This window comes from Hippopotamus amphibius, chromosome 2 (genome assembly GCF_030028045.1).
Source record: "Hippopotamus amphibius kiboko isolate mHipAmp2 chromosome 2, mHipAmp2.hap2, whole genome shotgun sequence".
Taxonomy (NCBI): domain Eukaryota; kingdom Metazoa; phylum Chordata; class Mammalia; order Artiodactyla; family Hippopotamidae; genus Hippopotamus; species Hippopotamus amphibius.
In genome coordinates this window covers 101,370,643-101,659,000 of record NC_080187.1, presented here as the reverse complement: position 1 = coordinate 101,659,000, position 288,358 = coordinate 101,370,643, and the positions used below count along the sequence as shown (strand labels likewise).

General features: G+C 41.7%; 3 protein-coding genes across 6 annotated transcripts; 1 reads left to right on the top strand and 2 right to left on the bottom strand.

The window, feature by feature from the left end:
* The first annotated feature begins 50,517 nt into the window (after window positions 1-50,517).
* Window positions 50,518-54,795, top strand: TMEM252 (transmembrane protein 252). Its single transcript, XM_057724618.1, has 2 exons — window positions 50,518-50,834; window positions 54,000-54,795. Exons 1-2 carry the CDS (start codon window positions 50,557-50,559, stop codon window positions 54,235-54,237), a joined length of 516 nt encoding a protein of 171 aa, XP_057580601.1. The 5' UTR covers window positions 50,518-50,556; the 3' UTR covers window positions 54,238-54,795.
* A 5,282-nt stretch (window positions 54,796-60,077) lies between these two features.
* On the bottom strand, window positions 60,078-239,035 carry PGM5 (phosphoglucomutase 5). 3 transcript variants are annotated; one of them, XM_057724740.1, is made up of 11 exons: window positions 238,221-239,035; window positions 218,988-219,150; window positions 212,249-212,431; window positions 209,115-209,240; window positions 203,721-203,911; window positions 202,969-203,123; window positions 140,638-140,753; window positions 117,518-117,653; window positions 112,703-112,886; window positions 96,091-96,225; window positions 60,078-61,582 (listed from the first exon to the last, which is right to left on the bottom strand). In XM_057724740.1, exons 1-11 carry the CDS (start codon window positions 238,479-238,481, stop codon window positions 61,493-61,495), a joined length of 1,740 nt encoding a protein of 579 aa, XP_057580723.1. In that variant the 5' UTR covers window positions 238,482-239,035; the 3' UTR covers window positions 60,078-61,492. The 3 variants fall into 3 exon arrangements, with proteins under 3 accessions (XP_057580723.1, XP_057580724.1, XP_057580725.1); XM_057724741.1 differs by having other exon boundaries at window positions 212,249-212,395; XM_057724742.1 differs by lacking the exon at window positions 238,221-239,035 and adding an exon at window positions 224,266-224,398.
* Window positions 239,036-280,605: 41,570 nt separating this feature from the next.
* LOC130844210 (forkhead box protein D4-like 1) lies at window positions 280,606-282,614 on the bottom strand. 2 transcript variants are annotated; one of them, XM_057720457.1, is made up of 2 exons: window positions 281,519-282,614; window positions 281,266-281,414 (listed from the first exon to the last, which is right to left on the bottom strand). In XM_057720457.1, the coding sequence occupies exons 1-2, from the start codon at window positions 282,606-282,608 to the stop codon at window positions 281,266-281,268; spliced, it is 1,239 nt and encodes a 412-aa protein (XP_057576440.1). In that variant the 5' UTR covers window positions 282,609-282,614. The 2 variants fall into 2 exon arrangements, with proteins under 2 accessions (XP_057576439.1, XP_057576440.1); XM_057720456.1 differs by having other exon boundaries at window positions 280,606-282,614.
* Window positions 282,615-288,358: the final 5,744 nt, after the last annotated feature.

The following is a 288,358-nucleotide window of genomic DNA, read 5'->3' as shown; positions in this document are numbered from 1 at the left end:
GTAAACACTGAGTCACCTGCACCAGAGGACGTGTTCCCCCTCAGAGATTTCTTACAAGCAGAATCAAATCAATTCCCATTCCTTTAGGATGATTGAATTGTATGTCTTTTTAATTCAATACCTTTTGTCGTTGTTCTGTTTATTCTATTACTTTGAACATCCTCTTGGAATTACCCAGTGTCAGTAGCACAGTTTTGCCCCATTTATCAGACGTGGTCTATGGATGAAGGGAATGCTCCAAGAGCTGATGGTGTAGCCCTCGAACCATGATAAAGTTTGTCAGGTTTTGCAGATAGAAGATAGTGACTAAAGGCGTGGGCTCTGATGCCTCGTTCGAGCGCTGCTTCTGCTAACTGGGTGGCAGGCAGGCACCCGACTTAACTTTTCAAAACCTCACTTCCCTTTCCTATAAAATGAGGATGATGATAGTTCCTACCTTGCAGAATTATGACAATTAAAGAATGTAATAAACATGGTACTTAGCTCATGGTACTTAGCAAATGTTAACTATTACTATTTAAGCAGAAGATGAACATATTTTAAAAGGTGCATTACATTCTTCGCTGCCTATTTTAACAAAGTACAATGACTGATATTAACCATTTTCTAGGAGACTCATATTTTTCCTTGTAAAAAATGACTCTGTGCCCGTACATAAGAGCAATAAGGTGCTATGCAGTGGCTGAGGTCTGAGTACGTTTCTCCTACTTTTTTCTACTACAAACCGACTGGTCTGCATGTGAACTGCCTGCACTGCATTTGGGGTTCTTTTTTCTATTTCCGTTTTCACCTGTTCCCTCACTATCTTGCTGCCCATTTCCAACACCAGCACTGATTCCACCCTTCTTTCGAATCCACTGTGGAATCAGACACGAGGTAACGGAGCTCATTAGAATCCTGCTTTATGCAATAGCTTAAATAGACTCTAGCAGGAACATCTGAACTCTTCCCCTCTTCGCAAAACACATAATCTCCTATCTGAATACGTGTATGCTTTTTATTGCCTATGGGATCCATACCCAGTGAGTAGGAAAGAAAAAAAAAAAAAGGAAGTGTTAAAAGACTTTTCTTAGGATGAGCAGCTGATCACGTGACCTGAGAGCTTCGGAGGCAGTCCTGCTTTGCTCTTTGTCTACTCGGAGGGGGCGGGGGAGGAGGGGGAGCTGGGTTCTGCTCCCTGGGCTGGAAGCACTGCCCTCTAGTGGTGAGGAGGGCAGCGTGCTGCCGAGGGCTGCTGTTGCACAGAAAAGGATCCTGCAGACAGTGAGTGATAAGAGGAGGGCAAGAAGATGTTACCCAGGGCAGCATACCTGGAGGAGAATCTGAACCAGAGTCAAGATGGGAGCAAAGACCACAGTGAGGCAAGGTGGGTCTATGATTGAGAGTACAAATAACTGGGTAAGAAGTGAGGATGTGGTGTCTGTAGCTTTGTAGTACAGTCTGAGGTCAGGCAGCATGATTCCTTCTGCTCTGTTCTTCTTTCTCAAGAGTGTTTTGGCTCTTCAGGGTCTTTTGTGTTTCCATACAAATTTTAAAATTATTTGTTCTTGTTCTATGAAAAATGCCATAGGTATTTTGATAGGGATTGCATTGAATCTGTAGATTGCCTTGGGTACTATGGTCGTTTTAACAACATTCTTTCTTCCAATCCAAGAACACAGTATATCTCTACCTGTTTGTGTCACCTTCAATTTCTTTCATCAGTGTCTTATAGTTTTCTGAGTACGGATCTTTTACCTGTAGGTAAGTTGAGTATATCATCTCTTTTCTTTGCATGATCCTGACTGGCACACCACGTATTTCATTAGAGATCCACAATGCCTAATGACATTTTAAAACCCACCTATTTTATCTTTTAATTGCTCCACTGTGGTCTCTAACACTAGTATATAATCGCAATGCCTGGCATATGGAAGGTGCTCATCTTAGATGGCATTTTCTCAGGTGCAGATCCTGAACCAAAAATATGAGTGCATCTGATTTATTAAGGACATGTTCCTGGGAGAAACTGCTAAGGGAGTGTGAAGGCAGGAGAGAGAAGAGGATGAAGTCAAGCAATGGTGCGACGTCAGGAGAGAGTCTTTGTCTCTGGGTCCCAGGGGAGCTCTGGAGCATCAGTAGTGCCTCGGAGTTTGTCCCTTCAGGAGATAAGGAAGGTGGTATGCCGGATGTTCCCGCCCACAGTGAGGTCAGTCACTGAGCGGCGGAGGCCAGTGAGGGCATGGCGGGTCATCGACTCCCAGACTCTAAGTGGACAAGGTGACTTCAGCAGTCATGGTCAAGGTTAGAAGAAAGGGAAGCTGTGAGCAGCTAGCCACGAGGCACACAAAATCTGCGGAACTGGGAAGGGTATCAATGGTGTCCTCTAGAGCTTTCACTAAGGATGGGGTAAATGAGTGAATCAATGAACAAGTAAAGACCCCCACATCCCTCCATACGGACACATAAGGTATCATTTTTTGCTTTCTGTTACATGTGTTTACATCCCCATTACCCAGTATTCTATGGATTAGATTTTGGTAAAGAAACATTGCTCAGCCAGAGAGCTAATTTTTCTTTATCAGGACACTGGGGTTAGGGAAAAGACCCTGCCATGACTGAGACAGCAGGACTGAGTCGGTTGCCAGGGTCGGACCTTCTAAAGAACTGGCCTCACCACTGCACGAGAAGAGTGACCTCGAGAAAGATGTGACCAGTGAGGTCGTACACCTGGCATAAAATGGACAGGATGGGGCCTGCCACTAAGTGGACGACCAAAGAATAAACGAGACCCTGGAAGGCCATTCCCAGGGCAGCACCAGGAGGTGGTAATGAGTATGATGGGAGGACAGAGAAAGAAGAGACCAAAGGCAATATCCCTGCGGGGAGCAGCAATACACGGTCTAAGAGAGAAATTTCTGCGGCTGTACATATCTTGCAAGATGAGGAAGAGAATATACAGACATGCGGAAACCTTATAAATAAGATAGTGGCTCTGTCCTAGCTGCTCACGGCCAGAGAACTACATCATTACCCACTATCCCAGAAGAAGGAGTAAAGATTAAAACCAGAATGACCTCCATTCATGAGGTTTTTCTTTTTTTTTTTAGTTGAAATGTGTTGTTATGCACTAGAAATTTTATGTCTGCCTATAGTGAGGTGGTTATGTTCAAATAAAGATAGTTTCCTTTCTTATGTCCCCGCTAAAGGACCCCCGACATGGGTGGTCCTGTAGTAGAAATGTGCAGTGAATCTCAGGGATCCATGCCTATCTCACCTGTGCTGTCCAGTCTAGAAGACTCGGCAGCCGTTGCCATAGAAACCATACCCCAAATAAGATCCTGGTATACAGACTTTGTTACCTAAGTATTGTGTGTTTTGGAGTCTTAGAAATGAACAAAGAAACAGAAAAATAGTACATTCCAATTCTCAACTCTGTTCCCAGAAGTCGAGGGTACAGGATAGTGAGTCTGGAAGGGTGAGAGGCTACAGTGCCTGATGCTGCAGAAGGGAACACAGGCCACTTCTTTTCCACCATATTTGAATCCAGAAGGTCTGTCTACTTATGTCCCGTTTCACTGTGGACAGGTGCACATTGATTTAAAGGATCAAGACAAGAACTGACCTGACCCTTGTAACGACTTTTCAAAGAAGCAGAAATAGAAGTCTTGACCACAAACTTGAGCTGGCTTTTGCAGTTTAATAATGTACAGTAAAGCCACACTACGATTACTTCTTTTTTAAGAAGCTGAAGTATAGTTGATTTACAGTATTATGTTAGTTTCAAGTGTACAGAAAAGTGATTCAGGTATATGTGTGTGTGTATATATATATATAGTTTACAACTGTAGTTTATAAATATATAACAATCACTGTGATATATATGTATATGTAACTGAATATATATAGATACATATTCAGATTCTTTTCCATTATAGGTTATTACAAGATATTGGATATAGTACCCTGTGCTATACAGTAAATCCTTATTGCATATCTATTTCATGTACAGTAGTTTGTATCTGTTAATCCCATACTCCTCATTTATCCCTCCCCTTCCTTCTCCCCTTGGTAACCATAAGTTTGTTTTCTGTCTGTGAGTCTGTTTCTGTTTTGTATATAGATTCACTTGTGTTATTTTTTGGATTCCACATGTGATATCATATGATATTTGTCTTTGTCTGACTTTACTTAGTATGATATTCTCTAGGTCCATCTATGTTGCTGCAAATAGCAATATTTCATTCTTTTTTATGGCTGAGTAATTATAATTACTTCTGAGCTTTCACTACTAGTAGTAATGTGCAGTCACCAAGGGAATTGTGAGATTTTTATAGCCCAACCTGTAAATATAAAATAAAATAAATGGAACTGGGAATGAACTCAACCGATTAACCATTCATTGACACCCATGGTATGCCTTGCTCTGAAACTGGGAAGAGTGGTTTGGGAGCAAGGGCAGCAGATTGAAAAATGTGCAAAGGAATCTCTGATCCCAGGAAAATGAGTCAACATCTGTGGTGGATAAGATGGCTTAGTAATGAATTAGAACCACTATTCGTGTTGACAGTTTGAGATAAAAGGTGTTAGTAGTTTTCTAGAAAGAGATTTTCTACATATCGAGAAATACTGAATAGGGTAGGAAAGCCACAAGTATTTGAGTCAATCCTATGCCTTCTAATTATCTGCGTGTAGAAAAAGTCCCTGCCCCTGACCTTGGGGACTGTTTCCCATTGCCAATAAATGCTGCTAGGGAAAGCCTGCAGCAGCAATCTTTTTGGAGCTCTGCCCAGACTCAACTCACTGTACCAAACAAGAGTCCTGAAAATGAAATTTCCTTGGAGTGGGCTCCAAGCTCTACTCCTTCGCTGCATGATCCCCTAGCACCATGGTCCAATTAATGTCCATAAAATTGACCCATCCTATGAGAGCTCCTCCTCTTTGGAAGTAGCCTTTCATGGAATTGGGGCTGGAGCCCTCCTCCAGCCATAAAAATAGCGAGGTTGGTGGGTAGGAACTCAGGGGAGGGAGGAGTCATAATTTCAGATAGATTACCTGTGGGCTTCCGATGACCCCCTTACTCTCCCTCCATCCCCCCCACCACCATCCCTGCCACTCTACCAATGCGACTCCTCACAGGAGAGGACAACAGCTGGCTTTTTGTACATTGGCCTCAGCACACTAGGAGCTGCATAACTAAATACCAAGCAAGTAATAGAAATTACAAAAGCCTGCTGAGTGTCAGGCCTTCTGAAAAGGCATTCAAATTCAGGGGGTTTTGTTTGCTCATTTTTATTTTAACATTGTGCTGGCCAAACAAAATATATCTGCAGTCCATATCCTAGCCTCACAGGCCATCTCTTTGTCACTTCTGATGTGGACCATCCTTTCTTTCACGGACAGCTTTTAAATTTTTATTTATTTGTTTATTTTAGTGAGGTGTAGCTGATTTACAATATCATGTAGGTTTTAGGTATACCACAGAGTGATTCACAATTTTTAAAGGTTATACTCCGTTTAAAGTTATAAAATATTGGCTATATTCCCTGTGTTGTACAATACATTCTGTAGAGTATTATTTTTATACATAGTAGTTTGTATCTCTTAATCCCCTACCCCTGTTTTGCCCCTTCCTCCCTCCCCACTGGTCACCACTAGTGTTCCCTATATCCGTGAGTCTGTTTCTTTTTTGTTATATTCACCAGTTTGTTGTATTTTTTAGATTTCACATATAAGTGATATAAAGTATTTGTCATTCTCTGACTTATTTCACTAAGTATAATGCCCTCCTAGTCCTCTCTCAACCTTAGTTGTACACTTGAATCACCTGTGGAGTTTTAAAAATATACTCATAAATGAGTTCTGATTCTACCCCAGACCAATTCATTAAGAGTCTCTGGGGGTGGGAAATTGGCATCGATATTTTTCGAAAGCTTCCCTAAAGAGTCTACGGTGTACCTGGGCTTGAGGACCACCATCTCCAGGCTGCCTTGCTGCTGCTCTCCCAAACCCGTAGAAGTAGAGGCAGCCCTGAGAAACAAGCCAGTAGGAAGTACCTCAAACACCTTTTTGGTGAGGCCCAGTTGGAAAAGGTGCTTTCAGGTATGTTGCTGGTGGGCTTAGCAGTTCCTTCAGACTCCTATAGACCAGGCTTATTTCCTTAGACCTGGCTGGTGCTGATTTTAGATTCAGTCTTGAGAACTTTATCTGCACATCTTTCCCTCTAACAACCCACCACCAAAACCCAAATGCTGAGAATTAGACCTTGACCTCCAGCAAAGCAGGAATCCAGTCCCCTCACGACTCCAGGGGATGTAGTTAAAAACAAAGGTGGCTGAGTGGAGCAAAGAGAATAGAAACAGAAAGAACAACAAATAAGGAAAGAGTGAAAGGATGGAACATGGGGCTGATTAGCAGCTAAAGGCCTCGCCTAACCTCAACTTCAACTCAGACCATACAAGTCCAACATGCTTATGTCCAAACAGGGTCACAATATATTGTATATTAGTGTCAAACTTTTCCCACCACTTTATCAAAATAGAACCTGCTAGCAGCTTAAGGCTTAAAGTGAATTACTTCTTAAAAGGATGTGTTCAGTGTCCTTTTTTGGTGGACTGCACAAGAAGTAGCTGAGAATGCATCTGTAATAGAAAACGTCCTCTCTGCATCTTGAATTTGAAGGTAAGGCTGAAAGAAATGATAACCCAACTTCCGTTTTTTATATGTGAAGAAACTGGAGTCCAGGACCGTGAAATGACTTCTCTAAGGTCATAAAACTATCTTGGGCAAAGCTAGAAGTGGTATCAAGATCCAGAATCAAAACATGCATCTCTGCCTAGTCTGGATACAGGCTCAGAATCGTTCCCAATAGATATTCCATAAGGCCCACTATCAATTGGTCAGAGTCGGCCCTTGAAAGGAAACCTATTTTCATCTCTGTTCTAGGGTATGCATTGAGAAGTAGAGGTGACCCTAACAGATGTATTTAAAACTCATAAGGAATCCTTCCACTTTACCTTCTATTTGGACATGCAGAGCCCATGGCTGCATTTCTGCTGCATCTGTCTTAAACTGTGTGGGTCAGTGATTCAGAGCAGAGCTACTGGGGAAGGGAGTCTGGACACTAAATATCTGGAAGAAAATAGCAAATTTCAATTATCCAAAATCCCAAATGTAGCCAAATAACCACATGATTGACTGTAGCTTAAAACCAACCAACCAACCACAACTGAATATGCTATCCACCAACTGCTGTTATTAAAAGATAAAAACTCATTCCCAGCCCAAGTCATCATTCAAAATCAAGATAAAAAAAGTTGAAGGCATTTTAATTTTTTCTTCGTATTTCTGGACACTCATTCTTAACTTCTGACCTCTTTATTACCCAGCTAGAGGCTGAGCCTTTCCCTGCCGGCTTCCCGTCCGTATTTCTCTCTCTTCAGCTTGGACATCACATTGACCTCCAGGTTTATCCGCGCTTCCCCCTTTTCTCTCCTGCAGATCCTCTCTGGCTCCTGTGAAATAGAAAAGCCAGGAGCTCTAGATACGCTCTCAGTCCCCAGGAGGATATCCCACGGCAGATCCCTCCACCGCTTCCCCATCTCTGCTGGGCTGACCCAAGCAACCCCGCTGCTCTGACTGCTGCCCGACTTCTCTCTGTTCCCGTCCCTTGGGTCAAGGCCTCATCTTCTCAGAATCATTTTTTTTCCTCAAATAATTTTCTCTATCACATATGTTAATAATTATTTATCCATTTGTCTCTCCTAACCAAATTTGTACTTCCTGAGGACAGAAACTATGCTTCTATCATTTTGTACTTTCCAGCATCCAGTAGGTTATGTAGACAATGAGTCATTATATAAATGGATGAATGAAAGAAATAAAGACAAAAACGAAGGAAGCCGTTTTACTATCTTTGTTTATGCTGATGGTGCTTTCTCTAAGGGAACCAGACATTTTGTCCAACTGTGCAGATAAAAGCACAATTAGAAAAGAAACATTTCAAAACACGATTTCACAAGGGTGTCTTCTTACTGCTTATGCCAAAACAAGAACCCAATGAATCTAAAATTAATGTTGATTTCGAAAAATGTGTTGATTTGGTGCTTCTTGGTAATTTAATACAGTTGGCCTTTAGATTGGGGGTGGGGTGGGGTGGTACACAGAATTAGCATAGAATCAGCCCTAAAGAGAATAGTTGTAAAAGAAAGTCAAAAATGCCCCAATTATCTCTTCCACTGGGTTGATACAGAGCCCTACACCTATTGGAATTAGCAACGATTATCCTTCACATTTGTGAAAAGCATAATAATTCAATAATCAGATATTGAATGCCTATGAGTCATTAGATCTGGGCATTTTACCAAGGATATTTCTGGCCTACAGGCATAGAACACTAGCTAGTTGACTCAGTACATGGGAATGTTTATTAACTAACTGTGAATCTTTGTCTCCTAGCAAAGACCAGAGGTCTAAGGAAATGGGCAGGTACATTTTATTGGCCAGTATTCTTCCATTTAGAAGTATTTTCTCTGACACTTTTTTTTTTTTTTTTTTTTGGTGTGTGTGTGACACCATCTGTGGGATGGAATTTGCACAACTTTTTTTTTTTTTTTTTTTTGCCCATCTTAAGGAAAAAATGATTTTCACTTTCTTTAAATGAATAGTCTGTTTTCCTAAAGGAACAAGTCAGCCTTGCCATTTGAGTAAATTACACAAACCATGCAGTCCAGGGCTTATGCATGGCTGTTAGGGCTCTCAGGCAGGTGATGCTATCTGCATATCCCTCAAGGGGTATCTCTCATATGACACCAAACAAACATTGGCAACTTATTTAATAACTACCTGGATTTTAAAAAACTTAATTCAGAGGGTGCATTTTGTTATGACCCCTGGAAGACTGCTTATGGCTACATAATTTTCATAATGTTCACTGTGGAATCTTTGACTTCTTCTAAAATTATAGAAGAACCCCATGAAATATCCCTTCCTTTCCAGTTGTACTACCAGAAAATTAATCATTAAGTGAGTTACTGTTTCTTCTGTGTCAAATTTCTCATTCTCTAAAATGGTTGTAATGCCATAATAATCAGGAAAGGAAAAGAAATAAAAGGAAACCAAATAGGAAAGGAAGAAGTAAACTGTCACTTTTTACAGATGACATGATACTATTTATAGAAAATCCTAAAGATACCACCAAAAAACTACTAGAGCTCAATGAATTTGGTAAAGGTGCAGGATACAAAATTAACATACTGAAATCTGTTGCACTTCTATACATTAACAACAAACAATCAGAAAGAGAAATTAAGAAAACAATCTCATTTACCATTACACCAAAAAGAATAAAATATCTAGGAATAAATCTAACTCAGAAGGTAAAAGACCTGTACTCAGAAAACTATAAGACACTGATGATGATACAAACAGATGGAAAGATATACTGTTTTCATGGATTGGAAGAATTAATATTGTTTAAATGACCATATTACCGCAAGGCAATCTATAGATTCAATGCAATCCATATCAAAATACCAATGGCATTTTTCACAAAATTAGAACAAATTATTCCCAAAATTTGTATGGAAACACAAAAGACCCAAAGTAGCCAAAGCAATGTTGAGAAAGAAGAACAGAGCTGGAGATATTGTGCTCCCATCATTAGACTATACTACAAAGCAACAGTAATCAAAACAGTATGATACTGGCACAAAAACAGATACATAGATCAATGGAACAGAGTAGAGAGCCCAGAAATAAACCCACACACTTAGGGTCAACTAATTTGTGACAAAGGAGGCCAGAATATAAAATGGAGAAAAGACAGGCTCTTCAATAAGTGGTGCTGGGAAAACTGGACAGCTACATGTAAAAGAATGAAATTAGAACATTCTCTAACACCATACAAAAAAATAAGCTTGAAACGGATTAAAGACCTAAATTTAAGACCACACACTATAAAATTCCTAGAGGAAAACATAGGCAGGACACTCTTTGACATAATTTGCAGCAATATCTTTTTGGGTCCATCTTCTAGAGTAACGAAAATAAAAACAAAAACAAACAAAGGGGACCTAATTAAGCTTAAAAACTTTTGCACAGGAAAGGAAACTACAAACAAAATGAGAAAACAACCTACAGAATGGGAGAAAACATTTGCAAATGATGAAACAAACAAGGGGTTAATCTCCAAAATATACAAACAGCTCAAGAAGCTCAATAAAAAATAAATAAATAAAATCCAAGCAATCCAATCAAAAGTTGGGCAGGAGATCTTAATAAACATTTCTCCAAAGAAGACATACAGATGGCCAAAAGACACATGAAAAGATGCTCAACATCACTAATTATTAGAGAAATGCAAATCAAAACTACAATGAGGTATTACCTCATACCAGTCAGAATGGCCATCAAAAAGGCTACAAATAATAAATACAGGAGAGGGTGTGGAGAAAAGAGTCCCCTCCTACACTTTTGATTGGAATGTAAATTGGTACAGCCACTATGGAGAACAGTATGGAGGTTCCCTAAAAAACTAAAAATAGAGCTACCATATGATCCTGCAATCCCACTCCTGGGCATATATCCAGAGAAAACCATACTTCAAAAAGATTCAGGCACCCCAATGTTCATTGCAGCACTATTTACAATAGCCAAGACATAGAAGCAACCTAAATGTCCATTGACAGGGGAATGGATAAAGAAGATGTGGGTGTGTGGGTGTGCGTGTATATGTATATATACACATGTGATGGAATGTTAGCCATAAAATAAAATGAAATAATGCCATTTGTAGCAACATGGATGGACCTAGAGATTACCATATGAACTACTCTGTTAGACAGAGAAAGACAAATATCATATGATATGTAGAATCTAAAAAAAAAAGATACAAATGAACTTATTTACAAAACAGATACAGACTCACAGACATAGAAAACAAACTTATGGTTACCAAAGGAGAAAGGGAGGGGAAGGATAAATTAGGAATTTGGGATTAACATATACACACTACTATATATAAAATAGATAAACAAGGACCTACTGTATAGCACAGGGAACTATGCTCAATATTTTGTAATAGCCCATATGGGGAAAGAATCTGAAAAAGAATATATACACATACATATATATAAAACTGAATCACTTTGCTGTACACCTGAAACTAACACAACATTGTAAATCAACTATACTCCAATAAAAAATTAAATAAATTTTAAAAATAAAATAAGCTACAAGGCTATATTGTACAGCACAGGGAATATAGTCAATATTTTGTACTGACTTTAAATGGAGTATAATCTATTATCAAAACTTTGAATCACTGTGCTGTATACCTAAAACTACTAAAATATTAGAAATTTTTACCTCATTAAAATAAATTAAAAAATTAAAAAATAAAATGGTTGTGATGTCTTGCCCTACTTTGTGAACTGTCCTTAAATAATATATGTACATAGAAATACATATTCACAAACTCACACATGATAACTTGTAGAAGTTCTATTCTGTTAAAAAAGTGTAAATACAGATTCAAACCTCTTTGCTCTAAAACCCAAGTAGTTCAAATGACAGATTTGGCACTTTTAAACCATGTAATCTTGGGAAATTATTTGCTTCCTGTGAAATTCAATTTGCTATCTATGAAACGGAGATACAAGCAAACATCTTGCCCAGTTGTAAAGAATGCATTAGTTGATCCATAGAAATGTACTCAGCACAGTTTCTAGTACATCATGCTTTTAAAATGTTCCTTTCCTTTTAAATTTCTACTTATTATGCTTTTTTAAACTTATATTTGCAGCTCTTGGGACATAATGTGAAAAAGATATCATAGAAATACATAACATTCCAAGACTGGAAAAACAGAAAATTTGAACAGACCAATTACGAGTAAGGAGATTGAAATCAGTAATCAAAAATCTCCTAAAAAGGAAAAGCTCAGGACCAGATGGTTTCACTGGTGTATTTAACTAAACACTTAAAAGAGAATTAATGCCAATCCTTCTCTTATTCTTCAAAAAGAATGAAGAGGAAGGAATACTCCCCAATTCATTTTATGAGTCCAGCACACCCTGATTCCAAAGCCAGATAAGGACACTACAAGAAAAGAAAACTATAGGCCAATATTCCTGATGAATATGATTGCAAAAAATCTCAACAAAACACTAGCAAACCAAATATAGCAGTGCATTGAAAGAATTATTCACCATGATCCAGTGGGATTTATCCCTGGGAGGCAAGAATGTTTCAAAGTATACAAATCAATGTGATCCATCACATTAATAGAATGAAAGAAAAAAATTATATGATCATCTCAATAGATGCAGAAAAAGCGTTTGACAAAATTCAACACCCATTCATGATAAAAACTCATAACAAATTTGGTATAGAAGAAACATACCTCAACATAATAAAAAACATACATGGCAAGCTTATAGCTAATATCATACTCAATGTTGAAACATGGAAAGCTTTTCCTCTAAGATCAAGAACAAGACAAGAGTGCCCACACTCACCACTCCTACTAGCTAGAGCAATAAAGCAAGAAAAAGAAATAAAAGGCATCAGAATTTAAAAGAAAAGAAGTCAAATTCTCTAAATAGAGACAAATGGCATGATTATAAAGAAATAATCTTTAAAAATCCAGCAAAATCTTAAATAATCCTAAAAGATCCAGTGAAAAAACTGTTAGAATAAACAAATTCAGTAAATTTGCAGGATACAATGTTAACATACAAAAATTCAATAGCATTTCTATACAGTAACAATGAATTATATGGAAAGGAAATAAAGAAAATGATCCCATTAAAATAGCATCAAAAACAATAAAATACTTAGGAATAAATTTAACCAAGGAGATAAAAGCTCTCTCCACTGAAAACCATAAGACATCAATGAATCAAAGAAGACACAAATAGGGGCTTCCCTGGTGCTGCAGTGGTTGAGAATCTGCCTGCCAATGCAGGGGACATGGGTTCAAGCCCTGGTCCAGGAGGATCCCACATGCCGAGGAGCAACTAAGCCAGTGTGCCACAACTACCGAGGCTGCACTCTAGGGCCCACGTGCCACAACTGCTGAGGCCCATGAGCCTAGACCCTATGCTCCACAGCAAGAGAGGCCACTGCAATGAGAAGCCCACAAACTGCAACTAAGAGTAGCCCCCATTCTCTGCAACTAGAGAAAGCCCAGGCACAGCAACAAAGACCCAATGCAGCCAAAAAAAAAAAAAAAAAAAAAGAGACAAATAAATGGAAAAGTATCCTGTTTTCATGGATTGCAAGAATTAATAGTTAAAATGTCCATACTACTCAAAGCCATCTATAGATTCAAAGCAATCTGTATCAAGATCCCAGTGGTTTTTTTTAAAAAGAGATAGGAAAAACAATCTCCAATTTTATATAGAACCCCCAAAACCCCAAGTAGCCAAAATAATCCTGAAAAAAGAACAACAGAGTGGGAGGCATCACACTTCCTGATTTCAACCTATATTATAAAGCCACAGTAATCAAAATGGCATGGTATTGGCATAAAAACAGACACATAGACTAATGGAACAGACTTGAGGGTCCAGAAATAAATCCATGCATATATGGCCAACTAACATTTGCCGAGATTACTCAGTGGGGAAAACGCAGTCTCTTCAATAAATGGTGCCAGAAAAATTGGATATTCACATGAAAAATAATGAAACTAGACCTCTATCTTACACCACTTGAAAAAAAAAAAAAAACTTGAAATGGGTTAAAGATTTAAATGTAAGACTGGAAACCATCAAGCTCCTAGAAGAAAGCATAGGAAAAAATCTCCTTAATATGGGTCTTGGCAATGATTTTTTTTATGTGACATCTACAGCAAAAGCAACAAATTCAAAAATAAACAAATGGGACTACATCAAACTAAAAAGCTTCTGCACAGTAAAAGAAATGATCAACAAAATGGAAAGGCAGCCTATGGAATGGGAAAAATATTTGCAAAGCATATATTTGATGAGGGGTTAATATCCAAACTATATAAGGAACTCATATAACTCAAAAGAAAAAAGCAAATAATACAATTTTTTTAAATGGGCAAACAACCTGAATAAACATTTTTCCAAAGAAGATATACAAATGAAAAATGCTCTACATCACTAATCGTCAGGGAAATATAAATCAAAACCACAATGAGATATCACCTCACACCTATTAGAATAGCTGTTATCAAAAAGACAAGAGAGGGTGTTGACAAGCATGTAGAGAAACTCGTGTGCACTGTTAGTGGGACTGTAAATTGCTAAAGCCACTACGGGAAACAGTATGGAGACTCCTCAAAAGTTAAAAATAGCATTACCATATGATCCAGCAATTACACTTCTGGAAATATATACAAAGGAAACAAAAACACTATATCAAAGAGATATCTGCACCCCCATGCTCATAGCAGCATGATATCTGTAATACCCAAGACATGGAAACAACTTAAGTGTCCATTGATGGATGAATAAAGACCTTGTGATATATATACATGTACACACACACACACATATATGCACACACACTAAAATATTATTCAGCCATAAAAAGAAGGAAATTCTGACGTTTGTGACAACATGGATGGGTATTACGCTAAGTGAAATAAGTCAGACAGAGAAAGACAAACACTGAATGATTGCACGTACATGTGGAATTTAAAAAAAAAAGAAAAAAGAAACCACACTCATTGAAAAGGAGATCAGATTTGTAGTTACCAGAGGCAGAGGATAGGGGATGAGGGAATTGGATGAAGGTGATTAAAAGTTTCAGACTTCCAGTTACAAGATAAATAAGTGCTAGGGATGTAATGTATGACATGATGACTACAGTCAACACTGCTGTATGATACATGTGAAAGTTGTTGAGAGGCTAGAGCCTAAGAATTCTCACTGCAAGGAAAAAAACGTTTTTTTTCTTTTTTCCTTTGGGGTTATTATTATTATTGTTTTATATCTCTATGAAATGATGGATGTTAACTAAACTTATTGTGGTAATTTTTTCACAACATAGGTAAGTCATTACACTATTTAAATGTGTACAGTGCTATATGTTAATTATATCTCAATAAAACTGGGGGAGAAAAGGTATCATAGATGTTGAATGGTTAAGGGTACTTTCTAGTTCACCTATTCCAACTACCTCATTTTACAGATGAGGACGATGAGCGTTAGCATGATTCCAAGGTTACAAACTAACTAGCAGCCAGACCCTAACTCAAATTTAGGTGTTTGGATCTTAAATTCAGAGCTCTTATGATTACATTGCCATAAAGCCTACATTGTTCATTTTTCATGGATCATTTATCAGAAATGTGATCTGATGTGGGGCAGGACTTTGCACGCTGGATCTTGGGCTTGGAGTTAGGACAGAGGATAGAGTTGCCAGTTGCCAAAGTGAATCCTAAGAAGAGAGAACCAAATGACACAGGGGGTGGTATGAGCAGGAGGTTGAATGACGGCTAGGATTTTGGGGAGGAGGAGACTTAGCATCAAAATCACTAGGAGATTATTGAGAATGGTTAGTTTGCCAAAGATTGATCTGCCTGTAGAGAAAGGAGTAAAAAATCCCAGATTATATTAGGTTGTGTCCTCTGTTCATCTGTTCTCCCATCTTTGTTATCTGAGATGTTGTGAGATGGGGCTCCTCAAAGTTTTAAAGTAAACATACACAAATACTATCAAAATTCCACAGCTTGTAAGTCCCAGGAACTGAACTCTAAACCTCCTTCCCCTCTTCAAGCAAAAATTTTAAATACAGGAAGGATTTCATTTTAAAACATTATAAGAAACCGTGCCTGACAATGACCCCTCCTCTTTCCACTCCTCCCCTTCCTTTCCCTCCTTCTCCTCTTTACTGACTTCTCTCTGAAATAAATGTATTAAGGCTTTGAAATTTAAGCTATTTACTGTAATTTGACTTAACTGTCATATGAACTATGAAGGAACCTCCCTGAAAGGACTACTCCACAGAGAGTACCAAACTTTAATAGTCCTAAGAAATGTTTTCCAGTGTTTTCTTTGGAATTTTATTCCTTGTTCTATATACACGATCACGATCAGCCTATTTTATGATGGCTGGTAACTGAACCAGGCTACAGAACTAAATAATTATTGGTAACCATGTCAACCTATTGTAAGATGCAGGCTCCACTTTCAAATACACACATGGGCGCGCTTTCAAGCTGGGAATCTTCACTTTGCAGGTTGTAAAACCCTGGATCTGTTGAAACGGAGAAATATGATTTTGTAATTGTAAAGACTAGTAAAATTTTAGGTAGTTGATGAATTCATTGATTACCTCAATGTTTGACAATCTTATTAAACTGCTCTAGAAAGGGTAGATTCGATTTGAACTCTCATCCTCTGAAAATAAGCCAGTTTGGTGAACACAGTAATACATATAGTCATTAAAGATTATATTTGTTTTTCTGTAAGATTTTTTTGTGTGTGAGTGTGAGAAATAAAGTTAGAACAGTTTCAGAAGGATTAAGTACACAGAAATGAATCCATTCCAGGCAACAATTTGGGAAATCATATTTGAGCCTTAATGAGAGCACTAAGCCCTGTAACGTACCTTAGCCTGTGGAGTTTCTGTGTGTGAAATAGATTCAGGCGGCTGGAGAAGAAGTCAACAGTGATTCTTTCATGTCACTGTCAACCCTAGAAAAACTAAGCTACCCTCCCCAACTTCTCTCCTTTTATGAGAAAAAGAGCAAGTGCTTAGTACAATTCCCCCCCAAGTGTTCTTCCACAGGACAGTGGTTCTCAAACCTGGGTGACCTCAGAATCTCCTGGAGGGCTGGATGCCACCCCCAGAAGTTCTGATTTAGTAGTTCTGGGATGGACTCAGGAATTTGCATTTCTACCAACTACCCAGATGATGCTTTTTCCCAGGGACCACACATTAAGAACTAAAGAATGTATATCTATATATATTTTTTCATTATGTGATACATATGTGATACCATATATATATATATATAGAGAGAGAGAGAGAGAAAATGACAAAACAAATGCAGCAAAGTGTTAATTGGTAAATCTGGGTAACAAGAATTCGTGAAATCTTCACCCTTAATGCAAATTTTCTCTAAGATTAAAATTCTTTCAAAATGAAAAAGTAAAAATTATACCATGAAACTAAAACTATTTGCTATCTGGGAAAAAGAAAAGAAAGCCAGTATGAGTAAAGTCTCCCGGGGCACTTGTTGTGAGTGTGAGCTGCGCTCAATATTTAAGGGCCAACTTACTTCCTCCTTGACTTACCACCTTATCAATAATAATAATCACCCAAAGCAAGACTCAGAGTCTGAGCACACATAAGGATTTCTGAAGCAAATGCTCGCATGAGTGGTTAGAACATGGGCTTTGGATCCCAAGATTCCTGGTGTGATTCCCGGGTCTGCCATTTACTAGTTCTGTGAAGCTGGGAGTCGTTTTGCCCAGGGCTCTGCTGCGTTGTGCTCCAGGAGGCGCCATTTACAAAGACGACAGAGTAGATGATGCTCTGTAGTAGCACAAGCTTCTAGCTCTGATTCAACTATCTTGAACCTCAGTTTCCACATCTGAAGAATGGGGAGAATGGTTTGGCACAGTTGCCTGGCCCATAGTAAGTGCTCGAGAAATGGCAGCAGAATCAAAGATGAAAATAATGGTCAGTATTGGGACACATGGATTCTCCTGAAGGAGAAATGATCTCCGTGGTCCTGTCTAGCACCAGTGCTGTGATCTGGAGACAGTTCCATGTAACAAAGACAACACGGACTTTTTTATTATTATTATTTTTTCTCCTAGGATGCCTGATGAAAAGCCATAATTTTAGTTATTTTATTTATGTCAAAGAAGTTTATGATCTTCCCACTCCATGAATAAACAGTGTTTTCTTTGAAGTGGGTCACTTGTAGTACCATTTCTTGAAGATATCAAGACCCAGCACCTCACTGATAACACCTCTGCAGGCTTTATTTTTCCCAGGACATAATGCACTGAGAATTTTTAGGAAATAAACATTTACTTAGTTATCTACCTGAAGAGCAAAAAGGTTATTGTTGGAAAAAGTTATGCCAGGCAGCAAACCCCACTGATCAGATGGAAATAAAATTAGGGAGGCAAGAAGTTAGTAGACAAGAGAATGAAGTTCAGGATGGAGGTTGGGAGGAATGGTTCAGAACTCTGCCTCTGAGTGGCAGATGTGCACCATTGTTATATTTCCAGCCTAAAGACCACAGAGAGAAGAGTAGATTGGGGAATCAGGAAACTGCTCTAGTCCTGGCTAGCTCTATGTCCTCATCTATAAAATGAGGGAGCTGGATCATATCAGGGGGTTCTCAAACTGTATGTTAAGATCAATTTTATGAGACTCCTCAATGAAAATCAAGTAAATGTAGAGTTGCTCTGGGGAAGTTGGGTAGGTGAGTGGAGAGGTGACTACACTTACTTCTTACCTCTGGCAGCTCCAGAGGGAAATCAGAGGTAATCCAGGGGTTCCTTGGAACACAGATTGAAAACCACTGAACTGAATAAAGTGCCTTCCAACTCAAACACTTCACTCTCTAGCTTTGATCTATTTCCTTAGAAGAAGGACCATATTTGACAATTACGTAAACTTTTATTCCTCATAATCCTTCATAGCCTCCTTTATCTTCTGACAGCTCTGCATGGAAGCCATTATTTAGCTAGCTTTGTTCATGGGCAAATTATAAATCTTACTTGCCTAAGGGTTTTGAGGGAGACAAGGTCAGGGCCAAGATTTAAAAGCAGCAAACCTTGCCTCTGGTACCCAAACTGAATAAGAGACTAGCTTTAACAACTGTTCCAAATCTCAGTGCTGTAATCCATGCTGATTTTCTTTGATTCAGAGTTTTTTCTTTAATACTAATCTTCCAAATAACTGGGTTTCTAGAGCCAGTAACCATGTGTGGTGAACCAGCCATGAAAAATTTCTTAAAGTTTTATTTATTAGGCTGCAGAGAAGTTGCTGGAAAGCCTAGCGGGAAAGCAGATGGTTTAAAAAAAAAACTTTCTTGGTGAATTTGTAAGAAATTACAGATCATTATTTTCCTTATTATACCTTTAGTCAGACAGATGGCACAAAACAGAGAACAAGAATTCTAGAGAGTTTCCATGGTAATTGCAGAAGTGCCATGGCTATTTGCAGGGATGTGTAGTGCAGTATCTAGGGCGAAGGTAAAAATCGCAGGGATTCATTCCGCAACACCCACGGACTTTAAGCGATTCCAAGCGCACTTGTTGAGCCCCCTGTTGTCTCAAAAGCAACCTCCTAGTTATTGGGGGGAAAGAGAGGAATGTCAAAGATGACACATTAGTGGCTTTTCCCTCTTGAAGTGTGAGCTCTTGAGTGACTTATGTATGGATGATATAAGAGCACTGAAGAAATCAATGAATTTCTCATTAATATGGTTTTCTTTATACAGGTGCTGTCCGTTTAAGCAGTGACAAGAATACAATCCTTCTAAACTGGGTTAACAGCAGCTTCTTTATTTGTACACCATGTGTGAGGCCTTGTAAGCCCTGTGACTCAGAGTCTGCGTGCCGAGCCAGGCTGCCTGTGTTCATAGCCAGGCACTGCTGTCTCTCAGTTGGTTGACCCTCCATAAGTTATTGAAGTGTGCTGTTTCTCAGTTTCCTCATCTATAAAAATAGGGATAGCCAGTGGGAAGTTGTTGTATAACAAAGGGAGTCCAACTCGAGGATGGAAGATGCCTTAGAGGACTGGGACAGGGAGGGTGGGGGGGACTCGAGGGAGGGTGGGGGGGGAGTCGAAGGAGGGAGGGAATACGGGGATATGTGTATAAAAACAGATGATTGAACTTGGTGTACCCCCCAAAAAATAATAAATTAAAAAAAATAAAATAAAATAAAAATAGGGATAATAATAGTGTGTAACTCAAAGAGTTGTTAAGAGGATACCACGACTTAATGCACAAAAAGGGCTTGGAGCAAGGTAGGTGTTCCATACATGTTAACTATTGGCAAGAGGGATAAGCCCTCAATGCAAACTGAGTCACTAATTTTCAAAAGGCCTAGCTCATCTGGCCCAAAGCAGACAAAGAGCAGAAAGGTTAAGATGATACTATTATCTGGCTCTACGACCTTGGGCAGACAGCTTAATGTCTCTGAGCCTCCTTTTCCTCATCTGTAAAATAGAAAATGTCATAGTCACCTGTTGTGGTCACCTTGCAGAAGCAAAATGACCCCCTCACCCAGAATTTGGTTTGTATGTGGAGACCAAGAGGGTCTGAAAAGCTTTATAACTCACATAAGGAGGCTTTCTGGGGAGAGTAAGGCGGGTTCCCAAGTACATCCAAGAATGGCTTAGGGGAACAAGGAAAGGACACTGCCTTTGAGGCTTTATAATGAGGGATGGGGCTGGGGTGAGGGTACCTCCTTGCAGCTAGGGTTTACATGGTTTGAATTGCCCAATAGCGCCAAAGTAGGGAGAGCTTGAGGTTTTTCGTTTTTGATTTTTTTTTCTTTTTTTAAAATAAACTTGCTAAGATGTGGGGCAGAAGGGGCCTGACAACTCTCAAGAGCTAAGCATCAAAAACGAAGTCAGATCTTTGTTATACCGCCTTAGAGGGTTGTTGTGAGCATTAAATGAGATTATACACGAACAGCCTTTAACTGAGTGGCCAGGAAACAGCCAATGATAAATGTTACATTTCGAAACAAACAGGTTTTTTTTTAATCACTCAGTTTTTAAAACTTGCCCAAAAAAAACGCAAGCAGCAACACCTGCTTTTTTCCTTGTTCTATGTGTTTATACTAGATGCATTTTTTTAAAAAATCAAAACTTCAACATCATCTCTACATGTGAAAAAATGATTACTTGCAGTCTCCAGCAACAGAAAGGCTGTGTTCTAAGAATTCTGTTTTAAATTGTCACTTGGAACACTTTTCCCGTAGAAACAATGTTAAAAATAGAGTTAAGTCTCCAGAGGGATGCTCAAATTCTTCCTAAACTATAATATAACTAAAATAGTCCTTGATAGAGCAGGGAACAGTGAATCCTAGAACAGTGTGTGGACTTCTTGGAACCCCCAAGCTCTTCCAGGTCAAGGTGACTCTGGGTGAGAGTGGACCCTAAGAATTTGGGAATCTTGAGTTGGAGGAACTGGCTGAATGGGAGCTGAACAGCATGGGGCCCATATGCAATTATGGCCACACTTCCTGACCATGTCTAAATCAAACCTGGATGGGATTGTCTTTGGGGGCCTCAGGACTGTCTCACATGACTGTGGGTGGGATGGGGCTTCCCCTGAAGGGAGGGGATGCTCCAACTCCCAGCCATCCTAGAGAGGGGTTGATCCAGGGTCAGGACACTCCAGTGGGGCACGCTGGCCTGCGGGCAGGGGAAAACACGGTTCTATTTTCTGGAGGCAAGATTCTGAGGTGTGGGGAGGCCTGGAGTGCGTGGTTGGGCAGAACTGTCTCTGGTCACATGGAAAAGGCCAGGACCAAGCCCTGAGCCAGCTCAGGAATCAACCCCAAGATGCTTTTTGGCCTCTGCCAGAGAGGAACACTCTCTCTGGGCCCCCTCTCTCTCTCATCTATACTAACGGCTTGGTTCCTCTGTGCTGTGGGGAATTATGGGTGCTGCAGGGTGAAGAGACATCAGCGGCAATGTGGAGAAAGATGACCAGGATGGAAGATGGTGACCTTCAGAGAGAAGGGCGGTCTCGGGTCTGCTGAGGGGGCAAAGGACAGCTCGGCAGATTTGCAGAAGAGAGTAATTATACCAGTGCCTTCCACAGACGCATTCCAGGCTAAACACTTTCTCTTTGTGAACGCACTCAAGCCTCCTCATGACCCTCTGATGCACCGTTACCATCCCTCCTTACAGATGGAGAAAATGCGATGCAGAGAAGCTAAATAACCTGTTTAGTGATCAGACAGCTAGTAAGCAGCAGTGCCAGATACGGAACCTAAGCGGTTTGACTCCTGAGGCTATGCCTTCTTCCCTCTCACACAGAAGCACTCACCAGGCGCACCCCCAGAAATACGTGGAGAAGTACACATGGCAGAAGGCTAGGTCCCCTGCTAGTAAGCAAGATGGGGGCGGAGACAACTGAGAGTCAAAGTGGCTTCATGGTCTGGCGTGATTAGGACATGCAGGCTACATGCCTCCCTCACATTCTGAAGTTATTTGTTCTTTCAGCGCAGATGTGTCAGATATTTTTATGGATGCCAGAGATAAACAAAATTTGGTCCCTGCCCTCAAGACGTTCTCACAGTCTTGCGAAGGAAACAAAGAAGCAACTGGAAGAGCCATAAGAAGCTTCTGTGCAAGCCAGAAACCCGGGACCCAGCCTTGACTCCGTATGGGGGTCCATGTGCCCTATCCCTGCCTTCATTTCTCCCAGTCACTCTCTTCCCCTCTGCCTGGTGGTCACTGAACATCCACAGGACTCATCTGAAGCCCATCCCTGTCTCTCTAGACCCAGCAAAAGTCCACAATAGTATCCTGGGTTTCCCTCTTGCAACAACTCTCAGCACTTGAGCTTTACTTGTCCAGGATCTGTCTTCCCACTGATGGTGAGTGCCTTGTCTCTGTTGTTTATTGCTGTGTCCTAAGCACCTAGGACAGTATAGATACTTCATAATCAGGTCAGTTAAATAAAGTTAGTTTAACATAAGGAAACTCCATGTATAGAAGGTATGAGCTAAACAATGAGAACCCCTTGATAAAGCTGAAAACTGCTGAAAAACTTGACATCTAGGAGAACTATTGTTCTACAGGCACTTTTGGCTGGTATCTCTATCTAGATTTTTATTATGGAAACTTTTACATAAGAACACGTGTGTATGCTTAACTTATAAGGGTTTTTTTCAAGTAATCACCATCTGACGGGAATTTTTAATCAAACTCCGATCCATTGGGCAGTATTATTTTTTTATGAAGTCATTGAGAGAATTTATAGAAGAGTTCATTATTAATGTTATTCTGACAACATGCCATGAGATAAAAACATCTGATGCTCATTCTTTTAAAGCATTTCCTTTACTTATTATTCACATAAACACACCACCAAAGCCTCATATTATTCCACTAAATGCAATCATGCTATTTGGTCTTTCATAACCAGTGATAAGAGGTGAAGTGATTCGCCTGCCTCCATGTCAGTAACCGAGTTGAAACGCAACATGCCAGGCCTTAAGTTCTGACCTTACTTACTCCTAAGGCTTGTGCCTCCAAGTTGAGGGACTAAAGAAGGATGACCCTTGGAAAAGTCAGACTTAGGATAAGCATAGAAACTTCTTCATCAGCCATTTGTGAGGTCAAAGTGAGCTAGTGGGGGACAATGCCTGGCACATGGTAAGCGATTGTTAATTGCTATTATCAAATCATTAAGTAGCTATTATTAATGTTCCCTCCAGGGCCAGTTGGTGTCTGCTCCATGATTGCAGGGATTTTGGTCTGTTTACTGCAAAATCACAAGTGCCTATTAGACTAGTACCTGGCACATAATAGGGCCTTAATACTTGTTGAATATTAGTTAATGTAACTTAAAGCCAGCCTAAGCTACTCATGTACCAGGCATCTGACGGACAGCAGGACTGTCCTTACCTCATTTCCGTCCCTTGATCCCATTTCAGTTCAGTTCTGCCCAACTCCTGACCCGTGTCCAGTTTTCATCCCTGTTCCTTCCTTTTGGACTTTCACACTTATCCTGATTTCCTTGGATCAACTAAGGTAAGAAGTGTCACCCTTTGGCTCTTTCCTGCCTGGTTGTCTAAGGGAGAAAACCCTGCCCCACCTTTCATCTTGAAAACAAACTCTACCAGCAGCCACACTGATTTTTTTCAAATATTTATCACCTACATAGCAGGCAGTGTTCCAGGCCCTGGAGACTCAGTGGTGAATGAGAAAGGCAGGTTCCCTTGCCTTTGTGGGATTAAGCCAAAATCACCATGATCTTTGTTCTTTCTATTTTATTGAGACCCAGAGGTGCAAAGAGACAGGGAGCGTTTCATCTAACGAACAGGCTAGAGATTCATGAAGGGTGAGAACCATGGCTAAACTGACGAGGTGCCCAGCCCTGGCCTCTTTGCAACATCCTCACCAAAGCAAGTGTGGATTAAAAAATGTCGCCTGCCATTTCAGTAAACAAAGATTGTTGCCCACTATCAAGCCATCAGCTGCTGCAGCTGCCCCTGATGGAGCGCACTGAGGAGAATTCAGGGTGGAGAAAAAACAGGATACCAGCCCTAGATGGTTAAGAAGCATATCTAAGGAATAACTTCAATGACCCCAGACTCTTGCATCTTCCCATACACAGACAAGCTCTGAAACCATTAACTTGAGATGTCTGCTTTTGTGATTAGCAGCCATCTTTTGAGGTTCAACTCTATTGTTGTTGTTGTTTTCTCCCACCAAAAATTCCTATCTATCCTGGTTCCTCCCTAACCTCTTTGGAGCAGCTCCTTGGAGCTGTCAGAGAGGCTGTCGCCCAGGCTATAGCCCTCAGTAAGATCCCCGAATAAAACTTAACTTGCATCCTTGAGGTCATGCACTCTTCTTTCATTGACAGTGTATTCCTTCAGAATCCTTGTACCTTGAATATCATGGACTGTGCTCCTTTACTTTCAATCCTGAGGACTTCATCGTTGCTCTGACTGCCAAATATCTCACACCTGAGAGCCCAGGTAAGCTGCACGTCAGTCTCCCATGACCAACACCTCACACCAGCCTTTAACCTCCAAAATTACAAGGTGGGTTGTTGAAAGCTAATTCCTGTTGAAACGCCATGACAACACTCAAATATGCCCCACGAGCTCTTTTGACGCTCTCCTGTACACAACAGATTCCACTTTGTATTTCCAGACATTTGGTTGTTTGAGAAGATGCCAGAGTTTTACCTCATCATAATTATGCCACCTGTGAGTGAAACACGTGCTCTAAAAGCCCCTGGACTTTTCTTCATAAGCTTAGGACCTGGTAAATGATTACGGAAGCTGTCTCCACAACTGGACTACCCTTCTCAATTTCTTGTGGGGGTGGGGGGTGGCAGGGAGCACGCTAAAAACAAAATTCTTCGAAAGCTGTATGTTCCTCAGAGTCATAAACACAGTGTGAATTTTTAAGAAGGTAAAAAAATTGTATGCTGACAACAGTAAATCACAGTAAAAATCTCCCCCCCACTCTGCAATTTTACGGAACGGTGTGAAACTCATTGTGGCTTTTACCAATAAATCTGTGTTTAACAGTTAGATGCCCCGGGTTGTCATGGCTTTATCAGCCTGCCTTACCTCAGGAGACACACACGAGCCAAATGAAAATCTTCTCTAAATGTCACATATTTGCATAATAATAACACTGGTTATCACTTATATAGAGCTTACTGTGTCCCAGGTGCTGCTATATGCCCTTGACCTAGGTTAACGCATTTAATCCTCACAGCAACCGTGGGAGGTAGGTGTTATTCACATCCTGGCGAAACTGAGCCACAGAGAAGGTCAGAAACATTACTCAAGGTCATGCCCACATGGTATTTGCTACAGCCAATACACCTCAGCTATTAGGTACTGAATGTTTCTTTAACTTGACAAAGTTTTTTTTAAACTTATGTTTATTTCAAAAGGAAACTTCACCTCTCTAACTGTAGATGGAAAATCAGTATCACTTGCCACAAATAGGAGGTAACTATGAAAACGGACAGAATGCACGCAAAACAATGTTATTCGCTTCCAGCTTGATTCTCTTGCCTGCCAAGATCAGAGATTTGCTTTCTCTTTGTTAAGAAGGAGCGGGGGAGTGGAGAGAAGCAGGTGTTACAGAGGTGCTACAAATATATTAAAACCAAAATATAAGACAAACAAATAACAAAAAGTAAAATTTAAAGTATGCATTAATGCCAGAATAAAACTTAACTTGACTATCTCCTTGACATAATTATAATGAATAAAAGACTCTCAAACATCATTTTCCTACTATGTGCTCTGGATGCCTAATCTGATTTTGTCCCTTCCTTGCCCTGTGTCACCTGATTGCCCTGAGCCTTGGGTTTCTATCTGAAAATGAGGACAACTTCGGCGGTATAGACATCACATATACACAAAGCCGGGCACACAGTAGTCACTCAATAAATCACTATGATCAATGGTCACTTCTTGAAAAGACCTGAGTTCTGTTCTTGAAATAAAGCACAGGTGTGGGCTCTCACCTGTCCTTGCTTCAGCAGAGCAGGGGCAGGCTAAGGGTCAGGTGGGTGTGACAATTCACATTCAGCAGAGGCAGCGTAGAGATGCTTGGAGGGCTATTGATCTGAGGAATGTGCCTATCTGCTAAGGGTCCTAAGGAGCAGATGGTAAGGAGGGACAGGAAAGTTCAATTTTGCATATCTCAAAACTGTTGGAAAACAAGAGAGACCACAGAATCCACTCCCCCTCGGGTCATGGGTCAGGACACTGAGCCTTTGGGCTGCAGGTCCCTGCCCGTGGCCCCTAAGCTGTGAGAGGCAGCCCGCCCCAAGCCCCTCCAGCCACTGTGCCCTTCTCACCCGATGCCCCCATCGGCCTCCTTCTCCTGAACCGAACAGTGGCTCCAGGCTCTGAAAGCTGGAAGGCTCTGAAGACCTATGACCCACATTTCCATAGTCTGGGTCCCAGGGTCTTAATTTCCAAAATGATCATTGGCTCCAACACTATCTACTAATTTGCTAAAATGTTTGTAGCCTGTCTTAGAGAACCAGAAAAATGTAACTTTCTTGCCAAGACCTGATCACATTAATTTTCAAAAAACCAAACCAAACCAAGGGGAAATAGTTCCACTTGGGGTTTTGGTCTGTCTCAAGGCAATTTTGATTCCCTCAAGACAGCATTTCCTGAGTCACATGGTATGGAAGACAGCCTGGCCTTACAGCTCCCTCTCCGATGGGGAAAGGCTGTGAGGGAAAACAAAAGAGGAGCGGGAGTGACAGACAGGTTACAAACTCAGCGCTCAGTGGTGCAACCAAGTTCCAGAAAAATCTGGAATGGGAAGCCCCCAACCTTCTCTCAGCCAGAGGGGCTGGGTGTGGGTGCCTGTGGATTGCAGGAGAAGATAGAGGAGGAGAATTTAGTCCCAGGAAAAACAACATTGTGTAGTGGTACTGGCTGTGATTCATGGATTGAACATTAAATCCCATGCCCATACTCATTCCTGGAACTCCTCAAGAAGATCTGGATCCTTTGGGAGCAATAGTTTTTTCCTACAGGGGTAGCCACAAGGGCCCAGCTGCAAAGTGAGTAAGACACTGGCCAGGTGAGATCAGTGAACTGGAGGGCACCTCACCTATCTTTCTTTACAATGGCAGCTGAGGGCACTGTTCACAATAGCCAGGACATACAAGCCACTTTAGTGTCCACTGACAGATGCATAGGTAACAAAAATATATATACACATAATGGAATACTACTCAGCCATGAAAAGGAATGAAATAATGCCATTTGCAGCAATATGGATGGAACGAGAGGTTATCACACTAAGTGAAGTAACCTTCTTTAGAAGGAATCTAATACATGATACAAATGAACTTACATACAAAACAGAAACAGACTCACAGACATACAAAACAAATTTATGGTCACCAAAGAGGAGAGGGGTGGAGGAGGGATAAATTAGGAGCTTGGGATTAGCATACAAACCTCTACATATAAAATAGAGAAACAACAAGGTCCTACTATATGGCACAGGGAAATATATTCAATATCTTGTAATAAACCGTAATGAAAAATATGAAAAAATATATGTATAAATGAATCACTTTGCTGTACACCAGAAACTAACACATTTTAAATCAACTATACTTCAACTTTTTTAAAAAGGCAGCTGAGGTACAGCTCCTTGATTGTTATCATGCAGGACCATGGCTGCAGAATCGCCAGATGTGTCGGTTATTAAGCTATTTATCTATTCTTCTACATTCAGTTTAGTGATGCTGGGGCCTTCCTGGTAGGTTCTGCCAGCAGGGAGCACTACAGGGAGCGTGGCTGGCAGGAGATGGGAGGGAGCAGGTCCCTTGTGCCTATTTGCTCGCAGGAACCATCAACCTCACCCCAGCAGTTACCTTCGCGCTGGTAGCAACAGCTGATTTCAGATGCCAGTCTTCTTTCCCACTCCCAGAACCAGCCTGGGTTCCCACAAAGGAACCAGCCACTGCCCCAGGGGCTCCCTCATCATCCCCAGCTCCACAGACCCCACTTCTCTGAGCCTCTGGGTTCTGATAACCCCTGTTCATCCTCTTCATTCGGCCAGTCCCAGGAGTGGTGGCTCCTTCCTGAAGTTACTACCTGCGGTTACCACAATGTCCCCCATTTTTTTCTTTTTAGCCTCCCCAACACTTGTTTAAAGAACCACCTGCATTAAATCTCTGTTGAAATACCCAGTGTGGGTTTTGTTTATCTGACCGGACTCTGCCTGATCCACCAGTGCTTTTGACATTAGGAGAAGCTAAGTATCTAGATTATTTTATGGCATCACTCATTTTTTAAAATATCGTGAAAAGGAAAACATGTATCTGAAGACCATATTTAGCTTGCAGCGGACGCAGCGGTATTCCCTGAGGTGAGGGCTACCGTGTCCCTTGCCAGCTGCTGGGGTCATCGGCTATGGGCAGCTCACTGCTGTCCCCATCCCCAGGAACTACCCTCCGCTGAAGGGAACTACCTGGTCCGAGAGGAAGCCCCTTCCCAAGGACAGCCTGTGGCCAATGACCGGCTGATACAGGAAAACAAAGGCCCAGCCCCTAGCTTCCTTTTGGGACACTTCTGGAGGGCCCTCCAGCTGCAGAGATCCCTGCAGGATTGGCTAAGGCTTTTTGGTTGCAACCCCATCATGGGACAGCTTCTCTCCTTGTCCAGCTCTGCCTTTTCCACATTCTTACTGGTACAGCTCCCTAGAGCCCTCCCCAGTGAACCTGCAAGCAGCTCTTCACCACAGAGTCTGTTTCCAGGGAACCCAAACTAAGCCAAGGCTGCATGAGTTTGGTGTATAGAGCATTGCACTCACACAGGAAGCATTTGAAGAAAGAAAAACAATTTCACCAACATATTCCACTGGAAAGAGGGCGAAGAGAGAAAGTATTTGGGAGAGTCCACGTAAAATATTAAGCGAAGATGAGGCCAATAGTCTCCAGAAGCAAAATGGTCATTATGAGCGTGATGACTTCCCTGGAGTTTCTTTGGGAACCGCAGCAGACATCCTTCCCCAAAGCCAAGAGGACACAGCAGCCACCTCAGCCCTTTCTGTCTCTGAACGGACAGAGCAGGGGAAGCACTGCCAGGGATTTTATTTAAACACAATTTGAACTCACTCCACGAGCAGAGGTCTCCCCATGGCCTAATGGGAGAACCAGTCGGTGTTTTGCATCTGGCCAGTGGCTTGAAAATGTAGGAAAGGGCCTGTGCTTCCTCCCTGTTGAGCAGCGCTGGGGCTACAAGAGATGGAGATGCTGTCGGAGTCCCCGCAGGTGTGCAGGCTCTTCACCTGCAGCAGGAAGGAGCCTCCATTTCCATGTCTCCTGCACCGCTTGGTGCAGAAGGGAAGATGGACCCCGAGCGAGGCCTGGCCTTTGTAGCTTCTACAGAATGCAGTACATGCACCTCCATGGCCTGTCCCAAGATAACTTTCTTGGGAACGTGAAATTTTTTTTTGTTTAATTAAAGTATAACACGTCCGTTTCCTTGCTAACCCCCTTCCGCAGTCACCCATGTTTGTCTGATCAGCAGGCTGGTCAGAATCACGTCAAAGGAGAGATGTGGGGAGGCAGGGGTCAACCACACTGTAATATTTAACTATATTACTTAAAGAAACCAGAGAAAATGCATTTTAATTTTCAACTTCAAAGAGAGGCCAAGGCCAAGGGGATGACTGTAGTATCCCCTGGGGACATGTGGAAGAATAACCTGTTGAAGGGCATGAAAAGTAAAATGAGTGAGGCGTCTGTGATATGGAGTCAGTGGCCTTGCTGGCTTCTCTCTGTAGGTCTGAGGTGGGCAGAGGAGCAGAAGAGATAGAAAAATAATGATAGGCAGTAGAAGGGAGAGAGAGAATCACGCCACATCAGGCGTCACTAAGTCACATCTCCGAATGTGTGTTCTGATCCTTAGAGAGACAGACAAGTCAGATTCAGATGAACCATTGTAGGGACCTGATTAGCCAGCAACTTACTGTCAGATGAGTAGCAAAATGTGACTCCTGGTGAACACATGCATCTCTTAGATGAAGTTCAGCTGGAGTTGAGAGCCCCTATTTGAAATATTAAAGAAGTCCAAGCCCCCCAGAGTATATCACATGGCAACGTTCCACTTTCTGGCAATCAGGTGTTCTTTTGAAGATGTAACATCACAACTGGCCACCATAATTATTTAAAGAAATGTCTTAAACACAGTCTTCTTCAATCTATTCAAAAAAGAATGATTGAGCCACTGCTGTATACCAGACCCTGAGCATGGCGCTGTGGTACCAAGGTGAAGAGGCAAAGCAGAGGTGGTCTTGGCCTTGATGGAGCTTAGAGTTTCATGGGGAATATAGACTTTAGAACAAGAAAATAACACCATTGTGCTATGTGTTATGTTGGAAGGACCTAATCTTAAGAGCCAAGGAAGGCCTCCCTAGGGAGGTGACAGCCTTCTGAGACTTCAATGAATGAGGGAGGGTTGGATACATTAAGAGACAAGGGAGAAGAGAGCTCCTGGAAAGAAAAGCATCTCCAGAGGCCCAAACGTGAGACGGTATGGTACGTATGAAAGACTGAGAGCAGCCCCAGGGGAAAGCTATAAGAGCGAAACAGGGCAGGTGGTCTGGGACCAGTTACAAAGCACCTTTCAAGCCAAACTGATTTGTGACTTTAGTAGGGAAGTGACGTGGTTGATAGATCCCTCTGAAGGATGGATTGTGAAGGACTAAGAGATGATGTGGAGAGGCGAGTTGGGAAGCAAATGCGCCTGTCTAGAAGGGAGATGACAGTGCTTTGCATCAGGATAGCGGCATGTAAAGGAGAGGGGTGAAAGGTATTTCAAAAATACCTTTTGAAAGGTAAATAGGGATGAAATAAAATTTAGAGATGGAGAATGTAGTGTGTGAAGGGCCAAGAATGACTCCCAGGGTTCTGGTTTGCCTCGTGGGTAGATGGCTGTGTCTGTTCCTGATGCAAGAAACACAGGAGGGGGAGCAGGTGCGCCGCTGACAGCGGGGTGGGCATGATGGAGAGCCGAGCTTTACCTGTGAATCTTTCTGTGCTTTCTCAGGGGACATGTCGAGCCGGTTATTGACGATATGGGTTTAGAACTGATGTAGATGACAGGTAAAGACAAAAGTTTGAGAGTCACACAGATACTTGAGACCCTATATATATTTGGCTCTCACACTTTTTTGGTGAGGATCTACAATAAGAAAAGTATTTTACATTACACACACACACCCCAGAAACAAATGACGCTGAACAATCCTTACCTTTGCCGTGTGTGATGTTTGGTGAGAGTCTCTGTTCTTTCCCCCTGTGCTGGTCAAAACTTCTATGTTGATTTAATGGTCTCACAATGAGTTGCCACAATTTGAAAAGTCTAATTTAGAGAACGCATGATAAGAAGAAAAGAGGGTCCAAATGCGAACCCTGAGAAAATCCATTGTTTAGGGCTCAACTAGAGAAGGTGGTGCCCACAAAAAAGATAGGATCCGATGGAGAGGTGGGTGGAAAGGACCCAGCAGCCAGTGAGGTCCCTCCTTCCACTTATAAGTTGAGCACTAGCAGCTCCAAAGACCATAACATCCAAAGCCAAGAGGCGGCAGGTCCCAAACTTGGGTTTCTTCATTGGACCAAGAAGTCCTTCCCCAAAGCCCCCAGCAGCCTTCCCTTGTATCTCATTGGCCAGGATTCGTCACACCCCTAGGCCCAAGCCAATCACTGGCAACAGGGGTTGAATTACCATGATTGGCTTCAGCTGATTTTTACGGGCATCCCAGGGAGCTGAGAAGGGGTTACTCTTCCTGAGCACAAGGTATGGTAAACACCTGACCACTAGGGCTCTAACAAGGAAGAGGCAGGGGAAGCAGTCGCCTAGTCTCTTTGCACCTTAAAGGGTGATCCAGGGATCAGCAGCAGGGACATCCCCTGGGAGCTTGTTAGAGATGCAGAATTTCTAGCCCCACCCCAGACCTGCTGAATCAGAACCGACAAGCTCTCAGCATCCTCTGCTGAGTCACATGGACTTGCAGTTTGAGAGGCACCGGCCTGGACGTGAAGGGCCCCCCTGGTGTCTGCCACGTTGCCTCCCCCTGCTCTGCTCTTTCTCCATTTCTTCTCTCACTTGTTCTTGTTCTGCTGTCGAAAATCCCCGAGTGCCACACATGCTTTGCAAGGTGTTGCTTCATTTACTCTAACGGGTCTTCTTTTCATTCTCTGCATAAGAAGGCAGAGCAAGGTTTTAGAATAAACTCGGCAAGCTTCCAGCTGTGCCCAGCCCACACCTTTAATACTGTTCCTTTAGATCACCCTGTTCGGATGAGGTGTGAAATCCTAGACAACTTGGCTGCAGGAGATTTCTGTATTTTTTAACGGCCCTAGGCCAGGCAGGATGGGGGGAAGCGGGTTGCTTTAAATTTTTTTTTTCTTTTACTTTTTAGTCTAGCCCTTTTTACTGAGTTTCCAGACTCTGCAGGGAGCATGAGGGAACCCTCTCCCCGAAGCCCCAGCAACTGTTAAGTATTGGAGCATGTTCTCATGAGCAAGTTCTGTCCCGTGTTTGAGGCTCTGAGACTTTGAGACACATAGAGGACCTAGAAAATTTTCAGAGAAAAATGAATTTGGTTAAAGAATTGGACAGTTGAACCTAAGAGGAGATAGTAAAAGATCAACATTTGTCGGCTGAGGAAGGGAAGAATGAGGAGGAAACATGTAGAACTGGATGATATTTCACTGAGGCTTCACCCAAGAAGATTTACTCAGGAATTTTATGCTTACTTTCCTTAAAAAAATCAGGTGTGGGGACTCAGAATTTGACAAATTGTCGAAGGTTTAACATAGAATGTCTTTCTCAACTTCCTACTTGTTCATTCATATTTATTGATTACCTGTTATGTACAAGGCACTCTGCTCTGACAATCTTATTTTACTCTAGTTGGCGTGAGAGCATATCCTTCTAAGAATGGTAAACATGCCAAGATGCTCCTTCATTTGAGATGACATCTCTGACATAGTTCTGATAAAATGTAGCAACCTCAATATAAATGCACTATGTCCTTATGTGGCATTTACACTTCCATGGTCTGTGCCCAAATGACTTTTCCAGTCTCTTATTTCATTGCGCATCTTACCTGCCTGCCTCTCCTATCCTGTCCACCTATCCATCTTTCCCTGAATATGCCAAACGCTTTCATGGGTTTCATTTCTTTAGTTGCAGTGCCTTTCTCCCTGGAAAATCCTTCAATGCTTTGAAATCCTTCAGGCTTTCAAAGCTCATCTATATTATTCTCTGCAAAGGCGTCTGTACTCTCACCATTTAAAATTAATCATTCTTTCCTCTGTGTTTTTTTTTTAATAGAAAGTTTTATTTACTTATTTTTAAATTTATTTATTTATTGGCTGTGTTGGGTCTTTGTTGCTGCACACGGGCTTTCTCTAGTTGCGGCGAGCGGGGGCTACTCTTTGTTGTGGTGGGCAGGCTTCTCATTGCTGTGGCCTCTCTTGTTGCAGAGCACATGCTCTAGGTGCATGGGCTTCAGTAGTTGTGGCACATGGGCTCAATAGTTATGGCTCACGGGCTCTAGAGCACAGGCTCAATAGTTGTGGCACATGGGCTTAGTTGCTCCGTGGCATGTGGTATCTTCCTGGGGCAGGGCTCGAACCCGTGTCCGCTGCATTGGCAGGCGGATTCTTAATCACTTCGCCACCTAGGATGCCCTCCTCTGTGTTCTTCTAATGTGATGCATATACTAGTTTGGCACTTATTTTGCTTTGCCTTATGGTTGCTTGTTTGCATGACTCACACTAAGTTTTCTAAGGACCAAGACCATGCCTTATTCTCTGTGTTCCCCCCAAGCACTGAGGCGCACACCTGGTGAGAGTTAATGCCACTCACAAAATATTTCTGGCTATTAGAGCCTTATGGGTCTATAGCAGGTTTTAACTTCTTGGTCCCCTATGGTTGGTTGGGGACATGTGGCCAATTATCACCAATGAGTTGTAAGTTAAGTGATGTGTGACACATCTGGGCCAAAGTTTAACCACCAATGCAAAACCCTTTAGGTCATCTTTCCCCTCGGCTATTGTGACTCCTCCCTCAGCTGGGATAATGTCAACTTATTAACAAAGTCCCAGCTGATATATAATGGCCAAGGTGAGTGAATAAGAAACAAACTTTTGTTATTTAAAGTCACTGAGATCTGGAGGTTGCTACAAAGCAAAGCCTAGCGCATCCTGACTGATACACTCGTAAATGGTAATACTGTGAGTCTAGAATTTTTACAAAATCCAACAGAAGCAATCAATAATTTTATAAAAATTGTAAATTAGTCAAGTAGAAATCATCAGAATTAAACTCAGCTGTCAAGAGAAGCATTGTGATATATAATGAAGAGTATAGGATATAGAGCCCATTAGGGTTTGCAGACTGGCTCCAAACAACCTTGGTCACTGATCCTCTCAGAACTCAGCATCCTCCCATCTCGACTGGAGCTCATGATATTTGCCTTGTGGTATTGTTGCAAGAATTAGAAATAGTAAATGAGTGGTACCTGGTACATGGTGGTACTCAACAAACTGTTGTCACAATTGTTTTAGGTGTGTTTTCCACGTTGGACCATGGGATGTGAGAAACTATACATATTTCAGTTTAAACCAAGGTATTCACTGCTACCTCTTTCCTGTCCATCAGCAGCAAGTTGTCCTCGCCAGTCTTCTTTCACTCATCTTTTAAAAAAGAAATAAATTTTTAAAAAATAAAAAAATTGATTTAAAAAATCTATGAAACTATTATATGTGGAGAGATGATAATTTGCATATAAATATCACTTCTTAGAGAGAGGAACATTTTAATAAATTATTCGCCTTTACACCTGCTAGACACCAATGACTCATATTAAATAGATGCATTGAAGAAAGGGAAAGAAAAAAAAAAACAGAGTCTGGGTTTGTTTTCAGTTTTTGTGGATAGAAAATGGGAATCATGGGACTTCCGCGGCAGTCCAGTGGTTAAGACTCCACTCTCCCAATGCAAGGGGCACGGGTTCGATCCACGGTCAGGGAGGATTCTGCATGCTGTGCGGCACAGCCACAAAGAGAAAAAGAGAAAAAAGAAAAAAAGAAAATGGTAATCATCAACTTTTGAGGCTCCCAATTATATTTATAAAAATTGAAAAAATAATTCTGGGTTTGATGATAAATCTTCTATGTCAGTATAATGCTGTCTTATGCCTTTGTGGTTTGATTTCCAACATTTGTTCAAGTGTAGTGAACTATTCATCCCAATACACTTCAATAAAGGTTTCTAACAATCTGAACGGCAACATCCCACAAGAGGTGACAGTTCCTATTATGGCATTTTCACAACCTGATTACACTTCTGGCTGTGAGGGGCCATGAGTTCAGTCTCTCAACATAAACATAGAACGCCTCATCCTCCTGAGGAGGTAAATAGCAACTCGGGCAGCTCAGTACCATCTTTATACTTCTTACTAGACCTGAAACTTAGAAACACACCCCTGCTGAAGTATCTTATACATATCGTGATATGTGCTGAAAGAAACATAGTGCCCCACAGATAGGTTCTTGTTTCTAGGGCTTTAGTAAGAGGAAGGAAAATCTCAACATCCATATTTCCCAATCCAAGTAAGGATCAACTTCTCTTCTTTACTGAGGTGAAATTGGTATATAACATTATGTTAGTTTCAGGTATACAACAGAATAATTCGATCTTTGTATTAACTACAAGGTGGTCAACACCTAAGTCTAGTTGCCATTCATCACTATACAAGTGCCCCCTTCACCCATTTTACCCCCCCCCCCCATTCACCCACTCTCCCTCTCATGACCACCAACCTGTTCTCTGTATCTGGGTGTTTTGTTTTGTTTTTTGGAGTCCACATACAAGTGAAATCATGCAGTATTTATCTTTCTCTGCCCGATTTATTTCACTTAGCATAATACCCTCAGGGTCTATCTATGTTGTCACAAATGGCAAGATTTCCTTTACTTTTTGTGGCTGAGTAGTACTCCATTGCGTGTGTGTGTGTGTGTGTGTGTGTGTGTGTGTGTGTGTGTGTGTGTGTGTGTGTGTGTGTGTGAGAGAGACATCCTCTTTATTCATTCATCCATCAGTGGACACTTAGGTTGTTTCCATATCTTGGCTACAGTAATTAATGCTACAAGGAGCCTAGGAGTGCATATATTTTTTTCAAATTACTGTTTTTTTTTCCTTTGAATATACTCCCAGAAGTGGAATAGCTACAACATATGGTTGTTCTATTTTTAATTTTCTGAGGAATCGCCCTACTATTTTCCATAGTGGCTGCACAAGGATCAACTTCTATAATAGCACAAAAATGTAGGAGAGGGGGAATCAAATAAAAACAAAGGAATGCACACATTTAGTGTTCTTTATTCCCAAATCTACTCCTCCCTGCTTTCTCTCTCCACCTGCTACCCCAAGTCTCTACCTTTGTTCTCACCTGTTCAACTGAAAAAAAAAATCAGATTGAATCAGAAATGCTTATGATCTGCTACATGCCAGACATTTCAATTAGTCTTAAGGATCTACAAAGCTGACATTTTCTCTCTCATCAAGGACCTTATGATTTGGTGGTGAAGAAATAGAAGAAAATTAGTATATATACTCCAGTATGATGAACTATGAAGTCTCATTCATTAAAAATGTTTTCAAAAACATATGTTGTTCTAGTGAAAAAAAGCAAAATATAAAATTACACACACAGTGTGATCCTAATTTTGTAAATAATACCCACTCATGTCCTCACACACTCAGAAAAATTATGGGGATTAAATTGGCAGGCTGAGCACACCTGTCTGCTTTTCCTTCCCCCATAAACTCCGCTGAAATGCCAAACAAGAAAAGTTACAATCAGTGATCAGAAAATGTGAAGTTATCCTGGAAAACAGAACAAAGATAGAATTGGATTGAAAGAACAATAAAAGCAGAGGGGGGAAAAGCGAGCAGAAGCACACTGAGAAGGTAACAGCTGTTTCGTACACTAACCTTCTGAAGGAACTTCAAGCCCAGGGTTAACACTATAGTGTATGCAGGGGCCTTGTCAATAATTATCTGGTCAATAAATTAAAAGACTGCGTTATGAATTGATGGGCTTATCATGATCCACCCATGTCCTTCATATGCTGAAGTTCTGGCAACAATGGCATCTGCTCCTATGTTAAGGCCTCAACAACTGCTTCAACCAGGGAACCTGGGTGGTCTCCTATCAGCAGGGCTGATTCTGGACAGAGAATTAGGGCAGAACTTGATAACTCCACACATACAACAACAAGAATTGGAGCGGGAAGAGGTAACAAGAAAAAGAAACCCCAAGATGCTTCCGATATAAGAGGTTCCCAGACCTCGGAAACTGGGGAGAGGCAGCGCCCACACGAGCCTAACCTGCCAGCACATCTGCAGCAGTCTACTCTCCACACCCTACTCTCCACATCTGGCTCTTTAATCAGAGCCTTCATTCACTGGGATGATTAGTGCAGCTGTAAAATAGAAAAGCAGCTTTGTGAGAGAAATAAACTGACTTCTGGATTATTGAAAATAGAATCACGGTTACTTAAAGTTGGGCTGAATATCCAAATGAGCTGTTGGGCTGCATCCCACAGGCCTTTAAGGCCTGCACTCATCCAGCTTCAAGACTGAGGAAAGAGCCCAGGGTCCGCAGCAGGGACATCAGTGGTTTAATGGATGGGGGAGCTTACATGTCTGAAGCAGGGTCGTGGAGTGAAACCCCACCGTGTGCGGCCAACAGCAGGGAGGACATGGCAGCAGGCTTCACTCCTGGAGAGAAGGGGAGATTGCCAGTTGTAGGGGAAACTGACATCAGGCTCATTGGTTACCAGGAAACCAGCAGAGGGGGCACGCCCCTCGAAGCCCCCTTGATAAGAACAGTCACCAGCTGGGGCCTGGGGCAAGCATGTAAAAGGTTGGTTATGTGAGTAGAGGGTAGGTGAAGCAGACAGTGGTCCGGCAGGGGATGTGTAAAAGCAAGAGAACAGCCATCGTGGGTGCCCTGACCACACACAGGCACAGATGGATATTATTTTAATGCGCTGCAACACTGGGCCGAGGAGCTCTTTCAAAACAGTGCAAAGATATAAAGGTATTTCCAGAAGCTACTACATCTGCAGAGAGTTTTGTAATAGAGGGAACAAAGGCAATAGATAGAAGGGCATTCAAAAGTCAGAGTGGACTGTTTTTCAGAGCTGAAGAAACCTTATGAACTCATGGGTTTCTATGTAATTCTTTTGTTTCAATTCATTTCAGTTTTTGAAACTATGGGTCTCAGGATGCCCGCATCTTGGGCTGGTGTAGTGGTTCTCAATTAGGGGCAATTTTTGTGTGTGTGGGGGGGGGGCGGGGGGGTTTAGCCATTATTAAATGGCATTTTTTTTTAAGCTCTTTATTGGAATATAATTGCTTTACACTCTTGTACCAGCTTTTGAGGTACACCAAAGTGAATCAGCTGTATTTATACACATATCGCCACATCCCGTCCCTCCCACGACTCCTTCCCACCCACCCCCACCCTCCCTGTCCAGGCCCTCTAAGGCATCACCCATCCTCGAGTTGATCTCCCTTTGTTATATAGCAACTTTTAGGGGCAATTTTGATTGGCAGGAGACATCCAGAGATGCCTGGAGACATTTTTGATTGCCATGACTGCGTATCTAGTGGATAGAAGTCAGGGTTGCTTTTAAACAGTGTACCACAGGGCACAGGTAAGCTCCCACTGCAAAGGATCATTCGCTTCAAAATGTCAATATCGTGGAGGAGGAGAAACCCCCTGCTAGCAGGGGCCCCTTCAGGTTTGCTCCTACACCTCAAGAGCTTTTGTTAGTTTCCTTGTTTTGGGGGTCAATATTACATCTCCCAGGTCTTCTGCCTGAGACCTAGAATCAACCATGTTTTTACAAAGATGGTTGGTTTTTGGTTTGGTTTTGTTTGTTTTGATGGGAAATGGTAGTTGGAGGCCACAGCCTGAGTGCTGGGAATGCTCTTTGCTGCTGGGTTGTCATTGTTTCTAAAAGCCTTTTCAGTGCTAGATTATATGCAATTTTCATAAAGAGCCGAAAAAATCATGAATTCATAGGTGCTTTTTTAAGCTAAAATTTAAGACTATACAGACCTTATTTAACTTCTTTCATTTTTGTGTGCATCTTATGCTGAAATTTTTGGTCCATACTGACATTAACCTATTTGGCTTATCCTACTATACACATATAAAAATTTGAAAACAATACTTTATATTCTTACTAACAATAAGACTACTTCATACATATTGGGGTTTATTCCTAGGTTTTGTTTTTGTCTTGTTTTACATTAAAGCCTTTTCCACTAAGTGAAAATACTGCATTTTAAATTTACTTAAAATAATTATTTTCACTAAGGTTTACCATCAACCTGATCAGGAGTTAGGTTTATTTGTTTCCGTTTTTTTCTTTTTTTTTCAGCTTGAAAATATGTCCAGATGTGTCTGTTTGTTTGTTGGCATTTTCCTGCTTGGTGTTCTCTGAGCTTCCTGGACCTGTGATTTGGTGTCTGACATTAATTTGGAGAAATTCTCAGTCCTTATTGTTTTGCATATTCCTTCTGTTACTTTCTCTCTTCTCCTTCTGGTATTCCCATTACACATATCACACCTTCTGCAGTTGTCCCACAGTCCCTGGATAGCCTCTTCTGTTTTTGTTTTTGTTTTTGTTTTGCCCAGTCTTTTTTCCCTTTAGTTTTTTTATTTTGAGGATTCTGTTGGTGTATCCTCTAACTCTAGCTCAGAGTGTCTTTCTTCAGCTGTGTCCAGGCTACAGAAGCCATCAAAGTCATTCTTCATTTCTGTTGCAGTTTCTTATAGTTAACATTACTTTTTGGTTCTTTCTTAGGATCTCTACCTGCTTATATTGTCCACTGTTCCTGCATGCTGTCTGCTTTATCCGTTAGAGCCCTTAGCATACTAATCATAGTTGTTTTCAATTCCTGGTCTGATAATTTCAACATCCCTACAAAACATCAAATGGTTCTGATGTTTCAAATGCTGTTTTTTGCCCTTGGGTAGGCCTTGGTTTGTTGGGGGGTTTTTGTTGTTGCTGTTGTTTTTGTTGTTGTCGTTTGATAGCTGGACATGATGTACCAGGTTAAAGGAACAGCAGTAAATAGGCCCTTAGTAATGTGGTGGAGAGGTGGTGGAGAGGTGGTGGTGGGAGGAGAAGTGTTTTGCAGCCCTATAGAATGAGGGTGACTGGGTCTCGGGCTTTTAGTGAGCCCGTGCCCCTGGACTGTGAACTTCACAAGTGTTCTCAGTCGCTGTTTTTTCTTCCCCCTCCCCTCCTTAGGTGGGACAGGATGGCTAGAAGGGCTGGATTTGGGTATTTAACGTCCCCATATCAAAGCCTAGAGCCAGCTAGAGCTGGGTATGTCTATTCTCCCACATTGGTTAGGCTCTGGTTAACTAGCTTCTCCTGAGGGCAGGCCTCAGTGAGAACAGAGTGCCCTGGGAGATTTCAAAAAGGGTTCCTCTTCCCCTCCCCCTGCCAGAAGCGTGAGGGGATCTTCCCCACTATTTACTGTGGGCACTTGGTTGAGCTCCTGGAAGTAAATCTCACTATAGTGTGTGTGTGTGTGTGTGTGTGTGTGTGTGTGTGGCAGGGGCCGGGGTGGGGGCCCACCTCTGACTGGGCCGCTCTGGAGTTTTTAACTCTCAGAGTTGTCCACGGGGAGTCTCCAGCAATTGTCAACTACAGTCAGGTCTTCCTGCAGCGGCACTGCTTCCTACCATGCTTCCTGCTCACAAGTGGCTCCGGGAAGCCAGGACTCCCTGTATTCACCTATCAGTCCTTCTGGAGGCAACGATTTGCCTTGTGTCCTCCCTACTCCAAGAAAAGTTCAGTCTATTTAGCTCTTTACTTGTTAGGATGGTGTGGCAACTTCCAAGTTCCTTGCATCAGAACCAGAAATCCTAAGTCCTTCATTTAAAAAAAAAATATTTTGGGATTGCCCTGTCTTTTAGGTTTAACTTAATTTTGTTTTAATTATGTAAAGCATATATACCGTTCCAAGGTCAAAACTATTTTTAAAGGGCACATTCAGACAAGTCTATTTTCCAATCTTGTCCCTCCTACACTGTTACCTCCCTCTTCCTAAAGGTAACCATTTAAAAAATAATAATTTTTTTGAGACTTTCATTGTTTCTTTTTGAAAATATACAGGCGTTTATACATATATATTTTTTATCCCATTCTCTTATAAAAGTGACTATTTAATAGACTTTATTTTTTAAAACTTTTTTCCCTTTTCATAATTCTCTTTATTATATTTTTAAAAATTTTTTAAGCTCTTTGTTGGAATATAATTGCTTTACACTCTTGTACCAGCTTTTGAGGTTCACCAAAGTGAATCAGCTGTATTTATACATAATCCTCATGTCCCCTCCCTCTCGCGACTCCCTCCCACCCTCCCTGTCCTGGCCCTCTAAGGCATCACCCATCATCGAGTTGATCTCCCTTTGTTATACAGCAACTTCCCACGAGCTATCTATTTTACAGTTGGTAGTGTATATATGTCTATGCTACTCTCTCACTTCGTCCCAGCTTCCCCTTCGCCCCCCGCCCCCCCAATCCTGTGTCCTCCAATCCATTCTCTGCAACTGCATCCTTATTCTTGCCCTGTCACTGGGTTCATCAGTACCATTTTTTTTTTTTTTTTTTTTAGATTCCGTATATATGAATTAGCATACAGTATTTGTTTTTCTCTTTCTGGTTTACTTCACTCTGTATGACAGCCTCTAGGTCTATCCACCTCACTACATATAGCTCCATTTCATTCCTTTTTATGGCTGAGTAATATTCCATTGTATATATGTGCCACATCTTCTTTATCCATTCATCTGTTGATGGGCATTTAGGTTGCTTCCATGTCCTGGCTATTGTAAATAGTGCTGCAATGAACACTGTGGTACATGTTTCTTTTTGCATCATGGCTCTCTCTCGTATATGCCCAGGAGTGGGATTTCTCGGTCACATGGTAGTTCTATTTTTAGTTTTTTAAGGAACCTCCGAACTGTTTTCCATAGTGGCTGTACCAGCTTACATTCCCACCAACAGTGCAGGAGAGTTTCCTTTTCTCCACACCCTCTCCAACCTTTATTGTTTCTAGATTTTTTGATGATGGCCATTCTGACTAGACTTTATTTTTTAGAGCAATTTTAGGTCCACAACAAGACTGAATGGAACTGCAGAGATTTCCCACATAGCCCATGCCACCCTCACATGCATAGCCTCCTCCTTTATCAAACCCCACAACTGATGAACCTATAGTGATGATTATCACATAGAGCCCCTTGTTTATGTTAGGATTCAGTCTTGGTGTTGTGCATTCCATGAGTTTGGACAAATTTATAATGGCACGTATTTACCATTATTGTATGAATCTCTCCTTCTTTTCTACTCTAAACTCTGTTAGTTACTTTGACTTTTTATCATATCAGTATATCCTGGATATCATTCTATAGTAATATAAAGATATTACTCATTCCTTTACAACTGAATAATACTGTACTATGTGGATGTACCTTAGTTTTTTTTTTTTTACTGACCCATTATTCATAGCCATTTGGATGTTTCCAGTCTTATGTTTGTACTGACTTACTATGCATTTATACTTTTGGGTTTTTGCCAGTGTATCTTTGGAATGAATTTCCAGAAGTGTGATTTCCAGGTCAGAAGGAAAATACAAACGTAATTTGCTAGATTTTGTGTTCCCACCAATAACATATAAGAGTGCCTTTTCCTAAGCCTTACCAACAGAATGTGTTGTCAAACTTTAAGATTTATCAATCTGATAGGTGAGAGATTGTATTTTAGTGTTTTTCTTATTATAAATAAGGTTGTACATTTTTTCATTAAGGGCTATTTTTCTATCATTTATATGTTTATATAGTTTGCTGATTTTTATATTAGGTTAAATCACTTTTTATTTGGAAATAAGTGACAATATGAGCATGGCATAGAAAAACTTGTGGTATTTAGGCCCAAGTGACACACAGGAGAAAATGTGTAGCCCTAATTACATTGAGTAGAAAACAATTAAGGTGGTAAATAAATTCACTAAGTATTCTATGCAAGATACTATAAAAAGAATAACAAAAACAACCATTAAAAGTAGACTAAAGAACTTATTAAAGAGAAAGAGCAGAAAATTCATAAAATATAAAATAAATGATAAAAAAGTAAAGACCTGATTTACTGAAGATTAAAGAATGACAAAGAACTCTTTAAAAGTATACTTAAAAAACGATATACTAAAGGTCTTATTAATGATAAAAGCAGAAAATTATGAAATATAAAACTTATGAAACCAAACAAAGTCCTCTTTTAAAAGGCCTGAATAATAAAACCAAATGTGCTGACTCTTGGAAAAGATCAGTGCATGAACAAGTAGCTTTGAAAAAAGTAGTAAAATAGCTTTGACTTGTCTCATCGAGGAAAAAATGTAAAGACACAAATAACAATGTTAAAGAATTGGAAAGTTGACATACCTATAGAATCAGAGATTTTAAACTTATGAGTGAAGTGTGTGTGTGTGTGTGTTTTCTACGAAACTGTACATTATAAAAACCAGCTCAAGAAAAGGAGATAACCCTATATTAATCCCTAGGAAACTTTGAAAAAGTAATCAAAATTGACCCATTTAAAAAGATTGTGCCAAGGATGTTTTGCTTCTGCCCAGAATGTAGAAAGCTGGAAAGAGCTCTGTTCTCACTATCCCAACAAGAAAATGTCTGACAACCTACAAAATCATAATTTTTCTAGAATCCATCAAAGATCTGAGGTTAGAGGGGAAAAAAGCCTGAAATCCAAGGAAAGACAAGAGCCTCCAAGGAAAGCTGGGACATGAACCCTGGCTCACCTGTGTTACGGCACAAAAAGAAGAGCCAGAAAGAAGAAGAGACATGGAGTGTCACACAGGCCGGTAAGAAGAATCCAGTTAACATTTTTAGTGAATTGTTAAGTGTCGAATGTGAGCCTACTTGAAAGAACAGAACCACTGAGAGCTGCAGGCACCAGGGAGTTTGAACCTACTTTCCTAGATTCTTTTCCGGGGACCTTCACCAAGCTGCCGCCTGAATGTCAAAACCACACCTGAACTTTGTTAAGCTGCAGCTTGGGGAGAGAAGGGCAGCAAGCCCTCTGCCCCCAGGACAGAGCTGAAACCCATGTAGCTGGGCCAGTGAAAAGAAAATACCCTCTACCTCTAGGGCAGGGTCAGGAAACCATCCTGAGGCCAGATCTTTAGAGGAGACTAATGTTGGAGAAAGACCCCAAGACCCAGGACCACAGAGCCTGCCTAAGACCGAGGTGGACAGGATAACAGAGAAAGCCCCTGACCCCACCCCTCCAGCTGGCAAGCACCCATCACAAGCAACAGCAGTCTGCTGCTGAGGGAATGGGCGAGCATGAAGACCCCTTGCAGGCGCACAGTGAAGCTCTACAGTCAAAAGCAGAGGAGGAACGTGATAAAAAAAAAAAAAAAAAACCCTCCAGCAACCCAACCCTCACCCCAAGCACCAGTTAACACAAGAGGAACTGGAAACCAATAATGCACTGTAAGTAACCATAGTGACAAAGAAATCCAAACTCAGCTCACATCTTGACTAGATTCACTGGAGCCTCTCCACTGATAGGTAGGCACAGAAGGAGGCGTTCCCATTTGCAGGCACGGCATAAATACTACTTATCTTAGTCTGTACTATCATATGCACAGCATCTGTCATTCAATAAAACAAACAAACGAACAACTACAAGATATAAAAGACTGAGGGAAAAAAAAAGGTCTTGGACCCAGTGGTTTTGAGTGAGTTCTACCAAATCTTTGAGGAACACATAATTATGCTATCATTTAAGTTATCCATGAGTATTAAAAGCCAGGGGAGTGGGAAATATTAAATTTTAAATATTAAATTTAGAATATTAAATTAAATATTAAAGAAAATTTCACAGAGTTGGATATAGAACCCACTTCATATGTACACGTCACTGACCATCACACCAACTGGTATAACTCAGGCAGTCAAAGCCGCCCTGGCTTGAGGCTTCTGCTCTAATCCAAAGTGGCCACAGAAATATGGTCCTCTTTTGGTTTTCCAACGGTCCATAAAGACATTAAACCTCTTCTGGCTTGTTTCTGGATTAAATCGGATGCTGAGCTCCCTCTAGAACAGAATTCGTCCTATTTGGTCCACAGACATGACAATTTCCTCACCAAAACTTCACTTACAGAAACAGGGGAGCAGCCCATAAGCCATATTTGCCAATTTGATTTTTTTAAACATTGTTTGAAATCTTGATTTATCTTGAGTACTAAGTTTTCTGGCGCCCCCAGAAGTTCTGTACACTAGTTGAGTGTCTCACAGGCCTCCCTCTGTTCTGGCCTCGCTTGGAGTCCTCTGTCCTAGAGACTCACTGGGTTCATTCCAGGGGGAGTGTGAGTCTTATGTGCTGGTCTAATATCTCCTCACCTCCCAACGCCACACATTTTCTCTGAAGCTGTTTGTCCTCTGCGAACCTAAAAATGCCTTCCTTTAAATCTTCCTGAGTGAGTGAGGCGGGGAAGAGCAGGGGGAGAAAGCGTCAAAAGCAAAGAAAACAAGGAGCAGGAGGAGGAAGTGGCCAGTGCCCAGTGAACCCACACGTGTGAAAGGCTAATCCAGAAATCACTCAGTAATCACCACCGTGAAACCAGATGGGGTGACATCGCTCACTAGGCGGGTGCCCACCTTCCCCCCCTCCCCCACAGAGCCTCACTTCCTAAACCCAAGTGACCTTCTGAAACCCAGTCACTCTGCCCCACGCCCCTCCTGTACAACAGCCTCTACACACCATTAGCTTCCTTCCAAAGTCCCCGTCTACTTCTCATCCAGGGCAACATGCTTTGCCGGCTTTCAAGAGAACGGTGCTGGGCCCTGTGCTCAGTAGACAAAGACTGGAGTGCAGAGGGCTGTTACAAGTGCCAAGGCACATCTTACACCCGAGAGTCTCAGGGGCTCTGACGTAGAAGGCAGAACAGTACTTGGAACTTGACTGCACTCAGTGTTCAGAACAGCGCCGGTGGGTCAGTCATGCTCAAAGGAACAGAGTGTTGAAAGAGTGATGATGTTTTAAGACAGTTTGGCTGTCAACCAAATAACATTCATTGCCTCCTGCCAAGTCAGGCACTACTGCTGATTGGTGAGTTTTAATGAATGATAATAATACATGAACTGGTTTAGAAGGAAGACATCATTTCTTAAGTGAATCTCTTGTGGAGGGGATGGGAATCGGGAGGGGGGGGATCCTGGCTTCCACTGGGTCCCAGAACATTTCTTTATAGAAGGTGGGCCAGTGTCCTCCCAGAGTATCCATTTTCTCATGAATCCCAGGCTGACCGTATTCACCTAGATGAGTCTCTCTTGCAGTTTCTCTGCCTCAAGCAGAGAGAGTTTCCGTCGCCCCTTCCTCTCACACTCAGGGCTGGGTAAGTGGCCAGGTGGGAGAGCACAAGAAAGTTGGCCTGGGAGTGAAGGCAGACCCAGAAGACAGGGCCCAGCCTCAAGAAGGCCAGCCGGAGGCCCACAGGTCTTCTGAAACTGATTCTTTAAGGTGATGTTTTTGGTGTTTGACTGCCTCTTTATTGGATTCTTTTACTTTTTCCGCAGCTCAGAGGATTTGGCCTGGTTTTTTTTCTATCATTTCAACTGTTCTTCTGCTGGGGTTTCCGCACCTTCAAGACTGAAGAAGACCAGGAGGCTTTCTCTCAATGTTTGTGCTACATGAGTATCACAGAAGCAAATCCACATCTACTTTCATTTTTCACTTTTCAAAAATGTTTCCACTGCTAGTGATTGTGGGAAAGAGGGCATACCACAGCACAGAAAACAGGGAAACCACAAGCAGTCAGGCTTGTTTAAAACTACACATCACTGGTTTTAGTCATGCTTGGTCATTTTTGAGGTATCAAATGGGAATAATGTTTATAGAGCAGTGATGCATGCGGTCCAGAACTGAAGCAGAACCACATTTAAAAAAAGTAATTATTTAGTAATTTATATATTTAATTATAACAATAAACACAATCATGCAAAAATATATTCCACATAAATCCCTCACTAGTGTGTCTCAAGAGGCATGAAGAACACACGGTTCTCAGAAATACTTCATATCTCTATACTGATTTTTGCCACGCTCCGCCCCTTCTCATCTACGCTCTTCATATACTACAGATTCTCCGATATGCTCTCCTTGGGGCCCCACCTCACCCCAGATAAACTCCTCAAATACTTGGAGCCCAGGAACTCACTCTTTATTTTATATAAATTTTGTATAAAATAACTGTGATCTTCTACCCTTCTGCCACTTCTTGGATCTTGCTTTTTCCTATTCAATTTCTCACCAAAACAAACAACCAACCAACCAACCACCACAACAAAATACACTGCTCTGGAAGGACAGGCACCTGCTTAGAGGGTATGGGAGGGGAAGAACCCATCTGACAAACTATAAGGCACCGTTACCCTTTACTGGAACTGGAGGAGAGAAAACATAGCGATACCTTCCTTGCTCACGTATGCCTGTGATCACAGGAACGAGGTCAGACCTGTCATAATGCCCAGTCTGATTCATCCCCAACTTTTGGTTTGAAACAAAGAAGCCCAACCCTATGGGCGGCGGTTCTCAGTGAGAATGCTACTCCCTCCCTACTTTAATACTTAATTGTGGCTCAGGGGCTCTACCTTTCACCTGTTCTGGGGACCCAACTCCTAGTGCACACCTTTCAGTTGGAAATCCTGGGTCTTCCCCAGCTGTTTAGAATGACAGCAGTGATGACAGTGACGGATGGGGAGGATGACTGTAGCTGACTTTGATAGGGCCCTCGCTGTGTGCTCCGTCCTGGCTAAACACGTAACACTGATTGTCTCCTCTGGGCTCCAAGTCCTGAAGAACTGTTTTCGTTACCTATTGCTGCCTAACAAATTGCCCCAAAACTTAGCAGCTTAAAAGAACACACACTTATCATCTCACAGTTTCTGTGGGTCTGGAATTTGGCCATGACTCAGCTGGGTCCTCAGCTTTAGGGTTTCTCAATCAAGGTATTGCTTAGGGTCTGGTCATCTCAAGGCTTAACTAGGCAAGGCTTTCATGTCGTTGGCAGGATGCAGTTCCTCCCTGGCTGGGGGACTAAGGGCCTCAGTTCTTCACTGACTGTTGGCCAGAAGCTGCCTTGTCATATGGACTTCTCCAATATGGCGGCTTCCTTCTTCAAAGACTGCAAGCCACGAGGGCGATAGAGAGGGTCTGCTAGCAAGACAGAAGTCACGATCTTTTGTAACCTAATCATGGACATGCCATCCCATCACCTTTGCCATAGTCTGTTGGTTGGAGTCAGGTCATTAGTCCAGCCCACACTCAAGAGGACGCGAATACCAGGAGGGAGGGACATTCAGGGGTCATCTTAGAAATCTGTCAACCTCAAGACCAACTGGATCCAAGAACTCCCGTGTAAGTTTAACTGAAAGTGCTCAAAGAATTGCACACTGAGAGATGGACAACATTCTTTATGTTAATAACAAATATGTTGGCATGTTAGATGCTGGAAATAAACATATATTTGATTAAAACTTTGAATATGACAAAAAAAATTGGAGAAGAAGGGTGAAGGGGTTGCTTTAAGATTACAAGAATAAGATCAAGACTAGAAGATGAAAATAGTTGAGGATAAGAATTGAAGCTAATAAAGATAGAGGTTAGGAAGTGAAATGAGGAAGGACCATATATCTTTTTTTATCCAGTGTCTTTCTCTCTCTCTCCTAGTCCATAACATGAAGGTAGAGCTGAGGACATGGTGGGTATGAGGTTAAAGGGTGTACATGAAACTTCTACAGGGCACTGCACAAAGAATTGCTTCTTCCATTAGGAAAGTAAATGGAAAATAATAGTAACGCAGTAGTGGAATAGAGGAGTATCAAAGAGGAACTGAAGATAATCTCTCGGGACAAAAGTGACCCAGAATCCCTCTGGGAGGAGACTTTTGGAAGAGACATGCCAAAGCATCAAATGAAAAAGGAAGGAATCAGGGCATGAACAAGATCTTGAATAGAGTGTCTAAACCAAAGACAGACAAGATGGAAGAAATACATCCCGGAGAGAAAACAGAAGGCTGGTTCTGGAAAGATTTTTGAAGGCAGCGCTATATAGAGCAATGGTACAGGGGAGAGGACGGGGAGCAGCATCTATCAAAACAAATTTCATTTAATATGTATTTTATGAGGGAAAAAACTGCAGGACTCTTCAGAGCCTTTAATATGCTAGGCGCTCTGTGAAACCCTAAGATGTGTTGAGGGGATGGTAAGGATTGAACAGGCAGCATTTTTCATAGGTATTTGTTTTGCATGGAGGTGGAAACGCACCCCGCATGTTTAGGGAATGCTCTTTTATCAAATACCTGTGGCCTTTTCGAGAGCAGGAAGGGTGAGATCTGGTTTAAATATTTCTAGTGAGCCAAGTATGGTATGAACAATAAGCAAAAAAATTTTTATCTGACACCTATGAATTAACCAGAAATGACGCCAGGATTTCAACATTAGGGCCCCGACAATGGGAAAGATATAAAATCAGAATCAGAGCGGAAGTCACCAGATCATGACCATGTACAGCCATCCTCAGAAATCCGCTCACATTCCTGAAGCTCCGTCTATTACAAGCCTTCTCACCAGCACTCTCTCCCCTTTCCTGCTGATGCTCCTCTTTGAATCAGGGAGTTTACCCCTGGGCTTTTTCTCTTGGAATCTTTCCAACATCACAGTGTGAGGGCAATAAAGGGAGATTCATTGATAGAAGCAAGACAAATTTGGCAAGAGCCTTCAAAAATATCTTTTTAGAATAGAAAAAGGAAGAAGCAATTAGGAAAGGACTCCCTGCCAAAGCACAAAGAAATGAGCTCAGCAAGGGATGCTAATTTCTCTAGCATTAGTTTGGAATCACCTGCCATGGAAATCAAGAGATCCTTTGAATCAAAGGATGGGAGACCTTCCCTCAAATAACAGGGTCAGCCTAGGGTCCCATCCAGCTCAGAAGAGCAAGACAGCTATGCCATTCCTTCCCGCAGTACACAGTGCTGTGTTTTTAGGTTAATCGTCTAAGGATATTACAGTTACTTTCAATGGTTAATGAATAGCTTCTAAGTGCCTGCTTCATTTAATTGTCCAAAGGCCAGTTGGTCCCAGAGCGTATAAAGCTGTAAGCTGGCTAATGAGAGCATTCTCTCTGAGCAGGGGAAGCAGGGGAGTGGCAGGATCAGGGAGCTGGGTTCCAAAGGAGCAGGGATGCAGAACAGAACCTGTCTAGTGCTCTGTGCCTTTGCCCTCCTGATGGGCTTCCTGATGATCTGCCTGGGGGCCGTCTTCATTTCCTCGGGCTCCCAGTTCAGCTGCCAGGGGAACCTGATCCTGGCCTATTTGCTTCTGCCTCTGGGGTTTGTGATCCTTCTGAGTGGGATTTTCTGGAGCACCTACCGCCAGGCCAGTCAAAGCAAAGGGGTGTTCAACCATGTGCTCAGACAGTTCCGTGCTCAGGGGGCCCTGCCCCTGGCCACAGTGGACAGGTACGTGCTGAGAAGCCGGAGGACTGGGGAGGGCTGAGGCGGGGCTGCGTTCTGGAAAAGGTCAATGACTTCTTACCCACTGGGGAGCAACTCACACATCCCATGGGGCTATATGTGTCTACAACTGAAGCTTTATTGTCAGGGCATTACTCTGGGATTAGTCATTAGGAAGAACAGTGCTGCCTCTGGGGAAAACTATGAAGTAGAGGGAGTTTATCTCAGAGAATAACCACCCCTCTCCCATCACCACTGAGAAACCCACCTAAGCCATAAAGGGCCAAACTCATTTGCTTTTGTTGTAGCACGGGAGCAGTCCTTAGAGGCAGGTGATGGTTAGTTATTTCTCATAACCTGACTACCGGGTTATAAGGAGAGCAAGTCCCAGACCAAATTCTGTCACACAACAAATAAGCAAGCAAGCAAGCATAAAATCAGCTCTGTAATATCTTCATGAGTTCAGTGAAGTCCCAGCTTTCTGTACTCTTAGGTGTTCTGATCACACCTTGCACGATAGATTTCCCTGAGACAAGGCACCCATATTCCAGAGGTAATATTTGGTTAACCTTACCACCTCATATCCATTGGGATGGCTGTTATCAAAAAAGCAAAAACAACAAGGTTAGCAAGGATGTGGAGAAACTGGAGAGCTTGTGCACTGCTGGTGGGAATGTAAAATAGTGCAGCTGCTCTGGAAAATGGGATGGAGGATCCTCACAACATTAAATATAGAATTACCATTTGATCTAGCAATTCCAGTTCTGGGTACACAGACAAAAGAATTGAAAGCAGGGACTTGAACAGATATTTGTACACTAATATTCATAGCAGCATCCTTCACAATAGCCAAGAGGTGGAAACAACCCATATATCCATCAGTGGATGAATGGGTAAACAAAATATGGTACATACAAAGGATGGAATATTATCCATCCTTAAGAAGAAAGGAAATACTGATGAAGCTATAACATGGATGAACCTTAAAGACATTATGCTAAGTGAAATAGGCCCTAAATAAGCCCAAAAGACAAATACTATGTGATTCCACTTATATGAGTTACCTAGAGCCGTCAAATTCATAGGCAGAATGTAGAACAGTGGTTACCAGGTGCTGGAGGGAGAAGGGAATGGGGAGTTACTGTTTAATGAGTACAGAGTTTCAGTTTGGGATGATGGACAAGTTCTGAAGGTGGATAAGGGTGATGGTTGCAAAGTAATGTGAATGTATTTAATGCCATTGAACTGTGCACTTAAAATAGCTAAAGTGGTAAGTTTTATGTTATATGTACTTTACCACAATAAAAAATTTTTCGGTTAACCTTATAGTTAGTGTAAAGTTAACTGAAAACTATCCTAATTTTTGTCTGAGCACAGAATCATTTAGGGATAAAACCCCAGGCATCATCCTTAAGGTACAGGCTGCGAGACTCCATAAATTCTTTTGTCCTCTTCGTCTACAATATTATATTTTAGTATCTTGAATATAAGTGATCCGATCCATGACAGTCGTTTTTGACATGATTATGCTAGTTAATAAGATACTAATTACAATGACAAAAACCCATTTGCAATGTTTATTATACTAACTACAAAGTCTCTGGGTTTGATAAAAAAATTGAAGATAATTGAAGTGATTGTAGAAGATGCTTCTAGAGTGATGGTTTTCTTCCTTCCTTTTTTTTTTGTTTTTGTTTTTGTTTTTTTGGGGGGGGGGTTTGGTATAAATGTTAGATGATTGCCTCCAGAGCGTGAATTCCTGATAAGAGTAACTGATTGCCTTCAGGATGTAGCTTAAATTTACTAACACACACATAACATTGTACTATCTGTGCTGAAATACTTTAAAATAAACTATGGTATTATACCCCCATTTTACTGCCTCTTTCTGCTGCGTCTAATAGATGTCCAACCCACTCAGAATGGCTAGTAAGTCAGTAAATGGTAAGTTACATTTCTCAGAAGGATTTGCATTCCAAATGGGTACCCGGGTTGAGATTTCAAAGCAGAGTGGTCTGCAATGGTGGAATTCGGGACATTGAGAATGTGAAGTGGTGTGGGGAGGGTGGGGGCTGGGAGAAGTGGATGGGATGTGGGGGCAGGCGACAGTCATCCTGGATCCTCTGTGATTTGATTTCTCCAGGGAACAGCTCACCTTTCTGTCTTCAACGCCTTTACACATGTGCCCCATGACACAGCCTTGGCTATTCTGAGCGAAGGCTGAGATTTGTGCTGTACAGTAGAGCTCCTTCAGCTCTTTGGCTTTGGGCCTGGTAACATTTGGAACAGAGCTGTGGCTACAAATGGCAGTCCCTGTTCTGTTGTGGTTACACACCACAAACACTCCCTGTAGGCACTGGAAGGATTCGCTCTATAAATACGCAACTCAATCAAGCTCACCCTCTCTCTCTTCTTCACCACTGTGCCACCCCCGATCCCATTCATGATGCAGAATCCAGAGGATTTAGCAATTAGCAACACTAGGCAAGATTACCAATGAGTACAACCTGGCATGAACGGCTCCTTTAGCCATTGGCCTGTTGGCATGGAAAGGGCCACCACTGAAATCTACATAAAGTTGTCCGTCGAAATAGTTTGAGAAGTGAGTATGGCGGGGCGGGGCGGGGTGGTGAGGGAGAGGACTAGCTGCTTGAAAGAGTGATAGGAAAGAGAGAAGCATCTGATTTAGTTCCAGAATCTTCATGGAGCTGGTTTTCATTCGTCACTTTGTTGGCTGTGAGGATCTGAGACAGTGAGTGCAATTGAGTACAAGATGATGTGTGTGAGTGGGGATAAGGATGTGAGTGAACTAAATATCTGGATAGAGAGGTGCTCCACAGTCAAGGACCCTGTGCCCTACCCTCGATAAGGACCTCCCACTGAAAGTCCCCAGTTCCAATGAGTAAGAGAGGGGGAATAGTTTGGAATAACCCAATGGAAAAATAAGACTATTGAGGCACACATCCCATGGCTGATAAAGAGGGTTTTGCTGGAAGAGTAGCACATTTTAAAAAAAACTGGTGATGCCAGGGAAGAAGAACATCTGTTTCAAAATCAATGTTTCTTAACAGTTTAACTTCACACAATGTGATTTAAGAGAGGCAGACATATGCCTCTTTGGCATTAACCACTGAAATAACACATGCATGTTTGTGGCGTTTTGTCCCCCAGGCCAGATTTTTATCCTCCTGCGTATGAAGAGAGTCTTGATGCTGAAAAGCAAGCTTGTCCTGCAGAACGAGAGACCTCAGGTGTTCCTCCACCTCCGTATACAGAGCTGGGCCTCGAATTTGAGGATGACGGCGATGCCCACCCGGAGGTCCCACCATCCTATGACGAGTGTGTAGCAGACAGAGTGATGGCAGCAACGCCGCTGCAGGATGCTGAAAGGCAAAGCCGAGAGTGCTGAAGCAGGGCACGCTCTCCAGCCCTCATGACGCACCCTCATGGGATGTACCTGCTAATAATAAACGCAGGCAGGCACTGTGGCAGGAAAGGCCACACCGCTGACCCCACGTTGAGCGCTCGCAGAGGGGATGCTGTGTGTGACCGCAGTGCAATTCCACACATGTGCTTGGCCTACAAGGGCAGAGTGGGGGCCTTGGAAGGGGGTGGTTGGCACCAGGCAAACATTTCAAAGGATTTGCACTAAACCCAACCCAGGTGAGCTTTTAGACTGCAAAAGTGTTGTTGTGAGAGCTCTGCTCCATAGAGGGCCTTTCTGCTTTCCCTCAACTCCTCTCCCATCACCTCAACCCTTAATAGGGAGGAAGAGATGCTGCTTGGACACTACGTGCCTTCATGTACTACATTACCTATAATCACAAAGGGAAAGCATGCTGGCAGTGAAGAGTCATTACTGTTTAAATTGTGGGTTCTTCTGGCTTGTTTCATAGTTACCCTCATTTATTGTATTACCAGAGTGACACAGTAATTCACATTGTAAGAGATTCGCCCCTGGGACCCATGACTGGTATTTTGTATGACTTTGTTTTCAGCGTGTGTGTGTGTGTGTGTGTGTGTGTGTGTGTGTTTTATCTCTATGTGAAAGGAAAACGACTTCAATATTTGCTTTCAAAATGGTTCAAGCACAAAATCTTAAATGAGTATTTTAAGAACAGGATGGTTGTACAAGCATATATGACAAGATTTCTTAGAGACTCAAGTTGAATAAAGAGAATACTTAAAAATTCACAATACACAGGATTCAGGAAAAAGGAATTTGTACTAGACATAGGTTATATTAATATAGAATTTGACATAAATCTGGAAAAGTTTTTGATAAATCCCCATGTAAGGGACTTCCCTGGTTGCGCAGTGGTTAGAATTCGCCTGCCAATGAAGGGGACATGGGTTCGACCCCTGGTCCAGGAAGATCTCATATGCCGTAGTGCAACTAAGCCCATGTGCCACAACTACTGAGTCTGCATGCTGCAACTACTGAGGATGGTGTGCCTAGAGCCCGTGCTCCGCAACAAGAGAAGCCACAGCTGTGAGACGCCCGAGCACCTCAAAGAAGAGCAGTCTCTGCTCACCACAAATAGAGAAAGCCCGAGCACAACAACGAAGACCTAACGCAGCCAGGAAAAAAAAAAAAAATCCCTTGTAAATCTCTAGGATTTGAAAGAAAGAAGACTATATTGTAGTATCTTAATCATTAACAGAAAATTTCTTGTGTCTCAAGATATAGATCTAGGCATTTTAGACTTAGGACATTTATTTTAAAGCCCAGTGATTCCTCTTCAGCTTTATTATATCTTATTGTAATTTTTAATACAAGAGGACAAATCAGGTGGCAGTGTGGTGGGAGGAGATGCAGCCTGATGCTTTAGAGCTTGAGCAAGAAACTTCATCTCTATGGACCTCAGTTCCCTCCCCTATCAAGTGAGGACTTTATGCTGGGATTAATATCTAACAATTATGGAATGCCTTTTATATGGCAGGCTCTGTGCTATAACCTTTTTACGCTTTTTATTTAGCTCTCATCATAGCCTTCAGAGAGAAGTGCTATGGTTATCCCCATTTTACAGATGCATAAACTGAGAATTTGAGAAGTTAAGAAACCTTTCCAATGAAAGGTGGAGGGTGAAGAAAGGTCCATAGAGGGGCATGGAAAGATGTATTTACTTCACACATTTGTGCTAAGTTGTGCTAATCCTTTCTTACTTCCCTCCTCCCAGGAAACAGTTTGGACTTGTCTCCCACTTTAGGAAGTGGGCCCTAACAGGAAGTGGAGCCCCAGGGTTGCAACATTATCTTAAAGCCCTTGGAGAGGCAGCAAGGGTGGCTTTAGGGTTAACAGGCTGGTTTCTCTTTTAAAATGTAAAAAAGCCCCCCATGTTTACTGCCTAGGAGCTTGGCCCTCACCTCCTGGTGTAATTTCCTTTCATCTGATTCTTATACTGATGATGAAAGACGATAACAGACAGCCTTGGTGAAAGAGCACAGGAGGGCTCTGGACAGTGGTGGGAAGGATGGAGAGCTTTCAAGAAGGATACGGGTTGTAGAGATGGGATGGGGCCTCTGTGGCCTCCTCTTCCCTGTTATTGCTGAGTGCTCGGATGAAGCATGTCCTGAAGAGTACACAGGAAGCCATAAAAGGAAATCCTTGTTCCTTTACACAAAGCAGGACTTTGGGCATCCGTGATCTGAATCCTTGACACTGAGAGAATAACTGGACATGAAGGTCACTCGTAGTTGTGCCACAGGAAGGCGATCATTTATTCCGAAGGCAATTCATTATTTCTCTTCTGTCATCTCTTTCTATTCCTCTACTGAGGTGCTTATCCTGAAATTTTCCTTGGGGACTGAGTACATTCATTGACTTGAACAAGCTCTATCACTGGGCTATTGTCCAGGGTTTGAATTTGTAATAGATGGTTTTTCCAACTACTGGTAGTCATGTGAAACTAATTTTGGTTTACATAAGAAAATTGTTTTAATCTCTTTACTGCAATAAATTTTGTACTTAAACTTTCCCCTTTTTGCTGGTTTGTAGCAGAAAAAAAATCAATAGAGGAGTGCAAGTCAAAGTTTTATTCTCCATGTGGAACTAACACAGCATCCAGACGAGTGAATCTTTTTGCAAAACCTACCATTATTGAACATCAACTATTGATTCAGAAAATAAGCCAGGTGCTTTTTGAAAAGAAATACAATTAACAGGCATTTATTGCCTTTTTTTTTTTTAAACAAATGTACTCTGAAGCAAGCATCAAGAACATTGCTATTTCTCACAACAAATCCTGCCTTTGAGAGGCCACCAGTTAAAACCCATTGGGCAAGTCAGACAAAGGTGTCCTGCTGTGATTAATAAGGATTCGTGGGCCGCCACCGCCCCCCCCCCCCCCCCCACCCCCCCCCCCCCCGCGGAAGATGCACTCAGGGGAAGTAGACATTGTATCCCCTCTTCCTCCTGAAGTTCATGGTAAATGGCAGGAAGTGCAGTTAGACTATGAGAAAGTGCAGTCTTTGCCCGTCCCCTCCTCTGAAATGTGAACAGTGGGCTCATGTGTCAACAGGGAAGGGAAATCTCAGAGGTGACGGCTCGCCAGTGTTTTAATCTTATCGTATCTAAGTAGCCAGTGTACGTACCCACCTCTGTCCCCCAGAAGATGAGTGCGCAAAGGTCATTTATAGAATACATTGTGCTGCATCTTTTGCATATCTGAGATGTAGAGGGTATATTTTTGGCCCCTCCACTCGAAAACTATTACTGACAATCCTATCCATCCTTCAAGATTCTACTTAAACACACAGTCTTTGGTCAGGGATCTCCCCAGCTCACCTATTTTGCAAGGTACATACTAGGTGCTAGACGATATGGAAGATGATAAAGACATGGGTTTTGTACTGCCTCCCTTCACCATATTCTATAATGCTCCAGGACAACTTATTCACATACCAAGTTGTGCCGTCAGCCGTGTGACCCATCTGCTGATGAGGTCTCCAGCCGGTCGGAGTGGAGCAGGCGTTCCGCTAAGCTCTGCCACCTCGGGTAATCTCTTGCTGTCTGTAATTGTGGAAGGGGCAAAGATTGATTTGCTGGTAGTTACCTCATTTCCAAAGACGTGTTATTTCTCAGACCCTTCGCCACTCAGGAATGGTAATCTCTTCAAGGCAGGTGTCTGGGATATCAGGGTCCACGGGTTTTCGTGAGTAGCCGGTACGTGATCAAGCAATAAAATGGAGTCATCTGTTACATCACTACCAGTACCCACAGGTGTGTTTCAAATGCCCCACACCGGCCACAGTGAATGGATGTGTTGCCGAGGTGAATCCCATGCCTTACGCCGTCACATTGGCCAATCAGAAGTCACCACATCATTAACTCTGTCACTGCCTGTTTTACCTGCAGAGAACACTGGTTCAGTGCAGCCAACTGTCAGCGCACTGTGCCACCACGGGACTGGTCATCAATCTGAGGCTTCCTGCGTAGAAAGCCTTCATGTCGTGAGCAAGCCCTTCAGCCTGCAATATCACGCAACACTATTTGTCCCAAGAATACAGTAGACGTAGCTGCACCTTGGACCAGTAAAACTGAGAAAGGATCTCATTTTATTAATGGCTGTCTATCCATTTCCAAGGTAGGTCCATAAACTCAAGAATCACAGATGAGGCCAAGCAACTTTTTGATCTAGGGGACCAGCTGACACTTGGCAGGATATGTGGTCCCCTCCCAGTAAATGCCTCCCTGACACACACGCACACACATTTCCAAACACCCCCTGGGTGGGCAGTGGCTCTGCCCTAGTTGGGAATCACTGTATTATACACACTGTTGCTTGCCATTGTTCTGGAAGCACATGGTGTAGTGGGTGAACCCCTCTATACTAGCTGATCACAAAAGTGGCCCTGACAGCTGCCACACTCTATCCACAGTCCCTTCTGTGATTGTCTCCTGTGGGCCCAACAACATTCTCGGACCTCTCTAGTCATTTACTCCTAAGCAAGACGGGTGGCCACAGCTCCATCTTTAAGAACCAAAGAACATTATGTGCAGAAGGGTGACTTCCTGTCTCTCACTGCTCCTGAGGAGAAGGCAAGAGGACGTGCACATATAGCTCAGTAAGAGAAGCTTGGATTTTATGGAACGCAGAAATCATACTTTGGCAATGTGAATTTGAGCAGGTTCCAGAGGCAGGCTGTGTCCTGAGCCACTACAGGACCTTCCCTTTGGCAACCTCTCTGAGAAAAAGCTCCATAAAAATAGGTGGCTGTGCAGCTGCTTCTTTCCATAGCTGGACCCAAGCATTTGCTTCGTCTGATATTTATAACACTGTGTCTGCTTCAACCCCACTCATGCAAGCCAACCTCTCACTGGACCTCTCAAAGCAAGCCTGCTCTCCAGCCATCCTACCTCTCAATTTCTGGTCTTTGTTCTTGCTACATTCACCCCTGGTGAAATTATATAAGTGGTTACCAGGCCCAGGAAACTCCACTCTTTGGGAAACCCCTTAGGTGCCAGGTGTCTTCCGTCTCTGAGTCAATCTCTCTGTGTATTCCCACAGCAGGTTACTTGTGCCGCTGCTGTAACCTTTAAGTCTACCTGATTCTTTGTGTGTGTTTGCCACAGCCTCCTGTTCCCAAACTGCATTCTCATAAGCAGGAATAATATTTTACACATCCGTTTGCTACATCAAAATACTCAGGATTCTGCATAGCTGTTCAACCAGTGTTTGCTGAATGAATGAATGAATGAATGAATGTATATTTGGGCTGCTGGACATGCATGACTCCACACTAAAATAAAGAAACAGGATTGTAAAATGAGGATGAATTTACATTTGAACTTCAAGGTTCGAGATGATGAAAAGTTCAACAACTTAAAATATTGAAAAACAGGCTCAGCTGTCTAAGCCTAAGAGTGTATCTAGCTGTGCTGACTGTCACGGACTCCCCCTTTAAAGATGATGAGAACCAAAGCCACAAGGCAAGCTGTATTCCATCGCTGATAAATTTTATAACTAGTTCCTTAGAATTTCGGCTCAAAGCCACCCTTCTATTATTTTGAAATGAAGATACTTGTGATAAAAGATTAGATGCCACGTTCGTTTCTTTTAACGCCCAAAGGCAGTTTTGAGCACTTTGCCTTCTCTATTCCACTTATTTACTAACTTCCCAAGGTCATAATAACGAAAACCAGCCCTTGCAAGTGTTCTGGAAGGCAGACTTATCAGAAGAGTGACCACTACTGGAGTTTCTCAGATGGCAAAACAAACAAATAAGCAAAAATCCACAATTCTTATGTAAGGTTGAAATCAGAAATTTCTTTTTTATTGGCTACTAAAGGTCCTAGCAAGTTTCTGACAGAAGCATAGATAGAACATGGAAACAAATACCTCGCTGGGAATGTCTCCCTGCTTGCCCTAATCTTGACTATAGCAATAACGCGTTGCTGAGTGCTCAAAGCGCACCCTGTTATCTGTGCCAATGACACAATAAGTGGGTGCCGTTCCCAAGGAAGCAAAACATATGCAAACAGGCCCCGTGCACCCAGAGTTCTGGCTGAGGGTTGATGGAGGCTGCCAGGGCTGCAATATCCTTTTTCTGGGCAAAGAAAACCAGTTGTGACCTTCTGCTCTCCAGCAGGGGACCCCACCGGCCCTTGCATCTCATCAGGCCCATCACTGTGCCACCAGTAAGGTTCTCTTCCAGCATCCACTTCATCGCCTACTTTCACAGCATTTCACTGTTTCCTTTTACAGCCACGATACGTAAGATCTGAACTGTGTCCAAACAAGTGCATGAAAACAGGCCCTTATTGGGAGATAAGACAGCAGACAGAGAAAGTCAGAAAGATAGCCGCCTGTGGTATTTTTGTCTTCTCAGCAGGAATTAGTATCAACCCATGTGATACAACCAAGGAAGGGCCCGAAAATGTTCAGCGTTCTTTCTCAGAGTCCTGCCAAGAAACAACCTCCCACCTGCATAATGAATGGCTGAATCTGAAGGGATGCAGCTGGCATAAGAGCTAATATTATTTACAAAATAAGAGAGAAAAACACCCTTTGATATGTTTGGTTGAAAGTGTGCCACTGTGGTTTGTAGAAAGCTCTGGAAGATGTGAAGGGGGTGGCGTGGGGACTCTGGAGATGGGAAGGAGGGTGACTGGCCATCAGGTAGGTGGTGGGCAGGCATGAGGTGGGCTATTACGAGTTCTGCAACTTTCACCCGTGGGAGATCTGGCCTTGGGATGAAATGTTAAATCCTCCCCCCGCTGAAGGGAGCTTTCTTAGGTCTGCCCGGGGGCACCTGGGACTTAGGGTCAGCTGACTTCTGGTGTTGCACGCTCCTGCATTATTCCAGAGCCTTCTCCCACCTGGCACCAGTGACACACAGATGCCCTGACTGCTCCCAGCCCACTGATCCTCCCTCCAAAGGGCAGCCTCCCTCATGTGATAAAGCACAGATACCAAAAGACAATGCAGCTTTCACAAACCACTGAAGACCCTGTTGCATTTGCAGAAACTGACTAACACCCAAACAAAACAGAGTTTTTTTTCTTTCCCCACTTACTCCCCACCCCCCCACCAGCAAATCATCTTTTTTTTTTTTTTTTTTTCAAAGTCATAAGAGGCACAAACAGGTAGCAAGAAGGCAGGAGTGAAGTCCCCCTTCGCTGAGCGCGTTCTGTTGGCCCTGCTGCGTGATCTTTCCGCCGTTCAGGTGATGACGGTGGGGCCCCTCCGGCCGGTTCTCTCGTGAATCTGGGATATTTTCAGCGCGATGGCTATGAGAGGGCTCAGCACTGCCTGGAAAAGGAGGAAGAAAGTCTGTGAACAACTTGAGTCAGTCACACGAGGGCCATAGGATGGGTTTCTACTGCAAGCGCCTGGATTCAGCTCTCATTTGCAGCACACAGACAGTCGTCAGGAGCAGGACTCCTGCTCTCTGGTGCTTGGTTTCCTCTTGCATGAGGAGACTGGGGTCGGCGGCGGCGGGGGGGGGGGGGGGGGGGGGGGGAGGAGAGGGAGAAGTTGATCTTCAAAGTCTTATCCGGCTCCCAAAAGCATTGCTCTAAGATAGGAACTCGCACAACCCAACTACCAGAGCATTGGAGCGTTTTAGGAACAGAGCACTGTGGATCAAGGAAGTTCAGAAAACCCCACATTCTTCCTCTGCTACACACCCTCCCCCACACATACACCCTCCACCCCCCCACCCCCCACATGAACTTGAGGAAAAACACTCATTCTCTCCTAAATCCATGAGTCTGAAGAACCTACTCTCTTGATGCCCTTTGATAGAAGACCAATCTATCAGCTAGTGCTGCCGAAAATAATTCCTCATTTCTTCCCATCATATAACACAGTGGCTCATGGGGCACCTAAGTGGCCCCTAGAAGGAGGTTGGGAGGTTTGGAGGCCTAGGGAGTAGATTCTTGGAAAGGTGAAGGATGTGAAAGGGAATAAGAATCACCTCTTGCCCATTAGCCGCTCATCATTTCATGGGACTCAGGCAGTGTTTTCCAAAGTGAGGAGCACATACAACTCACGGTGATTTTAAGTGGTGCACGAGATTATTTTAGGTGGTGCATGGACATGGCACCAGAACACTGAGAAAGTCGCTCTATTTTCCATTCTTCTTCAATCCTCCTAATTGCATCAAAGAGAAAATCTATTTGCTGCCAATCTGTAACATTTTTACCAAGACAGACCATGCCTCAGGCAAGAGTTACCTAGATAGAAGGTAATACCATCATACAGGATGTTTTTATTGAATTCATTTTTATGGCAAATTTTATTGATCAAGGGATACTGTCTTTTTCCATGGAGAGCACGGATGTAAACTTTCTATAATAAATAAATAGATTTAAATGAAAACAAAGTAAGTCCATTTAAAGACAAATGCTAACATAGGGATACTGGCAGAAAAGAAGTTTGGGAAATACTGGCATAGGGGGGAAAGGACATCATATTGAGGAAAACGAAACCTGTATTTCCTCCCTGGAAAGGGAGATTCTGTTACTTGCAACCTTCACCTATTCCTAACAGAGAGAGGGATGGAGGGAACACATACATTCTAATCAGAGAGCAAGAGCCCAAGCAAACACCCAGGGCATCAGAAGCACGAGCAGCCCGGTGTGTGGAGTGTGGACACGGGGTAGTCCTGAGCCGTAAGTGAGCAAGCCCTGTCTGGAGGGACGTGAACACCAGGGCCAAGTGTAAGGATTGAATTCATCAGGCAAGGGGAGGGGTTGGACGTTTTTGAGCTAAAAAGTGACGCTGTCAGAGCTGTGCTTTGGAACGACTGCTCTAGCAGCAGGTCTCATAGTTTAATACATTTATGGCTAAATGTATCACATTATCTCACTCTATAAAGATGACGAGGTGAAACAGTGCAGATGTAATCTTAGAATCCTCAAGAGAGGTGAAAACCTAGAGCCGTTTCACAGCAACACAAGCAAGTGCTGCTTCCCTCTGGTTCCACTTCCATAAACTTGATATCCAGAAACAGAAGGGTTTCTTTTCCTTTTTTTTTTTTCTTCATTTTGGCCATGTCGTGCGGCATACAGGATCTTAGTTATCCCACCAGGGATCGAACCCACGCCCCCTTCATTGGAAGCACAGTCTTAACCACTGGACCACCAGGGAAACACATCATTGGAAACTCTCTATGAGGAAGACCTTGAACATGAGAACTCCCACCCTGAGCAAACAGTTCCAGGCCAGCCTGACACAGAAGCTGTGGAATTGTCTGCCCTCAAGAAGAACATCGGTAATGATCACCGCGGACTGAACACTACTGAGGTCCTTTCACACATTTTCCAGGAACCCAGAAAGTCTTTAGATGTTTGTAGGACCCTAGCGGATTCTGGGAGAGATCCCTAAAAGTGCTCAAGTTTGAACTTTTTTGCCAGTTTTGTGAAATGGGAGTTTCAAGTCCTAATTAATTTAAGGATCATAAAGTATTTTTTTTCTTGCTCATGTGTGTGTGTGTGTGTGTGTGTGTGTGTATACACAGAAGGCATGGTCTAGAATGAATCATCACACCATGAGAGCAGGAGCTTTGTCTAATTTAGGACTAGAAAAGTAGGAGGCATTGAATAAATATTGGTGGAATAAAAGGATGCTATATCAGTTTGATGAAAAGAAAATGATGAGGCCGATAGAGACTTTTGTGGCCATTCATAAAGGGCACTCTGGGTGAGTGGGAGGGTCAGTAATACCGAATTTTTACCGTCACATTTTCTTTAGAAATCACAGCTTTGATATGTGTGAATCCAAGATACTTTTCTCATTTCATCAACCATGCATCATGGAAAAGAGAGGGGGGGGATTTATTTTCCTGAGGTAATTGGAAAGGCCCTCAGACTGGGGAGTGAGAAGAGGGGTGAAAAATTAGAAGCCTGCAGATGTGAGATTCCTGAGGGGGAGGTGGACACAGCGCTTGAGAAGCGGAGAGGAGCATGGGAGGATCTAATTTGATTCTTTCTTGTCACAGACGAGGAAGCTGAGCCCAGAGAGGAGACATGATTGGCCCAGGGTCACACGTCTGTTTGGTGGCTGAGCTGGGATAAGAACACAGTGATTCTTTGTCTATTGCTCTTTCCATGACACAATTCTGAATATGAGACCATGAATGACAAGGAAAAACAGAGCGGACAAGATGAACTTAAGGGACGGGACGGGAGAAACAGTAGGCTCGTCGGCCCGCTGTAGCAGGCCAGTCCCACGTCAGATGAGGGGTCAGATAGGACTGATCAGCCATCCCCACTGACCAGGAACAGGTGGACAGTGGGGAGACGAGCATTTCTGGTTTTGTGAATGTATTAGAAGTTCCAAGATGACGCTTCGTGAATAAAGGAAATAAACCAATAGAGACTATAATCCATTAGAAATATAGCATCTTTTTTCTAATCCCAGTGCTTCTTAGAGTGCTTGACATAGCTCTTCTACACTCAAGCGTAGGACACAATAAGTGCTCATCCTGCAGCAAACCACACGGGAAACACAGCCATTCAATGGTACCCACACTGCAGCTCCATGCAAGCTTGGAGGTTTGGGTGGCTTTTGCTGTCATCTCAAGTTAGTAAGCCTGGAGAGGGAAATGGAGTCTGTCTCTATTTAAAATTTTGATACTTTGTTTATCATGGATTTTTTCCCATTGGTTTTGACTTTTTAAAATATTGCACTACAGGGATTTCCCTGGTGGCACAGTGGTTAAGAATCCGCCTGCCAATGTGGGGGACACGGGTTCAAGCCCTGGTCTGAGAAGATCCCACATGCTGCGGAGCAACAAAGCCAGTGCACCACAACTACTGAGCCCGTGCGCCACAACTGCTGAAGCCCGTGCACCACGAGCCCGTGCACCACAGCAAGGGAAGCCACTGCACTGAGAAGCCTGCGCACCACAAGGAAGAGTAGCCCCCCCTTGCCATAGCTAGAGAAAGCCCACGCAGCAATGAAGACCCAAATGCAGCCAATAAATAAATAAATTAAAAAAATATATCGTGTTACAATATTTATCTTGAGTACTGAATTTTGTGGCACCCCCTTAAATTCTGTACCCTGCTAACCTCACCCCCATCCTAGCCTTGTTAGGCTTTAATCTGTTCAAACCCGCGGAAGGAAAGAGAAGGTTTCTTCTTTCACTTTCTTTTTCATCTTCTCTCTTGTTCTCTGTTGTTGTTGTTTTGATTCACGTTCATGTAAATTAGAGCCATAAAAACAAACCCCTAATAAATGAACTTCTTACCCTGACCGGCAATGGCCAGGAGAGGTGTAAATGCTCTGAGTGTCACAAGACTCAAAGTAAATAGTTAACTGATTTTTTTGGAGAAAAACAAATCACCAACCAGAAACACAATCACTTATTAAGTAAGATTTGTTCGAATTTGTGGAGGGAGCTCAGGGCTTGGCTGGTCCCAATGAGGACTGGGCATTAGGAGGGTCAGAGAAGTATCCACGTGGGAAGGAGGGCGTGGGGAAGACAGTATTTACCCCAGTTCGTGGTTTGAGGCAGGTAATAAAACCCAGAGAATGCAGATCATTCAACAACATAAAGCACTGACATTCTGACATCCGTAAAATAGGGATTTACAACAAATTTCCCTGATGCTTAGCGGCAACGTGCATCAACACTCCTTCAGGGGTTAAAGATGAATTGCCTTTCTCTCGTGATTTCATTCAAACATTCATTTTTAGTCCACGTGCTATTTGCTTAGTCTCAGGCAGTGGTTCTCAAACTTGAGTGTGCATCGCAGTCACCTGGAGAGCCTGATAAAATGTGGCTTGCTGGGCTCCTCCCCTGGAGTTGCTGCTTTAGGACATCTGGGTTGGGGCCCAAGAAACTGCATGTCTAGCAAGTTCCAGGTGATGCCCAGGCTGCTGGTCCACGGACCACACTTTGAGAACCACTGTACTAAGGTATGCCCATGAATATGCCTGTCGAATTCCTTGCTCCAGCTAAAGACTAGGTGGCCTTGTTTGTATCACAGGAGCCCACCCCCTGGCCATAGCTGACTGAACCGGGAGTAAGTCCCTGATCTACAGGCAGCCAATCCGTATAGGCTGGCCAGTGACCGAGCTAAAGCCTGGGGCAAAACTTGAACTAGCTGATCAGATTTTTCTTCCCTCGGGGGTTTACACTGGTAAGTAATGAAAGAATAAGCCAGTTAGCAGTTGGAGCTAAATTAACCACAAGGTTATAATTCACTAACCACTTTGAGGGCATGAGGCACCATGGTAATCCAGGATTATGAGAAAGCAGAGATTCTGAGAAATATGAAAAATTCTAAGAAATTTAGAAGAAAACTTGGAGAAATAAAAATTAAAGAGGGCAGAGGGAAATAATAAAGAGTCGGTAGAGAGAAAAGGATGGCGTATATCCCAGGAATCTCGAAAGTAAAGATCCACTCACCCCTGCCAGGAGGGCCTGAATTAATAACTCGCTTGAGGTCTAGTGTCTGAGACCTGGCCCTACTCTTGGATTTCTTGAGCTACCTTTGGCCTGTTTGTGCACTAAAATAAATCAAAATTTTAAAACAAATTAAAACAAAATTACAATAAAATAAACACACCCCGAGTATGTTTTTCTTGGATCATTTTGAGGAACCATCATTATCCAGCTTTCTACCACCAGTGAGAAAAAGCTTTTTTCCTTATAGAACTAAACCTCTTGCAAAACTGAAGTTAACTTCCTCCCCAAATCAGCTCGTGGTACCACCTTCCCCTTTCTGCTACTAGCAGATCCTATCAATCTTTCCATCAGCTGGGCTGGAAGCGCTCTTTGGTGAGTCCTTCTCTCTTTTCCCCACATCCAAGCAGTTGCCAAACCCGCTGATGGTATTTCCATAACGGCTCCCGGTCCACCCACTCCTTCTCATCCCATGGTTCCTTCCTTTAACATAGTCCCCAATTATCCCTGGCCTGCAGCAGTTTGCTAACTGTTCTCAGGCTCATCAGAGTATGCTTTTAGGAACCCTGATGTAAAAGTCTTGGATGGTTTCCTAAGGCTACGGTCTGCCTCTCTCAGTATGGCTGTCAGCTTCTTGACAGTTGGGTCTTACCCTCTCTGGCAGGCAGAATAGCACACCTCAACCCCCAAGGATATCATGTCCTATCCCCTGCAATCTGTGAATGTGACCTTATTCACAAAAAGAGTCTTTGCAGATGTGGTTAACTGAAAGATTTTGAGATGAGGAGAGTATCCTGAATTTTGCAGCTGGGCCCTAAATGTAATCACAAGAGTCCTTATAGGAGACAGTCAGAGGGAGATCACATGCACACGCAGAGGAGAAAGTGATGTGATGATGGAGAGAGAGATGCTGGGGATGTGGCCATCAGCCAAAGAATGCCTGCAGCCACCGGAAGATGGAAGATTGAAGAACAGATCCTCTCCCAGAGCCTCCAAAGGTACTGAGTGCCTGCCAATACCTTGATTTCAGAATTCTGGCCTCTTGAACTCTGAAGGAATACATTTCTATTGTTTCAAGTAACCCAGGTTGCGGTAATTTGTTACACAGCAGCCAAAGGAAATGCATACACCCTTCCTTTCCGCAATTCTTCCCCAGCCTTCTACCTGCTCCTTGTCTCACCCCACTGCACCCCTTGAACTGTGACCTCTCAGCCTGAGGCGGCCCACGCTCTTTCCTACTTTTACATGTGTTGTTCTTTCATTGTGGACTAGTGCTGAAGTCCCACCCCATCCCACAAGGCCTTTTTCATGAAATCGCTCTGACCCTCCTAGGAAGGGTCTCTCCATTCTCTGACCCCCTCAGTTGCTTCTCTGTTGTTTTTATCTTGATTTATAGGAACGTGTAGGAGTTTTCTTTTCTTTCCTCTATCACACTTCAAGCAAACTCTAAGCTACCAAAGGCAAGATTTTTCTTAAACATGTCTGTTTCCCTCACAAGATTATGTGTCTTGCCTATAAGAGATGCTTAAAAAAATGGCGGACTTGGGATATGGTTTCTAGTGCTTAATGCAGTGGGCGATCTGCTGAGAAACTACCTTGGGCTATGCACCCCCTTTATCAGGAAGATTCAACAGGAAGAGATGAAACTGTCCATGCAGTCTCCCACCTGCCTTTTCCTCAACCCAAGCAGAGGCCAGGAACTGCTCTGCCTGTGAAGGGTTAACAGGCACTTGGGTGGTTTTAATTAGCTCTCAGTCCTAATGTGGAGACAGGGCTGGGTGAAGTCTTCACAATCCACAGTTCAAAGACAGGAAAGCTGTCCAATTCAGGAAAGCAATAAAGGGAAAAGGACTCTGAGTTCTGGAAATGGTGGGAGCCTGAGCCCCCTTGCATGCACCACTGCTAAGGAAGGAGGGACGTGCTGAGCAAAGGGTGGCCTGTGGCCAGTGGAAAGGACTATTGGGGATAGACCCAGTGCCCCAGACAGAGGACAGGACAACAGCAGAGGGGAAGGCAACCACAGAGACCTGCCCTCTCCCCAGGACGGCATGTGTCCTCTTCCTGCTCCATCCCTTCTGAACTGTTTTATATGATCTGGAAAAGGGAGGGAGCCCCACATGGCCACTGCTGAGCTTCTTGCCAATTCAGATGGGAGTTAGGGATAGTTTTACCCACACAATACAGAAATGTGACATTTCTTGCATCCTAGGAGTCATGGAGCAATAAATACCTGCTATGATTATAAACTTGGAAGCATCCTCTGGCTTTGTTTCTAATACCTCTCAGTGTTGGAAAAGGGTTTTTTGTTTGTTTGTTTTTCCTGAACTCTTTTTTTTTTTTATTGAAGCATAGTTGATTTACAATGTGGTATTAGTTTTAGGTGTACATCAAAGTGATTCAGTTATACATATATATGTATATATCTATTCTTTTTCAGATTCTTTTCCCTTATAGGTTATTACAAAATGTTGAGTATAGTTCCCTGTGCTGTACAGAAGGGAGGAAGTTTCTGATTACATTGCCCTTCAAATCCGGAACACTCACACAATGTAACAGAGAGAGCCAACTACAGGGATCTGTAACTAACTGTCAGGGCCACTCTATAAGGGCCTTGCCCAAAGAAGTAAGTGAGGGTGGAAATCTATGCCAGCTCCTCTTAGCAAGCCAGGCATCCTGGCAAGAGACCACATATTCCCAGAGGAAGGGTTGCCTTTATCTTTTCACAAAAATGCCATCCCCCAGCCTCATCATCCTGTGCATTCCCCCTGAGGGAGACTTCTTCTAATTTGCACAAGGGGTGCCCTAGAGGCTAGATGCTGCCCTGTTTATAGGAGCCCAGATTTTAGGTAACAAAGATGACTAGCGATTTCAAATCCATTCGAGAAGCATCTAGAAGAGAAATTGTTACTGAAAACAAAATCAAATATATTTTTCGCTAATAAAAGTTAATTGAAAATTTTAAACACTGCAAACCTTTTGCTCTTTGTTATAGTACATACACCCATACTGCTAACTTTAATCCCCTTTTCATGTAATAAATCGACCTATCTCCCTTGATCCAAAATGGACCTAAAATTAACCAAAATGAAGAATATGAAAAATGACTATAGATAAATCTGAATTCTGAGCCCAACCCTGAGGGAACCCATTTATCTTGTGAATATCAGAAAACAGGCCTGCATAAAAGCTCTCCTCTGAGGGGGAGGAAGCCATTCCAGGATATAAGCTATGAGATACTCCCAGAGACGTTCAATCAAAGCAAAAACTAAACTAGCATTTTGGGAATGCAGTGACAAGCCTAACAGAAACCACACTGTCAGCCTCCTCCACCACCCTCCCCACCTTTGCAATTGACTCAGGACTTTAGGAGGCGAAAGGCAGCACTTAGGTTGCAAATCCAAAATAAGGCAGAAGAGTCATGAGGCCATTTTTCTTATTTATTCAAATTGGAGTTGCATCTGGTACCACACTTGGAAGGATCGTGTTGGGCTGGAGAAGGAGAGAAAACAAACACACTGGCCAGCATCTGGGGGCAGAGCCGAAAGGTACTAAGCAGAATCTCGGTGGCCTTTCATTGTCCTGTCCTGCAAGCACAGACCAACTTGCAAGAGTTCACAGCTTCCATTCCATAGCACTGGTCCCCTGGTCACCCTTTCCCTTTTCCTCTTTCCTCTCTTCTCTCTTTCTATCCCCCCACCTGCCATCTAGAGCTGCCCACCTCCCTACTGCCACTTGCAACATTGTTACCAGAAATAAACATGTTCCATACACTTGGACCCTGGAGTAAGAACACGTGCCGGGCACCCAGCCAAGGTGTGGTGAATATACAATAGGAATTAGGAGCCAACTTTATTTTCAGTGGTGGTTCTAAGCCCCTGGGGTTTTGGGGTTGTTGGTTACCATGGCATTGTCTAGCCCCCCCCCCCCCCGACTGATGAAAATAGTATTCACTAAAACGAAACGGGAAATGCCACTTCAAAAACATTTTCCAAATCAGGAGGTGTGAAGAAAGAGCATATGTCTTGGAAACCCTGTGCTGCTGAACCACTGTTTGCTTTCAGGCATGGGGCCTTTATTATATTGGATATTCTGAAGCCAATTATAAGGAATAAGAATGATGGAATAGTTTTAAAACACAGCTGCAATGTAGTGAGGTGGATGGACCTAGAGACTGTCACACAGAGCGAAGTAAGCCAGAAAGAGAAAGACAAATATCGTATGCTGACTCATATACATGGAATCTAAAAAAATGGTACTGATGAACCCAGCGACAGGGCAGGAATAAAGATGCAGATGCAGAGAAGGGACTAGAGGACACGGGGTTGGGGGGCGGGGGGTGAAGGGGAAGCTGGGACGAAGTGAGAGAGTAGCATAGACGTATATACACTACCAACTGTAAAATAGATAGCTCGTGGGAAGTTGCTGTATAACACAGGGAGATCAACTCGATGATGGGTGATGCCTTAGAGGGCCAGGATGGGGGGGGGGGGGTGGGAGGGAGTCGTGGGAGGGACGGGATGTGGCGATATATGTATAAATACAGCTGATTCACTTTGGTGTACCTCAAAAGCTGGTACAAGAGTGTAAAGCAATTATATTCCAATAAAGAGCTTAAAAAAATGGCTGCAAATTCTTTGGGATTCTTCCTATTAAGAGGTGGGGTCTAGTCCCTCTTCCCTTGAAACTTGGCAGGCTTATTCAACCAATAGAGTCTGGCAGAAGTACTGCTCTGTGACGCGTGAGCCTGGATCACAGAAGCCCGGCAGCTTCCCCATACCACCCTCAGCAACGTTATGTGCAAGAAGACTGACTATCTTGAGACCAAAAAGGTGAAGAGGCCTCCAGAAGATCCCAGCTCCCAGCCATTTGAGTCACTCCCAGTTTTCCTAGTTTTCCCATTGGAGACCCCAGACATCATGGAGGAGAGGCAAGCCAGCCCTCTGTGCCTCGTTCAAATTCCTAGCCTACAGGGTCCATGTGCTGAAATCATTGCTGTAGGCTGCCACCAAGTGTTAAGGTGATTTGTGAAGCAACAATACCCAACCAGAGCAAAAGGTGAGCTGTCTAAACAGGGCTTTAGGCTGATACATTGTTGACCATTCATGAGGTGGGGGAAGAAGTTAAGCCTTGAGGACAGTGCGAGAATTTATAGTATGTTGGTTGAACGCATGGATCCATTAGGCCCGGGCTTAATTCCATCTCCAGCACTCACTAGACAAGGTTCTTAATCTCTCTGTGCACCATTGGTTTTTTTCTGTGCATCAATTTTGAAATTGGGATGCTAATAATAGTTCCTGCTCCACAGGGTTGTTGTAACCATGAGATGAGATACAGCAAGGCCCTCAGCCCTCCCCAGCCCTGCACCTGTGGCTCTGTCACCAAAGGCTGCTGGGAGGCCTCACCCTGCTAAATATGCATCTTGCACATATGACCATCAGGTAATTTCCGCTCTTGCCTAAGCAGTCTCGGAAGCCAGAAAATGTTATGCGTCCTGGCTGGGTTTATGTCATAGGCAATATAATTGGCTCCACAAGACAGAGAATTGATTTACTGGCTTGCAGAAGTCTTGGGAAAAGGAAATGACCCCTTTTGCTCTCATCTATAGTTTATGCCTCAGGTTCTGAAGTTTTGATTCTTCTTGAACAGTTTTTAATAGCTGGCACTGAGTATGTACTATGTGCCAAGCACTATTCCAAATTCATGTATTGAGTTACTCTTTACAATAGTCTATGCGGTAGGTGGTATTCTCCCCACTTTACAGGTGAGAAAACTGAGGCTCAGAGGCACTATATAACTTGCTCAAAGAGACAGAGCTGGGAACTGGCAGAGCTGAGCTCTGAACCCAGTAGTGCCATGATTTTAACTGCAAAGCTGGACTGTATCTCACTACCCTAGACTGCTCTTCTACTGAGGGAGAAGTTTCCATTTTCTGAAAATTTAAAATGTTTGTCTTCATGACTTTACAGTAGTAAAACGTTTCTCTGTTCCAGGTACACCATTTGAAAACTACCTTTTTAAGAACTGTGAAATACCGAAATCACAGGGAAATGCATAAAAGTTCCATACTTGAATTACATGTGAAGCTGATGCCTGTACTTCTGGGGCCCTCATTGAGCATTTGAGTTCTACATGACCTCATCAAACTGTCTTCCTAGTTAGCATGACATACTATCAGCACATTAGCCTATGTCTAAGATATTCCTTTAGCAATGCTCTTTATTAAAGGACTTCCCTTTGATTCCTATCTGTAGAATGTTTATCATGAACAGATGATTTTACAAGTATTTTATCAAATGCTTTTCTGTATCCACTCTGTTATTACTAACTTCATTGCTCTCGTGAAAATACTCTATATTATTGCATTCCCTGGTATATAATTAATGTTTACACATGTTCCCAGTGGCATGAAAAGAATTTATATGTTGGTGCTGTTTGGTGTAGTATCTATGTAAGTCCATTAAATAGGGCATGTTAACTATGTAGTTCAAATATTCCATAGCCTTACTAATTTTTCTATCTCTTTGTTCTAGTAATTCTTGAGAGGGGTGTTAAAATATTCTGGGGCTACTGTAGATTTCTCTACTTCTTATAGTTTTGTCAATTTTTTGCTTTATAAATTTAAAATTGTTAGGTCTTCCTGCAGGAATTAAACCTTTGATCATTTTGAGAGTCCCTCTTTACACTTAGCAATACTTTGGACCTTTATCTGGAACTAACAGAGCCAGATTTTTGGTTGTTATTTGTATATCTTTTTCCAATTTTTAACTTTCCAATTTTCTGTATTTTTATTTAAAATGTGTCTCTTATAATGAGCTTATATTTGTCTTTTTTTTTAAAAATCCAGACTTTGTCTTTTCCCTGGAGCATTTAGTTCATCTATATTTAAAGTAATAACAAATGTATTTGTGTTTAAATCTACCATCTTACATGCTTTTTATTTGACCAAGCCTTTCTTTCTTCTCTTGGATTGATTTTTTAAGTTATCTATTTTCCTCTCTTAGATTGGAAGTTATAACCTTTCTATTTTTTGTGTGTGTGATGGTTACCTAGAAACTACAACATGAATCTTTGACCTATCAAAGTCTAATAATGATCCATACATTTACTTTCCTCCAAAATATGCAAGGATCTTAGTATTCTCACAGTTCTTTGAGCTACTGTAGTTACATGTTAGTTCTTTATTTTTTTATTTTTTTGGGGGTACACCAGGTTCAATCATCTGTTTTTATACACATATCCCCGTATTCCCTCCCTTCCTTGACTCCCCCCCCTCGAGTCCCCCCCACCCTCCCCGCCCCAGTCCTCTAAGGCTTCTTCCATCCTCGAGTTGGGCTCCCTTTGTTATACAACAACTTCCCACTGACTATTTTACACTTGGTAGTATATATATGTCTGTGCTACTCTCTCGCTTCGTCTCAGTTTCCCCTTCACCCCCCGCCCCCTCCCATACCTCGAGTTCTCCAGTCCATTCTCTGTATCTGCATCCTTGTTCTTGTCACTGAGTTCATCAGTACCATTTTTAGATTCCGTATATGTGAGTTAGCATACAATATTTGTCCTTCTCTTTCTGACTTACTTCACTATGTATGACAGATTTAAACCCCCATTTTAAATTTTACTTTGCTTCTTATTTCCTGATGCATCACTGAGATCCCATGGGGGATAATTTTCCTCCTAACTGAAGAATGTCTTTGAGAATTTCTTTTTGTGTGCGTCTGCTGGTAGCCCATTCTCTCAGTTTTTGTTTGTCTAAAAATGCCTTTACTTTGCTTTCATTTTAGAAAGATCATTTCTAGACTGTCAGTTATCTTCTTTCAGCCTTCTGATTTTCAATGTGGTTGTTGAAAAATTAGTTGTCAATCAAACAACTTGTCTTTGATTTTCTGCAGTTTTAGCCTGATGTGTCTAGATGTGAATTAGTTTTATTTAACCTGCATGGCCTTCTAGAACCAGTGGATTGCTTTCCCTCATTGATTCTGGGAAATCCTCAGCTATTATCTTCTCAAGTTTTACCTATACGCTAGTCTCTCTCCTCTCCTTTTGAGACTCCAATTAAATTATGCTAGACCTCAATGTATCCTTCACGTGTCTTACCCTCTATTCTATATTGTCTATTGATTCTGGTGGACATTGCTCTGTCTCTTCAGGTGCTTTGTAATCTTTTATTGTTTGCTGGCCATTTTGTTTGAAAAAATTATTACAGAAATAACTTGCGACATAGAATATTACTAGCATCCTTCATCTCCTTCTATGAGATACCTGAGGGTGCTAGTAGTTCAGAGCTGTAGCTTTATAACCCCTGGATTAGTCTGTACTCTACCTTTGGAATGATTTCCTTCAAGTTTACAATCTAGAACAGGGGTTATTGCTCCAAGATCTCTGCCTTTGGTGAGTTCTTAGCTCTAACTATTTTTCCTTCAGCTGCAGGAATCTGCCACACAGGTCTGCCTCCTAGCCCTCTTTGGTTAGTCTTCTGGGTGGCAGCGGCAGGTGAAAATAGACCAGGTTCTCCACTGACGCTTGTCACCTACCCCTTGTGTAATTCGCCAAAAGCAGCTCTTCTTAGTCCTTCTCCCGGGTAGGCAGATGCCCCAGGATAGAAAGAGCTCTAGCTCATTTCCCTGAGTTCCAACCTCCTGCCTATTCATGTTGCTGTCTTATTAGGTCATTGGTCATTGATGCTTTTCAAAAGATGCTTTTACAGATTTCTTTCAGCTTTTCTCTTTTCGGAGGGAAGGTTAGTTTGAATCACCTAGTCCACCCATACTAGAAGTCCTTCACACAGGGTTTTGTTTTGGTAATCATTTTCCTGCCAATATTAAAAAATCAAATTTCATATGAAACTCTAGATTTCTGAAAATCCGGCAGATCTGGCAACCCTGGGCTCATAGCTTAACAAGGCAATAACTGGAAAGAGCTGAGTGTCACTAGAGTTCACACCATGTTCTATGGTCTTAAACTAGCCCCAGGCTAGAATTTGCTGCCTGCCTTGATAGGCACCTGAATTTACTACCCCTGAACAAGCGATAATGAAATAGAAGCAATTAAATGATTTCAATATTAATGAGTATATATCTTACTGGATAGCTATATATTCAGGGATCTAGGACATTTTAATTTAAATTTTTCCTTTTTCTAAAATAGAGAGTCTCAATGCAGGGAGCTTGAAGACTGTGAGGGAGGGCTAGCAGGTTTGCACAAGGAGCCTAGAACAGTTTGGGGGAATGAAGGGGCTGAGATAGTCCCCAACCTCTATTCTCTGAGATTCAGGTCCTCAGCATGGACTGAGCTGACCATGACTAAGACATAGGGCTGTAATCCAGGAACTGCCTCCTCTCAACCCAGCCCTCCTAGGGGCACTCCGGAAGCTGGCAAAGCAGCCATGGAAAGGAAGCCACAGAGAGAGATGGGGAGACCCCAGGTCTGCTTTGGCAGGGAGAACTCCTGGCTGAGTGGAGCCCTGAGAATATGGGCTCTTTTCCTCTCCCTCCTTGAAGAACTGCTAATACCTAGGGGGATTCAGTGGCCTAGCCCCACTATCTCCTTTCAGGCCCACCCATGGGGAGCCCACCCTGGGGTGGTGATACTATTTCTCCAGGGGAAAAGCTAACAGTCTCTCTGTACATCCCACAACTACTACTCCACAGCCCACTTGATGTAACTGGTTACAGGTAGCATTGTGGCATTCTCTAGCCTCTAGAAGGTGCAGCCTTCTAAGAGAAGACTAGCTCTTTGGAAAGGATTTGAAGACATAAATAGGGGTAGTAAGTCTGAAGGAGAATTGTGGGGCTCATGGGTTGCATCTGAGAATACTCTTAGAGGATGGGTTGCGTCCATCAATGACATACCAGGCTGAAGATGGGCATCCTGATTACTCTGATTTTTTTTTTCATAGGTGGGTGCACACCCCTCTATTTTTTGATAGCATATAGCATAGTACCCTAGTTAAGATCACAGGCTCTGGCACCAGAGTCTAGGTTCAAATACCAGCTACATCACCTAGAAATAGTAGGTTATGCACATCCTCAGTGCCAAAGTTTTGTCATTTGTATAACAAGAATGGATGAATACCTATCCCATTGGGTTGTGGTGAGACTTAGATATGACACACACAAAACACCTAGCATTCTACCCTAACCCAATACAGGCAGGCATGTAATACAAGCTAATGAATATTATTATTGTTGTTGTTGCTATTCTTTTTTTAAAATAAATTTATTTATTTATTTTTATTGGTTGCATTGGGTCTTTGTTGCTGCGCACGTGGGCTTTCTCTAGTTGCGGCTAGCAGGGGCTACTCTTTGTTGTGGTGTGTGGGCTTCTCAGTGTGGTGGCTTCTCTTGTTGCAGAGCATGGGCTCTAGGTGTATAGGCTTCAGTAGTTGCAGCACAGAGGCTCAGTAGTTGTGGCACATGGGCTTAGTTGCTCTGTGGCATGTGGGATCTTCCCAGACCAGGGATCGAACCTGTGTCCCCTGCATTGGCAGGCAGATTCTTAACCCCTGCACCACCAGGGAAGTCCTGTTGCTATTCTTGAAGCAGTAAGCTTGCTAGAACTGCAGGGCGGAAGTGAGAAGAGCAGCACTGTAGCCCCTTAGGTAAATAGACAACAACCCCTCTGCCTTCTGCTTCTTTGCCCATAAAATGAAGTTCATATGATCTTTTCTTATGAAAGATCAGATAAAAAAAGTTTAAGAATATCACAAGTGGGATAGCTTCCTCCACAAGAGAGCAGACAGCAGTATCAAGCAGTATCAGCTGTGTTTCATCTTATGGAACTGAAAACCACAGCCACAGAGAGAGAGAGAAGATGAAAAAGCAGAGGACTTTGTACCAGATGAAGGGACAGGATAAAGCCCCAGAAAAACAACTAAATGAAGAGGAGATAGGCACCCTTCCAGAAAAAGAATTCAGAATAATGATGGTGAAGATGATCCAGGACTTTGAAAAAAGACTGGATGCAAAGATCGAAAAGTTTACCAAAGACTGAGAAGAATTAAAAAGCAAACAAACAAAGATAGGCAACACAATAACTGAAATGAAAAATACACTAGAAGGAACCAATAGCAGATTAACTGAGGCAGAAGGGCGAATAAGTGACCTGGAAGACAGAATGGTGATCATCACTGATGAAGAAAAGAATAAGTAAAAAAGAATGAAAGGAACTGAAGACAGCCTAAGAGACCTCTGGGACAATGTTAAACACACCAACATTCGCATTATAGGGGTCCCAGAAGGAGAAGAGAGAAAGGACCCAAGAAAATATTGGAAGAGATTATAGTTGAAAACTTCCCTAACATGGGAAAGGAAATAGCTACGCACGTCCAGGAAGCACAGAGAGTCCCAGGCAGGATAAACCCAAGGAGAAACACGCCAAGACATAGAGTAGTCAAATTGACAAAAATTAAAGACAGAGAAAAGTTATTAAAAGCAAAAAGGGAAAAATGACAAATAACATACAAGGGAACTCCCATAAGGTTAACAGCTGTTTTCTCAGCAGAAACTCTGCAAGCCAGAAGGGAGTGGCATGATATATTTCAAGTGATGAAAGGGAAGAACCTACAACCAAGAATACTCTACTCAGCAAGGATCTCATGCAGATTCAATGGAGAAATCAAAAGCTTTACAGACAAGCAACAGCTAAGAGAATTCAGCACCACCAAACCAGCCCTACAACAAATGCTAAAGGAACTTCTCTAAGTGGGAAACATAAGAGAAGAAAAGGACCTACAACAACAAAAACAAAAAATTAAGAACATGGTAATAGGAACATACATATTGATAATTACCTTGAATGTAAATGGACTAAATGCACCAACCAAAAGACACAGACTGGCTGAATGGATACAAAAACAAGACCCAGATATATGCTGTCTACAAGAGACCCACTTCAGACCTAGGGACACATACAGACGGAAAGTGAGGGGATGGAAATGAAATCAAAAGAAAGCTGCAGTAGTGATACTCATATCAGATAAAATAGACTTTAAAATAAAAAATGTTGCAAGAGACAAGAAAGGACATTACATAAAGATCAAGGGATCCATCCAAGAAGAGGAGATAATTATAAATATACATACACCCAATATAGGAGCACCTCAATACATAAGGCAAATGCTAACAACTATGAAAGAGGAAATGCAAGGCTGAAATAGAGACATAGATGTAGAGAACAAACACATGGACACCAAGTGGGGAAAGCAGGGAGGGTTGGGGGGGATGAACTGGGAGATTGGGATACCAAATTTACACTCTAAATATATGCTGTTTATTGTCTGTTAACTGTATCTCAATAAAAGTTCTAAAAAAAAAATTCAAACAGTAGTTTGAAGAAATATGAATGTTTGAATTGGGTCAGGTAATGTTTTATTCCTATAAGTTTCATACCTAATAGTTAAATTAATTAGTTTTCCTTATTGAGAATAAGTAGACAATAGGATAAAAGTGACCTAGAGGGATTATATTTAAATTGAAGACTTTCTAGGCTTATGTTAATCTCTGATTTGTTTGTCCCATCTTTGGTGATGCAACAAAGTTTGGTCATTACATAAATAATTTTCTCATATTTGACTATTATTTCCCTTTATTTGCCTGCTTAAAATTATTAAAGTTATATATAAAATTCAAAACACTCAAAAGGAAATAAGTCAGAGTGATTAACTTTTCAAATGATCCTTTTTATGTTTGTGCCATTATAGGTCTGAAGTTATTGAGACTGAGAACTGCACTATGATTTTTAGGACACCCTCTAGATACAATTGTGTTTTCTATTTAGAAGAAAGTTTTCCTTCTACTGTTTTGTCTTTTATTCCAGTTTGTGATAACCACCTGCTTACTCAATTCTTTTTTTTTAAGAGTGTTATTTATTATTTATTTATTTATTACATACAATAAACTGCATATATTTAAAGTGTACATTTTGATAATTTTTTCTTATTAGTCATCTATTTTATACATATTAATGTATATATGGCAATCCCAATCTCCCAATTCATCCTACTCAATTCTTAAAAAAAAAAAAAAAAGAATATCACAAGTGTTCTCAGCTCTTTGAATGAAAGATACCCAAAGCCACTCCAATCAGAATTAAGATCTCTCGGGAATTCTCTGGTGGTCCACCGGTTAGAACTCTACGCTTCCATTACAGGGAGCACAGGTTCAGTCCCTGGTCCGGGAACTAAGATCCCCGCAAGCTGCATGACATGACCAAAAAAAAAAAAAAAAAAAAAGACAGAGAGAGAGGGAACTAAGATCTCTCTGCATCAGTGAGATGGTGAGATGCCCTGGGCCCCAGGAAATCCCTTCCTTTTTGTTTGCGTGCACCGGGGGCCCCTCTATCCAGCCAGAGCAAACACAGTCAGATGGCAGGTGGACCAGACAACCACACAGTGTATGAGAGGCAGGAGTGTCAGGGGAGGAAAGAGAACTTGTGCTATGGGGCTGCCTGAGCCATAGGGCGGAGGCCCTGCGGCAGAACCCTCCGCACCAGGCCCTAAGATGACAGAAGCAACCCCCTCCCCTGCCACTGGAAGAGTCTTCCCCACGACACAAAGCCTGTGAGTGGAATTTATGGGTGGTGAATACACATGTTATGTGCGCAGTGACTGAAAGTTTCTTCCACTTTTGACAGAAGAACATTGTTCTTCCACAGACTTTGCCTTTAGGAACAGCTGCCATGTCGCCCTTAAGTACTTGAAGTACCTTGTTGACCTTTACCTGGTCATTGAAGTAGTGCTAGACTGTCTACCCACAGTTTTATCAAGGCTTCCTATCTTGGTAAAATCAAATCAGAACTTTCTTCGTCCCCAGGTTATTTTGAATATCTCAGTCTGACTAGTGTAATTGTGTGAAGAAAACACAGTCTAACACTGCGGAGTTGATACTGAGGTCGGTTTTCTGTGGAGATGCAAAGTGAAACTGATTTTCTCGTTTCTTTTTTTTGTTAAGTGTTCTGAGAAGCGGAAATAGGTCTTCAAAGGTTTAGGGACATTTGTCTGGGTTATTTTCTGCACTTGTAATTTTCCAGGAGGAGAGAAGAGCAGAGGCCCGTTACCCGTATAAATGCCTCGTAGCGGTTTAGCTTTAGAGGGATTTATCTGGTCTGGAGGGAAAGTCAATACTTCCACGCAGAGGTGAAAATAAGGATCCTGAAGGTCATTGTAGCAGGAATGCTCAGACTTGAATGTGGACGCAGGTCCCCTGAGGGAGCTTGTTAAAATGCAAAATCTGATTCTGCAGGTCTGGGGTGGGGCCTGAGATTCTGCATCTAAGAAGGAACCAGGTGATGCTGACATTGCTGGGCCAACGACTACTCTTTGGGTAGCAAGAGTTTCAAATACTGATAGAAACAGAATCAATTATATCTGCTTCTAAACTTTTTAGTAAATCTTACCCATTACATGGACGGTGAATTCATCATGACTGCAAATTCTGAGCAACATCAAAAGCAAATACCCTATGTTAATATAAGTCAGGGTCAGAGGTTGGATTCACCAAGAAAGAAATGCTCACGTGGTTAAAGGCACTACAAAATGTACAGCTGGAAAATCTTAGATATCAAAGTATCTTAGCTTTTGTTGAACACCATACTGCCCATCCTCACTGTAATTCCAGAGGCTGTAACTAAAAGCAAACCAAAAACAAAAATCAACAACAGACTTGGCTTCCTAAGGGATGTGGGACTCCCACGGGGAGTAGGCTTGAGGGTCACTGAGAAAGCATCTGAAATGCAATCATGTCTTGTTACCCACTCCTGGAAGCCCCATTCACACCAGGACACAATGTCAAGGCACTCCTGGCTTTGCACAACTGCAAGAAATGGCCCACACTTGCTGCCCTTGTGATCTAAGTACTGTCCAGGGCTCGCTCTCTCATACCTTTCTTTTTCCATCCCATTTACCCATGAGTTCCTCCTGAATAGTTTTCCTTTGTCTTCTAACATAGTTCTAGTGCTGCTCATCTGAAAATCATTTGTAAGCAATTGCTTTAAATAGAAAAAAGAAGGAAATCTTTGTGTAAGAAACCAAACACCTGAAAAAGGAATTCACTTTCATGAAACAAACACACTTGAAGACATTTTCCTTTCATGTTTCGTTGCCATCAAAAGCCGATAAATTCAATCTCAGAAGGCCAATTCTGGAGATTTCCAAGGGTATTTGATACGTTTTTCGAACACGTTAAAATTCATCTCTCTATATAAACACACATGTGAATACAAATGTAATTGTACCTTTTACAAAACGTATTGCTGAGCCAAACTCATTTGGATGTATGCTTCCCTGAATGTAATCAGAAATTGTGCATAGGTTCAGAAAGGCCCGGGTCAGCAAACTACAGTCCTCGGGCCAAATCTGGCCTTCCGCCTGGCTTCTGGATAGCCTGTGAACTAAGACTTACTTTTACATTTTAAAATGGTTGAAAAAAAAAATCAGAAGAATGTTTTGTGACATGTGAAAGTTCCATGAAATTCAGTGTTTAACACCCATAAATAAATTCACCAATTCATTTACGTACTGTCTGTGGCTGCTTTTATGTTACAATGGCAGTTGAGAGGTTGCAACACGGACGACGTGACTAGTGTTATGGGTTTAATCGTGTCCCCCGCCCCTCACATTCATCTGTTCAAGTCCTACCCCCAGCACCTCAGAATGTGACCTTTGGAGATAAGGTCCTTCCAGAGACAATCAAATTAAAATGAAGTCATTAGGGTAGCCCCTACTCCAATATGCGTGGTCTACTTATAAGAGGGGGAAATCTGGACACAGGCACAGATAGAGGGACCATGACACAAAGAGAGAGAGGAGAAGACAGTTATTTACAAATCAGGGAAAGAGGCCTGGAACAGATCCGTCCCTCACAGCTCTTAGAAGGAACCAACTCTGGGTACAGCCACTATGGAAAACAATTTGGAGGTTCCTTAAAAAACTACAAATAGAACTACCATATGATCCAGTAATCCAACTCCTGGGCATATACCCAAAGAAAACCATAATCCCAAAAGAAACTTGTATCATAATGTTTATTGCAGCACTATTTACAATAGCCAGGACATGGAAGCAACCTAAATGCCCATCAACAAACGAATGGATAAAGAAGATGTGGCATATATATACAATGGAATATTACTCAGCTATAAAAAGGGATGAGATGGAGCTATATGTCATGAGGTGGATAGTCCTAGAGTCTGTCATACAGAGTGAAGTAAGTCAGAAAGAGAAAGACAAATATTGTATGCTAACTCACACATACGGAATCTAAAAATGGTACTGATGAACTCAGTGACAAGAACAAGGACGCAGGTGCAGACAATGGACTGGAGAACTCGAGGTTTGGGAGGGGGCGGGGGTGAAGGGGAAGCTGAGATGAAGCGAGAGAGTAGCACAGACATATATATACTACCAACTGTAAAATAGATAGCCAGTGGGAAGTTGTTGTATAACAAAGGGAGTTCAACTTGAGGATGGAAGATACCTTAGAGGAGTGGGACAGGGAGGGTGGGGGGGATTCGAGGGAGGGTGGGGGGGGAGTCAAGGGAGGGAGGGAATACAGGGATATGTGTATAAAAACAGATGATTGAACTTGGTGTACCCCCCCAAAAATAATAAATAAATAAAATTTAAAAAAAAAAAAAAAAAAAAGAAGGAACCAACTCTGCCAACACCTTGATCTTGAACTTCTAGTCTCCAGAGCTGTCAGACAATATATTTCTGCTGTTGAAGCGCCCAGTCTGTGGTACTGTTACATCAGCCCTAGCAAACTAACACAGCGAGCAAAACTGAAGTATTTGCTATCTGGCTTTTACAGAAAAAGCTTGCTAACACCTACTTTATGGAACTAATTTTTAAAAAATGTTTATTGGAGTATAGTTGATTTACAGTGTTGTTAGTTTCAGGTGTGCAGCAAAGTGAATCAGTTACACATATATCAATACATATATCCATTCTTTTTTAGATTCTTTTCCCATATTGGCCATTACAGAGTATGGAATAGACTTCCCTGTGCTATACAGTAGGTCCCATTAGTTATCTATTTTATATCAATAGTGAATATATGTCAATCCCCATCTCCCAATGCATGGGACTAATTTTTTGCATTTAACACTTTGAAGCCAGCAAGCATATGCCTCAAAACCAGCAACAGACTCCAGAAATCCTCTATCTCACACCTACTCTAGTCTTTAAATCCTTTTTCTCTGGCAAATGAGTTGGGAAAAATCAAACAATTGCACATTATCTTGGATAAAATAAAATTCTTGAACAATCCCAACTCAGTACCTCTTGCTTCAAGCCAGGAAGGCAGCAAATTTGTTCCACTAGCTCCATGGATGTAAGAATTTTAATAATGGGAGTGAGAAAAGGAAAGGAGAATGCAGGGACAGAAGAGAATTTCAAATTCATTTTTGAACCTTTCAATACAGTATTGTGTAAGTAACACACTGTGTGACAGGGCCCTGGCACCCTCTCATAGACTAACATCTTTAAAAGCTGCCAGTTCTCTTGGGACATCTCCCATAGATCAAGTTGGCCCTCAGAGAATTTAATGGGAGATGATAAGACAGGTTAATTCCATTATAAAACAAATTACTAGTTAGTCTCGGACTTTTTGATCCTCACATGATCAAAAATCTGGTCTGTAGCTATTAATAGAAATAATGGCAAGAAAAATATTATTAATGACAAACATTTAGTGAGGTTTTTTATGTGCCAGGCATTGTCCAAAACACTTTAAACGAATTATTTCATGTAATCATCACAATAATCCCATGAAATAAAAAGTATTTTATCCCCATGTGACTGATAAAGTAACTGAAGTTTATAGAAATTAAGTTGCCCAAGATTACAGAACTGGAAAATGGCAGAACCAGGGCTCAGGACCAGGAATGTAGGATTCCAGAGCCCAGCCTTTCGATGGTGGGTCACCTGGCCTCAGTGGTATGTGAAAAAACCAAAATCTTGGTGCCCCCACAATTTTATTCACCTGAGAAAGCCATTGTGTTTTTTTCCCTCTTTGTATTAAGCATGTCTTTTATTCTGATGCTTTGACATCTTGGGACCTTGCTGACACTGGAGGGGTTTGCTCCTTCAGGATTAGCTAATTTCTAGAGATAGCAAATAGTTCTCCAGGGAGCACACCTTTAATAATCAGATCAATGAATCCAGAGCCCACACCCCAACCACCTCCTTTCTTGGGCTCTCACACTCAGACCACTATCTGCCAGCCCTAATCACCCCAGGGCCAGGTACCAGACAACTAGGAACAGCTCCTATGCCCCAGAGACTGCTGAAATTATTCAGACTAGCTAATCCTAAGCCTATGAACACTGCCTCCCTTCTTCCTTTCCATGGAAACCACAATAAAAGCTCTTACCTACATTTTCCCCTACGTCATCTGCCTCACACTCAACCCTGGTGCTTCCCCCTGTGGCCTTGCATGGAGTGACTTGCCCCCTTCTCTTGGGAATGGTGAGTAACAAGCTATTTTTTCAATGACAATCATCTCCTCATCTATTGGCCTCACCATACCCAAATAATAATAAAACCTACATTTTAAAACGCTCTTATAGCCTCATCTACCTCCCATTGCCCTATAATTAAGCTTGGAAGACCTACCAATCAATGCCTTACACGATGACTTCTACCAACAAAAATGCTTAGAAATGAAACCAACCAACCAACCAACCACATACCACCCCCCCAGAAAAAACGCCAAAAAACAAAAACAAAAACAAAAAAGTAAAACAAGAGTTTCATAAACTTTTCATTGCTTTCCCTCCTGCCAAAGGCCTACACATTCTGGTATTGACATGCTGCTCTCCTGAAGTTTGTCACATCTCCCGACTTTCCCAGGAAGCAAAAACAAAGGATGGGGAACGCCCCCACCTGCATCTTGAATAGGCTGTCTCTTTTGGGGATGAGAGCATCAAACTTAACCTCAGACAAGAGCACACAGGAGATTGAAAACAGCCACATTCCTCACCTCGACTGTCCAGATCCTGCATTCATCATGGGAAAAAAGTGTGACTGTGGTGGGGAACCCAGGCAATGCTGCCTCCAGCTGGAGCTGCTTGAGTGCATGGTCTCGTCCTGAGCCTTCTTCTGAAGTTCACAGGCAATCTCAAGGTTCACCATCAGCGTTTATTTGCCAAGGTACACTCTTAATTTATGAGTTAAGCAAAAAATTTACTATCTACCAAAAAAGGGCACGGACTCAAAGAAAGCCTGAATCGCCACCAGCCGATGAGCATTCAGTAGCTTTTTGCTGAAAGGCATGGAAACTTGGTTGTGCTGTGCGTCTGGGGCTGGAACAAAGAGGATGCTGGGAAAGCCAGATTGTGCTGGCCACAGCTTGTCAAACCATTCATCTGGCGAGAGGAGTTATGGCCAGTGACCCTCTGTACTTGTGTGACCAAGGCAAATTCATTCATGCTCCCTTTTCAGGCTGAGTAAACAAGATCCAGCAAGACTCTGATTTGTGTACATAAACAGCACCAGGTTAACCAACAGCTGGTTAGGCATGTGCTTTGAGCACAGTGAAGCAGAAACCAAAATAAATAGCCTCATAAGGAAAAAAAATCAAATTTTGTTTGATTTCCTTACCTTTATTTTTTTTTTTTATAATTTTTTTTATTTTTGGGGAGGTACACCAGGTTCAATCATCTGTTTTTATACACATATCCCCGTATTCCCTCCCTCCCTTGACTCCCCCCCCTCGAGTCCCCCCCACCCTCCCCGCCCCAGTCCTCTAAGGCATCTTCCATCCTTGAGTTGGGCTCCCTTTGTTATACAACAACTTCCCACTGACTATTTTACAGTTGGTAGTATATATATGTCTGTGCTACTCTCTCGCTTCATCTCAGTTTCCCCTTCACCCCCCGCCCCCTCCCATACCTCAAGTTCTCCAGTCTATTCTCTGTATCTGCGTCCTTGTTCTTGTCACTGAGTTCATCAGTCCCATTTTTAGATTCCGTAAATGTGAGTTAGCATACAATATTTGTCCTTCTCTTTCTGACTTACTTCACTATGTATGACAGATTGTAGTTCTATCCACCTCATGACATATAGCTCCATCTCATCCCTTTTTATAGCTGAGTAATATTCCATTGTATATATATGCCACATCTTCTGTATCCATTCATTTGTTGATGGGCATTTAGGTTGCTTCCATGTCCTGGCTATTGTAAATAGTGCTGCAATAAACATTATGGTACAAGTTTCTTTTGGGATTATGGTTTTCTTTGGGTATATGCGCAGCAGTGGGATTACTGGATCATATGGTAGTTCTATTTGTAGTTTTTTAAGGAACCTCCAAATTGTTTTCCATAGTGGCTGTACCAACTTACAGTCCCACCAACAGTGCAGGAGAGTTCCCTTTTCTCCACACCCTCTCCAACATTTGTGGTTTCCAGACTTTGTGATGATGGCCATTCTGATTGGTGTGAGATGATACCTCATTGTGGCTTTGACTTGCATTTCTCTGATGATTAGTGATGTTGAGCATCTTTTCATGTGTTTGTTGGCCATCTGTATATCTTCTTTGGACCTTACCTTTATTTTTAAAGCTAATTTTGTTTTTTTATTTTGAATGACACATGGGGATGTGGGGAGAGGCGATATAATTTTTTTTCAGAGCTTTGGGCTTCTAAACCTTAAATCAAAATTGACCCAAAGCCAGAATCAAGGCATGACTTTTTTTTTTCTTTAAGAACTTTTATTGAGATACAATCGACATACAATAAACTGCATATATTTAAAGTGTACGATTTGATATTTTCTTCTTATTAGTAATGTATATATGGCAATCCCAATCTCCCAATTCATTCCCCCCCAACATCCCCCCCCCCACTTTCCCCACCTGGTGTCCATATGTTTGTTCTCTACATCTGTGTCTCTATTTCTAAGGCATGACTTTTAAGCTCTTCTGCTTCTTAAGACCACTAGGTTCTTGGGATAAATTGGCAATACCAAGATAGTCTTACAAGATCGGAACAAGCGTTTTTTTGAATATACTGCAAAAAAAGGAGGATTCAAGACAGGCTCTGTCTGTGGCATTGACATGGGAGCTTTACAGTGGGAGTCAGCTGTCATCCAGGCACATCATACTTTTCCACAAGTCCTAGAATGTCCACAGTGTGGGTGGACAGGGTGAGTCTCTGGCCCAAGCCAGCACACACTCGGTACCTTAAAGGGAACTGTGATTCCAGCAGAGGCTGAGGGAAAGGCCCATTGTCATCAAAACCCTAAACAGCCCTGGGTTGTGACAGTCACTAGCCCCTCTGAAATATCTGCCAAATTCCCAGCCCAAGGGAGTTTATCACACAGCCTCAGATGACCATCCCAGGAGAGGTTCTCAGTTTCAGGGAAAACAATCCATAGTAACAGCAGAGTGTGAGCCAAATTTCAATACCCAAGTGAGAAAAATAAGGACTGTTTGCCCTGTTTTTTTAAGGGAGAAATTCACCTAAATGAGTAGAAATAAAGAAAACCCATACATGTTTGCTTCTTTTTCCATTTTAATTTGGCTCTAAGTGACTCTGATTTGTGAAAACACAGTTGTACTACATTCCTTTCTAGGCCACTAGAGGGAAATCTATCCCACCTGACCAGGATCTGTTGCTGTTCTTTCTTTTTTAAAAACTAATAATCACAGAACCAAAGCGTTTAGGCTGAAGAATACACTGAAATGTTACCCTTCTCTGTGCCTTCCACTCTGGCCCATATTGAACAATTATCTGAATCTACGTGGTCATGGAGACTCCTAGAAAAGCATAAACCAGCCACGTTAATTGGGCAGGAGTCCTCACAGTTGGGAAACTGTTCTAACAGTCAGTCCCAATCCCTTCCAGTTCAGCTTGAATTTATTTCCTCAAATTACATATTCATCAGTTATGGAGAACAGCTGGTCATCTCTCTCTGCATTACATTATTCTTTAAATTCCTCAAGACCTCCAGGTCACGCCTCTGTTTCAAGCAAAGTGAGCCAGCTCTTCAACTTGGCCGTAGAGTTTACATCCCAACCCTTTAACCACGTGTTTCTTTTCTAAACTCTCTGTACATCACTCCACCCTCCCCCATACTTCCAAACTACAGCAATACAGACTAAACTCTGAGGGAAAAAAATGAAGTATTTCCTGGTTTTCCTTGCATGTATGGCTATTAATACATCCCTGTGTTGGTTTTCTTTTTAAATACAACATGCTGTTTTTTGATATATACGTATGTAGTATGATTCCAAAATCATGTGTGCATAATCACATACAAATACATACATAAACACACACATGTGTATGTACATAGACATATATTTTTTCATCTTGTTATGAAAATTGAATGCCTAAGTTAGTGTCTATTTATGTGTCACTTCTGAATTCCCTTCTGTTTCCAACTTTCCACATCACACACACTGTTTCAATTTGCAACTTTATTCTCCAACTTTTTAACCACTTACTTTAGATCCCTATTAGGTATAAAACATAACTGGTATGTATTTAGAACATTATTCTTTGAATAATTTTTTAATAACCTATGCGTTGCTAATTCAAATTAAGGTGGAGAAAACTGGTTGTTTTCAAAGCACTCACATTAATTAACATTTATAAGTGCAGTATAATAAAGAATATATTTGGTCTTTGTCCCTGGCACAGAACTTCCGAAATGCTTTGAATTTCCTGAGTGGCAGGGGTGTCAATCACCGTAAGCACGTTTCAACCATACCTGAGTTTACGTTAAGGACGTGACTCTTGGTGAGCCCCATGATAGCTGCAGGATGAGGACTGTAGCGGGGGGACCAGCCAGGAGATGGGAGATTGGAACTCTCCATCCAACCCCCACCTCCCAGGAAGGGGGAGGGGCTGCAGATTGAGTTCAATCACCAACACCCAGTGATTTAACAGGTTAATCCAAAACTCCTAAACAACAGGGTTCAAAGAGCTTCTGAGCTGGTGAAGACCTCAGGGTGCTCCGAGAGCAGTGTGCCAGAAGAAGGCACGGGACTCTGAACACCCTTCCCCGCGTTCCTTGCCCCATCTATCTCTTCCATTTGGCTGGCCTTGAGTTGTATCCTTTATAAAAAACCACTAATAGTAAGTAAAGTGCTTTCCTGGGTTCTGTGAGTCATTCTAGCAAATTACCAAGCCTGAGGGGGAATCATGGGAAGCCCTGAATTTGTCGTCAAATGGTCATAAATGTGGGGACCTTGGGCCTCCATTTGCAGCTCGCGTCTGAAGTGGGAGCAGTCTCGCGGGACTGAGCCCTTCACCTGTGGGTCTGGGCTAACTCAGCGTAGTTGGTCTCAGTTGAATTGTTGGACTCCCAGTTGATGTCTCAGAATCAGAGAACTGCTTGGTGTGAGAAAAAAGTCTCACACCCTTGGATTCAAGCACAGGTAAGAAGAGATTCTCTCTCCTTGGGACATCCTCAGGACCTCAAGCATTACCACACACAACATGGGTTTTGTTAAGACTTAGTATGAATCTCCATTCCAGAAGTTACCTGATCCATGGGTCTGAATGTTTCCCTGACTCACTTTACTCACCTGCAAAAGTGGGATGATAATTCTACTCAGGGGGCCACTGGAGTCATTAATAAAATAATAGATCTATCTAAAGTATCAATATGTAGAATGGTGCCTGACACATTGTAGACCTTAAAAATGACAACTGGTTTTCTTCAAACCCTCAATCAAAGAAGAAAACCTGATGGAGGCACCAAGGTTCATCCTGAGTACAGTTTCCTGTGTGATATAAACAGCTTGAAATATCCCAAAGTAATTAACACTGAATACAGGTCTTCCTTGACTTATGATAGGTAACCTCCTGAAAAATCCATCTGAAGCTGAAAACACCATAAGTCAGAGATGCATTTAACACATCTAACATATGGAACACCTTCACTTCCCCTAGCCTGCCTTAAACATGCTCGGAACACTTACATTAGCCTACAGGTGGGCAAATTCATCTAACACAAAGCCTATTTCATAATAAAGTACTGAGTCGCTCATATAATTTATGAATACGCTGAAAGCGACAAACAGCATGGTTGTATGGATACAGAGTGGTTGTAAGTGTGTCGACGGGTTGTTTTCCTTTGCGAGCGTGTGGCTGACGGGGAGCTGGGCTCAGTGCTGCTGCCCAGAATCACCAGAGGGTATGGGACCACATACAGGTAGCCCAGCAAAAGATCGACATTCGAAGCACGGTCTCTACTGAATGCTTACTGCTTTTGCACCAGCAAAAAGTAGAAAAATCAAGTCGAACCGTTATAAGTCGGGGACGGTTCGTATTTCGTTCATTTGGCAAAATTGTGCGGGACATTTACTGTATGCCAGGTGGTACTCTGTGCATTAGGGATACAGTGAAAAATACTAAGCACTGACCTCCTGGTGCTTTTATTCTACTGTGTGGAGACAGGCAATAAAACAAATAAACAAGTAAATATATACGTGAGATGGGACTCTGTGCTATGGAGAAACGTCAAAGCAGGGCAAGGGAGCTAAGCCGCACTCGGGTATGAGGGCTATTTTATGTAGAGTGGCCAGGGCAACCCTCATCCAGAAGTGAGGAGGCAGGTCATGCAGATATCAGAGGGAAAAGCATTCCAGGCTGAGGGAAAAGCCACTGTTAAGTGCCGCGAGGCAGAGTATTCTTGGTATGTTCAGAAAACAATGGCTGGAATGGAGAGAGAAACAGGACAAGAGGTAGGAGATGAGGTCAGAGGGAGAAAGGGGCTGTTTCCAGTAGCGTCTGAGATCACAGTAAGGGTTTTGGCTCTTCTCTGAGTGAGATGGGGAGTTACTGGAGGATTTTAAAGCAAGGAGGTGATCTAACATGTTTTTAAAAAAATTCTTCTTCCTGAAACTAATACTGTAAATAAACCGTACTTCAATTAAAAAAAAATTCTTCTGGTTGCTGTGCTGAGACTAGGGTGTGGACAGGAAATGGGCAAGTGTGGAAGGGAGGAGGCCAGTGAGGAGAGCACTGCAATCATCTAGAGAGGACAGTGGCTTGGCCCAGGGTACCAATGGTGGAGGTGGTAAGATGGGGTCAAACTCTGGTTGTGTTTTGAAGGTCAAGTTGATAGGATTTGCTGTTGGATGTGGGGTAGGAAAGAAAGGGGTCAAAGATGGTTCCTCGATTTCTGGCTGAACCTATTGGAAGGATGAAACTGCCATTTACTGAGATGGAGAAGACACTGAAAAAAAGCAGGGTTTTGGGCAGGGGTGGGAGGTGGGCGGAGTGCTGGCAGGTGTCACGCTGGAGATGCCTAGAAGACATTCACAGGGAGTCCAGTGGGCAACTGGGAAGTTTAGAGGATAGCGGCCCATGCCCGCAAGGGCACTAAAAACAGATGTAGCCCCTTCTACCATTTTAAAGATTTCAAGGTCAATCAGCTCTACTTTAATTTTTTTTTAAAGTTTAATTCTAAAAATGGAAAAAAATTAAATAAAAATCAAATTTCCCCCTTGAAATTTTTTTTCAAGGTCCTATTTTTAGGGCTTCACAGTTCATCTAACTCTTTGCTATTCAAAGTGTGGCCCCTGGACCAGCAGCACAACATGCCTTGGGGCTTGTTAGACATGCAGACTCTCCGGCCTTCCCCAAACCTGAGTCAAAATCTCCAGCTTAACAAGATCTCTAGGTGATTCACATACACATTAAAGTCTGAGAAGCGCTCATCTAATTAGAATCACCTGGGGAGCTTTTTTAAAACTATACATCCAGCCAGAATCATTAAAGTCAATCTCTGGGAGTGGGCCCAGGCGTGGTACCCTCAACAAGGCCCCCAGGTGGTTCTGACATGTAGTCTGGGTTAGGACCACTGACCTAACTCTTCCCTTCCTGGCCTGCTCTCTCTGTACTACTGGGTTTACACTGCTGATGCTCTTGGAAACCCATCTCTTGGTTAGATATTAGTTCTTAAAGTATTCTATGTGCAGCTTATCAGAAATACATAATTTGTAAGGAGGGCTGGAGAAAATGGGTCTCCTTGCAGGGGTGGGGTGGGTGGAGTGGAATGGAGCGCAGTTATATTCTGCAATTAAAGTACCAAAGCCAACTGCCGATTAGCAGGGAGCTGATTATCAGCCTGTGATTACCCTGAGTCTTCGCAAAACTTCTCCTTCCTTTTCCTTTTGGATCTGTTATTGTTCATTAGCTACTCCACCCTCAGGCTCAAAGGGACAAGGAAAGAAGGTGAATCAAAAGTTAATTCTGCAGCCCTGCTGATAAACTTGATGGGAAAGAAAATGGAAACAATTGGACTGTTTCTGGTTACCTGTGAATTTAAATTCTTTTGGCTTATCCCTTTTTCCAAATTATTACCAGCTGGTGTGAGGGCTTGTTGAAGGCCTACTGATTGCCAGTAAAATTAATCATGTATTTTTAAAACTATGTAATCTTCCAGATATAGGCCTTGGAAGCTTTCCTTCCTAATTTCCCAAGCACACAGGGTGAGGGCCAGGCAAGCATCTCCTCATCTCATCAGAGCCCTCCCCATCCCCTTCCTCCCCTCACCACCAATTCATAGGTGCACATGAACAGAAGTTTTAAAAAAAATATTTTCTGCTGTAGATAAGAAATTATTTTATATCAGCTTAAGACAAATAGCGTAATCGCTGTTAGACAAAAGGATGCAAATGGAAACTCCACAGGCAGGAGGAGAGACTCATGTATATAATGATTGTGTCACAAGTTTTCCTAGTTGCATCACTAGGATCGTGAGGCAACCACAGTATAAATGTTTAAAACATGTTCTGTTCATATGTGTTTAAAATGTGTGGAAAAGAAACTTCCCATGTGCAACATGGAGGAGCCAGATGCTGATAAGCTAGAGGGAACTCTTGCTACATAACAACACTAAGGGAGTTTTCTTGTTCAATAACTTGAATGCAGATGGGTATGGAGTTAGGGCGGGTAAAATATCCAGAAACACCTGCCGAATGAGAACAAGATTATCAATGGAATCTCTGTAGATTAGCGAAGTACTTTTATGGGCTTCTGAGTGCAAGTGGGAGTATGGGCATGGGGGCATCTGTTCTCTGCTTTCCAGGCTCTACGTCAGAACAAGCTGAAAAGGTGGAAGAGGTCTCTGCAGCTGAGAAAGCACCACAAGCTGGGGTCACCCTGCCAGGCCCTGGACCAGTACTAATAGCAGCAGCTGGAGCAGAAGGCCTTATCTTTGATCTCTGTTAACAGTTAACCGCAGGCTTTTCCTTCCAGAGCTCTTGGAAGGCAGAAGCAGGTGGTCCTGGAAAACCGTGCTGGAAGGAGGCCTCCAGTGGTTAAACTTAGATGCCTAGGGAAAGTTCAGCGGTAATCGAGACAGGTGGGCCTGCTGAGAGATACTGCTTCCTTTTCCTCAGTGGTTTAGATGCCTTTTAAAATCATACTCTAAATTATATCTTGACTGAAATGTATTACGCAATACGGCTTAAGTTGATGAGTCCATGATGTCTGGTATTTGGAATAAGGAGTTCTATTTTAATCTAAAATTTTTAGCCTGATCATAAGCTGACTATTTTGAGGCCCGCATAGCTAGGTCTCACAAAACCCTCAGTTAGAATTAGAAAGGGAAAGAATATCAGCGATAAAAAGAAGAGCCCTACCAACGAAGGGATTTCCCACCCATTCAAAGTGGCAAACTTTTTAAACCAACAGGATGGGAAATACACAGCAATGGTGACTATAACCAGCATTACTTTTGTTTTTTGTTTTTTTTTTAAACATACAGTTTGAAGTATATACTCACCACACAACCTTCTAGCAGCAGACCTGTGATGGCTTTCAGCTTCAAAGGAAACCTTAAAAAAGGTGGTACCACTTGGCCTTTGGGGACCACCTCAGAAAGAGACTCATCTGTGCACAGGATTTTTTTTTTTTTTTACACATGTCTAATGGCCTGGACATTATACGCCTGCACTCAGTTCAGAGGTAAATAAAAATAAGCAAACATCATAACCACTTAACCCCATGCAAAAAGGGAAAAGAATGTTGAGAAAAAATAGCCTTGAGTCAGAGTGAGTCAGAGTTGGTGAGGCCAGGAATATCATTCCTCACCCTGCACATAGCTCTGGAGTTTCAGGCCCTTGCTTTAATCTCGCTTCCCAACATGAGATGTAGAAGAGTTTTATAAGGAAAGAGAGGGTACGCCTCCAACACTTGCATGATTTGGTACTATCTTGGGTGAAATGTACTCACTAACAAATTATGTTGGCAGAGAGTGGCACATCCCTGCATGGAAAGCCTGAAATGCTGAGAAGGGAAGGCCAAAGTCTTCTCAGTGACCCTGACAACAGCACCCAGCCTCCTAGGCCTCCCCTTCGCCATCTCAGATCATTTTACTCCAGATAGATCTACTGGTTACAGGGTCAAGTGTAAGGATCTATGGTACCATTTTTATCAAGTTCTTTGAGACTCTCCAAAGAAAGCTACCATTAAAAACAAAAATGAAAACCACTAAATTACTTACAAAGAAAGATAACCCTCCCCGGTATCTCATTCCATCCATAGCGCAACTTTGGCAAATGATAACTGAAAATTCTGGGCAACGCTAAACTGAGAAGCGTGAGGTTTTTCTTTGCTTCTCTACTTCACAAAAGAAGCACTGCAGATGGAACCAATGTTTTCATATCAAGGACTCTGCTTCAAAACCCAGGTTGAACTAGAGACCAAGGCAGGTAGGCGTAGCCAGCAGTGTAGCTGGACGTACCCAGCATTACAGTGGGTGCTTTCTGGGATCAATTAATGTTGTCTGGAGCTTTAACAAATATGGGAGTGGGGTATGGTCGTGCTATTGCTTTTCTAAGTGAGTTTTTAATTAGCTTTATGTTGACAACTTGAGGGGGCTCTGCCAAACACAGGCCAGCCCAGCTTTGTCAGTCTCCTCCCTTCACTTTAAATTTAGCCCAGCCATGGCCCTTCCTCTCACGGCAGGCCATGCAGCAACCTCAGAGAGGAAGCCCAGGGTAGTATCTATATTGGCACCCCAAGGTCATGGTCCAATCCCGAGTTTTCCAGATTCTTGGGAATCCATCATTTACATGAGCACAGTCAAGGCTATATCTGAGTTTGACCAGCTTGACTCTAACTCAAAATTTCCCTAACTTATCTATACAGGGTGCCTCTCTTGAGGCTACTACAATCAACAAACTGCAGAGCAGTCAAGAGAGGCAAGTGGTTTGGGAAATGCTGGTCTAAACTTATAGATGCTTGAGAGCAATTTTTCTGTTCCAAACACTGCAATGAATGAGTTAAATTTGCTTAGAGTCACCCTTAGCTTATCCTTGGCTGGAGCTCTCAATTCACCTCTCTAGAAAGTAAAATCACCTCCCCTAAAGGCCCACTGGAGCTCCTTAAATTTTCCAGGAGCAATAAGACACACAGTGCCGAGAGCGCAGCTCTGTTTTGGTACCTGGGGCTCCTGGTCGTGACCACTGGGATCCCTCTCGTAGCTTTCTGCGTACAGCCTGATGGTGGCCCTCACGCCACTGGAGGAACTGACCCGGAAGATGAGTCGAGATGCATCGGAGAAAATGATCCTCAGGCCCTGAGAGCAAGAACATCAAGGATGGATCAGCGAACAAATGCATACACAGTTAAAAATGATGAATACCGACCTTGGAGATTAGCATACTCCTATCAGCCAAAGATGCTCGGAGTCATGACAATTTACAAGTGGCTCTCCGCACTCACCACACAGGAGAGTGAGGTAAACCTAGAAGCTACTTCAGGTTATCTATTCGTCTCTATTCTGTTTTTGTTGCCTTGTGGTTAATGTTGGAGGAGGGTTAGGAGCAAAACTATGAACAGATGCTCACGTTCCCTTGGTCTGGCGATGTGGAAATCAGAAAGAGGAGGCGGTAACAAGGATGGGGTGATATTTAATAAATGTCCCTGGGGCCAACGTCTGTCCCTTAGGAACCTGCTGGATGCAATCAGGTAGGCACTTCATCTATTACAGTAAGACGAATTACCCGTGTTAAAGCTCCCCCCACGTGATGTGAGATTTTGCTTTAAGTTCGTCTCCTCTCTGTTTCTGTCCTCGTTCCCACATTCCTCTGGGAGCCATGGAATCCTGCAATGAAATGCTCAGGGCTGGAGCTTCTGCCAGGTTCTGAGGGTTTCTGTGTACATCCTCATCCTCTTAGTTCTCTCCTTCCTTCTTACTTGTAAGACGTGGCCACCAGGGTGGGGTGGCGGCAGAGCTGTGGCAGCACCTCACACTGCTGCCCAGGACTTGATTCTGGCTCAGAACATCACTGTTCTCTCTGCATCTCTTCTCATTAGCAGGAGCGATAGTTTACAAAATATGACTGCAAGATCACATTGTGACTTCCATTGAAGGAAATCTGTTTTCTTAAGACAACTGATTAAGGTATTGTTATAAATAAGCATATTGGCAGGTGCAAGAGGAAAGAGAGGAGTGAACAAAATTATATGACTGGTCACTTGTTACTTCTGAAAAAGTAGAAGTTTCAGGCAACTTTGACAACAGTCATTTTCCCTAAGAAATCTACCCTCGAAACTTCTCTGGCCTCAAATCCTGCTTGTTAAGAATAAGCCATTATTAAACGTATTCATACATGCCACATAAATCTGACTGCTCATCCCTTCCCCCTTCCCCCAACTGGTGATATCTGCTAGGAACACTATGATTCCAGCTGCATGGTTTTCTGCTTTTTAAGTTTTGCGGGCATATTTCGTTCCAATCCACAAATAAAAAGCTTAGTCTCTTTTGGAGTGGTTCAACGTCTGCCATAATTTGCGTAATAAAAAGGAGCCGTGTCCCTTCCTGGCGACCCGTCGCGCTATGGCACTAGCTTTACAAACAGGATGATTTTGTCCAGGATTCATTCATTGGGCACACATTTTACAGCAACCCTTATGGATCTGGTACGGGGCTAAGCCCTGGGTATATGAAGATAAAGACAACATTTGCTCTCTACAAGCCTGGAATATTCTATTACGATGAACAAAACTATTTTCTTAACCACCTTATGCTGCGGAAGAAGTGAACAGTTAGGAAACTTCAAATGCAGCCAACAAGCCAATTTCCCTACTATCCAGAACGTATCATATACCAAATTCTGTTCAGACTGACAATGAAGCCACAAAGGCTGGTTCCACCACTGTATTCACAGCCATGGTTTTATAAACTCTAAGGAAGAAGCCCTAAAGCACCTGTTGTTGCAGATTCTAAATCCTTTGAAGCCACTTTTCTGACAACCTCCCAGACTTAACCTTTTAAGGTAGCTCCATTACACAGTTAGCCTCCCAGATTAGTCTATGGCCAGTTCGGGCTATTTAAGAATTCAGGTCATGATAAACCCTCAACATGTATTATCTGCTCATCGCTAAGCCCTGTTCACAGTGAAATCATGGTTTGGGTTTTTGTTTGTTTGTTTGTTTGTTTGTTTTCCTGAGAGAGTAGCCTTCTCTTTGGGTGTATTCATGGGAGGCTGGTTAGAATCTATACATTGGGTAGCCTGGAATAGATTTTGCTCTTGAAAAGATGATAAAGGAGTGAACCTCACACTGCCTGCTGGAAGTAATCCAATGTCTTCTCTCTTTCCTAAGGAACCATGAGATCTTAATAGAGAATCCATGTTGCTTTGTGAGACCTCCCACTGAGGAACATAACAATTCTCCTTCTCCATGCGGAACAAAACATGTTTAGACCCAGCCCAGCTCTGTGCTACAGCGATCCTAGTTCCATGTCTGTTGAGTGTCACTTGGATGTGTGAATATTGTACTGGGTTGATTTGGGGTCTGCACGTTCCTCCAATGACTTAATGAATTTGCAACCTGAACACGACCATGTTCTCTCCAGCAGTGTATCATCACCTACTATCAACTAAATAATGAGGCCAAAGTCACCACTGACCAAGACTTGTCAAGTTTCGAGATGTTCCACAATTCCAACGAAAGAATACCAATAACATACTCTGCTTTTAAAAATGTTTTAGGTTAAACCAGGGGTTGGCAATACAGTTTTTCAGCCAAATTTGACCTGCCACCTGTTTTTATAAACCAGGTTTAAAGGAACACAGCCATGCTTGTTCACTTATGTGTTGTCTGTGGCTGCTTTTGTGTTACAACAATTCAGAGATGATTGTTACGACAGAGACTGTCTGGCCCACAAGGGCTAAAATATTCACTATCTGGTCCATCACACAAAATGTTTGCTGACCCCTGGTATAAACTATTCCATTATCCACAATATGGAACACTTACCCTTCAACTCTACCCCAGAAAATTGAAAATCTAACCATATGCCTATGGAAACCCCAGTAGAGAGAAACTATGTTATAAGGGTGTCCTCCAGGCACTGCCTCTTCCAGGCATAGGTTCATCTGGACATGTTTTGGCTCAAATCAACTTACTTCTGATCACTTACTCATGACAGAAGAGGATTTATTGAATTGCATTTTAGTTTTATATCCTCACTTTTATTTCAGGGTCTGCAAGGCAATGTTATAAAATCCATTTTTTGCAGTCACTATAGGAGACTGTATGTATGAAGCGCCACATTAGACATCTCCTCAAGAGTCAAGTTGTTAGGAAAGCCTTTCCCTCCCTGAGGAACTGGTGTTTTTTCTGTCTTTCTGACGAGAACTTTACAACTAACCAGAGTTCCTTTTTCAATATGGCTGCCAGGACACTTAACGCCAAATTTGAGGTTCAGCCCAAGTGGATCCTTATGACTTGCTTAATTATGAATTTTTCTTCTTCTGTTCTTGACTCTCTATTCTTATTTATATTTTCTATAGTCTTGATTCCTGTTTCTTATTTATATGCTAACAACTTCATTATGTGTGTTTGCTGCCACAAATCCTCTTGAAGAAACAAGGCCTAGCGCAAATGAATGAAATAAGTTCCCTTTACGGTCTTAACCCTAAAGTGTTGGAATCGCTGAATTATGTCTTTAGCTCCTTCATTAGCTGATAGGCTCTGGGAGGGCAAGCCTTTAGGTTCCTTGTCCACCACTTATTGATATAGACTAGGATAAGCCTAGTACACAGTAGGCCCTCCATAGACACTTCTAGAGTGAATGTCATTACATGTCCAACAGCTGACGTGAGCACCACCAGAAGGCCACCTTTCACATGTAACAAGGCCAAAAGGAGACACACTCATGTTTTCCACTGGTGGACTTGGGCTAACATATTCACCCTGAAGGGTAATTGTGAAAGATACTATGTCCACTCATCCTTCATTTTTAAGGCAAGCATCAGTTTTAGCTAAAAACAATGGAGTTGAACCATAGTAAGTTCCTGTCCCCAGTTGTGTGATCTTGGACAAATCATTAGCTAGTCTATTAACTGCAAAATTTACTGCACATTGAAATCAGCTAAGGGTCTTTAAAAAAATAATGGTACCTGGCCCAGACATCATGACTGAATTTCTATGAGGTGTGACTTGGACACTGGGATTGTAAAAGCTCTCCAGGTGATGCTAATATGTAGCTAAATGTGGGCACCACTGTTGTAGCCTTTTGTCTCTGGGTCACCTGCCTCATGTACCAAGTGACTGACTATACCACCTGTCAGTCTTAAGGAAGATTCCTTTAAGATCTGAAGTTTCTTGCATATACTACCATCAGACTGGGATCTTAGGAGGTCATAACATAGGAGCCTAATAAAACATCATGTTAATCAGAGAAGAAAAAGAAATAAAAGGAATCCAAATTGGAAAAGAAGAAGTAAAATTGTCACTCTTTGCAGATGACATGATATTATATATAGAAAACCCTAAAGACTCTACCAGAAAACTGCTAGCACTCATTGATGAGTTTAGTAAAGTAGCAGGATACAAAATTAATGTGCAGAAATCTCTTGCATTCCTATACACTAACAACAGAAGAGCAGAAAGAGAAATTAAGGAAAAGCTCCCATTTACCATTGCAACAAAAAGAATAAAATATCTAGGAATAAACCTGCCTAAGGAGGCAAAAGACCTGTATGCAGAAAACTTTAAGAAATTGATGAAAGAAATCAAAGACGATACAAACAGATGAAGAGACATACCATGTTCTTGGATTGGAAGAATCAACATGGTGAAAATGACTGTACTACCTAAAGCAATTTACAGATTCAACGCAATCCCTATCAAATTACCAACGGCATTTTTCACAGAACTAAAACAAGAAATCTTACAATTTGTATGGAAACGCAAAAGACCCCGAATAGCCAAAGCAATCTTGAGAAGGAAAGATGGAGTTGGTGGAATTAGGCTTCCTGACTTCAAAGTATACTACAAGGCCATAGTGATCAAGACAGTATGGTACTGGCACAAAAATAGAAAGGAAAATCAATGGAACAGAATAGAGAACTCAGAGGTAAGCCCAAGCACATATGGCAGCTTATCTTTGACAAAGGAGGCACGAATATACAATGGAAAAAAGACAGCCTCTTCAATAAGTGGTGCTGGGAAAATTGGACAGCTACATATAAAAGAATGAAATTAGAACACTTCCTAACACCATACACAAAAGTAAACTCAAAATGGATTAAAGACCTAAATGTAAGGCCAGACACTATAAAACTCGAGGAAAACAGGCAGATCACTCCATGAAATCCATCAAAGCAAGATCCTTTTTGACCCACCTCCTAGAATCATGGAAATAAAATCAAGAATAAACAAATGGGATCTAATGAAACTTAAAAGCTTTTGCACAGTGAAGGAAACCATAAACAAGACAAGAAGGCAACCCTCAGAATGGGAGAAAATACTTGCCAACAAAGCAATGGACAAAGGATTAACCTCCAAAATATACAAGCAGCTCATGCAACTTAATACCAAAAAGCAAATAACCCAATCCACAAATGGGCAGAAGACCTAAATAGACATTTCTCCAAAGAAGACATACAGATGGCCAACAAACACTTGAAAAGATGCTCAACATCACTAATCATTAGAGAAATGCAAGTCAAAGTCACAATGAGGTATCACCTCACACCAATCAGAATGGCCATCATCAAAAAATCTAGGAACAATAAATGTTGGAGAGGGTGTGGAGAAAAGGGAACTCTCCTGCACTGTTGGTGGGAATGTAAGCTGGTACAGCCACTATGAAAAACAGTATGGAGGTTCCTTAAAAAACTAAAAATAGAACTACCATATGATCTAGTAATCCCACTCCTGGGCATATACCCAGAGAAAACCATAATCCAAAAAGAAACATGTACCATAATGTTCATTGCAGCACTGTTTACAATAGCCAGGACACGGAAGCAACCTAAATGCCCATCAACAGATGAATGGATAAAGAAGATGTGACATATATATACAATGGAATATTACTCAGCCATAAAAAGGAATGAAATGGAGCTATATGTAATGAGGTGGACAGACCTAGAGTCTGTCATACAGAGTGAAGTAAGCCAGAAAGAGAGAGACAAATATTGTATGCTAACTCATATATACGGAATCTAAAAAAGAAAAAAAAATGGTACTGATGAACCCAGTGACAGGGCAAGAATAAGGATGCAGATGCAGGGAATGGACTGGAGGACACAGGGTTGGGGGGGGCGGGGGGCAAAGGGGAAGCTGGGACGAAGTGAGAGAGTAGCACAGACATATATACACCACCAACTGTAAAATAGATAGCTCGTGGGAAGTTGCTGTATAACAAAGGGAGATCAATTCGGTGATGGGTGATGCCTTGGAGGGCTGGGATGGGGAGGGTGGGGGGGAGTCACAGGAGGGAAGGGATATGGGGATATGTGTATAAATACAGCTGATTCACTTTGGTGTACCTCATAAGCTGGTACAAGAGTATAAAGCAATTATATTCCAATAAAGAGCTTAAAAAAAAAAAAAACCCATCATGTTGCTGCTGAGTCCGGAAATCCACCTCCTAGAGCCTTGTCAGCAGGAGAAACACTAGAAGCATCACCTTTTGAGCATGTGACATTGATTGCTTTTAGCACAATCTCCTAAGGAATTCCTGAAGCAACAGTGAAAGAATTCACGATACCACTATACCCATAGCAGCTATAGGAGCTGGAATTTCCAGGATGACACAGCAGCCACAAGCTCAAAGAAGAGAAAAACATGCCCTCCTCCACTAGAAGATAATTTAATTATGGGCTGGTGATACACAAAGGGCACTGCACTTCCAGCCTAGGGTTTTTTTTTTTTTCCCCTTTGAGTGGCCATAGTTGTATGCCTCAGTGACCAGGGTGGAGTTTTGCCCACCTTAGCTTTGTCTCAATGAGAAAGAGTTGTTAAAGAATTGCTCCACACAAAAATCTTCCAATCTGCTTCTAGTTATCTCTGTAGCAATTTTTTCTTTTCCTCCCCAGCATTTATTTCTTTTCCTCCCCAGATTTGCCCCCTCTTTGGTCAGCTGTTTGTGGAGTTTGGAAATAATACAGGAAGAACAACTAGAGAACTGGGCTAGAATTCTGGCTTGGCTTGTCAGCTTGTGGTCTTGAGTAAGTCACTTAAGCTCTCTAAGCCTTAGTTTCCTAAAAAGTGGATGAAAAATAATACAGCCTGGCATAGTGGGTTGTTGTGAGCATCAGATCAGAAAATGTATGTGAAAAGTGCTTTGAAAATTAAAAATCACTATATAAATAGAATTCTTTTGTTATGTTAAAGCTTTTAGTGACAATGGTGCTATGTTCTAACTTGTCCAACTTTCCAGATTTTGCAGAAGATTGCTATAATAAGCCTAAATGGCGATGGTTTGTGGTGCAGTGCTACACACTTATTTTTAAATTAGGCAGAATTAAGATCAATTTTGTTTTTAAAACTTTGCGATGTCCTCAGAAATCACTGCTAAACACATGGATCTGTTACCATTTATCTTCTCCATACCTCCCACTGAACTGGCTTCTTGAGAAAAAAATACTCCTTCCTGGTTGGTCAATTTACAATCTTACAGTCCTGAAAGGAGGACTTTAGGGTCACCCAGGCCATCTCCTCCTTTTACCGAAAAGAACGGGGAAGTCAGAAAACTTCCTTAAGGTAACACGTCCAGTAAATGGAGGAGCCAGGGTTTCAGCCTACGTCTTCCTACTCCAGGCTTATAATTTTAGGTCGAACCATATGAAACTGCTGAGACCCATTGCTTCTCATGTGGGATATTTGAACAATATCTCATATGTTTTGTATGGTCCCCCAAACTGGCACAGAGCCTTACATAGAGTAGGTATCAGATAAATGTTTGATAAATGAACGTTGGCCTTTTTGGGGTTTTTTTTTAAGCCCTTGTGTAAATCAATGCAGGGAAAGCTGCAAGTTGCTAAGTACAAGCAGAGCTGCCAGATGTGAGTTGGAGACTATAGGACATGTTGCAGCCAGGCGGGGAAGGAGGAACTGTACATTACCAACAGTTATTTGGCAGCATCTGACCTAGTCAAATACCGACCAAGGATGAATTCCAGGGGAAAACAGCATATGGCCCTGAAATCTGGTACAATGTCGCATATATAGTCAGTTGGCCACCCCAGGCATGTGAACCTGGAGACAGGACAGGCTTGGAACAGAGAGACTCAGCGAGATTAACTTAGATGTTATCTCCCACAGGAAATCCCAACGATTTATCTGGAAAGCTTCAAGGTGAAAATATCGCTGTGAAACATCTGTACCATATTTTGTAGAAGAAAGCATGCAGCTTATAAAGCAGAAGATTTAGATTGGACAGACAATTCTCGCCATGAGAAAAACTACCGAGAATTACCCCATTTTTCTTTGTTTAAGTCACAGAGTTAGCTGCGAGCATTTCAAAAGTGCCTGAGCTGGGCAGCAACTAGTCCATACCATGCCCTTATATCAATTACAAGCAGAACCCCCTCTAGGTGGACAAATTACAGAAAAGCATCTTTCCTCTTGGCTGATCTGGACTTCAGCTTTTCCTCCTACATTAGGCTCCTGCCTTTGTGCATTGCACTGACTACACAGCCGTACCCAGCTGCCCAACACTTGGGAGCAATTCTCATCCAGCCTTTTCTTTTTTTTACAACCAACCAGCACTCTTGGGAACCAACAACTGCAAACAATTATCTGGCAAAAATCAAGGTCAAATGGCTTCTTAAGTACATTTTTACAACACTCATCTAGCAAAAACCACATTAGATGATGAGCGGGCTACCTGGGGACTGAAGACTTATAAGCTAGTCCTCATCCAGACTCTAACTACCAAGTCTAGAACAATGGAACTAGGTCACACATATTCCATTTCCCTGTGTCTTTGGCCAAAATGGCAGCTGATACCTGTTCACTCAACACCAGGTCTAGTTCTGGGATATTTTGGGTTCAGACATGGTTTACCCAGACAACAGGGGTAGTTTCCTCTCTTGGTTTCTGTGGGAGTTTGCAGCTTTTTCCTTTAATATTTATGTTTCCTGGTGACGGTGGCCTTCCTGACTACACATAGACATTAGTATTTCAGTAGGAAGTAACTGGGATGCCATTCCAGAATGCTTAGATTCTTATCACACATCTTAGCAGGATTCTACTACCAACATTTTAGAAGATAGTCCTAAAGTAATCAATTATGTTGGGAGAAGGTAATTCATTACAACAAAACTCCAATGAATCGGAAGCAGGGAAGTCAGAACTTCCCAACTAACCAAAAACAGTGTCTCCCTCTCTCTGTTTCCATATCAGCCAACAGGTCATTCAAAGCACTGAAAATATGTTTGGTCCCTGGGAGGTAAATAGGCAAAATCACAGGAAAAGTAGCCATTAGAAAAAAAAAATTTTTAATCCATAGTTTTCAAGGTATCCTACCAAGAGGCCCAATTGTCTTTATTCCCCACAACTATGATGTTGTAGAATGAGCACTGGAGTTGAGGACCATAATCACAGCTATTGTAACATCTCATTGAGAATGTGATTGCCTGTAGGAAACCCAGCTCTTTCTCAGGAAAGCTAAACAACAATACAAGTACATTTGATGGAAGAAAAGCATGTAATCTGATAAGATAGCTTACCAGAGCCAGCTCCCAACCATTCTTTAGGACCCAGCTTAAATGTCACCTCCCCATGGAGAGCTTTCCAGAGCTCTAGTCTAGGTTTGTTCCTTCTGCTATGCACTTCCAAATAAGCAATTTCTCTGTAATACTGTTAAACAAATTCTGTAGTCATTACAAGTTTAATGTCAGCCTGTCTTCCCTGCGAGCCTGTCCCGTGTGCTACTGTATACTCAATGGCCACCAAGCTGACTGTATGCGGTAGGTCGTTGGAAAATAGTCATTGAATGGATGCAGACATAACGGAATCAAACATCTACTACCTTCACCATGTTGTACCAAGGTGGGAAAGGAAGGTATATTTATTAAGGAAAATTTTTTTAAACATCACAACTTGCAACACTAAAAAGGATTTCTTAACCCAGGTTTAATCACAGTATATACATTTAACGATAACATCTCACTTCCTAAACATTTCTGTTACTCGACATAGGAGGACTATTAATAGGTACTAACATTCAGATTTAACTAACTTCCGTAGGTGGGATAATCAGTCTGACTGAGTGATTTCTTAAATTCTACTTCTAGATGCCCAAAATACACTCCAGCAAACGGCATATTATAGGACAAGGATTGTTAATATGACAGTCTCTCAGTTGGTTCACTGATTGGAATGTAATAAACGTTGAAGCTTGAAATTAAAGGTTAACCAGTTAATTCTGAAGAGGGCCCCTCTGGGGCCCCAGATTTTCCAGCTGAGACGGTTCAGTTGCCTTCATGCGAGGCCGCCAGAGATGAGGCCTCAGTAAACTTCTTTATATCTGTTGACCAGGAGTTGGCAACACCACAGTATATATTAAAGCACCACATGTCAGACTAAAATGTGATTTCAAGATTGCCAATTCACTTTCTTTATTATTTCTAAATACCGAAATTCAAAAGTACAGACACCTTTTTGCATATTAAAATAACAACACTAAAAGCAAATTGACTTCAGAATCAATCTTCAAAGTGCGCTTTTTCTCTGAACTAATTTCAAGTGGTTCTTTTTTCCAGGTTGAGGACAACATCAAAATGTTTCCACACAGCGTGCCTAATTTGAAGAGGTATTAATAAGCTCAGAGTTAGTCTGACATAATCAAATTGGATTTGGTGTTCCACATCAGCTAACTGGTATGCATTTATTTACATCAGTTTTTAAAAAAACATCAGCTGAACTTTTACTTGCAAATGACTTCAGTACTCATAGAATTTAATGATTTTTGATCTTCTTAAATAGAAATACAGGAGTTGGATGAGTCATGAAGAGAGACTCAGTTGGGTAAATTTTGCTCCTGAAGTATCAAGGTTTGTCATTTCAAAGATAATTTTCAAAATACAGGTCACAGTTCCATGTGGATGCCCACCCTGGTGGCAGTAGGCCATCACTCAGTGCTGGTACCATTTGTGAAGCTGTTTTCCTTTCACAGCACCGAGACTGGAGCATCCCTCCTCCCAGGGCTGGGAGACTCTCGTAGTCAGGGCTAGCAGGACGAGATGCGGGGGAGGGACAACCGTCAGAGATAATCTGGGTTTTGATACTGTTCCCCGGGGTAGTGATAATTGAGGGAAGAGAGAGCATGCCAAGCACCACGGAAAATCTTGGTATTTGCACAATGAATCCATCCTTGAGGAAAGACTGGGCCACCCTTCATGCCTCAGGGAGCCGCCTGACCTTCCCTCATGTCTCCCATCTCTTTATAAGGCATCAATCGGGACACTCTTAAATGAGTCAGCGATTTTATCCAAGTGCTCCCCTACTCTCATAGCAGCTACTGGCTATTTTTCCCACTCGTATTTGAAGAAACCATCATCATTCATTCATGTGACTCGATTTTACCAGAAAATAGCAAGTGACATAACCTCATGGGGCCACAGAAAGACGAGCTGTGATTGCTGAACCACGCCTCATTCAACTGCTATTTGTAAATCAGAGCTTCTTTTGGGTCCTGTTTAATGGAAGGCACACATCCACTTTCCTCCTGGCGCCCAAGGTCACAAAAATATCAGACACTTGGAGGCAGCCATGTAAATTCCATGAGAGGCCACTGTGAGGCCAGTGAGGTCCTTGGGAATTCATGTCAGGGGATGAGTACTTCAGGGGTTTGCGTCTTGCTGTTGGGATGACCTCCACGGGATCTCACAGGCAGGGTAAACCGTGCTGAACATTTCCACAGTAGTGGAGTGGACAGGGGAGGTGGAGGGGTGGGGATGGCTTATCACCAGAACAAGATTTTAATTTCAGTTTGGATGGAGAAGCATTTCTTCTTTATCTCTAGAGATACATGTGAAACAGCTTTTTTTCCCACGGTCTGTTTCCTGACTCTGACCTCGAATTAAGGACAAAAAGGAAACAGAGCTGCCTTAAAAAGCCTTTTCATTTCTGAAGCAAAGTGCGTGTGTGACGGAGAGTGCGGGTGGTAGTTGGGGGAGGCAGAGAAACGTGAGTTTGAATCAATTCACAGATAACTCAGAAATTGAAGGGGCCTTCCCGTATCTTCACGTGGCACCCTACAAAGTTGTATGATGTTGTATGTACCCCACCCACCTGCCCTGCTTTTCTTATCATTCATGGCTCATTCAATGCCAAAATCTTTCTTTCCCAAGGATGCTCTTTTAACATAACTTATTTTAGTTAACCATTTATCAGTGTTTATTATGTACTGGGACATTATATGTATAATCTGATAGAATTCTCCCAATGGCCGTATGAGTTAGCCACAAGCACTATTCCTATTTCCACAGACAGGAGAGAAAGGCACAGGGAGGTTGAGCAGCTTGCCTAAGACCACCCAGCCAGGAGGTGGCAGAGCTGAGGCTCAAATCCGAGACAATCTGACTTTAAGACTATACACTTAAATGCCACTCACACCCTTTCCTCAGACTGATATGCAATCAAGTCAAGGATTCTGATAAGGGGGAAGGAACTGATATTTCTTGAGCATCAAATGGGTGCTAGCTACTGTGCCTGGGGGTTTATAAGTCTTTCTCCTCAAAGCTTCTCCATAACCCTCAATGGAATTATCATCAGCATACTCACCCCACCCTTCACCACGTTGAGGTTCAGAGAAGTTAAGCAACATGCCCAAAGTCACAAATCTAGGCAGTGACAAAGGCAGCCTTCAAATCTATGTCTGTCTGACTCCAACGTGATAGAACACTGGGGAAACCATAGCAATTGGCCTCCCACAGCAAACAGAGATGTTATATTATTATGTTTCCTTTGGTTTTGCTAGGAGAAGCATACTTCTGTTTCTTCTTGTGGAGGTTAAGTCTCCTTGTATCTTAATTTTGAAATAATCCACATATAGTAGGTTATTTTCAAGTTACAGTGTTCTATAATTGAAAAAAACGTAATAACAAGGGTTGGTGAAAGTGTGCAGAACCTGGAACCCTCATACCCTGCCAGTAGGAATGTAAAATGCTACAACTGTGTTTGGAGACTATGTGGCAGCTTCTTTGAAGGTTAAACATAGAGTTAACCTTTTGACCCAGTAATTCCACTCTTAGGTATGTACCCAAGAGAACTGAAAACCTATGTCTACACAAAAACATACACGAATATTCAGAGCAGCATTATTAACAATAGCTGAAAAGTAAAAACCTCTCAAACGTCTATCAACTGAGTGGATACACAAAATGTAGTTTATCTACACAGTGGAACTATTATTCGGCAATAAAAAAGGATGAAGTAGTGATACATGGTACAACACAGACATAACCTGAAGACACTGTGCTTACTGAAAGCAGCCAGTCACAAAGGACCACATGTTATAGGATTCCACTTATGTGGAATGTCCAGAATAGGAAGATCTACAGAGACAGAAAGTAGATCAATGGTTCCCAGGGGTTGGAAAGGAGATGATAGTTAAAGAGTATATGGTTTATTTGGGGGGAGGGGATGAAAACGTGCTAAAATTGATTGTGGTAATGACTGCACAACTTTATATACTACAAACCACTGAATGGTACACTTTAAACAGGTGAATTGTATGTTACATGAATTACATCTCAATAAAGCAGTTACATATTTATATTAAAAACACTGCACCATGAAAAAAGCCAATATTATACATTTGGTAGGCTCTCAAGAAATACCTATTGAGAGGCTTCCCTGGTGGTGCAGTGGTTAAGAATCTCCCTGCCAATGCAGGGGACACTGGTTCGATCCCTGGTCCGGGAAGATCCCACATATGCCACAGAGCAACTAAGCCTGCATGCCACAACTACTGAGCCTGTGCTCTAGAGCCTGTGAGCCACAACTACTGAGCCTATGTGCCACAACTACTGAGCCTATGTGCCACAACTACTGAAGCCTGCGTGCCTAGACCCTGTGCTCCGCAACAAGAGAAGCCACCTCAATGAGAAGCCCACACACCACAACAAAGAGTAGCCCCTGCTCTCCGCAACTACAGGAAGCCCACGCACAGCAACGAAGACCCAACATAGCCAATAAATTAATTAATTAATTAATTTTTAAAAAGAAATACCTATTGAATGAATGCACCAAAGCACTTTATGGCAATTTAAAAATAATAATAGTTTATTTAAATTCAAAGATGTCTTTTAGGAATGGATGGTCTATTTTGCAACAATGTTGTATAAAGTATGCCCCAGACTCAACTGTCCCCGGAGGTGAATGCTAATAATACTGACACCCCATGAGTGCTGAAACGTGGGCCTCGGTGATGAAAGTTCAGCAACGGCCACACCTGTGGAGGAATTTCCCATCTGTGCCAACAGGACCAACTGTGGTGAAAGAACCATCTGTGACTTGCTGACAATAGGGATGCCGCTGAGTGTTAACTGATCTCCCAAAACCCTCACTGAGCCAAACCCAGACCAGCAAGAATCTCCAGTGTGACTCAGGGCCACTAGCTAATGAAGGTATCACGTGGGTCCTGCGATCTGGAAAGGTGAAAACTACCCTTCCTTCATTACTTGAGACACTCCCAAGAGCAGGTCCTGGTAGCTCTTATCTATTTATGGTCACCTATGAGCTCAGATGACAGCGTATAGAAAAAAAATCAATACATTCCAGAGTAAAAATAGGAACTAATATTTAGGGTTGAAGGGGAGGAGACATGGAATAAATCAAAGTCGACACTTGAAACCCAGTTGAGGAATTAGCCTGATGTGAATGATTAAAGAAAAGCCAAGAAAAAAAGCACCCAAAGGCTGAGCGCACTGAAGAAGAAGCAAAGCAGAGTGTTAGTAGATTTAACAGCAAAACAAATGAGCTCAAGCTTTGCAGGAGTATGTAAAGTCCAGAAGCTACCAATGACTAGACAAGCCCTTCGAGGAATATTTTCAAGCCTTCTTCATCGGGGAACAAAAAACTTCTCAGAGATACTTTAGAAAGCATGTATTTTACGACTCTTGAATTCTACAGTAACAACCTCAAAATGAGTCTTGGATTAGGGAAGTTTTTCTGAGGACGCTGTACGAAATGGAAGTGAGACTATGGTACAAAACTGGAAGAGACTTATCCGAGGCATGGAGGCTCAAAGATGTCATGCGCTTAGCTCCTGGCTCACATCTCCAGGGATTCACTAGTATTATCTTGGACAGAATTCAACCCAGTCTACAAGAAAGCATCTTTGTGCAAAACAAATCCCAACTACAAAAAAATGCATTGTACACTCCCTGTGCAGAGGCTAGGAGTTTTTGTATATATTATTTGTTCTATTTCTGAAATAACTCTTTTGAGATAGATGTTTTACAGATGAGGAAGAAACTGTGGCTCAAAGAAATTTGACAACTTTCCCAACTACTAAGTGGCAGGGGGAGGATTCAATTCTGGGTCTTCCAACTTCTTAACCACTCTTTTCTCCACTACCCTACACCTTTCCAAAGTAAGACTGTAATGAATCTGAACAGCCATGGAAGGCCCTCTAGAATGAAAGACTGACATTTTCATAGAGAGGAAAGATCAGCATAAAACTAAGCAGACCAGAGGGAGAATATCACAAGAGCAACAAGAGGGCACTGGGTTTTGGAGCATCGGCAAGTCAGGGGACCCTAGGACAAGGACTGTGTGTGAAACGCTAGTCAAAATAAAAATGCCACCAAGGGGGGAAAGCAGGGTGAGGTGGTGCGATGAACTGGGAGATTGGGGTTGACATAGATACGCTCATATGTATTAAATAGGTAACTAAAAAAAATTAATGTAAAAAAATAAATAAAAATAAAAATAGCAATATCGACCATGACATCTAGTCCCCTAACGTCTACAGCTTCTGATTTCTTTTGTTGTCTGTATTTGATGAAGCACATATAAGAAGATAAGAAATTGGGGATTTTGGAATAGAACTTCACTCATTACTCAGAGTGTCTTATTTAGACTATAAATGTTAAAATGTGCTCCCAGAGTGGCCAACACTGCCACAGTCAATAAATAAACAAAATCAAGAAGAAAAATAATTGTAACAGCTTTCAATGTCTCTTACACAAGTCACAGAGATGAGATCATAATAAAAGTTGTGGTTGATTTTGCCACTTATCTTTCAAACTAATTCTCAACCATAAATCTTGCTTTTGGGTTTGTGGGGCAAAATTTCCAATTGTTTCTTCCCTTACCAGGAGTAACAAACCCAACTGGCTATCACTGACACAAGGTAATGACATAAGGTAATAAAAGGTGAAACATCCCTGTACCTGGGGGTCCCAGGGAAAGGGATCCTTTGCTCTTGGAAACTTTTCTGAATCTGTCACCAGTCATGGCCACTATATAGAGGGACCACAAGTTGCAAACATTTCAGAAAGAAATGCTGGTTTTAAATCTATTTGTTGTGTTGACTCATCAATTACCAAGTAGAAAGAAAACTGGACAGAGAGCTAGGGCCCTGTGTTCTAATCCACCCTCTGTCATTAAGTAGGTAGGTAACCTTCCCCAAAGGCGTTCCTCTCTCCTGGCCACAGGGCTCTCATCTGTAAAATGCAGGGCTCAGAGCAGATGGCTGCTGAAGACCTCCCCAGCTGTAGGACATTCTGCATCCCCACGCCACCCACCCCCACCTTCCTCTACTTGATAACCTGTTCTGGCAACTTCATAGCAAGTACCTGTTTCTTGGTGACGGTGCCATCCACAGGGTCCACGTATTCAAAGCTGTCTGTCTTCGTCACACTGTAGACATGGCTCCCCACAGCAAACTGCTGGCCGATGAAGGACTTGTCTGTGACCAAGGCCTCCAGGTCTCTCATGATGTAATAGGTCGTCTTGGGCTCTAACCCCTCATAGTCAAACCTGGTGAGGGGGAAGGCAGGACACAAAGGACAGACACAAATCTAATCAGAGAACCAGCAACTGGGCGGGCCTCTCAAGGTCATCTAATCATTGGTTTGGTTTTCATGGAAGAACTGCACAGAGAAGCACCTGCAGCTGGTCTCCCCTCTTCCCCCAGCCCTCCATTCATTCCCCATACAGCAGCCAGCATCCTCTCATAAACATCAAATCATGTCAATCCTTTCCTTTAAATCCCTCTAGAAATGCCTGTTATGTTGAGGGCGAGACTCAAAACCCTAAGCACAGTCTCTAAGGCACTGTGGGATCTGACCTGCCTGCCTCCTCGACCTTGTCTCCTGTCTCCCTTGTTCACTGTGCTCCAGCCACGCAAGCCACCTCTCCTGTCCTCAGAGACACGTCGCCCTTTCCCTCCTTTGGACCTTTGCTCTTGCTGTCTGTTTCCTCTCCCTAGCACGGTCTTCCCCAGCCTACTCAAATAACTGACACTTTCCCTTCCTTCAGTCTTCACTTTCAGGGTCACCTCTAGAAAGAGACCTTCTCTGACTAGTCATCTAAAGTAGCTTCCCTCTCTGGGATGAAGTGAGAGAGTAGCATAGACATATATATACTACCAACTGGAAATAGACAGCTAGCGGGACGTTGCTGTATAACAAGGGGAGATCAACTCGATGATGGGTGATGCCTTAGAGGGCCGGGAAGGGGAGGGTGGGGGGGGAGTCGTGGGAGGGAGGGGATGTGGGGATATGTGTATAAATACAGCTGATTCACTTTGGTGTACCTCATAAGCTGGCACAAGAGTGTAAAGCAATTATATTCCAATAAAGAGCTAAATAAATAAATAAATAAATAAATAAATAAAGTAGCTTCCCTCTATCTCTCCCCTTTGCTTGTCATCCTTTATTTCTTCTTTTCGTAGTTATCCCAATCTGTATTTACTTTGTTTATATACTTGCTTCCTTATTTCCTGTGTTTGCCCATGAGAACTGTAAGCTCCAGGAGGGCAGAGATCGTACCTGTTTTGTTCTCTGTTGCTCCTGATAAGCAGTGTTTTTTGTAAGTAGTGGAATGAATGATGGGAGGAAGTGAAGGAAGAAAGGAAGGAGAGAGAGGAAACAAGGCAGGGAAAGAGAGAAAGAGGAAAGGAACTCAATGTACCATAAAACTCTCTTGGAAACTTGGAAGAAATATCACAATTGTTCCATTAAAGAAAAGGTCCTCCTGGCCAAGAACATCGAATGTAACAATGGGGCTGGGAGGTGATTAGGGGAAAAAAAGACTAAAAATAACACCCATCTCAGTTGTTGTTGTGAGGCTTAAATAGGATATTGCATACCAAGCAGTTGGCACAATGCCAGACACCAGTGCTTAAAACTATTAATTACTTTGATTCTTGGTCACTACCATAAAGAGACTGTAGGGTCTCGATGTCAGATGGTTTTGACCAAGTCCTCATGGCACACCCAGGGGGCTCTGTTTAAGAAGGAAGCCCTAGGAGGGGCAGCTGTGCTCAAGCAGCTGTAGTGGGATCTCACACCGGGCTCTCTGTAACACAGGAAAGGAGGTGAATTCTCAGAGTGAACTATAGAAGGAAGATTTGAATAGTTGTTACTTCTTTTTTCTACCCAAGATATTTTGAGACTTCAGTAAACGTCAGGGTATTAGCCAAAACGGAGAACATGGAACGACACCATATCTAAAGATGGGTCCCCTGCACCTACATCCCTTTCTTCTATTCTCTCTCTCCTACACAAGGTGTGTCCTCCCAGCCTCATAATCCAAACAACAGGGAACTCTCTCAGAACATTCCTTCTCAGCAGTGTATGTGTTCTAATCCTAGATTCTCTTTAAAGATAGTTTTTTGGGGAAGGTGAAGACCCAACCAAGCAGAAATGGCAGGAGGATGGGATAAGAGGGTCTAGTAGGAGATAGAGAGGCACTGAAAGAGATTCAGAGGTTGAGAAAATACACTCACGTGACAGGTCACGTTCATGGCTGAGGTCATCAGACCAGCTGCCCAAATGCTCATCTTCATACACAGGCAGGTTCTGGCACTACCTTCCCCTCACTATCCCAAATAAGCCCCTCTGACCCTCACCACCACCAACACACTTTTAAGGAAAGAAATTTCCAAATGGAGAATTCCTTCTGGGATCCACTCACACAAGGAAAATCATCTGGGTTCTCAGGTACAACTTCAGGTTCAGTATTCCTTAAACCCAAACTGTTTATCTCCTCCCCACCAAGAAAACAGTCAGGCTAGAAACAATTTTCTTTCACAAGCACTTTCCACCTACCTTTCCCAGAGGCTGAAGGAAATGTTTCCTTTCATTCTGCCTATTCCCTCCTCCCTTTTTCTTTATCTCTGATCTCCTTGGACAGAAATCTGAGACATAATTAATGTCCTACAAGAATTTATATCTCCACTGCAGTATATTCTCTAATATGGTATTTGTTATGAAAAAAGTAATTATCATGTAAGCTCTTGGCCACAAAAAAATGAACTAGATTATAAATACACTTATCATACAAAACACCATGTCTTCAAAATGCTGGCAGAAAGCTAGATAATCATTCCACAAATTATGAGGAACACATCTCTGACTCAAAGCGATCTCACTAAGCCAGAGGCTGGCAATCATAATATATTTTATCAGGTTGGATTTTTTGGAACAGCTTCAGGCAATAAAAGGATTTGCTGTGCCAACTGGCCTCTTTGGTATGCTGAGAAAGCCCACAAGTCTCAGGATTTTTGGCACTGGCTAGAAGTACTAGTGAATAAAACAAGTTTCCACCTGCCTTAAGAGTCCTTATTTTATAACACAATGAATAATTCGAGGTGATTTGCAGGCCATCACATCCTCGGCCTTCTTAATTGAATAGGAACCAAGAATACGATGGTGCTGTCTACTTTTCCCAGAGCACGGCAGTCTCTGATTTTACTGAATACTATCACAGGCTTCCTTATTCTCTGATATTTATCTAAGTAAATGACCTCTTATGAGAAGAAACAATCACCTTATAAGGCAAGTCTAAAGCTTTCTTTCTGTCCCTTAAGCTCTTAAAATGCAACCAAACATCCAAAGTAGTTAACTCTTCATAAGCAAAGCAAATGAGCCACAGTCTGTTTTTAATACAAGAGCCGCTGAGACTACCCAAGGATTCCCTGTCCCATCCCGCGTTCTCCACAGTTAACATCCTTTCCGACCACTGCTCCCCCTAAACCATGGCTTGGTACTAGGTGCGCACACATAGCAGGCAGCCACACAGCCAGAAGACTCCACCCCCCTCGCTTGCTTCAACGACAGGAAAGTGGTAGAGACCCCCGACCCTAAGCTCTTAGCCCCTGAGCTTTCCCCTCCCTCCTTCCCAGGATAATACTTCCCTTTGCTGTAACTCCTTTCATGGGGACAGAACTTTAGCAAAATCTGGGGCTCCTGAACCATGAGGTCCCTTCAGAGGGTGCCAGCTCAGGCACCTTGGTCACTGTTTCGACCATGAGTCGGGGGTAAGACAAAGGTAGGGAGACGATTACAAAATCACCACAACCGGTGGCAGTTTCTGTTTCTTCCCCTCTTTCCTTGATAATTATGGGTGAAAAACCAACAAGGAAAGCCCCTGGTCTGACTGTACAACGTTCGTGGCCACCAGAGGACCCTTCGAGGTTCTGCAGTTCAGATTTCCTCTTGGGATGGCTGCCTACCTTATAGGCACTGATGAAAAGATCACAGAGGGATGTCACCAGCGGGGGAGAAATGTGTGTCCTATAATTTGCTACTCCTTGACACCATCCCTCAGCACCTCTCAGGAGGTACCTGGCTCCAGCCTCTGTATTCCTCAAATCTTCCTGAAAGATGCCTCCTTCATAAGGTTCTAGCCCATGTTTTTTTTTAAGCTCTTTATTGGAGTATAACTGCTTTACACTGTTGTGCCAGTTTTTGCTGTACACCAAAGTGAATCAGCTGTATTTATACATATATCTCCATATCCCCTCCCTCCCAAGACTCCTTCCCACCCTCCTTATCCCAGCCCTCTAAGTCATCACCCATCATCGAGTTGATCTCCCTGTGTTATGCAGCAGCTTCCCACTAGCTATCTATTTTACATTTGGTAGTATATATATGTCAATGCTACTCTCACTTCATCCTGGCTTCCCCTTTGCCCCCCACCTCCCATCCCCCTGCCTCATGTCCTCAAGTCCGTTCTCTACACCTGCATCTTTATTCTTGCCCTGTCACTGGGTTCTTCAGTACCATTTTTTTTAGATTCCATATATACAAGTTAGCATACGGTATTTGTTTTTCTCTTTCTGACTTACTTCGCTCTGTATGACAGACTCTAGGTCCATCCACCTCACTACAAATATTTCAATTTCATTCCTTCTTATGGCTGAGTCATATTCCATGGTGTATATGTGCCACATCTTCTTTATCCATTCATCTATTGATGGCTACTTAGGTTGCTTCCAGGTCCTGGCTATTGTAAATAGTGCTGCCATGAACACTGTGGTACATGTTTCCTTTTGGATTATGGTTTTCTCAGGGTATATGCCCAGGAGTGTAGCCCACTTTTTAAAAAAAGCTTCTCTAAGAGCAGTTCCCTAGGGTCCATACAGAGACCCTTGCCCTTCTCACCTGCAATAGTAGTGGCGGCCAAATTTGGCCCAGTGATCTCGGACAATTTCCTCCACACTCTGCTTCCTGGCAGCGATAATGGAGAGCCAGACCAAGACAGCCCAGAGGCCATCTTTCTCCCGGAGGTGATCAGAGCCTACGGGAGAAAGAAACATTCTGCTGAGGATTTGTTCATGGGGGAAAAGTTAAAGCTAAATGAACTATGAACACCCGTTAGCACTTGAGTGTTATATTGAAATGGTAGGATATATTTATCTATTGTGTTAAATATATGTCCCATGATATACTTGCATTTCTAAAAATATGCAACCCAAATTCAAAGAACATAAAATAATATCAAAGAATAAAACAAAATACTGGAAATTGTTGAAAGGATCAAAGAGCCAAGGTGATGTCACATTTGACTAACGGTATCGTTCACTCAGTAAATATTTGGTGATCCTTACAAAACACCAAGCATTGGTTAGGTACCAGGGATGTGGCAGTGAACAAGTTAGCTCTTTATTCATAAAGTGTGAATTCAAGTAGGCAGGGACAGGCAACAGAGAAGCAGATGAAAGAACAAGATGCACCAAGTAAGGACAAGGGCTATGAAAGAAATTAAACTGGGTGGGACTTCCCTGGTGGTGCAGTGGTTAAGAATCTGCCTGCCAATGCAGAACATGGGATTGATCCCTGGTCTGGGAAGATCTCACATGTTGCAGAGCAACTCAGCCCGTGCACCACAACTACTGAGCCTGTGCTCTAGAGCCCATGAGCCACAACTATTGAGCCCATGTGCCACAACTACCGAAGCCCGTGTACCTAGAGCCCATGCTCCTCAACAAGAGAAGCCACTGCAATGAGAAGCCCAAGCACCACAACGAAGAGTAGCCCCTGCTCACTGCAACTAGAGAAAGCCCGTGCACAGCAACGAAGACCCAATGCAGCCAATAAATAAATAAATAAATAAAAATTTTAAAAAAAGAAATTAAACTGGGTGATGATGTCACAGAGCATGACATCTGCAGAGACTGCTTTACTAGAGTAGTGTGGCTTACCTAGGGTGGGGTTGAATGTTGCCCCACCCCCAACGGAACCAACCAAAGATATGACCACCTGGAACCTGTGAATGTGACTTTATTTGGGGAAATAGTCCTGCAGATACAACTAAGTTAAAGATGTTGGGATGAGATCAGCCTGGATTATCCAGGTGTGTCCAAAATCCAATGACAATGTTTTGAGAAGCGAAGACAGGAGAAATCCAAAGGAGCGGGTTTGTGGAGTCAGAAGCAGAGGTTGGAATTATGCTGCCACCAGCCAAGGAACGCATGGAGACACCAGAACCTGAAAGAGGCAAGGAAAGAGTCTCCCCTAAAGCCTTCAGAGGAAGCATGGCTCTGCCAATACCATGATTTCAGATTTCTGGCCAGAACAAGAAGAAAATTAATTTCTGTTGTTTTGAAACCACCCAGTTGTTGGTAATTTGTTATGGCAGCATTAGGAAACGAATACGGGTAGTCAGGGCCAGCCCCGCTGAAGAGATGATATGTGAGCTGATACCTGAGAAGAAGGAGCCAGACTTGGGTAGATCTGGGGACAAAGCACAAATTTCCTGAGGCAGGAAGGAACCAGGAAGCTTATTCCTACAGCTATTTACATAGAAATAGAGGCAGCTCATATTGTGGCAATCACACAAGAAGAAGAGTGTGCAGGCTAAACAAGTAGCTTCCTGTGCACAAAGAACCCAGAGGAATGTGTTGGAGGCTCATTGAAGCATCTGTCTAGTGGCCAACTGTAAGCTCTCCCAACTGTAAACTCTCTCCTGAATACAAAGGAATGTGTTGTATTGTACGAAAGGCGATGTAATGGAAAAAGCATGGGGAAAGCTTTGGAATTAGGGTTTACAACCAAACTCCGCTACTTCCCAGGTATGTGAGAAGTTATCGCAAAGTTGTTAACCTTTCTGAGTCTCAGCTTCTCATCTGTAAGACAGGGACACCATCACCCATCTGTTGGGCCGTCATATGAATTTAATCACACTCAGAGGGTAGGCTCTGGAGTCAGATTGGTCACATTCAAATTCTGGCTCAGCCACTGACCTTCGTGTGCCTTGATGTCCTCGTCTGTAACATAGGGAAATAACAGCCCCTACCCCATGGGTTACTATCATGATAAAGTAACTAAATATGCCCAGGTATTTAGATCAATGATTGGGATGTCAGGGATGTCACAAGTGTTTGTTTTGTTGTTGATCTTATTGGTAATTCACATAAAGTACCAACCTGGTGCTAATTCCTCGATACACACTTTGATGCCAATTGTTCTCAGTCATTTACATAATTTTATCCTCTGACTCTGGCAATAGCAATGTCTTAAGACCAGGAGACTGGGACCAGGGGTTGGATCATTTCTTCTTGCAATAGAGCAATAAGAATGGACAACAGTACTTGGGGTTCAGGGCTAGGAAGCACAGAAACTCAGAAAGGAAGACCCAATGACACACAGCTGTTTAAACTTTGAAAATGGGCTGAAACAATTCCTTAGTTGAGTTAGGCACCTTTGAGAACGTCTCACCAAAGCTATGGACCATTTATACTTCTTGTTACATTTGCAGTGTTAAATGTTAAATGTTTTTCCTCAAAAAAAGGAAAACACACAACCTTGAGAGGGCAGTGAAGATACTTAAAAGGAGAAGTGATCAAGTCTTTGGCTCCTCTATACACTGATCAATGGTCTGCTGATGCCACTTTTAGATGTCTGGTTGTGGCTGTCTCTAGCCTGAGAAGACCTTGGGCTTTTAATCATCACAGCATGGAGTGACTCTAGTCCCATCCAAGGAACTCTGCACACTGCTACAAAAATGGAAGAAATCTGGAAGATGCTGGGTTAGCTCCATGACCTAGTGCCAAAAAAACAAATCTAGGAAGCCCTGCCCAGTAGGATATTTTCAAAACTCTTTGTCCTTTACAGCTGAAAAAAATCACTTTTATTTACTGGCTAGAGAGAAATACCTTCTTGTTCTAAAACATGGGCTTTGCATACCTTGAATCTCCAGCTGGATTGTATTACCTGGAGATAGACCCATTAGATGCTAAGTATGACATCTAATAAGATGTCATAATTTAGGGAAGAGAAATATAAAGTTCTTTTAGCAAGATAAACAAAACAAAACAAAACCAATCCCACACAAACCCACCTCAACTGTTTGTAGCCAACCACATAGTAAATTGTGAACTGGCTTGGATATTCTCAGCTACAAGTTAAACATTGCCCAGATTCATAAGGGGCCAATGATCAAATAAAATTAACTGTGCTTTTTACAGCTCTTTGAGGTTGGGACAGAGACACTGATGACTTGCAATTACACACACAATTCCACTGGACTCTCATAGTGTGCTTTAGAGGGGACTATGGGGAAACAACTCTCCTTTTAATCAGTTTAAGACCAGGGAACTATAATGCCATATCTGTGACAGAGAAATTAAACAGGAAATGCAGAAGACACAAAGGCATCAAATGGTTTCCTAAAACCCCACTATAAACAGGGTGAAAGTGGAGGAGAGAAATGCTCACACTATATATGACAGGACTAATAGATTTTATATTAAAAATGTTTTTATAAGTCAATCAGAAAAAGAGAAACCCCAATAGAAAACTGGGTGGATAGGCACAAATGAGCAGTTTTCAAGAGAAAAATATTGACAGTCAAAAACATCTGAACAAATGTTCAATCTCACCTCAGTCTAAGAAAAATCCATAAAATGGAATCCCATTTGGGGACTTTCAAATTAGCACGCATTCATTAGGGGCAGGGGAACACCTAGTACTAGCAAAATACCAGCGTAAACGTGTACAGTTTGGTAGAATAATTTGGCAATAATGATCAATAGCTTTAAAACAATAACTAGTTTTGGACCCAGCTATTCTATTTCTTAACCTTTGGTCAAAAGGATATTCACTAAAGCAGCTTAAAGAAGAGGGAAAGTTGAATAAATAATAAAAAGAAAAAAAAAGCAAAGAAAACAACAAAAAAATTTTAAAGAAGAGGGAAAGTTAAAAAATGAATACTAATTGTTAAGACTAGGAAATTGTGGAAAATCCACACAAAAACTTGTTGTGCAGATAAAATATTGAATAAGAATCTTTGGTAACACATGGAATGATGGTCACCCAATTTTTTTAAAGAACTTTTATTGAGATACAGTTGACATACAGTAAACTGCACATATTTAGAGTGTACAATTTGGTATTTTTTTTCTTATTAGTAATGTATATATGGCAAACCCAATCTCCCAATTCATTCCCCCCTCCAACCCTCCCTGCTTTCCCCACTTGGTGTCCATATGTTTGTTCTCTACATCTGTGTCTCTATTTCTGCCTTGCAAACTGGTTGATTTGTACCATTTTTCTATATTCCGCATATATGTGTTAATATACGATATTTGTTTTTCTCTTTCTGACTCACGTCACTCTGTATGACAGTCTCTAGGTCCATCCACGTCTCTACAAATGTCCCAGTTTCATTCCTTTTTACAGCTGAATAATATTCCATTGTATATATGTGCCACATCTTCTTTATCCATTCATCTGTTGATGGGCATTTAGGTTGCTTCCATGTCCTGGCTATTGTAAATAGTGCTGCAATGAACATTGGGGTGCATGTGCCTTTTTGAATTATGGTGTTCTCTGGGTATATGCCCAGGAGTGGGATTGCTAGGTCATACGGTAACTCTATTTTTAGTTTTGCAAGGAATCTCCATACTGTTCTCCATAGTGGTCACCCAATTTTAATAAATGTTAAAAAATCAGGTTACCAAAAAAAGAATATTTAGTATTTTTTTTTTTTGTAGAAAGACACATGTAGACATGTATTCATGTGTGTGCACAGGTAATCAACAGGACATGCACCAAATCGTTGTGTTGTCACTGAAGCAGTAGAAGTGCAGATGTTTTGCTGCTTTTTCCTTTGCAGTATTTCCACAACAAATGTATATTATTTTCATTACAAGAAAAAAATAAAAAAAGTTAAAATTGTCTACGGTGTGTAGAAATTCAGATTTGAAAACGTGAAATCCCATCTACCAAGGGTTAGCTGGGATGCTAAAGGCATCAATACTGCCGGTGAACAGGGGATGAATTTTGAACCCATTGCCCATGCCATTTCTTAGACTGAGTCATAGCTACTTAGAGCATTGAGACTGAATGGGACCCCTTCATGGGGCTCACGGGTTTGGGGATTAGGATCAGGACATCCTGTAAGGCTTTAGGACTTGACAGAAAGTGAGGACAGGCAAGGCAGTGCACTGCTGAGCTGTCAACGTTGGCCTTGGGGGAAGCTGGGCTTAGGGTTTGCTCACCTCATAGGGAGACCCCAGTAGCAAGGGCAAAGCTTTAGATTCATCTCAAGAGACCCCAGGGCACTTCTACTATTGCTGACTGGGTGTGAAGAGGGACTCACCCAGCCGGTGTTTCACCCCCTTTCTTCCCAGGCAAAATCTCTACACTCTGTGAACAATTAAACAGTTGTTTGGGAAAAAAGCAAATACAATAGCTCTTTCACTTCCTCATTTCACATATTCACATCTGCTCCATCTTTAGAACATAAGATTCCAGAAAAAAGTTCTTCGATACTAACACTTATACATGCATACTATTGCCAGTACAATTTTTAATATATTTTATTTTCTAGAGCAGTTTTAGCTTCATAGCAAAATTGAATGAAAAGTACAGAGAGTTCCCATAACAGTCACTGTCTCCACACAAACACAACCTCCCCACCATCAACATCCCGCACCAGAGTGGGACATTTGTTACAAATGATGACCCTACACTGACACATCATCACCCAAAGTCCACAGTTCGCGTTAGGGTTCACTCTTGGTGTTGTACATTCTACGGGTTTTGACAAACACATATCCACCACTACAATATTGCACAGTTTCACGGCCCTAAAAAACCCTCTGTGTTCTGACTATTTATCCTTCCCTCCCTCATAGCCCCTGGCAACCACTAATCCTTTTATTATCTTTATAGTTGTGCCTTTTCCAGATTATCATATAATTGGACTCATATAGTATGTGGCCTTTTTATTGATAGTTTGGCTTCTTTCACTTAGTAATATGCATTTAAGTTTCCTTCATGTCTTTATAGCTCATTTCTCCTTAGCACTGAATAATACAGTACAATTTTTGAAGTTTGCCTTCTCTGGATTTCTGGCTGGTGGTGCAGTCAGAGCTTCCACCTGGTTCGGGACACTGCAAGAAGCTTTAGCCCGTATTTCCAAAGCCTGAAAGTATCACTCAACTGTCCTTCCTCTATCCAGGCTAGCCCAGCCCAAAACCCACTCAGACTTACTTTGCCCAGCCCGGAGAAACAGCCATCTCCACTCAGATACCAGAAGGGAGGTGTTCAGCTCTCCCTGCCACAACTCCAGGAAAAACTGACTCCAAAAACAGGTCTATTTTTTTCTCATCAGAAACATTCTTAGGCCCCTATTCCCCCAAATCAGACTTTGAATTTTCTCAAGATTTAAAACCATATTACTTTGAGCTAGGCAGTACATCAGTAAGTATACTGACCTCACAAAAGAAATGGGGAAAAAAAGAGAGTACTCAATCTCAAAGGAATTTTCCTCAAATGGAAATGCCAGCATGGACAAATCAACGCAATAAAACACCACACATGTTACTAACAGATCAAGTCATCTCAGTTGAAACTCAGATCAGGAAAGTCTGAATTTGTCATTTGGGAAAATATAAATCATTCTGCACCTGTTGCCAACTCCGAGCTAGAAATAAGTTAGTGGTTCTCAACCCAGGCTGCCCATTATAATCACCTAAAGAACTTATTAAAAATACCAATGCTCAGGCCCAACCCCAGACCAATAAAATCAGAATTTTTGGCAATGGGACCCAGGTTCAGTATTTTGTTTTTAATTCCTTGGGTAATTCTTATGGGCAGCCAGACTTGAGAACCACTGTCTTAAGAGAAGGATATACTCAAAATAGTCCCCAGATTGGGGGCAGATTACTTAGGGGTAGTAAATTAGGCCTCTTCTTCTGCTTGCTCAAATTTGGCACTAAAGGAAAGTGGTCATTGGTCTCTAGTTCAATGGATGCCCCTGGCCTTAATTAGGTGGGGGCCTCTCACTGGAGCCAGCTTCAATATCATGGTTTCCCCCCGCCCCTTTTGTCTGGAAATCTTGTGCAGGCCTTGCCAAATTTGGGGTAATCAACGCATCCAGGTGTACATGGGACTTTCTCCATTTTAGCAGGAGATGAACAACATCCCAGGAAACCTCTCTGTCCCAGGTACACCAGGATGGTTGGCCATCGGATAAGGAAGGCCACCAGCTCAAAGACGGTTTTTAGGATATGTGCATTTACAGCACATACCTAAGCACACACATTTCCTAGAGCCAGAAATGATGGGAAATATACCTATATACTTGCTCTTGATGCACAGTTATACAACAAGATAAATTCCATTTTTAGAAGAATAACAGCAAGGCACCAGGCACTTCACTTTGTACTATATACATCTATCAATTATATCCGATTTTGACAATTTGATAGCTTCTCTTTACAGATAAGAGATTGAGGTTAGGTCATTTGTATGAAGTCACATGGCCACTAAGTGGTGAAAAGAAGATTCACACCTGCGCGGTTTGGCTCCACCACCTGTGGACATAACCATCACTGGAAATCCCCAGTAATGCCAGCGGTCCTCAGGAGCTGCAATGGGGCAGATAAAATGCCACATGTGGTTAGACCTGAGGCAGCCCTTCTGAAGATCTGGGTGATGGATTTGCGTTTTTTCCTCCTCACATTAGACATGTAGGAAGTTGCCAGATTTCCTTTTACTTCTCCTCTCCTCTCAACTTACCCTTTTCATTTACAAATGAAGTTTTCATTAATTTGCAGCTTTGAAATTCTTCCCATCCTCTTTGTATCCACTTCGGGATTTGTCTTTTCAACATACTGAAGTTATGAGGGAACACTGGGAGGCACCCCTTGCAGGGAATCTGAGATTTGAGAACATGCTACTGAACTGTGACAGGTTTTGTTTTTTTTCCATGTCTCAAACTGCTCGTGTTCAGCTCTTCAAATCTGGACAAAAAGCGGGGCTTATGGAAAAACTGTCACTTTTCCATGCTTAAGAGAAGTACTTTTTAAAGAAGTAATGCTCTATAGTGTTTATCAATCAGAGAACAAAGCTGTCCTGCATGAACGTGGGTCAGAGCCAGCTGTCAGCTCAGAAAGGTGGGACGGCAGTAACTGACAGCGTAGCTCATGCTGCGTTATGAAAACCCTGGGTCCCAATGCTATGCAACGATAAACCTGATGATGATGGAGGTGCTTGACACAATATGCGGGCATGGCTCTTGGCTAATATCCTGACTGCTGTGACACCCTGTAAACTCCATGAGGGGAGGACCTGTGTCTGAAATGACTCATCATTCTCTCCCGGCCCTGGCTCATAGAAGGTGCACAGTAAACCGTCGTTGAATGAATGAATGAATGATTAGGTGAAACTCTAGCATGTAGTTTGATGTAATTCATCAGATTCACTCCTCACTAAAAGCTGGAAGCAACCTGAAAAGATATATAAGGAAAAACTTTATAGATCATCCCGTTGAACAGATTTGTCTTATGAACGAGGAAATTGAGGCCCGGAGAAGTCAAGTGATCTGTGTAAGGAAATTCAGTGACAGAGAGGGGGTGTCAAGCTCTAACTGGGTCTGTCAGCTCCTGGTGCTGTGCTGTTTACATGACATCATTCTTCCACATCCCCGGCATGCACCCCATCCCCATCGAAAAGAATTAACCGGATGGGAGAAAAGGACCCCTTGGCATGTCCTGAAACAGGAAAAACAGAGTAAGACTGGGTTTGAATCCTGGCTCTGCCACGTGAACTTGGCCAGTGGCTCGACTTCCCTCCCTAAGCCTCAATTACCTCGTCTGTAAAATGGGGTTCATTATGGTCCCTAGTTCATTTCAGAGTCAAGAAGTCTCAGTGAAATGATGTATAGGAGGCCCTAAGCATGTACTTATCACTCAAGAGATGCTCGATACATGACAAGTATTAGCACTCTTTCATTAACACAGGCCCTACGGCAGCCAGGCCATCCATCCCAGAGGAGGAGAAAGCGTTAACAATGTCAGGGCCGGCCAGCGGACACTCCTGCCTCACAGGCGCATGCCAAGGTATGGGACAGTGGGACCTCCTGACTCGTATGTCCCATCCCACTTCTTTGTCACCAGTGCTGATGGGAAAAACACAACTCTCTAAGAATTGTTCCCTGCTAGGTCATAAGCTGAACCAGAAATCTCTCTGGTGGGTTTAAGGCTTGCACCACAGGGTTGAGGACCTGTCACTCTTTAGTCATTGTACTTTGTTCTCAGTGGGGTCACCTGGTAACCGGGAGAGCGCAGCGGGGGAAGCCTCAGAGCATAACTTTAGGGATTGCATCTTAAATACCAAGGGATGGACCCCCTTGTTAAAAGTCCCCTAGTAGACACTGTGAAAAGAAACCCTTAGTCTGTTTGGAATTCTTCAGTCCGTGAAGACTGAAGAATGTTTTCCCAGGGTCCCAAGACCCAGGATGCACTGGTAAGTGTGGACACAGACTCCGAGGGACGCCCCGTTCCTTTCTTTCTGCTCCACACTTTGGTGTCACACAACACCCCCTCTGCCACTTTTCATCAGCTTGCAGGATGAACTGAAGGGTCAGTGGGACTGGAACTGTGGAGACCCCAAGAAAAGGAATATATTTTTTTTTGATGGAGACATTCCTCCCACTCCAGGTGGGAGCTCTCTTTCCCAGCACAGGGGCTGAGAGTTTGTAGAGGGTCCAGATGAGAGTTTCAGTTTTCAGAGTTTACAAGCAGGCTCTTGGGGGTTGTCAACCACAGCACCTCTGTGCTCTGGCCCAGCCTAGATTGAATTGCACATGTGCACACAGCCTGTTTCAACTTGTCCAACAGAGAAATTGCTCTCCTAGTGCTGATAGTGCTGTCATCACAGCCTCCTCATGTCACACTGCTACCCAGCCAAATTTACACAAATCGGCCAGAAATAAGAGAAAGAAATGTGATCGAACCTTAATAATCTGAAATTCACAGATATGTGGGCCTCCTTGTCTGGCCTAGAGACTGGACAGATGTGAAAACTTCCAAATGTAGAGTTAATGATAATCTGAATAGGGAATGAATTGAAGTTTTCCTTTATTGTACCTTTAAAAATATGGTATTAAGTAAAAATAATTGTATAAATAAGTTAAACCTATTCAATATTTCTTCAACAGCACTCCTGTGAACCCAATCTTGAGTTAGGATGTACATAGTTCATGTGTGAAATATAGATGAAGGAAAAGGTATGGAACTTGAAAGAGTTATAAACTGTTTAACTATTAGGGGAAATAAAATGTTCTTTCACAAAGCAACTGGAGAATGAGTCAGTAATGTAAGCCATAAGACAAGAGAGCAGAGTATGTGTATGCTAAAGGCTGTAAGAATTTAGTAAATACAAAAGATCACTAAAGCTAGAACCCAGCCACTGTCAAACGTGGCTACTTACAGGTAATTGTCAGCAGCCCTCCACCCCCTAAACAAAGGAAATAAGTGAATAAAATGAATTACAAATACGTAACAGTTTTTGTAAAATTTTAAATCTGTTCATTAATACAGACTTGGGGATGGAGTTTTCCTAAAAGATTGTGTTAGCTATTAATTTGTGCTAATAATGATATGATGATTGAGCTTTATTTTAAAACTTTATATAATTCTGAGTTTACTATAATTCATAACATCCTTCCTCACTCCCTTCCAACTGATCTATATGTATGTGGTTTTGTTTTTATGAATTCTCCCAAATCTTAGGGTACTTAATGCCCAGATTTCCAGAATGATAAAAATATAACTACTTATATTGATAAAAACATAACTCCAGAATGATAAAAATATAATTACTAATAATGCAAAGAAGAAATACCAAGATGGAAATTCTCTGTTTCTTCCTCCTTTCTTTCCTTCCTTCCATCTGCCTTCCATCCATCTTTCCAGCCTTCCTTCTTCCCTCCCTCCCTCCTTTCCTTCCTTCATTCGTTCCTTCCTTCTTTCCATCAGCCACCCATCTTTGTATCCTTCCATCCAGCCTACAAAGCCTGCCATATATGAAAGAAATAGAGCTGAGCAAGACAGACATGGCTGCTGTCCTCAGGGCATTTATAGTTGCATGGCAAGCAGAGGGATCCAGAAAAATCTCAAAAGACTGGAAAGATACTCGCGATTTCCTGTGACATGAAATACACATATGCTCTGGGCCCCTTCCTTTTGTGCTAGAGACTGGTCAGATACAAAAAAGAGCCACCTTTAAGCGCTCCAGGCTGTACTCCAGAGGCCACAATAGAAAAAGTTGGTGTTAACAATGAAAGACAAGCCGTGTTGGTGCCAGGAGACCTGGATTCAATTCCAAATTTCCAGAAAGAGATGGTTGTATACAAAAGGCTTAGCAACGCCCCAGCACATACTAAGTGCTAATTTTAAAAGATAATTATTATTATTGTAGAAAACTCATCAGAGAACACTTTCTTGGAAAAAGCAAACGTTGTTGCATTGCCTGATTTTGTTTGGCAAATTTGTACGGCTAGTGATATGAGCTTTTTTAAAATATATAACAAAAGTAATAGTAATACTCAACATGGTGGTCAGCTTGGAGTTCTTCCAGGCATTCACAAACACAGCAATTCTTTACGTTACCTGTAAAGGGACAAGCTCTGGGCATGGTCATTTATACACTCCCCAGATGGCACGCCTTCTTAGAAAACTGATGACAGTGCTGGCAACCAGTAGAACACCCTCAACAAACGCTCCCAAACGTCAAAGTTTTTGGTTTTTTAGCTCTCGGTTTTAGTATTTTAGTACATCCCCCTTTGTGTATGGGAACAAGTCCAGATATCTTCCAATTTGGAACTTGAAAAAAGTGGCCAGAATGCCATTTAGATGAGCAGTTTTCTTCTATTTAAATCTAAGGATTTATACAACATTCTCCTTTCTCTCTGAAAAGTTTTCCAAAGCCCTTCCCAAGAAGTGGGTGAGTATCTAGTCCTAGCACAAAAGATGATTTGGCTTCTGAAATTACCTTGGTTGGTTGACAGAGCAATAAATACAGGTTTCCTATTGTCTGGGATCTGGACCCTTTCCACAGGAGAGAAGCCTGAACTTTGATCCTATCACCAGCCTGTTTCCTTGGAAAGTTCTGGGAGCTCAAGATGCTGACAAGGGAAATTTCCTCTCAGGGTATATCCTGCTCATCTTGGACAAAAAGTTTGGCATTCTTGAGCCCGAGGCAGATCCATATTATGAAGCTTTTCTAGGCACTAAACTATGCATCCCTAGCTGGTACACAGTTCCATGCCCCAGGGGCACTGCAAAAGGCCTCCACTAGAAAAAGCTTCGATAAGTTGTAGAAGCATCTCCCCAGTCTCAGGTCTCAAACCTTTCCACCTCTCTGCTTTCTCCTTCCTCAATTAGCTCACTTGATTTTGAGAACTATATCCCAAGGCAGATGGGGAGCTCCTGTGATCAGCTGACTCTTACAGGTTGGAATTGTAAGGGGTCAGAGAGGCCACGTGGTTTGTTGGTAAGTGGCAGGTGAGGGTCTTGAACATCGTCAGCCTCACATTCCTGGGCCTCTAGAATTCCTGAACCAAATCTGGTGTGGCATGTGAGACACACTCTTTCTATCGTTACTGATGAAAAATAAATACCAGCAATGTTTCCTACTCCTGACTGCACATCCAAATCCCATGAAGATACTTATTTAAAATGCAGATTATTAGGCTCCATCTTTCCAGGGATTTCAAGTAAGGGTAGGATAGAAATCTGTATTTTAGCAAGTTCCCCAGGTAATTCTTACATATCTAGCTCAGTGTCTCTCCAAGAACCAGCATTAATAAGAAACAGCATGAAGCCACTTTTTCTTTCCAAGACTGAGTGGTCCAGTTCCTCAGGCTTTCTAACAGTCATTTACTGTCAGGTGCTGGAGAGATGGAATTAGCCACTGCTTTCATGGGAAAGGCTGATCAGCACCGTGGAAAGCAGCATACACCGTAGGGCAGGAGAACTGTCTTTCAGTTCAACTGTAATTTAATTCAAGTGGAGGCCTTTTCCAGGCTTTGGGGCCCTGGGTGAGTCACTTAACCACTTCTTGGGTTCAGGAGCTTCATCTGTCAAATCAGGCTAATGTCACCAGAACCCTAAGTACCTTTAGGGCTCCACACATTGAAAAATCTTCTTGTGCTCCTTGAAAGGAAAATAATAGGCAAATATAACAGTGAGAGGCTTTTAAAATTCCCTTCTAGTCCAGCCTACATGTTGCAATCAGCATAACAATCTGAAAGTAAAGCCTGATGGAAAGTGGCTGCAATCAGACCTACACCCCGCACCCCCCCCCCCCCGCCCCGTCCCCCGCAGACTGTGGTTTCCTGTTTCTAGTTGAGTCAAGCCTCAACATCTAAGCTAGGCAGGCAAAGGGCTTAAAAAATGAGGCCCTCCCCACTGGTATTTCCAATACTGTTTCTTGATACTCCCTTCTCTACCCTACCCTATACGTCAGAAGTTAGTGAACTTCAGCTCATGGGCCAAATTTGGACTTGGGTCTATTTTTGTAAGTGAATTTTTATTGGCACACAGCCACACTCATTTATGTATTGTCTATGGCTGCTTTTGTGCTACAATTACTGAGTTGAGTAATTGTAGAAGAGACCATACATAGCCTCTCAGTTCAAAAAGCCTAAAATATTTACTATCTGGCCCTTTACAGAAAAAGTTTGCCAACCTCTGGTATAGACCAGTCTTTTGACCATGACCCACAATAAATGCATTTTACAGTGAGACCTAGCAAACAGATACCTGTATACATATTTATACATACATATTTCTCAAAATAGCATTTATCTTTAACAAGTGCAATGCATTCTGATAGTTTCTAGCCTATTACATTTTCTTAAAAAGCTGTTCACAACTATACCAACCTCATGACCCCAAATTAGTCTTGATTCATATTTGGAAAACACTTCTCTAGACAAACTGAACAGCTGGCTGAACACATGTCCCCTGCTCTCCCACTTCTATTCCTTTCTTGACATTGCTGCCTCCGTCTGACAAGGCTCTGTCCTTTCATCTCTATGTGTGCAAATCCTTCCCATTCTTTAAGAACCATCTAACTTCTATCTCTTCCAGGAAGTTTGCTTTGAGCCTCCAGTTCCAAACTACTTTCTCCTTTTCTCATCTCCCACAGCGCTGTTTCTATTCCTCTATTGTGGAACTCTGAAGTTTCTGCTTTGTAGAAAACTCATCTGTCCATCTTTCTAATTATGTACCCTAAAAATCTTGAATTTCTTAAGGGTATGGTCTTTTTGTATTCTACATACCATCCAATACAGTATCGTCTACTCTGTAAGTACTGAATAAATGTTTATTAAATTGAAGTCAGCAAATGTTTGTTATTAATGGTATCATGCTTTATACATATAATATTTTATCCTTTAATTTTAAAGACTACAAATTTATAATCTTTTGTAAGCACTTAATAAATGTTTATAAAGACAGAGAGAGAGAGAGAGGGATAACAATGGACTTATCAGTTTCCATTCCAGTTGCTAGATTTGTGTTATTTTAATAACCAGCAGGCAGAATTATTATATACAATATACAATCCCTGATTTTTTGAATCACAGTCACTGGTTTAGACACACAAAACACCAAAAAGGACACACAGAACACCTATTTTTTAGGGCCTCAGCAGAGAAGAGGTATAACAGTTTCAAGTGTCCCAAGCAGACCTGCCGTCCATAAGCTGAGATCAAACAGTAGTAATTTAGAGAGTTTGATGTGGTCTCTTTTTCGAAGGAGAAAAACATGCCTGCCAACCCTTCTGTACCATTAATGCTGTTAGACTCTAACTGATTTTGGCAAAAGGAGACAATTTCCCAGGAGAAATCCCTTCAGGAACCCTGACATAGCCTGAAATGCTATCATTATGACCAGTTAGAGTGGTTTTACTGCAATCTGTTTAAGCATGACCAAATAAGATTTATTCTTAGGAATTCAAGGATGGTTTGATATCAGCAAGTCAATCATGATATTTCATTACATTAACATAATAAAGGAAAAAACCATTAATATATCACTTGATTCTGAAAGGGCACCTTCCAGCGGCCATTTATAATATGATTCTAAGAAATATTAGAATAGGAAAAAAACTACATAAGCATGATAAGGACTTTATCAATATTAAAAAGCAATCATCAAAACAGATGGTAAAATACTGAATCAATTTCCATTAAAATCATGAATATCACAATTGTTATTTAATATTATTTTGAAGATTGTAGTTAATGCAATAAGAATATGAAATAAAAGGTCTAAATATTAGAAAACACAAAAAAATCTTTTAGTTGTAAGTTATATGACTGTACACCTAAAAATGTAGAGTTTTTAGAAAAGAAAATGCCATAATTAATAACAATCTGTTAAGGTGGTTGTAAACCAGAGAAAAGACATATTAATCAATAGTTTTTCTTTACATAATTTTATGTGTTTATATGTTATGTAAACAAATTAGAAAGGAAAATGAAGATATTAACATTAAAATCAAAGCTGTTAAAAGCTCTATAGGACATATGACCCAGTTTCTTCAATGAATAAATTAGAAAGAGAAAACGTAGAGGGGAGAAATGCAGATTAAAAGAGACTTAAGAGATATCAACCAGTTATGTAACATCTTTTGGATCCTAATTGTAAAAATCTATTAAGGAAAGGAATGTTGACAATATGAGAAATTATTAAGAAATTACTTTTGGAGTTCCACTTCTGCACTTCTGTTTAGGATATGGAAACCTACAAGAGAATGTCATTCCCATCCCAGTAATAAGAAAAGGCCAGAAGCTGCAACATAACTTTTTTTGAACTGATTGGAGATCTGAGGTTACAGGAAATAAAGTAAATTCCAAAGAGTCTCAAGGCAAGATAGGACACAAACCATCTCACCTTTGGTAGAGCACAGGAGAAAGAGGATGCTTCCATACAAGTGAATAATAAGAAATTACATTAGAGTTTTAAACATTCTTAAAAGCCAAGTATAGCCTATTATGATAGTTTTAAATTGCTTGGAGTTGCAGATATAAAGGGCACATTCCAAGTTCTTTCCCATAGGCTCCCCTGAGTACCCACAAGAAAGACTGGAAAAAGAGAGAGAGACTCAGTGCTGCTGATATGCAGGAGATGATCAACTGCCAAGAGATAAGCATGAAACCCTTCAAATTCCCCAAACATTTCTTTTATAGGAAAAAAAAAGCCTTAAGCTCCTGGATGAATGAACTGCAAACCTTCTCACCCCTAGGACCCAGGCAGAGATCCACTGCTTCTGAGACAGGGGTTGAAGTAAAAACTCTCTGCCCTTGGGACAAAGAATAGGAATCCTTGGGCCCAGAATTCTATACCAGTACTAAGCAGAGATCTGCTGTCACTAGAGAAGGGTCAAGAACCTAGTAATATAGGTTTATTTTGTATCAAAGACATCCAGCAACTGCTGAAAGCTGTGAGTACAACAGAAACAATGAAAAATCTCCTCATCATCCCATCCTCACATTCAGTACATAGTAAAAATATCCCCTACTGGAAGAATTTGAAGTCTGTGATACACTGATACACTGAATATTTTAACAGAAACAATAAAATCCAAACCCAGCTCAACTCCTGACTATATTTAATTTAATCTTGTACACTAACGCTTTGATAGAAGAAGAGGTATGCCCATTTCTGTGTAAAATATCATTTACCTGAGTCTCTACTATTCTTATATACATACAGTTCAGTATTCAATGAAAAATTATGAGATACACAAAAAGCAAGAAAGAGTAAACCATTGTTTTATCAAGAGACAAAGCAATCAGTAGAACTAGAGTCAGAAAAGAACCAGATATTGGAACTATCAGACAGAAAGTTTATAATAACTATGTTTAATATGTTAAGTGATCTAATGGAAAAGATAAACAACAGACATAAACTGATCAGGAATTTCATCACAGAGATGAAAATTATTTAAAAAGAGTCAAAGAGAAATACTAGAAATAAAAAACACAATATCAGAGATGAAGAAATCCTTCACTGGACTCAGCAAAAGACTGGACACAGCTCAGGAAAGAATTCATGATATGCCAATAGAGATTATCTTAACAGAAATAAAAAAAGGAAAAAGAGAAAATAAAACCAAACAGTGCATGTAGAGCTCTGAGACAACATATGGTCACAAATTATCTAAAATATTTGTAAGTAGTGTCTCAGGGGAGATGAGAGAATAGGGAAAGAGATATTTTCAAAGAGATAATGGCTGAGAATTTTCTAAAATTAATGAAAAATAACAAACAACAGATCCAAGAATCCCAAAGAACCTCAAGCAGGGTTAAAAAAAAATACATGTACCAATACATATTATAATTAAACTGTTAAAACAAGAGATAAAAAGAAAATGAAGATCAGCAGTATTTTGTTCTGTGGAAATGAAACCCACAGCTACAGAAAGATAGAGAAAACGAAAAGGCAGAGGACTTTGTACCAGATGAAGGGACAAGATAAAATCCCAGAAAAACCACTAAATGAAGAGGAGATAGGCACCCTTCCAGAAAAAAGAATTCAGAATAATGATAATGAAGATGATCCAGGACTTTGAATAAAGACTGGATGCAAAGATCGAAAAGATGTAAGAAAAGTTTAACAAAGACCTAGAAGAATTAAAGAACAAACAGAGATAAGCAATACAATAGCTGAAATGAAAAATACACTGAAGGAACCAATAGCAGATTGACTGAGGCAAAAGAACGAATAAGTGACCTGGAAGACAGAATAGTGAAAATCACTGATGCAATAAAGAATAAAGAAAAAAGAAAGAAAAGAAATGAAGACAGTCTAAAAGACCTCTAGGTAAACATTAAATGCACCAACATTCGCATTATAGGGGTCCCAGAAGGAGAAGAGAGAGAGAAAAGACCCAAGAAATTATTGGAAGAGAATATAGCCAAAAACTTCCTTAACGCAGGAAAGGAAATAGCCACCCAAGTCCAGAAAGCACAGAGAGTCCCAGGCAGGATAAACCCAAGGAGAAACACACCAAGACACACAATAGTCAAATTGACAAAAATTAAAGACAGAGAAAAATTATTAAAAGCAACAAGGGAAAAATGACAAATAACATACAAGGGAACTCCCAGAAGGTTAACAGCTAATTTCTCAGCAGAAACTCTGCAAGCCAGAAGGGAGTGGCATGATATATTTAAAGAGATGAAAGGGAAGAACCCACAACCAAGAATACTCTACCCAACAAGGATCTCATGCAGATTCAACAGAGAAATCAAAAGCTTTACAGACAAGCAACAGCTAAGAGACTTCAGCACCATCAAACCAGCCTTACAACAAATGCTAAAGGAACTTCTCTAAGCGGGAAACACAAGAAGAGAAAAGGACCTACAAAAGCAAAAACAACACAATTCAGAAAATGATAATAGGAACATACATATTGATAATTACCTGGAATGCAAATGGACTAAATGCACCAACCAGAAGACACAGACTGGCTGAATGGATACAAAAACAAGACCCATATATATGCTGTCTACAAGAGACCCACTTCAGACCTAGGGACACATACAGACTGAAAGTGAGGGGATGGAAAAAGATATTCCATGAAATGGAAAGCAAAAGAAAGCTGGAGTAGGTGATACTCATATCAGATAAAATAGACTTTAAAATAAAAAATGTTGCAAGAGACAAGAAAGGACATTACATAATGATCAAGGGATCAATCCAAGAAGAGGAGATAACAATTATAAACATATATGCACCCAATATAGGAACACCTCAATACATAAGGCAAATGCAATCAACTATAAAAGAGGAAATCGACAGTAACACAATAATAGTGGGGGACTTTAACACCCCACTTACACCAGTGGACAGATTATGAAGACAGAAAATTAATAAGGAAACACAAGCTTTAAATGACACAATAAACCAGCTAGATTTAATAGATATCTATAGGACATTACATCCAAAAACAGCAGATTATACGTTCTTCTCAGGTGCACATGGAACATTCTCCAGGATAGATCACATTTTGGGTCACAAATCAAGCCTTGGTAAATTTAAGAAAATTGAAATCATATCAAGCTTCTTTTCTGACCACAATGCTGAGATTAGAAATTAATTACAGGGAAAAAAAGTGTAAAATATACAAACACACAGAGGCTAAACAATACACTACTAAATAATACTAGATACAAATGACAACAAAAACACAACAATCCAAAACCTATGGGATGCAGCAAAAGCAGTTCTAAGAAGGAAGTTTAGAGCAATACAATCCTACCTCAAGAAACAAGAAAAATCCCAGATAAACAATCTAAGCTTACACCTAAAGAAACTAGAGAAAGAAGAGCAAACAAAACCCAAAGTTAGTAGAAGGAGAGAAATCATAAAGATCAGAGCAGAAATAAATGAAATAGAAACAAAGAAAACAACAGCAAAAATCAATAAAACTAAAAGCTGGTTCTTTGAGAAGATAAACAAAATTGATAAACCCTTAGCAAAGCTCATTAAGAAAAAGAGGGAGAGGACTCAAATCAATAAAATTAGAAATGAAATAGGAGAAGTTAAAATGGACACCACAGAAATAAAAAGCACCATAAGAGATTACTAGAAGCAACTATATGGCAATAAAATGGACAACCTGGAAGAAGTGGACAGATTCTTAGAAAGGTATAACCTTCCAAGACTGAATCAGGAAGACACAGAAATATGAACAGACCAATCACAAGTAATGAAATTGAAACTGTGATTAAAAATCTTCCAACAAGAATTGAGTAAAGAAATATGGTATGTAAATAAAAGCATGTATCAATTGAAAAAAAAAAAAAATCTTCCAACAAACAAAAGTCCAGGACCAGATGGCTTCACAGGTGAATTCTATCAAACATTTAGAGAAGAGCTAACACCCATCCTTCTGAAACTCTTCCAAAAACTTTCAGAGGAAGGAACACTCCCAAACTCATTCTATGAGGCAACCATTACTCTGATACCAAAACCAGACAAATATACTACAAAAAAGGAAAATTACAGAGCAATATCCCTGATGAATTTAGATGCAAAAATCCTCAACAAAATACTAGCAAACAGAATCCAACAACACATTAAAAGAATCATACACCATTATCAAGTGGGGTCTATCCCTGGAATGCAAGGATTCTTCAATATATGCAAATCAATCAATGTGATACACCATATCAGCAAATTGAAGGATAAAAATTACATGATCATCTCAATAGATGCAGAGAAAGCTTTTGACAAAATTCAACACCCATTTATGATAAAAACTCTCCAGAAGGTGGGCATAGAGGGAACCTATCTCAACATAATAAAAGCCATGTATGACAAACCCACAGCAAACATCATTCTCAATGGTGAAAAACTGAAAGCATTCTCTCTAAGATCAGGAACAAGACAAGGATGTCCACTCTCTCCACTGTTATTCAACATAGTTTTGGAAGTCCTTGCCACAGCAATCAGAGAAGAAAAAGAAATAAAAGGAATCCAAATTGGAAAAGAAGTAAAACTGTCACTGTTTGCAGATGACATGCTACTATACATAGAAAATCCTAAAGATGCCACCAGAAAACTATTTGAACTAATCAATGAATTTGGTAAAGTTGCAGGATACAAAATTAACACACAGAAATCTCTTGCATTTCTATACACTAACAATGAAAGAGCAGAAAGATAAATTAAGGAAATAATCCCATTCACCACTGCAACAAAAAGAATAGGATACCTAGGAATAAACCTAACTAAGGAGGTAAAAGACCTGTACTTAGAAAAGTATAAGACACTATTGAAAGAAATCAAAGACATGGCATTTTTTACAGAACTAGAACAAAAAAATCCTAAAATTTGTATGGAGACACAAAAGACCCCGAATAGCCAAAGCAATCTTGGGGGGAAAAATGGAGCTGGAGGAATCAGACTCCCTGACTTCAGACTATATTACAAAGCTACAGTAATCAAGACAATATGGTACAGGCACAAAAACAGAAATATAGATCAACGGGACAGGATAGAAAGCCCAGAGATAAACTATGGTCAACTAATCTATGACAAAGGAGGCAAGGATATACAATGGAGAAAAGGCAGCCTCTTCAATAAGCGGTGCTGGGAAAACTGGACAGCTACATGTAAAAGAATGAAATTAGAACACTCTCTAACACCATCCACAAAAATAAACTCAAAATGGATTAAAGACCTAAATGTAAGGCCAGACATTATAAAACTCCTAGAGCAAAACATAGGAAGAACACTCTTTGACATAAATCACAGCAAGATCTTTTTTGACCCACCTCCTAGAGTAATAGAAATAAAAACAAAAATAAATAAGTAGGACCTAATGAAACTTAAAAGCTTCTGCACAGCAAAGGAAACTATAAGCAAGACAAAAAGACAACCCTCAGAATGGGAGAAAATATTGGCAAATGAATCAACAGACAAAGGACTAATCTCCAAAATATATAAACAGTTCAAGCAGCTCAATATGAAAAAAACAAACAACCCAATCAAACAATGGGCAGAAGACCTAAATAAGCATTTCTCCAAAGAACACGTACGTATGGCCAAAAGGCACATGAAAAGGTGCTCAACATCACTAATTATTAGAGAAATGCAGATCAAAACTACCATGAGGTATCACCTCACACCGGTTAGAATGGGCATCATCAGAAAATCTACAAACAGTAAATGCTGGAGAGGATGTGGAGAAAAGGGAACTCTCTTGCATTGTTGGTGGGAACGTAAATTGATACAGTCACTATGGAGAACAGTATGGAGGTTCCTTGAAAAACTAAAAATAGAGTTACTATATGACCCAGCAATCCCACTCCTGGGCATATATCCAGAGAACACCATAATTCAAAAAGACACATGCACCCCAATGTTCATTGCAGCACTATTTACAATAGCCAGGACATGGAAGCAACCTAAATGTCCATCAACAGATGAATGGATAAAGAAGATGTGGTACATTTATACAATGGAATATTACTCAGCTGTAAAAAGGAACAAAACTGGGACATTTATAGAGACATGGATGGACCTAGAGACTGTCATACAGAGTGACGTGAGTCAGAAAGAGAAAAATATCATATATTAACACATATATGCAGAATATAGAAAAATGGTACAAATCAACCAGTTTGCAAGGCAGAAATAGAGACACAGATATAGAGAACAAACATATAGACACCAAGTAGGGAAAGTGGTGGTGGTGGGGGGGTGGGGTGGGATGAACTGGGAGATTGGGATCGCCATATATACACTACTAATAAGAAAAAAAATATCAAATTGTACACTTTAAATATATGCAGTTAATTGTATGTCAATTGTATCTCCATAAAAGTTCTTAGACGTCAGCCAGAGGTGGGAGGTAGGGGAAATTTAAATACAGAGCAACAGCAATAAGAATTAGAGCTGACTTCTTGGAAACTATGCAAGCCAGAAGACAATGGAGTGACATTTTTTAAATAGTGAAAGCAGAAATTATCTTTTAACATTTTAGGGGTGATAATGGTACTATGGTTATATATATAATATATATAGATTTTTTTTTCTCAATACCCCTTATACTTAAAGATTGACACTAGGGATTACATCACAATAATCAGAGAGGAGGATTCCCCTTGTGGATGAGGGTAGAGATAAAGTAAGATTGACGAGGAGTAGATGATGGTTGAAACCATGTGATGAACACAAGGGAATGTGATATATATACACGTTTCATATATATATACATACATATATATATATATAATTTTAACAATTCCCATAATAGAAATTTTTTGAAATAAAGGAAATTTTTTTAAAAAAAGAAGAAAAGGGCAGAAGAGGTGAGTTTGTCATAGCGCATATCCCACTAAGTTTCTCAGATTTTTTTTTTCCTTTCTTGAGCCTTTGATTCACAGTGGACTCACAGGTCCCCAAACTGGGGTCACAGAGTTCTGCAGCCACCCTCTCCAGTAACATCAGCCCAACAAAGCCTACCTGTGCCAAAGCTCTCTTCTCCACACAGAGAGCACCGCCCTGAGTCCATCAGATTTGAGAAGAATCTCCATCCAGCTGGGGTCTCATACACAGGGACCTTCATTGATTTGGCCACTCTGAAAAATGAAATTCGAGGCAACAGTTAATTCATATTTCTCCTTTCCATTTTTTTTTCTCAGCACATAAGGAAGTCTTTAAGATCTGTTAATGGCATTACTAGATCTTAGAACACCCTGAATAATGTGGACAGTTTTCAAGACGTCAAGCCATAAAGCAGAGGATGATAAGTAGCCTGTTCCAATGGTACTCAATTTTGCTTTCCCCATAATATCGAAAATGTTAAGTTAATGTATAGTATACATTTATGATTCCCTTCTATATATATTCCTTTATCTTGGTGGTAAGATCCCAATTGGGGAATCTCAGAATCTAAAGTAAGGTGGTATTTGGGTGTAGACACTTTGGAATATTGTTTGACAGTATCTACTGTAGATGAACATACACATATCCTATGAACCAGCAATTCAACTCCTAGAAATTACTAATGACATGTGGTAGACACTGTGGTATACGGCTCAGCTTCATCACCCTCTGCACCCCTCACACACTCACACACTTTAGGACTTTTAGGACTGGAACACTCATTCCCAGCCACGGGGAATGTTGATGGCTGGCAGCTCACAGATGAGGCCCCCACTCTCTGCCAAAGAGAGATGTCTCACTCAAAATCATGCTCCCTTCCCTGGGTCAGTCCACATCTAATGACTGGCAAATGAGAGACGTATAAAGGTCTAGGCTTCAAGTCCATTCTCTACATCTGCATCTTTATTCTTGCCCTGTCACTGGGTTCATCAGTACCATTTTTTTAGATTCTATATATATGAGTTAGCATACTGTATTTGTTTTTCTCTCTCTGGCTTACTTCGCTCTGTGGGGGGTGAAGAGGAAGCTGGGACAAAGTGAGAGAGTAGCATTGACATATATACACTACCAAATGTATAGCTAAAATACGTAGCTAGTGGGAAGCTGCTGCATAAAACAGGGAGATCAACTCAATGATGGGTGATGACTTAGAGGGGTGGAATAGGGAGGGTGGGAGGGAGTCGCGGGAGGGAGGGGATATGGGGATATATGTCTAAATACAGCTGATTCATTTTGTTGTACAGCAAAAACTGGCACAACAGTGTAAAGCAATTATATTCCAATAAAGAGCTTAAAAAAAACAAAAAACCAAACCAAAACAAATAAACAAAAAAGGTCTAGGCTTCTTGTTCCTATTTGGCACCATTCTGTAGGGCCATTTCAGCTCATTTCCCTTTGTCCGATCCTCCTTCCTCACTCTCCCATAGGTGTTGCTCTTGCAGGAAACTTTGATCCTGATGACAGAAAGGAACAAAGTTCCTGCAAGCAAACCTCTCTCAGAGCTGCTTCCTGGGGAACCCAGCGTGTGACATTACTCAACAGAGTATGTACACGAGATTTTACAAAAGTGATCACAGAATCACAATTGGTAATAACGGAAACAACTCAAATGTCCATCAAAGCAGAATGGACAAATGATTTGCAATATATAATGCAGCAGTGTGAATTTCATTGAATGATCTACTGCCCTAGTAGTTGCAGTACATCATTCAATGAAATGCAACAATTTGAATGAATCTCATGAACGTAATATCAGGTAAAAGAAACCAATAACAAAGGAATATATACTATATATTCCATTCAGGCAAAATTCAGAAACAGCTAAAACTAATCTATACTGTCAAAATTCAGGCTCAGAGGACCAAGGAGGTCAAGTGTTTTGTTCAAGGTCTCACAGAGATAAGAGGTAAGAAATCTAGACCCAAGTCTGCTTAATTTCTGCCCACGTTCCATTCCACTATGCCAGTGCTTCAAGATGTACACAGACTTCAAAGCAAGCTGGGGAATGAGTTGCTACCACAGACACTGGCCTGAAGAGTTTCATCTTCCTCACATGGAAGCAACCTAAAGAGAAAAACATCAAATGCCTGCCACCAGCAGTTTAGTTCTTTGAAGACTGTAGGTGCAGAAGGTGACCATGGAGAGGAACCAATAGGGTATCTTGGTAAAGAAAAGGAATAAAAATACACACAGGACAAAGGGCACAATGCAATAGTGATTTCTTTAGGTGTTTTTTGTGGCCAGCTAGAGGGAAAAAAAATCTAGAAACTCTTGCCAGAGGAACATGAACACTTCTCTTTCCATAAAACCCAAATGTAGTTAATGTTGCTCACAATCTTGAAAAACTGCGCACCAAGTGTCTTTCAAGTTTGCTTTGAAAAGAAGCTCCTTTTGGATGCTTGGGTGTTATATCAAAGGTTCTCTTTTCTCTTTTTCTCAATAGTCTAAGAAAGATATACAATCATGCTTACATCCTGGTAGGAATAATGGAATAAATCCTCGCAGCAATTAGAGAGCAAAGGTGAGTTTTCAGAGCCATTAATTTTGTAGTCAGAAGCTCAAGGAAGGAGAAATCATTCACACAGAAGCTTTTGAGGGCAGCACATAGTAAAGCCTGGATCAAAATTAATTTAGCTAAAATAGAATGCATATGATTACAAAACAGCATGTGCAACATGCAGCAGAGGTGAGGGGAAGAGAGAGGCTAAAGGGTGTGGGGATATAGATATTCTCTGGCCAAAACATTCTTGTTGGTTCAAAGCCAGGTTGGCAGATCTGAAGGGAGGGGAGAGGATTTCCCCAGCTCCACCCTTCTGAGTTAATCACTGTCAGGAGGTCATCAAGCTGAAGGCTGAGGTTGGATTTGAAGGGACCGGATACTTTTATAACTATGGGCCACAACTGCCGCTGCACAAGCTAAGATAACAATATGGGTAATTAAATTCCAGGATCCCGAGAATGAGTTGATTGTGTCCTAGAGTCAGAAAGGAATTCCCCGCCCTTCTCCTTCTACTGAACTTGGGATCCATCCCAACCACAGCATTCAGCAGATACCAGGCTCTAGACTGGTTTTTGGCAGGAAGCCCCAGTGGAATCTCTGAAACTCTCTGGTACAAAAGCTAAGAATGAAGCTGCTCATGGTGAGGGTCTACACCCCTCTCCTCGACTACCACCACCATGTGTTGGAGACAAATGGAACTTACTTCCAAGGAAACAACAGCATGTGAAGGAAAAGAAAGAAAATGAATCTGGACCACAATTACCCTGCTAATGGGAGTGAGCCCTGGTAGCCAAAACCCCCGATGGTGGATATAAGCTCCTCAGTGTGGATTTTAAAACCTCTAAAAACGTGGCTTCAGGTTAGAAATAGCCTCAACCTGTCTTTCCAACACTTTCTCCCATGATACTCCCCACATGCTCCTTTTTAAAAAAAACTGAACCATCTTTTATTTTCTAAATAAGCTCTTGCATTTTTGTTGTCATGGTTTATTTCTTCATGCTTTTCGTGTTGCCTGGATTAATCCTCCTTTCCAATCTCTCTCAAAATACTCCGTGTTGCTTCAAAACCTGTCTTAAATGCCCTGCCAACACGAATCCTGTGGCAAAGGCTGCTAGTGGTCCACAAAGGCATCCTTTCCTGGACACACAGCCGGACTACACTTCCCAGCCTCCCAGGAAGTTCATTGTGGCCACACGTGGAGTTCTAGCCAATAGAACTTGAATTGAGACGATGCACACTCTTTTCAGATCTGGCTATTAAAGCTTCCCATCCTCCATGTTCTTTCTCCTTCTGCCAGTTTCATGTGGACAAGCCCAGCCATCCTAGAAAGCCACATGTTGAAGATGGGGGACCTACAAGTTGGAATGATCTGGATTTCTGAATCACCATCTGGAGCAGAATTAATCACCAATCGAGAACACTTGTTTTTAACTTTTAACGACTGAGAAACAACCTTTGGCTCTGTTTGAGCCATTGTACATTGTGGGGTTAGTTTTGCAGCAGCAGCAGCTCCATGATTGTAACAAATACAATTCTTTTTTCATTGCTGTAATCAACCCAGAGTAACCCTTCCTGCCCTAGGCTTCCTCTCTTGGTCATGGGTCTTTATGTTCACATTGTCACTGTGCATGTTGTTACCTCCTTAATGCTTTCCCTCCACACACAGACACTACCACCACCACCAAGGTGTTAGTTCTTTGAGGGCAGGCGCTGCATCTTACATACCTTTATAGCTCTTCAATGTCTAGGGTAACATAGTACCTCTTCAGACTTGCCCTTAATAAATTCTGTATGATTTCAGTTGACTAATATCTATTATTTAACAAATATTGTTGAATAGCAAGAGGAAAAGTACCTCTATTTTATGGTCTTTTCTCATTGTAGGTTCCTTATATTAAGATATAATTAATTTCTGCATGTTTTATTTAAATCAGTCATTTTAAGCAAAGAGAATTTCTCCAGGTATTAATTGGTGGGGCTATCACGATAAGAGAAAAGCATTTCTTGAAAATAAAGATTTTATAGAATTAGGGCAGTGAATATACGCGAATCATAGGTTTGAGGAGCAGAAGGACACATTATTTCTATTTTACAGTCAGGTGGTTCCCTTACCCTCACGTGCTCAAACAAGATAACAGATACAAAAGTATCCTAAGAGATCCCTAAAAGCTCACTACAGGTAGAGGTACTAGCATATCTATCTTTGTGCCTCCTCCATCCAGCACAGTTCATGCCCATAGTAGGTAATAAAATATCTATTAACCTAATTCTACAGTACTACATCATTGTATGTGATAATATTCTACTGGAATATCAATGGTTATTAATGACTCTCTTTTGCCTTGTGAGAGAACAGCCAATAAACAACGACTAATTATATCAAGTACACGAGGCAGAATCAGCTGCTCTTGGAATTCTACTTTGAGAAAGTTGCAATAGATTTAAAGAGGACAAGCTCCAGGTCCCTCTTCCTTTGATTTATCTTCAAACATCCACTTTCTTAAGAGCTTAGCAGATCTCTTGGTTCTGTTTTCTACACACTGAACTCTTAGCCCCTTTTTAAAAAGCCTCCATCTACATAGATTAGAAGATATCTGCATCACATACATCCAACAAAAGACTTATATGTAGTTTATATAGAAAAACTACAAATCAATAAAAAAAGGCAGATAACCTTTAAAAAATTGGCAAAAATCTTGAATAGACACTTTACAAAAGAGGATATTCACAACTCACAAAATGAAAGGGAATGGGGATGGGAAAGGGAAAACGAATGGGAAAAAACATTTGCAAACCCTGTATCCAATAAGGGGTTAATATCCAAAATATATAAGGAATGCTTACAACTTAACAGCAAGAAAACAATCTAATTTTTAAAAAATGAGCAAAGAGTCTAAACAGGAAAATAAATTTTTCTGAAGAAGGCATACCAATAGCCAACAGATACATGCAAAGCTCAACATCACTAACCGTCAGAGAAGCACAAATCAAAACCACAATGAGATATGACCCCACACCTATTAAAATGGCTATTATCAAAAAGACAAGAGATAAGAGCCAAGGTGGACATGGAGAAAAGGGAACACTCGTGCACTGTTGGTAGGAATATAAATCGGTACTATGGAAAATACTATATAATCGGTACTAAATAATTGGTCACTATGGACAATAACATGGAGGGTCCTCGAAAAATTAAAAACGACCTACCACATGATCCAGCAATCCCACTTCTAGATATTTATCCAAAGGAAATGAAAACAGGATCTCGGAAAGATATCTGTACTACTATGCTCATTGCATCATTATTCACTATAGCCAAGACATGGAAACAACCTAAATGTCCAATGACAGATAAATGGATAAAGAAGATGTGGTATATACTCGTAAATACAGCGAATATTATTCAGCCATTAAAAAAGAAGGAAATTCTGCCATTTGCAACAACATGAATGAACATGGAAGGCATTCTGCTAAGTGAAATAAACCAGACAGAGAAAAACAAATATTGTATGGTATCACTTACATGTGGAGTCTAAGGAAAAATAAATCTGAATTCATAGAAATGAAGAGTATATTGGTGGTTTCCAGGGACTGGGGGTGTGGGGAAATGGGGAGATAGTGGTTAAAGGGTACAAATTTCCACTTATAAGATAAATAAGTTCTAAAGAATGTCTATATGTATATAACTGAGTCATTCTGCGGTACAGTACAGATTGACACAACATTGTAAATCAACTATACTTCAGTAAAAAGTTTTGTAAAAATTAAAAGATAAGTAAGTTCTGAAAATCTAAGGTATAGCATAGTGACTATAGTTATTAATACATATTATATACTTGAAATTTGCTGAAAGTAGAATTCTCACCAAAAAAAAAAGTTAAGTATGGGATGTGATGCGTTAATTACCTTGATTGTGATCATTATTTCACAATGTATATCAGTATCAAATCATCACACTGTATACTTTAAATATATTATTATCTGTCAATTATACCTCAGTAAAGCTGTAATCAAAAAAGCTAGTCACTGGTGATGGAAGTCAGGACAGAGGTTATCTGTGGGGAGGAGGGGAGGTAGTAACTGGAATGGGGACCAGGGAGCTTCAGGAATGCTGTTCTGCTTCTAGCTCTACAATGGTAGTCACATGGGTGTATGCACTTTGTCAAAAGTCCCTCAGCTATGCATGAAGTGTGCCTTGTTAAATATACATTATGCTTCCATTAAACATATATTTAAAATAAAAACCCTCTGTAGTATTTATGACTGAGTACATATTTCAATCAGCCTTGTTTACATCATCCCAAGAAGCAAACTACTGAAGATGGAGTTTAAGAGCATTCTGGATATGCTGGTTAATGTCTGGCAGACGTGGAAAAAAACTACCCCTAAGTTTGTCCTCCAGGATTTTCACATGGATGAGTTCACTCCCAGATCCTTTCTTTGATATCTGCACTGCTGGCTGGAGCTGCTCTGAGGTCAAAGGCTTATGTGAGTTTACACTTTAAAAGCATTTCTAAGGCAGCCTACTCAGCTCATAAATAAGTATTAGGCAGAGTTCAGCCAGGCCTTGTTTTCTAATACCAATCTCCAAGTTCACTCTTTTCTCATTTTTTGAATGCAGCAACTCACACTTTCAGGTAAAATAAATATAAAACATGAAGCTGTCACAATAAAATGACCACAAAAGTCTTTCAATCATATATATAAATATGTATCAACTTTAGCAGAGAGCTGCTTGTTCCTGGGGCCTGTAGTATCTCAGCCTGGTCTACACCTCAAAAGTCACATACTAAATAACACTTCCCTTGCCTGTCTTATCAGGGAAGTCATAAGGATCAAATGAGATTGTATATAAAGAAAAGTAAGCGTTCTAACAACTGCAAAATGTCCTACAGTGTTATAACACTATTACTCTTCTGGGTATTGGAAGTGTCACTTAATCCAAATAGAAACGGACATATTGTTTAAAGAATAATTATTTTAAAAAAGCAAAATATAACTGTATGCCTCATGCTCCCTATAAAATTCTAGATTTGGGGCAAATGTAAAACAAAGGTGCATCCCCAAACCCAGAGGCTTTTGCTGCTTTATCTAAAAGTTTCTGCACTTTCATTTTAGGTCGGTGTTACAGAGGAAAATAGGATCCTTCCCAATTAGATTTTAAATTTTGTTAGGGAATATAAGGCAGGCATATTTCTGAGGATCTTTAGGTAATGGGAAAAGTTTGGTTTCAGACTTGGACCAAACATTCAAGAGAAAAATGTGTACAACTGAAAGAGTCACAGGTTCACTCTCTTAAGCTAGTAAATAATCTGGAACTCTATGTCTGGGAATCAACAGGGTCTATGTTTACCATCTTGATTCTTGAGCACTTCGATATAAATTTTTCCTGGTTCTAATTATTTTCAAAGAAGAAAAACTGTTGAGGGGCTAGGGCTGGCAAATATTAAGCCCTGAGTGTTCCAGTTAAGCTGAGAGATAAAGAGGCCACTGTCAGCTGTCCTTTCTTAGATTCCCATGAGACTCCTCCCTGAAGACCAAAAAGTGAATCATCTTCCTGTCTTTTTGTTTAGCTTTGAATTCTAAAGTATGTTGACACCTTATTGAAGCTTTTTAAAAAACCTATATAATACCTTTGGAAGATTTAGAATCAATTCCTTTATACCCATTGACAAAAAGTTGTAAACACGAACTGATCTGACAACTCTAACTCAGGAGATAAAACATCTCACTAAACAAAGCTTCTCTTTCTGAAAGCCTTTTCTGTGTTTCCCCTTCTGGATTCAATTAGCATCTTTTTCCAGATGGTATAAAAAAACCCTATTGATCCTATGTCATAAAACAGGAGAGACGGGACATCTGGGCATGGAACATTAAATAAATATACAGCAGCTGGAAATGGATCCTCATTTTAAAGGAAGAACAAAGCCCAGAGAAAACAAGTATTTGTATAATGCTGCATCACCATTCTGTGGGCAACACCACAAGCAGGGGTAAATATTAAAAAATGATGTCAGTATCAGTTTTCTTAAAGATCTCTGGCTTAATGTACAACCCAGGTCACTGTTTCCTGAGAAGCCAGGTCAAGTCATCAGGCAGCCATCCCTAAATGGGCTCGGAGAAAATGAGTATTTATCAAGGGACACAGAAGCAGCCACCTCATCTGAGAGGTACCATATATTCAAGGCTACACTTACTCTTCTAGGATGTCCATCCTTATTCAGGTTTGGGTTTAATTTTGCCAATAAGTATAAAGAAAGCTCCTGCACATTAATTTATCTTTTAAAAAAGTTTTGATTTAATAAGACATAGTTATGAGGAAAGAAACTATTGGAGGAGTTGATGTCCTTTTGTGGGAAATGATGTTTACAGCACAAGGTGAAGCTGAGTGAACAGGAAAGGTAGGCAGACATGCACGGCCATGGAATCAAGACCAAGCACCTTTGGACTTTGCAGGGATGAGAGAATGGACTCTGAATTCTGACTGCCAGTCCCCATCCAGTTCCATCCCTTCTTGGCTGGGTGACCTTGGCCAAGTGACTTAAATTCAATAAGCCCAGCTCTTTCACCTGTGAAACAGAATAACAGTGAATGCCCTTATTCAGGGAGGACTAAATGGGGTGATTCTTGGGAAGCTCCAAACACCCAGAGCAGTGCACAGACAGCAGCAACAGCTGTTAGCATTGTTACCCCTCCAGCTGCTGCTTCCAGCCTTTCCTTCTCCCCTCCTGCCGGAGCACACTGCTATTTTGATAGAGCCTCCTTAAAGCATCACCCTGCTTCAGTCCTGGCACACACAGTCCACACAGACAGGGATACTCTTTATACCAGTTAGAGTCCCAACAGGAACAGATGACACACTCAAACTGAGTAATTTGAGGAGAGTTGGCCACAGGTGCTATGTACTCAGGTGTGGGCAGTGGAGAAGGGGAGCACGATGGACAGGAAGTACCCCCAAGCAAGGAACATCAGGGTGAGCACCACCCCACCCCCAGGCTCATTCCTGAGGCAGAGCTGGGGGAAGAGGGCTGCCTGGCAGGAGCCATGACCTTCAGAGGGGGCAGGCTGCCAGCCCACAGAAACCCAACAGGGAGAGAAATCATTCCCGACCGCACTCTCCTCCATCTGTCTGATATCTGCAGTGCTCCCAATTATCCAAGCCCAACTGAAATCAGGAGGGAAGACAAGCCAGTTGATACAGTCCACAGAGGTCAGCCTGTGGGATGGCGTATAGGGAGAGGGTGGAGAGGGATCCTGGGGCGAATGGAAGACACCCAGCACTCTCTTCATCCAGCCCCCTACACGCAGGCTACTTTGACTGTCCAGGTCAATGTGTCCAGTCCCTTCTCTGTGCTGCCACAGCAAACCCCACCAGTTACACACTCAGCACAGGTTATTGCTCTGGATGTCGGGACGGCTGACTGCCTCTAATCTGTGAGCCCCCGGAGGGCAAGGGCTCTGCCTGGTACAGATGAGTCCTTAATGACATTTGTTCATTCCATGCAAGCATCGTGGGGTCTATCAGAACACAGACTTCTCCTACGTGGGTACAAACGTCATTTAGATTCCAGAACTAAGTCCTTCAAATACCAGAGGGAGCAAGTACATGAGGCCATTGAAAGCTCAGGATAAAATTAAGTTATGGCAGTGAACTTCCAAATGGACTTACATACAAAGAGTTGGCTGAAAAGACGGATAACCTTACTTCTAAATAAGTGTATGTTAGTTTACCAAGTCCAGTGCGGTAAGTTTATCGTGAAAAGGCAGGAGATTATGGCAAAACTGGTCTCTCCTTACCTTTGCGGGATTTCGCAGAACTAAATGCTCGTTTCACTGTAAAACTTTAAAGAGAGGGGAGGGTGCATATTTCTCATGCTTATAAGTAGCACCTCATGGGGCCGATCTTTCACACAGCAAGGCTGGAAAACACTGGTTAAGATAAACCACGAAAAATATTCCTTATATGACTACAGCAGGGATGCGCTTCAAAGGACTTTACTCCCACTGAACACTCTTGAAGAGCAAGGGAGAAGGAATATGTCAAATAGTCTAGAGTCACAAAAAGGATTCTCAGGAAGATGCCTTTCCCAAAGAGGCTTGAGAGACGAGTTAACTGGAAGGGCATCCCAGGGAAGCAGACACCCTCCTCCAAGTCCTGGACTGCAGGAAGCTCTGGGCTCAGCAGAAAGCAGCCCAGGGGCCGGGTGAGTGGGGGTGACTGACAGCAAGGCTCTGTGCTATCTAAATCTGGTCCTGGGGTTCAGTCCCTAGGGAGGCAGCAGGGGACGAAGATGGAGATGGGGAAAGCAGCTGTTTGCATTCAGGGTGACCCGTACAGTGGCACAGACTCCCTCTCAGAGGGCCTAGTGGTCTCTAGGGGACAGGGACAAAAATAGGTTGGCAAGAACACACAGTTCCTGAAATTAATTGAAGAAGCAGAGTCTCCGCAGGGAATTCGAATGCCACTCAACTGCTCTGTCCCCCTCTACAGAGACAGAGGCATAGAAACGTTTCTCTGTGTGGATCCATTCTGTGTTTTAGGCCGATGCTGGGCCTAACTGGGGGACCACAGAGGAGGGATAAGGTCGGGAGAGGACACGATGGCTTCTGGGCATTGAGAATCACTGCAGAGGCACAGTCTTGTGTGAGAGGAACAATTCTCTTCAGGTCAAGATCCTACTTCCTACGGCGAAGGGATGATACAGACAGTGGAGAAGGAGAAGCACGGCCCTCTCTGTTAGCCCAGGCTGCAGCCCAAGCGGTACCCTTGTGCTAAAGGTACTACATCGTCTTTGAGACCCAATAATTTCCAGCTCTAAAAAAGTGTTGTAACATACTGCTTTTCTTAGAAGAGAGTACTTTAATGCCATCTGTGAAAACATTGTCATAATAAATACTTAAATGTGAGTGCCCTCAATGTGAACATTGCCCCCTTGGAATGCAGGGCCCTTACACAGTGCACAGCCTGTGCAACTGGTTGCAGAAGCTCTCCATCAGCTTCACCTCACGCAGAGTACGAGCTATGGCTCTCAAGTCCCTTAAACATGTTCCTGGTGTAGCAGGGAGTGGATCACACCCTCCCCAATGGTCATATGACTAAGGGTGGACCCTAAAGCCTTTCACAATCTTTGGATTGTTGAAAACACAGCTTTAAACAGCACATTTGGTTTTTCTCCAACCACATGCCCTACCCAATAGCATTCAGAAGTGGTGAACTCTGTGAGTGTACACATGTGGGCGAGGGCTCAACGCATATCATACCAAGTGTATTAAAATACATGCACATCACACATAAAAATTGACATCTTGCTTTAAAAGAATCTTGAAAGGATTTTTATAATTTTGTTTTTGAAATGAGGCTACAAGTCACTCATTTAACTATCGACAAGATTTCTCATCTATCATTCACACTTGGGAATCCTTTCAAAATGAGAAAATATACACTACAAATTATTTTCAAGTGTTGATTACTTGGATACTAAATTTAATAATAAAGTGACAAGCTGTTACATTTTTACATTAAACTAGGCAGTTAATCATGTCCATGCTGCAGTTTTCTTTATTCTGGAGTTAATATAGCTGACCCTGGAACAATGCAGGGCTTAGGGCCACCTACCACCTGCACAGCTGAAAATAATCCGCATATAAAATTACAGTTAGCCCTCTGTGCCCATGGTTCTGCATCTGCAGATTCAACCCATCTCGGATCGTGTATTACGGTGTAGGTACTTAGTGAGAGAAAGCCGCATATAAGTGGATCCATGCAGTTCAAACTCAGTTTGCTCAAGGATCAACTGTAATGCTTTCAGGTCTCTACTTTTAAGGCTATGAATACCAAAGGCCCCAGGCAAGAAGCTGAGGATGCCAGTGAGGGATGAAATGACCCGAGTGCGTTCGGGCATGTGTGTGTGTCGGGGGATGAGCATGTATATGCGCGTGTGTGTGTGTGCACACGTGTGTGTGTGTGTGTTGAGGACAAGGGAAAGTGGTGTAACTCTTGTCAGAATCTTAGGTAGTTTCTTGCACAAGAAGGTTTCCGGGAGAATGCTTCACCTTCTCCTCCACTTTCTCCCCACAACACCCTGCATATACTACACTTATTTTCAGCACGTCCTACAACGTTATTTCTGAACATTCCAGCCCAGCACTCCCTCAGCCAGCTCGCATTTTCTCTGCAATGTCCAGTGCAGCTAATCATGCCCATCTAGAAAGCCACATATGGACGCAGCCCCAGCGCTCCAACCTGGCACCGGGCTACTGACTGAGTTCCTTGGAAAATCTCAAGGGAATGCTCCAAGGATCAGAAAAAAATATGTAACTTGTAACAGACTTTCTAGCTGGATGAAATATCACAGCTGGGGATTTTTCCCCTCATGAAACCAAATGTGCATATTCAACTCAAATAAAAGTAGCAAAGTGACTTCCTATGATGTAAACTTTTATAAACTTAGAGTAAAATGACAGCTATGGGGTACACACATACTGTTTTTAAAGGCCTCACCCAGCACACGAGCTTGGACGAGTTTCCCTCTTCTTCTGTCTAGCTGCTGGGGCTTAATGACTCAGCGTCACAGAAGAGGCCAGTGCTTCCCACACTTTCTTGACAATAACAGTCATCCGAGGTGCTTATTAAAGATACAAACTGCTAGGTCCCTCCACGACAGTATCTTGAATTATTAGGTCTTGATGTCTACACGTATAACAAGTAGTGTTTCTTATTTCTAGAAGATTCTTATTCTAGGAGGGTTTATCAAAAGCTGTGAGTTGAGACAAACTATATGCAAATAATAGTGATCAATTAACCTATGCAGCCAGATATCTGTATCCGTATCTGTATCTGTATCCATATCTATATCTACATCTGCTTTGGACAAGATAAAAAAAACCTTTATAAACATTCTATTACTTCAAAGACATATAAGAGTAAAGGATTTGGATTAAACATGACAAACAGGAGGCGCGGCACCAGCAGATTGGTGAGCAGAAAAAAAGGAAAAAAAAAAGACAACTATATATGATATATATACGTATACATGCGTGTGTGTGTTCAAAATGTTAATAACCAAATTTTGATGTACATATCACACAATGTTGAAGAAGTCCTCAGAGGGTATTATTTGATTGGGAGTCCAGACTCAGATTGACACTGAACATCAGGGTTAGCCTAGATGTGAGTCTGTCTCGTGAGAACACCCACTATGGCCATCAAACCCCGGCAGGCTGAGGTTTGGCTCTCGCCTCACTGTGGCACTTTCTGCAAGTGTCAGCAGGACAGCCAGCCCCCTAACCTGTAAGCACTGCAGTGGCTTTGAAATCTGACAAGCCTGGGTTCAAAGCGCAGGTCTTACACTTTTCATCATGGGACCCTCATAGGCCACGTATCCTCTTTTATTTGGAGTTCACATCCAGGAAACTGGAATGATAACAATACCCATGATGGAGAGGAGTGGGTTAACGTCCCCGCTCACTTCTCCTGCAGCGCTCTAGGGAGGCCGTGCAGCAGAGCGGAACAAGCTTGGGCTTTTTTGGGGGAACCAACCTGGGTTCAAATCCTGACTCCACCTTTCACTAACTTTTGTTGGTAAGTCGCTACATTTCTGTGAATCTCAGTGTCCTCATAGGAAGAGATGGGGGTGGTCGCGACACAGTAAGCATGCCAGAAAAGCAGCACAATTTAACAGGCAGAGATCCTCACCCTTGTTGGGGTAAGTGGGTCTTTTGAAGGCTTCCAAGAAGAGTGACTCGCCCATTGGCAACAGCCTGCAAGGAAATGGGGGCTGCCAGAGGGGTCTGAACCTCAGAGACGTCTGTGTGGGACAGGACCTGCCACCACCCCACTCCCCCCCCACCGTGGACTGGCACAGAGTGATTCTTGGGAAGGTGCTGCATGGGAACTGAAAGGGCTATGACCTTGGGGGCTTCAGGGCACTCATAGCTGAGTTTGGCATCAAGGGAAAGAGCCTGTCCTCCCTTGAAGAAACACTCTCCACTTTTACCTTCCAGGGACTCCAAAAGCTTGCAGTTTCCAGATAAGCCACACTTTCTGTCCCCCAGGACTCAGGGATACAGCTTCCCTCACTTCAGCTAGCTGACTCTTACATGTCAGCTTCTGGGAAGAACCTCCAGACTGCAGAGGTTCCTTGAGGCGACAAGATCATCCCATCCCAGGGGTCTCTTCTGTTCTCCCCTAGCGTCATACAAAACATCATTTTCCTGGTCCATCTCCTCCAACAGCTTCAGGAGGACAAGAGCTGAGTCCTTCTCTGGAGACCAACTCCTAATACAGGGCCAGGTATTGAACAGGTACTTGAGGGATGTGTATTGATTGAAAAACAACCTCTGAGCTACATTCTAACAGAGTCAGGAAGGATTATCGGAAACTCAGAGGTTGGAAGATCCTAATAGGCAGAGCTCCACCTGCTTGAGCATCACTGCAGGGAGCAACAGGTACTCCTGATGGGAGTGGGCTATGCCTGCGAGCAGAAAAGCAGTTTGAGAACCTCTGACCTAAACTGAGAAGAGAAGGGAGGTTTTCTAATGAAATGAGTACGGGGCTGTGGGGTACTGGATAGAAGCCTCTGGATGGGACCAGGGCTCTGCACTGGAAGTGCAAGGACCCCCAAGGATGTTCCATGCAGGCTTCCCTAAGTGTTCCCCCCAACATCCCCTTGGTCAGGATGATTTAGCTACCTGGTTGCCCTGGCAGCATGGTTGATGCTGGACCTGCCCAAACAGAGGGGCAGGAGTGTCAAGGATACATACACATGGTCGTGTTTCTATCGTTTTAACCTATCCTGCAGGACTTTGTTTCCTGGGAAATGTAGCTCAAGCAGGTCGAATTCAAGAAAGGAAGTGAGTATAGGACTAGCTGCAACCAAAGGAGACAATCTAGGTACCTACAAGTGGAAGCTTCCCCTCCCCTCAAGGCCCCTCTTTGTCTTCCCTCTCCCCAAACTTAACTGTCTCTTTCCCTTTGAATTCTAACCCAGAATTGTCATCAGCACTCTCTTTCCTCTCCCCCTCTTTGGTGCCATGGCTCTAGGAGTGGGATGTCTCCTCTTGGGGAAGGGAGTTAGGGATGCTGTGGGACAGAGCGAACACTTAGTGAGCACTGACCTAGTATGGGCACCGTGCCGGGCGCTTCGCTAAGGTAATGCACTGCCTCCTCCCAGCAATCCCACGAGGCAGGCACTCGCACACTCCTCCTCGTGCTCTATTACTTGCTGCCTCTTCCAGAGAAAGTGTCCCATCCCAGGGGCCCTGCAGTATGGTGATCTGAGCTGATGGCACCAAGGCCGAACCGGGCGTCCACTGGATAGACAGAGCCACACCAGACCTGAGAGAGCAGAAGGGCCTCCACCTCGCCTACTGTCAACACTGAAGAGCCCTTAGAACTGCAGTTTATTTCCGTGAAATCTCTACAGGTTTGTGATCAACCCTTTCTTCGCCCTGGCTCTATACTTGATTCATGTCTGCCCTTCGCAGCCAAAATGCCTGGATTTAAAAGACCATTATCACCAGACTACAGACCACAAAACCAAGGTACCAAGAGATTAAGTCGTTTGTCCAATGCGGTAACTGATAAGTGGTCGGGAGGGGATTCAGGCCTTGACCTGCCTGATTCCAGAACCTATTCTCCGTACAATGAATTGTGCCAAAACAATCTTCAGGGCTGTTAAGAATACTTCTGAATGTGTTTTGCATTTAAAGAAAATGTGTGTAGAAAGAGTGCTGGATCAGAGCAGTGGGAGCTATAGGAAATTCTTACTGCAAAGAGCAGAACTGTAGCTCTCTTCTGGCAGCAACAGTAATAATAATAACAGCTAACAGGTATCAAGCATTTAACTGTGCACCAGGCACTGTGCTAAACACTTTAAAATGGATTTTACTGCATTTATCTTCCCCATTTTTAGATAAGGACATTGGCCTCAGAGAGGTCATGTAACATGTCCAAGGGCTCAGATCTAAGAAGAGGAAGCTCTGGGATTCAAGGCCAGCCTCTCTGAACGCCGAGACCTCATGCTGTACAGAGACGAACGCTACAGTGCAGACAAGACATCTGAAATCTTAAGGAAACCATGGTCACCTCGCTGCAGCCGTCATAATAATTCATAACGGCGCGCAGGGGGTGAGGGGGTGTCCAAACGAATGTCAGGATGCACACGTTGTGAAGTTCTCACTGCAAGTCGGAAGGCCAAGTTGGGAGATAGGCTTTTAGTAAAAACAGAGGCCAACGGCACTAGGCAGCGAGCGTGGTCCTCCGAGGTTTTCCTCCCTCGAGCTTGGCGCCAGCAAGGATTTATGCTTCCAAGTGACACAGAGCTTGCAGGCACCAGCCCTGCAGTAGCGGGGAAAATGGATGGACTGCCTGGGGATGTTTTCCCTGCACGCACCACGTTCCCTTAAAAGGCTTCGAGTGTATATACAGTTCTGCCACGAGAGCAGAACCAAACAATGTGCGGCCTCTCTTTCCCTTATATGGTCAAGTATGACAATGGCACCCTCCCTCCTAATTTATGAAGCACACGAGTAGAGGAATGTCGATCAGGACACGTGGGGACGTTTCACCAGAGAGAAGATATAAAGCTCATCTTGCTGGCAAAGGACTTCCAAGACCAAGTGGAACAGAATGCATACTTGCTGAGGTTTTTTGTTTTTTGTTTTTTTTAAACTCTGAAGCGTAAACACTTTTGTTCCTCTCTCAAATATCAACATTTCTTAAAGTCAAAGAATATGCTGAACTACCCCCCGTATTAGATAAAGAGGAAAACAAAGCAAGAATTAAAACTTGTAAAATGTATCCTTCATGCATATTCCCCTCCAGCCCTAGCCTTTGTGTCTCCATTCAACACACACACACACACACACACACACACACAGCATATACACAAGCAATCAAGCATCTGAAAAGAAAGGACAATTTCATTTGAAACGTAACACAGAGCTAGGACACAGTCCTATTTAGGAACAGTCAGCTACAAATACAGTGCGTTCTTATCTATAAAGGGCCTAGCCATGTTGTTAGAAGCTCTAGACCAAGTTTTCCCACCCAATTTCTGTCCTAAGATAGGAATCAATAAAGACAAGAGGGTGTATCAAGTGGAAATGTATAGGAAAGTGCTTTGTACATCATAAATCATATGATATCCGCAGTTAAACACCATGTTAATGTCCTCCTAGCATTGTTATTTTTAAATGACTACTATGTTGTGTGTTATATAATATACAAGTAGGTTTCTTGGATATAACCAAATATAAGTTATATCACAACTTAAACTACTTTCACCTTGGCTACACTATACTTTCACCTTGGCTACACTATACTTTCATTTGGCCAGGACTCTGAATCTATTTGGAGTACAGTCTGGTCCAAATGACCAAATTCTTCTGCCTCAAAAAGCCAAGAAACCCTTGAATGTCCACTATAGGTTTTAATGGCGCACTGTACAAGCTATTAGAGAAGGATTCAGGCATTTTATACACATAAAGGAGATTCCTTCACCATTTACAAATGACATTGTATGCACACAGCACCTTGAATGAAATACTCTTAAAAAGCACTTGGAGATCCCCAGACAGCAGATGCAGATTATAACACTCAAGAAAACAATGGACTGTGCATCTTTCAATGTAACTCCCCAAATGAGACGTGTTTAATGGGAGAGTGTATCCTAGAGTTTCAACTTCCGAAAACAGAAATTTAGAAATTAGACTCTGCTGACCCCAAACACATGTCCTCACCTAAAAAGGTCTATTTAAGAGCCTCATAAGATTGGCACAATAAGGAAGGCTCTCAAGGTATTCATGGCCAACTCTCTACCCCACAGCTTTACCACATGGCTACATTTGAGGCAAAGAGAGTGAGAGGTCTGAGGAGAAAATGAAGGAGCCCTGGGTGGCGGTGCCTCTTGTGCCCCAATGCATGAGGGATAGAGCTCCTAGCTACCTTGACGTCCACTGTCTTGCCAGCATCCTCACACTGTCTAGGGAGCCTAGGAGGGAGCTTTCAGGGCCATGCCAATTGCCCTACTTTAAAGATTTTGAAATACCTGCAGCTCCAACTGAGGAGGTTCCCATTTGTTTCACCAAAAACCAAACAGTAGGTATGCAAGTCTGCAGGCTTGATCACCTGCATCAGAACTACCTGACCATTTTGTTTAAAATGTAGATGCCTGAGCGCCACTCAGCATGGCTGAATCCAAGTCTCTGGGGATAGGGCTTTGGAATACACATTTTAATAAGCACATCTCCACCCATCCAACCCCTCAAAGACTCTTATGCATGCTAACATTTAAGAACCACTGCTATAAGCACTCAAAAAAAAAAAAATCCTGTTCAATTTAACACTGTCTTATGCCCAGCTAAGGAATATAGTCATGGCCCTGGCCCCTAAACATACCTCTCTTACAATTTGTAGCAAAAAGGGATCTTAGGGAATAGCAAATCCAACCCCTTCATTCTTTACATAAGGAAAGCAGAGGTCCAGGAAGAATAACTGATTTGCCACGGCATCTTATTGCCACCTTACGGCAGAGTCCTTTGGGAGTTCTGGCCCTGGTCCAGTTCCTAGACTACTGCTTGTTCTGCCCGACACCTTCCCCACCCCTCCCTGCCCCATACCCACACTAAGTCACACACTCTCCAGAGCTGTTTCGTTTAAAATGTAGACTACCCATACCCCAATCAAAATTAATTTTTAAAAAGGCAGACTACCCCGCCATGGTGATCTGGAAACTGTTGTTTCTGTCTGTCCAATACCCAACCCCTACTCAAGAAAACAGCTTTAGTAGACCTACCCCTTCCCCCACTGCATGTCACTCAAGGTGACCCCTTCTTCCCTGGCCAAAGAGTAAGCGTGTGACTCAATCTAGACTGAGCTCTGAGTGAAGTGAATGAGGAAAATGTATAAAGTTTCTTCCTTGATCTGGAAGGCAATTCTCTAACGAGATTGTCCTTACATAATTCCTACCACCCAGGTTCCTATTGTCCTGTTGTTGTTGTTGTTGTTTAATCTGTAGATTTCCTTTTCCATTATAGTTTATTACAAGATATTGAATATAATCCCCTGTGCTATACAGTAAATCCTTGCTGTTTATCTGTTGTATACATGGTAGTGTGCATCTGTTAATCCCATACTCCCAATTTATCCCTCCCCCTTTCCCCTTTGGTAACTATAAATTTGTTTTCTATGTCTGTGAGTCTGTTTCTGTTTCGTAAACAAGTTCATTTATATTGTTTTTTAGATTCCATGTATAAGTGATATCATATAATATTTGTCTTCATCTGACTTCATTTAGTATGATAATCCCTAGGTCCATTCATGTTGCTACAAATGATATTATTTCATTTTATTTCATAACTGAGTAGTATTACATTGTATATGTGTACCACATCTTCTTTATCCATTCATCTTTGATGGACACTTAGGTTGCTTCCTCGTGTTGGATCTCATAAGTAGTGCTGCTATAAACATTGGGGTGCATGTATCTTTTCAAATTAGAACTTTCATCTTTCCAGATATATGCTCAGGTGTGGGATTGCTGGATCATATGGCAACTCTATTTTTAGTTTTTTAAGGAAACTTCATACTGTTTTCCATAGTGGCTGCACCAATTTACATTCCCACCAAAAGTGTAGGAGGGTTCCCTTTTCTCCATATTCTCTCCGGCATTTATTATTTGTAGACTTTGTGATGATGGCCATTCTGACCTCAGGTTCCTATTATTTTTGAGACCAGCTTTTCCTTTGATAATGAGAGTTACCCCTTATCTTTCTATAGCATTCCTTTTAAGTTGGTCTGTCACTAATATGCCAAGAACCCTACTTGACCTCTGCTTCTTTAACCCCAAACCATATATGATTCAATCTTATGGAAAGGGAAGTTGGGGTTAAATATCTTTGTTGGAAACAGAAAGGACATGAGACTTTGCAGTTGGATGAGTGGGATGCAGTACTGAAAATCCCTGTCTCCATCAATATCCACCACTCTACTCTTTCAAAAAAGCCTAGTATTTTGCCTTTGATCCCCAAACACTCCATCCCTAAACTAAAAGGCTTAAGATACTATCTGTGCAGCTGAAAATAGAAATAGTCATGAACCCACAACTGCAAAGTGATCCAAATGACCCTTCTAAGCAGTGCACTCAATCTCAAGATCCAGTGCCAAGAAGTTATTGGGCTCACCACATCTGCACAAGTAGACAGATTCTCCTCCTTGCCAGGCTGGGTTTTATCTTTACTGTCCTCTCCCCAGGGCAGCACTATGGTCCCTGACATGTGGTACATCTGCGTGCAATTTCCAAATAATAGGAGCAAGACTTGTTATTTTAAAGCCATAAGTGCCATTAAGAGGTCTTTCTGCCAAAACCCACATGGCTCTCTTGTTGCAAAGCTATACAAATATTTGTGTTTTCCGTTTGACTTGGCAGCAAGGCAAACTTTCAGATTCTTTACTGCTCTTGCTTTGCAATGGCTTCCTGTCTCCTTTTTGCAGGTTATTTACTATTTACTATGATTCTCTAAAATAAGTTCTAAATTTTTGAAGAAGCGTTCCAAAACTCTGTTGTTTAAGAGGCCCATCATTAGGTAGTTGCTACAGAGAGGTGCTGTTCAACCCAGACAGCACCTCCACATTAAGAGGAAAGATTTTTAAATGTATTTTAATTGTTTACATTAACTCACAATAAAATGGACTTTTTGGTATGTTCTGTTCTATGAATTTTGACATATGTATAGATTCATGTAACTAGCACCACAATCAGGAGAAAACACATTTCCATCACCCTCAAGAAACATCCTCATACGGTCACACCTATCACCCGCCCTGGCCCCTGGTAACCACTGCTCTGACTTCATCTCTTTAGTTTTGTCTTTTGGGGTACCGTACAAACGGATTCACACAGTCTATGACATTTTGAGTCAGGCTCCTTTTCCTCAGCATAATCACCTGAGATTCATTCAACTTGTTGTGTGTACCAGTAGTTCCATTTTATTGCCAAGTGGTATTCCATTGTATGGATAGATCACAGTTTATTTATCCATTCACTTGTGGAAGGACTTTGGGTTATTTCCATTTGGAGAATATTATGAGTAGAGCTGCTATAAATATTTGTGAACCTACAGTTTCAATTCTCTAGAATAAATACACAAGAGTAAGAGTACAGACTCATAGGATAACCATCTGTTTAACTTTATAAGCAACTGACAAACTGTTTTCCAGTGTAGCTGTATGTCCCATTTCACATTCCCACTGACACTGTATGAGAGCTCCAGATGTGCATCCCCATCTGCACTTGATAGTAGCAGGATTTTTTATTTTAGCCTTTTTAATCACTATGCAGTGGTATCTCACTCCAGTTTTAATTTGCATCTCCTAAAGGCTAAAATGATGTTGAATACCTTTTACTGTGCTTATTTGGCATCCATACCTTCTCTTTGTGTCTTTTGCTCATTTTTAATTGGATTGACAGTTCTAATTCTTCCTATATGTTTAAAAAATTATGCTTTCTTCTATGAATTGCTTTAGCACTTTGTTCAAAAATCAACAGGCCACATTTATTAGGGTCTCTCTCTGGACTCTGTCATGTCTCATTGATCTATATGTCCATCCCTTGGCCAATGCCACAATGCTTTCTGCTAATTAGAAAATGTGATTCCTCCAATTTTCTTCTTCTTTTTCATAATTGCTTTGCTTATTCTAGTTCCTTTACCTTTCAATATAAATTTTAGAAGTCATTTGTCTATATCTACCAAAATCCTATGGGGACATTTATTGGAATTGTATTAAATCTAGATAGCAATCTGAAAATAAATGACATCTTTACTGTGTTGAGTTTTCCAATCCACAGACAAGGTATGTCCCTCCAATTTAGGTATTTTTTCACCAATGTTTTGTAGTTTTTAGCATATAGGTCCTTATGTGTTTTATAAAATTTGCAGTTAGGCATTTTATTTTTTGAGCATTGTAAATAGTACTGCTTTTTTCATTTCAGTTTCCAAGTGAACACTGACAGTATAAGGGAATATGCTCGATTTTTGAACACTGACTTTGCATCCTACAATCTTCCTTTATTAGTTCTTTACTTTTTTGTGGCTTCCTTGGGATTTTCTATGTAGACAGTCATGTCACCTGTGAATAGGAACAGCCTTATTTCTTCATTTCCGCTCTATATGCCTTTTAATTCCTTTTCATGTCTTATCACATTGGCTAGAACTTACAGAACAATGTTGATTAGTAGTAGTGAGAGTGGACAACTGTGTCTTGTTCCTGATCTTGAGGGGGAAGCATACAGTTTTTCACCATTAACTATAGTTTTAGCGGTAGGTTATCTTGTAGATGCCCTTTATTAGACTGAAGAAATTTACTAGATTGAAGATTATCAACTTTATTCATCTTTTCAAAGAACCAGCTTCTGCATGTTGAATTTTTAAATTGTTTTACTGTTCTCAATATCATTGATTTCAGCTCTTATCTTTATGATTTCCTGTCTTCTACTTGATTTATATTTATTTTGCTCCCTTTTTTCCTAGATTTTTAAGGTGAAAGCATAGGTTATTGATTTGAAAACTGTCCTCTTTTTTAATATAACCATTTGATGTTATAATATCCCCCTTCTGTAATGCTTTATTTGCATCCCACAAATTTTTCTGCGTTGTGTTTATTTTCACTTAGTTCACGATATTTTAAATTTTCTTTGAAACTTTCTCTTTGATCCACAGATTACTTAGAAGCATGTTGTTTAAACTGCAAATATTTAGAGATTTTGCTTTTATCATTCTGTTACCATTTTTTAGTCTAATTCCTTCACGGTCAGAGAACATACAATTATTTTACGTTTTGTTATTTTTGTTTTTTTTTTATGACCCAGGATATGGTCTATCTTGGTGAATGTTCCATGCACTTGAAAATAATACCTATTCTGCTGGTGGTAAGAGTGTTCTATAAATGTCAATAACACATGATTGATGGATAGTACTGTACAGTATTTCCATACCCTTGAGGATTTTCTGTCTAATCTATCTGGTTTTGTCTGTTCTATCAGTTTCTGGAAGAAAATTGTTGATTTCTCCAACTAGAATTTTGGATTTCTCTGTCTATTTTTGTTCTGTCTATTTTTATTTCACATACTTTGAAGTTCTGTTATTAGGAGCATATATACTTGGGATTATTATATCTTTTTAGTAAATTGGCCTAACATAATTTCAGTTTTCAAAGACTTTGCAGTACTGCTGAGTTCTCAAAGCCAGTGTATACCATTCAGGGTCGGATCTATGCATGCTCAGCTCAGAGGTGAACCCAGTAGGTCCTATACATAACTTGAGAGTCATTTTTCCTGACTCCATCCTATTCTTGATCTCCCTGATACTTTCCAGCTTTGCTGGAGCTCTGATCAGAAAGTTGGCACTTTATTTACTCCATTCTGCCACACACTTCCCATGTCTGCTCCTGTTTCTGGGGGTAGGGAGAGTCAAGCAGTGGGAAGACAGAGAAGAAAAATAAAGCAATGGTGTTTTTCCCTACTCTCCTGGAACTAGTTCTCCAAGTGAGAGGAATGTTTCCTTCCCCCTAAGTTTTAGGCTCCTACTGGCCACCTTACTACTAATGCTACTGCTACCCCTGAACTCTTGGGTGCTATGGCATGAGAGAATGGAAAAAGGGGAGGAAAAAAAGAAAGATGGGGAATTTCTTCACACAAACTGTCTGAGTGTTTGGCTCCTGAGCCAGAAGTAGAGGACTTATCCTGGAATTCTGTCTGTGCTGATGTTCACTTCCAGGTTTTAGGTTGCAATGAGTTCAAACTGGAGGATACTAGATACACACAAAAGGTAAACTTATTACCAGTTTGATGGTACTTTAAGTTCTAGTTTTCCCCAATCTGTCTGCCACTATTTACTTTTCAGATTCCTCAAATAGCTGTCATATTCCTGTCCAGATTTTATAGCTGCTTTCAGTGGAAGACAGACTGTATAAAATGTGCCTATTCCATCTTACTTAAAATAAGAAACAAGAGGAAAGCTTTTAAAACCTTCAGATTCCCTGACTTCACACCAGATCTACAGGCTCCTAAAGGGGAACTGGGAAGTGGGGGACAAAATGTAGATTTTCGGGAAGCTCCACAGGAGATGTTGATGCTGTGGAGAGCCATTTCTTAGAATACAGTCAAGCAGCTATAGATAACCTGCAGCTGCTCAGATTCTACTCCAAATCACTCGGATAATGTCTAAAGTTTAAGAACTCTGGGTCCTCAATCAAAGACTGCAAACTCAAATGCCTCCACAGGCCACATAGGTTAAGCATCCAGTTGGACCTATGACACCAGAGAATGATGGGGACAGTGATGAACCAGAAAGTCCATATCTGCTAGGGGCAACCTCCAAACAACCACTCCTATGGGGGAATGGAGGCCCAGTAATACCAGAACTGCAATTTTTCAATAAAACAATAACAATCTGGATTTTCATACAAAATCTCCCAATTTTTAAATGGTAGCAAAATAATTCAAAAATGTAACTGCGGGGCATCAATTTGCTCTTTTTGGTTTAGAAAGAAACTGGTAGCACTTCTATAAAGTAACTTGGCTGTGCATATATATAGTATATGCGTGTGTGTGTGTGTGTGTGTTTGTATTCCTTTGAAAAATCTGATCTCTGTCCTTGAATATCTGGAGATCCCTCATGTGTAGCCAAATTATTCATTGCTTGGAAACTATGTGATGCAGCAACATGTGTAAAGTATAACACCCTTTGGAAAGAGATATTTATCAATTTGTAGATTGTTGCCCATGAACTAGGCTCCCTGGGGTATTACTAAGAATCCCTTTTCCTTTAAGGCATATCATTTAATGGAACTTGGCAAGCTTCCTTTTCCCCCATTAAGAATATCTTTTATCAAAGCCTCTTCTTTCAACAAGAACCTGAAGGAAATGAAGCAAGGGGAGGAAATTAGTAAAAGAAAGAAAAATCTCAAAACTTATTTAATATATGTTGCCAACAATTTTTAATTTGCCAGTTACTGAAGGGTATGTGACATGTCTCATTTGATTTTAATTTCAAAGTGATGTGACTTGACAGAGGTAGTGAAGTGAAATGTATGCTACAAATTATACAAACCAGTTCTCAGTTATTGTCACTAATAGAAAATCAGGAGTTGATTACACATAAATATGACACCATATTTTAATTTTAGTGAAGAAATTCATTAATAAAGATGAAGTTACACTTAGTTCCAAGCTGGTTCACTTAAGTGGTGAAAGCATATTGCTGTCCAAACTGAAGTTAAACACCTAAATGTGTCAGGAAATACATCTAAGTGCATATATACATACATACATCTGGTTCTTACATATTCATATTACTAAATTCAAGATTGCTAAGAAAAATGATCTGATTGTGTTTTAATTTCCTGTTTATGAAGACCTTTTTGCTCTATTTCAAAAGACATTGACCAATCTGAGACTAGGCCACATTTGAGCTGATCATCCATCCTTGGCCTAATCTGTTATGGCTCAAATTCATTTAAAACTCAAATTAATACCACTCTTTGGCAAAATCTGTGATGCACACTCACCCTGGTTAGGTTCCAACATCACAGAGAAATCAAAAATTCTAACACTAGGTTTCAGACCTTTGGCTAATAGCACATGGATTACCACAAACACTTGCACAGAGTAGGCGTAAAAGTATCCCACCAATGCAAATTCCAAACCATACCTGTGTTGGTCTGAATAGATTTCAAATCCACTTTGATATCTGCTATGTTAAACCAGGACTGTTTCCTTGAGGGACTCCTAAGAACTGGTGAATACTATGTTTTACAGAGGATGGTTCCAGACATCTGCAGGCTTGTTTACTTAAGTAAATAAAGAGTAAAATCCCCATTCTTCTACCTTTTTCCCTTCTTTTGGCTCTGAGGCCTCAAAAAGCAGAAGATTGAAAGAAACCAAACTAACATCTTTCCTAACCTCTTCATTTTATTTATGTATTTGATTTTTACAAGGTTCAGTGAGCAAAACATGGCCTTTAAAAGAAAGATTACCATCACATGAGTGCTATATTTGACTTGGACTTGATTAAAACCAAATCTGTTCATTGACCAACAGGTCAGATGTGCCCTGTCCAAGTACTGGGGAATGTTTAAGAGCACACATAAACACACAGCCATCAAACTGATTTGAATTGACAAAATAAACAAAATCTGGCCTAAATGGGAGTTTTTTCAGTAATGTCTCTCAGCTTTCAAAAAACCCTGAAAGAAAAATTCACAGCTTGAATGTCTCAAAAGAATCCTCCAGGGGGTCAATGGATTTGTTTGCTAATCAAAGCTAAATCAGAAGGAACTTCAATTACCTTTGCTCTCAGCAATCTTTTTAAAGAGGAGATTTTCATATTGGTTTGGGACTGTCCTAAATAATTCTCTGAAATTGGGGAACATCAATTTATGAATGTAAAGATTCATGGGCCACTGGAGTTCAGAGATCGTCCTCTGCTCTCCCTTCCCTCATTTCACAGAGAGGAAGCCAAAACAGAGCAGAGAAGAAGCAACTTGTTCAAAGTGAATGACTAGGTAATGATAGAATTCAGATAAGAACCCATGCCTTTGGGAGCAAAAGTATTTTTCTTTGGAGAGGGGTGTTAATTCTGCAGCAGCAAGTACAATTTTGAAAGCATACTCTCTTTGACCTAGAAGTTACATTTTTAGGAGCTAACAGTATAGAAATACTAGTACAAATGTGCAAAAATCACGTATACCAGGATATCCACTGCACCACTGCTTGTAGAATGAAAAATTGAAAGTAACCTACATGTCCAACAATGGGGGAATTATTGAGTACAAGATTCCATTATCATGCACTGGAATAAAACAGCTGTTAGAAAGAGTACAGTATATTTAAATGTTACGACATGGATAGTCATGAAAAACTATAAAGTGAAAGAGGCAATTTTCATATCAAAGAGCAAGCATGACCTCATTTTTTTGTTTATTTAAAAAACAAATTAAAACTGTGTGTGTGCGTGCATGTGTGTGTGTGTGTGTGTGTGTATGTACAGTGTCTGGAAAGCCACACACCACTGTTTACTGTGGTTATATATACAGGGAGGAATTTTTTAAAACACAAAGCTACACAACAAAAAGGCTTCCACAAAAATAATAAAATAATCTGAAAAATATGTTAGTAACCTGAGGCATACTTCATTCAGGAAAGGCTCCTGGGCTACAAACAGCTCATACATGAGCAGTGGGAACTCCCAGGGGTGGACTAGATGGCGGGGGGTGGGACGTGGGGGATGGCTTTGCCACTGCATGGATCTCCAGCAGCCACCACCACCCTTGCATTCTTTGATGTGAAAAATGATGTTCTCTCCATCTTGCATAAAATGCTTTTCAAACCCAAGTTTCACTCTCCCCAGCACCACCCTTCCAATCAGCTGCCTCCTTTAGCTATTCCCAGAGGGAAATTCTGTAAAACCACAGCACAGACTCCTGGAAAATCCACCCTCCTTATGAGATGGAATAGACTCAGACTCTTAATAGTGCATTTTGCCCCTGTATTTGTTACAATTCTGAAAGAAGACTGTAAATGTATTATCTGAGATTTCTCTGAGCACACATTCCATTGCCATGGGCTTAAGAACTGAGGATAAGTTGCCTCTTTTGGAAAGCTTAACCTAAGCTAAGTAAAGCAAGAGCTTTAATAGCTGTATTAAATCCCTGTGTTCTCTTTTAAAATATTTTTGAGACAGAGACAAAATTTATTATTATTTGAGTATTCCTAGCCTCACTCTGAACCCTGGAGGCCTCTGCTCCCCAGTAAAGATAATTTGTCTCTGCCTGCTTAGTTTTCTCCTCTTTGCCTAGCCTCTAAAGAGATTTTTTTTTTTTATCTTGCCAACGTAATTGCCAGGTTCCTGTGACACAGAATAAAAAGAATGGGAAGAAAGATGTAGGACTAGAAACACAGAATCCAAGAGGTGAAAAAAGAGTGGAGAGCATTGGGCAGTCACGGAAAAAAGAAAGTGGAGAAGAAGGCTCTAGGTGGTCTCCAACAATAAGGAAATGCAAGAACAGGGTTATGAGAAGCTTAGGCAAGATCTATACATTGGATCCCCTTTAACGTGTTCTGAGAACTGAAAGTAAATTTTCGCACCACTGTTCATTTGCTTTTGCTTGTTTCTTTGAATGTCACACTGCCCTGAGACTTGGTCACATAAGGCCAGAATTTATTCAGGTCATAATATATTCCAGGGGAACAGGCAGGTATGATATTCATAGAACTGTATTTAAAAGAATCACAGTAAGAACCAATAAGGAAACAGCAGATTGAAACAATATTATAGAGCAAATGAACCTAACAGGCATATAGAGAACATTCCATCCAACATCAGCAGGATATATGTTCTGTTCAAGTGCACTTGGAACATATGTTAGGCCATGAAACAAGTCTAAATTCAGGAAGATATAAATTATATAAAGTATCTTTTCTGACCACAATAGTGTGAAATTAGAAATAAATAACAAGAGGAAAGTAGAAAAATTCACAAGTCCATGAAAATTAAACAACACAGTTCTGAACAAACACTGAATCAAAGAAGAAATCAAAAAGGAAATCAAAAAAATTACCTGGAGACCACTGAAAATGGAGGCAGAAAAAAGCAAGTTTAAGAGGAAAGTTTATAAACACATACACTAAGAAAAAAGGAAGTTCTTAAATAAACAACCTAACATTACGCCCCAAGGAATTAGGAAAAAAATGAAGCCCAAAGCTAGCAGAAGGAGGGAAATAATAAAGATTAGAGCAGAAATAAATGAAATAGAGAAAAAGAAAACAATAGAAAAGATTAACAAAACTGAGAGTTGATTCTTTGAAAAAATAAACAGAATTGATAAACCTTTAGGCTAGACTCATCAAGAAAAAAGAGAGAGGAATCAAATAAACAAAATTATGAATGAAAAAGGAGACATTAGCAGCTGACACCACAGAAATACAAAGGATCATAAGAGACTAGCAGGAACGATTATCCACCAGCAAATTGGACAAATGAGAAGAAATGGATAAATTCCTAGAAACATACAACCTACTGAGACTAAATGATGAAGAAACAGAAAACCTGAACAGACCAGTGAGTAAGGAAATTAAATCAGTAATCAAAAACCTCCCAACAAAGAAAAGCCCAAGACCAGATGGTTTCACTGGTGAATTCCACCAAACATTTAAAGAATTAATACCAATCCTTTTCACATTCTTCTGAGAAGCTGAAGAGGATGGAACACTTTCAGATTCATTTTATGAGACCAGCATTACTCTGACATCAAAGCCAGATAAGGGCACTACAAGAAAAGGAAACCACAAGCCAATATCCCTGATGAATACGCATGCAAAAATTCTCAACAAAATAATGGGAAACCAAATTCAACAATACATTAAGAGGATCGTGCACCCTGACCAAGTGGGATTCATCCCTAGGGTACAAGGACAGTTCAAACATATGCAAATCAATGTGATGCGTCACATTAATACAATGAAAAATAAAAATAACATGATGATTTCTGTAGGTGAAGAAAAAGCTTTTGACAAAATTCAACATCCATTCATGATTAAAAAAAAAAAAAAACTCTTAACAAATTGAGTCTAGAAGAAACATGCCTCAATGTGATAAAGGTCATATATGCAAAGCCCACAATTAACATTATACTCAACAGTGAAAGGTTGAAAGCTTTTCCTCTGAGATCAGGAACAAGACAAGGGTGCCCATTCTCACCACTCTAATTCAACAGAGTAGTTGAAGTCCTAACCAGAGCAAACAGGCAAAAAAAAAAAAAAAGAAAGAAAGAAAGAAAAGGCATCCAAATTAAAAAGGAAGAAGTAAAACTGTCTCTGTTTGCAAATGACATTATCTTATATACAGGGGATTCTAAAGACTCCACCAAAAAACAATAAAGGCTAATCAATGAATTCAATCAAGTTGCAGGATATGAAATCAACAAACAAAAATCTATTGTGTTTCTAAACACTAATAATGAACTATCTGAAAATAAACAATCCCATCTACAATAGCATCAAAAAGAAAAAAAAACTTTATTTGTGAAATCTTAAAAAAAGAAATCATTTAAAAGAGAAAGTAGATTAGTGGTTGCCAAGGGTCAGGGGAGGGTTGAGGGAAATGGATGAAGAGAGTCAAAAGGTACAAACATCCAGTTATAAAAGTTCCAAGGATGCAATGTACAGCATGGTGACTATAGTTAACAATATTGTGTTTTAGACTTATAAGTTGTTAAGAGAATAGATCTTGAAAGTTCTCAGCATAAAAAAGGTAACTACATATGGTGATGGATGTGTTAACTAACCTTATTGTGGTAATTATTTCTCAATATATGTCTATCAAATCATCACATTGTACACCTTAAACTTACACAATGTTAGATGTCAATTATATCTCTATAAAGCTGGAGGGGAAAAAAGAGCCATGGAGTAAAATTCATCGCATAAACTATTTCTTGAGAAAATTTAAATGTCTGATGCATATATGCATATTATGATTGACTATTCTAATTTCCAAAGACAAATTTCCGAAGACAAAGAATATGAATTCAAGGAAAGAATTAAGTGAGAAACTAATATTCTAATTAGAAAAGAACAATCTCCTACAAGTTTTCAAACTTTCTGGCTGTCTTTGTTTCTGATCATAAAAGAGAAGATATGGAGAACTCAAGTACATACACGTACAGGTATGGGAAAGGAAATCTGAGATTTCCCTTAAAATGAGAAAGTTGAAGCCATTTTTACACTTGGAAACAAGGGTTCCAATTCCAAATTAGAAACAATATCCAAGGAAATTTGATTCCTGAAAAGTTGATGGATGAATTTAATGTCATTGGGTCTTGAGAAAATCACGACTAAATTAGGAAATAAGAATATCTGAAGGTCAGTGAGGAAAGTACACAATTTTGCTCTAAATTATTTACCTCATATTAATGATATGCTAGAAGAGACTAGAAACAATGAAAATATCTGCAAATAGAATTTATTTTAATAGAGTAAAAATTCTGGAAAGGAAAAGCATGAAATGCACTCTTTTGATAATCTATGAGACACAGCTGTGCAGGTCCCGCCCAGGGCTATTGCTCACGTACCTCCGCACAAGAACTGGAATAGGAAACAAAATAGTAACAGCCACTCTAGTCTGGGCTGGAAAATTCAAACTGTAGAATGATGACAGATACCTCAAGGTTAAATTTCAAAACTGTAGAGAAGACAAAAGGAAATTTTATATTTCCAAAGGTATTAATTTAATTTTTTTTAATTTATTTATTTATTATTTTTTTTGGGGGTACACCAAGTTCAATTATCTGTTTTTATACACATCCCCGTATTCCCTCCCTCCCTCGACTCCCCAAAAGTATTAATTTTTGAGAGCTATTTCAGTAACGTATGCTTATTTCTCAGGGTATTTCTACATTTCAAATGATACATCTCATGATAGCAACAGAAATTTTTCAATTGGGTTTTGCCTTTCAAATAAAGCCAAAGGGTGTTAAGAGAATAAAGCAAATAATAAGCAACCTCGGGTACCCAGCTACTGCTCCTCCTCCCAGCAATACCAACCCTGAGTCCTATTCTAGATCACTGGCATTCTTCCCTGTGTAACAGGATTGTGAGGTTCAAGTCCATCCCTGGCCGTTAGTCAAAGGATGAGTGTGGAAGATAGGATAAAAAGAAACTGTCTTGAATTGCAACAACACAGATTATCTCTCAGAAAGAATTCAGAACTGTGATAGCCATTAAACTCTGGGATGGAGGGCTGAATAAAAGTGTGGCCTGTTCTTCCCCAGATGTTGGGACAAACAGAATGAGTTCTTTCTAATCCAAGACTGTGCAACTCCTAGGAGCCAATGAAAAATTGTACTTGGGGGAAATTTTTCACCACATTTCATTCCAAATATATTTAATACTATTTCATTCCAAAATATACTTGTTTCATTCAACTTCCAAAAACACTGACAAAGAACACTGTCAGGCAGTGAGTTTTGGTCTTTTGAGGAATATAAGAGCAACAAACACTTCTTGAAGGGAGAGTATTAATTGGCAGTTTGAATTAACCCTTTGATGTAGGATTGTGTTTTATGAACCCTGTGCTAGCAGGAAGTGCAGTTAAGTATCACTCTACTGCTTTAGAACCTGAATTGCTTTTATTGGTGGATTGATTGGTTTTGTGGTTGGCTTTGTTAGTTGGTTGGATGGTTGGCTGATTATTTTTAACAATTGATTGTATTTACTCTTGCAGAAGTTATGAAAATGTAAACTCCCCACAGTAGGCATGAATTTAGTATAATTAGAGCTCTGTCTCATTTCAGAGGCAGAGAACTAATATTTTCTTGAGACCCTTAATGTGACAATGGAAACTAATGCATACTAAAAGCCTATCAGGTGCTAGGAACTGTTCTAAATGTTTTAGAGTATTGTTTCATATAATACTTACAGCAAGACTGGCATCATCGTTACAACAGAAAAATTACTGAAGCAGACCCTAGAGTGTTTTATCCATATACCTTGAACTACTGGAGAAACCTAAACCAAGACAGTGTTCATCTTCATTTTTCAGATAAGAAAAACAAAGGACAGAACAGTTAGAAGATTTGTCCAACACTACCAAACTAAGAAGTAACAGAGTTGGCATTTGAACCCAGCCCTGCATTCTCCAAAACACAAACACTCACAGAAATTCCATCAGTTGCATCAGATTTCTGTGCGTGTAAAGTTGCAGAATGTGAAAGACAGAGACAGCAACTTCCAGGGGAAACTGGGTCTCCGCCAGCTGCTTTGGACGAACGGTAAGAGCCAACATTAAGAAATGAGAAGCAGAGAGCAGAATTTCCTCTAACAGACACTCCTGGAAACCCCAATTCCATGCAGAATCACAAACTCCAGGTCTATACTTCCATACTCCTGACAGGTTGCAGCCGAAACACAAGATGGGATCCTGGCTCAGGGGAAACAGGAATTAGCCTGCCTGCCTGAAAGTCAGTCAACAGAGGCAAAGAAAAGAATACTCACAGGTACTTTTGAAATAGACGCGGAAATGAAAAAAGTTGAAAGCATTTGCTCACTAATATAAATTTGGGATAAAGAAATTATCTATGGGTGGTCAAAAGTAAATCAAACACCTACCAAGCCTCTAATTACATCTGTGCATATGAAATTGCCACCCATAGCCCACGCAAGATAACTGTGCTAGATCCATGTCCCTTTTGACATTTAAAACTTGCAGATTGTTAATACTCTGTCTGAAACATAGAAAAACTGTTTAGTCCCAATTGGTTAAGTGACAGTCTTGGTCAAATAACATCTTCCTGGTCAAATCAGAACAACTAATAAATATTATCAAATTGAGTTTCATCTCTGTATAAGGTCCAGTGCATTTATTTTTACTAAACTCTACAGATGACTGTTCTACAAAACATAATAAAGCATATAATCTTTTTGCCAAATTTGGGGAGCTCTTCAACAGAACATTGTAAAAGGAAAGCGGCAATGTTCTATCTCATAAGCAGAACTCCAAGTCATTGCTCAATAGTGCGACATCCAACATGAAACAATCTGGGATCTGAAAAACGTGTCAAGAGTTCTCTGATGGTTTCCACAGAAAACAACAGTAATCAGAATTCTGGAGCAGAGCTGCCCTCTGTGACAATCTCTGCCCTCAGAGTTCAAGCTAAGCCAACACTACAAGAGTCTTCAGAGTAGACTCAAGATTGACTTTCAGCCAGCCTTCAATAAATTACGGAGACTCCCGGGGAATCGGTTGCAAAACAACCCAGAGTCTGAAGCCAAGGCAAACTTTTCTGAACTGTTTACTCAGTTTCTACTCTCCTTATCAGAGTTTTCCAGCAATAGGCAAGCGGCATATGTGTGATACTTAGACATGGACTTAGTCATAAACTGGTCAAAAGCTGAGCACTCTGGTCCTCCCTGAATTGGCCAGAGACCCCACATCCATGCCCAAAGCAGGTGGCCTTATGATGCTCAAGGGGATCAAACAGGGATTTTCTGCTCCAGAGGGAATTTGGAAACCTTCCCTGGCCCTGCTGTGTCAAGGAACTCTGTTTTCACATCCCGGCTCTAGTAGCACAGTCTGGAGTTCTCGGACACAGGATATGGTCATCAAGCAACACAGCAGAGGCCCTGTCTGTCATCTCAACCTCTGTAACAAGATCTTGCTTACAGAATGACCGATATTAGAGGGGAGATGATTAAAATATTTGACCAGAGCACGAGCCTTCCCTGAAATCATGTTACACGGGTCAGGCCAGCTCTACCCTTTAACCCCTTCTCAGGGAATTCACAGACTGAAGACCAGTCTTCCACTCCCACTGGGAATTCTGCTCTTAGGGCAATGAGGCCACCTGTGCTGCATTTGCCTCTCTAGCTCCAGTTTCTAGCACCAGTGTCTGGCATTTTTAACAACTCTTTGATGAATGAATGTTTTGGCAAGTCAGGTGACTCTAAGGAGCCTATTCTGCATTAGCCATCTGCTCAGTTTATTTCCGTTGAACAATCACTCATTGAGATTTTATGACAGGCCAGGCCACGCCAGGATGCAAAGATGATTAAGGCACGGTCCTGCCGCGGAGGACCCAGTAGTCTAGGGGGAGGCCTCACAGTTGAATCGTTTTGATAGAGCCTAAAGATAGAAATATGGCCACCAAATGTAGATTCTGAATCCTGCAGGCTGCTTTCAAGAGGGCATTTAAGCGTTCTGACATTCTAGGAAAGTTACCAAAGGGAGGGGTATTTGGATGAAGGGAAAATCTCAAAAGACAGGATAGATAAAAAATGTTCATTCACTTTGACTCTATAATCTCTCTTCTGGAACTAGTCCCAGAGCAATTGGTCAAAAAAAAAAAAAAAAAGCCTAAATGTACAAAGATGTTTTTCACCATATTATTATAATAGGGAACAACTGTAAACCATTTAAATGTCCATCAATAGAAGAAAGGCTAGTAAATTACGGCACAATCTAATGTTAGATGTAAAAAGTAGAACACGAATTTGTATAAGGTACTGTGATTGGAACCATTTATACATAAACAAAGATCAGAAAGGAACTAAAAGTAATTATATGGATGTGTAAGGAACCTGAAAATTGCAAGCTGATTTCATATATTCTCTTACTGGATACTCACAACAACCCTGGGAAATAAGTAGTGTGATTATGAAGCCACATTTTTTTTTTAATGCCTGAGGAATGGAGATTCCGGAGGATACGTGATTGTCCAAGGTCAGAGTAGAAAACTTAAACACTAGAAAGACACCTAAACTCCTTTTTTCCATCATACTACTCTGTTTCTGGAAAATGCAAATCATTGATGGGCTAGTATAGGTGAAACATGTGCTAGTTTTTAATTACCAATATACATCTTTAAATAGTTTAAAGTCCTTTCATTAGTAAATTTAATTTTAAAAATGTATCTAGAGTAGCACAGAGGGGTTTCACACAACAAATAACAACAAGAATCAACCTTGTTGCGAACCAGGAGGTGTTTCTTTTTTATCCAAGACTGAAAATCAGGAAAATGAGGACCCTAGTCTTCTTTCAATACAATTCATCTTGATTGCAGTTGCAGGAAGTTACTTTGGGCATCCCTTGTCATTTTTTGTGTGTGTCCTAGGTATACTGCAGTGAAAGTTAAAATTTTGCTTTAATTCATAAGTCAATAAAAGTTGCTAAGGTGTTATCTTACTGTTTGACCAAGGAATACAATTGCTTTAAGATGGTTTCCCTCCTACATGCCAAACAGAAAATCATTTAACCTGAATGTCCAGCACTGAACTGAACTGTATTAAAGATATTTCTGGAATTCAGGTTTCTTAACTGCAAAATAGGACAATGCTTAGGAAAGGATTAGATCCAACCCCAACGTTCTCTGAGTGTATGCTCCTGACTTTCTCTTTCCCTTATGTATATTAAGGAATGTAATATCAAACATGCATTTGCAAAATTCCAAGCCCACTTGCTCTAAGATACACACACAATTGAAAGCCTCCACAACTCCTGTTATCAGCAACAGTACCTTGGAATCTGCATTACTCTACGCTTCACCACTCTCTCCCCTTTTCATGGTGGATTGGATTGTTATGACATCATTAACCAGATGGGATGCTTTCACCATGAGCCTTGCCTGTCATCTTTTGAAAACAATGTAGCTGTTTGGATGTTTCTACCATGTCATCAAGGGAGTTGCCTCTCTTGCCTTGCTCTTGCTCTTTTTGTTCTCACTGCTATAGAAACTCTGATGACTCTGGCTTGTTTCTAAGCTTGTCCCTTTGCCTGCCAAAGGGCAGAAAATAAGGATGAGGTGACCTATACTACAAAGAACATACAGAAAAATCCTCAAAAAAAAAAAAGATCTCTCATTATAATTCTTGAATTAATTACTTATTTGGAATAAGAAACCATTTTTTTAATGAACAGCAAATGAATAGCCAGTGACACATCAAATTTGCCTTGCTAGAAAAGTGTTTAATCACATAATAACATTAATTTCAGATAAGAAGGAAGAAGGTCAATTTTGGACATCAAAAGACACATCTGAGTAGGGAGGGCAACTTGAAATCAAAACGTCAAATTTTGGAAGGCATTTTTAAAATCAAATAGTTCAACCTCCCTCCTAATGTAAACTCCCTCCTGTAAAATCTATGACAATGGAGTTGACTAGCTTCTGTGGGTTTCAGAGCTTCCATTTCAAGGATGTCCATTTAATTCCTTTGCAGAGCAGAATTAACAATTAAAGATTCTTTTATATTGAGTTAAATTTTGTCTGTCCCCAAAACTTCTACCAGTATCTCCCCTCTGATTAAATACAGAATAAATCTATTGCTTTTCCACTTAATGGCTTAGGCTAAGATTTCTCCCAAGTTGTTTCCAAAGAACCCTAGTCCCTAAGAGATGTTAATAGGTGCACATGGGTTGGGGGTTCTTGGCTCAAATAAGTTTGGGAAAGACTTCATTCTATACGCCTGTACTGGAGAATCACAGCAACTTATTAAAGGCTGTGAAAAGTTTTTTAAAAACAAGAAAAAACCTCTATATTATCTTTACTTCATCCCTTTTCAAATTTATTTTGTATATGGAAACCCTCTGCCTTGCTTTAGAATACCTATTAACACTTCTCATGAGCAGTGTTCTGAGAAACACTGTGGGAACTGCAAGCTGAGTCTCTTCTTTTTTTTTGCTAAACATCTCTGGTTTTGTCAAGAGCTCCTCATAGGAAAACTTTCCCAACACTTCACCTTCCTTCTTCATCATGAGGTCAGGGGTGCCTGAAGGGCAGATGTGGGGAGGGAGGGAGGGAGGAGTGAGAAGAGGAGTTCTGAAATGATGTTAGGAGAGAAATGGACACAAATTGCATCTTCTTCTAATTTTGTCAAGGGACGTGGCGGCAGTGACATCTGGACAAGTTTGAAACTAAAACTCAGTTTCTTCAAATTCAGTCCCATCTTCCCCATCTGGGTTAATTCTGTCTCCCAATGCTGTTCTGTTTCCCTGTCCACTTCGTGCTCCTCCCGTGGCAAGGAGAGAAGAAGAGAAGAAGGAGGTAGGGTTATGTATCTGCACACCACACTTTGCCCACTAATTACTCCTGGAATGCTAACGAATCTTCAAGGACCTCAGCCCCCAAAGAAAAGGGAGAGTGAGAGAAGTGGCCTGCCTGAAACTGTTCTCATTCCCATATTATTCCTGATTCAAGTCGTGACTGTGCAAAGCTTTTCAGTCCTGCTCTTTAGAGCCCTCTCCCTTCAAAAGAGCTTCGCCACCCTAAGAGCTTTGCTACTTTTAAATTCATATTATTGTGCATGATTTTTAAAATATTTTTGCCTTTGCAGAATGCTTTTATCCTATTACTGATTTTCCTATTAGTATGCTAATTTATTTTATTTCCTTTAATTATATCACCTATATGTTTACCTTTTTTACTCTCCTAAATGAGGAAGAGGGAGCACCAGGGCATGGAGAGAATCTTGAGGATCAGTTGTGCTACCAAGAGTCGGGGTGGGAAGATTTGCCCCACCCTCATTATCTCTTTCAATCCCTCCCAGTAATTTAACTAAACATGAACAAAAACTGAGTCCTTGCTGTGCAAATGGAGTTTCAAGACAACTCCTCTAGACCCCTTCCAAAAGTTTATGATGATTAAAACCCTCCTATACAGACATTCTGGAACTGAATGATGTTATTAAACACCTTGTCAAGTCATCAAATCATTATTTTATTGTTGTCAGGGATTTTTCCTCTTACTTGCTCTGTCAAAAGTTAGGAAAATTACAGTAAGTTTTCTCACTTTTACAGAGTTTCTTTAAAAAATTATTGCATATTTAAGAATATATATTTTGAAGCTGTCATTTGATACATACATGTTTATGAAAGTTATTTTAAAACAATAAAAATTATTGTTTCATTCCTTGAACATTTTCTTACCTTGGTTTTTGCTTTTCTTTCTTTTCTTTCTACTAATTTTTTATATATCTTTGCCTCACATTTTACTTTTGATCATTTAGACCCCATTCTGAGAGTCTCTGTCCTTTAAAAAGATTTACTAATTCATTTACATTTATAATCCATACACGGACACAAATTGGGGACTTCCTTCTGTCATCTTGCTCTGTACTTTCTGTACTTTATACTGGTTTGCTAATTCTGTCTACTGCTATAGTGACTCAATTTTACTGCTTTTATTTTCTTCAGTGATTTGGCAGGAGTACATCCCATTCTTAATTCTATTTGTGGTTTATTCAGTCAACACATATTTGTTGAGTACTTACAATATGAAGGTACTGGACAACCTGCTTGAAACTTCGAAAAAATTATAATCAGTATACGATGTTTTAAAATAAGGTTAGGAGTATTTTCTTTTACACACTTACACTTTAAAAGGTTGGCGTTTTGATCATGTAATCAACAGCCTTTAATCGCCCATTTCCATTCTTAATGCGGATAATGTAAACTAAGTTAAAACTCATCACTTGCCTTTCATACTTGATCTGAACCTCAATACAGATGTTTAAATCTTTCCCCAGATGTAACTGAAATGTTAAGATCTGAGAGACAAAAAAACAAATGTAGAACTGTCTAACTTTCTAAGATTTGAAGAATTCTTTACATGCTGTTTCAACTGCCTTTTGAAACTGGAAAGCCCATTAATCACAAAGCACAACTCAGTCATTCAAAATCATCCCCGATCCCTCCATGATCAAGAACTTGGGAAATTACATTCTATCCTTAATTTTATAAAGACACAATGACTCAGATATATAACATAACATATAAGTAGAACTCAGAATTAATCATATGTAAATATAATATTAATGAACCCAGATTTAGATTATAATCTCTCTCAGCATGGTATCTGTAAAATCAAGCTTGAGTTTTTATTTCATTCATGTTTATTACACAATGATATATAGCTCTTATCCCATTTTACAGACCCAAGCTGAGATCTGGAAACTCAGGCACTATAAAACCAGTAATCTGGTTGGTTATTCTAAGTTTTAAAAAAGGATTTTAAGGGAAAAAAGCTTATGTAACCAAACTTTCAAAAAAATCTGCTTCAGAATATTAGATCCCAAACTTTGCTAAACTGCTTATTCTAATTGTATTCAAGCAGATTCAGCATACATTCAACAGAGTACCCTGTTTTAAAACAGGATAACCAAATTTACAGACCTGTAAGTTTACTAAATACTCATTTAAAATTCTATATAATCTTTCTTCAACTTGGTACAAATGTTTCTTCAATTTGGTACAAATCTTTCAATTTGGTACAAGGGTACCAAATCGCTGGTACCCTTGTCTTAATATAAAATCCACCTTTGAAGCAAATGCCTTGTATCAGTCAGGGTCCAATCAGGAAACAGAATCAACTCTAGGTATTTAAGCAGTAGGAATTTAATATGGAGAATCAGCTACGTAGGAGATGGAGAAGTAAGCGGCCAAACAGAAGAGAGTGAGACCATCAAAGATTTCCAATAACAGGAAATGGTCACAACCTTCAGGGCTACAGGGACAACAAGAGAAGCCCAGATGCTACAGCCATCCAAATGAACTAGTTCACCTCCGGGATGAGGGAGGAAGCTGGCCATGGACCGAGACCTAGGAAAATGTAACTCCTTGAGGTGTAAAGCCAGGCAGGTGAAAAGCAGTGAATGAATCTTAGTGCAAAAGTGAAGATGATGAGAACACATCTAACCTCATCCTTGTCACACTATGTCCTCTACCGGGGACCCAGGCACCCACGTGTGCATATGTACTCATGCATGTGCGTGTACACACACACACACCCCACATTACTCATTCATCTATCTTTCCTCAGCCTTGCCTTCCAGAGAAGAAACCATCCATGACCAAAGCATGAATCCCAAGTTAATATAACTTCTTTCAAAGCTTCTATGACCATCATACTACCTTACACTTCTATAACACTCCACTGTTTCACAGCACATTCAAAACCATCCATGCATTTTTATTTTAGTTTTCACAACCACCACATGAGACAATTCATGTATTAACATCCTCATTTTACAAATGAGGAAATTTAGAAAGATTAAGGTATCTAATTAATGCATTGCAGAGTTAGGTCTAAAGTTCTGGATTTTCCAAGGACCAAGACCAGACTCTTTATCTTCTGCCTATTGATGAGTGCCTGAAGGTCACAGGTGAGCAAAGTAAGATCTCTAGGCTCTAAGTCACCACATCTGGACACACACTAATAAACGAGGCTACATTAAGTTAATCACAGGCAATAACCTCTCAATCAACTTTATGTTTCGTTACCCACTTTTAAGAAAAATTCAACATAGCAATAATTTGTATAGTGCGTGACCACTTACAAAGTGCTCCCTGTTTCCTCATATGATATGTTAATATTCCTGAAATACATCATGGTAACTAACCCGTATCTAATTTGCAGGCATTGTGAGTGAATAAGCTCAAAGTCAGTGGGGCTGGTTTTTTTTTTTTTAATTCTTCATAGATAATATGAATCTTGTGATCTACTGCATGAATTCAAGGGATCCATTTCCTTCATCTGTGCTCAAAATCACAGATAGAGGACTTTTCTTCAGATGTGACGTATTTCTGACTATTTCTCTGACCCACAACATCACGGACAACAAAGCAGCTCTGACTCTGACACACCACACCTCAGAGGTTTGCTTCTGGGAGTAACCAGAGTTTCAGGGCCTTCAGAGTCCCAGAGTGAGGGCTGGGCTGTGCCTGCTACCACTAAGGTAGGAATGGCAGTTCCCATTAAATAGCTAGGATTCCTCCTGGTGCAACTTTGCCTACAGTGCAGGATGGTAATTTGATTGAATCTGTAAGGAGTGACAGCTCCAAATACTGAAATCAAGGCACTTTCTATGCATTTGGCCACTATCCCTAAGCAGGACTACCGATCCACATCAGACACACCGTTCAGTATGGAGCATCGCAACCTGGCTGGAATCTGACTGTAACAGTCTTCCAGCAGGGCTAGCACGCCGCAGAGCAGGATTTCCAATGTCAGGCCCTGACAGAATTCTCCCAAGAGGGGAAAAAGGGCCATCTCAAAAAAGACATGAAGTCTGCCCTAGTTATAACACCAAAATCCTCTCATTTCTGCCATGAAAATGTTCTGTTTGGGCTCTGAGTATATGCAGAGGGCATGGTTCCCTATAGGTGACTGACATCACCTCACTGGGAGCATTTAAATGCTGCATAAAAAGAGCAGGGGGTACTGGTTCCCAAGAAATCCTCCTACACAAAGCTAAGCGTTGGAGGCGGAGATGGTTTACAGAAGAGCTGCGGGAGCCTCCTGGGTGCTACTTCCTCTCTCTGCTCCTCTCAAGCATGGCTCCGTCCACCTCAGCTTCAAAATGCCCAGCTGGGTCGGAAGCAACATCCACTCTGGCCCTGGCCGAGGCCACACCTCCCCAGGCAGGGCTCCGCTCACAACCGACTCTTTCCAAGCAGGGTGCCCTTATCTGTCTGGACGCCTGGCTGGTGGTAGAAATGGAGAAGGAGGAACACAGCTGAGGTCTAGGAGCAGAGCATTAAATCTATGTGTGTTTTCAGACACAGAAAACAAACCTACGGTTACTGAAGGTGGAGTAGGGGGAGGGATAAATTAGGAGTTTAGGATTAATATATACACGCTACTATATATAAAATAGATAACCAACAAGGACCTACTGTATAGCACGGGAAACTATGCTCAGTATTTTGTAATAACCTAGGAGGGAAAAGAACCTGAAAAAGAATGGATATATGTGTATGTATAGGAAGCACGTTGCTGTACACCTGAAAGTAACACAATATTGTAAACCAACTAGACGTCAATAAAAAATAAAATAAAATTTTAAAAAATAAGTTAAATTTAAAAATTAAAATATACTAGTAATTAAGTAAAAGAAATCTATGTGTGTTTTGCCATTTTACCCAAAAAATGTCCGGTGATGGGTACTCCACATGTTTATGGAGAATTATGAACAGACACTAAGCTTTAAAATTCCAAAAAAAAGAAGCCCTCAAGACATATTATCCTCTGTCCATCTTCTTCTCTCTCAGACAATTGAAAGTACCTGTCATGGTGCCGGTATCTCCCTCCTAATTAAAGAAATAGTAATATGCTATGGAACTGAGATCAAGTATGTGTTGTATTAAATCATATTAATTTCATAACGTTTTTTTAATCTAATGTTTTCTGTCAAAATCCCAAAGCAGAGGTTTATTTCTATATACACAGGGGGAGGTTGGGGAGGCAGCTGGTAAAATATTAAGTAAAAGTTACAGCCATTGTAAAATAGGCCACCAAATCCTTACCACATTCTCTTTTTAAATCGACTCTAAGCTCACATGAGCCTGGTTCCTCGCGCCGTATCAGTCTCCCTTCTGAACTTCCATCTCCCCACACCTCCTTCCTCCCTCGGACTCTGACGCCCAAATCGACAGGCTGTGGGCAGGTAGGAGGGGGTCCAGGCAGGCGACCTGGAGGGAGGGGTTCTCAAGGGAAAGAGAAGAGGACCCTGGGAGGGGTGCTGGCCATGCCCCACTCCCCCCAGCCAGCTGACAAAACCGACTCCCCTGGGCTCAGACGGGATTAGGTGAGATGCCACCCCAGGCACAGCACCTCGGCGGGCAGGCGCGCCAGGAGCCGTGAGTCATCTGGACAAAGAGCAGCGGTGAGGTTAGAGAAACAGAAGCAGCCTGCAGTGGCCACGCAGAGCCCAGTTCTCTTCTTTCTTGAACACAAGGCATCCTTTCTTTTATCACCCTTTCAGTTCAGGACAAGCTATCAGTGACAGGGTCTGATTTCCAAAGCGCTTCTCTCTCACACCCTGGATGCAACAGGATGTCAACTAAAAGGTCTGTGAGCTAAAAATAAGACCACTTGTCTGTCAGGCCGAGCACAGGGGCCGAGGAGGTTCAGAGCCCAGGAGGCCTTTGTCTAAGCTGAGGCAGAGTGGGAGGTGGCAGAAACCTCATGGGGTAAATTCTCAGGGGACTCCTTCCTCTGAGCTCACAGAGGTAAATAAAGCATTCCACTGGGTCTGCCCAGTGGAATGGGGCACGGGGGTTTGGCAGGTAGATCTGACCTCTGGAGTTCATGTAAGCCTGAGGTGCCTTTGGTCAAACTCAGCAAACAAAACATGGGACCCTGTAAGCAGGTGAGTGTAAGAAGACTGTTATCCAGGGACGTGACAGAGAGGAGAACAAAGCAGAGAGAGAGGCCCTCGGTGACCCCAAGAAAAACGGCTCTGGCTCTTGTCAAGAGAGAAACAGAACAAAAAGGAGAGATCAAAGGCAGGAGAGTTAATTCCCTCTTTGGCAACTATCTCAAATGAAGTGTAAACCAGGCAGGGAGCAGTAACTCCCAGAGGTTCTGTAACACACCAAGGGAAATCCCAGTGCCCAAGAAGCCAGGGGCAGTGGAGACATGGTCCAACTGAGGCAAAGCTAAGAGGCTTCCCCTCGCTTCCTCCAAAGTTTGGCAGATACCATCAAATCCCAGGAAATGTGGGTGGCAACACAGAAGAAAAATCTTTCTTGACAGCCAGGAAAAGAAGGCAGGCCTCAGTGGCCACGGCTGAAGTCAAGAGGTTTTAAAGACAGGTTTTGACCCAGAGTTGAGCAGCATCTATATGCTTTTAGCCTCTTCTTGCCTGATTAGGCATATAATGTACCTTTTCCAGTATGCATTTCATTTCTCAATACACCTTTGTGGTGAAAAATGCCTATCCTCTATTTTGGACATTGCCCTGAATGATGCAAATGAGAGGATGTGTGACCCAATGGTCCATGAAAAAGGTCATCCAGGTACTTGATCAAAATTCTCCACAAATGGAGATGCAGCACAAGCATTTCACTCTCCCCGCAGGGCCCAGGAGAGCACACGCCCTCATTCTCTGTCTCACTGCTTCTTCCTGGAGGTCCCCCGAGTTTGGCAGAGATCTAGGAGTGAGGGAAGAGCTATCACATGTGCTTCCTCAGCAGGAGTAGCCTGAAAGCTAAAGGCATAACCCACTCTCAAAGAAGCGACTCCAAATATAGTCTGTCACTACGTCTCACCATTTTTTGATAAGGAAAGCCTATTTCAAGGGAACCTTCTGCTAAACCTAATTCAAAAGCTGTATCTACGTTATCTATCTTTGCGGCAGAAACTATAAAGACACCAGCAGTCCTATATCCCATCAAGAGGGTGGTTATCTTATCAGGACGGAGGACCTAGCAAGTGGATGGTTACTCATGGGACCTGAGCTCGCCCTGTCTTCACACCTCCCGCTGGTATTTAATCCTGGCTTTCCAGCCAACCTGCTGAACCCCATGAGGAAAGAAAGAATCTGTCAACAATCAGAGCTGAGGAGGAAACAGAGTTTATGAGATAAAATTCCCTTTGTGGCAAATGTATATTTTTCTAGCCTTATCAAGTGTCTTTCCTCAACAGAGCCACATAGCAGTAGATTTCATAAAATAACAAAATCACACACAATCATGAAAGCTAGAAGCACACCACCCCCTTTGAGATTTCCTGCTTAGAGGAGCCTGAGATAAAGTTCTAGATTTGGCACATTTCTGAGTTATCTCACTGTAATTGTGTAAGGTTTCTCTGCGTGCCTTAATTTTCTCCTTATCTACTTTTCATAAGGCAGGCACAAATACTTGGATCTGCACATTCAGGGAAAATATAGAGCTTTCAAATATATCAACACCAAATGAGAAGAAAGAGAAAAAATACTCCTGAGGTCTTAGTTTGGGTTCTCCAGGAGCAGACCTGAATCCTGAAGCAAGGATACAAGTGCACACACTGATCCATGGGGGAAAGAAGGAAGTGGAGAGAGCACAGGTCGGGGAGAAGGGAAGTAAGACACGGGAGGGAAGAAAGCTAATAAAGGTTGGGTTCTCACAATAGGTGACTGAAACTTATCCTGCAAAGATGCTCTTGGAACATATGAAAACACATGCCTCAGGATCCCGCTGAAGGGCAGGGAGCTGGGGTATTTATACACCGACTTTCATCAGGTACTCGTGCAACAATCCCAATAAGAGCCACACTGTGTGGACGCCCTTGGACTCAATGTATTTCATCTAATATTTAATTTTTTCTTACTATTTTAGAGTGGAGGGTTTTGAGGATGGCAGGAAGTCACCGGCTAACCAATAATCAGATAGGCAGAGTGCTTGTAGAAGGAATTCCTCAGATCTTACATCTTCTCAGAAGCATGCACAATTTATTTCAGACCTGATGGCAATTCCACTCACTTTGAACTCTCCAGAGGCAAACATCAACTCTACTCTTTTGAATGATGTCAGATATTTTTGAACAGTGTCAGATACCAACTTGACTCTTTCAGAGATTGAAAAATGAGGCAGTTTTCCCTGTAAACCAATTCTACAATGAGGCAGGTTAATAACAAAAACAGGGAAGGACAAGGCAAACATAGGAAAATGCAAGCCCCAGGGAATAAATAACTTATGGCCTCTTTCGCAAGACCCTGCCAGGGGCAGTACAAACATCTGGGTCAACGAGATAAGGAAAAACTACGTATGCACTCTGGCTTCTGTACGTTGCTTCTGCGTAGATAAACATGACTATAGGCTCCCGAAAGCACGGGAACTGGTCTATAAAAGGAGAAGCTCTCCTTTGGTTCGGGGCTCAGTCTTTGGATGTGAATCCACTGGGCCTGTACCTGTACAATAAACACTGCTTCCTGCATTATAAGCCTCGGTGTCCTGCCTCCCTCTACCGATTCCTCCAACAACAATGCTAAAGGAACAGCATCCTTAATTAATTCCATGTAGTGATCCTGAAGGTGGGGAGTGGAGGCAGATATATCTTAAGGGGTAGATGACAATTTCTAAAAATTTGCAAATGTGAGTGGATGTGAGTCTGTGTGTTTGCACTCTGTTTCCCAGATATTTTGATATGTGTGGGGAGACTCCTCCTCCACAGGGAGCCATTCTTACTCATGAGAGAGGCTGTGGTGTAGAATGAAGGTTGAAAAGTGTACACTCATCACTGAAATCCAGCGTAGAAAGGTACAGAGGAAGAGAAAATGTAAAGAAAAAGAGAGTGACGTGAAGAGAGAGCCAGACAGGTTAGAAACGGTTCCCTTTAAATGAGAAATAGCCCCCGGATTCTCTCAAACAACGCCCCTTGTTATGTCCATATTTTGACAAATGGAGTCACATTGTGCTGCCTGTCCAAACAGTCCTGATCTCAGGCCCGGCCGTGGCTTGAGAAAGGGAACCCGCACAGTCATGACAAGTTTCCTACCACATCACTCATGTTGATGTTGGAGCACATGAAAGCAGATGTTTCCTGTCAAACTGCGAATCTCTCCCCAGAGAACACATCAGCGTCCTCCATCTCTTCAAGCCATACATAAGACCAGGGGCCTCCGTGCGACTGGATTTCTCCTTAACCCCACTGTTTCATTTGCTAGATCAGGTATCCCTAAACAACGTGCTCTGGAATTCCGTGTTCGTCTCATAAATGGAACATGGTACAAAGTTTTATAAAAGGGAGAAACTATTAAGAGAATGCCCCCCACCGCCCCCGAGCCAATTAGAGGAAACAGTCTCTGACACACAGCTGCCATGACTAGTTGACACTCTTGGCTTAAAAACACCTAACACCTTTGGGGGTGGAGGGGAACCCAGAGCATGAGCCCTGAGATCTAGAAATTCCTGTGGAAACGCATCCACCCAACAAAGGGTGATTTCATCAATTAAGGGAAACCCAGCCACTTGTGGAGAAAAGTTGGCACCCCTTCAGCAGCGCACCCATTCTTATTTTAGGAGATAGAGAACACTGAATAAACAGAACGTAGGAAATATTAGCATGTCATATTCGTCAGAATCACACTATAAATGTCTGTTAATTCTACGACTCCCAACCAAAGTATCAGGAAGCATAGTATGTGTAAAGCTCACTTTCAGTTGCCAGAAACATTCTGATTGAGGGAAAGAATTTTCTTCAACAAACAATTCCGTAAAATTGAAGATTTAGATGAGGGAGGAAAAAATAAGGTAGAAATAAGTTAGACTATGTTATTAAATAATAATAACAGCAACATCCACTGAGTGCTTGTTCTCTGCCGATCACTTTACACGTATTATCTGATCTGAGTTGCACAACAAACTGACAAGGTTAAGTACTCTTCTTTTTCTTCTTTTTTTTTTAAGTTCCCTGACCAGGGATCGAACCCATACCCCCTGCGGTGGAAGTGCAGAGTCTTAACCACTGGAGCGCCAGGGAGTCCCAGTACGTCAATTTTCATTTGACAGATGAGAAAACAAGCGCAGAGAGGTTAGGTAACTTCCCTACATTTACACAGCTAAGTCATGGTAGATCTCACACTTGAACTCAGGTCTTCGTGAATCTAAAGCTCTTACTCCTTATAGCCACACCGTAGCACCTATCTTGCCCACAGTGGATGGTTTGCTCCAGAATGTTTTCTGTTTTCTTGCTCTGAATCATCCCTGCTTACTACCATGAGCAACTACCATGGTCAAAGCATTATACTCAGATTTTAAAAGAAAGAGAATAAAATGTGGTCCCTGTTCGCAAGGAGCTCATTTAAGGGCTTCCCACGAGAGACATTTACAACCTAAGAGAAGAAAGTTCCCTTACAGCCACAAGTCTTGACCCTGGTCCAGGCCAGCGTAAATGGTCTCCTCTCAGCACTTTCACAGCCCCTAGTATGGCATTCCTCATGCTGCATTGTGTTACTCAGGCTATCTGTCTCTCTCACTAAGTCATAAATTTTTTGAGGGTAAGCACGAATTGTATTCACTTCCAACACCACCTGACCCAGAGAAGGCATGCAGTACATGTTTACTGATGAGTAAGTGAACAAACTGTAATAAGTGAGTGACGTCAAAGGCAATGGCATTTTCAGGAAACATCTGTAATTCCACAATGTCTTTTAACGCGGGGCAAACACTTCAACTGAGTTAGCAGCTACGGACAGTTGCCCACCCGAAGTCCTTCACACTGATTTCCTCATTAACAGAACAATGACTTTATCATTTATCCTCAGCAAAAGTGAAGGTACTATAGAAAAGGAAAAATACTGCACTGGATGGTTTCCGGAAAAGTTTCCTTGACTTTCAAAAGACACATATATAAAAGGCAGTCCCTTTTCTTCCATAAAAGCATATCATATGTAGGGGAAACATCTAGACTTGCTGGAGCTGGTCCCTGAGGAAAGCTCACCAAGGACAAAGCCCACACCCTGAGGATGACAGAACCCAGCTCCTTAATGATGAGACCAAGGCACGGAATCAGCCCCCTCACCCTTGGAGCTAGTACCTTCTAGACATTTTAATATGTGACCTACACCTTTCCCTTACTGTTTATGTCATGTGGAGTTCAGGTTTCTGTTACCTGCAACTAAAAAATCACCCTGTTTCCTTCCCCAAAACCTTGCTTCCCAATCTTTGTTGTATCATAACTCCACAGGTAAGGACTGGTGTTAGTGGATTTCTTCCATTCTGAGCATCAATTTACTTATTAATAAAATGAGGGGAATAAGACTTCTCTCATTCAGTTGTCCATTCAGTTTACTTTATTTTTTGGTAGGTAAGGAATATCATATTCTCTTTCTCCTCCTTATCATTTATATAATCATTCATGTCATCATCCTAACTTCTTTAGTCTAATGAAAAGATAAGAGATTTTCATCATATCAAGGATTAGAGAAAATGATATTTTATATCTGTATAGACTACAATATTCTACACGAAATGTTGAGAACGTCATCGAAACCAAACCCACGGCAGAGACTGCTAGTTGTCCTGCTGTCACTTTTCTCCCCTTCTTTCTCGATAAGAAAACCTTTGACTTTGAGCTGTGCACACAGCCATTCAGAGTGAAGACTCCATTTCCCAGCTTCCCTTGCAGCTAGGTGTTGCCATATCATTCAGTTCTGGCCAGGCAGGATCAAAGGAAAAGCATCAAATGTCTACTCTGTGAAACTTTTTAAAAAGGTAGTGTATCTATCTTTTCTTTTCCTTTTGCCCTTCCTTATCCTGTAGTCCAGTAGTTGCACAAAATGCAGACATGGTAGCTGGGGCTCCTGCAATCTTGAAACATGAGGGCATGAGCTACACCCATAGGAAGCAGAGCAATGAGTAGAAGGAATGTGAGTCCCTGGAAGCTCTGTGGAGAAGGGCCACTATACCAGCCCTGACTACTTCCCATCTAGAAGGGGAGAGCCAGGCTTTGAGAAATGATACGAATCACTGGTACAGTCAGAAGTACCAACATGCTCACACACATATCTCCTTTTCTGTTTTATTCTACTGTATCTCCATGAGCGCTCCCTCTAGTCACCCCACCCTGGTTCAATGTCATGCCCATCTAGAGCCACAACACAGCCTCTGATCTCTGACCTACTTCAGGAGTTGGTCCTCAGATGGAAGTTTCCTCCAAAAATCCAAACAGTCTTGTCCAAATCAACTCTCATTCTCAAATTCCCCATGCTCCTGTCACCCACTGCTTTGATAAGATTCACATAAATAAACCTCATTTGCGGAGGAATGTTCATCCTTCCACACCCTAAGCCTCTCCCCAGTACACCAGAGGACTTGGTTATGGACTACAGAAGAGCTTATAAACTTTTAAAAAGTCATTATAAAAGCAGGAAACAACCATTACAACAGTAAATTGGGATTGAGATGCTAACTGTTAAGAAAAGAAGTAGCTAGTGCTATATTAGTAACAAAGAAAGCCACTTTCACAAATCTCTCCTCTGTCCTCTCCTCCCCACACACGGGTATATCACAGAGCAATTCATTTGGTCATGATGTTTCTCTTACTTTACTTTTTTAGCTTTTGGCTGAATACTGAACAGATTGCGAAATGGGCAAGTGCTTATATTATGCACACAAAGCATATTATATGTGTTAATGGGATATATATATAACACCACATCAAAATCCTAGCGTCAGAATTAACAGTAGGCAAAAAACTTTGAACTCTGTATAGGGGTTTAATGGTTCTGCCCAAAATGCAGACAGACACAGGTATGTTTTAAAAGAAAAAAATAAACCCTATGTTTTCCCAGAAAGACAATTTTTCTAAAGAGACGGGACTTCCAGGGTCCAATAGTCTAGGGTCTAAGTGCTTCTATGAACAAGGAACTTCTCATTTGTAACAACTTTAAAGGATATTAATAAAAAGGCAAAAGATCAAACAGCAGTGGGTCTAATCCTGGATCCCTAGTTGAAAGGTTCCATTTACACATAGAGAAGACCTCAAGAAAATTAATAATCATTACTCACAAAGTAATCTGAAAAACTACCCGATGCAGATATTTGAGGGTCACACCGCAGTCTTCTGAAAGCTTTGTTGTGGTGTGAAATGTGAGGGACCCATAGCAAGGAACACCACTCAATCACTGTTACCTACATGGGGATATGGGATCTAAGTGCAGCCGCTGGTTAAAGTTTTAGCTCCAGTCGCTTAGTGTGGAAGAAGTGGGAACTAGTTTGAGTTTGCCCATTCTTGAGTTTATTATCTACAAAATTCCATCATCATGATGACAGCAACTAACCTTCCTTGAGCTCTTCCTGTGGTTGGCTCTGCTCTAAGCACTGCCCATACTTCACTTCACTTAATTCCAATGAGAATGAAGCTATTATCACCTCATTTAGCAGGGAAGACCCCTAATTAGGGAACCAGCCCAAAGTCGCAGAGCCAGAGAGCAGAGGGTTCAAACCCAGGTAGTCCAAATGCAGAGGCCAATGAAAGTCAAAGAGTACCACGTCCCACTCCATGCATGAACACATTTGGGTACACTGGCAGGCAGAAATGTTTGCACTCCTTAACCTAAGTCTTCTCTTTCTAGCACATATACTCTCTCTCCTGCTCCTAAATTGGGCAGTAGAATCCGTGTAAGGCAGTCTGCAGGATACAACGTCATGATCTGGAAACACTCTCCAAGTCTATCATTAATATTCAGATTGAAGTCATGAACTTTCTGAATCTAGCAGAATACTTTTCATGGAGAATATTAATAAATTTTGTTGATGGTGAAGTTTGACAAAGGAAAAAAGTATGTGGAAGAGGAGATGGACTTCAGCAGTGTATCCAGCACCTAGCAGTGGGCCTGTCACACAGCAGGTATTAAAAACGGTTTTTGAAAAATGACAAAGTGGAAGGTATTGATAGGTAAGGAGAGAAGGAGGGAATAAAGGAAGGAGAAAGGAAGGAAGCAAGGAAGGAAAGAGGGAAAGAGCAAGAGAGGTGGAGGAAGGGAGGCAGAAAGGAAAGGAAGGGGCAGAGAGAAGAGCATGGGAAAGAAGGACAGACAAATCCTTGAGCACATGCAAGGATCCGGGCAAACACTGCCATTCGAATTCTAACAGTGTTGTCAGTTACTTGTAAGTAGCAGAGGATCTGCTTGGGTATAAGGAGGTAACAAGAAGAAAGGCCTCTTGAGTTCTTAACTAGGTCCTGAATTCTCCCTCCAGAACTGCACCCCAATGCACTCACCCAGCTCACGTCCCCTTGCCTCCTATTAGGTCCCAAGTTGCTACAGTTACTCCTTCTGGAAGGAGAAAGAAAAGATCTTGCTTTGGAGGACAATTGCATCCATTCTCTGTTCCCTGGTACGGGAAGGAATGACTGTCCTCCCATCTCCACTTAATGAGAAGAAAGGGCTTAAACTTTCAGCCTCTCCCACCCTTCATGGCCTCAATGAGCCAATGGGTCAGAGATGATACAAACTCCAATCAAAGTCAAGACTCAAGGAGATGTTCTCAGTTGCTTCTTTCTAGAAAAGCTTTGTCTCATACATACACACACACACACACACACACACAACTTTATCTTCCTAGTTTGGGATTAACATATAGACATTACTATATATAAAATAAATAACCAACAAGGACAGGATCTACTGTGTAACACAGGGAACTATACTCAGTATTTTATAATAACCTCTAATGGAAAAGAATCTGAAAAAAACATATACATATGCATAACTGAATCACTGTGCTGTATGCCTGAAACTAACACAGCATTGTAAATCAACTATACTTCAATTAAAAAAATTTTATCCTCCTAGATAAGGTATTTTTAGAGGGTAAGGCCTGGAAATCCCACAGACATTTGCTCCCCCAAAGGGAGAGCCTGGAGAGCCAGAGGCAGGGAACCTGAGGATGAAAGTGATACCTTCTCTAAGGCAAAGTAGGCAGGGGATATTCAGGTATCACTGAGCTGCTGGATCAAGGTTCACTTGAGGCCAACTCTACTTCAGTTAATGCGGACTGACACATTCCCTTTATTATTTAGGTCCCATTTCAGCTAGATTTCTCTCATTTGCAGCACAAAGATCCTGACTGATATAATCTCTCTGTGAGTCCTGGTTAGAGATCTTGCATTCTTAAATACAGGCACAAACTCACCAAACAATTTTCCTCCATGCTAGGATATAAACCACAGATGCAATCGGGGAATCCAAAAGAACTTGGAATTCCAAATGACAAATTTAAACCTCAGGCAGAAACCTGATCAGAGATGAGATGAATGGACTCCCAGGTCTGAATTCTACCCTCACCTGTATAGGGCATATAGACAGGGGCTGACATGATTTCTTTTTCTTTTCTTTTTCTAAGCATCGATATCTTATACCCAACTGCTAACACATTATTTACTGAAAGATCCCATTGTACTTAATTGGTATCTTTTATGTTTCTGCTCATCAGTGTTGTCTGTCTAAGATTAAAAACTCTTAGAAGGAATCATATCGGCTTAACCCACTTTACACAGAATGCCATGGAGAAAGGCTGCTGAAACCTAATCAAGGTTTTTTCATACAGCCACTGCTGATCTTACTACTTCAAGCAGATCCTGAGGTAAGGGTATAAAGTTCAAACCTTACCTTGAACTCCAGTCAATATTTTCCTGGAAGTCTTAAATGAAAGCCAAGAACTGCTTCTTCCAGAGCTTTACTAAACAGTAGTGATGTTCAAGGTCAAAATTATAAGACATCTTGGAGTTGAAATTAATTATGCTTGTCTGACGTTCTCCACCACACACGTAGGTGCCCCAACACACACACACCAACAGACACAAATGACTTTCATCCAAGATACAATCAGAGTGTTCCCCTGCTCTCAACAATAAGAAGCAGCAAAGAAATGATGAGACTTGGAATTAGACAATCTGGTACCAGTCTCGACTGCTTCCTTCTTGATGGGCAACCATAGACAAGTTACTTAATCTCCAAATACCATATTTTTTCTATAAACAAAATGTCGATGATAGCACTTGATACAAATACTTCTAAGGGTTTGTGTGACTACCAAGCCAGACACCGTAATGGAATCCACTGTAAATAAAAACACATTCCCTCTTACTCTGCGCTGAGCAGGCAAAACTTTGGGACAGTTTCTTGATTCCCTGTGCATGTTTCTTAGATATAGTTCTTCCCTCAGCCTGATGGGTAAGTGAAATTGACGATATTTAGCAATTTCAGCAGTATTCCAACAGGTTCAGCTTAACACTACCCTAAGAGGTTGAGGTTTAAAATTCATTGAAAAACACTTTTTGGTGAGAGTTATAAAATTCATTTCAAAATATAAAGCATAAACAAAAAAGTACATTTTCTGTACAAAAAGCTCTGTCACTCCAGAAGGATCTTCAGGCCTAAGATGATTTATCATTATCCTCTGTTATTTAAAAGCATTGTCAAGTGCCAAGCTTCTCTGGCTGCTTGACAAAGCATACAGTTCAGAGTTACACTGGGCCATTCTCTATGCCACCAATAAATGTGACTAATGACCTTGAAGTCTTAGAACGTTCAACTCTAAATGTAAGTCTTTTCCAAGATAAGACTGCAGGTAGTATACTGACGTTCTGGCTCACCACAGAGAAGCAGGCAGTGGATAGCAACTCCCAGGACCATTGGACTCACCTGAACCCAGCCAGTGTTTATTGACGATCTGGTAAATGTAAGCCTCGATGCTGGGAATTGGAGTCATTCAAAGACAGTCATGACCCATGATTCCAACCATAAAGGAAGAGCCAAGGGAGTGCTTTGTTTTGTTTTCAAATAAATAGGATTTGATCATTTTTACCACCTTTATCAATGTATAACTGACATAAAATAAAATTCATCAGTTTTAGTGTACAGTTCCACGAGCCTCAACAGATAGGTAGGTAGGTAGATAGATAGACAGACAGACAGACAGACAGATAGATAGATAGATAGATAGATAGATAGATAGATAGATATTGTGTAACTACCACCATAATTATGATATAGAACATTTTAATCAGCCCAAAAAGTTACCTCATGACCCTTTGCAGTAATGAATGGGATTGATTTTTAAAGTGTATAAATATTTTAAGTCACAAAAAAAGAGCAGAGGATAATTAACCAAATGGACCTTCCAAAACCAAAATTGAGATTATAAATAAAGGCAGGTCATGAAGTCAACATTCCCATTGGAGAGCAACTGCATTCCACTTAGTTATATGCTCTAGCCTGGATGGCACTGAAAGCCCTGCTTAAAATAATCTTTAATCCCCAATCACCCAGGGTGGTATCAAGGAACTTCTTTCAGTACTGGCAGAACCCACCAATGGTCCAAACTACTTGCCAAATGCTAACAAGCGCCAAGTCAGTGAAAGCTGAGAGTAGGATGCTGGACACCCTTAATAATGACTATGCATTTCTAGAAGCAGAACCAAAGAGCGGCAAAGAGTCCTTGCAAATATAGCGGGCCAGAGAAAGCTGATTTCCAAAAATGTTTTGTCTGAGTTCACATGGAAGGGTGATGATAACTCTAGATGTTGGAACTCAGGTCACTTACTGCTCATCCAAAATTGTTTTTCTGACCAACGCAAAGAGCAAAAACCCAGGACAGGTCTGAACAACTGAACAAGAGATGGTTTATCCAACATCTCCAAAGCAGTTGCAGCTTCCAGTCTTAAACGTTACCCATTTATTCCTCTCACCTTAGCTAGTGAATGTATAAGTGCTCTCTACTAAACACAGGCATGAAATGGCCTTCTCATCTGACACCAACTCTTAGAAATACTAACGGGCAGGCCTGAATCACTGCCAGTATCCCTTCCAGGAGGTGAATGCAGAAAGCACAGAGGAAGGCAACGCTAGGCATTCTCAAAACGTCACAGGAAGGAATCCACTCCTCACCCTACTTAGCAGGGCAAGGAATAAAGAAACCTGAGCTTAAGCTCAGGCCATGATTTTTAGTTACTGACTAGGAAATAATTGCTATGTCACTGCTTCCTTTTATCTCATTTTTATTGTTATAATCAATACCCACATAGCATTACTAAAATCCAACTCACTACAAACTTACCTAAACGTCAATAAAAACCGTTAAGTCAGGCACAGTTTTATTAGACCCCAAAAATGATTGTGCAATTATACATCATTCATTTTCTTCTTATCATTCAGTATAGTTACTTCCCTGTGCAACCAGGTGAGAGCATCAACAAATTTACTTTGTAAAAAAAGTCCAAAGAAGCATGTTTGTTTGTCATCCGTGGAGTCCTACTTTTTCTCCCAAATAAAAAGTATCCAAAACAGGAAAAAATCTCATGCATTCACTTAATAAGTGCTTATGAGAACTGATTTTATCAGGCACTGGCCAAAACCTTCGCCTTTGAGGGGGGCTTACGGGACATTAGGAAACAGACAAGTACATGTTTTCAATGTCTGTGACAATTGTGATAAAGGGATCTCTGAAGAGGAAGTTCTGTGCTGCTTTGGGGTGGAGAAACATGACATAGAAGGAGTACTTACTGAGCAGGTGACGCTGACTTAAGCCTTGAAAGGTCAGGAAGAACAAAGTGGGCTGGGATGGCGCAACGGGACACATTTCAAGGGAAGCCCGAGGAAGACTGGGTAATTACATATTAGCTCACAACATTATCTCTCCCCTTACTGCCATGCATCCTGACTGATCTTGGAGACAAAACAGCACAGATTTAAAGGATGTAGCAAAGACCAAGGTCACCGTAGATCAGTAGATACCTGCATACTTGCAGGATTAACACTGTCTGGATTCCAACAACCAGCTGAATATGTTTAAGATAAAGCTACAGTACATATTTCAGATTGGGGATTGGCAACAAATAGATGTAGACTACAATCTGAAAAAATAAGTATTTTCACATGTGTTATGGGCCATTTCTAATCTCAGCATCAAAGCCAGGTCCAGCTGCATGTTTCCAATCTTTGGTCCTACCCATAACCTCCTCAGAAAGTCCTTCCCTAGCTACCTGGTCTAAGTAGGATGCCCCACATCCACAAATGAGTACTACACCAAGTGTACTGCCCCTGAACATGTGCTATAATTTGTGTCTATGTTTTTTTCTTTACTTGAATTTTACTTGAATTTTATTCAAATTCTCCACTAGACGGTAAGTTCCATCAGGGCATGGGGCATTTGTCTACGACCTAGAAGGCCCTTCATAAATATTTCTTGAGTGAATAAGTGGTGAACAACAGGAGTGACACAAAATGCACAAAGAGAGTAGAAGAGCACCGATTTCCCTCACTATCATGTTTTTGGGTGGTGGACCTTAAAAGGGCTCCCTGTAGTCAAAACATACTTTTCAGATCTGGCTCCCTTGCAGTCTGTACAACAATGCTAGCCCTGTTTGAGGCTCTAAACACCTCTAAGAGGAGAGCTCAAGTCTGCATGTGCTTGCCTTGCTTAAAACGGCATTCAGCACGGCCCCAAGCGCAGATGGGCGCTTCATAAATATTACTGAAGGATGATGACACAGAGGATTATTTAATACCTCCTCATGGGGTGGAGACAGACCTTGGGCCACCAAAATACTTTAAATGCGCTTTATTTCTCAAACGATTTGAACCAAAATGATTTCAGCAACACAGATTCATCAGCAACCACAAATCAGACACATTCAGAATGACAAAGCCCAAAAGAATGCCATTTTCAAGGCTGACACTGTATTATTTCAGGGTAAATGGAATCTTTGTTTCACTGATACTGTAAGAGTAGAAATTAAAGATACTGAACGTCTTCCCTCGGGGAACAACAATTATCTGTGAACAATGGAAGTTTGTCTGAATAATTCATCAGCTTTAAGGGTGCAGGCCCCCTTTATTCTGGAATCCCAGGAGTTTGGGCAAGCGCACCACTGACTGTGTCTCAGCCACTCAGTTGTCATTCTGCCGGGGCCTGGCATTTATAGGCACATTCCTATTTTATTCATTAAAAAAAAAACCTTATAGGGGAAACCACTAAGACAAAATTTTGAGGCTGCATTTATTTTACTAAGAAGAAAGAAGCTTATAAAGTGTCCATCATGAGAATCCACCTTGGACTCCACAAGAGATCAAATACCCAAAACAAATCACCACGTCAGAGCCCCACAGAATTCTGAATCCCAACCAGCAAGCATGAATAATCCTTTTACATGGTCACTTACATATCAGAACAGGTCCTTTGTGAACTTTCTAAGCAAGGCCTCTGGTTTCTGACTGAAACAGAGATTTACTGGGAAGGGGGGATAAAGTGAAATCAAGAACTACTGGGAAATTTCCACGAGAAAAGAGGACAAATGGTTTTTGTTGTCCGAATGAAAGCAGCCTCTCCTGGCCAGGGTTTGAAAAGCTGCTGACTACCCCCACAGGGGAGTTGAGCAATATTTTTAACTGGTTTCTCAGCGACCATCCTGATCAAGTTGTAGTTACTGGGCAGATACAATAGTTTCAAATCACTTTCTTAGCTGTGTAACCTTGTGCAAGTCACTTAACCTCTCTGATAACTGGTTCAACATCTTTGATATGTTGAGAGTAATGCCTACCCAGTTACCTTACTAAATTATTGCAGAGATCAAGGGAGTTCAAATTTAGGAAAGTTCTTTATAAATTATAAGATTCTGTACAAGTGGAAGGTGTTAGTAAATATGCTCCCATGATATTAAATAACGTACATAGGACTCAGGATCCTCTAGGACTCTGGGTTCTCCATTTCTAGAGATGGTCTGGTGTTTGCTTTGCTCTCTATAGTTTTACTGAATCTTTTTAAAGGAAAGATAAACAAAAGGGGAAAAAATGGAACCATACGTTCTACTCTTTGGTGCTGCTAAGCGAGAATTTTAAACTGAGGCTAGTTCATTGTCATGACTTGATATCAATATCATCTGAGGGAGAGAAGAAAAATAGGGAGCATCCAAAAGGCATGGGATTCACCTCCCTACCGGTGGAAGAATAAAAGATCAATTTACAGAAGTCAGTTATATTTCTAATTGCTAGCAGCAAACAACTGGAAAATTAAATTTATAAAACTATTCCATTTATAACAGCATTGAAATATATAAAATACTCACGAATCAATTTAACAAAAATTGTGTAAGACTTTCACACTAAACTACAAAACTTACATAAGAGACGTTAACCTATAAAGTATGCAAAAGAAATTAAAACTAAATAAATTGAGAGATATATCACATTCATGGACTAGAAATCTCGGTATTATTAAAATGCAATTTTTCCCAAATTGCTCTGTGTATTCAACACAAGCTCAATCAAAATCTCAGCAGGGTCTCGTAGAAAATGACAAGTTGATTCTAAAATGTATATAGAAATGCAAAGGACCTAAGATACATAACTTTTTCTATATAAAGAAAAAGAAAATAGAGTTGGGGGAGTCATGTGATTTAAATATCTACTTTAAAACTTCAATAATCAAGACAATGTAATATTGGCATAGGGACAGACAACAGATTAATGGAACAGAAGGGAAAATCTTGAAATAGACCCAAATATATATGGTCAACTGATTTTTAACAAATGTATCAAGGGAAAAGTAAATTCTTTTCAATAACAACTGGATATGGGGAAAAAGTGAACTTCAACCCCTGCCTTATACCCCACACAAAAATTATTTCAAAATCATCATAGACTTAAATGTAAAAATTAAAACGACAATTATTCTAGAAGAAAACATAGGAAAAACATTTTTTGGCCATTGCATAAGCAAAGATTTCTTATAGAGGATAAAAAAATGTATATACTAACTATATAAGAAAAAAAAAATTGGACATCATCAAAATTTAAAACTTATATTCATCAAAAGACACCATTAAGAATTTGAAAAGGAAAGTGACAAGCAGGGAGAAAATGTTTGTAATACATATATCTGACAACAGACCTATTACCCAGGGAATTCCCTGGTGGTCAAGTGGTTAGAGCTCTGCACTCTCACTGCTGAGGGTCTGGGTTCAATCCCTGGTCGGGGAACTAATAAGATCCCATAAGTTGGGGTGCAGCCAAAAATAAAAAAGAGTTATTATCAAGAATATATAAAGAACTTCTATAAATCAATAAAAAAAGAAAAAAATGTATTTTTAACTGAGCAAATACACATCGAACAGGTACATAACAAAAAAGTGCACAAATGGACAATAAGCATATGAAAATGAGCTCAATGTCCGTAGAACGATGCAAATCTAAACTAAAATGAGATATTTTACACTCACTAGAATAGTTAAAATAAAAAAGGCTGACAACGCCAAATGTTGTTGAGGATATGAAGCAACTAGAACTCTCACACACTGCAAATAGGAGCATACGATGGAAAACAGTTTGGTAGTTTCTTGTAAAATTAAACATACATCTACCCTATAATCAGCATTCTACTCCGAGATATTAACTGGAGAAATGTAGATGTGTCCACAAAAAGATGTGTGTAAGAATGCTTATAACGGCATGATTCATACTAGCTAATAAGTGGAAACAACCCAAATGTTCATGAACAGGAGACTGGAAAAATAAACTGATATATTCATACACTGGTACATCATTACACTGCATCAAGGGGGAATGAACTAGTCACCTAGGCAGTGGATGTGGATAAACCAAAAAGTATACATTAAATGAAAAAAGTAACAAACGAGTACATAGTACATGATTCTATTTATATAAAGCTCAAGAACAGGCAAAAATCTAAATACAACAGGAGAAATTGTGGCAATGATTGCCTAAGGGGCATTGGAAGGAGGATGGGGGAACTTTTGGGGCCAATGGGAATGTCCTATGTCTTACTCCGAGTGGTTGTTACCCAGATGTATACATTTCTCAAAACTCATTGAATTGTAACCTTAAGGTTACTCATTTCGCTGCATATAAAATTCACTTCATGAATGACTGAATGAATGCTAACACCACGCAAAAATAACCACACAGATCCAGAAGGTGGGACTCCACAGGACAACTGGTCAGGTCTCTTTAGAAATCACTGTCATTAAGTAGGCGATAAAAGGATTGTGCTAGATTGGAAAAGACTTAAGAGATGTAACAACCAGATGCAATGTATGGTGTTAGACAGGATGCCACTTTGGGCAAACCATCCATTAAAGACATTCTGGAGACACTCAGAGGAAATTTGAATATGATTTTGGGTGTTAGATGACATAAAAATATATTAATACAAAGTTGGAAACTGTTGATGAAAAAAAACAAGTTACAAGGCAGTTATGTACTTTCAGATCTCCTTTTGGTTTTGCAAAAAAGGAAAATATATATTATACATGTTATATATATTATATTGTATATATTATATATATAACTTACAACTATGTATGTATATTATATATGTATAAAAAAGAGATCCAATAGGGAATGTATATTTATCAATTAATATGTCAGTCAAGCAGAGAGGTATGATGTTTACATTTTCTTATCTTCCTGTTTTCTAACTTTCCCCCATAAACAAATACTGCTTCCACAATAAGATATGTTTCTTGAAAATATTAGACTCTGAAATTCACTGTTTTATAAGACAAGGTAAAAGATGGATGGGTAGGTCAGTGAGTCTCCTGTTAAGCATTTTCCACGCGTATCTCATTTCATTCTCACAACAAACCTACAATGTATCTTCCCTATTTTTACAGAACTAATGATGATACAAATGAGCATTTTAACATAATCTTACCTGACCTCAAGACTCATGTTCTTTCCACCTCACTTACATATTTAGTAAGTTTTCCTACTAAACATTTATGAAGTATTTGCTATGAACCAGGCATTCTGTTACACATTTTACAAGAATCACCTCATTCCTACCTCATAAAAATCCACGTGAGGATGTTACTATTATCATCCTCATTTTAAAAATAAGAAAACAGAGGCACAGAAATCAAATAGGTCTCCCAAGTTCCCAACAGCTAAAGAGAAGCAGAACCAGGAAATTAAGTTCAGGCCACCTGATTCTTCACCCTCCTACCCAGTACACTACACCATGTCTCTAAGTTCCCAGCCTTTCAACAAGCTCCCCATGGACTAGGGGAGAATACCAGCAAAGGGGACATGACATGGACATCACAGGCCTGCCATGGAGTTTTTCACAGTGACATCCTTGCTTACCTGTCCAGGGCTGTGCTGGTGGGCATACTCCTCCCAAACCCTCGGACCCCCATCTGACGGAAATACGGAATGCAAGAGAGGTTGGCGGCGATGATGGCCAGGGAGTCAGAAGGGCTCACAAAGAAGCCATTTTGGCCTAGGATCATATAACGGTCCTGTGGGAAAGAATGTGTGAAAATGTTCAGGCAAAGGCATCTGCCGCCAGCAGCTCATTCCCATCACCATCACAAGCCACTTACTGCCATTCCACACTTAAACAACATGAAACAACTTGAGTGAGGCCAAAGAGGGCATGGGAAACCAAAATCCCTGAATATCGTAGGGCCCAGGATCTTGACACGACCAGGAATACATCCCACCTGTCGAGATGTGGATGACTTCCTCAGGCTTCAGTAGCCTCTACGTTCTTCATTCACACTTTCCCCCAAACATAACAGAGAACAGAGATTATTGCTAAAATAGCTCATTTCTTAACATGGTGATTTCAATAAAATCAGCCATAATAAAGATGTACTGCATGAACTTTTTAAAAGAAATAACCTCTTTATGACATAATGCTTACTTTAAAAAAGACAAGTAGTGGCTATTTAAGCACAATACTTGGCCATTAACTAGAAGGGCAGATGCAGAGCCAGCTAGGGTTCATATGCCCCATACATGACAGCCCCAGAGGTATCCAATAATTCTCCGGTTTCAGTGCTTGGCTCATTATATAGCAAAAGGCTCAGCAGACAGAAAACTTTCCTGCTTACCCCATCAGCATCAAATGCAGCTCCAAATCCATATTCCCCTCCTTTCATAGCTTCCAGAAGGGTCGTTGCATATGTCAGGTTGGGGTCAGGATGCTGCCCTCCAAAATCTTCCAGAGGAACACAGTTGATCGCAGAATTGGCTGGGGCCCCCAGCTCATCACACAGGACTTTTCTCACATAGGGTCCCATAACTGGAAAAAAGACACACAGCAGTGTGAAATCTTTGCAGAACCCCCCCCCCCCAACCCACCAAGGGTGTTTTGTTCTGCTTAGAACAAGAAGGCTACTTAATAGCACAAGAAGAAAAGATAAATTCTACAAGTTTTCTCAAGACACAGTACAGAATAATATTTACTTGAGCTACTCCTCACCAAACATCTACTACGTGCCAGTGGCTGTGTTAGGTATAAAGAAGTTGCATTTGATAATCCAGCTACATGAAATTTTTCTCCAAAAATTTTCCCAGATGTTGCCAGAAAGAAATCAACTATCTGATAATGATTCATTGACTGTTACTTCTTATGTATTAAAAGCTTTAGCTGAATATGTGCAAAAGCACTTAAAGGCTCTAGCAATGTTCTTTGTATCTACAGTTGTTTTAACTCTGCCAAGTGTATAATTAAACACTGTAAACCACTGAAGCATATAAAACTAAGCACACTTTACAAAATAAATGCTAAGGAGTTGTGTTTTCCAGTTCAATACACATTCATGGAGTGCCTAACATGGAACTCCTATGTGAAGAATGGAGAGCATCAAGGGATGCAAAGCAGCCAATTCCTACCCTACTGGGCTCTCAGTCTAGCAGTGGGATCAGTCCAATCTACAGGTGAGTGACTGCAATGGTTAAGACGAGTTCCAGTCAATGTATATTTATGAAATAATAAGATCCAATAGCTTGAAAGAAGAAATGACCACAGGCAAGGCTTCAAGAAGGAGGCAGCATTTCTGGAAGAATATAAACTTGACAGGAGTGAGGACACCATCCAAATGGAAAGAACACTATGAGCAAGGGAACAAAGCCTGGGGTAGAACACACAGCACATTTGAGGATCGGCATGTAATCCTGTTGGCTGAAATATGTGAAAGTACTGCTTTCCACTCATGTTCCACTAACACAATACAAACCTCAAAGAGTGAACATCTTTTGATTTTTCCTGCCCAGCACCCATTTCTCCTTCCTCTGGTAGCAGCATTCTGGGTTTCCTTTGGAGAACCATCCTTTTCCCATCTAAGTTCATGTCATCAGAATGTGGCTAAATCCCACCTCCCCCAAGGCTGGGGAGGTGACTTAGGTCTATCAGTCAGTATCTTCCATCTCTCAACCAGAGGATGACGGATTCAGAGATGAGCACACGGTACAAGCTAGGCAATGAGGTTCAAATCCAGAAATATTGCTCAAACTGGAAAGAGAAGCCATCTTTCCTCTAGGCCAGATAACACTAAGGTAAGAAACTGAAAGATCTTTTTCTGAGGAATATAACTAGCCCAACAGGAAAGAACAAAAACAGCTCAGCCAGAAGACCTTAGACTGAAGCCCTTGGAAGATAAGTTCTCAACATGGGCTCAGAGCTCCCAACAAAATTTTTAGTGCCTAACTCTTAAACATGCCAAATAGCCAAGGACCGCCAAACTTTTGAGGAATGCATTTAACATGAGACCAAGACAAACAGAGTGAATAGCAACCTGGAGGAAACAGAAACTACACAGGGAGAAGAAATCCTTTTTTTTTTTTTAGCTCTTTATTGGAGTATAATTGCTTTACACTGTTGTGCCATTTTTTGCTGTACAACAAAGTGAATCAGCTGTATTTATACATATATCTCCATATCCCCGCCCTCCTTCAACTCCTTCCCACCCTCCCTATCCCACCCCTCCAAGTCATCACCCATCATCGAGTTGATCTCCCTGTGTTATGCAGCAGCTTCCCACTGGCTATCTATTTGACATTTGGTAGTGGTATACATGTCAATGCTACTCTCTCACTTTGTCCCAGCTTCCCCTTTGCCCCCCCCCCCACCCCATGTTCTCAAGTCCAGTCTCTACATCTGCATCTTTATTCTTGCCCTGTCACTGGGTTCATCAGTACCATTTTTTTTAGATTCCACATATGAGTTAGCATACGGTATTTGTTTTTCTCTTTCTGGCTTACTTTGCTCTGTATGACAGACTCTAGGTCCACCCACCTCATTATGAGAAGAAATCTTTTAAAGTATATATCATTCATATCTAATAGAGATCAATAGGATGTGGCAGAATGGCTAAAATTGCAAAGACTGACAATGCCAAGTGTTGGTGAGGACACAGAGAAACTAAAGCCTTCATACTCTGCTGATAGTGCAAATGGTACAGCCACTTTGGAAAATAGTTTGGCAGTTTCTTATTAAGTTAAACATACATATCATATGACCCAGTGATCCCACTCCTAGGTATTTATTCAAGACAAAGGAAATCATATATCCCCATAATGACTTGTCCACAAATGTTTATAGCAACTTTGTTTTATAGTAGCCCAAAACTAGAAATAACCCCAATTATATCAGCTCATGAATGGATAAACAAAATGCAAGTACATCCATAGGATGGAATACTACTCAGTAGTAGCAAGAAGTAACTACTGATACACACAACACCATGAATGCATCTCTAAAACCTTACGCTGAGTGAAAGGAACTTGAAGAAAAAGGCTGCATATTGTATCCTCCCATTTATATGGCTTTCTGGAAAAGGCAAAACTACAGGGGCAAAAAGCAGACAGGTGATTGCCAGGGACTAGGGGAAGGAGCACAGGTACTACTATAAAAGGCCACCAAAGAACTTGTGGAAATGAGAGAAATATTCTACATTTTGATTGTCAGAGTGGGTTCATGACTATATATGTTTGTCAAACCTCAAACTGTATACCGACAAGGTATCAACTTTTATATCAACATATAAATTACATACCTCAGTAAACCTCACTTATTAAAAAAAGATATGGCATTCATGAAATATGAATAGGAAGCTATTTTTAAAAAGAGATTATTGGGCTTCCTAGGTGGCGCAGTGGTTAAGAATCTGCCTGCCAATGCAGGGGACATAGGTTCGATCCCTGTTCCAGGAAGATCCCACAAGCCACAGAGCAACTGAGCCCGTGTGCGACAAAAAAAAAGAGAGAGAGATTATTTGGAAAAAAAAAAAAAAAAGAGTTTTGGGAAATTAAAAATATGACAGTGGAGCTGAAAAACTTAATGGAAGGTCTTGGAGATAAAGTTGAGGAAATCTCCCAGGAAGTAGCAAAAAACAAAGAGACAGAAAATGGGTGGTGGGGGAAAGAATAGGATATTAAAGGATCAGTCCAGTAGGGCCAATATGTAAACTACAGCCATTCTGGAAAGAAAGGAAAGGGAAAATAATGGAGGAAATCATCCAAGAAGTAATGTAAGAAAATTTCCCCGAATTAAAGGACACAAGTTTCTAGATTAAGAGGATCCTCTGAGCTCTCAGCACAACAGAGGAAAACCGTCCCACACTAACACTCATCATTGCGAAAAGGAGAAGCACGGAAGATATGTCAGAGGCCCTAAAAGCCTCCAGAAAAGAAAAAAGAAAGATTTCATGCAATGGATTAAAAATCTGAACAGCCTCAGATTTCTCGATGCTATAGGACAATGGAGCAATGCCCTCAAACTTCTGAAGAAAAATAATATCCACCCTAGATTTCTCTATCCAGATAATATCAATTCAGAGTGAGCGCAGGAAAAAGGCATTTTCAGATACACAATGACTCAAAACATTTACCTCCCATGAGCTTGCTCTCACAGAGTTCCTGGAGAACATGTTCCTCCAAAATGAAGGAGTAAATCAAGAAAGTGGAAGACAAAAGATCCAGAAATAGGAGAGTCAACATAAGAAAAGGGTAAAGGGAATTACAGGATGATGCTAAGTGGAGATTCCAGGACAAGGGCCGCTCACACAGCAATCAGTGCAGGGCAGAGATCCCAGGTCTTCAGGAAAACAAAGTGAGAGAAGATTTAGACACTGGGAGAGTAGGAGGGTTAACAGTGGTAAATACACTTCACAAAAACTAAACAATGAGAAAACAAGACAATTATTAATACCAAAGAAGTAAAGAAGTTGTGCTGTAAAAACATATAATGATAGTATTTTGCACGGCTCAGCAGTGTTACAACACAGACACTGGATACTGATCTTACCAAAATGATGATATAATTAGTTTAAGAAAGTGTGCTTGCAGGACGTGGAAGCAACCTAAATGCCCATCAACAGATGAATGAATAAAGAAGATGTGGCATATATATACAATGGAATATTACTCAGCCATAAAAAGGAATGAAATGGAGCTATAAGTAATGAGGTGGATAGACCTAGAGTCTGTCATACAGAGTGGAGTAAGCCAGAAAGAGAAAAACAAATACCGTATGCTAACTCATATATACGGAATCTTATAAAAAAAAAAATGGTACTGATGAACCCAGTGACAGGGCAAGAATAAGGATGCAGATGCAGAGAATGGACTGGAGGACACGGGGTTGGGGGGCAGGGGGCGAAGGGGAAGCTGGGACGAAGTGAGAGAGTAGCATAGACATATATACACTACCAACTGTAAAACAGATAGCTAGTGGGAAGTTGCTGTATAACAAAGGGAGATCAACTTGATGATGGGTGATGCCTTAGAGGGCCAGGACAGGGAGGGTGGGAGGGAGTTGCGGGAGGGAGGGGATATGGGGATGTATGTATAAATCCAGCTGATTCACTTTGGTGTACCTCAAAAGCTGGTACAAGATTGTAAAGGAATTATATTCCAATAAAGAGCTTAAAAAATAATACAAATTAAAATTAAAAAAAAAAAGAAAGTGTGCTTGGATTTAGTGAGTGGAGAGGGTGAAAAAAAGCTACCGCCTCATCTTTCTTAGTATGAAGTCGGTAATGCCCCAAACTAAAAAATCAACAAGGAGCAGTATATTCACAGCATTTATTCATTGGGAGATAAATACTTAAAAATAAAAAAAAAAAAAAACACTGAAAGGTAGCCTTTAGAAAGTAGGAAACTGGGGGTAAGAGTTGGGAGTGGATTTTTTTTCATAACAAACTTTGAACTATTTGACTTTTTAAACTATGTACATAATCAAAAAAAATTTAATAACTACAGTTTTGCTGTCTCCACTCCAACAGGCATAGCTTCAAAACCTTTTGTTCAAGCTTTGTTTTCATGTGCATCAAAAGAGAAATTAGAGCCCTGAAGTTTTCCAGAGCATCCCAGATACCTAAACACATACACACTGTATGAATATCTATGAATCCAACCTTCCTCTTAATCCTAGAAACCCAACACATGTTGAGGTCTCCTTTACCATTTCTTGCCCACCACCGGGTAGGAGAAAACGCGCTTACCTCCGTGCATGGCATCAACTCGGATCTTCAGTTGACCAGGCCCAGTCAGCAAACTCTTGATGGCACTAAAGTCAAAGATGGTCCGAAGGAGGTTGAGATAGATATCCACTGGGTCCACTATCTCCACTAAGGACAGGAAAGCAAAAGGAGACACCAATGACTACCCATGAAGGATACTTGGAAGCATAAAAAAGCATGAAATTTGCGATCACGATCGCATCATGACCCCACACATTTCCGTGGGAAGCAAAGTATCCATTTGCAGACAAAACGGCAAATTAAAGCACAATCAAGATGCTCCAAAGTTTGCAGGTGATCAAAAGGTATAAAAAATCTCAAGCTATAAATTCTTCTTTGCAAGCGAAAAAATCAGCCACAAGAATAAAGTAGTTAAGATAAAACTATGCCTATTAAGTAGTTAAGATAAAACTATGCCTATTGTCGCTACTCCCACGTTCTTTCCACCACCTCCCTCCCCCAAACTGCAAGCACCTCGATGCTAAAAGGCATCTTGGCACACCCGGTTGCCTCTCTTGTGAAGACTGGCCAAAGAATGACTCAACTGGCCTGAAACAAATCAAGAAGTGACCTCAGCAACGACCCCTGAGGTGCCAACTAGACCCAGGTTCTGAATTGGTGATGAAGGATATTTTTCGCAGTCTGTGTGAAGTCTCCTCCATCTAGTACCAGTTTCAGGGTGAGTGCCAGATATTTAGAAATCCTCATTAAACACAAATGTTCTCCAGTGTCCTGTACCACCCAATCACCAGGCATCCAAAACAAGTCTTTTCCACTTATTTCACAGATTCATAAAACCCAGAATACATCACATTATTCAACCTTGGCAATCAGTATGTAATTAATACTCAGAAAGCTCTTTTCCTAGAAGTAATAAATATTTTATTTTAAGCACTAAAACTTGTCTACAAGGCTTGTTTTTTAAATTTGTAGTTAAATTTTGAAACTTACGTACACTGTTTCTCAAGTTTTTCAAACACATACTATTCTGGAATCCTGAAATACTTAAGCCCTCACTAAAGATATTACCCACCCACCTTTAATAATTTTTAGTAAATCCCGGTGCAATATTTAGTGGATGAGATTTTATATGTAATATGAAACTGTCCCTTCATCTGGTCAAATACACATCTAAAAATATTTTTTTCTTGCACTTAAATCGTTAGTATTGTGTCCATTCAAATATAATGTAATTACTTTTTATGGAACACAGTTTTTAATCATCTTTTGACACAAGGAGGATGTTAATCTATAAAATAAATTAAAAGTCAATCTATATGAACTGTATATCGAAAAATAATTAACATGATATACTTTATGTTACATATATTTTACCACAATAAAAAAATTAATCGATAAAATAAAAGGTTATGGCCTGAATATGTTTGAAGTTTTACTTACTCTACAATTTAGGATAATATTTTTGGCAGTTTCATTCTGGTTCTTTAATTCCTGAACCACTTGCGTAAATACATTTGGTATTTATAGCAGACAACACATAGTACCAAACAGAAATGTAAGAAACAAGCAAGAATTCCATGCAAATTGAAAGTTCACATCACATAGTTCATGCTCTTCATCCTTTGAGTTGAAATGTCAGACTGATTTATTTCCAGTTAACTCAGTCAAGCCTTGCTCAACATTTAAAACAGCAAGAACACAGCACATAAATTATCCCAAATAATTATCGCCAAATTCTTCTTGGGAGCCAGGGAATGTCTCTCTCTACCCCGTGGTATCTGTAGCATTGTATCAATAGAGAACTCACTAAGCCAGCAATGTGGCTGGAGCAGTGGGCCTGAATCTGAGCTCACCAAAGATCTGGGTCTCTTAGACAACTAACACAATTGTGAAGATACACATACATACATACATACATACACTTATTCTTCGTGATGGTAATATCTGCTTTTTCTCAGTCATCTTACTTTCTAGTCCTTGCAAACATATGTAATCAAGTATACTTCAATTATTTGTTTAACATGAAATACCTTTTCTGTGAGTTGTCTGGTGATTGTGCAGGCAGGTGTGTGTGTGTGTGTGTATGCACACTCCCAACTAGATTCATAAAATCAGGAATCATTGCTTCCAATAAGTATCACACGGTTTTCAATTAATTTCTGCTCCCTAGCTAAGCAAGCAATTGACTCAAAATCTTCCAAGAAAAATAGAGTTGGCCCAACACTGTGACTCCAAACAGTCCACTTCAAGCTCTTTTCTGTCCCTAAAATACCATGCGGCCATGAGCCAGGTATTTCACCTTTTTAACTAAATTAAATTACTTATAAAATAAGGATACTATCTTAACACAAAGGGGATTTAAGCTCATAGGGGCACTGAAGGATTGCAAAGATGTTACTTGTATTGCTCCCCTTATATGCCTTCTAGGAAAAAGCAAAAAGATAAAATAGAGGGTAAAAAAATGATATGTATATACATGGTATTAATGTAGTTACATGGGTCAATATTAATCTACAAATTAAAAGGTTATAATCTGAGGACTTAGAAGCTTTATTCACTCTACTATGCAGGATAATATCTTTGGCAACTTCACCCTGGTTTTTTAATTCTTGAACCATTTTCCTAAATCTATTTGGTACTTAGTAAATTCCTCTGTAAAATCTCCTAACATGTGTGTGGTATAGAGCAGGTGATCAATAACTGTCCATTGAATCAAGATACACTGCATGGTTCTGGCTTGGAAAGGAAATGCCCACCTTTCATGGGCAACTTTAATAACCCCACTACCCTGTTAGGTCTCTTCTCAATTATCTAAAGTATTTCAGTATGTTCACCTTAATTGCTTAGAAAAGCAAAGACATGTTTTGCCAGTTCACAGCCTATTCTTGGAACACTGTAAAAGAGTCAGCCGTGAAATGTTCCCTATGTCAAAAATGATAGAGAGTTTGGAAAGTGGTTTTTGAAAGTTGCCAGTTCTAAATATCTTGGCTGCTCTCATTTTCCTCTGCACCGCATTCAGATTACATCTATTTATCAAGTGCCACTCCTGAGATTGATAATTCCATCGCTTTCATGTGTGCTTTTCCCTGAAAAAAACCAGTCACCTCCATCCATGGAGTTATTCTGTTTTCTTCAAAATACAATTTCTCTATTACCTCTAAACGGTTTGAATTTATTCTCCAGGTCAAATTCTTGTCTTCCTAGTCGAGACAGGTCGATTCGTAAATCAGGGCATATGGTGTACTCCTCGATCGTTTTGCTGATCTGATAGATTTTTTCTGAGACAACATCTGGCGCGGGACCTAAAATTTGAAAATAATGCACCACCAAAAATAAATCTGCATAAAAAATCAATCAGAGAAATGTTAGCTCCTCCTCCACCAAGCAGGAGAAAGAATCATTTGTGCTCTAGACAATGGTCAACAGTTCACAGTTCAATCTACCCCGATATTTCTTAACCATCCACTCTGAAGGAAACGTAGCCAGCCTCACCTGCTCCATGTAGGCCAATAACCCATGTTTGTTTTAACCCACTTCTAAGCAATGATACGTCTTCCCTAAAAATAGCTGCACACCTGCCAGGGAGACCTGGTTATGTCATCAGCGTTACTCAGGATATGAGACACAAACAGGATATGCATCTGACAGAAGAGAGGGATTCCAGATTTAAACTGCAGCTTCGCAAGTGCACTTAGGGGAAAAAAATACGATTTCTACTCCCACGTCTGCAGCCTATTTGACGCATAAGCTAATCAAGGTACATTATTTCCCCCAACTCATACTCTCTAGTGACTCCCACGTTTTTAAAGTGAGGTTTAAAATATCTGATGCGCTTCCTCACAATGTCAAGTTGACAATTAAGGTCAAGTGATAGACTTGAAATGAATTGAACATGAAATCAATAGTTGTCCTCCTTTAATTTTTCTTTTCTCTTTAATTTTTATATCTTAATGCACACCACATTGCAACAAGTTTTTTGCAACAAGTTTTGCAATCAAATAAGTAGACTGATAGATCTAAAATATAAATGATTAATAGCTAGATAGATAGCTTTGTGTATTGATCTCACTTACCAGCTATTTTATAACTTTCTACTGAACAGAAATTATTTCTTGATTTTCTTTATATTCCAACCCTTAAAGCTACACTGTCCAATTCAATAGCCACTAGCCACATGTGGCTCTTGAATACTTGAAATGTGACTAGTCAAACTGACATGTGCTGTAATTATAAAATACACATCAAATTTCGAAGAGTTAATAGAAAAATAGAATACATTACATTCATGATTTTTATAGTAACATGTTGAATAGATAATATTTTGGATATATTAAGTTAAATAAAATATATTCTTCATTTCACCTGCTTCTTTTTACATTTTTTATGTGGCTACTAGAAAATTTTTCGTTACATATGTGGCTCACAATATATTTCTATTAGACAGTGCTGCCTTGGAGATAGCACTGTTACCGCCTCCCAGAAAAGGTTCACTGAACATACAAAAAGCAATAATGACCAAACTTATTAAGTTGCACACATTAAACATGTGCTGGTTTTTTATATATCAATTATACCTCAAAAAAGCAGGGGGAGGGAGGGAAAGGAATGGCAATAGCACATTTCAGTGGATGGAAAAGAGCCTAGTAGATTTTACCCACATTTTCTTGTACAGGAAAAGTGAAGACCACAAAGAAATAAACATAGCCCTTCTCAACTTCACTCCTTACTATTTCTTATTCTTTCGCAAAACTTAAAAAGTAAATAGTGTTATTTAGTTTTGGCATTTTTTTATGCTTGCCAGACGATATATAAATTATCCCTCTGCCTCCCAGACACCACACTATGTTCTTGGGCTGTTTCCATCACGTTTTAGAAGTCTCTGGGTTTGTCTGCCAAAGCACACTGATTTCCACAAGCAAAACAAGTTCTAGCAGGCTAGATGCCACTCAACCAGCCATGCTGATAACCTCTGAGCTCATCAACACCTTCTGCATCCCTTCACATCTTCCCAGTTCTTGACATCTTCCACTCCAATGACTTCCCTCTTCACTTTAGTTAATTTCTGGTACAGTCATACCATAAGTATTATTGTCTCTTGAAATCCTTCTTTCAAAAGTATCAAATTTGAGTATCTTCACCCCACAACTTCCATCTACTCTACTCTGTACCCCTGTGCATCTGTTCCTTATTCCTACACTAATCCCCATCATCACTTGATTACTCCATTCTCATTTCACTGGTCTCTCATCCCAGAAGAATCCTATGGTCTAGCACTGAGCCTTGCCTTTGTTAGTATGATAAGACAAGCCAACATGTGTTGAAACTTACACATACCACATTTCACGCCTTATGTGGAATTTAGCGCTCAAAAAAGCAGATGATGTAAGAATTATTAGTATCCTCATATTCCAAATAAGGAAACTGACATTGGAAGAGGTGACCTTAGCCAAGGTCACATCACTGGTGTGACAGAGGCTGGGTTTGAATCCTCATCGTCTGATGTCAGCTCAGACACTCTTAACAACTACCAGCCCTCTGGAGGCTCTACCTCGCCCATGCTCCCATTCCGCAGTCCCAGGACCTCTGGTCCATTTCTGCTAGTCCCAGACTCCCATGCACTGCTGAAGGCAGTCATGAGATTACACAAACTGGCTCCCCCGAAGAATGAGGCTGCTTAACTTCACCTTGGGTCCTCACAGCTCCTCAGGAATCCTCAACAGATTTCCCAGAGGATCTTTTAGCACACACCTCCATTTATCCCCTTCTCTATCCTTGCCCCGTTATCTTAGCAGGCAACATTTCCTCCTCTTGTTTTGAATAGATATAGGCAATTATTTCCCAAAACTTCCACTCCACACCCCTCAAAATGCGCCTTTCCTCCATCTTTGCCATCTTACTCAGAAGTTCTGCTCACTTCTTAGAATCTAGGTTCCAAATGAGCTCCACAGCTTACAAGGTCTGTGACACTGGGCAAGTTTGTTTTTTTTTTTTTAATTAATTAATTTACTTAATTTGTTTATTGGCTGTGTTGGGTCTTTGTTGCCGCACATGGGCTTTCTCCAGTTGTGGTGAGCGGGGGCTACTCTTCATTGTGGTACACGGGCTCCTCATTACTGTGACCTCTCTTGTTGTGGAGCACAGGCTCTAGGCGCGTGGGCTTCAGTAGTTGCGGCACATGGGCTCAATAGTTGTGGCTCACGGGCTCTAGAGCTCACGTTCAGTAGTTGTGGCACACGGGCTTAGTTGCTCCGCGGCATGTGGGATCTTTCCCAGAGCAGGGCTCGAACCCGTGTCCCCTGCATTGGCAGGCGGATTCTTAACCACTGCGCCACCTAGGAAGTCCCTGGGCAAGTTTTTAAAACCATTTTATTCCTTGGTGACTTCCTCAGCTTCTTAAGAGGATTAAAGGAGAACATGTATGTAAAGTTCTGAGTATGAAGCTTGGCACACTATAAGTATTCAAAAAAATCAGTATTTTTATTATTGATTCCTTTTGTCCTCTAGCATCTTCTCCCCTATTTAAACACATGCTCCGAAAGGTCCTGTCTTCTAAATTATTTAAAAGCAAGATAGCTTTAGATGTCTCCTATGTCCCTGGACATGCCTACTAATTCTACACACACTTTGTCTTTTAATTTATTCCATAAGATGTATTTGTATGACACCCAAGAGAAAAGATGAGTGTCTGCAACTTCAGGTGAAGGATGTCATGGTAAAACGCACTCTAAGTGGGAAGAAACCAACTGAATCTCTCTATGCCATCAGGAATGTCAGTCTCATTAATGATGCCGAGACATGTAAACATGAAGAATTAAATGTAAGAGGAAGGACTTTCAACACAGTTAAAGGCTAAATGATAAGTTCAACCCCCTTCCCCTATTCAGGATATGACTGAACAGGTCTCATAATCTCCTGTAATTTAGTCTATGAAATGGTTATTTAAATAATATCTTCCCCTTTTAAGCCTCACAAGTTATCATAGAAATGACAAATTCTCTTACAAGATATGAAGTCAGACATTAATTCCAAAGTTTAAATACATTATTTATAGTTTGGCAACTTATACATTACATTGCTCTACAAATTGCCATTTTCTGAGCCCATGAAATGTCCTGTGTTATCAGTGTACAGAATACCCACATGTTACATATTTTTTTTCTGAAATATTAAGTAGCTGCTGCAAGACTGTATGTTGGTCTTAGGTGTGGTTTTCAGTGAAGCAGGGTTTCTTGAATCACACTTTCAAAAACAAGGCTCTTCATAAGGTGGCTTTTTTTTTTAAACACTTGATGTGAGTAACGTTCTTTCTTTGGGTAATGTCCAAAATGGCTGCAAGGAGGGGACGATCACGTACTTTCCCTTCAGGATGTGCCGTTTTGCCTGGGCCAGGAATGCTTCTTAATGGCAACAGTTGGTGGCTAAAATTCAGCTTCCACCCACATACACATGAAGACTCAGTGTTCGAGATTGAAAGAGATTTGAGTTAAAAACCAAATGCAGGGGGGTGGGATGAATAGGGAGATAGGGATTGACACATATATAATACTATGTATAAAACAGACAACTAATGAGAACCCACTGTATGGCACAGGGGATTCTACTCAGTGCTCTGTGGTGACCTAAATGGGAAGGAAATCTTAAAAAGGGGAAATATATGTATATGAATCAGGTGATTCACTTTGCTGTACAGCAGAAACTAACACAACATTGTAAAGCAACTATACTGCAATAAAAATTCATTTAAAAAAAACAAATAAAATTAAAATTTTAAAAAACCAAATGCAATGCATGGTTCTAGGATAAATCTTGGTTTGAACAAAACAGATGTAAATAACATTTGGGAGATACTTGGAAAGTTCTGAATACACATTAGGTTTTAGATGATATTAGAGAATTAGTATTATTTTAGTTAGGTGTGATCATGAATATATATATAGGAACATGTCTTTATTTTAAAGAGATGTCATCAGAAATATTTAGGTGTGAAATGTCTTCATGCTGTAATTTACCCTAAAATTTTTCAGAGGAAAAAAATAAGCAGAATGGAGAAACAGTAATGGATACATGGTATCCATCTATTATCCTTCTTATCTTTATATATGTTCAAAAAATTTTGCACCCCAATGTTCACGGCAGCACTATTTACAATAGCCAGGTCATGGAAGCAACCTAAATGTCCACTGACAGATGAACAGATAAAGAAGATGTGGTATATGTATACAGTGGAATATTACTCAGCCATTAAAAAGGGACAAAATTGGGTCATTTGTAGAGACATGTAGGGACCTAGAGACTGTCATACAGAGTGAAGTGAGTCAGAAAGAGAAAAACAAATATTATATATTAACATATATATGTGGAATCTAGAAAAATGGTACACATGAACCGGTTTGCAAGGCAGAAATAGAAACACAGACATAGAGAACAAACATATGGACACCAAGCGGGGAAAGCAGTGGGGGTGGGGGAGATAGAACTGGGAGATCAGGACTGACATATACACACTAATAGCTATAAAATAGATAACTAAGAAAAAAATTTTTTTAATTTTAATTCACCCCTATATATGTATCCCATCCCACTAGGACTTCTAAACTATAAATTTCTATAAATAGAAGAAAAAGTGAAATAATTCTAAGCATGTCAGTGAGAGAAAGTCAACCCTATAGGAAAGAGAGAATGTAGGACTTATGCTAACAAGGCATCTGTCTGACCACGTGATCTTGAGCAAAAACAGCCTCTCAGGGCTTTAATTTGTTCACCTGTAAAATGACGGGAATGATCAAAACAGACTTCGAGGGTCTGTTCCAACTTGAAAATCCAGAGTCCTTGCATGACAGATAAGCAACATCCCACTGTTTCACTGTGCAGGGGAGCGCAGGAGACCAACAGACCAAACGGGCTTGAGACCCGTTATGCCACTTCCTTGTCACGTCACCCTGAGCAACACGACGCTTAGTTTTATGTGTCAACTTGCTTGGGCCACAGGGAGCCCAGATGTTCACTTAAATGTTATTCTGGGCACGTCTGTGAGGGTGTCTCTGGATGAGATGAACATTTGAATCAGCAGACTGAGTAAAGCAGGCTGCCCTCCCCAGCGGGGCTGGGCCTCACCCAGCCCACTGAAGCCCTGGACAGAACAAGAAGACTGAGCAAGGGAGAATTCACTCTCTGCCTGGCTGTTGCCTCCTGCCTGTGGACCTGGACTCAGACTGGAACTCACACCATCAACTCTGCTGCTTCTCAGGCCTTCGCACTCAGATCAGAACTATACCGTCAACACACTGTAAACTGAAAATATCATAAGTCGAAAATGCATTTACTGCACCTAACATCATGGCTTAGCCTCGTCTACCTTAAGAGTGCCCAGAACACCTTACCTAGCTACAGTTGTACAAAATCATCTATCACAAAGCCTATTTTATAGTAAAGTGCTGAATATCTCATGTAATTTATTGAGTAGTGTACTGAAAGCAAAAGACAGAAAGAACTGAATGGGTACAGAACGGCTGTAAGTGTACTGGTTTTTTACCCTCATGATTGAGTTGAAGCTGCCCAACATCACAAGAGAGAATCATACTGCACGTTGCTATGCCAGGAAAAGATCAACATCAAAATTCAAACGAAGTACAGTTTCTACTGAATCCATATTGCTTTTACACCATTGTGAAGTCAAAACATCTCTAAACTGAACCATCGTAAGTTGGAGACTGTCTATGTGTCCTATTGGTCTGCTTCTCTGGAAAACCCAGACTAATACAGGCACCTCACTAGATTTTTCTGAGTCATTTCCTCTCTGCCTTGCTTGTCTACCATCAGGGGGGTCATTGTAAGACGATGATAACCTAAGAGGAAAGAAATCATGACAACTAAGGCATATTCTGAACCACATACCTCCATTGGCAACATTAAACTTCACTCCAAACTCTCCCCCTGGTCCTCCAGGGCAGTGGCTGGCTGTCAGGATGATTCCACCAGCTGCCTTGATCTTTCTGATAATGCAGGAAACAGCAGGTGTTGACAAGATGCCATTCTGTCCAATAATCAGTCGACCAATCTAGATTAGCCAGGGGAAAAAAATCAATCCAGTTACATGGGATTGAAGTACATTTCAATGAGAAAGTGTCCCAGGCTCTGTTATCAAAAACTAATCACTTGGCAAAAAGAACTCAGTAGACTTAAGGTGGAGGGAGGTGGAGGGGGATGGCGGGAAGGGTAGCTCTGGCGTTGTCTCTCCTGTGCAATATTTCCAAGACCATTTGGGACACCCACATCTTGTAGTCCGTTATGAACCTGTAAATGGGATCCGCCTCATTGATTTTCAGTAGTTTAAAACACCTGCTTCTGATGACCAAAGGGTTCGCCTGACTCACACCAGAAGTCCTTAGTTTGTTACTGGCTCAGAAACTGCAGGTGTTCATGCTCGCAATTACAAGAAGAAAAAAATAGGGCACTTCTCTGCTTCACCTTCCTTCTCTGCCTCAGCACAAGCTCACACAGCAGGGACCTGATTTGCTACAGCCTCATCAGCAGCAGGTGTATTTTCACTGCACTTGGAAGGCCCGGTCTCCTGAAGGCAGAAGTCCTATTTTGGCCACTAAGTGACAGCATGTGCTGGGGACACTGGGGAAAGCCAGCCACGCTCCAGAGATCAAGACGTCAACCATCAGTGTGGCCAGACGCTCTAAAGCTACAAAACTGACTTTTTAAAAAGAAAGAAAGCAGCATAGCCCTGCAGAGCATTACTCCACATGCTTTGTTTTAAAATAGGGCCCAGTGTCATCCAATCCAGTGGTTCTCAAATGTTGCCACAAATTAGAATCATTAATGAAGCCTAGAAAATTCTCAGTGCTAAGACTGCATCCCAGACTAATTACGCTGGAACCTCGGGGTGGGATCCTGAGCTCCACAGGTGTTTCCAACATTCAGCCAAGTTTGGTGATCAAACCTCCTCATTACTCAAAGGGCCAGCAGTAGGGCATCACCTGCGAGCCTGGGAGAAATGCAAAACCTCAAGGCCCACCCCACACCCACTGAACAAGAATCGGTATCTTAGCAAGATCCCCATCCCTCTTCTATATAATTTATTTGTCTACTGAAGTTTGAGAAGGACTGATGTAGTCCAGAAGCCAAAACCAGCTCCTGTGTCCGGCTCAACAGCAAAGTTACCCTGGCTCCAATGACAGCATTGCTGGAAGTAGGTAACTGACCAAATATGACAATGAGGAAAGATACAGAAAAAAATGTTTTTAAAGAGGAAACACAAGAGCTCCAAAAACAAGGCAGAATTTAGTATTGAAAGACCCACACACCACAATATCCCCAGTGTACACATTTTCAAGGGGATGAGGCCAATTATAAACAAATAAGCCTAAGAGGAGGAGTAGTAGTGGTGGTGGTAGTAGTTACTAGTTGGATACATACTGGAAAAAAATCAGCAGGGTCTGTGACAGAGAATAATGGGATGTTAATTTTAATAATAACAATAACAATTATAGTAATGATAGCTAAGGGAGCTTGGATTTTATTCTAAGTACAAGGGGAATCCTTGGAAGGGTTTTAAACAGTGGAATTGACCTGATATCAGTTACATTTTTAAAGATCATGGGCTGAGCAATCCAAAAGACCTTATTAAAAAGCAAGTCATATCATATCAGCAAAACATTCCAATAACTGTCCTTGTCTCCCACCAACCCCAGGTAAAGTCAAAGTTTTCAAAGTCTACCAGGCTCTCACCTGCCATTCTCCACTTTCCTCCCTCCCCTCCCCTGCTCCAGCCACACTGGCTGGTTTGCTGCTCCTCACACACATCAAGCATGCGAAGGGCCTTTGCACTTGCTCTCTCCTCTGTTTAGAGCACTCTTACCCACGTGTTCATAAGCTTGCCCCCTCCTGTCCTTTAGGTTACTGTTCCAATGTCAATTAATCAAAGATAGCACCCTTGACAGCCCTAGACAGTACAGCACCCGTAAGTCCCTAATTTGCCTATTGTCCTCTATTTTCTTTACCCTGTTTAGTCTTCTGTATTGCACATATTACCCCCTAATAATTTTCCATTTCATTTGTTTATTTCCTCACTATATATACAAGCTCTAAGGACTTTGGTTTTTTCACTGTTATACTCTGAGAATCTAGAACAAACCTAGCATATGATAAGTACACAATAAATATATGCTGAATTAATTACCAATAATTGAAAAAATGAATGAATTATGAGTGAGTGGCTGCTACATGAAAAATGCATTAGAGAGTGACAAGAGAAGAAGGAGGACGATCAGATGGAAAGCTATCACGGCAGAGCTGCCTGTGGACAGCATTCTGGACTAGCCTAGAGGTTGTAAAAATGAAGAGACCTGACTATATTTGAATACATTTTTGGAAGAGGAATGAACAGAACATGTGGATGGAATGAAATATGGAAGAGAGGTGCTATGGGAGACAGCCCCCAAGAAGGCCCCCAGTGATCCATGCCTTCTGGCACCCATGCCTGGGTGGAGTCCCCTCCCACACTGAGTAAGGCAGATGTGGGTGATGAGTAGAACACTGCAGAAGTGATAGTGTCTGGCTTTCAATAGATGACACTGCTGCTTCTGCCTTGCTCTCTTGGATTTCTCACTGTGGGGGATAGTAGCCACCATGTCACCAGGATACTCAAGGAACCCCGTGTAGCCACCTGGATGGAGAGGACCTGAGGCCTCCCACCAACAGCCAGCACCCACTTGCCAGCCATGTAGGTGAGCCACCTTGCACTCGATCCTCTAGCCCTCAAAGCCCTCATAAGACAACGTCCCCACCAATATGCAACTGTGACTGAGTCAGGAGAACCTACCTCCTGTCCCACAGAAACTTTAAGCAATAGTAAATATTTGTTCTTATTTTAAGCCTCTAAATTTTGTCATAATTTCTTACACAGAAATAAATAACTAAAACAGGGGCAGTGAGGAAAGGCGTCAACCCCCAGCTTCTACCTTTAATAATTTGATGGATGGTGATACCATTGATTAAAATGGGAAAGACACAGGACAAAAATTACACTCATATTATTATCCAGAGCCATGATAAATCATGTTCCACATGCTTTCTTTAAAGTTTATGTAGTCATTCAACTCATTTATTGAGTATCACCATGAAACAGGCAATGTAGAAGACCCTGCAGATACAGCAATGAATACAAATTAATCACTACCCTCAAGGAGTAAGTCTGTAGATTCAAGAATCTGAAAAATATTTGTAACTTGCATTCATAATTTTCTATCTCCCCCATTTTTCAGAATTAGTCTTAAAGAAACAATCTTCAGAGAGGAAAAAGGTATGTGTAGACATTTCCTACAGTGCTATTCATTAGAGGTGAAAAATTTAAAACAACCATTATAAATGTCTAATGATGAAGAACTTGTAAAATACAGTGTGATGTATCAACACATGGAATATCCTTCAGCCATCTAAAAGGATAATTATGAAGATGGAGCAGCTGTGGCAGACTCGGTGAACAGTCCCCAAAGTTATGCCCCCCTTTCACAGGACAGAGCTGTTGCTGGGCACCAGCTGCCCAGCCAGGGGCTACATTTTCCAGACCACCCTTGCATCTAGGTGTGGCCATGTGACCAGTTCTCGCAATAAGTGATAAACTAGTGCGAGACTAAGAACACAAGTCATCTGTGTTCCTTCTGGGCTAAGGATGTTAAGAAGCAGATATATCTCCTCCTCACTGCTTATTTCCCCTTAGAGATTCAGCACAGGTGACCACATGGTGCTAGGAGATGCCAGAGCAACAAGATGGAAAGAACCTGGGTCCCTATCTCCCTGGATGCACGAGAGTCTTTGCCCACCAGCAACATCCACATTGGACTATTATGTGAGTGAGAAATAACTTTCTATTGTTTTTAAGGCAAAAAAAATGCCTACATCCCAGATTTATTTGCTATAACAACTTACATTTTCTTAAGTAGTAGAGAAGGAACATAGACAATGCTTTAATACTGAGTCAAAAATGCAGAAATCTAAATAACTTTTAAGCTATTACAACAATGTACAATTATGTACACTTTGGGGCTAGCACTTAGAAAAATACAGAAATAAATATGTACAGTTTATATGTTACATAGGAGAGATCATACATACATTTTCATCTTTTAAATTTAAATTTTTATGGCATCTTTTTAAAAATTATTTATTTATTTATTTATCTGGCTGAGCCAGGTCTCAGTTACGGCATGCGGGACCTTTAGTTACAGCATGCGGGACCTAGTTCCCTGACCAGGGATGGAACCTGGGCCCCCTGCATTGGGAGCACGGAGTCTTCACCACTGGACCAACAGGGAAGTCCCTTGAATTTTTTTTTGAAAAGATAATATCTACTCTTTTTAAGGTTAAAGTGGGAAAATAAACTCGAATAAAATTTCAACCTGAAACATTTCAGTTATCAGCGGAGGATTAACAGAAGATTAAATTCTAGTTATCTGGAAACTTTACCTATGTGGATCTGCTCATTAACCCACCAATACCAAAAAAAACAAGGTAACGCTGGACACTGTGTGTAAGTCTAGTTGAGGGATGGCAGAGAGGAGACAAGTGCTGGAGGGGATGCACGAGAGCAAGTGATGAGGCTTCTAAGACAAGACAAGGAAAATCGTGAAGATATTTGTGTTCCGTGGGAATTCTCACCAAAAGGTGACCTCAGCAGAGGAGGATTTCAGTAACCAAGTGGCTAGGATGACTGGCTCTGTCAATACCAGTCAGCCTCTTTCTCCAGCCACTCCTGTCATTACCCAATGGGCTTATGAAGAAAGTGGCCAACGGTGGCAGGGAGGGAGGTCAAGCATGGGCTCAGTGCATGGACCTCCACCCACCAAGGCTGACCTGGCGGCAGCCACCACTGAGGGCCCCACCTGCCCCGAGCAGACACCAGCCCACAGTTCAGTCTCCTCCTCTGTGTTCACATCACCCTCTCTGCGTGTCTATTATCTCCTCTCCTATGAATTCTCTCTCTCCCCATTAACCCACAGCAAATGTCATCAGAAAAGCTATGGCTTTCAAGATCTAGTAATTGATCAAAGAAATAAAACCTTTGGAAATACTGTTGTCTGAAGAAAAAGCACCCAACATAAAGTTGAAAGATCTACATATAAGTCTCGGCTCCACCCCTGACCTAAAGGCAAATCACATCCCTTACCTGAGGTTCGATGTCTTCATCTGCAAAGTTGAGAGGGTTCAGGGTCATGAAAATTCACTTAAGATGAGATTCTATAAACTCTTTGTGAAATTCAACATGACACAAATCATGCTATTGTCTTCCTCAAACCCCCTCCCCTCCACCAACATTTAAAATTCAATTTTAGACCTTAGATTATCCCTTGAGCTACCACTTCCCCTTCTGAAAGTCTTAAAAGTACCCAAAGTTGCAGACCGCTACCCTGGAAGGAAAAGATGATCTACTTACATCATTGGCTGTGGCTCTGTTTACAGCATTGAAGCCGGCAACATCTGACTCTTATTGCTGAGTGAAATCCAGACCGCAGCCTGGGGAGGTCTGAGCCATCACATCCTGCTGCTCCCTCGCTGACCCTCCCAAAGGGGCACTGGAGGAGCTGCCACACCCACATCGTATGGTCTGTCTGTGGCTGGAGGAATGGGAACCCCACCCAGCCCTGCAGATGGTGCACCAACCTGGGTGGGCTTTACTGCCACTGAGAAACGTGTCCTTCGGTTCCCACTAGGAAAGGGAGGCGAAATAGACCCTAGTTCAGTGTCACTTACCCACACACACAGAAGGCACACAGATCCAGACCCCAGGACCCACTTGTAGCCATGAGAACACTGTCACACGAGCGCCTGCAGACACACACGTGAGGCACACACTTCCAGACACACACACACACACACCCAGCATGAACTTGCTCTTGCCTAGTCGTGACTTTTAAATGCTTGGGAAAGGGAGGATGTAGCAGGCAGCCGTGTGCAATGACCATCAATCATTTCCCTCGGTGCAGGTACTTATGATCCCTCTGAGTCTATTCCTCTAACTAGATGCCAGTGTCTTCCGCCAACTCTTAAACCTCACCTAGACTGCATCACCGTTTACTCCACCCACGAATGGGCACAGCAAGTGCCTCAGGAATCGACATGCCCCTCCACATACCACAGACCAGTATCCTAAAAAGAGAAAATTTTATTTCGCGAAGCTTTCTCCCAGCACGTCCATCCTTTACGCCATGTGCCATTCATTACACAACGAATTTTTTTAATGATTTTATTTCTGATGGCTCCCTCTTTTCAGAACACTAACAACTACTCTTCTAAATTAGATTTAGTATGAGTTCAGTTTCTAATTAGCTCAGATGAAAGTCCTAGAGAGCAGCAATATCAATGTAAACCCTCAGGCTAGAATCTCAGGGTAGACGTGGAATCTTGGTTCCAAATGATTTTTCCCCAGTAACATAACACTAACGAAAGCAGGATTGTTTTCGTGTATGAACTCCCTTAAATAAGATTTCCACATTATGACTTCCTTTCAACTTTTAACGAGTCATTAAAAAAAAAAAAAGAGTCCCACAGAGAGAAAAAAGGTAAGCATGACATTCGTCAATATCCTCTGTTCACTGTGTCACATTCCCAAAGTGAGTCAGAGAGGGAAAAGCAGGCACTAAACAGAAACTTCCCTGATGGTTCGCAGACAGAGTGCTGTACAGGACCACACGGCCGCCACCACGTCCACCTCCAAAGTGCATGGAAAGTCATAAACACAAAGATGCCTGTTTCTCATCTTCTTGGTTAAACAAAAAAACAAAAGCCATGAAGGAAACCCAGGGCCAAGCTGCCATGGATGGCAGGGCTTCAGTCTTTCATCCCAGCTGTCAGAGGGGAGTGCCAGCCCCTGACCACTGCTGCACATGAGTAAGCAGGAGAGGGCTACGTGGAATTTTGAGAAATAACAAACTCAAGACGTGGATGTGGTTATCCAAACATCAAGGGACTTCTCCGTTTGCACGTGGATAATTGTGCAGTTATACGCTTTGTGACATGGAGACCAGATGGGAGCAACCAAGTTCCTCCTCAGCTGCCTGTTCCCCAGGAAGTCTTGACATACACACCCAGGGGCAGGGAGGAGAGAGAAGAGTTCCTTAGAACCAAACCGAGACGGATTTCACATTCGATTCCCAGCATCTGAACAGGTGCAGAAAAGTCACAGGCATCTGGAAGTTTGGCCTAAGTTCTGTTCCTCAATCAGCCCACCAATTCTCAAGGTCTCATTGGGACGATCAGGCACTCTAGCTTTCCTTGGGTGCAACATGGGGACAATTAAATTGGAACTTATGTTCCTACTGGTAATTAGGTAATTCAGTGCTTGGAAGATACTGAAATCTTTACCTTAAGATACTAGAACTTGGCTCACGGAAAGAAGAAAGGGCTCTGTCTGCTGCCATTTTATGAGGTGATCAACCCAACTGGATACCAGGATAAGAACTATTGGATCTACCGGGGTCACGAAGGCAGGGTTGAGTGCTCTGAGATAAGCTGAGATTCTGGCATTCAATGGGAAATGATGCACATCTGGGCTTGCCACCTACCAGATATGTGGCTTTGGACAAGATCCCGAAGTCTCTGTATTTCAGTTTTGTTACCTAAAAGATGGAGGGTGAAAGAAAGTAACACAGCCAAGGTCCTGTTCAGTGTCTGACACCCAACAGATCCTCAATATATTTCCCTTGCCTTCCTTGCTGGTGTCATTTCTTATTTCTTTTTTTTTTTCTTTTCTTTTTTCTTCTTTTTATTATTTTTTTTCATTTCTTATTTCTTAATTATGAATTTCTAGTTCATAGTAATTGAATGCATTTGTTGTTTTACTAACCTGCAATGGTCTTCTAATTACAGACATATATGACATTTATATATATACACGACATTTTTATATATATGACATTTATATATATATACACGACATTTATATATATATGACATTTATATATATATACGACATTTTTATATATATGGCATTTATATATATGGTATATATATGACATTTATAAAGTACTCATAAGTAAGATGAAAATAAAAATCATCTGTAAACCTAAAAGTTACCACAGTAAACATTTCAGTGTCTAACCTTTGTCTATGTGTCTTGGTGTCTCTCTCTCTTGCTCTATCATTTACATATTTATATATTTTTATGCAAGAGACTGTCGTGTAGCCTACATCTTTCATTTAATATATCTACCCCTTCTGTGGAGTCTATCTTTCTCTGTCACTGAGCATTTTTCCACAAGATTTTAGTGGCTGTATAGTCTTCCATTATTTAAATGTACCATGGTTTATTGACCAATGTAAAAGCGTTCTTTTACCTATGTTTTTTTATACGTGAAACTAAAAAATGTTTGAGGACTAAACCCATCCTATGGATAAATTAAACTGAAAGTAGCTTGCCACTAATTAAATAGAAAATTAGTTGTAACATCCCTACATAAGTGCAATGTCTTCTTTCTTCTTTAACCACCAAACCTACTCATTAAGAAACTGCTGAAGTCCGTGGTGATGAGTGACAGGACCATGTCTGCATCCTTGCCTTGGCCTGGATCTTCCTCTTTTCATTGCCCCATCTATGCCTCTGACGTGCACCGTCCACCGGTATGCCCCGTGCCAGACTGCTAATTTACCCATGTTGCTGAGCTCACAGCAGAGACCTGTCCGTGCCAGATCAGTTCATGCCTGGAGTAGCAGGATTTATACTACTTACGTTTCTTACTATTGGTCCATCCAACTCCAGCACAAGTTCATTTATTATCATAGTCACACAGGCCATTTGGGAACACTTAGTCACCTCCTTCAACTCTAGGCTGTCTTCAGATATTTCTGACATCTGGGACTCTGCTCTACTCTCTTTTTGAAAATATCCAGGGAAGAAGATGTATCTTCGGGGAGGGGGTGTCCTGGGCACATGTTCACACACACACGCTACTTGATAAACTATCTAAATGCTTAAGAACACTTTCCATCTGGAACCTTTATAGGCAGACAGAATACACACACACACACACACACACACACACACATAAAATCCTCAAAGAAAAAACTCACTATCTTTGGCACTTTTATAGATAGAATATATATATATATACACATATGTATGTGTATATATATATATTCATATACATATTCCTCTATATATGTGTGTGTATTTTTTCCCAGAAAAATCTCAGTCTCTTTATAGCTATGCATTTTTCCCTGAGTAGTTATCACGGTCAACTAAAATACATATATGTGGATCTTTAAATAAATTTCATCAGACCAATATCTGTCTGGTTGGGAAATAATTACTGTCCATTTGCTAAGTGCCTCCAACCCTTATACTATGTTCCAGTGAACTAAAGACCTCTGGCAATCACAGATTTACAACTCAGCAAGATTAAACAATTTACTGTTATTTATGACAGCAAAGCTGGGTCTTCTGTCTTATATTCCATGTTAGCATCTGTCACTTTACATTTGGGAGATCCTGTCCAAAAAAAGATTATGCCTCCTAACCAAACATTCAGCAGGGCTGCAAGAACAGGCACCCTGACAAACATCCTGACAAAATATTTTAAAGCATCACTAGAGCTTGCAGCTGTGAATTTTCAGACTACTCAGCTGATGAGTATGGAGTCTCTTAGCCTCTGCTTGGTCTGTTCCCCTCAGTAATCTCTCACATGGCCCAGTCCATTAGGCTTGGAAATTCTCATGAAATGAGCAGATTAAGATCTGGCCTCACTTAGGGGCAGTGGAACGGGTATAGAGGGGTGGGTCTGCTCTTAATGCAGCCTGAGCCTCATAAAGGTTTAAGATTGAAAAAGCATGGCATTGACTCAGCTGATTCGTAATAGGAAATAATGCACAGACCATGCAAAAAAAAGTCCTTTATGTTGAGTTAAAGTCTATGCCAGAGCAGCTGCTGTCACCTCAAGTACCATGACAGGGTGTGTATACATGTGTGTTTGTGTGTGCATGAGTGAGTGTGTGGGTGTGTGTGCACACGTGCGTGCTGGGAGAGGGGAGAGGATCTTGACTTCATCAGTCGCCACCCAAGCCTTAGCCAACAGCCTGCAGACATGCCAGAGGCCTTACCAAAGCACCTGTGATCACCGCATCAACCAGCACCTTCTATCAGTAAGGCTACAGAGAATGAAAAGCATATACACACATGTCCTTCTTTTATTTTAATCAGAGGAAAATAGTCTGGTAATAATTGTGTTATATGAATCAATAAAATAATTGATAATAATCCATTACCTCATTCAATCCTTCCCAAACCCCTGGAAGATGTGGGAGGCAAGTATTATGACATTCCCTATTTTTATAAATAAGGAAACAAACCCCAGGAAACTAGGTGACTTCCCCATGGTTATACACGTTGCAAAAATTCAAATTCAGAGCTTCTCCTTTTTTCTTCACTACTCTTTAGTGATGTGCTTAATTATAAAAGCAACACATATATATGTGTTCAATTACTTAATAAAGAGAAGTATATGAAGTAGAAAGAGAAAGGATTCCCCTCTCCCCACCAAACACACCCACATACCCCAGATATATGCAGTATTAACTGTCTGGAGTAAGTTCCTCCAACCCTATTTTCTATGCCTAATTATACACACAAAAGTGGGATCATGCTACCCATGATCCTGTACTAATTGCTTCGTTTCACTTTAACAAACTATCATCCATGTCTTTCTCATGTCACATTCAGATCCACCTCCTTTATTTATGGGTATTAATGTACTCCTAGTGTGATTGTATCACAAATTACACACCTGCTCTCTACTGCTGAACATATAAATTGTTTGCAAGTTTTGGGGTTTGTTTTTTTTAGTAAAGTTGTTTTGTTGGGTTTGTTGTTGTTGTTGTTGTTGTTGTTTTGGCTGAGCCGTGAGGCATGCAGGATCTTAGTTCCCCAACCAGGGATCAGACCTGTGCCCCCTGCATTGGAAGCCAGGCGTCCTAACCACTGGAGGGCTGCAGAAGTCCCTCCAAGGTTTTCTTTAGCAAAATGCTACAGTGAGTATTCTTGTACCTAAATGTTTCCACATTGTACCTAAGTTTGTATTAGAAAATTTACAGGACAGATTCTTAGATTAAGGGTTAAGTTATTGGACAAGTATTCTATTAATTTAGATAGATACTGCCAAATTGCCTGAGCAAAAAGTTGCATCAATTTAACTTCCACCAACAGTGTACAAACATGACAATTTTCCAACACCTGTGCCAGCTCAAGTATTTTCTATTTTTTTCAAATTAATGGACTGTTTTTATATGTATTTCTTTGGTTACTAATGAGGTGGATCACCTTGTCATGCATTTGTGGTTGTGGTTGACAATATTTCTTTTACATTGTTTGAATTTTCTTATTGATTTGGGAAAGCTTTTCATATATTGTAGTCATTAACCATTTGCTGTAAAACTCTCCTTCCAGTATTTTGTGGGGTCTTTTGTCAAGCAGGATAAACTCTGGTGTCCTATGATTTCAAATTCTGTTCTCTTTTTTATTATAAATGCCTAAATACAAAACTAGATACCCCTAGCTACCAAATCGTACTCTTATTAGAGGAAAACAATAGAAAGGCAATAATTATTCTACTCGTACAAAACACCTATTAGCCAAGACTTGGAAAGGGAAAGAAAATTGTCTGTGACCTTATGCCAAGAAAAAGAATTTCTTTGGAGATTGAATGTTCCTAAAAGTTTTTTTCTTCATATGAATACAAGCATTACCAAAATTTGACGTCACTAACAATGTAGGAGATGAAAGATATTTAAAGACTCAGAAAATGTGGATTTTAACAAGTCTTGTATATATCCTAGATATCCTCTTATTCATAACTAATGAGAGTCAAGTCAGATGAAAGAACCTAAAACTTTCCCTTTGGCTACGCAAGTATAAACAGTAAAGGCATACTGGCCAAATCTTGAGTGTTTGCAATTAGCTGTCAAGGCTGTAGGCTAACAAAGCACATTGCAGCCTTAGCTTTCTACCTTCAGTTTAAAAAGCCCTAGGAAATTTAAACTTCTTTTTTTTCTGCCTATTATTCCCAAATAATCCTATTCAAATCCTATTGCAGTGTTTGTTCATGTCACTGTTGTCCAACAGAAGAGTGGCTAGGGCCCAAAAGATGAAAGTTAAGGTTGGTAAAGCCAATACCTCTGCTTAGATTCGCCCAAAATAGGTTCCAACCTCTATTCCTCAAAACTGTACAGAAACCAGCAAACTTCCAGAGTTCACAAAGGGAACAGATGTTTTATAGAAAATTCTTAGGGCAAGTTTCAGGCATAATGTTGCTGATGTGTATCTGTCTTTTCAATAAACATCATTATGCTTTATCACAAGATTTAATAAAGCAGCTTGGTTAAAAATGCCATCTGGGTCTCTGGACACATTAAACAAAGCTTAAAATAACCCACCCCAGCAACTGGGAGGGCCCAGCTGTTCTCAAAACCTCTCCCACTCCTTTTACTTCCTCATAAAAAAGTGAATGAGGACATGAGGCTAAAAGAGTCAAGAATGAACTGACACAAACAGGGAGATGGATGAAACAAAGGGCTCCCTAAAATTTCCTATTGCTCATATAACAGATGTCCCATTTCCACAATCCAGGGATGAGGATTTGGGAAGGGAAGCAAGATAAATTTATGGCAGGTCCTTGATGGTTTTCTAATGTATTACAAACCAGTCCTTCCTAATGTTGGGGCCACAGTAGCCCATTCCATTCACCTATTCTGGAGTTAACACCAGTACAAATGCAGAGCAATCACCACCCAGTTCTTTTCCCTTCTAGAAATAGGACCTAGAGCCAGCCATGCCCAGATTTCCAGATCCATTTCAGGAAAGAAATCTTCGTGTTGAAGCACATATTTCCCTCTCTTGCTTCCTGCTTTCCTCACTACTTGCCACCCACCACCATATCCCACTCTGCTTCTCTTCCAAATATATGTTCCTTGTCTTTGGGACTAAACCAAAATGTCTTCCCCAGATAGTTCTCATAAATGCCAAGGCTCGTATATTCTCATTCTTTTGAGCAAACACCTCTTCATGACCTGTTGGAATCAAATACAATCTGTGCCAGCATCTATCCAGAAGGTACAGCCAGGTCCCTCGCTGATCTAGTATTCCTCATACCACTTCACTTCATTTTCTCCCTCTAAAAGATTTCACAAGGCATTGAGATGCTCTTGACTTCTGTAAGCTGCACTGTATGCCAATATTATTATCATTAATGCTGATTATCATATGGCCAGTATGGTGTATCACTAGGCAACAAATGGATTTTCTCTTGGCTAAAACTTGTTTAACAGAGCTCTAGGTCAGTCCACACATGCAGTCAAACCATCATTATCTGAGATGTATTCAGCTGACCATAATACACTCCCTTGCGTTTCTTAGTGCTGTAGACGTTACAGAATGCTTTCATACGCAGGACTTCATTTGATTCTCATAATTCAGAGGTGCTGTCATACCCAATTTATGGATGAGAAAACAAGTGGTTTCTAGGTATGTCAAGAGGCTAAAGCGTTTGCACTGCAACTTGTATGGTAGAGATAGGAAAATAAGACAAGCCCTCCAGCTGCTGATACAGTGCTTTTTCTACCACACCTCATTGCCTTCCGGGCTAAAGTCAAAAGAGAGTGTGGTTATCGTATGAAGAAATTGCCAATTATGTATTTGTAGTATTTGGTGACCCACCTTTATTTAACTGATAGTTGCTTTGGGTTATAAAAGTCTGGTTCCAAAACACACACACATCGACACACACACACCCCTTTTATTTTATCTTTTGTAAGTTTAAGAAAAAAGCCTTCAAATTTTTTTTAATACAAAAATACTCATACACAGTCTTTCGAACACAACTTCCGACCTTAAATGCTATTTCCCCCCAACTGGCGATTCTCAAATCTACATTCCAGCATACTCCCCCAGAAGTGAATTTCAGATTTTTGTCTGTCAAAACTGGGGGTAGCACCTGGTACCCCAAAGGCAGAGCCTGGCCTCATTCCGTGAGACCCTGAGACATCAGTAGGCACGTTGACGTTTCTGTTTAATTTCACATCTCAACAGGGTACAGTGGACATCACAACGCCCATGGACACAGCATTTTACTCAAACATTCATCAAACGCTACACATCTCATAGGGTCAAGAATTTGGCAACTGACAGTCGTCTGTATTATTAAAAATAAGCCTAAAAACAGGCTTATTTTTAAACGTGAAGTTATAGAACTGTGCTGTCCAGTATGGTAGCTACTGACCACTTGCGGCTAAGTTTAAATCTTAATTAATCAAAATTAAATAAAATGTAAAATTTCGTTCTTCAGCAGCATCAGCTATATTCCAAGTATTCAACAGTCAAGTGTCCAGTTGGCTAGGACAGTGCAGATTATAGAACATTCCCATTACCACAGTAAGATCTATCAGTGCTGACGTACAATGTCATCTCAGAGAAAGAAGGCTTTAGAAAAAGTCAGAAACATCTTGAGGCAGATACAGTGCTGTCGTCTGTCCAATATTAAAGGTAGTTTAGGACTAAAAAAGAAGATTATAACAAAAAGGAGAAAGACAGATGCCCTTAGCCACCGATGGATCTACCCAGAGAAGGGCAAAGGCATTCCTATAGCCATTGTGATGCATTTAGCTTTTCAACTCTTAAAGACATTAGAATAAATTGATACACACATAGAGGATCTAAACCCCTGAGGAGGATCTAAAGGACATGGAAATAGAAATGGGATAAAAAACCAATTAGTTTCAAACTAAGTTTAATCACAATTCATTTAAATGACACTATTTACTTCATGTACTCAGTATTTTGTTTTTTTTTGTTGCTCTATACAGCATGACATAGTTTGTATCTTTAAATGTGGATTAAAATACTTCTGGGGTTTTTTTTTTTAGATAAATCCACATAGCCCCATTAAAAACGACTAAAAAAAGGTAGTTTCTTTTCATTCTTTACTAATCTATTCAAATTGATTATATAAAAATCCAAGAGGGCTTCGTAGGTGGCGCAGTGGTTAAGAATCTGCCTGCCAATGCAGAGGACACGGATTCGATCCCTGCTCCAGGAAGATCCCACATGCCGCAGAGCAACTAAGCCCGTGCGCAGAAAAAAAAAAAAAAAAAAAAAAATCCAAGAGTCCGTGGTGATATTCAAAAAAGTGAAAGCCAAAATAAAACAAAATTCATGTGTCATCAATGCAGGTGGCTATTTCACCAAATTCTTACTTTCAAAAATTGGTAATTAAAAAAGAGAGAAATACACATATATTCTGTCTTTCTAGAAGGAACTATATTAGAGGATAATCAAATAGCCTAGTAGTGAGGAAAATAAGCAGCTTATAGAAAAATGCCATCTAAAACATGTAGATGGAATTAGAGAATTTGAAACCCCTAATGAATCATTTTGAAACCCCTAATGAAATAATCAGCTCAAGCCAGTATCATTAATGGATGCTGAAACAATTGGGTAAAAGTTGATAAGGAACTGAATACTCACATGGTACAAAGTTCACCCCATAGGCTACTACTAGTCCCAAAGGGAAAAATAATGGACCATACCACCATCGCTCCATAATCATCTCAGCATCACGAATGATGGAAAAACCAGAGATTATGATTCCTCATATTATGCAGCTGAATACACACCATCACCTATGAAATAATCTTATTAAAAAAAATTGAACCTGAATCTAATTAAGCCTTTAGACTGATTTCTAGTTCACACACACACACACACACACGGAATAGAGTGAAAAGTTAAATGACACCGTAAAGCAGTAATCAGAAAATTCCAGAAAGTAGGTTGAGGAGACATTCTATAGAAAAACCAACTGATCTGGTCTCTTCAACAAGTCAATTTCATTTACAAAATACAAATAAAGAGGGAGGTACTTTTTAGGTTAAAAGAGACAAGATGAATGTAATGTGTGTCCCTTGATTAGAAGAAACGAGTTAGAACAAATCAGGAATAAAAGACATTTCATGATAATTGAGGAAATCTGAATGTGGACTGGGTCAAAAATAATATAAAGAAAAAGGGACTTCCCTGGTGCTCCAGTGGCTAAGACTCCACGTTCCCAATGCAGGGGAGCCAGGTTCAATCCGTGGTCAGAGAACTGGATCCCACATGCCGCAACTAAAGATCCCACATGCTGCACCAAAGATCCTGTGTGCAGCAGCAAAGATCCCACGTGCCCCGACTAAGACCCAGCACAGCAAAATAAATAAATAAATTTTTAAAAAATAATAATAACATAAAGAAATAAATTTTTATTTTTGTTTGGGATGTTAATGATACTGTAACTACCAAGAAAAAATGTTCTTCTTTTTTACAAATCCAATACTGAGGAACTTAGGGGTAAAACGTCATTTTCTTTAATATACTTCAACATACTTTAGCCCCTCAAAAAGATGAATCAAGTATAGAAAAATGTCAATAATCTAGGACAGTGGCATATGTAAGTCGTTAATTTATTCTCTCCACTTTTCTGAAAGCTTGTAAGTTTCATAACTTTATAATAAATTTTTTTAAATGTCAAATTGTACAGGTATTTGTCTAAGACTCTATTTCAAACTTTATGAGACATTAAAACATTAATAGTGTAGTTTACCATTTTAGAAATTCCAAACTTCTGTTTTCCTCCAGAATTACATAATCAAAGAGCAATTATCATTTTTTATAGAAAAATTGCTTTGTAAAATTAACTTTTTCAATCAAAACCAAGATTTTTCAGAGATAGAGAATGCAGCCCACCTGGTCAGATTCATGTCAGTTCAAAGAGAACTTCTTCTACTAAGTAGAACTATCTTCTACTATTTTTTTAGCCCGTTTATGAATATCCAACTGGGAAATCAAAAAAGGCCAAACCATGTGGAATCTAAGTTCCCCATTCCTGAGTATAATCAGCAGGCCAAGTCAGGAGGCAAGTGCATCCCCATCAATTTGCAGTCATGCAAGACCAATTCTGCTTACCCTTTAAACCACCATTCTCCTGAAGTCAGCCTTCTGATTATTCACTTTCCCTTAGCAAAAGCTCCCAAGAAGGTAAACAAAATGAGGAAAAGAGTGGTGAAAACTAGATGTTTGAAATCTTGATAAAAGTCAGCCATCCCTTTCCCCCATGTCCATCCATCTTAGAAGTAATATTTTCAGATTATTTAAGAGATGGTGCTTCTGCATGGACTTCAGTTTGTCATTCTGTCCTTCTTAACAACTGCTGGATTAAATTTGACTCTATTTTAGGTATATATTAACATATGCTATCTCCTAAAATAAACTCCACTCTTAAAGTTAATAAAATGTGTTGAAGTAAGAGATTGAAGAGTCCTTAGGGTAAAGTGTGCCAAGAAATAATAAAGCATAATAAGAATTTGTCCATGCAAATCAACAATTGTAGCTTCAAAACTATCCGGACCCACAATAAATCTTGAACAGGCTATGTTTCTCTCACTCCTTGGAAAAACTGGCCCAGGAAGGAGTATGAAAGCTGCCACAGCTCTCCCAAGGCTCATTATTCTCCATCATTCCACAGGAACGGCTTTGTCAGACAAGAGTAAAGGACCATTTGTCAGCCTCTCTCCAAATCCCTGGTTCAAGCCAACTTTCACCAATCCCAAGTGAGGAGCCAGAGAGTAATACAAGTCTTATATCTCCAGCAGCAGCATCTGCTGGGGTTGGAGATCACAAGTCCACCGCCCAACTCAGCCCCACCCCCGCCCCCTTAGTCCCCCGCCTCTCCCCCCACCCCCCCAGCCAGGCCCTGTTCCACCCAACGGCTTTTTGGTTATTAAACAAACAAACAGACAGACAAACCTCTTTCCCTATCCCTGAAACACTGAAAAGGGGGAATTACAGTAGACAAATTGTGAAGCATGGGCAACTTCAAAGCTATTTTTTTTAAGCAAGAAATGAAAAAATTAAAAAGGAGAGGGTTGGAAAGGAGGGATGGAGGGAATTTAAAAGCCAGATAATTGTTTAGTTTCATTTTTTAAGATGTTCACACTCATTTATACATCTGCAGAGGTTTCACTTAAAGAAAAGTTCTATGTGTGTGGAACTGACTGCATTAACAAGGCTGAAATTCCTCTTTTAGACAATGTTTCCCACAGAGAATTCGGGGATGCTTGAAGTTAGGTATCCCTCTTGAGATGCTGCTGGCTTTGTAAAGGAGGAAATCAGGGTATGGGGATATGGCAAAAGGTGCACCTAGTTGTAGGATAGGGAGAAACGAGAAGAGGAGAAAAACTCAAGGTCTGAGAATTCAGATTGCAAAAGAAGACTACATAGGTCTTGGGAGAAGGGAGAGGAAATGAGAATGAAAACTGCAGGGGAGAAAAGGCACGAAATGTTGTCAACGGCCAAAGGGCATCTTGGGGAGAAGTTGGGAACTGCGTTAAGAAAAGCATTGCAAATCTCATTTTGACCATTTAGAGATTTGCCTCCAGGGAACTGAGAGCCCAGTCAGTACAGTTTCAAACGGATCCCCGCCCCATCCCTTCCCTAATCAAATCGATTATGAAATAACTCCACGAGCCAATGATATTAAAAATCTTCAGGGTCCACGCTTGCTAAATATGTCAGGGATCAACACTGGGTGGGGGGGGGGGGGGGGTGTGCGTGCGTGCGTGTGTGTGTGTGTGTTCTGAGCCAATACCACCGTTAAATTTGGCAGAGCCAAGATTTATAGTGGAGGATGATTGCAAATAGGATACAGGAGTGGTGGGGGGACAGCTATCAATACATTGGTAGCGGGAGGGTAGTGAAAGCGGTCAGAGCAGATATTTTTAAAGGGCTGGGGAAGAGAAAGTCGGAAAGAACCGCGAGCAGGTGCAGGACATGGTCAGAGTCCAGAGAGAGTTCAGGGCAATGTGGCAGGTCGGTCGGGATGCCCAGGGGGGCTCAAAGCAGGGCGAGGAACCCTTAAGGCCTTTCGGAGCTGCGGGCGCGACCCAGCCCGGGCGTGCCGGGTGCGCCGGGGAGGCTGTGGGCAGCGGCGGTGTCGGGACACGAGCGGAGAGGACCAGGCTGGGCCCGGGGTGGGGGGCGTGGGGGGAGCGGCGGAGGGGGCAAGGCGAGGAGGGGCCGGCGGACGCGAGGGCCGGCGGGTCACTCACCCCGTTGGCCGCCGCCATCTGCACCACGATCTCCGTGGCCGTCCTGCTGAAGTACCTGCCGTCGCTGCCCACCACCATGGTGCAGCCCTGGCGGTCGCGCAGGTCGATGGACGACAGCACGCTCTGGATGAAGTTGGGCAGGTAGTTGCGCTGGCCCTCGAAGAGCCCGGTGGGCCGCCGCAGCCCCCCGCCGCCCGCCGGCCGCTGGTCCTCGTAGGGCGCCGTGGGCACCGTCAGCACCGGGATGGGGCTCCCCTCCATGGCGCTTCCTGGCCGGTCCTGCCGCGCGGCTCCGGGAGCCGGAGGGAATCTGCAGCCCGACGGGGCCCCCACCAGCCTGGCGGCGCGCCCGGGCTCCGCCTCACGCCGCGGCCCCCTCAGCGGCCGGCCCGCGCCCCGCGCCCCGCGCCCTCCCGCCGCGCCGACCGCTCCTCCCTCTGCGCGCGGCCCCTAGCTGCCCCGGCAGAGTTTGGCCTCTGCCTTCCAAGAAAGTTTGCTCCCGCCCACCTTCCTCTCCGGCCGGAGCGCCCGAGGTGCCCTCGGCTCCTTCCCCCAGCTGGACTCACTTTCGGGGTGTCCCCGAAGCGCCTTTCCCGGTGCCGGCTACCCCGACCCCGGGGACGCCGCCTCGCGCGCCTAGCCCGAGCCTTCCCTGGGGATCGCGTCTCTCCCGGCGCACCCTCCGCTAGAACACAGCGGGCGGGGGTGGCGAGAGCTTGAGCAGGATGGGGGGTCCTCTCCCTCACCCGCGCGCAGCCCCTCGCCCCCGCAACCGGCAGCCCTGCCTCCCGGCCTCCCAGGGAGGGAACGGTTTACAAGCACCAGTTTCTCTTTTGAACAAGGACAGGGGTGGAGTTGGGGGGGTTGGGGGGTGGCTGAAACCTTTTGCCATCAGAGAACAGCCCCAGCCAAAAATAGCCCTGGAAAGGCGAGCTGAGAATTGTTATCTTCTGCCAGCGCTGAAACTGGAGGCTGGGCACTGCGAGTGTGTCTGTGTGTGTACACACACGCCACCACTACCATTTGTTGCAGGGAATCACATACTGTCAGGCACTTCAGTCCGGCAGGACCCACCCAGCCATCCACACTTTTCCCCAGGCTCTCTGAAGACAGTACATTTCTCAGGAAGAAAACTTTTTTTTTTGGCTTGTTTGTTGTGGTGGTTGCAACAGCAGCAACACAGACCCACAGACGCGTATTTCCTTACTCTTCTTGCCCTCCGACCCTCCCTAGGCCAGCTCCTGCTTAGAAACAGGCTGTCCCACACTGTACTTGTCCACGCTGCGGAGCTCTTACCAGGATTCATCGCTTTCACTAACAGGAGGGTAAAGCTCTTTGTAAGCGCTTACCAGGAATGAACGAACAAACCCAAATTAAACAAGGACTGGGTACCAGGAACTGGGCTTGTTCCTTTCACATGCATTCTGGCATTTGGGGGTGTGGAGGGGAGGAGGGTCAGAGATGTTCTGCCTTCTCTCCACAAAGCCCACCAAAAATCCCAAATCAAGAAATTCCCCACAGAAAATGAGAGTGAGGAAAGAACACACAAAAATAATAAAGCCCCCAAAGGGAAGAAAAAATTCTTATTTTTGCTTCTATCTCCTTTCACCCTCAAGGCATTTTTGCACCCACTAAAGTTACTGAAATCTCCTCCTCTGAATACTGTCCTCTTCCTGGGACTAAACTTGATTCGCTACAGAATTATATAGTGTTTGATTATAGTAAGATGGCTGTGAATAACAGCTCACACATATGCTGTTTTGCAGTTGACAAAAGGCTATGCGTCTATTTTCTCTTTGGAGGCACAAAACAACTAAAAGAAGCAGTAATGGCATTCATATCATTCCCATTTTACAGATGAGAAAAAGGAGGCTTTCTGTGAGGTTGAGGGAAGTAGCCAAGATGGCACTTACATTCAGTCCAAATTCTTACATGGACCCTCCCTTTTTCTCATTATCATTAAAGTGTGAAGTCATCAACTGAATCCTATTGTGACTCTTTAGCTTTTCTGTTAAACAGCAAAGTTTTTGTTTGTGTGTGTGTGTGTTGTGTGTTGTTTTGCCTCTACTCTCTCCTCAGGACCCCAAGAGTCTATTCCCTGTAAATTCCTGACTTTATGGTTGAGAGAGCCTTGTCTTAGCACCAAATAGAATGTCAATACTTCTAAGGACTTGTGCACATCTCTATGGTGTGGGACTTTTTTAATCACTTTCTAATAACACTTCATTTTGCAAAGAAGGACAGTATCATTCCCAGAAGAAGAGAGGGCGGTAAGTCCTCTGTCCCAGAAAAGAAGAAAAGGTTGTAGCCCCCAAGCCTCAGAAGGTCTCCAGGACTCTCTCTCTCCACTTCCAGGACCTGCCTCTCTCTTGACATCACCATCATTCTCTCCTACCACAGCCCAGCTCCTTCCCCAGGGCTGAGGTCAAGTCAGGCACATCTCATAAGATTTTATAGCTTTACCAGCCAAGAGGAAAGCCACTTCCCTTGGTTCTAATCCCCAAATGCCCAAAGACTCTGATTAGTCCAGTTTGAGGCAATGCACCCAACCACAGACCAGGAATCCCACAGTGAATACGAAAAAAGTTCCTCCAAAGTCGGGGGTTCTGGTCCCCAAAGGGAGGAGAGATGGGCAAACAAACCATAATAGGCCACCACATAATTGAGACTTTCACTGATCAAGTCTTTCAAAAATTATTTTTCTTTTCTCTGAATTCATATAGCACTTTGTATCACTCATAAGGAATGTTTCATGTGCTGTGACACCTTTCTATACATCTTCTCTCCTCCAGCTGTATGTAGTCTTGGAATAATTCCTTATCTTCTCCTCACCTCTGTGAAATGGGGATTATTATAATCCTGACCTCATGAATTGTTAGGAGGATGAAAATATTAGTACAGTGGCTGGCAAATAGGCATTCAATAAATGTTAGATGTTCATATTATTGCCATCAAAATAGTATTTATTATTATTAATGTCCTATATAGTAAGAACTACAGTTTATATCTTTGTAGACCACCAGTGTATGTAAACATCTTTGGGCAAAAGTAATATTATATAAAGTTTGGTTGAATTAATCTTTAGTTTTTGACAATGGAAACTCAAGGTATATAGAGTAATTTGCCCTTAAAACATATAAAAAGAGCTTATGAACTAAAGAAATCTCTTCAAAGCTGCCCCCAATTTTGATCAATTCCAACAAATGTGTCACAGTGATGGAGAAAGGAACCCGAGAGGGCCCCACAGGTAAGAAATGCCTGCCCAGAGTTGCTCAATGGTAAAATGAGAAGGTCAGATTAGATCAGTGTTTCCCAAAGGGTTTTCCTCGGAACATGAGTGCCTCCCAAATGCTGCACAAGCAAGTGTTTCATAGTCAAGTAACTTTTAAAAATCCTGCATGCGCTATTCCATTCTTGGAGTTTCACGATGCGCATATTCATACTGAAACCTCTGGAAGGTCTTGCAGAAAAGATGTCAGTTTAATGTTTTTTTAAACTGGTGCTTCCCAGCCTAAACTCACACAACCAGTTTGCTTAGGGAAAGGCACCCAGACTAGCTTTGTGACTCCAGCTGGTGACAATCCCCTCCCCCTTTGTGTGTCCTCAGTGGGCTAGGTCAGGGGTAAATAGATTTTCCTGATTCTAAGGGGCTAGTCGCCCCTTTTGCTGAGTTCAGAGCTCCTCTACAGCATGGGTCACAATGAAGGGCACCCTGTTTGCTTACAGATGCCTTCCAGCCTTCTCTGAGCCTCTAGGGAAAGGTCTCTCGCTGAGAATTCTTGGCATGAAACAGGGGCAACCGATACATCCTTGCTTCCCCTTGGGATTTCCTTGCTCTCAAAAAGGTGTCAGATGCCATCTTCCTGTAGAGACTATGCTAGGTGGCTAAGCTAGACCAGCATCTCTCAAAAAGAGAATCTGGGGTAAAATAAGTCTCAAAAAACTTCAGACTTTATCCACCCTCTTACAAATTCACAAAGCACATTAGCATATGAAAGACTCTGTGAAGTTCCACAGGAAAGAAACCTATTTAACGTTAATCCAGCATTTCCAAATTTTATTTGACCATGGGGCCCATTTCCAAAACACCTATTAAGAGATCAAGGACATTAATATTCCATGAAACACTTTCGATCTCTGGGGCCCCTCTAGCCATATCATTCTATGATTTGCTTTTTTCCCTATGAGGCATTAAAAGATTAATTTCTATCAGGCTTTCATTTAGAAACTTATCAGAATGTGCAAGAGGGAGGAGGTAAAACTGCCCAGTTAAAAAAAATACCGTTGAGTGATTTTGAGACTTAAAATGAATTTTATACACACACACATCTACATATAATTTTATTCTCTGTGCTCTGTTCTTTCACACTGCCCCACACCTGATCCCATGGCTGGCAGGAAAGGCTGGAACACGTCTGGCCCATGGTAGCTCTATATTCCTACTGAGTTAGAATCCACTTCTCTGCACACAAGGCATGCTAAAAAACATGCTGTTGACTCATTGACTCTAAGAGCAGAAGAGATGCGAAAAGTACAGGACAAGAGGCAGAAAAGCAGGTGGAAAATGTCATGGGACATTCCTCTAAGGAAGTGCTGGTTCCCATTTTAATCTGCCCACTATATTTCTCCTAAAACGCTACCCTCCGCTAAGCCTTCTGCTCCCCCACAAATGAAACGACATACAGTAATTCCAACGGAACTTGTTGCTTCTCTATTTCCTTCAGTGTAAGGCCACTAGCTGAATGTTCAAGTGATGGAAAGGTACATGTCACGTGTCTGTGCACGTGTCTCTGTGTTCTCACATCTACGCTTCAAAACTTTGTTTCCTGCCTTCATCAGTGACTACCCAGTCAGCCTTGGACACGTTGCTTACCCTCTCTAAAGCTCAGTTTCTGCATCTGTAAAATGGGCATAATGCTACTACCTACCTCCTAGGGCTGATGATCATATTCAAAGAGCTAATATGTGAAAACTACTTAGCACAGGGCCTGGAACCTAATAAGCGCTTAATAAATGCGTGCTGTAATCGTCATTGCTCTCACTAAAATAGTTATTATTGCTCTTATAATTATTACTATAATAATAACGCTTAATCTTCGTATCAAATAGTATTGTCATTGAGGCAACAATGGGCGATGTCTGATTAACCTTTTCAGAACAATATCTAGCATGAGATCACATGTAAATTAGGGAACTGGTGTTAAGGGTGAAAAAAAATTATTTTTATTGACCCTTAAAAACCTCACACGTAACTGTGCAGAAAGAGCCATCCCTCTCACACGTGGAAACTCCAGTTCCCCTGGAGTTTGTTTTTAGAGGTGACCACAAGATGCCTAGGAACACTGAAATGCTGTTTGTAAGTCTCCTGAGACCCGCACAAGAAGGTGACGGGCACAACCAGTGAGGACTGGCCTCCTGACTGCCGCGTGCACTGGCATCAACTTTGAAAAGTACTTAATGTTAAATAACTTGTAAAAATCGTGGGTTTTGGAAAGCAAAAGGTTTCGTTTTAATTCAGTTTTGCCTAAAAATAATAGGCCTCTGATCTGCCAAGAATAAAGATTCCATTTCCATGTGTCCCCCACAGTATCTAGAAATGTCAATCATATACAGTAACAGATTATTTAAAACTTTAGTCTTATCAAAGTTCTTTATTTTATAAAAGGCAAAAATGTTTACTTCTCTAAAGGAATCTCAATACTTTTTAACAGCTGGATTTTGTTTTTAAAGGCTTCAAAAAGGAACGCAATTTAGATCTTTATTAAAAAGGAAATGTATTTTCCATGTTTTACTTAAATTCTATTGCATTGGTCATTTGCAATCATAGCCTATATGGAATTTTCCTTTGGTGGTTTTCATGCTTGGGTTTTAGGAAAGGATTCCCAATATATGGCTAATCTCTGAATAGACAGTTTAAAATTCCTATATAAAGTCATTTTTTAAAAGCTATTTTATATCCATCTATGTCACAGAGCTAAATAACATAGCTTGCCATACAAACCAGTATTCTTGCATTATGAATGGATTTTTTCAACCATCAAGTCTGGGTGAATTTGCACAACTGGTAGTGAAATACTGTGTTATCAGGACCAGCCAGTTTGATGCCATCCTCCAATCTCTCTAGCCCAGCCCAGGTTCAGCTCAGGTTTTACTCACCCACTTAGCCAGGAACCACTGTCCCCAACAATCCTATGCACCCTGCCAAACCAATTTTCTCCATGAGATTCTTCCAGCCTTTCCCTCATTCCCTCAGAGCACATCTACAGAGCACACACACATCTGAAAAGTAACTCAAGCAAACAGAGAAACAATGCACGCGATCATTGCATTTTAACCTCAAGTTTTCTGGACACGCTGTTTTAACCCAAAAGTGGTGCCAGTGGTTGGGGTGTCATAGGCTAAAACATGGCTCCCAACTTCACAGTGACGCCCATGGGTACCTTTTTCGTTTTGGTATTTTTCTTCCCCTATTTCTAGTGTTTCCTTGTAAGCCAGAAAGCAGTCACTTACCATTTCTCATGGAATTGATTTTTTCCAGCTTTCAGTAGGAGCTAAAAACCAACCTGGAGGTTTGTATCCAACAACAGTTCTCTTTGTGCATCTGAGATCCCCCAACAAGTGTGACGGACTCAGAGACACTGCTCATGACAGCAGCTTGGAGCTCATCAGAAACGTGCTGTCATTGACCCTGCCACCGTCCAACATAGGGTGTTACTCCCTTTCACTGTGCCCAAACTTCTGAGAGATACTAATCATTTGGATTTGAGAATAAGGGACTGGAATTTCTGAGAATTCTTAGCAATTCCAGAATTCATATTAGCATTCTATAATTTTCATAATACTTGTACTTACATGTTTTTGAAAAATAATAAGTGACCATGATAACAAGCAGAGAGAGAACAAACACGTGGACACCAAGTGGGAAAAGCGGGGAGGATTGGGGGGGAAGGAATTGGGAGGCTGGGATCGCCATGTATACATTACTAATAAGAAAAAAAAAATCAAATCTTACACTTTAAATACATGCAGTTTATCGTATGTCAACTGTATCTCAATAAAAGTTCTTAAAAAATAACAAGCAGAGAATCATTTTTTTGTGATAAGATTATATGAAAAGTTTTCATGGTTTTCTGTTTAACAAGATACAATACTAAATGTATGGTTTATTATTATAATTAACCAACAAATTGTGACACGATTATAAAATCTAATAACATGTATAAATGATCTATAACTCATAGAGACATGGGATAATACACAATGTTAAAAAGAAATGAACATTAACACAAAGTACATGCTAAGTAAAAATAATTTTTAAGTTGAAAGATAACTCCACAAATATAAAGATTCTCATTCTTTAAATGAAATTTTTAACCCCACAAAGCATCAATTATCCTCTCCAATAAAATTCAAGTAATGCAATATTTGGATCTCCTGTCAAGGTTAATAGCACTACAGGACTTCCTAGGTGGCGCAGTGGTAAAGAATCCACCTGCCAATGCAGGGGACACGGGTTTGAGCCCTGCCCTGGGAAGATTCCACATGCCACGGAGCAACTAAGCCCGTGTGCCACACACACATAAAAAAAAAAAAAAAAAAAAAAAAAGGTTAATAGCACTACAGAGAAGCAAATATCAGAAAAGCCAATTTAGGGACATATTTTGCTTCCAAAACCTGGTTTTTCTTAGAACACCACTCATAGGATTTGTAAAAAGTATCCTAGGCCTATAAACTTACTAATATTTCTCTGCAAGAATGATGCACTGTCAGCAGTGGACAGAGCCACGAACACACTTAGAGCAGCAGACACAAGAAAGTCTCACCAGTGCTTCTCTTCCATTGCTCATGTGCTTGTTCCCAGAAATTCTGACCTTGACCTTCAATCCTGTACATCAATATTTCCTGTTCTTGCTTTCAACTTGAAGTCAGTGAATTTCTTCAAACCAATACATTCTCTGTATGGACTATTAAGCTCTAATTCTCATAGCAGAATTGTAACAATTCACCCAGTTTTTCTGATTTCTCAACTGATTTCTCAACTGATTGTTTTCAGAATCAAGAATTTAGGAATCCATATAAATTTCCCTCAGAAATGCCAGCAAAGAATTTCCAAATGGACAAGTGTTTTCCCCTATATTCCTTTTCAGAAGAAACCACAAACACAGAGATTTCCTGCTCATCTCCAAATTCTCTCTGCTCACTACAGTTGTCTTCTCTTTAGATGCCCTGCTCACAATTTCCCCTCCTCTGGGAACAGCCCTGGTACCACGGGACAGGTTCTCAGTGGTTATGTCCTTTCTGCACTGCCCTGCGCTCCTGACCACATACAGGAAGTTGACCTAGGGAGGATACCTAGCCCAAATGGATTCTCTTACTGTCTCTGGAATTTGAATATTGGAACCCAGACATACAGAGACTGGGGGCCACTGTGGCCATATTCATATTGATATTGATGACGGGTGTGGGAGGGATTGAATCTGTAGCTACCTGTTGCTCAGATCCCAGGAGCTGCCCTGAACTCCTCTTTCCCAGTCATGGGGTACTTAAGATTCCCCAATATTATTCATGAAATCCTTCCGTGATTTAAGCAAGCCAGAATTGGTTTCTGTTGCTTTCAATCAAAAGAACCTTAGCTAACACATCATTATTCCTTGGCCCTAGTTCCTTTAATTTTTTAGGAAAAGAAGGAAAAAGGGACAACATAAGATACCATTTATCTAACATCTGGAAACACACAAAGGAATTCTCTGTACAGTTTATGATGCAAACATATGTAGTCTGAGTAAATTGTGTGCACATCTATGTCAAGATCATGATTGCCTGGGGCGGGGAGGGAGGGGGGACAGGCCTTGCAGAGCCAGGAATGCTTGATTTCCAGGTGACCACACAGCCCAGTTTGCCTGGAGCTGCTGAGTTCACATCTGTTAACCCAGCATAATTATCAACAGCAGCCCCTTCTCTCTCAAGAGTATCCCAGTTTGGATACTAAGTTCTATGATCATGCTTTAAGAACACTTTAAATAATTATAGAAAAATACTTCTGCATATTTTCCTGTGTGTTTGAAGTATTTTATAACAAAAATATTTTTAAATTATTACACATATAGAATAGAGCTGCCAAACCCCTACTTTGATATCTCAGCCATGAATCCCTCTAGAGCGCCTCCCCCACACAACACTTGTGAGGATTCAATGAGACCAGCTGTATGAAGCACTCATCAGTGACCTGCACTGAACGAGAGACAGCTGCCACTTAGGTGACATTTCTTTATATTAACCAAATTCCTGGTAAGTTATTTAGGGACATTTTGATTTTAATATCGTATGTTGGTTATACACTCATAAGGTTCAAAATTCGAAAGGTACAAAAGGGCAATGAAAAGTTTTCCATCCCTGCCCTTATTTATCTCCCTAAAGACAACTAAATGTTTCTACATTTTTTAATATCCTTAAAGAATATCCTATGTAAATAAGAAAATATATATATATATATATCTGTGTGTATTACCCCATTTGAAGCTCACAAAAACTCTTTGAAAAGATATCATTATTATTCCCACTGTACATGATGAAACAGAGGCTTGGAGCGATTAAGTGACTTACTTAAGGTCACACAGCTGATAAATAACAAAACTCAGGTTCAAATCGCCTAACCACTACAAGTATTGTCCCAAATTTTGAAAAAGAGGAAGTGGAATTAACCTACTAAAATGAAGGTATATTTCAAGAATCAGAGAAGCAGGCACCACATTCCCAGCTCATCTGGAAAGCTCAGCTTGCCCCAAAAATATTTCCCCTTGTCAAAGAAATTCCATCATTTCAGAGTTTTACTTAGGAGCTTGGAGCACTCAGCTCTTCTCCTAGAGCTCCCTAATTAAAATGGAAATAGAAATCTTAGAAGGCTGATAGATGCTAACACTAGGAAATTTGTTGGCTCCCCTTCCTAAGGCAAGGCACTGAAGGGGAGGGTCAGAGGGGTGAGCAGGGGGCATCCTTGAGGAATGGGGACAGGAAACTGAAAGGCAAGATAGGACATGACAAAGAAAACCCACCTCATGGTTCTTCCTTGAACCTGCCCTAACTTAGGTTTACTAGGTTCAGCCACTGATCACCATCAAAAGACCGGTCAATCCGAGTTGTTTTTAATTTCATCTCTTCATCCAACATTCTCATCTGGCTCTTCTTTTGGCCGAGGACACACGCGTTGCCACCAAGAGTGCAGGCAGTCAATTCTCCCGCTCAGGAATCTGAAGGTTCTGAGTTACCCAGGATCACCCACCATAACACCTGCCAGTTTGTACCCTGAGTCCTGAGTAGCACTTCCCCTCCCCCACACCACAGGTTCTAGACATAGCACAGCCTTGAACACAGCAACATGCAGCCCTCTGGCAGGAAAGTCCCAGGTATCCAGAGGTAAGAAAACACTAATATGAACTCAGGAACAATGAGCCAAAGTGCATTTCTATCTGAAAAAGGATATTGAGAGTTTCATTCAGGTTACATCAGAGCCAATCCTCAGAATCAAGAGGAAGTTCATACCTAATACACAGAAATTATAAGATAGAGGCAAAGGAGAGGTCAGGCCTTACCTTGGCAAGCACTAGTGATTGGCTCAATATGCTATAAAATATTTGTTCTGGAGCCAGATATTTGCCTGATCATTTGGACACTGCTTGCACAATCAGCAAAATCAGTCATCAGTTAGGAAACTGTGTTGCTGTGTGAGGCTTAGAACGCAGTTATCTGAAATTGCAAAGGAAGGCAACATTTTCATCCAAAGTGAGTGCCTTTGTTTGTCTTGACTGGTTATTCTAATATCAACAGCCTCTAAATAAAGTGTTGAAGATCATGACATAACCCGCTCTTTCTCCATCTTTCTTGCCCCTCCCATACGGTTTCAGTTCCCCAAAGTCCACCATTAACAACTCTTTCTGTTGAAATCTGGCTCTCTGAGGAAAAGCATCCAGAAACAGAAGACAGAGATCGGGGAGTTTCTTCCTACTAGAACTGCTGCTTTAGTTTAACTTGAAAAAACCCACACCCAGTTCCTAATGGAAAACATCTGAACCACCAGGTCTTCCACAAGCAAGACGATGCTTATGCTCTCAGCATGCTCCATCCTACATGCAACCCACAGATTGCTTGCTGAGAAACAGAGCCTGGCTGCCAGGAGAGCAACATTCCACCAGACCCTGATTTAGCAAGACATTTCCATATCGTACCCCCGACCAGCTGGAAATCTTCCACTGCTTTTGTGCAAACATCTAACTCATCTCACTGAATTTCCTGATTTAAAAGTCTAATCCACTGCACCAAAAGTGTGGCAGAAGGAAACCAAGTATACCAGCCTTCTCCTGCCAGATTGCCCCAGACTAAAGCTCTTGCATTTTCATTCTGTAAAAAACGGTACAAATACGCTCTGCAGGAGATGCTGGTCCACTGCTCATCCTCTTATTCTTGCTGCAGAACCTTGGCTGATGGCACTGGAGGAAAAACGAGTTTATCAATTACAAGAGCCACTAAGCTCACGCCTCCATGAAAAATAATAACAAGCCTAATGTCTCTTAAGCTTATGAAATAAGCACTACAAAATACAAAGAAGTCACATTTTAAAAATGTGACATACTTTCTCTAAGCTGTGATCTACCTAGAGATGCAATGTTGACATTGCAAACCTTCCCTGAGCAGGGGTTATGAGGCTCAGCTGTCCTTCAGTGTTTGGGAATGAGCCATTAAGTGCAACAGAGCCTGCCAGGGACAGGAACTTGGGGAAGAAGCCCAGGGCAAAGAGGAAGTAAATCCATTTGCTAATTACAAAAATAACACACACATACATGCAGCTACACATACACATTTTTTAAACGTATGGCTTTCACACACGTAATCAGCCCATAATGACTTCTCCTGGATAATCATTAAGGCATACCTTTTCTCGTTTTCCTGAACCTTTCTAGGCTCCTTTTTTTAAAAAAAACAAAAACAAAAACAAAACAAGCAAAAAAAAAAGCTTCTTTTATATATAAATGATCAATTCACTTTCTGTAATTTGTGGTCCCCTACCCATTCTCCCTACATTATGTATTTATACCGTCCTCTGCCACAGCTCCTGGGCATCCTCAAACCCCTCAGCTTCTCTTTGAGGTGAGAACAGACAGGCATGTCCAGTCGGCACCACTACCTCATCCCTATTGCTTTGTCTTATTTTTTATTGCCTCTAAGAGAAATCTCAGGATTGAAAACTAGAAGGGGACAGAGCTGCCTTCCGCGTATCTCAGTAGGAAAAGAGTATCATCTGAAGAAAGTTTATTCTGCTAGTCAAAAGGAACAATCCTTCTGATAACAAATCATCCTCTGAATGCACTTAAGTACCGATTGGAAGCATACACGGGAAAATGGTCCAACAGCACCACTTACAGTAAGAGCTGTTAAGTGCAACATTGTTGGTGCATGTCAGCAAAGAAAAGCAAGCTGGCTCATCAGAAAGGCTGACCTCCCCTAGTCTCTGCAGGAAGATTGTGCCCGGGACAGGAAGCCAGTGCAATCAGTTTGTCATCATTTGAAGGGAACACACAGATTCCAGCAAATCCTGGGGAGGAAATGTTCATATCAGGCTCTCCTCACTGATGAGGAATGACTCCCACTTGAGACAAAATGATTTTCACCAGAGGCTCCCAGTTCCTGGAAAGACAGACAAGAGAATCCTGCATTACATCTGGTGTATATAAATAAAGCATTTCTTCCCCTGTAATCAAGGCTCTCCCCAAAACTCAAACCAACCCAGACTTTATGAACTGCCTTTTCCAACTTTCAACTAACTTGCTTTCACGGTCTCCAGGTCAAAAAGAAATATATAGCACAGAGATGCTTTCTCCTTAGGGATCATACACAAACTCACTCAGTCTGTTTCTTTTCCACATAGAGCAACAAAGCCATCAGTCCTCCATCTACCCTTTGGCTCCTTCTTGGTTAAAGTAAAATAAATCTTAGACCTCTGTCTGCAGATGGCAGGTTACAGGCAAGGGAGGCTTGGCTAGGGAGATTTGCCTTGGAAAAGTCCTCTCCACGCCTCTGTAAGCAAGCAAGCTGGCATGGAGAGGCAAAGCAATTATGGCTGCATTTCAATTCCCCAAACCCTACAATTAAGAATCAAAAATTTTGTTTGTCTGTCCCTTCATACATGTGTGCTGATGCAAGAGGGAGTTTCAACTATCCTTTTTATTGGCTACATTGTTTAAATTCACCAGTGACTTCATCTTCACTTTGCCTGGAGAGACCCAATTCAGGACTCATTTTCAATAGTTTTAACCTCCTCAAATCAGAGAGAAGAATCAGTAGTATTACTAGTTCAAAGTTCAAATAAGGTCTTATTTTTATTTGTAATGTGCCCATTCCTCCAAATGCCATAATCAGGTAAGATCACAAACCCTGATTGGTCAATGATGTTATTAGAAAATGCAATTCTTACAATTTAGTTTGTAACTACACTTTTAACAAGCCCTCCACTCTTCCCCATGTATTCTCCATTAGACACCCCTTCTCAAATCTAAAGTCATAGGTACACATAATGTTTATTGCAGCACTATTTACAATAGCCAGGACATGGAAGCAACCGAAATGCCCATCAACAAATAAATGGATAAAGAAGATGTGGCATATATATACAATGGAATATTACTCAGCTATAAAAAGGAATGAGATGGAGCTATATGTAATGAGGTGGACAGACCTAAAGTCTGTCATACAGAGTGAAGTAAGTCAGAAAGAGAAAGACAAATATTGTATGCTAACTCATATATATGGAATCTAAAAATGGTACTGATGAACTCAGTGACAAGACAAGAACAAGGACGCAGATGCAGAGAATGGACTGGAGAACTCGAGGTTTGGGGGGACAGGGGGTGAAGGGGAAGGTGAGATGAAGTGAGAGAGTAGCATAGACATATATATACTACCAACTGTAAAATAGATAGCCAGTGGGAAGTTGCTGTATAACAAAAGGAGTTCAACTCGAGGATGGATGATGCCTTAGAGGACTGGGACGGGGAGGGTGGGGGGGAGTCGAGGGAGGGAGGGAATATGGGGATATGTGTATAAAAACAGATGATTGAACTTGGTGTACCCCAAAAAATAATAATAATAATTTTTTTAAAAAGTAAAAAAATAAAATAAAACGTGAATAAAACACTTATTCATCCAAAAAATATAGATTTTTGTAAGATAATTTTTTTTTTGGGGGGGGTACATCAGGTTCAATCATCTGTTTTTATACACATATCCCCGTATTCCCTCCCTTCCTTGACTCCCCCCCCTCGAGTCCCCCCCACCCTCCCCGCCCCAGTCCTCTAAGGCATCTTCCATCCTCGAGTTGGACTCCCTTTGTTATACAACAACTTCCCACTGACTATTTTACACTTGGTAGTATATATATGTCTGTGCTACTCTCTCGCTTCGTTTCAGCTTCCCCTTCACCCCCTGCCCTCTCCCATACCTCGAGTTCTCCAGTCCATTCTCTGTATCTGCATCCTTATTCTTGTCACTGAGTTCATCAGTACCATTTTTAGATTCCGTATATGTGAGTTAGCATACAATATTTGTCCTTCTCTTTCTGACTTACTTCACTATGTATGACAGATTGTAGTTCTATCCACCTCATTACATATAGCTCCATCTCATCCCTTTTTATAGCTGAGTAATATTCCATTGTATATATATGCCACATCTTCTGTATCCATTCATTTGTTGATGGGCATTTAGGTTGCTTCCATGTCCTGGCTATTGTAAAGAGTGCTGCAATAAACATTATGGTACATGTTTCTTTTCGGATTATGGTTTTCTTTGGGTATATGCCCAGGAGTGGGATTACAGGATCATATGGTAGTTCTATTTGTAGTTTTTTAAGGAACCTCCAAATAGTTTTCCATAGTGGCTGTACCAACTTTTTGTAAGATAATTTTATCATGTATTATCTTCTTCTATAAAGGTGATCATATGAATTTTTTTCTGATTTTATTCAATTAGTGTGGTGAATCATATTACCCGATTTCAAATATTAAGCCTTCTCCTGCTTTTCTGGAATAAACACAACTTTATCATGATCCATTTTCTCTGCTACATATCATAGGATTTCTTTCATAGATGGCTGATAATTTTACCTGATTAACTAATACTTCATTGAAGTTAAGTAACTCCAAAATGGTGGTCTTTTTCAGTTTTTAGACATGTCCTTCTTATACAAATTTGAGGCGATAGAAAAGATAAAACATAATTATTACATGTAGGTTTGTGTGTCTTGTCCGTATTGTCCATTACCTCTGTTACCTTGTCATAATCTATAACTTCTAGACAAGCAATGTTCTTCCACATAAAGTGGAGTAATAATGCCATCAATAAAAGTATTTTATTAATGAAAAAAAAAAATAAAGTCATAGGTACAAAATTGTTATGCCTTTAGAGAGTCTAATGACTGCCCAATCCTGTAATTTGATGGGTGAGAACACTGAAGCCCAGAGGAAGTAGTCATTTGTTCCCAAAGCCTTAAATAAATTAAAAGGAAGATGACCAGTTGACAATTCCCATTCACGTCCAAGGGCAGAGGCCCGGGATCACAAGGTATTGGTGAATTGTGCTACACTCCTGCCTGCTCGTTTAGGAATCTCAGAAAATCCTCATTTTGAGTCAGAGGATAACTTCTTTTTTAGGCTCACTGAGCTCTGTTCTCATGCACTGTCACAAGACATCCTGGTATCCTACCAAACAAACACCATTTAGCAAGTTTAAGAAATGAACCTAGGCACGAGAGCCCAGCTCCATTTCCCACTGAGGTCTATCCATTAGAAGTTGTCAGAATTGAGACTTTCAACTCCCTCTGATTTTGACCTGTGTATAAATGAATTATTGTTGTTAGGACAGCTTTCCTCGCTGGTAGTGAGCAAGACTTTCTTTTTTCATATTTTATAGTGAAATATTAAAGTGCAGACTTGTTTATTTCATGACCTCTGATCCTCCTATAATTTTCTTGTGGACATAAATGATTTACTTCTCTCTCCCCAGTGACCAAAAGAATATCTAGTGTAAAGGAGGCACCCAATAAATATTTTTTTGAATAAATAACGATTCCAGCAAAATCAAAACCAAGGGCTACTTTCTTCTTAGCTCTCATAGCCCTTTTTGCATCTGCTTTCTCAGTATTTCTCAAACTTGAATAATTCTCATCCTATCCTCATAATTTTGCTCTGTCAACTATCTCTACTGTTATTTATTTAAATGGCCTTGCTTTCTAAACTTAAATACACGTCTTTTAAAAGGAGGCTTTATAGCTACTATATACTGAAGGCCAGTATCACTTGCTCTAAGTAAAGCACTCATAACAATAAATTCACAACTATTAAAAAAATTAAATGTTTATCCACATGTGCTCTAAATTCATGAGATATGTGCATCTGTTTTGGAAAACAACTCTGCATTAGTCATTATTTTCTCAACACCCCTAGGAGGTAGGTAGAGGTGGGACAAACGTTGGGCCCAGAGAATTAAGGGGGCAGCCCAAGCAAGACGGCAGCCAGATAAAGACGAACCACGTCGGGGAAGCCGGGTCTACTAAGCCCTTGGTTAATGCTCTTTCCTCTGATCCCCAGATCCTAGTTCTCCAAATGCAGTTTGCAATCAGAAGTGTTCGTCTGCCCCGGAGGCTTGTAAAAAACTGCAGGAGCACAGGCTCCACCCCAGGCCTACTCAATCGGAATGTGCATTTTAACAAGATCCTGGTTGATTCAGGTGCACAAGCTGGAGAAGCCCTAGTCTAGATCTGTGGTTCTGTAATTTGGCAGCACATTAGAACCATCTGGGGAGACTTAAGAAACACTGATGCCTGGGCTCCACATCCCAGAGATTCTGGTGTCAGCGTCTGGGGTTTGACCTGGACCTAGGTATTTTTTCCAAAACTCCTCAGCTTATAAAAAGCTGGCAGAGCCTGTAGCCTGTACAGACAAGTTTAAGAAAAAGGAGTCTAGATCAGTGTTTCTAGAACTTTAACTGCCTCAGAACCACCTGGAGGGCTTGCTAAACCATAGATGGTCTGGCTCCAACACCAGAGATTCTGGTTCAGGAGCTCCTGGTGGGGCCTGGGTATCTGCATGTCTAACAAGTTCCATGCTGATGCTGCTGGTCTAGGGACCACATTTTGAGAATCCCTGCTAGTTAGACCACACAAGATCAAAGCTCGAACTCATTCCAAGAACTTTTCTAGACCCATAAACAAGCTGGAGTTGAAGCTAGCATCTTAAGGATGAAAAAAGTTTAATTATGAACTGCTTAAAGTATTTCATCTGTTCCCGCATGTATTCATACTTCTCTCAATGTAAAAATGCCAGAGGTACTTCCCAACTTGCTTGTTTTCATCCTCATAAAATAACCTTTCCATCCGAACAAGGTCTAAACATAAGTTGTAGAAATATCTTGGGATCCAGCCCCTGGAAAAACCCTTAGGAGTGTGGGTCTGGGTTCCACCCCCAGTGGGCAGGTTGCAGCCATCCCTGCTTGTGTGAAGAGCAGCCCCTGGAGTTCTGCCCTGGATGGTGCCCTGCATCTGACATTGGGCAGAAACCACAGCCTCTTTGCTTTCCCCTCTAGGAAGCTACCCCAGACTGCTCTGAGGAATCCCTTGAAACCCATGTTAACTCTAGGACACATGTTTTCCTGAAAGCTCTTTGCCTTTGCATGAGATTTATTATACAGCAACAAAGAAAAGGCCAATGACTAAAAGATTTCTCTTTTTAAGTTCATACTCAATTCATAGCACATTGGCATTATCACTCTGTGCAAAGCCCCTCTCTTGTTTTATTTTTTCCCTCTAATTTTTGATTCCCCACACTCATCCTCCCTATTTCTTAGGCAACTTCTCCAACATGTTAAAGATATGTCCTTAAATATGCATGTACCCCTATTCTGTAGAAATGAGTAGGGCCATTTTGTATGCATATGTGGCTTTAAATTACATAATGGCACCATGATAGAAATCACTTTTCTTATTGTTGCACTCTACACCACGTTTTTAAGACCTACCCATGTTGCTTTGTCCACCTAAGATGCACCCAACCACCTTTTGCTTACTGAGAAGTAGCCTTTACACATCTGTTTCTCACACTGAAATCAGCATGCTATTGAGTCAGAGCATTTCAGAGTAAGCAAGATTGTTTGCTGGGGTTAATCTGACACCAGATGCATTTATCCCTGTTTTAGGACTGTAACTAATTCCTTTCCGCTCCATGTGGCCCTGCTCTCTAGCTGGCATCACAGGTGTCTTCTTTAAAAAGAAAAAGATTTTGTCACTTGGTTTCCTGGCAGTCCCCCACTTTTTTCTTTTTTTACAAAGTTTGCACCAACAAGCACAGAGATGGACTCCTCCAAGAGAAAAGTCACTTTATCGTCTACAATTTATCCTTGCTTAAACACGATCATTGCAGCTATGCAAATTTTTTAATAAGAAAAGTTGCCTCAATCTTGGATTACAGGTTTCAGATCAAAATGAAAAAAAAAAACAGTCAAATTGCTTATCAGAGAGTGTTCTGTTCTTCCTCTTACTCACTCCTCTTGCACATGTAAGTAATAAATCCAAAACCAAATTCTCTCTCTCGAGACGTGAACTCCCACCAACATCCATGAGGAGGTAATTTGGCTCACACAATAGCACTTAATTAAAATCCATAATTTCCACATGTATGAGAGATAAAAAGAATGCATCTTTGGGCCTATTTCCAGCCCAGTTCTTCAAAATATGTGAAACTGTACTTCTTTATCAACTGGATTCCATAAAGTGAAAAATATAAGGTACCAAGATTTAAAATGCAACTAATACTTTCCTCCAGATTCTGAGATGAGCCCTTCCCACATTTGTACTAGTAAAATATCAAAAATAACTACCATGGGCTTCCCTGGTGGCACAGTGGTTAAGAATCCACCAGCCAATGCAGGGGACATGGGTTCAATCCCTGGTCCAGAAGATCCCACATGCTGCAGAGCAACTAAGCCCATGTGCCACAACTACTGAGCCCATGTGCTACAACTACTGAGCCCATGCACCACAACTACTGATGCCTGAGAGCCTAGAGCCCATGCTCTGCAACAAGAGAAGCCACTGCAATGAGAAGCCTGCGCACCGCAACAAAGAGTAGCCCCTGCTCTCTGCAACTAGAGAAAGCTCGTGTGCAGCAACGAAGACCCAATGCAGCCAAAAATAAAATAAGTAAATAATAAAATAAATCTTTGAAAAAAAACGACTACCATGTATTACATGTTTATAATATGCCAGGCACTGTGCTAATAAACATTATTCGTGTGTTTTCCCACTTAATCCTCATAAGCTTATGACATAGATTCTTTTTAATCCCTGTCTTCAAGATGAAAGACCTAAGACTCAGAGATGAAAGAAAAATAAAACTTTAATCCCATTATGCAAGATTAGCTCATTCCCCCAAGCCAAAAAATACATCTCCCTTCTCCTATAGAAATACTCTTTAACTGTTTCTCCCTCAAGAGCCCACCCTCTATCCTCCCAGACTTCAGCCAACATCTGGAATTCTCTGGGGTGCCCACCCCCTCCGTGTTCTCTGCCCCCTTGCAGTCTGGGTGCCTCTCACAGCTGTGACACAGAAAGCCATTTCCTTGGTACACAGCTAACTCAGATTCTGAAACTCTTTGAACCCTTGGTCGCCCCCTATTTTAAATCCTCTCCTGCCTAGATTTCTCTGGCGCTAGATGGTCTCAGTCCCCTCTGTCTCTTTCCACGTCTTCTGAGCCATTTTGCCAATTCTTTCGCTGCAGCCCTCATGCAACAAGGCACAGCACCGCTCCTGCCTCGGCCTGCTTGCTTCGTCCCTGCTGATGTCCTAGGAGCCCCTCTTGCCCCCAGACTGGAGTCTGTGTCTGGGGAAGTTCCTTCCTCACCCAAGGACGCTTGGCCCCTGCCCGCCAGTAGTTACCACAAGAGCCTGCCAATTTCTTCAAACTCTGCCCTTCCATGACTTGCCAGTGTTGGTCATTTATGACCTGTGTGAACCCAGGCCTCAGTTTCCTCCCATATAAAACAAAGAACATGAACACAGTGATCTCAAGTGTCCTTTCTCGGAGTGCCACTCTCACATAGTTCCTCTCCATAAACAGAGCAAACTCAAAAATCTTCAGCCTGGCATTCAATGCCCTCCACTCCCTGCCCTCGTGCCTCTCTCTCTCTGCCTCCTCACCCCTGTAATACTCTACAGGCCTCTCAGCCTCTCCCTGAAACAGACCCAGAGGTGCTTCTCTGCCAGGAATCTCCCTTCTTTACCTCCAATATCTGCTTGCCAAAGTCCCAGGTCAGCTCCCCAAATCGTCAGCCCTCCAAGCAGTTTTCCTGGTTGAAAACTATTCCCCTCCATGGCACCTGGGAGTTCCCCGCAGCACTCGTGGTGGTGAACACAGACGCGGAGCCCGGTGACCGCGCGCGTGGCCCCGCCGTCGACCTGCAAAGTTCCAAAGGCAGGTTAGCCTCCAGACCTGGAGCCAGACAGCTTTGCTTTGTTTTGTATTTGCTTTCTGTTTCCTGAATGTTATGCTGTTGTGACATCTGCAAACACCCTTCTAGTTGAGGAGAGACGGCCCCTCCCGGGGTCAGCCAGTCCTGAGGGATGACAAAGGGCCCAGCCACAGCGTACTTCCGCTATGCACACTAAACAAGCCAGAGCCATCCTTTTGCCACCTGGCCCTTACAATCCGGGAGATAACATTCCTCTGCCTTAATCATCCCAGGGCCAAGTAGCAGGCCACCAGAAACCGCTCTAGAGCACAAAGCCCACGATCACTTCTCAACCTAGCCAGTCATAAATGGAAACCTCAATAAAAGCTCTCCCCTCACGGCTGCCTTCTGCTTCTCTGTACTTATGGAGGCCAGGGAAGGCCTCTCTCATTAGGGGATATTTGACACAGGTTTGAAGAAAGTAAAGCAATGCCATTTGGATATCTAGGCAAAGAGCATTCCAAGCAAAGGGATCAACAAGTGCAAGGGTCCTGAGGAAGACGTGAGCTTGGCATGAATGACGGATAGCTTGGAGTCTTAAGAGATGAGGTTTCTAGTGCCCTCGGACTGCTCTAGAGATCCTGTGCCCCCCACCGCACTGCCCCAGCCATACTAAAATACACCTATGCCAGGGATTTGCCCCCAGATTTCCTTTCATCATGACTTACCTTCCAGCATTCTACCCCAGAAAGCAAAAATTTCCTTCTTTCTCCTAATAACTACTAATCTAGCTCCTCCCCCAAACGTAAGGCTAGGGAGGACACAGACTTGGTCTGTGTATTCACTGATATATATTCAGCTCCTATTTCAGGGCTGGAACCCAAGTAGGCCCTCAATAAATATTTATCATACAGATGACCTGGAAAACCTAGCCATGTGACATGGTAATGAGGAAGCTGACCCTCCTGGAGGCAGAGGCTTTAAGTTCTAGATGTGTTGACACAAAAGCAATAAGGAGATGACCTCTAAAAATCACACATCTCTGATCCTCACATATAAAAGAATTAGATTAAAACTGGGCCTGGCAAAATCCTGCTGCAGGCATGTCCACGCCCATCCATGTGCCCTGCCATGCCCAGTAGACACTCTAACGGCCATGGCTCTCTTCCTGTCTAGATAAGACCTTGGAGTCTTTTCTGACCCAATGTTCTTAGCAGCCACTACCAACTGGTCAGAGGTGACCCTTACGATGAACCCAACGTGCCATCCCTCGTAAGGTTCCTTTCAGCCTTAACATCCTATGGTTCACATCTAAGCAAGTCCCTTTCTTTGGCCACACGGAGGCACATGTTACTGCAAACTCAACCCGTCCTGTACTCCAGGAAACCACACTGCTCTGGGTCAGGGGAGCCCAGCTGGCTCCCTGCCAAGGCACTTCTAAAGCAGAGGCAGCCAACTGGTAGTGCTTGCTTTAATCCTAGCAAAGATTTTTCACCAAAAAGCTCATTCAATGCTAGCTTTTTCAGACTCTTTCAAGGCTTCTAGGATTGATCCTTTGAGTAAACTGAGTGCTGTGGTTCCCCTCAAATCCTATCCCACAAGGGTTCATAAATACTGCACTCATAAATGCACAAGGCCTAAGGCTGAAAAGTGGAATGGCCAGTGTTTAAGCCTTTAAATCACTCTATATCTCTGGCCGATAAGAATGAGTTGCTGAGGTCCTTGATCTGGTTATGGTCTTCTGGATCCTGAACTTTGGCCTGACCCCTCCTCCTCAGGCATCCATTCCTGACCTGTCCCTGACCTCTCTCCCAGTGCCCTGAGTTTCCTTGCCTCTCATCTGATTTGGATGCTCCTCTTTCTTACAACATGCACTTGCCTCTCAGGATAGGTCATCTTTCAGCCGCTCCACGTAACAAGCCCAGTCCAATCCATCCTGACCTCATGCAGGCCCACGATGAGGGCATTTCTCCTGAGGGAGAGAAATACAGAAATTCCAGATACAGAGCAGGACCACGAAGGTCCCCAAAGCCATATGGAGAAACACGGAAAACTGAACACATCTCTTTGTCTCAACTTCCTCCCAAAACCACTGAGGAAAGCTTTTTAAAGACACAACCCTTACAAACAAAGAAAACTGGAGAAGAATCATCAGCAGAGAAGTCAACATTTTAAAAGCTAAAAATGGATGAACAATAGCTGTCCTATTCAGCCAGAGAGAACACGCTAAAATAAAGCTTTATTACACGGGCCCTGTAGCAGAGCACTTATAAACATTTTGGAAAATATCTTTGACTCTGTGTTCTAAAAAGTCACCAAAACCTTGATCAGATACTTGTCATCAAAACAACTTCCTTTTCCATTTGTTCTACCAAACTGTCTCCACGTCCTCATCAATGACTCTCTACTCTACTTCTGACTACATTTCTCACAATGATGGTGCTTTGAGTGCCTGAGGAGCTCTAAACCCCTATAAACTCCAGGGACCGGATGCCCAAGTCACCCCAAATAAGCACACGGTGGCAATGAAAATGGTGTGCTTGCTATGCAAGCACTGCTTCAAGACAACTCCCAACCCTCCAACCCTTCACAACAAATCACCATCCTAAACCCTTCTTCCTTCCGTACAAATTCTGACCTGACCACGGGGGCCTCAGCCACTGATGCTTACTCCTATTATTCTGCCTCAAGATAGCATCCTTCCCTCCTTTGAAAATAATTCCCATGCGCACTCTGAGGAAATATGCTTTCACTCATATTGTGTTTCGTCCCTGGACCTTGTTAAAAGCTACTCCTCAGCCCTTTGTGCTACTTGCCGCTACCTGGTACACACTTTGGAGGGCATAACAGTAATACTTATTCTTCTGAAGGCTTTTCTGGAGTGATACCTGAGATAACCTCAGCAGAGATACAACTTCTGAGGTTATAACTTAGCAGAGACAGGGTTTAGGGAAGCTGGAGCCCTGGAAAGCTGATATACCCATGAGAGGGTCTTTCTCGAGAGAGTGGAGGCTGAGTGCTTCATGCCACCAACAAGCCTAAATGTGGGCACTGCAGGACAAAGAGGAAGCCATGAACAGTACGCTCAGATATGCAGATGTCAGAGCTTATATTTTGGGAGGAAAGTCTTGACTCTAAATTGTACTGAATTGCCCTGAGTTGATGCTGTGTGATGTTATAAAAAGAGCAAGAGTTGTGAATTTCTTGATAGGGGTTTGAAGCCCAAGTCTACAAATTACAACTTGTGTGATCTTGCTTAGTCTTTCTGGACCTCAGTCTCCTCAGCTGCAAAAGAGAGGCGATGATAATAGCAGCCTCCTCGAATGCTTGCGTCAAGAACTGAAAGTTCTCAAACATGTGGACACCAAGTGGGGAAAGCTGGGGGGGTGGGGATGAATTGGGAGATTGGGATTGCCATATATACATTACCAATAAGAAAAAAAAATCAAATTGTACACTTTGAATACATGCAGTTTATTGTATGTCAATTGTATCTCAATAAAAGTTCTTAAAGAAAAAAAACAATTAAATAAAATATTTATGAACAAAAAAAAGAATGGAAAGTTCTAATCAGGAGAAAAAAGAAATGTGTAACTATGTGTGGTGATGGATGTCACCTGGACTTATTGTGGTGATCATTTTGCAATATATACAAATATCAAATCATTATGTTGTACACCTGAAACTAACATAATGTTATGTCAATTACACCTCAATAAAAAATTTTAAATAAATTAAAAATAGAAAATATATGTTGGCCTTAGAGCAAAAAATGTTCCACATTTTATAGCAAGGTAAAAAAAGCTCTCTCTTGGACTTCTCTGGTGGCGCAATGGTTAAGAATCCGCCTGCCAATTCAGGGGACATGGGTTCCAGCCCTGGTCCAGGAAGATCCCACATGTTGCAGAGTAATTAAGCCCGTGTGCCACAATTACTGAGCCTGTCCTCTAGATCCCATGCTCCGCAACAAGAGAAGCCACCGCAATGAGAAGCCCATGCACCACAAGAAAGAGTAGCTCCCGCTCACTGCAACTAGAGAAAGTCTGAGCGTAGCAACGAAGACCAGCGCAGGCAATATAAATAAATAAACAAATAAATAATCACCCTTTAAAAAAAAACAGCTTTCTCTTACTTTATGTGGCTTCCACATAAATTGTCACACTGAGAATGGGTTCAAACTGAAACTTTAAAGAAAGGAATTTTAAACAATTTATGTAAAAGTGTTTCATATGGTGCTCCTTACACAGTTGCCCTTCAGTTAAGTGATGGGTATTGTTTTTATTCTCACTTGGGCAAAGGCTCATTTCATTTTCACGTGGATGTAAGTCTCAAGAGTACCTCTGCCAAGGGCAAGATTTTCCTCAAAAAATAGTTTAAAATCTTCCCATACAGTTGAATAAATTTTGAGTCAATCAAGGTCCTCACAGTTCTGGGTGTTATAACAGAGAAAAGACAAAAAAAGTCTTAAGAACAGGAGTTACTAACCAACTGCCTTATCAGATCAGAGTCTCTGATTTTCTAAGGAGATTGATATCTTCATGGGACCAACCAGGATGAGTTTTATGCAAAATGTGCTCCAACAGAAAAGAGAAAAGGATGATTTTCAATTCTGGTTGCACACAAAAAATCCAAACAATTAATTTAGAATTGCTTGAAATGGAGCTCAGCATCAGAGTATTTTTAAGAGCCCTCCAGTGACTCTAGCATATAGCCAGGATGAAAAACCACCAGGATTTTTTTTTAATGACCTACTAGATGGAGGGTAACAATTTACTCATTTAAATATCTGAAATGTTTTCCAAACCAGTCTCAGTATAGTTGCTGCTAAATCACTTTCTGAAAAGTGGCCAACAACCTGGAAGCAACCAAGATGTCCTTCAGTAGGTGGATGGAGGAATAAACTGTGGTACATCTGTAACAAGGGAGAACTAAATTGGACTCCATGCTGGATCTGTTTATTTTACATTAACCTTTGCATCCTATTGCTTTTGCTACAAGTTTAGAATGTTGCTTTACAGCCTGAAATACACAGTATATCCCATTCTCAAACCTCTGACCTTTAAAGGTATAACACTTTTCCATTCATTAAAGTTGCAAAGCAAAGAATAACATTTCCCATGTTGGCAGTTTACAGGAGCATCGTGACCTGACCTATGTGGACAGCTGCAAGAACAAAGGATTCTGGCATCAAGAAGTCTGCAACAACCAACAACACCCCCTTCCCTTTTTAGTATAAAAGAAGCCTGAATTCTAACTCAGACAAGATGGTTTTTTGACAGACACGAGTCTGCCATCTTCTTGGTCTGCAGCTTTCCGAATAAAGTCGTATTCCTTGCCTCATCTCCGATTCATTGTCCTGTCGTGCGGCGAGCAGAGCGAGCTTGGACTCGGTAACACATCCAGACAATGGAATATTATTCAGCACTGAAAAGAAATGAGCTATCAAGCCATGAATGCATATTACTAAGTGAAAGAAGCCAATCTGAAAAGCCAATCTGATTCTAACTATATGGCATTCTGGAAAAGGCAAAACCATGGGGACAGTAAAAAGATTAGTGGTTGCACAGGTTTCGGGGGAGGGAGAGGTGAATAGGCAGAGCACGGAGATTTTCGGGCAGTGAAACTACTCTGCATTATCCTATTGATATAATGGTGGATACAAGTCATCACACATTTGTGCAAAACCATAAAATGTACAACACCAAGAGTGACCCCTAATGTAAACTATGGACCTTGAGGGATTATGATGTGTCCATGTAGGTTCAGCAGCTGTAACAATGAACCACTCTGGTGGGGATGCTGATAATGGAGGAGGCTGTGCATGAGGAGGGGAGAGGGTATGTGAGAAATATCTGTACTTTCCATTCAATTTTGCTGAGGCCCTAAAACTGCTCTTAAAAAATAGCCTATTAAAAAAAAAAAAGCAAGAAAGAAGAAAGAAACCAATAGTCTGATGCAAAATGCCTGTAGGTCAAAGTCCTGAAGGTTGAGATCCCAGGAAGTACCAGGATGCCTCAGGCACAGTTGCCTCATTCCCTGAGCCCAAAAGAAGTGGTCTGCAGTTGAAGAAGCAGGTAAACTAAGGCTCCAAAAAGGAGACGGAGCAGAAGCAACAGGAAATCTAGAAGTAGAGTAGAAGCCAATTTGACAGCAAGACATGAAGCCGCAGAGCAAGGTAGTCAGCAAATGACACTAGTGGACAGCCCATACAGCCACAGCTTCCCTTGCCCTGCAGCCTGAGCCCTCCAGTTGGAAGGCTTGCTCTGGATACCAGCATATCAAGCAGATGCTGACATCATGAGGGTTATTTTTAATTGCTGTGTGTTGGTTGTCTTTCTAACAGGCACAGAAGACAAGGGTACTTCCTCACTCCCTTGGAAGTGAGGCATGGGCACGTGATTTGATCTAGCCAATAACATGTGAATGAAAGGGAGTGGGCTCTTCCAATAGAAGCTTTCAAAGCCATTGCACACTTCATCACGTCTCAGTCACTGACTAAGAATGTCTCGTGTTAGAGCCTAAACTAAACTTTGTGTATTATATTACAGAGATTTGGGGGTTGGTTATTACTGTGGTGTAACTTGGATCTACTGATGAATATGCTACAGTTTGAGATCACGAATGCAACTCTTCCAGCTCAGAGTTTCTCAGCCTCGGCACGACTGACAGTTGGGGATGGATGATGCTGTGTGATAGGGGTTATTCTGCACTGGAGGATGTCCCTCCCCAGCTGTGACAATCCAAAATGCCTCCAGACAATATGATTCCACTTATGTGAGGTACCTAGAGTAGTCAGACTCATAGAGACAAAGTAAAATGGTGGTTGCCAGGGGCTGGAGGCAGGAAGGAATGGGGAGTCATTATTTAATGGGTAGAGAGCTCCGGTTTTACTAGATGAAAAAGAGTTCTGGACCTGGACGGTGCTGCTGGAAGCACAGCACAGTGAATGTACCTAAAGCCACTAAACTGTACACTTAAAAATGGTCAAAATGGTAAATTTTATGTTATGCGTGTTTTGTCACAATTTTTTAAAAATGGAGGGGAAAAAAATGCCTCTAGGTATTGCCATATGCCCCCAGGGGGCAAAATCACCCCTGGTTGAGAACCACTATTCTTAATGTAGGGGCACATTATTGAAATGTATGTGTGAAAACACAGGGCCAGGGCTGGGCTCTGTTTTACACCATTAACAGTTAGAATTTCAGCTCTCCTCAAATGGTTTTTATCTGCTCCAGTTTTCAGCCAGGATCTCCACAACGATGAAACAGTTTGATCCAGAAAAGGCCCCCCACATGGACCCAAAACCGATGTGATAGAAATAAGCCCTGTGAAAACTCTTACACTGTTTTAAGCTTTCCCCTCCCTTTGATAAATCCTAGGGATTTTATTTGGACTAATTATTCCTAAAACCTACTGGTTCCTCACGCAGACTCTAAGGTTAAAGGGCAAAGGAACGTTGAAGCAAAAGGATGGGGAGACTGGAGGGGCTTCCCAGTAGCTGCGTGACTGTCATCTGGAAGTGCCCATGGGTTTCCCTTCTCGAGTTCACCTTGAGGAGTAGTCCTCAGGTCCGAGAATAAATTAAGGCCAACACAGGGGTCCAAATGGTGATTGGCTCTGCTCTCCGTGACTGGATTCCACCTGACACGGAAGCAGCAGAGGGCTTCTTACATCCACCCGCACCACCACCACCCTGCCTGATTACCTCTGCGAATCCTCTCTGTATCTCAAACTTGGGGCTACATTCTCACCCCTCCATCCTTTTCCATAATGACTCCCCCCATACTGCCACAGTCTAGAGCCATTATATAGAGGGCAACCACAGTGCCAGGGGAAGACTTCATCTCAAAATCAGGGGCGGGCACCCTAGATGGCCGAGCTTCTCTCTCTGGCCTTCACGGACATTGTCCAGGTTGACACTGAAACTGCTCCCCAAAGCTCTCTAATAGGCATGAACAGATTACCCTCCTCTTCTCGGTTCCCATGGCCAGAATCCTTAACTAATCCTCTCCCCACAAAGTAGGGCTAGTTTCACAAGCTGTTGTTTCAGCTGCTCACTTCGACATCTGCTCCCGATCTGCTTACGGAACACCTCGAACACGCACGGGGCCGCATCGTCACGCTGCATGCCGCTCAGCTCTTTGCCCTTCGCACCCTCGAACACATATGCATCTGCACACACCTGCCCCACTCGCTCCCACCACAGGGCTGCCCGCCGTGGATCCATCCACCTGTGTGCTCCAGCCCCCCAGCCCCTCGGGGGTTTGCACCATCAATTCCTTGCTCTCAGTCTGCAATCTAACCTTTCCATTCCCAGGGCTCCTTCATTTAGCCAACACAGTAACATGTTTAAGCCTCTTCCATCTTGGAAAAAAAAATCCTCCCTCTATCCCTGTCTCTCTCTCTCCAGCTTTTTAAAAAATTATTTTATTTCATTCATTTTATTAAAAATATTGAAGCAATCACAGCAAAATGTTAACTATCAATGAAGTAGTAATAAAATATTTTAACTTCTCAAAATAAAAAAAAATTTTAATTAAGAATGCTTCAACATGCTGTTCCTAGCTATATTACATCATTTTTACAGGAAAAACCACCATTCAGTTCTTCATTACGTCCATGGACTACAAAAGCCCCGAAGGACTTTGTCTAAGTTCATGCTACACACCAGTGAAACGGTTCCCTCTCTAGCTTCTGAAAGCAAACTCTACAATATTCTTTGCTACTCATTTACCCCTGTACTGAGTGAATCAGTGACCCCCACAAAATTCATGTCTTTTCCAGGATCCTCAGAGAGGGATCTTATTTGGAAATAGGGTTGTTACAGATTTAATTAGTTAAGTAAAGGATCCAGTATGACTAGTGCCTTTATAAGAAGAGGAGAAGAGACACAGACAGCACACAGGGAGAAGGCCATGTGATGCTGGAGGCACGGATTGGGGTGCTATGTTCACAAGCTAAGGAACGCCAAGGATTGCGGGCAGCCCCAGAAGCTAAGAGAAAGGCATGGAACGGATCCTTTCTTAGAGCCTTCAGAGGGAGCATGGCCTTTCTGACACCTTGACTTCAGACTTCTAGCCTCCAGAACTGTGAGAAAATAAATGTCTGTTGTTTCAAGCCACTCAGTTTGAGGCACTTTGTTATGGCAGTCCTAGGAAGCTAACACACCCCTTAAGTCACCACAGTTTTCCTTCCGGCTTCAGGATTCTTCTGCATGTGACCTGATGGAGCCAAATCCAGTCTTTATTTTACTTGACCTTCCTGGACTCATGCTACTCACTTAATCCCTGTTGTTGCTCTTCTGCGCCTGTAACGTCGCTGGCCCTCAGCTCTCCTCTGCACCCTTCTCAGCCCCTCGCTACCCCCTACTCACTGAAGAGTGGCGTCCCTGGGGTCACCCCCTTTCTCTTCTAGTCACTCCCTGCTGTGATCTCTTCCAAACACCAGCTCTCCTACCACCTACAAGCTGAGGATGCCCCACAGTGCCCCCCCCGCCCCAAACCACTCTTCTGAGTTCTACTTTTGAATTTCCTACTGCCTCCTGGACATTTCCACCTGGCACTCATCCGAGCACCTCAAATACTACGTGGCTAAGATGAAAGTCACTGTCTAGAACGCCCTTCTCAAACAAACCTGCTTCTCCTCTCACCAGAGTGTCCACGCAGGGACACAGGTTGGGCACTAGGCATCTTCCTGGACCCCTACTGCACCCTTCACTGTGGTCACCAAGGTCGAAGGATGCTGCCCATGAGGGTCTGGGGACTCCATGCCCTGCTTTCCGTCCCTGCCGCTGCTTCGGCTCTAACTCAGACTCTCACCATCTCTGTGACTGATAGAAATCCTTACCAAATCCCACTTTAACGATGCCTTCCAGGACTGCTTTCTTATACCACCTTGAGGTAAGTCTCTTCCCTGGTCAAATGCTTCAGAGGCTCCTGGTTACCTGCAGCACAATGCCTTCAGCACACCTCAGCTTGGAAAATTAAGGCTTCTTAGCACCTGGCTCTCACAAGTTTAGAGGGAACAGACTCTGGATTTAATTCCAAAATGTACCAGGTGCTTACTGTGTGGCCTTGGGCAAGGTACTTAACCTCTCTATGCCTCAGATTAGATTTCTCATCTGTAAAATGGGGATAATAATAGTACCTACCTCACTGGGTGGTTGTAAGGATTAAATGAGCTATGTTTAAAGTGCCAGAACGGTGTCCAGCACGTGGGAAGTGAGCACTGAACATTAACTGCTGTTGTTATGGAAACTACCTTCTCCCTCCTCTCCTCCCAGTTCCACATGTACCCTGTTCTCCAGCCAATCAGAATCACTCTCTTGTCATGCTCTGTGTTCCCCTGACTCCCAGCCTCCACACACACTGCCTGGAATACCTTTTCCCCTCTCCCCTCTCAGCCCAAGAACACAATGAACATGCTTCAAGACTCATCTCCCCTGTGGCGCTGCCCTAGCCTCCCCTTTGCTGGGGTCAGATGTTCTGCTCACCAAGCCCTCATCAGTTTCTTGTGCGTTCCTCTGTCAGAGCACAGATCACACTGGATGATGACAAACTGTCTTCTGCCTCTTGGTCAACTCCTCGGGCAAGGCCTTTGCCTTACTGATCTTGGCAATGCCAGCACCTGGCACAAAGCAGCTCGATAAAGGCTGCAGAATTAAGTAATGAGTAGCACAAGGCAGAGTAGAGGTGGGGTACAGATATGTCCTAGGCCACCTGGGATGGTCCAATTGAGGTGATGGTCCTGACACAGCTATTAACAGCACCCCCTTTCACTCTCAACAGTGTCTCCACAATGCATAATAAATTATAGTCACTCTAAGCATTAGAGCCGTGATTCTCCCCCGTCCAACGCACTGCTCCCTTTGTCTACTGACTATTCTGGAATGCCTCACTCACTATCCTTAAGTAAAACTGATAGATAATAGAATCTGAATAGAATTTCCAAATAATTGATATAATGCCCAGATAGATGGTAAAGAAGACTTAAAATGAAAGTAGATTAAAATAAAATTACTGTATATGTATTTTGATGCAGAAATGCTTGGGTAAATGACTTACATTTCTGACCAAGATACTAACAGAGACCAAAGTTACCCTCCCACTGAAACAACCAAAACACTGGACAAAAGGCGTGAAACAATGGTCTTCAAGACACTGGAATTAAGCAACAAAGGACAGCAATCGCCCAGATGAGGGAGACAAATGAGATGAGCTCTCCGATAGCCCTGCTTTACTGCCTTAGGAGGGTTCCCAGGCCACAGCACGGAGAGTGCGAGGCAGACAGAGCCCAGAGATCTCCCTGAGGGCAGAGGACAGCACTGGGGGCTCTGGGAAGGCCAAGGTGGCTAGAATTCGCAGCGCGGGGTACTGGGGAGAAGAGCACTACACAGAACTGCAGGGAACACGCATCCCCCTGTGTATCTAGCAGAGTACGGACTAGAGCATCCACGTGAGAAAACCACCTGAAGCTGGAGGAAGAATGACCCATGAGGGAAAAGCACTGTGTGCTCACATGTGGCCATGAATAGTGCCTGTTGCCATCAGTTAGGGTAGAAAACCTCAGTTCATGAGGCAGGAGTAGAAGATGCAGATTGGTCTTGCCTCAGTAGGGGGCAAAAAAGCCCTAGACTAAATGCTGTTCTTCTCGCTTAATAAAGCAAGATCTGAAAGGATCAGACCTTTTCCAAGTAGCTTAATGATGTGACAGAACAAAGCTTAAGAATATTTACAGGAATACAAACCTATTGCATGCCCAACAAGGAAAAATTCATGATGTCTGTTATCCAATCAAAAATTATCAGGGCTGTGAAGAGGCAAGAAAATATGACACACAAAGATCCATCAAAACCAACCCAGAAATGACACAAATGATAGAATTAGTATACAAATATATGTGAACAGTTACTGTAACTGTATTCTGTATGTTCCAGAAACTAAAGATTGAACATTTTAACCAGAGACATGGAAGAAATAAGAAAAGACCCAAGGACTTCCCTGGTGGTGCAGTGGTTAAGAACCCGCCCGCCAATGCAGGGGACACTGGCTCGACCTCTGCTCCAGGAAGATCCCACATGCCGAGCCCATGCGCCACAACTACTGTGCCTGTGCTCTAGAGCCTGCGAGCCACAACTACTGAGCCCGAGGGCCACAACTACTTAAGTACCCCTCCCTCCCCCCACAGCCCGTGCTCCACAAGAGAAGCCACTGCAATGAGGAGTCTGCACACCACAATGAAGAGTAGCTCCCGCTCACTGCAACTAGAGAAAGCCTGTGTGCAGCAACAAAGACCCAATGCAGCCAATAAATAAATAGGTAAATAAATAAATTTATTTTTAAAAAAAGACCCAAAATGACTTCTAAAGATGAACACTATAATGTGTGAGATTAAAAAAATACACTGGATGGGGTTAATAGCAGATTAGACTGCAGAACAAAAGATAGGTAAATTTAAAAACATAGCAATAGAAATCACCCAAAATGAAACACAGAGAGAAAAAATTACTAAAACAAATTAACAGAGCAGCAGTGACCTGTGGACACTGTAAGCAGCCTAATATATGTATATCTGGAATCTCTGTGGGGGAGAAGGGACAGAACAGATAGTTATAGAAATAAAGGTTAAGAATTTTCCAAATGCTCAGGTAAGACCATGAACTACTTACACACTTAACGTTTAAACACGCAGATTACCATGACAGCAATAGCTACAAATGCAGACCGTTGCAGGAGGTGATTCAAATTCAAATACCATGAATGTTTTTCTTCCTTGGGTTTGACCATCTGGTATATTTCAGGATGTTCATCAACCTTAACCTTACCCCGCAAAATGTCAGTAATGCCTCCAGATCACTGCACCCAAAACACAAGACTCTCTCCCAAGAGTGTGGTGCCACTTCTCTGAGAGCCATTGGGCTACTATGAGCTAAGAATGGTTTCACATTTTTTTAAAGATTGTGACAAGGAGGAGGAGAGAAAGAGAAGGGAAGAAAGGAGGAGAAGGAGAAGGAGAAAGAGTAGTAGAAGGAGGAGGGGAAGGAAGTGATGAAATAAAGGGAAAGAGACGTTATAAGTGGCCCACAAAGCCAAAAATAAGATTTTGCTGACCCTGGTCTAGACCCCAGAGGGAAAAGGATATCACATGGCTCATTCCTGCAAGGCATTTATAACCTAATGGGGAATGTATCTGTTAGGATTCAATCCAAGAAGCAGAACCACGATAAGCAATATGCAATAAGGGATGTATGACAAGGATTAGAGTTTGTGCAACTGTGGGAGCTGGTGAAGAAGTCCACGGCAGGCTGATGCCTTCGTGCCTGGTGGGGGCCAGAGGTCACTGCAGGTGGATGCTGCATCCGTCTGGAAGAAAAGCTACACACAATGTTGGGGAAAGCAAGGACAAACAGGAACCCACCAGAGCCAACTGGAACCGATGAGGACAAACTAGAGCCCGTGTCTGTCTCTCCCCACCTCCAGTCTTACTGATGAGCGTGACCTGAAGAAGCTGATGCCCCCTGCCACAGAGCTGCACCCGTGTGCCGCCCTCTACATGCTCTCACAACGCCGTGGGTTTACCCAGCACTGCCCCCATCACACAGTCCTACAGTTGCCTGCTTCCTTGTCTGTGTCCTCAGCTGGACTCCAAGCCCTGGTGGTGGGGGCTGCACCGTCTTGTTCGTCACTGCATCATCCCTTGCCCCTAGCACAGTGCTTAACACAGACTAATTGCTCAAGCAACACTTTCTGGATGAACAAGTGAAAAATACATTAACATATCAAGTCAAAATCAAGCTGGGCAGAAATGGAGCAGGTGATTCATCCATGGGAAGGATGCTCCTTTACTCTATATGTGCTAATTCTAATTTTAGAGGTGTTGTGGTGACTTCCTGTTATTCTTAGGGGCCAGCGATAGGCAAGAGTAATTCTCTTCGCAAACAGGGAGAGTTCGCCCAAAGGGTGTGTACTTAACTATGCGGGTCCTTGGGAAGCCACGGTTCACATGCTCGTCCCTCACACCAAAAGCTGAACTAAGCTAGCAGGAGACCCGTGCTAGGAACCTTCTGGCAGGAAAGAAACAGCATGCTCTGTACACCACCCATATGGAACAGGAATTAAAGGATGCCTGCCATGTGAAGACTGACCAGAATGCAAGAAAGAGGATATCAGGGAAGATTCCACCAACACTCAGGGACACATCACTAAATAACAACTGATATTTATAGAGCACTTAGCCCATGCCAAGCTAACCATCCACATGCATTATTTCAGGTCATCTTCACAATGAATCTGTAATTATCACTGTTGTATGGAGGCAGATATTGAGACTTTGGAGGTTGTCTGTCCAAGATTGCAGAGCTAATAAGAGACAGAACAGGAATGCAAACCAGCACTTTTCATCCAGAGACCAATTCCTAACTACCATCTATTCTTGGAAACTGGACTACTTCCCGAGAAAACTTGAGTCTAAATTTTATTTCAACCAACAGAAACTGTTTCCCTACAGTAGGCATTTAAATGGTTTTAGTAAACATTGCAAATCTATTCCAGGATTAAAGTTTCAAAGCTATTGAATATAAAATGTATATATATGTTTGTATATATCACATACAGATATGATATGTGATATCACATTGATTAAGTGCTGAATGCAGTGAATCTGGAAATTCAGACAAACAAATAATACCCAACAGCATGACATAAACCACCAGCTGCTTACCAAACAGGTATTGAATGGTTAAGAAGGTGCCCTATTAGAATATCCAAATCTAGTTTTACCTAAAATCTCTGTTTGTTCTAGGTGAATAATGCTTTTAGAACAACGAAAATCTGAATAATATTTAGATCCATCTAAACTTAAATCAGAGCCAAATATATGTGCCACCCTTTTATACACATCGATATTATAGATACAATAGATTCGTATCAATTTCATGTGTATTTTTGACAACATGCCATGGTGGGAATTGTTTGAGATACAAGGACAATTAAAACTTGGTCTCTACCTACACAGGGATTCCAGAGATTGGGGGTGTGTGGGGGGGAACACTGAAACTTCTGCAACAAACTGCAGAAGGAGCCAAATGATAATAGACAGTGGAAGAATGGAAATGGAAATTGAATTTAGTACGAGTACTCATTAAAATAATGAGCCCCCCAAACTGGCTACTTTTAAATTTTATTAAATGTATTTCTTACATTAAAGTGAAATTTTTTCTGTTCAGTCTAATTTCTTTCATATCCCAAGTCTCTTCAATTTAGTTATCCTAAAACGAATTTTCTTCTCACGAGCACACAATTTATGCTATTACCCTATTCCTGACCTCACTGAATGTCACCACTTTTCATTCTAAAATACAGAACAATACAAAACATAAAATATTGAAACATAAAATTTCTTTGGAACTTCAACTAAAATTTTAAAGGTGTAAAGAGCTTCATTCATGCCAAAATAAGACGAGATTTAAATTTTTAGATGAAGTACTTGATTGGTAATTTTATATTTCTAATAAATACATGAGAAAATCTCATTTTTTAAAGTTGAAAAAAAAATGTTACATTTACATTTAGGAAAAAGTTACATAAGCTTTCCCAGACCCATACTTGACTTAATAAAATAATATCTTCTCAACATTGGACTCTTTTTTTTTTTAATTGGGTTTTTTTTAAGCTCTTTATTGGAATATAATCACTTTACACTCTTGTACCAGTTTATGAGGTACACCAAAGTGAATCAGCTGTATTTATACACATATCCCCATATGCCCTCCCTCCTGTGACTCCCCCCCACCCTCCCTGTCCCTGTCCTCCAAGGCATCACCCATCATTGAGTTGATCTCCCTTTGTTATACAGCAACTTCCCACTAGTTATCTATTTTACAGTTGGTAGTATATATATGTCTATGCTACTCTCTCACTTCGTCCCAGCTTTCCCTTCGCCCCCCGTCCCCCCTCAACCCTGTGTCCTCCATTCTCTGCATCTGCATCCTTATTCCTGTCCTGTCACTGGGTTCATCAGTACCTTTTTTTTTTTTTTTTTAGATTCCGTATATATGAGTTAGCATACAATATTTGTTTTTCTCTTTCTGGCTTACTTCACTCTGTATGACAGACTGTAGGTCTATCCACCTCATTACATATAGCTCCATTTCATTCCTTTTTATAGCTGAGTAATACTCCATTGTATATATATGCCACATCTTCTTTATCCATTCATCTGTTGATGGGCATTTAGGTTGCTTTCATGTCCTGGCTATTGTAAATAGTGGTGCAATGAACATTATGGTACATGTTTCTTTTTGGATTATGGTTTTCTCTGGGTATATGCCCAGGAGTGGGATTACTGGATCATATGGTAGTTCTATTTGTAGTTTTTGAAGGAACCTCCAAACTGTTTTCCATAGTGGCTGTACCAACTTACATTCCCACCAACAGTGCAGGGGAGTTCCCTTTTCTCCACACCCTCTCCAACATTTGTGGTTTCCAGATTTTGTGATGATGGCCATTCTGATCGGTGTGAGGTGATACCTCATTGTGGCTTTGACTTGCATTTCTCTAATGATCAGTGATGTTGAGCATCTTTTCATGTGTTTGTTAGCCATCTGCATGTCTTCTTTGGAGAAATGTCTATTTAGGTCTTCCGCCCATTTGTGCATTGGGTTATTTGCTTTTTTGGTATTAAGCTGCATGAGCTCAACACTGGACTCTTAAAGGTATCTTAACTAAACCCTGCCCCTCTACAAATAATATTATTATTTGCTAATATTCAAAAGTCTAAATAATCTTATCCCTGGGAACATCTCTAAATATTAAAATGTTGCTTGTAACCACAACATCTAGAACATCAAATTCCTGAAGACAGTCCAGTTTCTTCAAGAACAAAAGTGCAATTTTTTAATTTTTTAAAAAGGACTGATGAAACCTAAAAGAGACATAAAAGACTTACATCAACCGAACATAATGTGTAGCTCTTATTTTCATCCTAATTCAAACCAGCCAGCTAAGCAAAAACAATTTTGAGAGAATTGAGGATATTTAAGTACAAGATGCATAAATTGATGCTATCGGTGAATCATTTAGATATGGCGATAATGGTATTATGGTTACGTTGATGGAATTCTTACCTTTTAGAGAAATGTTCAAAAATATCTGTGGATGGAATGATAGGATATCTGGATTTGATTCAAAATAATCCAGTGGGAAAGGCCCGTCAGAGGGTAGAGATGAAGCAAGATTGGTCTAGCCAAGGGTACATAAAGGTTAATTATATTAATCTCTTTACCTGTGTATGTGTTTGGAAGTTTCCACTATAGAAATGTTTCTCAATAAAGGAAAAAATAAACACTGCCTGAAATATGGCACAATGTCTCTTATACAACAGATACCTTGAATAATATAATAATATAGTCATCTTAATTTTAAGAACTATTGGTCATAAGCATGGCTTTGAATATAGACATAGCTATAGGTAGCAAAATGACAGTATCTGAAGAAAAGGAAATCTCTTATGCTTTCCTTGCCTGGATTTGGGAATAAAAACTGCTTCACTGAATAAATCATAGCTATCCCCAGACAGTCTTAATTACTGATTTCAATAAACATACTCTTTCCTGCATTCTAAAAACAAATATGAAAATGAAGTTTATAACCAGGTATTTTAACATACAAACCTTGATTACGTTAAGGTAGTTGAGCAGCTGGAAACTGGTGTCTTCAAATCCTTTTTATTTTCCTACACCTAATTTTCCTGGGGTTTTTTTTTGGGGGGGGGGGCAAATTTTGGTATTAATACCTATGACCTATTTAAGTTCTTTGCACCTAGTGGTGTATATGGAATCAATGAATGTTTAAAACCCATTTAAATAATTTCAACGCAGATATGAAAATACGGCCATGAAGAGTAACCTATTTTTTGTAGAAATTACAGGAAGGTGACATTAGCAATTAGCATAAGATTACCATTTAGACAGGAATCATATGTTAACGTGAGAAGACAGTTCCGAACATTCGTCTAAATGCTGGGCGAAATAAGAGCTAGGAGTCCCCAACACCTCCAATACAATGTGAAGGACGGATGCAAATTCTTAGAAAACGAAATTTGCCCTATCTTGTTCCCCCAGCCTTAGTTAATATTTATCGCCGTTTTGATTCTATTTATCGCAGTGTCTGCTGTTTCTCTAGGTTTTCCACCGTCTGTTATTGCATCCAAGTCAAAATGAAACAGAGGGGGTGTCTGGGTTAGGCAGACGGGAGATGAGAGAGGTTCCTGAATCATTAGCTACGTTCCCTTGAAAAGCAAGTACCAAGCATTTCGGGCGCCCAACGTACTCAGGAACGGGCGCACAGAATGTTACCGCGGGGCCAGGTGGCACCTGCGCTGGGCGTGCAGGCCACAGACAGGCACCCAGGCTCGCAGCCTTCGACCACCTTCGGGGGAATCCAGTCCGCCCGACCCCCAGACGCCCTCCCTCCTTCTCTGCGGGGACCCCCACCCGCACTCCTCTGCCGGCCGGCCGAGACCTTCGGACCAGAGGGTGATTGAGGGCCGGTCCTCCCTCAGCCCGGCGTCCCCCACCTCTCCCTCGCCTCTTCCAGCGACCTGGGCACATCAGGGACCCTTTCGCGCTGTCGGGATGCAGTGCCCACGCGGGGAGCGAAGTGGAGCGCAGGGTCACGATTCCAGACAGGAACTGTGGCTTGGCGGGGCTGCGCGGGGCAGGGGGCAGCCGACCTCCACCGCCGAGGGCGGGCAGCACGCAGGAGGCGGCGGCTCTGGGTCTGCAGGCGGACGGGGCTCGCGTTACCTCGGGCCCCTACGTGGAGGGGTGCCTGGGTTCCCGGCGACGAGGGGAAAGAGCGAAAATCCTGCTGGGGAGGAAAACCTCACTCTAAGGACTCTGCTGACTCCTCTCTGGCGACCTTGGGTTAGGCGAAGTCCTCGGGTTTGGCGCGGGCCCGGGCACTGCCGGGGCCGGGCGGCGCCGTGACCTCCCCAGCGCTCCGCGGAAACGCAGAGCGGAGCCGGGGCTCCGGGCTGGGGAATCTGACCGTGCGCGGCCTCGGGGCGTCCGGGGCTTGCGCAGAGAAATGCGCTTCCCGGCGCACGGGGCCAGGGGCTGGGAGCCCGCATGTAGGATCCGGGACCCCGGCCTCCTCTGGCCCCCGTTTCTGCGACCCACTGGAGGCCCAGGCAGAAGAAGGTGGCTGACGTCCATGGGGCAAGCGGTTGAGAAACCCGACAGGGCCCGGTGCCACCGCCTGAGGTCCTCGGGCGAGTGTCTTAGTTTCTCTAGGTCGCAAAATTCTTACCTGTATAATGGAGATTCCGTAGTGTCTTCTTCCCTGGGTGCTGGGAGGGCTAAAGGGGACTCCATTGCCCGGCGGACAGGGAGCAGGAGATAAGGATTAGCCGCTATTGTCACTATTATTAGTGTTATTATTAGCGGGCCGGGCCCGAGGAGGAGCCACTTTTCCTTGGTTTTCCTTCTGCCCTCGCCCCGGCCTCTCTGTGCCTCGCAGCTCCTTCGCACTCCGTTCCAGCCCTTAGGCTCCACGACCCCGGGAGTTCTGGACGCCTCCAGTCAACCTGGCCTTAGGGAGATGATCCCCAGGGGGGAAGACGACCCCTGACTCTCGATTCCTTTGCGCAACTCAGAAGCGTCGCGCCGCGCGCGCGGGGGATGAAAACGGACCCGCGTTCTTGCCCAAGCCTTGGGCAGACAGAAGCCCCGGACCCGAGAGGCGCCGTGACGCCCCTACTCAGAAGCCCCGGGGCCGGGCCGGGGAACCAGAGCCGCGGCCTCGCGCTCGGCGCGGTCCAGAACGCGGCCCGGCAGGCTCCCCGCGCCCTCGGCACGTTCCCGCCGCCGGCCGCCCTGCCCCGGGGGCTGCGCCGCCACGAGGCCAGCCGCCACGCGCCAGCCCGGCCAGCTCCGAGGGCTCGGCAAGTGCCCGCCGTCGGGGGTGGGCCCGCAGCAGTAGAGGCACCAGGCGCCGGTCCGTTCCGCAGCCCCAGGGAAGGCCCGACCTCTCCGCGCGGTCGCGGCGCTCCGTGCAGGTGGACGCGAGCGCCATGGTCGATAGAAGCACGTTTAATTTACTCTCCTACGGAATCGATATTTTTCTGGAAGATTCATCGTTCGATATCGTTTCACTCAGTAGTAATTGGGAGCGTAGGGGCCGGCTCGGGACGGGTTCCGTCCCGCAGTCACCCCTGTTTGTGGCTCCGCTGGCCCGGCCTGGGGCCAAGGGAAGGGAGTAAACTCGGCCTCTCCTGCGGGGCGCCTCAGCGTCGGCTCTGGGCTGCTCCGCAGCTGCACCCGGCGCTCCGATGTTTGTTGATCGAATAAATGAACGAATGTAGGCCTGGAGAGTTTCCGCACAAAGGGCAAGGGGAAATTGGACTGTGAACGGGTGAGCTATTAGCAATGAAATAGACTCCCTTTATATTATTCCTAGTTTTTCCAAACTCTTTGGTGACCCCGGACCCGGAGAATTTGCTAAAAGGATCTTAGAGCTGAGGTGATGAGGGCGAGACAGACTGAGTTCACGATTTGGCAAAGCCTAAGGAGAGAGAAGGGGCTGAAGGGGGTTTGGAGAATCGCCTGCAGGCCGAGGATAAAGGGCCCACGTAGTCAACCAGTGGTGCTCGCCCAGCGGGCGAAGGCTGCAGGTGCAGAGCGGAGGGCAGAATCGGAAGCTCGCGTATGGCGGCTTCCAAAGGTTGGGCTTGGGAACTTTCCGGAACATCCTCGGAACGAACTTACCGCGAGCCGGGAGGAAGTTGGGGTCGTAGGTATAAGTTCCAAGTGATGGGATAGAGACGAGAAGCTGGAGTAAAAATGGGCTAATGAAACGGCTGTAAAAACGTATGCCTCTCTGCGTTCCCTCCCTCTAGGAATGAGAAATTCCAGGTGGAGCCTAGATGAGAGCGGAGAGTAGATGAGGGGGAACCAGCTTCTTAAACTCACGGAGGGACTTCTTCCAAATACAGTTCTTTTGAAATGTGAGCCCTGGTCAGGGCCTTGAGAGCTGCAGGGTCTCTAGAAATGTGCTTTCTCTGGCGGGAGTATTTCTTGATGGACACCTTCATCTTGTTTGCCTCCCGCCCAGTCACCTGAAACCGAATACAGTGAAACCTTTCTGGCTGCAAAGTTCTTTCAGAAATTTTTTTGAAGAAAGAAAGAGAGGGAGAGAGAGAACGTTCTTCCTGTTGTAAAGAAAGGGAATAGGAGTTCCTGAAACTGCTATACCTGACAGGAGAGAGAGTTTTTAAAATTGCAAATGTCCAGGATCCGAATGTTTCATTTGATATTTCCCTTTCCTCTGGGCTCTAGTTTTGACATTTCTGATTTTTTAATTGCCTTTTCTTTTTCCCGAATAAACTTTGGCCACTGCATTTAAGGTTCATGTCAACTCGCCCTTCAACTTAGGAGAAAAATCAACGCTTTAACCTAGAGGGGTGGGATAGGGAGGAGGGGTGGGATGCTCAAGAAGGAGGGGACATGGGGATGTATGTGTAAATACAGCCGATTCACTTTGTTGTACAGCAGCAACTGCACACCATTGTAAAACAATTATACTCCAAAAAAGATCTGAGGAGGGAAAATCAACGCTTTAGAAAGGGAAAATAAATGGAGAGTATATTTAGATGACCTCTATTTTTCATTTATAGATTTTATAAATACTAAATCCCATATTTTAAAAGCCAGAATTTTTTTCGACTTCAAATACTCAGAAGTTTTAAAACTCATTTTGAAAATGGATTATTTCTGACGTCTATAATGAATATGAATTGTAAAACTAAATTGTTTAACTGGGTGGAAAGAACTAAGTTTTAAAAGAAGTTCCATTTAGAAGGCGAAGTAATATACAATAAACAATGTCGTGTAGTGATTTAGCACTTTATTTAGACTATATAGTTAGGTTTAATTTTAACACCTCTCCACGGAAGATGGCACAGCAGACACACAGATCAGGAATAAATCCTCTGAAATTAACATTCTACCCATATTACATATCGATTTCAGGAAGACAAAAAGGACACAAGCATTCTGCACTGGATTTGGGAATAATACTTGCAGTTCCTAGGGAGTGAAGACGGGGGAAACGTGCCTTGGACGGTTTGTTTTCTTTGTTTTTCTTTTAGTAAAGAACACTCACGTTCACAGTTCCTCTGGAAATGTGCAAATCGGAAAAGTCTTGGAAGTCACGACTGGAGGCTGGAAAAGAAAAGGCGAGACGACGTTGGCGCCATCGGACATTTACGTTCAGGTTGTCTCGAGGGAACAGTAACCAACTTTTCCTTTGTTAATATTTCGCAGCGAACCGAAATTAGTGGTTGCTCCGCTGCAGGATTCAGATACACAAGCCTAGTCCCGGTTGCGTGAGCTGGAGTGCGCCAGGACAGGCGGCGAGGAGAGCGTGACCCCCGGAGGCTCCGCCCTCCAGGTTGGCTCCCTGTCTGCCCCAAGGAGTCGGCTCCAGGGCAGGTGTGGGTGCTATTCAAAAGGCCACTGAGGTCTCCTCTCCGCCCGAAAGGGCGCCCAGCGACGACAGCCTAGAGCCCTCTACTCCAGGCTGACACCCCAGCAGCGCCCCGGTGGCGGACAGGTGCCTGCTCAGCAGAGCGCCCTTGCTGGGAGCGCAGCCGCTGGCACAGTCCTGCTGCTGCTGCTGCTGCTGCTGCTGCTGCTGCTGCTGCTGCTGCTGCTGCTGCTGCTGCTGCTGCTGCAGAATCGTCCGGGCAGCGGATGCGGCGGCGGCGGCGGATACGTGGAGCAAGGGGGCAGCGGCCTGAGGATGCAACAGGCACGACGGGCGCTGCAGCAGGTGGCAGTAACCCCACGGGGTCGGGGACAGACTCCGCGCGGCGCCTGTGCCAGCTCCCCGGACCCCTTGCATGATACTTTCGATGCTGAAGGAGGTGCATCCGCCTGCCGGCTGCGACGCCGGCCCCTTGCCCTCCTCCCAAGGCTGGGAGCCTAGCGTTGGCTGCAGAGCCGGAAGGGCGCCGGGGATCACCAGATCCTCGCCTTGCGCTTTCCTGGGCGCCTCAGCGTAGGCCGGGGCGGAGAGCAGGAGGTAGCGGAGGGGATGAGGATGCAGCAGCGCGCACGGGCGGCTCCCGGGGGAGCCAGGATAGGCCCCCGGGACAGGCTGCGGCGGGGGCGGGGGCCCGAGCAGCACGCCCGGGTAGGAGCCATGCAGGGCGGCGGTCGCCGTGGGCAGGGGGAAGGGGTGGTGCAGGTGGGCTCCCTGAGGCGGGTGGTGGCGCTTGAAGCGCTTCCTGCGCCGTAGGAAGCTGCCATTGTCGAACATGTCCTGGGAGGCGGGGTCCAGGCTCCAGTAGTTGCCCTTGCCAGGGTGTCCCGGCTCGCGGGGGATTTTGACGAAGCAGTCGTTGAGCGAGAGGTTGTGGCGGATGCTGTTCTGCCAGGCGGGGAACTTGCGGCGGTAGTAAGGGAAGCGGCCGCTAATGAAGGCGCAGATGCCGCTGAGCGTGAGGCGCTTGTGTGGGCTCTGCAGAATGGCCATGGTGATGAGCGCAATATATGAGTAGGGGGGCTTCGCCGGCTGCGGGGCGTCCCCAGAGGCCGCTGCAGACCCCGTCGATGCCCTGAACTTGGGGCCAAACTCGGAGGAGTCGCTTGCGCCGCCGCCGCCGCTCTGGGTGAGTTCTCCGGGAAGCGCGCCCACGCCCCGCTGCGCCATCTGTAGCTCCGGCTGGTGCAGCGGCTCTAGGAGCCGCTGGCTTCCCTCGGGCTCCTCGTCTTCCTCTTCCTCCTCTTCTTCTTCATCTTCCACCTCTCCCAGGATATCAATCTCACCGTCTTCCCCATCGGAGCCCCGGAGGCTGCGCGGAGGTGTGGAGCGAAGGCGCTCAGCTCTTGGCAAGTTCATGGAGGAGGAGGTCCTTCAGACGCCGGGGAGGTGGCTGGCCGCTCACCTGGCTCTGGGTGGGCCGGGCTGGAAGCCTGTGTTAAGAATGTTCCAAGAAGCAGAGGCGCTCGAGGTTACCCTTTTAGATGGTGTTTTTCTTCTGCTGCTTTCTCCTCCTTTCCTGCACCGTCCGGCAAAGATGCACTTAGCCTTTTATTGAAGCTTCTTCTGAGTCCCTGTGTGGTGGACTCTCCAGTCCCCCTTTACACCCTTTCTTGCCCTACCTCAGAGTGCTCTTACTTCCTCCCCACGCAGTCCAATGATGAGGGTCCTTTGAGCATTGCCCGACGCGGCAAGAGCCTTCAGCCTCCTCCTCCTTACACTCACTCGCCAGCAAGGAAGGTGCTTCACTCTTCAGGCTCAGCTAGCCAATCGGGCAGGGAGTTGCATCTGTTCTGTTAACGCGATTTGAAAATCGCGCAAATAAAAAAAGGGGTAGGAAAATATACCCTCAACAATCTAAGGCCACCTCCATATCCAGGCCTCTCTCCTGAAGGATGAAAATAGGAGGTGGGAGAAGGCACTGAAATATATACGGTGTTTGACTGTAAAAGAATGTGTAACCGTTTTTGTTTTTGTGTTTCATAGCTGGTTAGTCACCCACTTTCATTGGCGGATTCTGTCCTCCATCCAGAATGAGGAGCTGAAATATTTTTAATATTCTAACTACATTCCGGAGCTCAGAGTGGAGTGTGAGAGGGTGTTGCCTTGTCGCTACTACCTCCTACCACAGCTTCCCAAAATGTTCTCCCTGACTCAAGTTTTCAGAAAAGGCTGAAATGTCCTGCCATGAAGTTGTGTAAGTTCAGGCTGGAGGGAAAGCAGGAGGGATATAGAGAAGTCCCCTTCCAGCAGTGATTCTCAACTTCTTTGAATATTTAACCTCAGTAAGAAGTACATTTTATACCACGATATTGCATACAGACATATAACTGAGTTTCATAAAACAAGTGATCACTGATATTGTTTCTTTTCTAATGACCAATTAAATTGATTTTGCTGCATACTAACCAGTACAAACCCAGTATGAAATATCCTTTTCACAAAAATAGCCCAGCAACTCCAAAGGATACACCCAGTCTGAGACTCAGTCTCTCTCTCTCCCTTCTTCCTTCTTTAAAAAAAAAAAAAAAAAAAAAGCCAACATTAAGCACTTTTTACTATAATAATAAATTCTAATCTCAAAACTTATATGAGGCAAAAGAGGACTGCAGTTTCAGTGTCTTTAACTATGACCGTGAGTCAAAAATTATCCACACTCTGGCTGTAGAATTCATAGTTTTAATATAACCGGAGTGCGGATAATTTTTGACCCACCCTCATAAATTACCGGGTCATCATTCGTTTCTCACACTGGAGAGAAACAAGATGACAGAGATGCTCTATTTAAGTCACTTGACATCCTTGAAATAACATGATTTTTAGATTGGCTTCACTTAAATCAGTTCAGAGAATAAAGTAGCAGTGCAGTGCAATACAATTTAATGTGTGTTATGTCACTAGGAATCTTATGGTAAAATACTGAACAACAGTATGTACTCATAATTTGATAAATACCTACCTATGAAAAGATTTTGAGATGGCCAAAAATGTGTCATAAAATATTGTATTATGCCATTCATTTTTACACAGTAAATCTTCTATTTGAGTTTGTAAACTGACAATGAATTTTCAGTGAGAAATCAGAAGCCAGATAATATAACAAAAAATAGCTTAAAGAAGTTAGTTTCTTCAGGATAAAATTTTGAAAACAGCTTTCTTACAAGTCTTTTTAAAGTCTTATCCTCTACTTCTGAGGTGTTTACCCTCTAAGGCTTCTCAGTTGTACATAGTTTGAAGTAGAACAAATAACAGAAGTTTTCAAGCCTAATAGATTTGTGTTTGAATCCCAAATTAACCAATTACTACTTGTGTGACCTACTAAACTAAGCTTCAGGAGGGCTGGGACAGGTGTCTTATTCAACCTTCAAGATTCCCAGATACCTCCCCCTCAACCCCCTGCAGGTAAGACACATTTCTTCCATCAGCATAGGAATCCGATTACCTGGGAAAGGGAGCATTGTTAGTTTTCCTACTGTCAACTTCTATAGGGATTTAGGTTATTTTAAAATGAAAGGAGAAAAGTAAGGGCACTCAAAAAAAAAAAAAAATGCAAAACAACCCCCAACGATGGAAGTACGGGAGACAAGAAAGAGCTGCCAATGGCCAAAGCTGGGACAATCCGAGCAACAAAATATAGTTAGGTTATTGACGAAAGTATAACATTCATATGTCTATACTGATAAAAATAGATGACTGAGTAAATTAATACATGGGGGAAAGAGGCAAATCTCCCTTGCAGAAAACTTCCAAATAAATTATGTAGATATCCCGCCTTCTAGGAGGTGGAGCATACCCCCTCCCCCCCCCTTCTACTGCGGGCAGTGCACAATGATGTCCTTCCAAAGGGAACCCTGTGAAGTGGGAGGAGGGGGAATAAGGTACCTTGGAGAAACCTGACAAAGGTTTCAGCCAGGTGTCATTTAATCAATGTCAACATCAACAGTCATAAATCATGTTGATAGTATGCACCCTTGATATGAGGTGATAAAAATGGGAGACATGACAACTAAGTATAACGTGGTATCCTGAATGGGATCCTGGAACACAGAGAGGACATTAGGTAAAAACTAAGGATATCCAAAGAAACTATGGACCTTGGTTAATAATAACGTATCAATATTGGTTCACTAATTGTAACAAATGTACCATACTACTGCAAGATGTGAACTGTGTGGGGTGAGGGGTAGGGGATCGATATGGAAATTCCCTTCTACTATCTGCTCTGCTCAATTTTTCTGTAAATCTAAACCTGCTCTAAAAATTATATTTTATTAAAAAATTAAAGCAGAGAAAAAGGGGCTTGTAGCTGAAAAGTAGAAATTCAAATGTCCATCAACTGATGAGTAGATGAACAAAATGTGGTATATAAATAGAATTTTATTCAGCAATAAAAAGAAACAAAATGCTGATACATGCTACAACATGGATGAACCTTGAAAACATGGTAAGTGAGAGGACTCCAAATATGCAAATCTATAGAGGCAGAAAGTAGATGAGTGGTTGCTGGGCAATAGGGGCAGTGGGAAATGGGGAGTAACTGCTAATGGATGCGGGGTTTGATAGCTATGAAAATGTTCTGGAGTTAGACAGTGGTACTGGTTGCCACTACCTGTGGATATACCAAAGCCATGAATTGTATACTTTAAAGGTAAATTTTTGTGAATTATATCTAAATGAAATTGAAATACAAAGTATATCAATGTAAAAATAAAGAGCTGTATCAATGAAAACTAAGTTGAGTTCTTTGGAAATACTCCATTATGGCAAGTAATTCTTTAAGAAAAATAGAAATTCTGTCCCATCTGATTAATTCTTTAGTGTTGCATTACTCTGTGTTCATGAAACATTGAAACATTTAACATGGGGCCCATGCATAGTGGGCATTCAATAATATTTGGATATTACTTCTTTCCTAACAGCGAATAGATTTTTTTCATGAACAAATCTATCGGGGGGTCACAAATGCCATCCATCCTACTTTGAAAAACCAACCTTTCTAAACTACTATACAGAAAGGATGTTGATGTCTGATTTCTCTCCATTTCACTCTGAAAATTAAAGGCAATTCGGTTATCAACCAAGTTGATTCTAATATTAAGACTAATTCTGAGAAAAAAAATCTAGTGTTTCTTTCTCATCAAAGTGCTAGACATTCAAAGAATGCTAGACATTCAAAGACAGAATTCACTTCTTTCAGTATCAGCTCTACAAAGTATGGCATTTCTAGAAGCGGGAAAATCCTTTCAAAGACATCTTTCCACATATACTACTAATCCAAAGGAGACATTTATTCAATTTCTAGCAAGCAGCCAAGCCCACGAATGTTTAAAAGCCTTTTAGCTTAATTTTGTTGATAATTCCCTTTAAACTTCATAATCTAGGAATTAGAGACCCTTTCAGTCCCTGGTCTTCCTTCACCCCCTGGGCTGACCCTTCTGACAAGCTATCTTAAACTCAGTAGCAATGTTCTTGCCCCTTTCACTAAAAGTTGGAAAAGCCTAGGAAAGAATCATTTAAGAAGCTGTGCAGAAGCTTGAATATTTTATCAAGTCTTGCTGGAAAAGGAGAATTCACACTTACTGAAACTTGTATATTCAGGGTGCTTTAAATTTAATCCCTGGAACAATTCAGAGATTTGCATTTTATCTCTGTTTTAGGAAAAAGGAAGCAAAGGCTCAGAGAGATTTAGTAATTTATCCTATATTACTCAGTCAACTATAAAGTTACAGATGAACTAAGCCTAAACCTTGCTTATCATCACCATAATCATAATACCCTGAAAATTTTCCATGGTTTGCAGAATAATGGCCCATGTTATTTGTTAGTGATTTCCACTATAAAAATAAAACCTTCTCCTGAGGATATCTATGGCAGGTTCCAAACCCCTCTGAAGTGCAGGTTAAACTGGTAATGGCTCTCCCTGGTCACTGAAAAATACTTCCTTTTGGGAAAAATAATAATGCAGAACAGGATAATAGATATTTAAAAGAACACATAAATAACAAAAAATACAGTAAAGACCACTGAATTGCACAATTTAAGTGGGTGAATTGTACAGTAAGTGAATTATATCTCAATAAAATTGTTATGAAAACAATAAATGAATTTTAAAAATACAATAAAAAAAACCTAAATTAAAACAGTGAGATGCCATTCCATCCAGAATGGCAAAGGTTAAAATGTCTTAGCTAGGTCTGGAAAAATGGGTATGTTCATACATTCCTGTATTATGGCAAAAAAGTAAAGCCATTTAGGAAGGCAACTTATCAGTATCTATTAAGGACTTTAAATGTGCATATCCTGGAAGCCTGTGACCCCACTCTTACATATCTTTTCCAGAGCAACATTCTCACATAAAAACAAAGAGGCACGCACAATCACGTTCAGTGCAACACTGTCTGCAATGTCAAAAACAGGAAACAACTACTTCATCTACCACAGCAATCACAACCACATCACTTATCCAGCTTAAAATCCTTCAGCCACTTTCCAGGACTTTCAGAATAATCTAAATGTTTTGCTCTGTCCTATAAGCAAAAAGCCCGGCCCTGGCTCACAACTCCAATCCCACCTCTTACCCTGGCTTTCTAACCTTCCACCACCCTTGCGTTCTTCCAGGTCTTCCAGCACTCTACACTGGTTCCACCTAAAGGTCCTCTCCACTACTTGCTCCCTCTGTGTAGAATCTTCTCCCTGACTTTGCATGAATGCCTCCTTTTAACTCTATTCTCAACTTAAAAGCTACCTCTGGCAACTGGGATGACCCTTGAGGGTACTATGCTAAGTGAAATACATTAGAGAAAGATGAATACTGTAGGATTTCATTCATATGTGGAATATAAAGAACAAACAAGATAAATAAATGAGCAAAACAAACCAAATAAAAACAAACACACGGATACAGAGAGCAGAGCAATGGTTACCAGAGGGGAAGGGGATCAACTGCATGGGGAAGGATGGAAACTAAATTTTTGGTGGTGAGCACACTGTAGTGTATACGGAAGTAAAAATACAATGTTGTACACATGATGCTTATATAATGGTAAAAGCTAACATCACCTCAATAAGAAATTTTTTTTAATGACAACTTTCCCCAAATTGTACTATAG

What these genes read in the sequence shown, in the direction of transcription:
- TMEM252 (XM_057724618.1), top strand. Translation starts at nt 50,557, where the DNA reads ATGCAGAACAGAACCTGTCTAGTGCTCTGTGCCTTTGCCCTCCTGATG. An exon ending in CCCCTGGCCACAGTGGACAG is followed by an intron (nt 50,835 to 53,999) that starts GTACGTGCTGAG and finishes TTTGTCCCCCAG; the next exon opens with GCCAGATTTTTATCCTCCTG.
- PGM5 (XM_057724740.1), bottom strand. Translation starts at nt 238,481, where the DNA reads ATGGAGGGGAGCCCCATCCCGGTGCTGACGGTGCCCACGGCGCCCTAC. An exon ending in GGCCGCCACTACTATTGCAG is followed by an intron (nt 112,887 to 117,517) that starts GTGAGAAGGGCA and finishes CCCCCTCACCAG; the next exon opens with GTTTGACTATGAGGGGTTAG. An exon ending in GTCACGACCAGGAGCCCCAG is followed by an intron (nt 61,583 to 96,090) that starts GTACCAAAACAG and finishes CTCCTTTTCCAG; the next exon opens with GCAGTGCTGAGCCCTCTCAT.
- LOC130844210 (XM_057720456.1), bottom strand. Translation starts at nt 282,608, where the DNA reads ATGAACTTGCCAAGAGCTGAGCGCCTTCGCTCCACACCTCCGCGCAGC.